Source organism: Urocampus carinirostris, chromosome 7, assembly GCF_059441175.1.
Source record: "Urocampus carinirostris isolate Australia breed hairy pipefish chromosome 7, RoL_Ucar_1.0, whole genome shotgun sequence".
Lineage (NCBI taxonomy): Eukaryota > Metazoa > Chordata > Actinopteri > Syngnathiformes > Syngnathidae > Urocampus > Urocampus carinirostris.
In genome coordinates, this window is record NC_142355.1 from 19,519,768 (window position 1) to 19,806,745 (window position 286,978).

Genomic DNA, 286,978 nt, shown 5'->3' on the forward strand with positions numbered 1-286,978 from the left:
CTGGCTGTAGGAAGTGCTGAGCATGATGGTGTCGTCAGCATACTCCAGGTCAGTCAGGTGGTAGTTGCCGAAAGACACTCCGGGGATGCGCTCACTAACCCTAAACATCAGATGGTCGATGATGCAATTAAAAAGGTCGGGAGCAGCCACGCAGCCTTGACGAACGCCGCTGGAGAAACCAGTCGGAATCAATGCCGTTGATACGGACACAGCTCTCTGCGTTGCTGTAGAGTAGCTTGAACAGGGCTATGATCTTGGGTGGTGCTCCGAGAGCTTGGAGGATGTTCCACAGTGAAGAGTGGCAGACGGTGTCAAAGGCGGCCTTCAGATCAATGAATCCGATATATAGATGGCGATCTTTACGGAATTCACGGGTCTTCTCTATCAGCAAACGGACGGCAGAGATGTGGTCCGTTGTGGAGCGGTTGGGCATAAAGCCAGCCTGCTGGGGACGGCGGCAGCTTCTGATTGCTGGAAGGGCACGGCTGAGCAAGATCCTGGTAAAGACCTTGCCCGGGATGGAGAGTAAGGTTATACCTCTGTGATTTCCACAGACAAGCCTGTCACCCTTGCATTTCCAGAAGGGCATGATGACTCCTCTGGTCCAGTCGGTGGGCAGCTGCTCCGATTCCCACACCTGGTTGAATAGGCAGGTTAGCCACTCCACCATGCCATCACCGCCGGCCTTGAGCATCTCGCCGGTAATGGCACAGATGCCGGGGGCTTTCTTTGTGTTCAGCTTCTTCAGAGCAGCTCTCACTTCCTCGGGTGTTACAGGGTCTGTGCAGCAGGCGTCGCTAGGAGGTGCTGTGTTTGCAGCCACTAGGAGGGTGGGATCAGCCGGGATGGTGCTGTGCTGCAAGAGGAGGCTAAAGTGCTCCTTCCAGCGCGCGAGACAGTTGGCTTACCTGATCTTAAACCAACATGCGGGCAAGGAACAACTCAAAAACCCCACCTAATATGTGGGTTCAAATCCAGCTACCGGACTTCCTGTGCAGAGTTTGTATGTTCTACCCGTGCTTGCGTGGGTTTCCTCCGGGCACTCCGGTTTCCTCCCACATTCCAAAGACATGCATTTCAGGTGGATTGGCCGGTCCAAACTGTCCCTAGGTGTGAATGAACGAGCGAGTTGTCTGTCCCTGTGTGCCCTTTGATTGGCTGGCAACCAGTTCGCGGTGTCCCCTGCCCACTGCCCAATGATTGCTGGGATGGGCTCCAGCACCCCCGCGACCCTACTGAGGATAAGCGGTGCAGCTAACGAGATGAGATGTACCAGTATATATATATATATATATATATATATATATATATATATATATATATATATATATATATATATATATATATATATATATATATATATATATATATATATATATATATATATATATATATCTCTCATCTCATCTCATCAGCCGTACCGCTTATCCTCATTAGGGTCGCGGGGGGCTGGAGCCCATCCCAGCCATCTCCGGGCAGTGGGCAGGGTACATATATATATATATATATATATATATATATATATATATATATATATATATATATATATATATATATATATATAGGTTGGGTTATAATACATCGCTTGATTGGGTTGCCGCCATGTTTGTCCGACATCCTGCCAACACGCTGTGCAATGTGGCACTGGCCCTTGCTCGCACCAGACAACACAGTCCCATATTTTGGTTAAATATTACACACTGGGGCTTTAATTGACCTCAAATCGTCCCTGGCATGAAATATGTGCATTCAGTTAAGTCAAGTCATGTTTATTTGTATAACCCTTAATCACAAAGAGTCTCAAAGGGCTGCGCAGACCACAGATTATTGAAAACTACAGACTATTATTACACCATCCCCTGATCTAAAACCTACATGAGGGCAAGGAAAAACTAAAAAATCTCAACATGAGGAAAATGAAGACTGCACATGGGGTAATCCCCCGTCTAGGATGACCAGGCTGCAATGGATGCTGCAATAACAAATAATACAGGAGAACGGTAATAGAAAATTAGCTGAAGAGTTGTGAGCCCCTGCGTCCATGCGTGCCTAATTAGAATAGAATAGAATAGAATAAAATAGAATAGAAAAGAATAGAAAACTGTATTTAACTAATGTACTGTGCCATTATTAAACCCACAAAAGGTACATAATATTCATATTTAGTTCTTTATTCTTAATATTGCACAATGGATCCATACACCCACCCACCGGCTAAAACAACAACCCCAGGGAAATTACCTTTCTATGCTAATATTCTCTTATTTATGTTATTATTTTTCTCATCTTTTTTAGATGTTTATCCTGAAGTGCCACGTTGAACTTTGCTGCAAACAATGTTCACTGTGTTGTAATCAATGACAATAAATACTATTGTATTGTATTGTATTCTATTATATATGGACATGGTTCCAACACCATAGGAATGGCAGAGTAATGTCACATGGCGTTTGAAGGGGTCCACGATTAGGTAGGCAAACGTCTGCCCCTCTTCCTTTTTCCCGCACAAGCAAGTTGCTCAATAAGATGAATTATGTCCAAAACTGCACATAAACGTTTCCCTTGTTGACATGTGTATTGAATCAATGACATAAATTAAAGATGTTTTAAACATGCAAAGAAAAATCAACCAAGCCAGAACTGAAAAGGAAAGATGTCTACAACAAATGTTTTGTTTTTGACCACCCATGCTGCTCACTGCTAAACATCCAAATAAAAGAAGGGCTGCCTTAGATAAGATGCTAATTAAAACATTCTTGGGGATCTGTTCATCCAAATAATGGCTCAACTTCTGAAACAAACACGCTTTCGCACGTCTACAATAAACGTACGACACTTTGCACGCTCACAACACGAGAGAACAAAATAATCTGCCGTCCAAAGACACACAGACATACAAAAATCTCCATTTGAGAGCAAAATATCATTAAACTGTGTGCCAAAATGCAGATACAACCTTGAAAGACCGCAATTACTAATTCTCCCCAGAAGAGGAGAGTGTTTGGCACAGTTTCGTATTGGAAAATACTGTATTTTGGTTTCCTTATTGTTCACTTTTGAGGTTAAGTGCATTTCAACGCTGAAGGATTTTATATATTTTTGACTATAAGGGATTTTTTACGATCAAATACAAATTACATGTAAATGCAAAAGATATTCACTGGCTGAGCTGTGGGGCAGGTCATTGCAACCTAGTGGAGGATGATGTTTACAGAAAACAGCAGGAACTGGGACGAAGCGCTGATAGGGCTAATATGAAAATCAGCGCTTCCCGACGCAAGAGGAGCCTCTGTGACGCAGGACGTCAGGCATTGTTTTGATAAGCGCTCTGCTGATATGAGTTTTTTAGACATTGCGACGCTCTTCGGCGAGGAGGTGGTGAAGCTGGCACCTGGCGCGCCCATGGGAGGAGTCAACACGCCCATGGGAGGAGCCGGCACGCAAGCTTGTGAAAAGACGTGGGAAGATCGGAAGAAGATCGATCGAGAGGGAGAACGAGAAAGGAGGCTGGACGAAGAGCGACACTAATTCAGCTCATTCGATGGAATTCACTTAGTTAAATACTTTAAGAAAATAAATCTGCCCCTGTGTGAAAATGTCGGCTATTCTTGTCCATCTTTTCCCAAAAAGAAACGAGCATGCATTATTAGGAGGTGCTTGGTTAATGGAGTCAGATAACTAATTCGAACAATTTGGTAAACGATACATTTTAATAGTTTAATTCCTAACAACGCGCGAGCATTACGTTAAAGGGACAGTGGGAAATATTTAATGCCTCCTAGTGGTACAAAATAAAACTTTGATTGTATGCTAAGCAAAATACATAAACTATCATACAAATGGTAATTTCTGTTAAAAATCGTAAGTCGAGAAATTTGTATTTATTTTATGTCGTGGAATCCAAACCTAGTAGTCGCCGCCATGTTTGTCTGGCATGTAGCTGCTATGCAGCAAGGAAAGTGGTGAGATACCCCACTCCATTTTTTAGCCAATTGAAGGCCACAAAGATCACCAAAATCCCCATCCATCCATCCATTATCTGCAACGCTTATCCTCAGTAGGGTCGTAGGGTGATGGAGTCCATCTCAGCTATCTTGGGGCAGTGGGCAGGGGACACCCCGATCTGGATGCCAGCCAGTTGCAGGGCAAGCAGGAACAGACAATTCGCTCGCACATTCACACCTAGGGACAATTTGAACCGGCCAATTAACCTAACATGCATGTTTTCGGAATGTGGGAGGAAACCAGAGTGCCCGGAGGAAACCCATGCAAGCATGGGGAGAACAAACTCCGCACAGGAAGGTTCGATCCAATGACCTCAGAACTGTGCTGCACACGCGGTAACCACTACGCTGCCGTTCTGCCCCTTATTTTGAGTATTTCATTGAATATTAATACCATCAATTTTTTTTTAATGTGTGTCATTTGAAAGCTTGGAGTGTTTAGAGTGTGAGAAACTCCATGCTGACTTGGTTTTGTGTTTTTATTGTAATGAAATAAGAGCATGTTTAAAGGCACTCCACAAGAATGGACAATAAGTGAACCAACTTATTTTCCCATGCAAAGTTGGAAAAATAACTGCTTTGTACAAGAAATAACACATACTGCAGCCTTTCAATGTGCTATACAAGAATTGATACATAAATGTATGACATCTTTATAATTATTATTGTTTTTTACTGTTCCCAATAATATGTATTTAATTTCAGAATCAATATTTGAAACACACTGGTATTTCATTCATCAGAAACATCACAGCACCTTCTTTCCCTCTACATAAAAAAAGTGAATAAAGTCAAGTCAAGTCATGTTTATTTGTATAGCCCTTTATCACAATGAGTCTCAAAGGGCTGCACAGACCACAGACTATTTCAAACTACAGAATATTATTACACCAGGCCATCCCAGCCATCTCCGGGCAGTGGGCAGGGGACACCCTGAACTGGTTGCCAGCCAATCACAGCTGCAAATCACATTAGTTCTCGCAGCTAGCTGCGTTCTTCATCGACGCACGAGCCGAGTGATCCACCGCTAAGAGTCGTACAGCTGGGCGATTTTACGTCCGCCCGGGACGATCGGAGACAAATTCACGACGGGGTTTTTACCGTGGGTGCCGTTTGGTCACTCCAGCGAGCGAGCCCCTAACCTGCAGCGCGGGTACTTTCGGGCGCGATACGCACAACACCGACACAGTTACAGGGGTCCCGTGCACGTCCGCCGCCTTTTCTCGCGTTGCGCCGTGTGACGCCGCGTCTGCCGAACTAGCTCTGTCGCGCTGCCCGGATTTTTTTTTTTTTTTTAAACCATTACAGACCGCGAAACTCTGAAGCCGCGAACGTCGAACCGCGAAGTAGCGAGGTCCCACTGTATAAATCAAGCCTAACTTTCCAAAGAACCTTCCTCGAAATATTTCTATTGGGGTATGTTCGATTTGGATAAAGTTTCAGTGCGCAATATGCTTTTGGCTATGTGCCGACTCACCCGCCCCTATCAAATTAGGTGTGTTTTTCAAAACGAGCGTATCTGAAAGGATATTACGTCAAAATATATCCTCCTTCCCATTGGTCGCTGCTGTTTGAAATTCAAACGTGATACTTTTGCCAGCGTGAGTGGAAGCGGACTTGGATGTCGACGATCTCTACTTTTTTACTTGGATTCGCGGCTTTTTAATGGATTTTACCCTGAAATAATTTTATTTATTTTTTTTCGGATCTCTAAGGAGCATTCGCTTGATTTTGGTGAAATTTGTTCGCCTTACAAAGGTAAAAAAGAGACATCGGTTGCGTATTTGATTTTGTTTCCGGGGAAAACCGTTGCCGCCAGCACACAAAAGGTTATGGACGAATATTATGTTTATTTTTAAGAATTGTGTTACGTGGCCAATGAAGTCGATTAAACAGATATAAAAACAATCCTAGACTAAATTCTTTTAAACTTGCTTTTGCAATCCCTGTTTGCATTATCAACAAAGAATGTAAAGTAAGCTTTTGTCACATAAACTGTATCATTTAGTTTTTTAATTATAATTTTAAACCCAACGTCTGTCTTTAATGTGCGATTGTTAGCTGAACATAACTGAAGACCTGTAAAAATGCATCCAAGAAAACGAACACAAAGTGGATCTAAAAAAGATCACAGGCCTTATTGTGTGCACAGGACCCTTTCACGTTTCAAACGGATAATTAATACATCGTATTTGAATTTATTTACCCTACAGGATTCAAAATCGCTGATCGGCCCAACAAGGCTTTTATTGATGCTTTTAGAAATCACTTGAGACGTTTGTGTATTCACTGACTGTTATGTGTGATCGTTCACTTTTTTTCTTGGACACTACTAAATCTTACATTTCAATTTTTTAAATCCTAATACCATTGTAATTGCCAACCTAATGTGTAAGACCTTCTCAGAAAATGCGATCAAGTTCCTTGTTTTCTGTAATGCAATTCAAAAGATAAAAAAGGCATTCAATTTTTTGATAGATAGATACTTTATTCATCCCCGAAGGGAAATTCACATTTACAGCAGCATCCCTTTGCTGAGAAAAATACAATAATAAAGCAAAAAGAATACAATATACAAATACCCAGTGTGACGTGCAAATGCCCACTGTAGCGTGTTATATAGAATAACTAAATATTGCTACACAGAATACATATTGCAATAAGATTCAGTAATATGCAATGTAGGTGGTGTGGTTTACTGTGGGCTTTTACTCTGCCGGGTAGAGTTAAAGAGCCTAATGGTGTGTCTTGTCCGTAGTACAAGACAGTGACAGCAGTCTGTCGCTGAAACTGCTCTTCTGTCTGGAGATAATGCTGTGTAGTGGATGCGATGGATTGTCCATGATTGACCGCAGCTTTTCCAGTGCTATTATTAGTAATTATTTTATTACAGGTATTTTTTTCCAATCTTCCTCATTTTGCAAACACTTAAATATATTAGCATATCATGTAAAAGTATACTAGTTTGCTATTCAACCAATAAGAAATACTAAAACAATAAAGGACTTGTCATTTTTCAGTTAATTTTATAATGATTCAAGAATGTATAACATCCATCCTTTATCTGCACCGCTTATCCTCAGTTGGGTCTTGGGGGTGCTGGGGCCTATCCCAGCCATCTTCGGGCAGTGGGCAGGGGACACCCTGAACTGGTTGCCAGTCAGTTGCAGGGCACACAGGAACAGACAATTCGCTCACTCATTCACACCTAGGGACAATTTGGACCAGGCAATTAACCTGACATGCATGTTTTTGGAAAGTGGGAGGAAACCGGAGTGCCTGGAGTAAACCCACGCAAGCACGGAGAGAACATGCAAACTCTACACAGGAGGTTCAATCTCATGACCTCAGAACTGTGCCGCACACGCGCTAACCACTGTGCCAGCGTGCTGCCCAGAATGTAGAACATTTTAATGTTAATTTGTGTTACAGAAATTGAGGACCATTATCATAATTTGGGAATTTTCTGAGACAGTCCTGTATAGTTTTGTAATATTGAAATGTGTCACTGCACACTGCATATAGTCACGGTTGTACAAGTTTTCAGCCATAGCCTTTTAATATTTTAACCATTTATATCTCCTTCTTTTTGCTGTTAATAATCCACCTGATGAATATTCATACAAATCGGGTGTTATATAATCACCAGACTCCTCCTTATATCCATTCAAGCAGTTATTCAGTCTCTACAGTCTTTCACATATTATTAGTTTAATTGGTACTAGCCAGACTCGGTTTGGACAAATGACTGCTGGTGTAAAGCTGGAATTTTGGCAATATTCCACTGACTTGTTTTTTTTTTTCCGTCATAGCCTCTTCTTTTCTGCCTCTTTAGTGTATTAAGTATTGTCAGACATTTTGAAGGGGTCCTGTACCCACAAACTTAGAATATTCTGTATTATTTGTTTTATTTTCTGTCCTACAATACCAAAGTAGTGCACTACAGAGCTTTTATCTGCGCTTTCGGTCCAAAAACAATGATTCATTGAAATTTTCCTCTCCAATTTGATCTGTTTCAGGGTGAGATCTCTCCAGCTGCCACCATGAGTTCTGTGAAATCAACGTTGCAGTCTCTCACTCAGCAGTTTGCGAACAGAGCACAAGAATTTTTAAATGTGATTGACAATGTCCACCTTGTTTGGCTTGAGGAGATAAAGCAAGAGGCCAACCTTATGTTCTCTAGGTGGGTGGAAAATAGTGGAGCTCCTTTCGCAAGTTTCCATTCAATCTCTGACTTTCTTAAGAAACGAAACCTGATGTTCTTTGATTATAACTCTAATTCATTTTTTAAGAACATGCACTTTTCAACTTTTGTTTGAAAACAGCTCTTTCAGTTGTTGTTTTGTTGGTGTATTTGAACCTAAACGAGAAGTGACAGAATTTATTGTTGGACATTCATGCTTTACTTACTTACAACTCAGGCCGGTCCACAAGAATATAGTACCTGTTTATCTTGGAGTACTATGTCTAATTTCTTTTGTAAACAATGACCACTTCGTTGTTATCAATGGTAATGTCAACATGGGTGAAGTTCTAAAATATATTTACTGATTCACCTGAACACATAATGGTATTGTTTCCAGTGTGTTCAGGTGCAGAATTAAGATCTATTTGATTGAGTTACTAATTAATAATGTGAGTTGACCTGTGCTCGAACGGATTTTTTTAATCAAATATTTGCCTTAGCATAAACATAGTTGGATGAGATCAGAATTTGGCTTTTTGGACAAATTTTAATTTTAAAGACTGGTAACTAAAGCACAGTATAACATGTAATGTAAATGTTTTCTTTACAACAAAACTTGGGTTCATTGCAGAACAAACAAAGGCGAAAAATACCTAACAAGAAATTAAGTGCATGTACGGTATCAGATAAACCATATGGGTTTACTTGAACCATAATTTCACAAGGAGTGATTCAACCATAATCATACTAAACGCAAACTGAATTGCATACCCGTCAACCTCAGCTGATTGTTCCCCTAATGATAGCAATTCCCCCTAAGTGATGATAAACCATACAAACACTATGTAGCACCTATTTTCCCAGAGTCACGCAGACTACGTTTGACAAAAATAAAGATAATTTGTGTAAACAAGTCTATTTTATTTGCCAAATAAATGCTTGATCGAGGATACCATTTACTAGCGACTAAGACAATCCCAAGTAGAGCCAAAATGGGCAAGACTAGATCAGTTTAACAAAAAACAACAGCTTTTTGATTTTGGTTAAAGATTGTTCCCGAACAAAGATTTAAATTGACGAGTATGAAAGAGTAACATATTCCGATTTTCGGTGCAATTATGTGGGTTAACAAAACCTGAACATCCGCAATAGTTTGATCATCTTAATCTGACTCCCTTGCATGTAAAATGTGGTTGGATCCCTTAACCGCTAGAATCCTTGGGGCATCATTTCCAGTGGTGTGTCTTGGGCGAGTAAAGCCTGGTTGCGCCCATCCCTCTTCAGGCCAACATATGTTCACAGCCGGTCTCGAACCCGGGACCTTTCGCTTGCTGGATATTAATTATTGTTGTGCTTCCTTGTAAATTGTAGGGATTTTAATTCTGAACCTGAGTTGATGCCCAAAACACCCTCGCAGAAGAAAAACAGCCGAAGGAAGCGTGTGTCGGTTGGCCGGCAGGAAGAAAGTCAAGTCAGGAGAAGGTTTGAACCTCTCTGCTTTCAACATTGATTAGTTTGGTGCAACGGGATTTATCATACAGGTTGTGATGCAGGTTCTCAAAAGGTCGGCGTAGTAATCTTCGCGGCACCTCTGCCAAGCAGTTGGACTTCATTACCGAAGAAGCGACCGCAAACACTTCCGCATCTGAAGGCGGCACCAGCACTCGGCCCAAACGCGCCACTCGCAAGACCAAACAAACCAAAGAGGCCACTGCAGAGGACGTGGACCAGCTTTCTTGTATAAGCACAGACAGCGCCGCAGAGACCAACATCAAGCCACAATTGGTTGAGGAAGAGAGCGTGGATAAAAATGACAAAGTTGACGAAATCCAGCGAGATGCGTCACCTGAAGTGTGTCATGCTCCAGCAAAGATGCCATCACCTGGCCTCGTTGTCAGCATCCCAGCATCGGAACGTTTGTCCGCTGAGCAAGCCAAGCAGCCCGAGCTGTCACCGGGACGCTCCGCTGCTAAAATCGCCATCGCCGGCAAGACCCGAAACTCGAGGCGAAGCTCTGCGGTCCATTCGCTGGCGCTGCGTCGTTCCCTGGCCGGTATGCGACATAGCATGAGGCACGAGTCTCTGCGCCGTACAATGCGGCAATCCATGCTCAAGAAAAAAGCGGCACGAAAGGCCAACTCGTCCAGGAGCAACAGCAGCATCGACGGTAAGAAAACATGGGTTCCATGAAAACCAAATCTTATTTGTTATTGTCTCATTGCCTTTTTTTGATTGCAGCCATCTCTTCCTGTGAGTCAGTTGAAGAGCCGGAAGAAGTGTGAGTACAGCAAAAAGCCTTCATTATAAGTTCAGCAACTGTTCCAACAGCAGAAAACAATTTTTTTAGGGCAATACGCATTATCTATACTAAAGTAAGATTTTAAAAAATGAAAAAAATTACATTTAAATAATGCCGCGTCCAAACAAAGGGACAGTGTATTATTTGGAGCCTCATGGCAAATATAAAACACCAAAAATTATATTGATTTAAACAAAAGGGAAAAAGACATACCATCAGATAATCATGATATACTTCTGGCGCACCGTAGTATAAGGCGCATAAATTTAAAAGTACAGTCCTGTTTCCATTAAAAACAAACCTCACAAAATTAAACTACATATTTCATAGAACATAAATATTAGGAAATGTGGTTTCACAACTAATGTTACCAAATGAACATTAATGACCGTTAAACCTTATATAAAAGCACTTAGTTGTAATTATGCTTTTCCAATTTTACTTACTAAATATCGACCGATATGGGTTTTTCAGGGCCGATACCTATTGTTAGTATAACGAAGTGGCCGATGACCGATATTTTGAGCTGGTATTTATTTTCTCCAAAAGCTTAAAAATTGGCGTTAAGAGTTTTATAATAATGCAAAAAGAAACAAATAATATTTTTTCATAAATTCAAATAATTAATGAGCTCTCAGAAAACTTTTACAGTAAATACATTTGAATTTCAACACAACAAACATGGCTACGGAAAACTAACAGTTCAGGAAATTAAATAAAGCTTGGCAGCAACTTGTATAAAGGTACATACAAACTTAAATAACTACCTGATTTTTTTCATGATGGATAAATAAAATAAATGTCAATACAGCCAACTTGACTTAAAATACCTTAAAACAAAAAGTGCATCCAACTTAATTGTGTGGCACTTCTGTTTTAGAGCCAGGCTGAAAAACTTTTGTTATGGTAAGAGCTAATCTCTTCCACTTTAGTGTGTTTTTTATGCTCTCCCTCAATCACAAACGCATACGCTTGATTGACGCACTAATGTTATGACAAGAGCTAATATATCATTCTCCGTCTGAACGTGTCTCTCTCTAAAATAAATTATCCTTTAATTACAAACACACTTTTCTATCATGTACACAGGCATGTAGCGGCGTACTCTTAAATATGGTTGTTGTGATTTTCTATTTTTGGTCTTCTTTTTTAACACACAATATTTTGCACTGTAATGCTATTAAGTTCAGTATTTTGTTTCTTCAAACATTTTTTTCTTAGGTGATTTTATGTTACTTTTTTCTGTTTTGACGTGTTTGTTGAAAGGTGTACCATAAAATGTACCCCAATCATGTTTTCGGCAACTATCACAAGCTCATTGTGGTCTTAGTCTGTCTTTTTTTACATTTCTGGTTGAGTGAGAAACAAATTTCTGTGGTCTTTTTTTTTGCCCTGCAAAAGACAAATTGTTGATTAGTGGTGAAGGTCGACGCCTTTTTAAGTAATTTTTTTTTTAGCCATCCTACCTAAGCAGCTTGTAGCCTTATTGCCCTCAGTTCATGAAAAGCTCTGAGGTGGTCTGCTTGGCCCGATTTATTGATTGTATTAAATGAATATTCTATTGTATTCACATGACTAATAACCTCTGCAGGGAATCAGAACCTGTGACCAAGGACCCAGAAGTTGCAGTCACAAATGATTTAGTAGCTTCTCAGGTAAATGTCAACGGTTGAGTCTGACAAGTATGACATCAATTCAAACCTTATCTTTAACTTGTTTGATGAAAATACTTTTTTGCAGGAAGAAATGCTCAAGCAACCATCCTTGGCACGCGTCACACGTTCTGTGGCGGCAAACTCGCCTAAACTGGCCCCACCGTCCCTGTTTACCCCTAATAAGAGCAATCTGCCAAACAAAAGTGTGTGATTATGCTTCACAATTTTCTTACTGCTGGACAGTCAATGTTATCAAATTGTTTTGCCTTTGTTTCAGGTGTTCCTGAAACCCAGCAGAGTCCACAGGCTAAAAGGTGAGTTTTTCGGTCCAAATGTTTTTGTTCTCGTGTCCTTGTGATTTGTTGTAGCTGGATGGCCAGTCACCAAATTAACTCTGATAATAGTGTTGTTTTAGAAAGACATCAATGATCTTTTTAACTTGAAAGGACTTGTTCAAAGTCAACTTTATTGTGAATTATGCAGCATAAACAGAGAATTACAATAACGCTACTCCAAAACCAACGTGTCTAGAAGATTTAAAGAAAAAACACTATGCTATGACACCTAAGACACACAAGTAGACAGTACGACACATAAATCATAAAGTACATATGGTACCTTTTGTAAACAAAGTTATGAGTTGTGCAAATGTACATTATTGTGCAATGATCAAGGTTGAACACAACCTGATTTTGCATAAATTATAAAAATGATGGACTAGTCATTTCTGGCTTATAATGCTAATAGTGATCATAAGCCCCCATTTTCTTGTTTGTAGGTTATCAAAGAGCATCAAGCGCAAAACTCCTTACACGACAGCAGAAAGCCCAATCAAAAGGTTCTCTCCTCCCAAGAAGACTCAGAGTGTAAGAGGCCAATGCATTTTATTTACTTTATAAAAATCTATAAGGTTTTTTTTGTTGTTTTTTTTAAACTGTTTACAAAACTCATTTTACAGGCTATGAGGCCAAACATGAGATCATTTCTTCACACTGTGCACAAGAATCAAATGCTAATGATGACCCCTAATTCCTACAACCGAACTAGTGGCATCAAGTCTTTCATCAAACACACCACGCCTCTGAGGATGGATCCTAAGGTCAGTGTTCAAAAATTCCACAATTCGGGTCCTCCTCCACTCTCACAGAAACATGCACACAAAAAGAAACACTTGATAAGCTTACACAGCCATGTACTTATTTATATGTTTGTTTATTTTTATGTCCCCTCCCAAGATGAACATGGGTTTAGTGGTAAGTGCACGATCAATGTGTGTTTGTGGTCATCTGGTGAAAGTGTACTCATTTCCACTGCTGTAAATTCCAGACTATAGAGCGCACCCGATAAGCAGCACCCTGTACATTTCTAAAGGAAACTGTTTCTGCTTACATAAACCCCACCTGGCTATAAGCCGAACGTGCCCACATTGAAACATGAAATATTTACAAAGAAAGACGGTACACAAAGTTTTAGTAATATACAGTACCTTAACCCCTTAACGTTTCGACGGCCTGCCGCGGGGCTCTGAGCTTTTGATAAGCAAAAGCGTGTTGGTACGACGTACCCAGTCATGAAATGCGTCATGCCACATATCATTGGAAAGCTTAAAATCTTGGGACTAAAGACAAAATATACTCATCAGAGAAACATACTTTTAGTCTGAAACAAGATGCCCGAAAACTACAAAGCTGGCGTAACTCACCACTTGGCCCCCTGGCCGTATTCAACTTCTTTTAATGTATGCGAAAATGGCACTGTTAAATCAAGAACAATACATAGAATCCAACCATGTAAAATATTTACTCCAAAAACACACGATAATGCCGACAGATAAATGGAGATCTACCTAAAACATTTTTACTTCGTCGGACGTTGCTTCTTGTGATCTGTTGGTTTTGCCACATTATTTAAATTTGAAATTAAAATGACTCATAAAGTTATTCCTAATATGGTAGTTGGCCCTCCCCTTTCGATTGCCACCTTTTCCATGATGACTGTCTGTTCATGCTAATGTTATTCATGCACAAAGGGTGAAGTTACATCAGACTTGCCTCTTCCTCGGCACAAATATTCCATGTGTCTCATTCTTACCTTTATTGCTCAGGCGCTCCTGGCGGCCTTTAGAAAAAAATCCATAAATAAGCCGCAAGGTTGAAAGCTTGTGACAAAAGTCGCGGCTTACAGTCTGGAATTTACGGTAAACTACGGTGCTTTTCCCACACCGGCTAACCTACTTACATCATTCTATTCCTTTTGAAGGGCCACATTTGGTCGTAAAATTGTATTGTTGCATCCATAGGTGTAGGGAATTTTCAGTTTCACTGCTGTACTGGTTTGTCATTGGTGGTCGTGAATGGTATTGCAAAAGTGTCAATTTGCACTTTTTATAACTATTGCAATCTTGCCACTCTTTAGAATTATTAGCAATTTGTATAAAACAAAGAATACATGTTTTGTTTAAGTAGCAATCAGACGGTTTTAAATTCCTGGACAAACCTTTTCTTAATACTTAATTGTAAACAGTCTTATAAGGACCTTTTACCTGCCTTCGACTAGGTTCACACTTCAGAACTTATTGGGGTTTTTAAGGGTTATTGTTCTATCTTCGTTATTTATTATCCATTATCCATTATCGGTCAGTTCATAATACGCTACAGAGCCTAGGAGCCGGGACACTTACTCTCAGCCAAAAGGCCAAGCTAAGGTCCTAGCCCTAAAGCCTTGCTGCGATCATTGCGAATGCACCGTTCCCGGAGGTACTGCAATACCGGGCCGATGCGTGGAGTGGACAGAGCAAGCTCTTATTCCATCTCCGGATTGCAAAAATCAAAGGTATCAGCGCTAACCTGATGCGTCCAACGGTGACCACCAGTAGTACAGCATATTGCTCAAATATGATTTTTGGGTAAAATCCGATGTTTTTGAGAGAATGTTTACAATTCCAAATAAATGCGACTTGGACGCTTGGTAAAGCCACGGTTGCCGCATGCGCAAAAGACGAAACATGACGTCACATGCAATGCGCTCGTTCTTTACGGAAGTACTCGTGGATTCTAACAGGGGAGCATATCTAGCTATTTCAATTGTGGTACCGTGGGCTGAATAGATTTGTTCCACGAATATTGTTTAAATCTCAAACCTGGCTTTCCCGCTATTGACCGCTTTTCGTGTTTTTATCTGCCATGGTTGTTGAGTTCTCGACTTTCTCTTGCCTCCCTCAACGCAGAATAGTGAGGTCTGTGGCCTATCAATTATGTGGAAGTCGCCCGATCACGCAGCAGATTTAGGACCACATGAAATTGGCCTGGATCTGTTGTGAAAAGATCTGATAAGTGCTGTTTGGACTTATACAGATTAGATAGAGGTTGCGTTTGTGCAAAAGAAGCGGACTTTCCTGCAGTGGGAACCTAGCTTAAGAAATTTGCTCGATGAGTCATCAATAACGGCCTGTGGTCTGCCCAAACAGAATGGTTAGGTTAAAGATTAAAAATTATCACTAGGAACAGCAACTCTGTCCAGGTTTATATGTTAAGTCCTATTTCATTTTTTTCCTATTTAAAAGAGTGTGAAAGTGCTTGATACTACAACATATTTCTAAAGTAAAAGCATCAAATAATTCTACTTTTGACGTAGTGGTAAAATAAGTTATTTTGGTTGTCTTATTCTCACCCAGAATTAAGATGCTCTGTTGACAAAAACTATAGTTCTCCCAAGCAAAGAACTTACTGGCATTCTGCGCTGGAACCTCAGTGTATTCAAAAGTCATAAGCGCAGTCAAAAATTTCAAACACCCAAATAAAGAGCTCTGGCCTCCAAATGTACCCCCCGAAAATACTAAATATTTCAGTTGCTTTTTACCTGCTAGTACAACCACTAATTCTATTATTTTGGGCTGTGGTATTCCCTAAATCAGAACGCCTGACTCTGAATTTGCAGACGCCTCAGCACAGTAACTCGTTACGTCGCAATATAATGTGCCAATTCAAAAATTTTGAAGTGAAATGACAAAGAACTTCACCCTGGTTTTATATATAATCTTTGTATATATTTTGATTTATATATTTACATGATGACTGTTCCCTGACTGCACATCACTTTGGTGAAGGGTTGCCACAGTCGAAGATACAAAATGAACCCAAGCTGTTTTTACAAGATGGGATTAAAAAAAACATTTTGACTGTGTTTTAGTGAGAAAACATTCCAGAACCTCCCAAGAATTCATTCAGTTCGACATATCACCTTTACCACTCGCTTGGCTTTTGTGGCCCGGCTAGCTTTGCTCGCTTGCTAGCTGGGGCCGTTAAGCCAGTTGAGTGCTACTGGAGGTGCTGTGGTCTTTGCAACAATATATGAACTGAATTTGGACTCTATATTCCCAACTGAACTTTGAAACCCTAATCATGATCACATGAACGGGCTTAATAATGTCATTTTGTCATATCACCCAGCCCTTAGTTAGTGCCATCTTCATTGGGGATTCTAACGCTCATCTAGTTTTTAATTGCCATTCTTGTGACACCGATTTACTTGCAATTTCACCTTCTTCAGAGTTTAAGATATCTTTTTTTACCCATGCCGTTCCTTTGACTATTTATTTCTTAATGACAAACTCCTCAGGCCAAAGAGCGCCAAAAACTGGAAGCACTTAAAAAGAAGCAGGTGCAGGAAGAGGAACGTATGAGAAAAATGGAGGAGGAGAAGAAAAAGAAGCAAGAGGAACTCAAAAGGTTCTGTGCCTTTATAAACATTGTATTTCTTCATTTTGTGTTGTCAAATTACATGTATTTTTGTTGTACAGGAAGAGGGATGAGAGGCTAAGAAAGGTGATTGAGGCCAAAGTCAAAGAAGAGCTGAGGGAAGAGGAAAAGAAAAAGAAGATTGAGCAAAAGATGGCCAACATCGACGAGAAAAACGACAAGGTGAGCCAATCCTTAGCGTGGATAGCTGATATTGGTTGTGAAATCTAAATGTCTCGTCCATGCACGCAGCGTCAGGCGGCAGAGCTGGCCAAAAAACGAACAGCCATTAAACGACAGGAAGAGCTGGAGCAGAAACGGAAGCTTGAAGAGGAAAATAAAAGGAAGAAGCTTCAGCAAGAGGTAAAGTTGTTTCCGAGTCACTGATAAGTTTCAAGTTTAATAGACACTAAAAATAAGGAGAGAAGACATTAATGGATTTTGGACAATGAAGCCCAAACCTGCGATAAGATTCCAACCTATTCTAAAGGCCACCCACTGAGCCCTGATTTTACTTTGTATTAAATCTCCTAGGTTACAAAAGCAGATCAGCCACTAAAGGGTGTGAGGATCAAACAACATTATTGGCTGACTGTGATAATGACGTAAACAGTTCATAAGAGTACAAACAACAAAGAAAAATGTTTAAAAATAGTCAACCTTGAACTGGCATCCAAGCCACCTCCTGTGCAGTTTGAAAAACAATTGATTGAAAGAATGAATGAAAACTTTATTCGAACATCAAAATAAAAACAGAACAAAAACAATAACTGAACAACAAAATAATGTTGCATAATATGTTCGAAAAAAGGGGTAGTAAGAAGCAAATGCTTAGATTCCCTACCTAATCTCATCTGTAACCAAGCATCAAACTTTTTTGGTTTGTCATTCTGAACAGTGGGTCTTTTTTTTAATTTTTTTTAATTTTTTTTTTTATTTTAGGAGGAAGAGAAGCACCACCAAGAGTTTGAGGCCAAGAAGGCCAAAGAGGAAGCATTAAAAATGAAGAAACTGGCCGAAGCTCGCAGAGCCTTGGAGCTGAAAAGGGAGCAGGAGCTGGAAAGAGAACGCCTTGCTGCTGCTGAGAGGTCATATATTCTGCAAACACACATTTTAAAGCACAAGAAGGCGCATTCACGACCGGCAAAGATGAAAACCTGTCTTATGGGAAACACTATTTTTTTAATTGATTTTAACACAGGGGTGTCAAACTCATTCTTGCTCAGGGGCCACATGAGAGAAAACACAGGGGACGGACAATTAAATTAATAGTATAATGTGTGTTTTAGCTGTAGGGCTGGGGATCTTTCAAGGGCTCACAAACTACGCTTATGATTTATTCTATTGACTTGTCTTCAATATTTGTTTCCTTCTCAAAGATTCAATTTCTTTTGTTTACAAATGTCAGGCATGAAAACCTAAATTAGGTGACCGATGTGAATTGTATATATCGGAGGAGAAAACGTTTTGCTTTGGGGGGGTGGTATTGTGAGATTTCCTAGGGTGAATCAGGCATTTGAGTTGAGGCGTTATACCCAAATAAATATGGTATTTCCTCCACACCCTTCTCAGTCTTTTTAAGCCCTGACTCAGTCTCATGCCTGAAATGTGCATTCGTAAACAAAAACAAAAAAAAGTAAAACATGAATTGAATTCGTTTCCACTACATGCAAACTAGGAAATGACAAATGGCACACAAACAAATTAACGTGCAAATGATTTAGGTCTTTTTTTTTTTTTTTTTTAAATGAAAATATTTACATAGGTTTGGAAAGTCTGCTGTTGAAACTCATGTGTGCTGGCCTGATTTGACACTCTGCATTTTAGCACATTATGTGCCATTGAGATTATATATATATATATATATATATATATATATATATATATATATATATATATATATATATATATATAAATTGGCAGTTTAAATCAATGATTTCATGTTGTTTCAACCAGGGAGCGAGTCGAAAAAGAAAAAGCTCTCGCTTTGGAGCGGGAGGTGAAGAGAGCAGCTCGGGAGAAAGAGCAAAAAGAACTGGAGGAGAAAAGAAAGCAGGTAATGATGCCTTACTTTATAATTTTTTTACCAACGTGAAAAAAATTGATCAAATACCTTACTAATTTAAATATTGCTTGCTCAACATGACAAAAATAAATGCCATTTAGGGTTCCATTGCTACCGAATATTACGAATCATAATTTAATGTGCCAGTTTGCAGCCAGTTAAGAGGTATTCATTTTCTATACCTAGGAAATTTTGTCTAGTAACCACTTTCGACTTGGTGCGCTTAAATGCTTCTATGAAAACAATTTGAAATCTGAATTTAAAAAAAGAAAAACTAATGTGATTGTGCGATTCATTCCACCAGGAGGAGCAGCAAAGGTTAGCTGCAGAGAATGCAAAAAAAGATGCTGCTAAACAAGTTTCCACTGCAAAGGTAAGCATAGACCAGTGCTTCTCAATTATTTGCCGTCACGCCTCCCCTCAGAAGAAGAAATCCTCTTGTGCCCCCTGGTAAACCCCTGCCCCCCTCTTACCAGGTAGAATTTGCCTGTAAAATTGTTTTAAATAACCCTCTGCACAACACTCTGTCCTTATTATCACATAAGAGAAAAAAAGGACAAATATGGACCAACTAAGAATAGCTTTATTAACTGTAACAGAAAAGATTTAATTAGAAAATAAAATAAAAATCGTCTAACTATAAACATTTTTAACTGACCATGTACTGAAAAATGAAATTACATAAAAATAATGCAAACTGATCACCAAAATGTACAAGTCAAAGTCTTGTGGCACACAGGTTGAAAAACACTGACTTAAACATAGTGTCTCAGTTTCTCAAGACAAATCACAGCACAGCTTGCGAATACCCGTGGCCAAACTCAACATGTGAGTCAGGATTGTCCATTACTTGAGCAGTTGTAATGTCATACGTGGGATTGGGGGGCAGGGTTTCGTAAGGGTGCTTGAAATCCTCGACAATGGTTGAATTTTAATGTTGTGTTTTTAAGATTTGAAAAATGCTTGAATTTGGGGTAAATGCTTGCAAATGCTTCAAATTGTTGCCATGTTTCCCGGCATTCTTACTCAATAGACCACGTATTAAGTGAAGAAATCTAAATCAAGTCTGATTTAAAAAGACGTTGACACGGCTGCTCCGGTGGCTTCACTTTGCCATTGCATTTCTTCTTCCCTCGTGACTAATGCCAGCTGGCTTTGAAAGTGCTTAAAACGTGCTTGAATTTGGTCATGAAAAAGATGTTAAAAAAAAAAAAATCTTGAAGGGGGGGTTGGGAGTAGCGTGGTTGGGGTTGCTGCAAACTTTATGTTCCTTAAATATTATAATGATTGGTGCCATTATAAGACCTAAAGTAATGGTATGCAAATTTGCAATCACTGTATTGTGATTAATATTCTTCCTTTCACTCACTAACATTTATTCTTGTTTTATAGGCTCCCGTTGCCCTCAATGTTACCATGGATATTGAGGTACGTTATTCCCTCAAGTGTATCGTGGTTTACTTGCCGGGGTTTCTTTACTTGGCGGACTTTTATCGTGCATTGTTTTCGGCATTCTGATTGGCTACACAGTCGCCCTACACCTTTCCTGCGTTTGAGTCTATAACGTTGCACTCAAAGTTGTACACATAAGGAAAACAGCTCGACAAACCTACATTACGTTCGCACAAATCGTTTTCAATTTCAAGTTTCTCTAAAAGCTGTCATGTCAACAAAAACGGGACCCAGAAAAGGTTGAAGATGCTTTCTGTAGCCAACAAAGTTGGACTAAAAGCAGTTTGTACACTACGTTTTTGCTTGTCACCTGAGGTAAAGTGACTAGTTTTGAAACCTTCAAATTTTGTCCTTAATATTTTTTTTAATACAGCCTGCTGAGCAAAAGTGCAGCGTTCATAGGGGTGCTTGAAATCCTGCTCTATTTAAATGTGTTTTCAAGGTTTGAAAAGTCCTTAACTTTTGGGTGAGGTGCTTGTAAATAATTCAATCTGTTGTTGGCAGTCTGACTCAATTGACCACCCATTAAATGGAGCAAAATAATGCAAGTATGCCCTTAGTGGTTGTTGTTGTCATTTATTTATTCTGAATATGCATCACAAGCAGTGCAAGGCTTCCTGATCGTTGTAAAAGGAATCGGGAAATGGGGAAAAAAGAGTAAGCTACATAAACCACAAAACTAAGTAACAGAAAACAAAAGATATATTCAGAAAAGAGTGAGGGAAAGCATAGCTTATTAGCTTTCAACCCTTTACAAAAACAAAAAGTCACACATAAGTCAAACTTCAGAAGAATTGTCTTTCCTCTCTACAGTTTGACGTCATCGAGTGCTGTCAATAAAAAAAAAGAACAAGAACATTTGATACAACATAGATCCAACAGAAACGGCAGCAAACTTGGGCACAGAAGCACCGTTTCATATTTAATGCCTTATTCAGTGAAAGCTAGTTTAATATTTGATTTAGGATTTATCATATTTTCACTAGGTGACCTAAAACAAACCATCTATGGATTCATTTACATTGCATTTCTTCCTGGTACTTGAGACATTGGAAAATTGTCTTTGAAAGTCCTTAAGTGTGTTAATTTGGCCAAAATATATGGTCACACAAAGTGCATAACTCACTTCTTTGGGCTGAATTGAGATTTTTGTCTAAATTAGGTTCTCATAGAAAACTGTACCCAATTCAGTCACCCAGTCATTTTTGAGACAACCAATCAATTGTGCAATATAGTCAAGTCAAGTCATTTTTATTTGTATAGCCCTAGATCACGAAGAGTCTCAAAGGGCTTCACAGATTATTACACTATATTACACAGACTATTTTTCAGCCAACGAGAAGAGTAGGTTATTCATATGCTATGGAGTAGAAGTGAGTTTTGAGATTAGATTTAAACATTTCCACTGAGGTTGCCGATCGGATCTCAGGGGGAAGAGCATTCCACAGCACCGGTGCTCGGATGGAGAACGCTCTCGAACCAGCAGAACACTTCTTTGCTCTTGGGATCACCAGAAGACCGGCACTCTCAGATCGTAGGCTTCGGACCGGGGCGTATTCTCAAAAACTGCTGTGAACATTGACAAATGTCACATCACACAGAGTGACTCAGTTAAAAATTTAGGTGTCATATTTGACCCTGATCTATCCTTTGAAATGCATGTAAAGAAAATTACTAGAACCGCTTTCTTCCATCTTCGTAACATTGCTAAAATCCGTTCAATACTGTCTCAGTCAGATGCGGAAATTATAAGTCATGCATTTGTTACCTCCCGTCTCGATTACTGTAATGCACTACTCTCTGGTCTCTAGAATCAAGTCACTTCAGCTGGTACAAAATGCTGCAGCGAGGCTTTTAACTAGGACAAAAAAGTACGATCACATAACACCGATTTTGGCTAACCTGCATTAGCTCCCAGTTAGCCATAGATGTGACTTCAAGGTTCTCTTAGTATTGTACAAAATCATACATGGACTTGCTCCCTCTTATCTTTCAGATCTGATTTGCCCCTACGTCCCGGTCCGAAGCCTACGATCTGAGAGGGGCCGGTCTTCTGGAAAGATTATTCTTAAAATTATAATTTGACAGTACAGAAAAAAAAAGTGTATGTAGTACGTTATTTTTATTTGTTAAAGGTTTTAGTATATTTGAGTATTTTATTAATTAATAAAGGTTTCGTTCTTTGCAAGTTTTAACCATTACAGCACCTATTGGGACTACAACACTCGTAAAAAGGGATTAAATCTGATTTTGACCAAGAGACATTTTAAAGTCCTCATCTGTTTTATATCTTTGCAGAACTCTTTGCTGAAAACACCAGCCGCAAAAAGCAATGGGCTCAACGTCACTATAGATGTCAGGGTAAATAGAAAGGCGATTCACCCGAGGCACACGTTGGGCTCAGGTTTCATGACCATATACATGAAGATATTTTTCTCCTTTGCAGAACTCACCACAGTCATACACAATCACTCCAAAGGGTGGTAACAAAACCGTCACCTTGGCACCAAATCCTGAAAACTATGGAATGGACCTGAACAGCGACGATTCTACAGATGAGGAGTCTGATCCGAGAAAGCCCATTCCATCTTGGGCAACAGGTATGTATACTTATCAATACGATAGAATTAATTGGATATGAAGACTTATGTTATATTGTTGTAACCCTCCTGTTGTGTTGGTGTCCATGGTGATCTATGACTTAAATCACCTGTAAAATATGCAATAAATAGATAGATACTTTATTTATCCCCGCAGGGAAATTCACAAAACAAATACAATTATAGAATAATTCTCTTTTTATCCTCATCCCTCAGTTTGTTAGGATTCCTTACACATGGTCTTCGTGCCTTTTCTCAGCCAGTATACCCCTCAATTTAAATATTGAAAAATGTTCAAATAAACTTCAAAAACATTATATAAATGAATAAAAGGTTCTTTGGTTACCAGCCTAGTTAATATTTTCGTAAATATTAACTATAAAAACATATATGTTCGGGTCGGTTTTGACTAATATACATATACTTCAATAACAAGGCTAATAATATTCAATAGAACTTTAAAACAAAGTTAAAAGCAGAATAAGTCAAAACACAAAATATAAATTTGCAAGGCCAAACAAACTCTGGGTTCGTACGGGTGCTTGAAATCCTTGCAAATTCTTGAATTTTAACGTTGTGTTTTCAAAGTTTTGAAAAGTGCCTAAATCTAGGGTGGAGTGCTTCTAAATGCTTGAAAAGTCTGACTCGATAGACCACGCATAATATAAAAAAAAAAAGCGGGCTTAAATATGACGCAGACCTGGCTCTCTTATGGCTTCGGTTTGCCATTGAAGCTGGCATTAGTTTGTATGTCGTTGTCATGTGACACTTCATTGCAACCTAGCGCCAACCCTTTGAAATAAGAGAGGCCAATTTTATAGTACGCTCTTATTTTTATTTTTTTTTGTTGCACAAAACAATCCGTTTCCAGGATATTATAAAAATTAAGGTGTGTTTTATTAAAAACTGAGGCAAAGTTTTACCTAAAGTAGACATTGTTCGGGGTTTTGCTTTTATTTCATTACATTGAGTTTTAGAAATATTATTTTCTTAGCAGCTGCCCATTTTGCCACAAGAGGCCGCCAACGATTAAAGTTTAGTTTGATCAGTCTCATAATCTAAAGGAAAAACTCACTGCATTAATTTAACTTGGATTTTTAGGTAACGGTTCATTCATTCCAATAAGATGTATTAACTTGAAAGAAATGTGAGGAAAATAGAATGCACACACTGGTTAATCTAACATTCACATACGATTTATTTCTACATGGAACCAAAATGAAACGTGGGGGAAAAGCATTGGAATCAGACAAATTCAGGAAGTTCTAAAGTTGACCAATATCATGCGTTAAAGAAAATAAAGTGGTAGTGTCAATGGAGGGAGTAAGCCAGTCAAAATTAGGGTCGCTCAAGTGAAGTTACAAAGAAATGGCATTAGATAGGCTACCATAGAAGCCAAAGAAAATGCCATTTTTGCATGTTTATTTATTTGAATAATAATTGCTATCTTTTTTTCTTTCAAGGTCACAATCTACAGCAAATTATTATGAAGCAGTACTTCAACCCTCCGGACTTCGACTCCTTTTTCGGGTTAATCGAGCCGCCCAAATTGGAGAACCTATTTAACAAGAATAAACCACGCTACTTCAAACGCACCAGCTCTGCTGTGTGGCACTCGCCCCCCAATGTCAACAAGCTCTGATGTAGTGAATCCATGCTGTACACATGTTCTTTTGTTATGTTTTACAATAAAATTATTGTCTGTTCATTTTTAATGTCTATATAGAAAGTTTAGATAATAAATGGTGACTATTGACTTGTTAGGGTTAGTGTATTATTTGACCACTAGAGGTCACTGTATTAGGTGGTACAACAAAACAAGTTCTAAAAAGCATAAGGGAGAATAACAAACTACGGAGACTCCGTGACCAAAACGCAGAACATTCACATTTACAGGATAAACTAACATAAATCCACTAAAAACCAATGTAAAAATGCTTATACTGTATTATTTAGTTTCACTTTTTTTTGAAGGGACGGTGTGTAATATTTGAGCACTAGATGGCGCTGTGTTGTGTAGTGCAACCATAAATGTGCTAAAAATTGCATGGAAGAAAACTACAGAAAATCAAATGTGACCAACCATAGCAGCAAGATGTCTGACAATGATGTCATCCTCTATAATCCTGCGCGGACTATTATGACACCATCCCCTGATCTAAAACCTACATAAGGGCAAGGAAAGACTCAAAAACTTTAACATAAGGAAAATGAAAAAAACTTGAAAAGATCGCACATGAGGTAATAACACACTTCTATAACATATGAATGACCTATATTTTATGTTGACAATAGCTGTGTATTATTTGTCATACACGCTGTTATAAGAAAATGCTTTAGTCATCTAGATAATTTTGCAATTTCCCATTAAGACCTTTTAGTTGAGCAGAAATATGAAAATCAAGTCAAAATATTTTACCATTTAAAAGTGACCATTTACGTAACTTCCAATAATGTATCTTCGACGTCAAATATATTAAACGTACCTCATACCTGTCAACCTCCAGGGCTCAATGCCCTTACAAACTCATATTTTCCCTTGCAAAATACTAAATCTTACACCATGTATTTTTTTTTCAAACGTGTTTATTTAGTTTAACATGTTATAGTGTATATGTGTTTTGTTATATATATTGTTAATTAACATTTTGTTGTGAGATACTGAGTTGCTCGACATAAATGAAGTTTATTATAAATAAAAGTTAAAAAATTAAGTAGCTTGGACGTTCATTGTAGAAGGAAAAAATACATGCAAATATAATTAAGTAGAATAATACATTTTCTTATTCAAATTTTTAATTCATTTTCTGGATTAAATTATTGTTGGTAATATACTGATTAAAGGGATAACCACAAACCTGTATTTTTCATTGTATCCTTTTATACTTCCTTTTTTTCTTAACTTCTTTATACAACATAATAATTCGTAATATAATGCATCAAAGCAAGTGAGCCGTTTGAGAGCCGGCTCTCTTTAATGAGTTGAGCCGAAAAAGCCGGTTTTCTAAAAAGAGACGGACTACCTTTCACTACACAACTCGAACTCGTTTGACTTGATTGATTTGCTGTTTCATGATAGTCGGTGTATACCGGATGCTACCCATAATTGACAAATTTGCGTTTTTCCGTACAGATTTTCTTGTGCGTCGTACACGTCTTAAAATGCATAATAAGCGTACTTAGTACGGCAAAAACGTACAGGTGGACAGGTATGGTACCTACTTGTGCTCTTAGTAACAAATCTGCAGGGTGGGTTCACTAGCCAGACTTATCCTACTATCACTTTTTGTATCATGTTTAGATTTGTGAAAATTTATTTCGATTTTTTTATTTCAAATGTGACATTTCATAGACAGAAATACAGTAGACCTACATGTAATTGCCGTCATATACTATATACATATTTATATTTTTTATTTTTTTAAACTCCACGAGTTTTCTGCGCGTCTTGTTTATACTAAAATCGTTTCAGTTTCCCCTTCTAAGTGACTTTATTTCGTCACGGCATCAACGAGCAGTTTCGTGTTGCGTCGCAGGAACTCCAGACTGCATTGGCTTTTCTACCGGAACACATTTGAACGAGGTATCGTGATTGCGTGGCTTATTTTCCTATGATGTCTTTGTATATGAGTGTAAATTAATGTATATATATATATATGTCCACCAACCTAGCACGCTATCGATAAAGTCAAATGTATTTCTGTGAGCTAAATCATAGTATATTTTAAAGGCGCTTTAAACTGGCGAATTGTAATACTGTACAGTACATAGAATTATTGAAGGTCATAGTGAATTTTTTGCTTATTATTCAAATCCAAATCCATATATATATATATATATATATATATATATATATATATATATAATATATATATATATATATATATACACATTTCGTTTTATGTTTTTTTAAATACAAGTCCTCCTTTGAATCTTGCCACTGACGTTAGGTCATGGGAGGCAGGTGAGTCTGTGCCTCCCTTGTCCGCATGGATAATATAACATTAAAATATTGGTAATTGGTTACATGTATTTATTGTTAAAGTTCTTCCTTGTATAACTTCACAATTTTTAAATTATCTTCAAAAACTTTCAGTTTATGAGATTATTATTAATGAATATTATTAATACTTTTAGTGTGTTACATAATACAGTGCTGAGCATCTGCGGGTGCAAAGCGAGACACGTAGTTGGCTTGCCTCATGGCAGAGGGCGAAAGTGAGGTCAAGTTATGATTTGGTGCACACCTCAGCCAAAACAATAGAATTAGTGGACTTATTTTCATCATCGATGATAACTAATCTATTGATGCTTTTATTAAAGCAGTAGCACAGAGACTTCATCTATAAGTTAAGGCAGTGATTTTCAACCACTGTGTTACGACACACTAGTGTGCCGTGAGAAATTATCCAATGTCACTTTTTAAAATTTTAAATTTTATAAAACATTTATGAAACATTTTCTGCAAATATTACGTCATTGTCAAGTGTCTGTGCTGTAAAAACGGGTTACTATATTATAAATTACCTTATTTTCCACACTATAGTGCGCACCGGGTTATAGGGCGCACCCCCAAAAATTAGTTTTTGGTCCTATATCTTCCATACATAAGGCGCACCGGATTATAAGGCGCTACAATGGGAACGATGGTCAAATAGTTCAGTCCAACTTATTACCCCTTAACATTCCCAAAGCTTGCAAAGAAGCAAATACGTGTCTCAGACTCATGCGGATGCGGTGTCCGTACGTTGTCACTCAAATGCATCGTTCCAAATATCATTCGGAAGGTTAAAATCTTGGGATTCAAGAAATGCCAACCATTCCTTAGTTTCTATTTTCTTTCTCGCTCGCAACTTTACTGTGCATATGGCAATAAACACTTGGAATTGAGTTTAATTTAAAAATAGATATCACAGAAACATCGACATCAGTCTGAAACAAGATACTGGGAAAATATATAGCCGGAGTAGCTCACCGAAGTCGTTGTGTTCAATAATAATGTGCAACCATGGTCCTCTTATATCCGTGAGTGTAGTAAATCCAGGAGAGTAAAATATTTACAAATACAGTACAGAACAGTAAAATACTGTTTTCTGTATGCCGTCAACCCAACATGCTATTCACATTCATCTTTTTCGGCCAATTGCAGGCTTTGTTTTGCCCCTTTAGCCTATGCAAGCCTGTAAATGATAAAAAGGATCCGCCCTCTTTACCTCCGAATAACTTTAGCCAATAGTGATCGATTCAACTGATGATTGACACATCTTTTTCGGCCAATTGCAGGCTTTGTCTTGCCCCTTTAGCCTATGCCAGCCTGTAAATGATAAAAAGGATCCGCCCCCTTTACCTCCGAATAACTTTAGCCAATAGTGATGGATTCAAATGATGATTGACACATTGGTTAGCCAATGAAACGCCGGTATATAAATCCCGGCATACACCGCGGACTACTTCGCGTTCGGGGGGAAATCTAGTCGGCGGCTGCTTTCATTAGTTGCAAGACTTTGCGACTTAATATTGATCCATATATAAGGCGCACTGCATTATAAGGTGCATGGTCAGCTTTTGAAAAAAATTAAGACTTTTAGGTGCGCCTTATAGTGCGGAAAATACGGTATATTGTAATTAAACATACTGTTTAGTGTCATTTTATGACATTTTTGGTTAGTGGTGTGCCGCAAAAATTTTCCAATGTATAAAACATGCCCTGGCTCAAAAAAGGTTGAAAAACACTGGGTTAAGGTAAAACAGTAAAATGTTTTTTTTTCTATGCTACAGTTGAACTATTCCCTTCCTGCTTTTCTAATCAAATAATTGTCACGAGACGTGGTGGCGTGGAAGAAGACCGGACCAGAACAGAGGCAGGGGGCATGAAGGGAGAACTCAAATGCGTTGACGATCCATAAGTTTTATTTTATAAAATAAAAGTCGCCCAATACTCCGGGGCAAAACAGAACAATACAGAGTTCCTCCGGCACGAACTCAACAGGACAAGGCATAACAGACTAAAACATGACAAGGCATAACAGACTAAAACAGGACAAGCATAACAGACCGGGATTGTGTATAAGAGTAATGAACCAGCACCCGCCAAACCCAAAATCCAGCCTTAAATAGCAGAACAGCAATCAGCTGATCTGCTTCAGCTTGAGTTCGGGGGCGTGGCATACTGGTCGTCATGGCGACCGTGACAATAATGAGTTGGATGTAGGTTCATTTATGTGTAAATCTGAATGTTCCTCACCAGACATGAACTCACCACACGTCACTGAATTTTACTGCTTGAAGGTTACAAATACTCCCTGCAATAAGTAAATTCCTGCAAGTTGGGGATTATTTTTCGATATTCATTTTTAAAATCTGCCCTGCGATTGGCTGGCAACCAGTCCAGGGTGTCCCCTGCCCACTGCCCGATGATTGCTGGGATGGGCTCCAGCATCCCCGCGACCCTACTGAGGATAAGCGGTGCAGCTGATGAGATGAGATGTGATTTTTAAAATCACGTTATTTAAGAATTATAGAACGAAACTTTTAATGTCATATTTCTCTCCATAACGCCTTTGAATTCAGAAGAATTCAGGAAACTGTCCTTTTTCCGTGAAATGCGTTTGCAAATCTTTTTTTTTTTCATTCAGATCGTGACATCTAAACCGGGTGACTCCAACGTGGGCACCTGGGTGCCCCCTGAGGACAGCGGAGGTGCCTGCAGAATTCTTTTGAGAATAGCACACCAATGCTGGGCCATTGTGATTTTCTAGTTAAATGTTTTTTCTTCCTACTTCTGGTAATTAACCTGGTAATAACATAGTAATAACATGATAAGTTATCATTCTAGAAATACATATCAAATTGGGTGCCCTTTGCGCTTATTAGTTACAAAAAACAGCTCTCGGTTTGAAAAAGGTTGGAAACCCCTCCTCTAAACAAATGTTTCACTTTTTAGATGATGCAAAATATAGAGCTACTAATGTACTCTACACTTTTGAAGCTTAAAACGTCCTAAACCGGTTTACAGATCTCACAAATGAAAAACAATCGTGCTTTAGTATTTCAGGTTCATTTGGAAATTTTATCAAAAATCCGATTTTATTTCTGCAAGCGGCGCATACAGTCAACTCTGTGAGCATGATAAGATTAGGAGTCACTCAATGACACAAGCAGGTGATGATGAAGTGGCGTTTTTCATCTGAAGGCGTCACTGTTGACATGGAGGGCACAATCCTTTTCTTCTGGACGTGTCTGTACTCAGCAGTTGGAGCGGAACCTGGAAAACTCATCTTTTTTCTGTATTGTCGTTCTTAAGAGAAGATGTCTTCCCAAATCCGGCAGAACTACCATCAGGACTGCGAGGCGGCCATTAATAGACAGATCAATCTTGAGCTGTACGCCTCTTATGTTTATCTCTCCATGGTAAGATAATACCTACTTAGTGTGACATGTTTTTTTCTTTATTGTAACGATTTTCTTGTATTTCCAGGAGTATTATTTTAATAGGGATGATAAAGCCCTCCCCCATTTTGCCAAGTTTTTTTGCGCCCAGTCCAAAGAGGAGCGTGAACATGCCGAGAAACTGATGGCTTTCCAGAATAAAAGGGGGGGCAAGATTTTTCTGCAGGATATTAAGGTATCCTTGTCATAATCGCCCCATTTCTTTTAGTTATTTGTATGCTCGAAGTCTAAGTGAATGCTTAAAGGGATGGTGTGAATTATTTAGCACCTTATAGTGGAAACATTTGTTGGCCTGGAGAAGGATGAGTGCTACCAAGCTGTACATGGCCAAGACACACCACAGGAAATGGTGTCCCTACGACCCGTGCGGTTAAGGGAAACATTAAAGAAAAAACATTTTGATATGAATATTAAGCAAAATACATCAATTATCTTAGAATCATGCTATTTCTAGGTTGAGAAATTTGCATTTGTTTGACATAACATGAGGCTCGCTTAGAGCTTGCTGCCACGGGTACCCCAGAAAACAAAAACCTGTTTATATTAATATTTTCCAGCTTTTTTTCTTCACTTTTCTTCTTTTTTCTCTTCTTCTTCTTCTTCGTTTTGCTTGTTTCATCATCTCTCTTAATTTTTTAAACCTTTTCTCATTTCTTCTATTTTTCTTCTTTTTCTTTTTCTTGTCCTTTTTCTTACTTTTTTTCCTTCTGGCTTTCTTCTTTTCTTATTCCTTTATTTTTCCTTTTTTATATTTGTCCTTTTCCATTTTATTTCCTTTTTCCCTGCCTTTTCCCTTTTTTTCTCTTGTTTTTATGTTTTTATTTCTTCCCTTTGTTCTTTTTTTATTTGTTTTTCTCTTTTTCGTTTTTCTATTTGGTTCTGTCTTTTCAGCTTTTGTTCTTTTCTCCTTCTTTGTTGTTTCTTTTTGCTGATTTTCCTCTTTTCTTCCTTCTTGCTTACAATTTTATTATTTTTCTTCTCATTTTTGTTCACAAAAGACAGAAAAAAATGAGAAGAAAAAAGATGCAGTTTGGTTATTTCGACTCTCTGTAGTTTGTAGTTTTGTTGGGCTTTGTTGCACTGGTTTCTTCAGTTGCACTATACAATACAACGACATCTTTGTGGTCAAATATTAAACAGCGCCTTTTTAAAGATCTCCATTCAAACAATAATTGCCACACTGATGTAAAGCATCCTTCTATCCTTCCCTGCCTACACTGTATTTGCTCTTGCCAAATCAATGTGAAATAAGATCCCAAATCAATCATATCTTTTTATACGTGCATGAAAGAAACCTGAGCGAGACGAATGGGGCAGCGGCCTGGAGGCTCTGGAGTGTGCTTTGCAGCTGGAGAAAAGTGTGAATCAATCCCTATTGGAACTCCAGGGAATGGCGACACAGCACAGCGACCCTCATGTACGTGTTTCACTTCTTATTTGAATCTAAGTGTTTGACGGTATCAGAGGTTGTAGTATACCATTTAAGGTAAAAGTTCTTCCTCTGGACTAAAATAAAAACAGCTGACTCTTGAGGTATTGAATACATACGTGTGTTTTTTTTTCAGTTGTGTGATTTCATTGAGACACACTATCTGGACGAGCAGGTCAAGTCCATCAAGCAGCTTGCTGATTGGATCTCCAACCTACGGCTCATGGGATCTCCCCAGAACGGAATGGCTGAGTACCTCTTTGATAAGCACACCATGGCCAAAGAGGCCATTTAGTTCTTCTTACCCGGAAAAGTGCAGTAGCCGAAAGCGTCTACTGTATCTTTGGCACTTTCAAATGTGTTTGATAGGGTTATACGATGTCAATGCTATTTCTAGACCAATATAAGTCCGGTTATATACTTTAAAACCAGGTATCAACACCTGTACGATACCTGGTTTCTTGACTCGCCCATTCCTACTTCCGTGACACAGATTAGCTCTCCCCTACATCCCCAGTTTTTTTTTACTGTTTCTATAATTTCTTGTTTATGTTAAAATGGGTCTGTCGTGAGTATATATACTTTGAAATTAAACCATGTAGCTATACGATATCGTACCTGGTATCAATACTCGCCCTGCAGGTTTTAGCGTGTTTTTCAAATGGGTGTAAAAATGTTATTATTTCTAAAACGAGAGACTCAGATACCATTCAAGGTCCAATAAAGAATACATCACGTCTCATTACAAGGAATTTTACTACATCTGTTTTTCAGACTGATACGGATGCTTAACTCTTGCATAGCCATTGAAATGGATACCATACATCAATATCACTAGTATTAAATAGAATCCTCCTCGGATAAAAGGGTTTATTGTTTTATACCAAATTCCAATAAATCCCAACAAAATGTTTTCCTTACAATTTTAGAAAAAATGAGAATATGATATTCCTCTTGAGTTTTCATTCCTAGTTCCTGATAAAACAACCAAAACTGGTATGTAATGTCACAATCACGGATATCTACCCTTCCCTGTGTATTGACTTTAAAATGTGCAGAGTTGTGCTAGTTAGGTTCTGAACAAAATAAATCCCCCCAAAATATTTAACTTACACATTTGGAAAACATGTGTGTGTGTGTGTACATGACTCAAGCATTAATTGGTTGAATATTTTAATGGCTAGATATATTAGGGGAAATCTACTTGATTTTCAAAACTGATTAATTTCTGTTGGTTGGATGCTGTCATTTATTGTTTTTTTCTTTTATATAAACTGGGGTAATAATATTTATGGTGTACCACTTTGAGCTGGCTAATCACATCACGACAGTAAGAATGTCTTATGTGTCTACATATTGTTTCCTTGATGACCAAAATAAAGCTCCCAAAAAATGTCACATTTAATGTTTTTATTGGGAAAAATGTCTCTTCTCAAAATCTCAAGGCCTGCAAGGTGTTAACGATCCACATTAAATCTGTGGGAGTTTTTTTTCCTTCCCTATATCACAAATCTTTTAAGGTGCTTTTCACCCCACAAGTAGGTTAATTGTTTTGTGAGCACGCACCCGGATGTGGAGATTACTTGTTATACTTGTTGTTTATAGGGCTGGAGGTGAGTTTAGCACTTAAAATAGATCTGTGTGTGGATTGGCATGTGTTATACACAACCGTTCAAAGGTTTGGGGTCGCTTAGAAATTGACTTTTTTTTTTGGTAAAAGTAGTGTTCTTTTGATAAAGAGAACATGAAACTAATCAGAAAAACACTCCATACATTGTTATCGTGGTAAATGACTATTTCAGCTGGAGGTGTCTTGTGTTTTAATGCAATATCTACAGAAGTGTATTGAGGCCCATTTCCAGCAACTAGCACCAAAGTGTATGCTTAATGTGTTAGAAGGCTAATTAGAAAGCCCTTGGGCACTTAAGATATCACAGCTGAAAACAGTTTAGCTGGTTAGAGAAGCTATGAAACTAACCTACAATCAAGCTTGTAAAGTATCTGAGCATCACGTTTTTGGGTGTGATTCAACTTTTAGAATGGCCAGAAAAGGAGAACTTTTGTGTGAAACTCGACATACAGTACATTCTAAAAAATAAAGGCAGAGAAATAGCGAAGCAACTGAAGATCTCCTACAACAGTGTGTACTACTCCTTTCAAAGAACAGTACAAGTTGGCTCTAACGAGAGTAAAAAAAAGTGGGAGGCACAACCAGGCAAAATGACAAGTACATTAGAGTCCCTAGTTTGACTCATCTTCAACTAGCAGCTGGGTTGAATAGTACCTGCAAAACACCAGTGTCAAAATTTAGAGTGAAGCGTCGACTCCGATAGGCTGGCCTTCAAGGCAGAGTGGCAAAGAATAGCCATATTTGATACCAGCCAACAAAAAGAAGAGATTAATATGGGTTAAGAACACACACATCGAACAACTCATTTGATAAAGCAAATTGTGATTATTTTTCATGGAAAACATAAATTTGTTGGGGTGACCCCAATCTTTTGAACGGTAGTGTACAAACTGCTATTTCTTTCTCAGTCCGGTTTCCTGCCAGCAGCTGCTTTGTGCCCGCTGCCATTGACGAGCACGCCCAGCATGTCGCCTTCAGCCAATGAGATTCCAGAATCGTTTGGGGAATCCTGCTGATTGGCCTCTAGCTGCGAGGGCGCGGGAGTGGTTAGGTTATTGAGCCCACCGTTGCTGTTTTTTGCGTTGGCTGCAAAGTTATTAAAGCTGCTGAGGAGACTTCCTGTTGTGCCGGCGCCGTTGCCGCCTGTCACGTTAATGCTGCCGGAGCTACTGTTAGGATTATTTGGATTTGCTTGACGGGAAGGAGGGGTGAAGGAGAATGCCCGTTCCCCCCCGCTACCCGTTGTCCGAGCGCTCGGGGGTCCCGCCTGGTTGTCGGCGGATGGTAGGGCGTCCAGGGTCAGGCAAGGAGGCGGGGGTCGGCGGGAAAGCAAGCCGTGCCCACGCCGGAGTTTGGATATGGGGCAAAGCTCAGGCGGGGGGTCTGGGAAGGAGAAAGTTGGGGCAACAGAGGCTTCACCTTCTTCGCTTAACCAGGGGAAAGCGGAAGATGGCGGTGGGGCATGATTGGGGGTGTCAGGGGGCAAAAGTTGTGAGCCGACAGTGGGTGCCAGGGAGCTGCAGCTCCGATCCCATTCGTTCTGGGGCCGCCGGGCGGGGCGAGGGCGTGCCAAGGCAGGGGGCACGCAATGGATAGGCGTCTGGGGGCAACTGTAAAATCCAGACGTGTCATACAAGGGTAGGCCGGGGAAGGCATAGTCCTGCCCTCGCTCTGCGTTCAAAACCTGGCGGGTTTGGTTGGTGACCGATGGAGCGTCTGGGTGGAGGTAAAGAGGGAAGCGGCTCAGGGGGGCTCCAGCTCGGCGGCGCAGTAGGGAGACCCGAGAAGAGCGAGGGAAGCTGGGCGACTGGACGCCGAGGAAGCGACCCAGACCTCCCAATAGCGGGGTGGAGTAGTTGGCTTCTTCGTTTTCTTTAATTTGTTCCAAGTTGGATTTGAATTCCATCTCCTCTTTTGGGACACTAGGATGTACAACAATGTCATCAAACAGATTGAGCTGAGTGTTAAACAACCTCCAAATCTTCTGCATTTTTCTCTACTTAAGAAAATCATTGAGTGAGGACCAGTGTTGGAACTAACACATTATGAATTATTGTAACACGTTTCTGGAGCGCATTCCTTTTCTCCTTAATATGTACCCTAACGTGATTAATAACATTTTGTAATTTTAATGTTGTAACTACATGATGTGTTACTACGTTATTGTGCTACTTTATAAATGCAGATCCGTAACCATATGATTCTCTGTAAATTCATACATCCGACAGCGCTTGTTTTCAGCCAGTCAAGTCACATTTTTTTAGAGCCCTCAATTACAAAATGTCTCCAAGGACTGCACAGGTTACAATTACACCATCCCCTGATCTTAAACCAATAAGCGGGCGAGGAAAAACTCAAAAACTTCAGCATGAGTAAAATAAAAACGCTTTGGAAGGGGCCTCACACAAGGAAATCCCCCTTCCCAGATGATCAGGGTGCAATAGATTTAGCATTGGGTAACAGTACACAAAACATAGTAAACATTAATAAAAAAAAAAACTTCGTTATTATGTCGAAATTTGTCCAAATAGAACGTGAGGCAGACGGAAACCCGTAGCTTGCGATTTAGGTCAGCCATCCTTGTATCACAAACAACGTGATCCACACGCTTATACAGTGTTCAACGTGCAGATGATTTATGGGAAGCGTAACAAAGTTATTTGTTCTACACTAAGTGTTTTATTTTCATTAAATTGAAGTTTACGCTGCTGTTGGGTCGGTTAGTTGTCATTGAAAGACTACGGTACCGTGTGCTTCTTAGCCATCGACATTGTATGTTGTGACGCCGGTCACTTCGTATTCAGAGATTGGCGTACGCAGTAGATCCCAGTATTTAATGTTTAGTGTGTATAAATAACGATTTTTAATTTATTTGAAATTAATGGATAACTTTATGTGGTTTGCAGTAATAACATGAATATCCACAATAACCAATGCAGTCTACATTTACTAGCATGAAGTTTGTAACTTACTGCGGCCGCTTTACTTGCACTTTCTTTGAGTATATCACTGCACCCTCATTAGCATATGGCAGAAACAAATACAAGCGAAGGTGGCGTTTCGTAATTAAAGTAAAAATAGTAAATTGTGGGATGAACAGGATATGCAATTCATGATCCAGTATATCAAGTTTATGAAACTCGTGATGTAATTTTCATATGCTCCTCTCCAAGAGATTCGAAACAAAAGGATATTATACGACTCGTTTCATTGATTCGATATACAGTAAATCTCATTGTATATCCTCTATATACCATTATGTCTCTGTATTTCTCGGTGTAGTTGGTACGGGGCTTCTGACTTCCTCATAGATGGCCAGCATTTTGCCACCACCCTTACAAATTACAACCGTCTTTGGACACCTTGATGCCATGAATGTAACTCTGTATATAATAATTGAGACCCTTTTCCACTGACTTTTGAAATCTGCATAATCCAGAAGAAATGATGCGGCTATGCTATCAAGAATATCAACTAAAGAGCCGCTCACTGTTGTTGTTTCAGCCGCCATATTTTCTCCACTTGTAATAAATGGATACCGAAACCATGGTGGGCGTGGCTTAGCTGTCGAATGTATGAATTGAGTACTCTTGTTTGTCTTACTTTATTGCATACTTCCCTCGATCTGGTTAGGGAAACCCCTTAAGGGTGTTTTTATTTACCTACAAAATACAACTGAATGTAGTTACTGTGATGGCGTCTCAAGCACAGAGTATGACGACACTGAATTTCTCCCAGGACTTTCAAAATCGGAGCTCGCTGGGTCTTTTTGGTTAACAGTTTGGGGCGTGGCTTCACTGAAATGCAAGACTCATTGGGTTCTTTGTTGAATTTTACACAGCTCCACTTGTCTAAAATTTGCATTTTATTTTATGTTGCTTTTGTGGACTATGAACTAAATTATTTAAGAACCAATTTCAGATCACTGCATACAAAAACTGAGATGGTCCCTGAGCAAGTATGATGTCATAATAAGCGGAGAGCAAGGGTCAAAATGCCCCAGGATGGAACAACACAGGGGGATTTGGTTGCTCAATTCATATTCCACTAACGTAAAGCTTATGAAAATAGCATATTCAGACTGGTCTGGTGTTCCTTCAAACATATTGTAAATCAATATATAAGTGACAATAGAACAAAGTTTAAACTTATAGGAACAGATAGGAGTTAACTTTCGTACCTGATATCCAAAGCCGAACCCATGAAAGACGGTTTGCAATGATCAGCGCTGGCAGTTGTGTACGGAGGTCGGGGCTCTGACTCATTCCAGTACATGTCCTTTTCAACCAAAGGGAGACTGTCGTACATCTCATCCACAGACAGCAAAGATACCTGAAACGTGATCATATGTGACTTTTTCTGACCGAAAAGATGTCATTTTCTCTCAAATCAATTCCCCAACGGTTTTCCAGCCAACCTGTAAATTACGATCGACGAGCCAGTTGGTCTCGAAATCATCGTCGTCTTCGCCGAATGGGTTGATGAGTTGCTCCGCTACCTGTAAGCAGAACAAAGTCAGCCACCGATTGGTCCTCAAAATGATTGAAGCGGGTCTGAGGCCTTCAGACCTTCAGCCAGCCCACGTAAAAGAAAAACTGCAGTAGCGTAAAGACGGGCAGGTAGAAGTCCAGGTCGTGACCGGGGTAGCCTTGAGCCGGGTCCAAGAACTGACGACCGACCAAGCAAGCCAAGAAGAAGCTGTAGACTGCCACTGTTGCCACCTAAGAACCAAATACGGATGTCAGTTGGATTCAGTTTTCGTCCAAAGCCTCATATTGTACAAAATATAAACAAAAAGTGAACCTGAGTGTATACTAAAGGCAAGCTGATCCAGTCATATCCGTACAATCTCATGCATTTTGTACGTAAACTGTTTAACTCCTACATAGAAAAAACAAGGTTGATGAATATTTTCTAAGATGTTGGTGCTCTCTGTCTGGACAGAAGCACATACAGTGAGAATAGCAGTCAGAGCCACATCGTTGTTGATGCGCCCATCGGTCCGAGCCCGTAAGGCCAGGCTGACGAACCACATGCAGGGAACCCAGAATTTGTTATGAGGCGAGGGTAAGTCCTCCAGATGCTTCAGTTCCTCGGATGTCATCAAACCTGATGGATGTGAAGACAAGATGTCAAGACACTATTATGTATTCTACTTATTGAAAAAAAAAAGATTTACATGAGCAATTTTCATATCATTTTCATTCCCAAAAAGCAGCTTAATACAGCTAACAATACACTTACTGTCAACCATAGTTTTTCTTCACAGAGGATAAAAAATGTCTACAAGTAGTACTTCTAGATACAGTATGGAGAGAAGGTGGTTTGTCCTGAGCTGTTTTGCAATTATAAGTATAAATACATTTACATAAACGTTACAAAAATATTATTTAAAGATTATTTTCTTTGTCTACTCTCTTAAAAACAGTTTTCTCACCAAATTGGGCCGTAAAAATATCCAATATGACAAATGGCAGAAAATATTGACAAATGTTAAGGATTATTTTTCCTTATTCGTGTCTCCCATTTGCACAGTTCAGAGGTGGGCACACTACAGCCCGTGGGCCACCTTCAGGCCATCAAGTTGAAATTTGCATTTGATTAATGGACAATTTATTATTCATGCAATTTTCAATTCTTGCCTCTAAAAGGCTTCTTCTCATGTAACATTACCTGAAAAGCACATTGTGTAATATTTGACCACTAGAGGTAGCTTTGTTGTAGCATGCAACTGAAAATGAATGCTACAAAGCACAAGTAAGAATACAATCTACCGAGACTCAAAGTGACCAATCGGCTGCATTTTTTTGCCCTGCCTGTCACAAGGTTTCCGTTTTTTTGGGTACCTGTAGCAGCAAGACGGTCAGCTTCTTCTAATGTTTGAAATTAATACAAACTCATTGACTTACAAGCATTACAAAAATACCAGCTGCGTGACCTTATAGTTAAGCACTTGCCCGAAGAATGGGAGGTCACAAGTTTGATCTTTGGCCAAGTTGTACATAAGACTTGCAACATTGCCTTCCTGCTTGGCGGTCGGCATTGGGGGTTGAAATTGGGGTTTTGGTTACTGCACGTCTATATGATTGTTCATGTATCCTTGCTTATTATTCAAATCTCGTTTGATGATGGTTTTTTACCTCTTCGAAAGGTAAGCTAAGCATCAGCACTGCTCACGGTACCAGGTTTCAGTACGCATAATCTCAGTACATTGCATCTTCAGATTTTGTAGTACGGGGGTGGCCAACACTGGAGGGCTGCATGTGCTGCATGTTTTGGGAGTTTTTCTAGTCCAATACAGATTATTCCAACCACTTAGATCTTTATCAAGCTACCACACAGCTTGCTAACAAGCTGAAAATTTGTATCACCTAAGTTGGAGAAGAGAAACCTCCAACACATGCAGGACATGCGGCTCTCAAGAACCGGGTCGGCCTCCGCTCTTGTAGTGTATAAGGACTTCTGAACCGCTTCGCATTTCCAGCATACCTGCCTGCACCAAGTGCTCCATTGTGGGAAACCTCTTGTAGACGGCGGTGCTGACGGATCGGTAGATGAGCACGCCTGAGAGGTTAGCATAGCGCATCAGAGTGCGCCGGGTCAACCTGGCGCCCTCGTCTGCGCCACGTACGTGACCTCCCACCAGCGAGGCAAGACGGTCGGGCCAGGGGACGTTCTCAAACTGACCCCACCAGCGGGATACCACCAAGGTCACATAGAAACCTGTAGGAATTGTGGAAGTTGATAAAAATGAGCTTGTTTAATTTAAGGTCAAGTTCAACAAAGCATACAATCACTTGTGGCAAATTATGACACTAAGGTTCAGAAATCTGGGCGGCACAGTGGCTGAGTGGTCCCTGGCACAGTTCTGAGGTCATGGGATCAAACCTTCCTGTGTGGAGTTTGCATGTTTCTCTCTGCTTTACTCCCACATTCCAAAAACATACATGTCAGGTTAATTGGCCAGTCCAAATTGTCCCTAGGTGTGAATGAGCAAATGAGTTGTCTGTCTCCTTGTGCCCTGCGCCTGGCTGGTAACCAGTTCAGGGTGTCACCTGCCTACTGCCAAAAGATGACTGTGATCGGCTCCAGCATCCCCGTGACACTACTGAGGATAAGTGGTGCAGATAATGGATAATAGATAGTTGAGAAATCTGGTGATGATCTGAAAGAAAGCAAAGCTAGCTTAAGAGGCTATTAGGAACTAGCTAAATCATCGAACATATATCTGAATCTGAATCTGAATCTGAACATCAGCAATTAGTGGTAGAAGCTAGCGATAGCCAAGCAAGCAGAGAGAGACAAACTGTGGCAGCTCAAGTTAGGTGACTGTATCAGCAAAATATTTAAGCATGATTATAAATTTATATTTAGCCATTATTACAACTTCTTAATCAGGTATGATTATAACTTTATTTAATACGGACACAATCCTCCAACTAATATGCGTTGTGTTTTATTGCCAAATATGGCCTTGAGTGTGATCATATCAAACTTGTTAGAACCGTTCTAAAGAAAGATATTTAAACAAAGACATATGGTGAATTTCCTCTCTTTGACTTATTTTATCTTCTTAAGTTTCAGTTCTTCGGATCGGAATCCTAGTGTAAAATTGATTATCAGCCATCTTAATCTTTTCACTTGTGAATTTCTACAGCCCTTGTTCTGCAGCTCATATGTGCCAAGAATATTCTGTCGTAAAAACTTGGACTGAACTGCTCATTTCTCTTGCTTTTATTTTGACCGACCTACCGTCTTACAACCCAGATATAAACGAACATGCGTATGAAGAAAGGAACTTTCTTCTTCAAGATTTAGCGACAGCAACTAGCTGGCCCTAGTTCAGGATAGAAAGATGTCATTAAACAACTGGGTTCTACACATTCTACCAATAGCAATATCGGCTAACAACACATAGTCCTGTCAGCCTTCAGGCAAAAAAAAATTGTGCTTACTTGATGACACTGTATCCAGTACTGGAGTTTCAAAAAAAAAAGGTTTATAAGTTTGTGACTAGATCAGTATACAGCTTCTAGTTTGAAAGCCTGCCTTCTCAGTGTGCGGAACCAACAAAACACACTGAGGAAAAAGCCATTCCCCAACGGTTACTATCCATCCATCCATTACCTGCACTGCTTATCCGCAGGGGATGCTGGAGCACATCGTTGCCATCTTGGAGCAGTGGGAATGGGACACACTGAACTGGTTGCCACACAATGACAGACGACTCACTCATTCACACCTGGGGACAATTTGGACCAGCCAATTAACCTGAAATGCATGTTTTTGGAATGTGGGAGACAACTGGAGTGCCTGGAGGAAACCTACGCAAGCACGGGGAGAACATGCAAACTCTGCACAGGAGGATTTGATCCCATGACCTCAGAACTGTGCAGCGGACGCACAAACTACTCATCCACCGTGCCTCCTTCAACAGTTACTAATTGGTGCTAAATAAAACACAATTTGAAAAAATTCAGTGAACTTACCCAGAACAAAAGATACAGGGATGAGTTCAGCATAGCGGTTACAGTACATAGATAACTTCTCAAACAGCCTCTTCTGCTCAACATTTAACACAAACCTAGCAAGAAAACAGAGACATATTATCCTAAGTACAATAAAAGTTGTATAATTATATGAGCAGGTTTCTTTAAGAGTTAGCTAGCAAAAGTTCAGAGTAGAAGCAAAGTCTTTTTTTGTATTGGATGCTGACACATTGTTAAAGTATTCTTTAAACAAGTGCCCAAACGTTTCATATAATTTTGAATAAAATAAGTATGATTTCAGTCATTCAATAAATATCCAAATGAATTATTCCAATGTGTAATTATACTAAAGTGGGTTTTGAGTGGCTCCAGGAACCATCATGTTTTTAAAAGAACGTTAAAGGTTTATATTGATACATCATATAGCTAATGTTTTTTTTTTTTTTTGGGAAAATCATTCACACGATACGTCTCTGCATGGTGTAAAATAATATTGATTTGGATATATTCAATACCGCTTTCAACTGATACCGGTAAAACTGACACATAATCCCCCACTCTTTCCTTAAAGAGAAACGATAAATAAATTGTATCTGGAATTTAAATTAATATAAAACAGCATCTAGAGGGCAGCCGATGGAGTCATCGGCCACTATCATGAGAATACCTTAAAATAATGCTGGTGTGTCACGGTTCCCATGGCACCCAATTGGCCCCACCCGGGTGGCACAAGCTGCGGCTCATTAACAGATTGGCTTTCCGTCTTTTTTTAACTCAGTGCGCTCTCTCTGACTCTGTCGGTCCGTCAACGAACTTCTGCCCAGCAATACGTGGGTTTCAACTCGGTCCCGTCGCTGTTGGTATTTCCTATACGGTATTGTTCCCGTTTATTTTGTCCTATTTAATAAAGGGGTTTCAGTTTAGTTTCCGTCTATTTTTGTCCTGTTTATCATTTTCTCCATCTTTCGTTCCCGACTAGTTTGTTCTGTTTATTTTCGATATCCTGATTCATTATCTATCCTGTCTGTCCCATCCTGTCTGGTATCGACCCCATCTGTCCGATATCAACTCGGGCAATTGGAATCTCTGGCTTCCTGTCTTTCCACGCCAGACCGCTGCCTGACGTCCATGACTCTTTAAAGATTATTTCCCGTAAAATAAAAGGCTTGTCTAAGAACATCACGCGTTTGGGTCTTTATCCTGTTCTGGTTCATGACATTGTGCCCTGGAATTGATACTCGTCCATGGTTATTGATTAATAAAAATAATAATGACTTCATTCAAAGCATATTTATGTATTTTTGTTGTATCAAACTTGTAATAATGAATAATTATTTTTATTGTAATCAAGGCTATTTATAGTTAGATTCTGGGTAAACAATAATTAATATTATTTTTAAAAGGCTTTTAGTTTTAAAATGTGCATTTTGAAAGTGCATTTAAAATCATCACACATTATTTGTCAAAGACTAGTGCAATAAAATATAAATCACATTTCCCTAACCTGGTAAATAATATTATTTTAGCTATTATCACAATTATTTGTAAAACTAATAATTATTTTGTTTTCAGCTGTATCAAAGAACGAGCTCCCTGTTAGAAAAAGGTTTTGATAAGCATGGAGACTTTAGTGCAGAGTGGTCCACCGTGGTGCCCACAAGCACTAAGACTCCGTGTGTAGCCTGCAGACTGGTTCTGAAAATATATAATAATAATAATAATTTCCTTTGTATTGTCATTCTTTGTAAGAACGAAATGTCGATACACCTGACCCGTTGTAGCGAGCCGATGCAGCCGCAGCCAACAGAGGGCGCCGCCATTTTACCAATGTTATAAGTCTTAGGTATGACTCGGCCGAGGCGCGAACCAGCGACCTCCCAGTCTCAAAACGGGCGCCCTACCATCTAGGCTATCATCGGTCATTGTGATTTTCTAGGACATTTGAATTCTAACTAGCATTATGTTTTGTAGTTTATTGAGCCTATTTTAACCTCTTAATAAATACAACCTGGTAATGACCTAATAATAGACCCTGGTGGCTAAGGGAATACTGAAACATGAACAACATCCTGTAATAATATGTTATTTAAAGGTGCTGTACGGATATTGGAAATTTTGTACTCGCTGACGCCATCTTCTGGCTGGTGTCATCATTGCAGCCCCAGTCATGATGCGTGTGCATTGTGCAAGTACGTGCTCTAATTCAGTGTTTTTCAACCCTTTAAGAACCAAGGTACACTTTTATTTATAAAAAAAAAAGTTCCGAGGCACACTGTCCGTCAAAAATTAAGTTATGTCAAATATTTCACTGTCTTTGATAAACAAATTAAGTTGTTAAATCTACGGTGCTACCTTATGAGCAGATAATTAGTATATAAAAAGTATATAAGATTCTACTGCCACCTACTGATATGGATGACTATTACAGTTCCTCGTCTGAAGGAAGCAAAATTACTGAATAATGGCCTGATTTTTTGGAAAGATAAAATTGGGCAAATTCCAGCGGCACACTAGACAAGGTCTCACGGCACACTAGTTGAAAAACACTGCTCTAATAGTTACTTATTTTTCAGGGTTCGGTTTGGCATTTAGACAGTACATGATATAGGCCTCTTCTTACTTTAACCATTTTCATGCTACACTAACAAAAAACTGTGGTGAAGAGCATAAAGTCACTTTGAAATACACCCACCTTCCTTCCATTCCGTGGCTGGAACAGATTTGCTAAAACTTTGATAAAAGCAAAAAGACGAGGTGGATATTTGTTTAAGTGCACTTTGAACTCAGGCAGGATTAACATGTACTCAAAAGAGAAATATTTGACTTTAAACGTTTTGGGTTTACATCAAAAGACGTACACTACCTTTAAGAAACGCTTATTAAACTGATAGCAATCAGTCACAAAAAGTGGCTCTTAGCTTTAATAAGGTTGAAGACCACTAATCTAGTGGGGCATCACATATTTTTTTCTGAATAGGATTCCGATTAACCAGAAATATTTTCAAACTTTGCTGTCCTAACAAGAAAGATTCCATTTTTTTTCCCCAATGGAACTCTGGGCTTTCTGTGACCCCTGCAATGATGCATACAAATCACAACTGCTACTATGAGAAGTAAAGAAACCTTTGCTACCGATAAACAATGCTGAAGAAGTAGTAGAGCAGGTTGAAGATGATAAACTCCCTGTAGAGGAGCTTGTAGATGCTTCCTTTCCAGCGCAGTAGCAGGTGAAAAAAAGTGCCGAGGCCTGCATTCGCCACCGTGCGAGAGTAGGTCACTGTCATGGCCGCTGATGCTTCTTCTCAAAAGCCGACTTGACTTCCTCCTCTGACGTTGGCCTGACATGAAGGACGCCTCTTCAGACCGCAGGATCAGCAACGGTTCAGCTGCATTCCCACAAGAACACGTTTCTCCACGGATGCAAAGGAGGCGTACGGTCGGCTCCGGCGGAGCGAGAATGTCGGGTAAAGCCAAGCTGGACCAGAAAAAGGAGAGCGTGGAGCTTCTACACCTCCGGTCACTTGATGTCTTAAGCTGTTTTGAGCAACAAAGCCGCATTGTGAGCCGCGGCAGGTTCCGTTAATCTCGACAAATCGGTTGCCTGGATACATATATCACTTTATGAAAGCTATTTGGAACACTCCGGCACATTCAAGAATGAAAAGCCGTCTTTTACGAGTTTTATTTCTGCAGAAACGAGCGTTGAAGTCTCGGACGGAAGAAGTGTACACAGCCGGTAGTTGTAAGTGATTATTAACCCTTGCCGTCAAACCTGCAGAGAAGCGAGGGCGAAGTGCAGACAGAGTTCAGTCGCCTGAACTCCTTGGAGACACCGACCTTTCTCATTTTCGATTTATTTAAAACACAGGACCCTTGTCGGTATTTACTTTGGTGAGTATTTCTTGATTGATATTGTCTAAACTTAATGTTAGTGACAAACGGGGATTACTGTTTCGTGTGCTGCTGTAAGGTGTGGTGGCTCCTTTTAAAGGTCACTTGTATATAGCCTGAGTATTATTATACCGAGCAACTCCCTTCTCTCTTTTCAGGTGCCACCCATAGGCTGTTTCCTTCAAGTTTGCATAACAACTCATCAAATTTCTTCTTTTGAGTGAAATGGAAGCTTTCGAGGGAATTCACAGCGTTCGGATTTGCCCCTCTCCGCCGCCCGCCACCTCTTCCAGTCGGGCGTACGAAGTTCTGAAGGCAGGCAGGTCAGGAATAGCTGTATATTCCTCTGCCGTGTTCTTTGGGACCCCATCTGAGGCTGAAGAGAAGGGTTGTGTGGTAGGAAGGTACGCAGTCATCAGGGAATTTATTTGTTTTCAGTTTTAGGTTTAATCATAGCAAATTTTATAGAAAGAGATTGCATTACCAGTGCAATAATATAATATATAGTTTTTTTTTTAAATTTTAAATCAGTCATACCTGATAACATTTAAAAGGACATCAGGTATTATTTAACATCTCCTAGTGGGAAAAAACAATGTATTTAAAAAAAAAAAACAACGACAATATGGATTTGAATAATAAGCAAACATACACGAACTATCACATAAATAAGCATTTGTTCAAATAACTGCACATCGGAAAATTTATATTTATTTTAAATAACATTAGGCTCACATAGAGGCAGATGGCATGATAGTCAGCAATCTTTCTCCTACAGGTATACCCAAAAAAACAAAACCCTTGTTAAAGCTTCAGGGGGAAAAAAGAGAAGAAAAATGATGCGTTTTGGTCCTTTTGAGTCTCCGTAGTTTTCATTCTTTCTTGCTCTTTGTAGCACTCATTTTCGGTTGCACTACACAGTACAGTACAGTTAAATCTATTGGTCAAATGTTGCACAGTGTCAGGGCACCCGTATGATGCGGCAGGGGTAAACCAGTGAAAGCTGTCGGGCCCTGCTGTTGAACAGAAGAGTATGTTGTGTCACCCAGACCCGAGTGACATGGCCGCTTTCTTGTGTCCCGTTTCATCTGGAGGGACGAAAGCATGACCAACTCGTGTGCCGAGGTGCCTAACTTGTTTGGGTGTTTGAGCATTTGGGTTGGCCATGGTCCGAAAATTGTTGTGTGTGTTTTTCTGCTCCTTTTTCTCTTTTTTATTTTCTTTGTTTTTGTATGTGTCTTGCTGTCGGTCACCCCTCTCAAGGGATATGACCAGGGTAGATAGACGTATAACGAGCAATAACATTTTGCATTCATAAACATAGAACATATCGGTAGGGGGTTGATCTGCTTTAAAAAATAATGACAAAATATATATATAAATATCGATTTAGAATTAGATTTGTCGTTATTGTCCTTGACTACTACATAGTTTACATCGGTAACTTATCTTCTGTGCCTTTTCGTCTTGTTAACCAGTTTTTGCTGGTTGGATATTTCCCATTCATATACATGTATGTTTTTGGGAATCAGAAATATAAGAAATATATTTGTTTTTGACATTAAATTAGTAGTGTCAAGCTGGTGTGTAGTAATTCAAGAGGTATGAGTCTGTTGAGTGTGGTGAGAAAGCTTTATGGCAGGATTTTGATTGGCAGAACAAGAATAAGACAGAAGGAGTACTTGGAGAGAAACAGTGGGTTTAGAAGATCAGATTTTTGCAGTGAGGAAGTTGTGTGAGAAGTTTATGGTGAAAGGAAGAGAAGTGCATTGAGCATTTATGTCTGGTTTTAAGTTTTTGGGTTCATATGTAGCAGCAGGTTGTGGTTTGGAGGAGGCTGTCAAGAAGAGAGTGGGTGAAAGGTGCAAGGCAATGGGTGTGCTGAACGGATTCCTCAAATATCTACTAATGGATGCAAAGTGAGTATCGTATGAAGGCGTTGTGGTACCAACAGTGATGTATGGCTCAGAGGCGTGGGGTTTGAGAGTAAATGAGCATAACAGGTTTAAAATAAGATGTTTGCGTAGTATGTGTGGAGTGACACGTCTGGATAGATTAAGGGATGCGGAAGTAAAGAGAAGAACTGGTGTGGTGAGAGAGCTTGCTGAGAGGGCTGAAGAAAACGTTCTAAGATGGTTTGGATATATATAAAAAATGGATAAAGGCTGTTGATGTAGGGAAATACAATGAGAGGAAGGCCTAAATATGGTCGGATGGATGGGGCAAAACGTGCTCTAGATGTGAGGTCCGTTAATTGAATGGACACAGGGGTGTGTGCTAGGGGTAGATATGAATGGCAAAGGATAGTCAAGAATGTCTGATATCGGAGCATATAATGCAGAAGGGGTAAACCAGTGTATGCTGTCGGCCTCTCTTCTGATGAAGTGTTGCATGGCACAGCAACTCACCCCTTGTTGTGCTGTGGGCTTAATGTTCGGTGTCAGGTTGGGAAGAGCAAAGGAGAAGTAATGTTTGGTGAATGTGTTCTTGACTCTAGCCACCTGCTATTAGAGGGATATGGATGGATGGATGGATGCATCGAGATATGCTTGAGAGCAAGCAAATTAAGAACAGCAAGGAATCCAACAAGGATCTGATTTTTTTATAGAGCTCCACATCAAGGTCGCAGGAGTCAAGTCAAGTCAAGTCAAGTCAAGTCATTTTTATTTGTATAGGAGGAATTGGATTATCCCTCTTGACTCTGGAGTACTAAACATTCAGCACATACCCATAGATTTGGGATATCCTAAATTGGAGAACGTCTAAGTTTTTATTTTTTGATGAACCTTCTTGTCATTCTTCTGAATTGTTTTGGTGTAACAATATTCTGTAATGTCTGTGCAGCCCTTTGAAACTTCTTGTGATTAAAGGCTATACAAATAAACATGACATGACGATAGATAGATAGATAGATAGATAGATAGATAGATAGATAGATAGATAGATAGATAGATAGATAGATAGATAGATAGATAGATAGATAGATAGATAGATAGATAGATAGATAGATAGATAGATAGATATTAAATTGTTGTCTAGGTCGATTCTCTTTAGTGTTTCAATTGTGACGTCACACGTTACGGTCACGTGGATGCATACCGGAGGCGTGTTCAGGAGAGTGAGCGATTGCTATCGCTAGCTATCGCTAGCTTCTGAACGGCCAATGATTATTGAGCGCTCGCGTGCCCGAGTAATCACGGGAGAAAGACCGCTTACTTTGATTTCCAACATGGCGTCGACAGTGCTGAACATGGAGGATCTCACCCTGACGAGTGCTGTTGGCGATGTAATATATCGTCTTACATTGCCTGGTAATGTTTGTGAACAATGCAAGACAGGTATGACCCTTCCACTGCGTTTAGGATAACCTTAACTGTGTCAATATGCGAACTGTCGCTCATATCAGCCAACTCGCTCAAAGCAAGCTGTAGAACGAAATCCATTGTACTGTCGTCGGCCATTTTGGATCAGTAAGGCAATCACAGTGAGCGATTACAAAACGTTCAGCAGTGCGCGGCAAGCGATTAACAAGCGACTACATGTCTGATTACTCTCCTGAACACGCCTCTGAACACGCCTCAGCTCTGGTGTCGAGAGGCAATACACAGTCGAGTCACGTGACAACCCCCCCCCCCCCTAACTCAACACATGTTTTTAGTAAAAACTTTATTCCTCGTTCCACATTTCAAATATCAATCAAGAGAATAAAAAATGAATGTTAGCGGTGATAATAGTGAAAGATAAACATCCCACACACACCCCTACCCCGATTGTGGGCGTTTTTTGTTTTTGCTGTCTGCGGCTCTTCATGCTTGATGACGTCAGCGTCCGCATTCCTTGGCGTTCGATGTGCGGCACTGATTTCAATTTCAAACTCTCTACTCGTCTCATTTTTACTATTTAACGCAAGCGGGAACGAACTCAAGAGACTATCGGGTTGTAACTCTCCTGGAGGCTGACAAGGTAAAAGTGTCACTTTTTATTGAGGGGAATAATATCAACTAAGTCACTTGGAAGTCGCCCGGCTAGCTTCACGTTTGACTGGTTGTTGGCGTTATCAATTGTTGTCCAAAAATAGGTTTCGAACGTTATCATTCATTTAAAGTTAACTAGTTAGAAGTTAACGGCATGAAACCTTGTTTCTTGTTTTCTCGTTTCATTATTATCGTTCGAGTAAACGTGACGTCGGTTCTTCTGTTTATGACCACCAGATGTTGGAAGTCACGTGAGTAAACTTATTTTTTTCGATTGCATGAGCGAACGTAACATGGTCGTGTTCATGTATTCTTTGAAGACATCATCAAATAATAATAAAACCAGCAGTATTAGTTGTTTTTGTTTTGAGATATTATGCTGATTTATTAAAATGATTGGAAATTTGCTGATTTAAAGGAACAGTGTGTAATATTTAGGACCTTCTGGAGGTGAATAAACAATGTTCAAAAATACATGAACTCTCATATAAACATGCATTAAAACAATGCATTTATTTTAGGTTCACCCAGAGGGACCTGACATAATACGGCCATTGTGCTGCTACTGGTACCTGAAAATTAAAAACCATCTGAAAAGCTGGGTTTAAAAATTAGAAAGAAAAACAGTGCGGTTTTGGCCACTTTCTGTCTCCATAGTTATTATTTTACCAATGCATTTTAGCACTCGTTTTCAGTTGGGGAACACATTACAGCGGCATCTAGAGGTGAAATAATACAAACTTCTTCCTTCTTTTAAGACTGATCTTTACTTTTTTATTCATGAATATGAAAACATTCCAAACTTGAACTAATGTGAATGTTAAATATTTCAAGCAAGGTTTTTTTTTTCTCTATTTTGCTATTTTGTAATAAAAATATTATTATTATTACTAACATTTTGTTCCAACAGAAGAGGATCGGTTTTGCATTGTTTTTATTTTACGAAACTTTATAATTTCTTTTTGCAATATTTAACAAAATTACAAATATTTTCTCTTGTAAAATAGGATAAAAACTTAAAATGTGCAAAGCCATCTGATATAGAAATATATTTAGCTTACAGAATTGTTGTTATCTAATTGAAAGGTATTTAAAAATAAAATAAAACATATATCAAACAAATGAGAGAAATTATCTGGCCAAAAAGTAACTCATATTTGTTTCTTGTCATTTTTTTAATCATATATTCCTTACTTAAAAAAAAGAAAATGGTTAAGCACAATACAGAAAAAAGCTACTGTTAAGTCCGATCAATCTTGATAAAGCATTGCTATTAATTTTATATTCCCAACTAAATAAAGCTGTGGTGGTTTGGGCCACCTGGCTGTAAATATATTTTTCAATGGAAATGTCATGGAAATTGGATTGACTGGTATAAACTTAAAAGATAAGCATAATTTGCAATTTTCATGATTTATTAAGTAAGTGTATATCGTGACAAGTCAGAAAAATATCAAATATAGAGTCATCAGTACATGACCTCCAAAGTATCTTGACCAATTTCTTTTGCAGAATCATAGAAAAGTGTGTGAATGATATAGTTTAAAGAGTTTTGGGTACAGCTACGTTGTTAAAAAAAGATTTAACAGTTAAAGTTTTATTTGAAATTAAACCTCAAGTAATTTAAAGATACATGCAGGGACAACAGGTGTACCTACTGCAGGTTGGAAAACTATTTTGGCCACACCTGTAAAGTTAATGAATCCCGGATTTCAGACAAGTTGTTGGATAACAACTAGACAGTGAGACGAATGGCTCCAATTTTCTCTGAGACGTTCTGCTTAGACTCTCACAATGGGAAAAGGTCATCTGGTCTAATGAGTTTTGGGCGATGGAACCATTTGAGTAGGAGGCTGACGTAAATCAGTTGATATGTTTATGTTTTATGATACAAATGCATGGTCTCAAAGCTACATTGTTATCGAAAAATCAAAACCGGGGAAAGAAATGGACAACAAATCCGATGACATGGCGCAAGTGAAACGGTGATTCACTGCAAAAATGTGACTTTTTCCTCCTCTGCTTGACTTATTTACAAGATAAAGTATCGCTGAGACTCACAAAGAAAAGAAAAGAGGGTGGGAAAAACAGCTGCGCTCGTGGCATATTTCCAGACAAAGCAGACTGCTTACTATTGTGACATGTGGGTTATGCAATAAAATCTGAAACTTGTGGTTTGGAATAACCGTGTGGTTATGCCGTACAGGTTAGTGGATCTGGATCCTAATCCAGCACCAAGATTAGAGAGAAGAAACCAGGTTAGGCCCGCCATGGAAATCGAGCACACCGTCCACTCCCGCCTTCGGAGCTCCTCTTTGGAAATCCGGGAGAAAGAAATCCGGGAGAAGGGCTCGGAGATCCTCCACGAACAGTTAGATGCTGCAAAAAAGGTTCTGCCACACTTTCTGCCATAAGTGGAAATTAAAAAGTGGAAGTGCAACGAGTGAGCCCCATTCTTTTGATCCTTTTTCAGGAACTAAAACTAAAAGACAAGGAATGTGAGCGTCTGTCGCAAGTCAGAAATCAGCTGGAACAAGAACTGGAGGAGCTCACAGCGAGTCTATTTGAGGTCAGCTTCTCAAAGTGTAATAAAATTATGTAATGTGTGTGAAAGAAATCAATCGGATTTTTGTTTCTATATACCTTATAGGAAGCTCACAAGATGGTGAGGGAGGCGAATGTCAAACAAGCAGGAGCAGAGAAACAATTGAAGGAGGCACAGGGGAAGGTGTGTGATGCGCAATGTAATCTTTACCAAATAGTGATCATTTTTTCAAATCAACCTACAGTATCTGAGAAAAGTAGCCAATGTAAATGAAATGTGGACAAAGGTTTGAATTCAACAGCTGTATTTGCTTTAAAGAAATTGAAGGAGGCAATCATAGAAAAATTACGTAACTCAACTCATATGAATGTGGAGTATTTTTTCTGGTATACTGATGAATAGGAAACGGACAGAAATAGCATTGTATTCGTCTTTTTTCAAACAAGACTGTACGATTCTTTTAGTTTTTGATCAATTTTATACTGTAATTGCACACGACTCAATATTGTCTTTAAAGATAAGACAAATCACACACATGCGCCCTGCACGAGCATAAAATATTTGAAGACCGTGAATACTAGAAGATTTCCACTTTTAGAATAACTAGCAGTGAAAGAGTTGTCAAATCGCAATTTTCTAGCAAATAATCAATATATGCTTGTTTTACTTTATGAGGGCTGCACGTCAAGACAATACAGAATGTTTCGAATTTAGATCAATTTATTTAAATACAATTAAGACTTAATATTACATACAATTAAGGTAATACATATTTGATGAAAAAGGAATGGCTCAAAACAAGAAAAAAAAACTTTATTGAGTTTTTTCTTTTGAATGGAAATTGAATTAATCCCAAAAATGGTATTGACTTTGGCAATTTTAACTACAAAGTCCAATTCATCATCGAGTTGCTTCCCTCGTTGTGCTTTTTTGTTTTTATTTATATCTTTCAGGTTGACTTTGTTTTCTACATTCTCTAACATTAGTCTTTTGTATAGTAAATCTTGACTTATGTGAATTTCAGCATGCTCAGCAAATCTTAGCTTGAAAAGGGGTGTCAATGCAGAATGTTTCCTCTTTGTAGCACGAGTAGCCATCTTTATGGTACCAATATACAGTGGGGCAAATAAGTATTTAGTAAACCGCTAATTGTGCAAGTTATCCCACATGTAAATGTTAGAGAGGTTTTTAATCGTCAAAACCTCAACCATGAGAAAATCATGTTTTTTTTTAAATTTGTTAAATATGGTGGAAAATAGGTATTTGGTCAATAAATGGTAAATGGTCTGCATTTATATTGCGGTTTAAGTCAATAAGACCTCCCAAAGTGCTTTACAATGTACTCCACACTTACCCATTCACACTCACACACCAACAGGGAGCCAGCCATGCAAGGCGCCTACCTGCTTATTGGGGGCATTAGGGATTCAGTGTCTTGCCCAAGGACACTTCGACCTATAACGCGGATATCAAAAGTTAATCTAGTAAATCCCAATTGTTGGGAATAACGGAGGCCAAACATTATCTGTCACTCTTCTCACACTTTTGCTGATATTTGAGACCATTCCTATATGAAGTGATCTATTTGTGCCATCGTTGGACAACACGGTCCTTTAATGGCCTCCACAGATTTTCTTTCAGGTTGAGTTTTGGAGACTGGCTAGACCACTCCAGGACTTGGAAATCCATCTTACTTTGTGGTCATGCTGAAAGTCCCAGCCATGTTTCATTTTCAATGCCTCTTCTGATTGAAGGATATTTTCACTAAAATCCCTCAATACATGGCCATACTCCTTTTTTCCTCACTGATCAGTCGTCCTAGTCCCTTTGCAAAAAAACAGCCCTAAAGCATGATGTTTCCACCTCCATGCTTCAGAGCGGGTATGGTGTTCTTCAGATGCAATTTAGTATTCTTTCTCCTCCAAACACGACAACCTGTGTTTCTACAAAAAAAAGTTAGATTTCCATCTGACCATAACACAATTCTCCCAGTCCTCTTCTGGATAATCCAAATGCTCTCTAGCGATCCGCAGATGGACCTGGATGTGTACGGGCTTCGGAAGTGGGACACGTCTGCCAGTGCAGGATTTGAGTCCCTGGTGGCGCATTTCGTTATTGATGGTAGCCTTTGTTACTGTGATACCAGCTCTCTGTAAGTCATTCACTAGGCCCCCCCGTGTGGTTCTGGGATTTTTGCTCACCATTCTTGTTATCATTTTGACGCCACAGGTTGAGATCTTGCATGAAGCCCCAGATCGAGGGAGATTATCAGTGGGCTTGTGTAGCTTCCATTTTCTAATTGCTCACACCGTTGATTTTATTTATATCACATTCAGTCTTCTGCTTGGTGCAGGTCTACAACTTTGTCTCCGGTGTCCTTTGACAGCTCTTTGGTCTTGGCCATAGTGCAGTTCGACAGACTGAACTTGTAGACAGGTGTCTTTTATACTGATATTGAGTTGAAACAGTTGCCATTAATATAAGTAACGAGTGAAGCCTTGTTAGAAGAAGGTGGACCTCTTTGATAGCCAGAGAACTTGTTTTAGGTTACCAAATATTTATTTTCTACCCTAATTTGGAAATAAATTCTTTAAAAATTAAACGATGTGATTTGATTCCCCCCAACATTCTGTTCTCTCATGGAAGAGGTTTATCCAACAACTACAGACCTCTCTAATATTTTTTAAGTAGGAAAACTTGCACAATTTGTTGTTGACTCAATATTTGCCCTAATGAACCATTAAATATATGAAGAAATTTGAATTGAAACTTTAGACCTCTTGATATGCTCACCTTACATCTCAGTGTGGGTAAGGCGAGAATAGAAATTAGGCGGCACAAGCCATCAAGAATTACCATTTTTATTATAAAATGTCCACTCAAGTTATTTGGATATTGTTACTAAAAATGGACCGTGTCTTGTGGGTTGAGATATGTAGTTGCATTCATTGTTTTGTGATTGTGGTCAATATTTTTGACTGGTCAATCATTGCTCAAACACTGCAATTTACTACTGTAAGACCACGCGCATCCAAACTTAAGAGTTATTTTGAGATAAAAAGAAATAAAAATAATAATATGGTAATTGATTGTTACTGACATTCATAGATGTTAAAATTTAGTCCATTTTTACTGTGAGCTGGCTGTACATAAGTTAATAAAGTAAAATATTATTAATAATGACTAATCAGTAAGATGACATGACTCTTGATCATGTCTTAATCTTTAGTTGGCCACAATATGCATTGGTGAATGCTGGAAGGGGGCCTATGAGTCCTTTAATACGCAATGCCTCAGTAATACCTGAATATGCGATTCCTGCCTTTTGCTATCCCAATGCCAGATCGATGTCCTTCAAGCGGAAGTGACGGCGCTCAAGTCTCTAGTATTGACTTCTACACCTTCAGCTCCGAACCGCCAGCGGCATCCTCAGCTACAACTTCCGGTCAGCGGACACATTCGCAACAAGAGCGCAAGTGGCGTTTTCCCATCACCACCGGGGAATTCGGAACCTTCGTCGCTTCCGCCTATGGCTAGAGAAGACCGAGAGGTAAGATTGCTGTAAATTGTGTGATATTTTTCGTACGGTTCTCATCTTACTTGGAGTTTTATGCTTTCTTCTCCTGCTTGTTTTCTCTTCTTCTGGTAACTTTTCCTTTTTTCTCTCAGCCCACTGTTCCTGCTCTCTTCTAACTCTCCTTCTGCTTTTTGGCCAGGCTCAGGCCTGGCAGTGACCAGGTAATTGTCTGCCCTCTGTCGAACTCAGATGTTCAATTATGCTCACTTTCGGACTAGGGCTGCAACTAATGACTGTTTTAATAATTGTCTAGTCACAGACTTTTCAAACTATCTGTTGAATAATCAGATTAATTCATTTTCCCTCAAATTTCAAATGAAGTTGATTTAATTATGTGGCTATTTATTATAAACACAATATAAAAGAGACCTTGCTTTGCCCGTGGGTGATAATGATGTGTATTTTGTGGCAAACTGTCTTCTTATTTGCCGTATCCAGGATAAAATGCTCCAAAGCTTTACAAGTTTTGCTATGCATATTTGATGTTGACACCGTCATTCTGTATATTACCGCTTAAGACAGAGACACTATTGCGCATGAGCAACTCTCAGCAGAGATTATAATCATGTACAATAACTCACTGCCAGAGAAACGTGTCTGTCGACAATGGAATTCATTGGCGACTATTTCTGATTTTTAAGTCAAGTCAGGTTTATTTGTAAAGCTCTTTATCTCAAGGAGTCTTAAAGGGCTGCACAGACCACCGATTATTGTAAACTACTTACTATTACTACACCATCCCCTAATGTAAAACCTACATGAGGGCAAGGAAACACTCAAAAACCTCAGCATAAGGAAAATGAAGAAACCTTGAGAAAGGACCGCACATGAGGTAATCCCCCTTCCAGGATGACCAGGCTGCAACAGATGTTGCAATAACAAACAATACACAGATATTGTCAACATGAAATGTAGGTCAATCATTATTATAGAATATAAGTGTGTTTTAATCTTAGATTTAAACAGTTCTACTGAGGTTGCAGATCGAATCTCAGAGGGCAGAGCATTCCACAGCACCCAAATGGAGAACGCTCTCGAACCTGCGGATCTCTTCTTGGCTCTTGGGATCACTAATAGACCAGCATTTTCAGAGCAAAGGCTCCGTACCAAAACATAGGGGGAAATTAAATCTGAAAAGTATGAGGAGGAGCAAGACCATGCATGATTTTGTATACTGTACTACCAACAGAAGTTAGAAGCCTCGCTGCAGCATTTTGTATCAGTTGCAGGCTCTTGATTTTGGACTTCGGGAGACTGCAGAGTAGTACATTACAGTAATCAAGACGGGAGGTAACAAACGCATGAATTATATTCCCCGCATCAGACTGGGACGAATTTTACCAATGTTGCGAAGATGGAAAAAAAGGCTGTTTTAGGTATATTCTTAATGTGTGTTTGGAAGGACAGATTGGGGTCAAGTATGACACCTGAGTCATTCTGGATGATATTACATTTGTCAATATTTAGAGCAGTTTTTGAGAACAAGTACTGAACCCTGCGGAACACCACAGGTAACACTAAAGGGCTCAGATGTCATTTCATCGTATTAAACACAATGCATCCTATCTAAGAGGTAGGATCTGAACCATAAGAGGACTGTTCCTGAGAGAACAATCCATTTTCTTAGCCGGTCTGGTATGATATAATGTTCCACTGTGTCAAAGGCAGCATTAAGGTGCAGCAGCAGCAACAGTGATGAAGCGCCGGAGTCCATTGCCAGTATAAGATCATCGGTTACCTTAATCAAGGCTATCTCAGTCGAGTGATTAGCCCTGAATCTTGATTGCATAGATTATAAAAGATTATTCTCAGAATTGAAATTCCTTCAGCTGCTGTGCCACAACTTTTTCCGAGTACTTTAGAAAGAAACGGTAGGTTTGACACAGGTCTGTAATTACATAAGCTTTCTGGGTCAAAGTTGGGTCATTTAAGTGTAGGTTTAATAACAGCAGACTTAACACCCGCCGGAACAACACCTGAAGGGAGTGACATGTTTATAATATTTAGAACTGAAGGTCCAAGGACCCCAAAAAGACCTTTAATCAATAATTACCGACAACATCTACAAATTGTTGCAGCCCTATTAAGCTTACCTTCAGACTCACACTTATGTGCTTGGTTGTGGTTTTACTTACAAGATCAGTGATTGACTGTTGTCTCTACAGATGGACTCAGTTCTGTATGCAGAGTTCCTCATGTGGAAGGAGCATCCGAGTCTGGAACGCTCATCCGCCCTCATGAGTCGCATATACAGAGAAGACATCGGACCATGCCTCTCTTTTACACGATCTGAGGTAGAACTTTCCCGGCCCTCATCAGTCGGGAAAGATTTTTGTTGTTGTTCTGATCGGTGCAGCTGCTTGTGTCCACAGCTGTCCCAGCTGGTGCAAAGTGCGGTGGAAAGCAATTCCCTGACGATAGAGCCCGTGGCTTTGTCTGCATTGCCAATGGTTAAAGCCTCGGCCGTCGAGTGCGGTGGACCCAAGTGAGTCACTTTGTGTGTGGAACAAGAGCTGTACTGTTTTTGCCTTTTCCACTTTTTACTCAATTTGGGCAAGTCAATTTCCAAAGGTGGTATCCACGTCATTTTTGATTTGTCTATTATCAAAATAATGTATATCAACAGTAATTGTTACAATTAGAATTACAGGAGAAATATTTATTTTTCTAATTTAAAAATAATCAAACAGTGCTTCTTAATATTTTTCTGAGCCAAGGAACGTCTTTAAAGGGACATTGTATGCTCTTCCTTGTAGTAAAACAACCTTCGTTAAAAAAATAAACTATTGATTTGAATAATAAGCAAAAATACATAAATGATCATATAAATATGCAGTTTTGGAAATACCAGTAGTTTTTATTTTACGTACGTAGGATGAGGCTCACCTAGCGGGAGCTGACATGCTTGTCCGCCGTCTTGCTGCTACAGAAAACACCCAAAACCTTGTGCAAGGCTAGGCAAAAAAATTAGAAAAGAATTTGTGGGGTTTGGTGACTCTTTTGTAGTTTGTATTTTCCTTTGTGCTTTGTATCTCTTGTTTTCAGTTGCACTAGGCAATACAGTGACATCTGGTAGTCACATACTACACGCTGTCCCTTTGAGGATTGACTTGAAAATCATACAATATTAGGTTGTTCTTATTAGTGTGTCTTTCATAGTAATTAATATTTGTGGTAGTTGTGGCCCACGAGGGATAATACGTAACTAGTTTTAGTTAATTAATTTTGTTGAATAAGATTTTTTTAAGGGGGTTAAGTTTGGGTTAGGACTAATCATGTTCTTCTGCCAGATAATATTGCTCATTCAAAATGGTATTTGACTTACTTGTTTATATTTGTTAAATATGTTTTTTTGTAAATTTTCAACTGAATATATATTTCACTTTTTAAATATGAGTTTTTCCAAACTTGTAGTGAAAAGCTTGGACATCTGCTGCTACCTTCTCATAATATATTGCAGAGTTGTTGTTGCAACCACTACATTGCTGATCATTGGATTACTGCAGAGATCTGTGACAAGGATACGCTTGTTTCAAATAAATGTTATTTAATTGTAACCACTTAAACATGATTGAATAATTTCTTTTGGCAAAACAGGCGAGGTCTCACAAATGGCACACCGCAATATTTTTAACTGTATAATGTCATTGGTTCAATGGTAGTAAGAATTCTAATTCTGAAAAATCAAGGGAATTAAATCGATGGGTACTTTTCCAATCACTTTCTTCCTTCCAAATCTTGTGTTTGCAGTTGCTTTAGGGCAGCAGTGGAGACGTAAGTCCACTCAGAAAGCCTTTCACTCTTTCACTAATCTCCATTGACGCATGACATAACTCTTGTGCTGACGGCATGGAGGAGCAAGCTGATAGTGCTGTGAACAATGTCCATAAGTGCGCCATATGCATGCCACTCACCTCATTGTTTTATTCTAAACCTAACCGGCAATTTTGTACAAGTGGATGGATGCTACAGAGGACTACATAGCATGTGTCTATTATTGAAACTGCAGTTTGTTGAACAGTTCAATTTCCTGGCAGAAAATGTGCACTAAGCGGCGTGTCACGACTATGCAGACATCGCATTAAACTTGGTGACAAGGGAAAATATTACTACATCTCTCCCTCCAGCCGAGCACGGGTAAGCGTATTTTAGGCTTTGTCATCTTTTGTTCTTGTTTCAAAGATTCACATGTCCACGTTTTTTTGCCTTTCCAGATCACGGCAGTGTGTAACTTTTTTACGTATATTCGCTACATACAACAAGGCCTGGTCAGGCATGATGGTAAGGTAATTCACAATTGTATTGACTTGTTCGAAGCCACAACCTAAATGCCATCGTTCTCCTTTTGCACATGTCCAGCGGAGCAGATGTTTTGGGAGGTGACGCGTCTCAGAAGGGAAATGAATGTGGCGAAATTGGGTTTTTACTTTTCAGAGTAGAGTTAGAAGACATGATCAGCGCGGGTGGTGGCTCAGACCAGACTTCAAAAGTGGCAATTCAAAACAGGTCAACTCGGAACACATTTGTCGTGACACAAAATGACAATTAGAGGCAAATTAATATTTTTGTACGCTTATGCTGTTTACATGCATGATTTTTAATCTCCTGCTTTGCTCAGTACACACAAATTAACACAGATTCAACCTGAACGTATTGGTAAACATGCATCAGAATGTTACCATGACACCATTTATCCGAATCACTGGTACAACAGTATGATATTGCGATATACAGGTCAAAAGTCGGTACTTGTGATATTATATAGAAGTTAGCAATATGAAAATGTTTCAGAAAACTCGACCTATAAAGCGCAATATTGCACCTAAACATACAATCTTCATTGAAAGCATTTTACCTTACCTAGTCATTTGATTCAGTGAAGTATCATGGTCAATGTAATTCGTGATGCTATTTGTGTAAAGCAGGCAAAAAGTGATGTTTTTGGATGTGGATATGGCAAAATATTCTCTGATATAACAGTTTTTATGAGTGATAACCGCTCTCGTCCGTCGGATTAAAACAATGTTTTACCTATGAGAGGAAAAATTAAAGTAGGTGTTCTTTGGAATGTTCATTTTCCTGTGTGGGTAAATGTCTAGTACAGGGATCGGCAACCCAAAATGTTAAAAGGGGCATGACGGACTAAAAAAAATGACCAAGCCTTTTTCCAATCAACAGAGAGGGGATTCAGACATAAATTATTATTCAATTTTAAATATTTATTGCAAACAGTTTTACAGCATTTTAGATAAGTATAAAAATAATTGTGTTTGTCCTACAGAAAACGTAAAAATTCCCTGTATCATCTTTTTTCCATTTCCAAACATTTTTGAGAAAGAGCCGCATGCGGCTCTACAGCCACAGGTTGCGGACCCCTGGTATGGTGAATCCTCTTTAGTTTAAGTCAAGCTTTTCAATATCAAAAGTACATGTAACATTTACCTGAATGTACTTTCATGACCTTTAAAGACTGCTCTGATGGAATGCCTAAAATGAAGGCACACATTTTAAATCCAGAAAGTTTGGGGGAAAAACGTGTCATGTTCCCTTTTACCTTTAAATGGTGCTAGAATATGCCTTATTAAAATTAAACTGCACGAGTAAGCATTCTGAACAAGGATGCATAAATGGAAGGCTTTTAACATAGTAACACAGCTATGATGCTTCAGCGGTAATATCAAAATATCTTTCATTGTGTTCCTGGAGAGAACTGATTGTTGGTATTGAATGAGATGCATAACCCTGCACAGTTAATTATTGTTTTACTGTACCCAATGAGCCATTAATAACAATGCCCGTTATGTGTGTATCGGATGTATAAATCATGTATTATAGTCGTGTAGTATAGTCATTTTAAAAGTAAACTGTATTGAAGCTAACTATGAAGATCATTTTCGGTGCGATGATTGCAATAACCAGTTCTTGGCCTCCAAGGCTTAAATGTCTTCAGTGTTCTGATATTGTACATTAAAATTGTAGTCTGCCACACGTGTCCTATTTGCCATTTTTTTAAAACATGTTTCTTCATATAGAGTAAATTGTAGACTATTTTCAAGTTCACTAATAGTTTGGATTGCGGTCATCCGGTGGCCCGTTTTTAACTACATGTGGTACACACCCACAGTTGTTCAACAGGTTTGGGAGCAGGAATTCTACACAGGCATACTGAATAAATATAGCCAAGGCCCACTCAGAGGGGCTTTATAGAAAGCAAATCTTTCATTGGGAGCAGACATTCCTGCAGGCTTGAGGTTTCCGGCTTGAAATAACTCTTCTAAGCCTACTATTCTGCTTCCGTGACCTTGCAATACACTTTGCAGGAGACCTCAATAAATCATTTCATAATTGAGTGCAGTCTGAGTGTGTGGTGATGTCACGGCCCGAAAGACAACATCACTCATATTTGATTTTGCGGCTGTAGCAAAAAGCTTCAATCAGTTGCAAACATTTTGGAGGTAGTTGCAGCTCAACTTTGCCCTTGGCAACAACCAGCACGACATGAATCTCCTTTATTTGTCAAAAACCTGGAATAAAACACACATATATTACACATCGCAAAAAAATTGGGAAGAGCAAAAAGTATTACTTCGGTTGCATTTGTTTTTGTTGTGACCTGCCTCCGAGAACAACAACCGATGATCAGAATTCCGGCCACAACACAGAGCACGACGATGGCTGTCGTCACGACTGACACGGACTCTGACAAAAACTCTGGATTGGTGGACACAAAAAAAATATCGGTCTCCAAAAGGAGCAACTACAAATTGTTTCATAATGTTCAACCAATTAACCAACCTGAGCAAGAAAAGGAACCTGGCAGGTTGAGGCACTCCATGTTTTGAGGGCAAACAGGAATTGATTGTTCACATTCATTTGTGTCTAAAAAGAACCATGATTCACAGTGATTCAGATACGTGGAGATAATAAAACTTAATATTGGTATAGTTTTTTTAAGTACCCTGGCATCTTGGAGGTGGAGGTGTCCACTGCTGACTTTGCGGGTCACATCTGATAGAGGAAGAGCCTTCCAGCGAAAAACCAGATTGACACTCGAATGTAATGACTGAGTCACAGAGCAAGGAATAGCCAAACTTAATCCTGGGAATAGGACCGCAACTTGGATCTTGGGAAGAGGGGTTACAATTAGGATTGCTCTGATCTGCTATATACATTGGTCCAATATCAGCTAAAAACTGTATTGTATTTTGTCAGATTTCATTGATAACCACAGAAATTGGCATCCATGCACAAGCAAGCCCATTCCAGGTTCTGCTTCTGCTATTTTATCCAGCACCATCTGAATGCGGCACAAGGAGATGTAAACGACTGTCTAAATGAATGAGTGCTGAATGAGTACTCTAATTCCAGACGACCAGGAATAAAATCAACGTTGTAAACACTAACTTGAATCGGCTGAGCAGAACCTTGATCCAAACTCAAACTGTTGTGCCCAACTCGGATTAAAAGAAATACTTCTTAAAGATATATTATGTATAATTCTTGCTGATTACTGATCAGAAAATATCGCTATCAAACAATACTCTTTGCTGCAATATAATTATTGGATCAGAGTACTTTTACTTACCATGCACATGTGAGGACAATGTGGCTAATTTTGGCTTAATTGGTCTTCACCTGTGAGCGGTTCTTTCCAAGGGCTGAGGTCAAGGCTGGGGATGAGTGGACTGGAGCAGGACAGCATGGCGCCTGGGGTCTCAGTGCGTGAAAAAGGATCTTTTGGAACACGGGTGATGTGGCTGTTGTCGCAAATTATTCGGGAAAGAGAAACTCTGAGAAGCTGTGTCCTCTGATCGCTGGTAAACACTCCATCCTGCTCCCACCAAAACCTTCGGATTGGAGATTTTAAGTGTCAAACATTTTAAACAGACAATGAGAAGAATTGGTTTACCTGTCACCATCTCTTAGGGCTTTGAACTGTCTGGCCAGCAGACAAGACAACAATGGTCCCACTCTGCTACCAGGTAGAGCCGGTTCAGAGATGGCCCCTACCCAGACATCGATGTTGTGCGGTGTGCCATACAGTCTTTGGAATTTGCGAGCTAGTGCGTTATTTCCCAATACCTCCGCCAGCTCTGAGGTCGTGTTAGGAACAGAGAGACCGCAAAACTGTCGCCATGACGTGTACCCTAATTGAGAGATCAAATTAAGAGGGTTGTCTGAGGTCTTATGGATTGCTCAATACCAGTACCTGGCAAGCCATGGTCTCGCCCCCTCTGAAGGTTGAGTGCTCCAAGATCAAGAGGCATGCCGCCTTGGGCCTGGAAAAGACTCTCTGTAAGCTCCTCTACCATCATCTGATCAGGAGTCTGTAGCTTGGCGGGAGACATCATAAGGCCACGTAGCACGGGGTCTATACCACCTGATCGGGGACACAAATTAAATTAATAGCAATATAAGAGCACCAAAATAGGCAAGCCTCATCTTACCCTCCTGGACAACCCTCCACGAAGCGAACAGAGAATGATGCAGTGGGAGGGAGGGAAGCTGGGAGTTAGTGGTGTATCCTGGCCCAAGCCTAGTCACGACGGGTTGCACGGTGACGTGAGCGAAACGGAAAGCAGCCGTAGCAAAGACATTGGCAATGCTAGGATCCACGTCAGGGTTGTAACCTTTATAAGGAGGCATTTGCCTGGACATGGCCGCCTCTCCCAGGACTCGTGGTAGATAGTGCTCCCAAGTTAGGACCTGGAAATCAATGTCAGCCACTGGAGACAAGTGATGGGATTTTGCAATAGGTTAGGCCAGAACACAATTTCAAGGGGAGGAAGTGCAGTTTAGGCTCTGTAGGTTAGCGCACAGTACGGGATTTGGTCCCACCCTTATTTGTGGTAAACTGCAATGGAAAGCTAATCCATTCGCATTGTGTCAGGTTTTTCTTTTTTTTCCCCTACCTTTAAGCAATCCAAATTGGGCCACATTCGAAAGTTAATTGGTCACAGTATCAAGTACTGTCAAGCCCCCCTTTTTACCAATATGTATGACTACAGCCATGTCTGGAGGATTGTACCTGGTGGACTGCTCCTAAGATCTTTCGAGCCTCCTGGTATAGGGTGTCTGAACTCCAATGGGGGTTTAGTTCGTGTAACTTTTTGACCAGACGGTTGTGTTCTCGCAGGAAGACTGTGTGCAGAACCACCATTCCGAGATGTTCATTGGCTCTAGAATCACCTGTCAAAGAATCACTGGTCAGAGATAAATCTTTCCATCGCAGACTGGACTGAATTGAACTCACCCGCTTTGAAGCAGAAGGTGGTGTTGTATTGCGCCGTAGATCCTTCCGTTGGGCCGCAGGGGTCCCAGTGAGCCTGCGGCCGAGGTGAGAAGGGCAGATAAGCCAGTTTCCCGTCCGAGTGCTGCGAGTTGCAAGCCATAGAGCCAAGAGGTGAGAAGCGATCGCGGAGCTCCAGAGCCTGACTGTCGGAGCTGCCGTACACCATACTGGCGTCCACAAAGGACGTTATGGCGTTGAGTTGCTCGCGTTTAAAAAGGGGCCCAACTCCATCCACACAACCTGGAGCCGAGCGGAAGAAGGGCATGCAATTCTCGATACCATTCCGAGGATCAGAAGTAGGAATCTAAGGAGAAACAGTTTTGGAGTCAAAAATAAAACTGCCTTTAACAAGAAAGGGTTGAACCACCTCTATAGGAAAGCAGGGTGAATTTCGACTGCAGGTCCTAGTGCAGTCTTCACCGGTCCGGAACGCCACTGTGCTGAGGCTCTGGGGGGTATGCACCAGGTCATGGTCAATCCACTGGCCCCACTCAACCAGAAGGTGGGACATAGTAGAATCCAAAGAGATGTTGTCATTGTGAGTGAACAGAACCTCCCGAGACACCAGCCGGACCTGCGCAGACCACAGAGTGGGTGTTAAGAAAATTACCCCGCTGCCAACAGGACATAGGAGTGCAATCTAACAGGAGGCAGTGTGGAGGCCAAGTCTTACTGGAGGCAGGCTAAAGTTGTTGTAGGTGTGATTTAAATTCCAACCTCTAGGTGTCCCCCATGTGTCTTCATACTCTGAGGGTAGCCAGCGAGAATAGGGAATGTTTGCAGAACCCCATCTTGGATGTTGTCTGTACAGGAGAAACAGCATTCTCGAATTAAACATTATACTCCTTGAGCAGGTTTGTATTTTTTCACTCATGAAATAGTAGTCATTAGCTGCATTGACATCATTCTAAAATTAAGTACAGTACAGTGTAACCTCTGTTTTCGAACGCCTCTCAGTTCCAGGGTGTTCGACCCAAAATTTTGAGAAATTCTTGCTTCGCTGTTCGGTCAAAAAATCAATAGGGTGCGATGCTGAGCGGCGTACGGGTGTTTTAGCCCCTAATTATGCCTCCGAAGAAGGTCGGTGCATGCAGGACAGGTGAAAAAAAAAACAAGTTGTTGGTCCAACTATTGCCTTTAAGAAAGACATAATAGCTAAATATGAAAGAGGTGTACGAATTTCCGATCTTGCTAGTGAATACAGCATGGCTAAATCTACTATCAGTACGATAGTAAAGAATAAGGAGGCTGTGAAATCGAGTTATGCGGCTAAGGAAGTTAGCGCTATAAGCAAGCAACTGCCGCAAGTTTTGGAAGAGGTTGAAAAACTTTTGATGATTTTTCTCTCCTCACCGTAAGGTAAGAAATCCTATTCATAATCCTTTTTTTTTATTTTTACACGTTCATGTTAGCGTAATCTTTCGTACGGAAGATTACGCTAACGCGAACGTACGATTAGCCTGGGTTAGCTTCATGTTTACGTTCTTGCTCAATATTCAGGGTGTTGGAACGGATTAAAATGATTTAACATTACTTTTATTGGGAAAAACGATTTTCGGTGATCGACCAAATCGGTTTTCGAACAGGGTTCTGGAACGGATTATGGTCGAGAACCGAGGTTCCACTGTACTTGTAAAGCAATATAGATCCTAGTCAAACACAATGCAATGCAATTACAGTGCAGGATTATTGAGTGAAAGTTTTTTTGTAACACTGTGTGACACCAAATACTACCCTCTGTCCTTTTGAAAAGGTTGTGCAAAAAAGACCAATACAATATGAAAAGGAGAAAGTCTTTTTCCTTGTTTAATTGCTTGAAAACAGACAATATATTTGCATGCGCCCAATACTGTAATCTTTTGTTTGTTGAGGTTAATGGGGAACAGAGCCCCCCTGCAATACACGAACATCTGTGAATTAGTGACCCTCCCATTTTTAAAATGCTATCTGCCGGCTTCTGCTCACAGCGATAGTCGACCAGGGATAACGGATCCCCGGCACAACCGGGCGTTTAATTCTAGTCAAGCCAGAATAGCATGCCTCCCAAAAAAGGTGCCTTCTGCCAGTCCACACTGGCAGCAATACGGAATTTGGGTTCATGGATTAAAGTGCAGTGCATTTTATGCAAAACAGTAGATCAGAGTCTCCAGGTGATCTGATCTGCTGGTCCCGGCTCGCAGCAATATATAAACGGAGATAATAGATTGTGGCCACCTGAGTGCAATTCACTTTTTGGTAGACAGAACCGCAAAACGATCACCAAGGCCAACAAAAGTGTGCTCTGCTGGTCCCGCTCACAGCATTGTAGAGAAAACCGATTGCGGCTGCACGAGTGCAGTGATTTTTAGGCGGCAAAACAGTAACAGCAAAAAAAACAAACTGCCAGGCTCGACAAAAATGCGCAGTGCCAGCCCCCGCTCGCAGATCATTAATGCTGGATCTTGGATTATTTTTCGATTCGCAGAAGCCATGAAGTACAAAGCGCAAAGTAGCAAAAGATTACAGTAGTCTGACTGGGATCAGAAGCCGGATTTTTGGAGCAATCCGAAAGAATCATTTATATGACTGTATTCTTCTACAAACATCAATATTTTGAATAATCATCAACACAGCCCAGAGAATCGTTGGTTGTTCTCTACCCAGTCTAGAGGACATTGCCTGCTCTCGCTACCTCAGCATAGCAGAAAACATCATCAAGGACTTTTCTCACCCCGGCCACCACCTCTTTGACCTGCTGCCTTCCGGCAGACGCTACAGGTCACACAAAACAAAAACAAACAGACTCAGAGCCATGACCACCCTTAACACACACCGCACAAAAAACTGAAACTCTTGCAAACACTCTACCTCATACAGATGTAAAATTGTATTCATGCCTATGCTCACTTGGCACAGTAGCCTAGATGGTAGAGCGCCCGCTTTGAGACTGGGAGGTCGCTGGTTCGCGCCTCGGCCGAGTCATACCTAAGACTTATAACATTGGTAAAATGGCGGCGCCCTCTGTTGGCTGCGGCTGCATCGGCTCGCTACAACGGGTCAGGTGTATCGACATTTCGTTCTGTGTACATTGTTACAAAGAATGACAATACAAAGGAAATTATTATTATTATGTTGACTATTTTTGCATATTGCACTAATACGATCCCAAAACTGTATGTAACATCCTACATGTTCACATTTCTTGTGTAACTATTGTGTAAATTATAACCTTTATCTTCTTTGTTTTTTTTAATCCTCACTGTTAAATGTGAACCTGGAGTGCCACGTTCAATTTCGTTGTCACAATATGTTCGACCCATTTTGTAACATTGACAATAAAGGTATATTCTATTCTATTCTAATAACTAGCAAGAGGAGAGTCATGAAAACAAACGACCAAGAGCTGACCTGTTATTGCATTGAGCAGTAATGGATCTGTAACGTTCTGCCACACAACCGGTCGGGTACCTTTATATTGTATAAATTATAACCTTATCTTCTTTGTTCCTTTATCTTCTTTGTTTTCTTTTATCCTCACTGTTAAATGTGAAACTGGAGTGCCGCGTCCAATCTCATTGTCACAATATGTTCAATCCATTTTATAACAATGACAATAAAAGTCTATAATATTCTATTCTATTCTAATATTTAGCAAGAGGAGAGTCATGAAAACAGACGACCAAGAGCTGACCTGTTATTGCATTGAGCAGTAATGGATCTGTAACGTTCTGCCACACAACCGGTCGGGCAGTCCCTTGTGCTCAGTTGAGCCTGGCAGCCAGTGTTGTGCAGTAGATTTTTAACATCTGAGTCACTCAGCAAACCTTGTGAGGCAAACACAGTCTTGGAAGTCAAAGGGAATGTGCATTTCGGTCTATCTTAAGAGTATTTTTTTCCATACTTTCCCCGCTGGGCTGCTCTGTACCATGCGAGTAGGCTATATCCCGGATCAGTTCCAATGTGTTGTCCATCAGCTCAGCGGCTTGGATGTGAGTCCTGCTCGTGTTTTGGGTCTGCTTGAAGTGTGCCAGAAAGTCGGTCGCTTTTAGACCGTCTCCAGACAGGGACGCTTTCACCCTGAGAAGATACATTTATAAAACTTGTGGAAAAATGATTTGTTGCAAACGGGATGTTTCGGACCTATCTCTTGTATGAGCGTAAGCGCGGTCGGTCAGCTTGATAGCCCTGTGAAGAGCCTCTTCTACAAATGCGGAGCCCTCGTGAACTGTTAAGAGAAATCGATTTATGTCAGTTGTTTACGAGTTTGCATGTTCTCCCCGTGCTTGCGTGGGTTTCCTCCAGGCACTCCGGTTTCCTCCCACATTCCCAAAACATGCATGTCAGGTTAATTGGCCGGTCCAAATTGTCCCTAGTTGGGAATGAGGTGTCTGTCCTTGTGTGCCCTGCTAATGGCTGGCAACCAGTTCAGGGTGTCCCCTGCCCACTGCCTGAAGATAGCTGGGATGGGCTCCAGCACCCCCGCGACCCTACTGAGGATAAACGGGGCAGATAATGGATAGATGGATGTATTGTAGCTTGAAGCAGAAATCAACACAAAGAACTTTCTAACAATGAGACGTTGTGTAGCCCCCGAATAATCTAAGCCAGTTAACGACTAGATCAGGGGTGGAGAACACGTGGCTCTTGGCCAATAAGAATGCGGCTCTTTGCCTTATCATATATACCACAGATGTCAAACAGGCGCCCCGCGGGCCAGATCAGGCCTGCTAAGTGATTGAATCCGGCCTGCGAGACTGCACTCAGAGAAGCGCAAGAGAAAAATATTGAAATATGTCAACTTTATGTTGCCAAAGCCAGGTGCCCCTCACAAAGACACTGTACTTGTATCTCTCTCTCTCTCTCTCTCTCTCTCTCTCTCTCTCTCTCTCTCTCTCTCTCTCTCTCTCTCTCTCTCTCTCTCTCTCTCTCTCTCTCTCTCTCTCTCTCTCTCTCTCTCTCTCTCTCTCTCTCTCTCTCTCTCTCTCTCTCTGTGTCTCTAACTTCCTTTTTTCCTTTTCTCTCTTCTCCCTCCCTATTCATACCCTTCGTGCTTTCTTTTCTCTTTCCTCTCCTTTCTTTCTATTTCTCTTTGGAATCCTTTCTTCCTCTCCCTTTTTCCCCCTCTATCATGACTTTTTATCTCTTTTGTTTCTCACGCTCTCTCCCTCTCCTTTTTCTTTCTTTGTCCCGCCCTCTCTCCTTTTCCCTCCCTCTTCCTCTTATTTCTTTACTCTCTTTTTCTTTCTCTTTAATGTACTAGTCTGGCCCCCGACAGAATGATTGTTCTATTATGTGGCATTGACACCCCTGGTATATACTGTGGCCTTTTTTATGTTTTTTTTTGGGTGTGTATTGAGGGTGATTGAAATTTAACACAAGAACAATACTTGCTGTATTGTAAGGAGAGGAGTGTGTTATGGGAAATAATATGTTTTTAATTGTGTGTGTCTGTCTGTCATGGCAGGTCAGTGCGTGGTGTGGCTCTTTGACTCTCACAGTTAAAAATTTCGGCTCCCAGTGTCAAACTTGTTCGCCACCCCTGGACTAGATGAATTGATATGGAGGGCAGTTAGTAAAGACTGCCACTGGAGGGCGCGCTTTCACTGTCTATTGTTGTGATTTTCCTCTTGCAATTTCAACAGGTGAATTTATTTTATCTTCGTCAAGACCCCTTCATTTCGATTTCGTCTTTCCGTGGCGCCATTTTCACGCCAGTGTTTCTCTTGGTTTTACAAGGTGAGGACCTAAGTTGCTGTTGTCTGTGTGAGGTATTATTTCAACATGCTGTATTTGTGATTTATGTTATTAATTTATGCTGTTGAGTCATGATGACACGTTTTATTGTGTGAATTAATTTTAGAACGTTAGGTGTCATATTTTTGTTGACTTGTTACGAAGTAAAAGGCTGTACTTTTGTTTATCTTAGTTTTACAAGAACAAGGAATTAAAAGTGGACGTCTCAGCCGCATCTTCGACATCTGTGCTGGTTTCCTCCACACAAAATTAACGTCTAAAAACCCAACGCAGACGGCCAGTACAGCAAAAAGGGGTTAGTCAAGTCAAGTTGACTAGTGCCAACCACCGACTATTATGACACCATCCCCTCATCGAAAACCTACATGAGGGCAAATAATACACATATTATCAACATAAAATAAAAGTTATTAATATGGTATAGAATAGAAGTTTTTTTTTTAAGCTTAGATTTAAACATTTTCACCGAGGTTGCGAATCTCAGGGGAAGAGCATTCCACAGCACCAAAGCCCGAATGGAGAACGCTCTCAAACCTGCGGATCTCTTCTTGGCTCTTGGGATCACTAATAGACCACTAATAGGGTTACAGATACATCTGGTATATGACTACATTGAAATACTGTATATTAATAATTACAAGGTGTAGTGGTTATCACTAAATAAATAAAGGAGCTATAAATGACTGAAATAAGTCTTAAAATGGCCTCACGCAGAGATGAATACAGATGTTTCTTTCTTAAGTCTTTTTTGCCAAAAACGGATTACTTTGTTTCAACAATATAATATGAATTAAAAAATCTTTAAGGTTGACTTCTGCTTTAAAGACGCAAGTTGATAGATAAAGACTATACTATGCAAATAAGCAGTGTTGGGTAGGGTTACTTTAACTTGATTACTTTCAATTACTTTTGGATTACTCCAATACCAAATATGCTAATAAAAGACAAAATAAATTAAATATGAATAAAATTACTAAATTTTGTGCAGGCTTGGGGAGTCATGGAATACATGTAACGGCAAAAATGATGTTGGCAAGCTGTTTGGATTTATTTTCATTTTGTTTCTGTCGCATTTTATGTTAGTTTTGACGGAGATCAAAGCCAGGAGAGAAAGCTTACCACCTGTTGTGAGTCATCATTTTATTCATATTTAGTTTCTTTTGTTTTTATTATTTTCCCGGTACCTTGTTTTAGAACGATCTTGATGTTGCTGTGATGAGTTGAGTGAATTAAACTCAATTCCAAGTGTTTATTGTCATATGCACAGTAAAGTTGCGAGCGAAAAAGAAAATAGAAACTAAGGAATGGTTGGCATTTCTTGAATCCCAAGACTTTAACCTTCCGAATGATATTTGAAATGATGCATTTGAGTGACATCGTACGGACACCGCATCCGCATGTGTCTACGACACGTATTTGCTTCTTTGCAAGCTTTGGGAATGTTAAGGGGGTAATCAGTTTGACTGAATCATCTGACTGTTTGGTCGACGTTCCCATTGTAGCGCCTTATAATCCGGTGCGCCTTATGTATGGAAGATATAGGACCAAAAACTATTTTTTGGGGGTGCGCCCTATAGTGCGGAAAATACGGTAGGTCTTCTCCAATTCTACCAACATTCTCATCAACCTAAATTCAATGAACACGCAAAGGACAAGAGAGGGGACTAGTGTCCTTCAACAATAGTCAAAGCTCTTAGTACCAATCTCAAAATTGGCTGAGCATGCATGATTGAAACATTTTCACGAGATTTCTTTGACCTACCCGAGACGTTATCAAAAGGCACAGCCAGTCGTAAGAGGCACAAGAGCAGGAAAACGGTCACCTAAAAGGAAAAGAGCTTGAGACGGAGACACCGCGACAAATTTGAAGCAACTCACCCCATGTGAAGAATCCATCTTGATTTCTCGACTGTTGAAAACGTTCTGCTCGCATCTTCCTTGCTGCGGCCAACATTAGCAGGTCAAAAATTCATTTATAGACTCGTCAGGTATGCACAAAATCCCCTTTATCAGTCCTGCTGGTGACAGGGAGGCAACATCAAACATCACCTGTGCTGCCTCCACCTCTCAATCTGGTTTTAATTTCATTATTGATGAAAAGCTTTCTGTCATGTTGAAATTATTTCAAATAAGTCAAAGTTTGTCTTGGGAATGCTTCGCAGGAGTGGGAAAATGTTTTGATCAGATTTGAATTGGGGAAAGCAGACAGATGTGCGCTATACGCTAGTGTGTTTTAATGGGTTCTTAGCAGACTCACCGTGATAAATTGTCACGGTTGTCATGGCGCCCAATTGGCCTTGCCCGTGTGGCGCCAGCTGCGGCTCGTTGACAGATTGGCTTTCCGTCTATTTAAGCTCAGTGCTCTCACTCTTACTTTGTCAGTCCGTCAACGAACCTCTGCCCCGCAAGACGTGGGTTTTGACTCGGTCCCGTTTCCTGTTGATATTTCCTGTCAGGTATTGTTCCCGTTTATTTTGTCCCATTTAAAATCGGTTTCCAGTTTCGTTCCCGTCTAGTTTGTCCCGTTTAATTTCGATATCCTGTTTTGATATCAATCCTGTCCGTCCCGTTGTTTAATATTGGTTTCCAGTTTCGTTCCCGTCTACTTTTTCCTGTTTATTTTCAATATCCTGTTTTGATATCAATCCTGTCTGTCCCGTCCTGTAAAATATCTGCTCCGGCAATTGGTATCAATCTCGTCGGCGTCTGGCTTCCTGTCATTCTGCTGCCTAACGTGCATGACTCCTCATTTCCCGTAAAATAAAAGGCTTGTGTGAGAAACGTCACGCATTTGGGTCCTGATCCTGTTCCGGTTCTTGACATAAATTGGCAGCAATTTATTTAAATGGTTCATTTGCTAATCTACATAGTGGAACATACACGGGAGGTCGACATCAACATGACAAGATGTGCGTTTGCATTTCTCATCCTAAAATTGGACTGAATATTACCAAATACTTTCTTTTATGTACTTCATGTTCTTAAAACTTAGTGTTGTTGGGAACACTTCAAATTCAAATGCCTTCCTGGGAGTTCACAATTCACAATACCAGGGTAAACTTGCGCAACCTTGGTATTGTAAAGAATAATTCTATTGTTTACACAATCTCGACCACTTTGAATGTCAAATTCACGATTTGCAGACAGAATTATGCACCAAGGTAATTTATGATACCTGGGAGATTTTATGACGAAGGATTTTTGTGATTAACAAGATTACCTATTTAGATTTTTGGGTATTTAATGATTGCCATGATCCCCTATTATTTCTGCTTAATACTTTTTTGTGAAAAATAAATAAATACAAAAAACGGTGGATGGCTTGACCTGCTGTTAGCTTGCTAATACTATTTTTTGGTGGTGAGGTGTGCGTCAAATCAGAATCCTTGGTCTCACTAGCGCCCTCTTCCATGAGGCAAGAGAATTGAGAGCCTCACTGCAATTTTTAGACACTTAGCATAGTCTTACGTTACATAACTGTATCAATAGTATAATGTGAAAATTCAACTATCATAAATTGTGATTTAAAAAAAAGTAAAGTTAATTAGGGAACTTCAACACTGAATAAATATAAATGTTCAATACATTTCTAATTTTATATTTCCACGATGACAGGTGAGGCACCACCTCACCTGCCTTCCTTGACTGCACAGTTGTATCTCATACTCTATATCAAGGGTGTCAAAAAGGCAGCCCATGGGCCGGATCAGGCCCGCGAGACAACGCTGAGAGAAGCGCAAGAGAAAAACGAGTTGCAGGTTGAAATATGTCCCCTTGATGTTGCCAAAACCAGGTGCCTCTCACAAACCCTGTACTTGTATTTCTTTCTTTCTCACTCCCTCTCTTTTCTCTCACTCCGTATCTCACTCTCTTTCTCTTTTTGTCTCTGTGTGTCTTATTACCTTCTTTTGCCCTCCTTTTTTCCTTTTCTCTCTCTCCCTCTCTCATTTTTCCCTTCTCCCTTTCTTTGCTTCTCTTTTCTCTCCTCTCTTTCTATTTTTCTTTGGATTTTTCTCTTTCTTCCCCCTCTCTCCTTTTCTCTCTTTATCCCACCCTCTCTACTTTTCTCTTCCTCTCTTTCTCTTATTTATTCTTCTCTAATCTACTATTCCGGCCCCCAAGAGGATGTTTGTTCTACCGTGTGGCCCCTGAGATAAAATTATTTTAACACCCCTGCCGATATGATTGTAGGGGCACCAGTTCCTGTGGTGTGTCTTGTGCAAGTACAGCCTGGTAGCACCCATCTCTCTCCAGTTCAACTAATATACTTGTACAATTTCCTTTCATCTAAAAATTGAGTGATACTTACTTAAATCCCAACAAAATATTCTCTTTTGATATAATGTTGGACAATGAATGTATGAATATTGCATTTGTTTGTTGGGGGGCACGTGGACCTTATGCATTGGGAGGATTCAATGTATTACTATACATAAAATAATGAGTTGGCGGCTTCTGTCTACCAACTAACGCACATTATTCATAACTTGAAACATACAGGCTGTGCATTTTTCTGAACTGTGTGAAATGGAGGGGACTGGCCTGCAATCAGCATTAATCACAAAATAGGGGAGCAGATTGCTTATGACGGTTTTATCGATGATTTTGCATCAAGGAAAGCAAGAAAGATCAGGTTTTAGTTTGTTTTCTTTTCATTATACAACTACCGGTACATTTTCTTTTGTGTTATTGTGTGATTAGCTGTCTAATTCTATACCGGTTAATCGATCTAATTATTTTATATTATTTCTTTTCACAATTTTCAATAAGTATTTGCCATTTTTATGTAGCTAATGTATTCGTATTTATTATTTAAGCATTGATATGTATTTGCAAAAGAGAGGGATTGGATAGTTGGATTGTTAGTCTATATTGTTTTACTGTTGAATTTTGTTGCCAACAATATTTGAATGGTAGTTAGCTATTTCTACTTGACCAATTGTCTTAGGTATTGTTGAACCGTTTACTTTTGTTGTGTGACAACACTTGCAGTAGCATTCTGATATATATTTGCCATCTTTATGCATATGGTTAATGTATATTTGTGCAAATTGAAAAATATATCTAGTCTTTTAGTGTTAAATATGTATGTTGGCAATGTTTGGTGGTGAAGGGTGGCCGGGGCGCTTGGAGGTAGTCTCCCCCAGGGAGTAATTTTGGGTAGAACTGCCACTGATATCCGTGGTATAGATATCTAAAAACGTGCTGGTATCAACACGAATATCCAGACATGGAAATAATACTCACCCGTTGCTACAAATAACCACTTACAATTCAATGTCATTAGAATTAAGTAAAGAAAAAAATCCCTGTCCAAATTAATAGACGTAAGACCCTATTAACAGTTGGTTGTTTCTGTGCCAGGAACAAAAAAATGAGTTCTACAAAATTGAACGCATGAGTGATGCTGATAAGGTCAAAATGACTTATTCAAATGTGAATCCCCGTTTTGCTCCTTTGGAGATGCAGGTGTGTTATCACAATCCATGAATCAGAAGTCCATTTTCTTGTTACTTACTTGGCAACATTGATCCTTCAGCAGCTTTCAAACATCACATCTGAAAGGGACGGTGTGTACTATTTAACCTCTAGATGTCACTGTATGGTGTAGTGCAACTGAAAACTCAGAATTTGAAAAAGCACAAGGAAGAAAACCAACTACCTCGACTCAAAGTGACTCAAACACAGTTTTATAATTTGTATTGCCCAGCCTTTTTGAGGTTTTTGGGTACCCGCAGAAGCAAAATGGTCGACAATGAAGTCAACTCTCTTTAGGTGACACTATGTAAAATAAATGCTAATTTTCCGCCAAGCCGGCGTAAAGTATTCAACGTTTGGTCAGCATTCAGTTTCTCAATGTCAGAAAATGATCAAACAAAGGTAAGACATGTGCAGTGAATACTGTGTTTTAAGTCAATCACACAGATATGTTATCTGACTGATACAAGTGGAATGCGAGATTGGGGAGAGGAGGCATTAGCGCATCAAAGGTTGCCGGGACAACTCCACCACAGGGGGTCCGCCCCTCGCAGGAGACCGGAACTGAGAGCTGTTAAACTTCTCACCTCGCAAGGGCAGTCTGAATTTGGCCAGTAAGAGGTGAAAACATGGACCAAAACCCTAGTTGGTCCTGGCCAAGTTATTGAACTAGCACAACGGTAAAAACAATTCACTTAAAGTGTGTGTAGCCACCCTTCAGAAATAACTAAACAAGGTTTTTCATCCGTTTTCCTGACATAATGATCTAACAACGGATGGGGTGCTCCAAAAAGGCGAGAAGAGTTTTAAAAAGAATAAACTCGGCTCTTTGATTCAATTGGTCAATACATTTCTTGGTAGATTAATTTATTTACCACCCATATTTGCTACACTGGTCAAAAAATGTCTGTCATCATCATCAAGAGTTTTTTATAAAAAAATAAGCATATTAGAAAAAAGCAAAACAAAGACAAAATGGATAATTCATGTATTTTTTAAATTTATTTAAACAACACATGATTGGAACATCGTTAGTGACGTTTAATTAAGGTCTTCGGTTCATGCAAAAACAAACACTCGAAAATCAGTATTGCACCAGCAGTACATTCTCTCAAATAGTTCCGTGCAAAATACAAGCATTTTTTTGTTGCTTTTAGGGTGAGTACCTTTCAGTGGTAGTGAAATAAATAAATCTGGATCAGATTGAATCGTCGAGTCCAAGGGGTTCGGTCACGCGTGTTGTGACCACAGGAAGCGATCGCAGCGCTCCAGCATCGTCTGAATGGTCGCCCTGAAACGGTACATGAAAGATTTCCACATTTTAGCTGTTGTAACGTTGAAATAAGTCACTGCATATATAGTCACGATTTTATGGGTTTTCAGCTATAACCTTTTCATTGTTTCAGTCATTTGGTGGTGATCAGTGTCGGAAATACCGCCGTCACATATACAGGAGGGGTGTTTTTAGAAACAGGCGCCTCCAGAGAGAGGGACCGACTGGGTTCAGACAATTATTCCGACAGAGGTGAAGCTTGGGGCGGCCTCGCATCGGGAGTTTTCCCCTATTGAAATCTCAAAAAGTTTTTAAAATTTTAAAGTATCGAAGTGGGACAGTAACAGGGTCATCTGACTTTTGTTTCCACAGTTACAACGACCTCACTGTAACTGACGGTCAAAAGCAGTGCGTTACTTTCAGAGGTGGGTAGTAACGGAGGACACTTACTCCGTACCATTTACTTGAGTCAGTTTTGGTGAATTTTGTACTTCTAGGAGTATTTTTAAATACCAATACTTTTATTTTTACTTGAGTAAATTCATGAAGAAACATTTTTACTCTGTTACATTGGGAGTTCCTTAATGAATCGTTTCCACGTAAGCATGCGTCTGTCTGTCTCCGCTATGGCGCATTTATTTTGACCCAGAACTGCGCCAGCCCCTACCTTGTTTAACCAATCAAATGTAGCAGCCTTGTCTCGTGACCATATTCAATTTGAGCGGGGGAAATTTCGTTTAAGGGTGTAACAGATCAAAAATGCTGCTTAGCAATTACAACTATGAAAACCCAGAAGAGGAGGAGCACCCCTGGCCTCACATCAAAAGCAAGTTCCCCTTAAAAAGGGTACTAAACACCAGCTACAATATGCAATGTCTCCTTTGTTGGAGTTTATGGGCTAGCTTGCTGTTCTGCTTGCAGAGCCTGTTGAGATAAAAATGTGCTACATTTATTGATTTGATATATAATATTTTTATTTTATTGTTGATTAAAATAATCAACGTAAATTCAAGTGCTTTAATCTACTTTTAAAATTAAATGTTTTGTTTATTGGGTGGACTATGATAATTGTATGATCTGATTAGTTGTTTGAAGAAAAAAAACGAATACGACATTGCTAAAGTTACTTTGTACTTGAGTAATTTTTTCCACCAAGTATTTGGATGTCTACTTTTACTACTACTTGAGTAATATTATTCTGAAGTAACAGTACTTCTACTTGAGTACAATTTTTGGCTACTCTACCCACCTCAGGTTACTTTGAAGATATTGAAGAAACTACCAGGCGTAGGTTCGAAAATAGCACGCACACGTATGAGGACTGGCTACAAAATCAGCTTATCGTCTCATTTGGGGGAAACTAGTGTTGGATTCTTTCTCAGTGGTTCCTTCGTCTTTAAATACTAATTGTATTAAAACAGCTGCTCTCTGCTCACTGAGAGAAGTCGCGTCAGCTATCATAGACAGAAAGAGAGAGGGGATAGAGAGAGGGAGAGAAGTGAGGGAGTTAGAAAGGTATAGCGAGTATTGGATAGTTAGTTTATATTGTTTTACTGCTGAAATCTGTTGCTTTTTTTGGGCTGTTTAAGCCTGTTGCGTAAAATTCAATGTGTCTTGTAGAAAAACAAATGTCGGTTTCTTCCTCAAATGTACGCATGCAGCTTTTAATCAGGTGTGCTCTGTAGTACGGAAATTACGGTAGTAGTAAACGTCACTACAATCTATTCTCACTCACCGCTGCTTCATCTCGGCCATTTTGAGCAGCTCACACACGAGCTGCGAGTGAGGAGAGAGACTGAGGCGCACCCCGCACTCCTCCAGGACTGCCATGGCGCCATCGGGCCCCACCGTGCGGGCCAGTTGCAGGGTTAAGGCCTCGGGGCTGACCTTCCTGCTGCAGTCCGCTACGCCGTTGGGCAAGGAGTCTCCGTTGGCGTTTGACGCATGGCCGCTGTCCTCTGCGAGCTGGATCAGGAGCCGCCATTCCGCCAAGTCTTGAGGCGTCACCCCTGCAGGCCAAAATCAGGTTGTGAACAAACCCTGAAATGTGCACTTTTGAAGAGTGTCTGCACGCTTACAGCTTGAAAAGTCAATGAAGTAAGTTTGATAGAAATACACACTCAGCCTATTGTTCAGCTCAGGAGTGCTCGTCTTGGGACAGAGAGGTCGCAGGTTCGATTCCCGGCTCCTCAGAATTAAATGTCAAAATGTCCTTGGGCAAGACACCGAAGCCTTATGCCCCCTTGCATGGCAGCCTCTGGCTATCGGTGTGTGTGAATGGGTAAGTGTGAAGCACATTGTAAAGCGCTTTGGGGGATCTTTGGTGACTTGAAATATGCTACATAAATGCAGACCATTTACTCTACTTAAAATCCAAGATAATTCTTCCAAGATTATTTCTTAATGGGCAACGTTTTTCAATTTGTTTTTCGTATTTAGAACAAAACTGCTAGAAATTTGTTTGAAATAAGTACATTTTAGGTTACTTTCTACTTTCGTAAAAAATGGAACTCATTTAAAAAAATGAATTGCTGTGTAGCCAGGGTTGGGAGGGTTACTTTAAAAAAATGTAATCCAATTCAGCGACTAGTTACCTTTTGAAACATTCAATCGGTAACATATTCCAAATATTATTATTATTACAATAATATCATTTGGAAGTAATGTAACCGGATTTCTTTTGATTTTTGGGGGATTACACAATTACCAAATATGCTAATAAAAGACAAAATAGACAATGGACTTGACTTGATTGAAGTGGGTATGCCAAACCTCTTGAACATATTTAGATTTACTAGGCTAAGTAAAACATTCTCAATATATCAACACAGCGATCAAAGAGTGGATTTTGCACTCATTTTATCTTGACATTCTCTTATCTTATTTTTCTGTTTTAGGTCTTTACTACGTATTTATTTCATTCATCCTTGAGGGCCGTGTCAAATCTAAACGTCACTACATCGTTATCAATGAAAGTAAAGACAATTAGAGTTCTCTTTTAACTTTATAAAAAAAAAATAATCTAGGAAATTTAGTAAATATAAAATATGATAGATTATGTTCCCTTAATGAGAAGTACTGAGCTAGATGTCTAGAGTATTAGAGACGGCATCCATCTTTAAAAAAGGCACACACTTTATTTGTAAATTGAAGCAAAACTCCTTACTATAAACATGTGAGTGTGACATCATAAAATAGAATGAACATTTAAACTGACATGATTGTCATGTCAGGTGTCATCTGGTGCGAAAAACATGGCCACAGTATAACACAATCATGAAAATAGAGAGAAGACTTACAGCTGCTGAACCTTACAAGGTAAATTGGTTTTATATATTCATAGAAATTGATTTTTTCCATCAAAAAGACTTAAAAAAAAAAAAAAAAAATCTAAAACGTGTAAATTGGTTTAATTATCTGTCACATGCAGTATTAAGTTATTAGTATTATTATTAACAAGAAACTTTACTATTGTGGAGTTTGCTTTTTTACCTTGTTTTCTATTTATACAGAGTTGTCCTGTAAAATAATACAGACTCATCCATACTTGCGAACGAGATAAGTAAGTTGCTTCAGTGCTATTATTTTGTATGTTTAAAGCTTATACAAGTATGTTTAAGGCTTATATAAGTAACCTGTATTTGTTTGTACTTAAAAAAAAAAATGTACAAGAATATGCTCTATAAAGATAAAGTTACGTTTAACTTACTTTTGGAAGATGGGCTTCAAGAGGCCATCATCTGTGTTAAGAAAGTGGCTGAAAAAAAGCGATCCAACCATTTTCTCAACCGCATCAAGCTCTCTTATTTCACTTTTGTTTCAAAAGAAACGGCTCACCTCTTCCTTACACTTTACACCAACCATATTGAATGGATGCGCGAGATATTAAACAATAAAAACGTCAAAGTTCTTAGCGCTCTGGAGATATAGTATAGTATGTTTACTAAGAAGAGGAAGCCGGATTTCTTCGTCAGGGCTGATGCTGGGTGAGCTCTCACAGCGCCACATGGCGGTAGTGGTGAAAAGAAGCACTACAGTACTGTCCTGTACTCGGAAAAAGGTGCACAATACAAAATCTAACTTACAGCAAAGTCCGGATATTTTTCGACATCCTGACTTTTTTTTCCGTACCTACCGTTTTTTGGAAGTTGAATGGTTTTAAGTAGGGGAGCATTCGCATTTGCCTTCAATAATTATGACTAGATACTGAAAATCTAAAAATATTTGTTACAACTTTAAATTGTTTGTCTAGTCATGGCAAATGCAATCTAATACGACTGTGTGCATTCCACTTTTTAGATCAGAGGTCCGATTTCAGTTTTTGAGGACTAGAAGGAAAGGAGTAAACCGAAACCCACCGTCCGGTTCCTCGAGCAGGGTGACGTCATCCAACCGACAGACTGTCGCGAAAGCCTCGACACGCAGCTGCAGCTCGCAGCAAAGCTTAATATAACCTTTCCAGTACCTGATGAAACAGACCACTTGCGTCAATTGAAAACTTGTACAAAAATGAAAATACTACAGTAGACCCCCAGGTTACAACACGATGTTTTTACCCCACCATAAGACAGCAACAAGAACTTCTTTTGCATTCTAGAAAACCGAATAAATTTGAACTTGGCTGTGTTTGCGTGTGTGAGACTCTGCGAGGCAGATGCCTCATGGGTCTCTAAGACACCGTTATACTATTGGTCATTCTCATATAAAATGCTGGTCACAGTATCATGAAGAAGCCCATAACCTATTATCTGAGCTTTCTCCAACAATTACCATTCTTTAAGATCAGAAGCAAGAAGATAACAATGGAAAGAAAACTTGAGATAACAAAAGAAATAGGAAGAAAGCCCGTGCATTGTTACCCCCATTAAGGAATATGTCTCATAACCAGTCAACATTTGGGGAATTTGTAGAAATAATTAAAAATATATATTTTTGTATTTTAAGTGTTTCATAACTGTATTAAGTGTTTTGTACAGTACTAATCAGCATTGATACATTTTCATATCACCCACCTTCTCCTCTCCTCTGCATCTACCCACTAACTCCACTGTACCGGGTCAAGTCATGTCACAAAGAAATTAAATTTCAATTTTCATTAACATTTTAATGTCAATTAATCATACACTCGTATTTATATAAGTTGGACTTGAACGCTGTTGCCAACTTACCAATGTTACTAACATACTATTACTAATGTTTAATATGTATTCTTATAAAATGCAAACGTGTCACTGCATTTATAGTCATGGTTTTCAGCTATAATATTTTATTATTTTAATCATTTATATCTCCTTCACTTACTTAATAGTAATGAATGCACCTAATGATTATCCATATAATCAAATGTGATTACTTCACCACAATGTATTCATTTATTTAGTTGTTATACAGTCTCTACATTGTTCTAAATGGTCTTATTTACTGTTGGGTAAGGGGTCTCTATCACCTGCCATATGACAATTTCACCTACGATTTCTCACATCAGAACAGATTAATGTCGTATCCTGGGTGGTTTACTGTACGATGACGCACCCGTGACTGCGGCAAGTTTCTGCCATTTTCTGCTTGGATGAGATATCTGCCGGAAGTTGAATCAGCAAAGACAGGAAGCGCCCGTAACCCCAATGCAAACGGTGAGAATTACACCTGTAACAGATGTTTACATGTTGAAGGAAACATTTTTAAAAAATGAGTTTGTTCAAAGTAAAAAAGTTTGGCCTCAAATTCCCCTAAAATCTCAAATGACCTCGGCTGCCCCTCGGATGTCAGTGTATCACAGTGCTGAGGTGCATCGTGGGTAAGCGCCAGCTCAAGCCACTCTTGCCGCAGGGATTCCGGTTCTAGTAGAGACTGCAGGAAGGACAACCTAAAAAACAAAGCATGAAAATTGAACCACGTGTTGATTTATGGTTAGGGTAAGGGTTACCTTTGTTCCTCCGGCTGGGATACAACAAGGTTATCCAGGTAGATGAGGAAGTGTCTTTTGTCAGCCATCCGCATTACATCTGTGGGAGTGATGCTGGGATAGAACGCAGAAAAAGAGCAAACGGCCGCCTCGCCGTGCTGCTTGTACAACCTAGAAATTCAAAGTATTCTTTCACATGCTGGGCGTAACTTGCAAAAAATGACAATCAGGATGTTTATCTCCGAACCTGTGCAAGTGAGCGAGTAGAACAGGAGGACTCCACGGCTGCAGTTCTTGCAGGTAGCGAAGGGATCGCTGTAGATCTCCTTTACGAATGATTTCCACTATTTTACTGGACTGTGTCACTCCTAGAGTAGAAAATAACAAAATAATGAATATTTTATTAATTTTAAACATAGATATAAAAAATACTACTTCTACATAAACATTGCATGGTAAAGGTCTGACCATATTATTAAAGAGGGTGTTTCGAAAAAATTGATATCATTTGAGATGTAAATATCACAGAAAGTGCATGATTAAGGCAAATTAAATTTAAAGGCTTTAATCTTGAAGAACATATGATTTATTCTTTCAAATCTGAATGAGAAATTCAAAAGCATGTGGATTGCGTGAATGATTTTACAAATGTTGAAAATGCGGGCCGCCTGCCTAAAACACAGCATACGTCAATCGATAATCCAGCTCCTGTCAAATATGCCAAAGTCTATCTTTGGTAACAGTCTCCACTAGATTGTTTATTTTTCTTTTTGTATGCAATTTATCTGCACGTGAGTTAGTACAAGGAAATATATATATATATATATATAATTATGAATTAATATTCAAAGGATACCACATTTTTGGAACACCCTAGAGAAAAATAAATACGGTAGATAAAAGAGATAATAGAATTTGATTCAAAATGTAATGTTGCATATAGCAAGACTGTATTTGTTTACATGGGTGAGGCAATAGAAGATTTTCTGACCTAGCATAGCCTCGAGGACTGAACTGTGAACATCCGGCTGATCTTGGCTGCAGAGGAGACTCATGCGTTGAATGCGTTCCTGGTCCAGCAAGAAGAAATAGCGCCGCAAGAAGGTGATGCAGCTCAGCGCCAGAGCCTCCGGTTCCTTGCTGAAGCAGCTCAGCTCCGCGTAAAGTGTTGCCAACTGCTTGAGATTAGCCAGGAGGTCAGTGGGTAGCTCTACGGGAGACACCAATCGCAGGACTTCTTCAAGCTCCATCATTTCTTTCAAGGGCCGCTGACTGTTGCTCTCAGCTTCCGGTAGGATTTCTGTGCTCTCCAGTAGCGAGATTTCGGAAGGATCTTCTGTTGACTTCCGTGCGTGTTCGAGTTCATCAGTCTCTGAAGGGAGTCCGGCATTGGACTCGGGATCAGTTGGCCTGAGGACTTGCTCCAGCACTTTTAACCACTCTTGGAGGGTTTCGGCCAGGAAATCTGGATCAAGCAGAACAGTCGGATCCAAGATCTGGGAACTGGCATCAGAAAACAAATGTTATGTAGTGTAACAAAAAGAGGTAGTGCACTTTTGGATACATAAAGATGATGACCGTATTTTCTGGACTATATAGTGCAGCTAAAACCCCAAATTGTCCAGAAATTTGAAAGTGCACCTGATATATAATATAAAATGAAAAATATTTAAAATAAATGTAAAACACTTTAAAATAAGAAATCAGATACTGAAGAAGGAAGGACTTTTTGATTTTCCGCATATGTGTTTTATATCTATGTTGTGGGACTTTAAAAAAAAGCTGAGATGAGAAGTTTCTTCCAGGTTTTATTACAGAATATTCCAGGCACAAATGAGCTACTGGACAATGGTTGCAAGATTCACAAGTGTGCAATCACAATGGCTGATGATTAGTTTTATACAGTAAGAGCAGTCCCAAGGACCAAAAACTAAGAAGAACTAAGAAAGTGACATTTTCAACTTGAACAGCAAATTATATCGCAAGCCCAAGCCTCGTCTGTCCACAAAATATAACAGCAATACTGTTGTGAAATAACAAAAATAGTACTTAAATTATAGAAATTATATTCTATTTAAGACAGTATTTGTGAAGTTAGAATAATATACTTTATGTAATCCTAATTGATCCGTTGTGGAGGTAAGATCTTGGGCCCGGGCCCCAACCCAACCTGGGTTTGGGCTTAGCATGTCAATCATTAAGTCGGGCTTCTCGCTAGCTGTTTTTTTTTCCCTTCGTGAGGGATCTACACAGCATGCACTTACTTTTTTACTCGAGTAGTTATTTAGATAAAGAAAATGCTTACCAAACTATCAGTTTAACTCCAAATCACTAAATCCAAATACTTTTTTCTTGTCTGTGTTGGGCTAGAAGGCGCGCGGCTTCCTCCTTCCACCTCCCTCAGGTAATACGTCATTTCTGCTCCTTGCCAATAGCTTATAGGCTTTACAAATTTTCTTTCTGCTTTTTGGCCAAATCATTCATTATTTGCAGCTTTTAATCTGCAGAATACGATTATGTTTTCGGTGCCATTTTTGTTCCGTTTCACTTTTGTTCGCTGCACGTCGCCAAAAAGCCCACTTCGGCGCCAAACCGTTCACTTAGGGGCTGCACTTGCAGTGCACACTTGATCTGAGGGACTTGGCCCCAAGTAATCCCCAAGCTGCGTAGTTCATCCGAACGTAGTCTGACGCCGACGTACGCACGGCCGGAGTAGAGCTTTGCGATTATTTTGGCGGCATATTAGAGCTTTGGGTGTTTTCTGGCTCGTATATCAAATCAAGTTTGGGCTTGTATACCCACGACTCGGGTCGGGTCAAGCTGAATATTTTAGGCCCGATCTTACCTCTAGTCTGTTGCTATCCATTTTAAGGCGCCGCGTCAACGGACTGAGCCATCTTCTTGTTCAAGTATAAGTGGCGTCAAATTGGCCTTCGGCCCAGATTGCAAGCATTAAGGTGAACCTGTTTGTTCATACAGTTAATGCAAGGGCATTTGTAGGCACTTCTTTTCTTAATTGATCACCCAATATTGCTGGGGACAAAACAATGATTGCTCGATATTTGCGGGGACACTTCCTCTCCGTCCATGCAACAACTATGCTCTTGATTTAATGTCATTAAGCCACAAGGTGACAGTTTAATTAGGAGAAATGCATTTATTAATTTGATTAGTTCTTATTTCATGACCGTGATTTTGATTAAAAAACATCACTTAGACAAGAATAGACAGCAAAAGTCAAAGTAATTTGGGAGGACTGCATAGTGACCACATGAAAATAGACGATCTTAAAGGAACCTACAGTGATGTAAAAAAAGTAATTGCACCTTTCCTCATTTCTGTGTTTTTTTACATATTTACCACTAACAAATATTTCAGATCATCAAACCAATTTTAGTATCAAAGGGAAAATACAAGGAAACATAAAATGCACATTGATTCCAAGAGGCCCCCCCAAAAAAAGCCCTGTAAGTACCTTTGTGAAAAATAAATTGCCCCCTGAACCCAATAGCGAGTTGGGCCTCTGTGAGCAGCAATAGCAAATGTCAAACGTTTACGATAATTGGTAATGAGCCTTTTACAATGCGGTGCAGTGTAGTTTGACCCACTATTCTTTGCTAAATTGCTTAAAATCTGCCATATTGGAGGGTATTCTAGTATGGACGGCCAGTTTAAAGTCACACCACACTATATTAACTGGATTTAAATCTAGTTAGACTGGATGACTCCAGAACCTTCGTTTTGTTATTCAAGAACCATTCACAGGTGGACAGCTGGTGTGTCTTAGATTGTTGGCCTGATGATGAGAACTGATGGCCGGACGTCCTCCTTCAGGATGTTCTGGTAAACACCAGAAACTCAAATTGGATTCAATTTGGACTTTTGACTAGGCCACTTCACCTTTTTTTTTTTAAAAATCCTAAAATTCCCAAGTGAAAACCACTCCTGTCACTAAAGACACAAAGAGCATCTCAAATTTGCCAAAAAGCATCTTGATTATCCTCAAGACTTTTAAAGAAACATTCTGTGGACTGATGAGTCATAAATTGAACTTTTTGGAGGTGTGCAGCCTGTTATATCTAGCGTAAAAATGGCACAGCATTTAACAGAAAGGACATAATGCCAACAGTAAAGCATGATGGTAGCAGTGTTATGGTCTGGGGCGGCTTTGCTGCCTCAGGACCAGGACAACTTGCTGTGGTTGATATAATAGATTCTCGTGTATACTAAACATCTTGAAGGCGGACGTCTGGCCATCAGTTCTCATTATCAGGATAACGATACGAAACACACCAGCAGTCCACCTGTGAATGCTTCTAAAATAACAAAATGATGGTTCTGGAGTGGCCAAGTCAAAGTCTTGATTTAAATCAAATTGAAATAGTGTGATGTGACCTTAAACGGGCAGTTTAAGGTAGAAAAGCCTCCAATATGGCAGATTTGAAACAATTTTGAAAAAAAAAAAGAAAAAAAAGTTTGGCCTAAAATTCCCCTACTGCATTGAAAAAGACTCTTTACCGATTATCCTTAATGTTTGATCTCTATTATAAAAGTTCAAGGTGGTCCAAATTCGCCATTAGGTCCAGGAGGCATTTACTTTTTTTTACATGAGAACATAAAGGTTTTGTGCCTTAATAAATTGAATCAACATTGTAAAAAAGCATTTTGTATTTCCTTGAGTTGTCTCTGTGTGATAATGAAATTGGTTTGATGATATAAAACCTTTGAGAATAATTAAGATGCAAGAAAACACTGAAATCAGGAAAGTCGCAAATACTTTTCCACAGCACTGTATATCAGGAATTAAATTTGTACTTACATGGCTCGCTCAGTGGCCGCCTGAAGCTCATTCAGTTCAGACTCGGTATTGGGCATGTCAGCGTAAACCCTGTGATGACAACTTCGCAGTCAGTGATCTAATCACATCGGCGAAATCCACTCAATCTCAAAGGCGCACTCACTCAATGTCCGCTTCCTCGGAAAACGGCACAGGATTGGCTGACGAGTCGGCATGAGCGCTCTCTCTCGAGTCGGGTCGCTGCCATAGCTCAGAGTTCATCTGGAGCGTATTGATCTTCTCCGTCGTCTTCTTGACAAAACTTGAAACGCTGACAATGATAAGGGGGAGTTGCTCAAATAGAATAAAGGGCAGCTAACACGGATGATGTGAAAACCCAAGAAAATAAATGACGTTGTTTAGTTTTACTGGAAACGGGAAGCTCAAAGAAGATGTTAATAATAATAATAATGTTACACCTTAGTTTCAGTTTATTATTTGCATTGCAAGAATAAGTTCTCAAAAACAAAGTAAATAAAACCAAAACATTTCTGAGGGTTTTTAGAGCACAAAATTAGCCAAAATATTTTTGGGGGTCCAACCAACATTTTTTGATTTTAAAGAGTACGTATTTCAATTGGGTTTTGCGAAAGTAGCCTGAACTGTGTTATACAGAGAAGTCTTTTTCGAAATTGGTGCGATAACGAACCTAACTGCGATTACTTGTAAACGTTCGTCCAGGACTTAAGGAAACTCCAGTGACCTGACAATGACTCTTATAATATGTAAACTGTAAAGTTTTTGAAAGAGAAGTTCAAGTAATGTTCAAATTGGGTGTACAAATTGATGTCTTGGTTAATGGGTGAAAAATTTGAAATATTGTGAGTACCGGTAAATTGTAAGTATTGAATAAAGTACCGTCAAACCTCCAGTTTTGCTATTGTTATGTATTACCGTATATGAATAATGTTGGCAAAAACAGACTAATTCCTCCTCTAGAAAAGTGTTTTTCAACCTTTTGAGCCAGGGTATGTTGATTGTATTGGAAAAATTTTGCGGCACACCACGAACTAAAAATGTTATAAAATGACAATGAACAGTATGTTTAATTACAATTTAATTTATAATACCCCCAGTTTTTACAGACACTTGAAATTGACATAATATTTGAAGAAAATTATTCATAAATGTTTTATAAAATTTTAAAAAGTGACATTGGATAATTTCTCACGGCACACCTGAAGACCTCTCACGGTACACTAGTGTGTCGTGGCACAGAGGTTGAAAATCACTGCTCTAGAAGGGTATCATAAATGTTTCAGACAGCATTGCGATGTTTTGTATTTAGATCCTATGCATTGTGGAAAAGGGAAGATTAACGGTTCGCTTTGCCCCACGCACACTTGGGTAATTTAGCAACCAAGAAACAGTAATATCAAATATGTTTGATACTCGATGCCCTTGGCAGTACGCAGTTTTCATCCCAAAAATTGCACACGCACACTTGACACCCAAGACAAAATGCCAATCGCCTGTGGCATCGCACAGTTGGGCCAGCTGTGCCCTGGTCCTCAGACACATCTGCTCTACAAACTAATCAAAACTAACAGAATCAGAAAAACAACAACAACTTAAACATAATCAACAGTTGTAGTCCAAAATTGACAAAGTCCCCGCCCCCACACCGCGTCTGCTGCGACGCTTGGTTCACCTGTCTTTGACGGCCTGCAGTGCGATGCGAGGGGGTTTGGTGCGGAACGAGAGAGGCAAGTGTAACTGCAGGCCCTGCTCCGGTCGCTCGATGTCTACCGATTCACCACCCTGTGGACCTGAATGGGGATCGGGACGGAGGAAAAAACACAAAAATGGATGGAGCGCTGGTGGCGGACGATGAGAGGGGGACGGCAACGTGCCATTCAAATAAAACTGAACACAGGAAGTGATGCATGTGTAGGATATGATAAACACAGAGGAGGGTAGCATTAGTATTAAACCTGAGGAAAAAAAAATGATCTGCAGTGTGTGTATACAGACGCTCCTCTACTTATGAACATTCGAGTTACGAGAAACGGTAGATACGAAAAATTTTTGCGGGATATCGAAAAATATTCGGACATTGCTGTAAGTTAGATTTTGTATTGTGTGCACCTTTTTCCAAGTACAGGACATTACTCTAGTGCTCCTTTCCGCCGCTACAGGCGTGTGGTAGCGCTGTGAGAGGTCACCCAGCATCCACTCCGAAGAAGAAATCCGGCTTCTTCTTCCTTGTTCGTGTGTAAACATTCTATACTGCATCTCGAGCACACTAGGAACTTTGACATTTTTATTGTTTAATATCTCGTGCATCCATTCAATATGGTTGGTGTAAAGTGTAAGGAAGAGGCGAGCCGTTTCACTTGAGATGAAAGTGGAATAACAAAGCCTGATGCGGTTGATAAAATGGTTGGATTGCTTTTTTTCGGGCACTTTCTACCACGGAGGAGGAAGGCGCCCAACTCTTGAAGCTCATCTCCTAAAAGTAAGTTAAACTTTATATGGCATAATCTCATCTCATTTCATTAGCTGCACCACTTATCCTCAGTATTTTAATAAATGTTTATTTTTTTAGTACAAAACAATACAGGTTACTTATACAAGCCTTAAACATACTTATATAAACTTTAAACATACAAAATGTTTCACTAAAGCAACTTACAAATCCAACTTACGAACGATCGTCTGGAACCTAACTCATTCGTAAGTAGGGCAGCGTCTGTATACATGTGCACTATTTAATTACCAAATAAGTGGTAGCGTTAAAGATATAACTATGCCCTAAATCGTATTCTACAACAAACAAAAATATTGGCCGACTTTTTGTCACAGTCCCTAAAGTAAGTTTTTATTAATTGTAGAGCTTCTTCATATGTGGTATATTGTTTCATGAAATATCTCATCGGTACGGCACTAGGATTGGATTTTCTATGCAGAAGATCAAGCATATATGAAAAACGATTTTATTGTGAGTTCCACAAAAGGCGTGGATACCAATTGCAAAAATATCATTTTACAATGTTATTGGGTCTCTTAAATTGTGTTCACATTTCTCTTTCATGGTAAACATAAGCCGAAACGCTTCACAAAATGGACACCAGCCCATAAAAATGAGACGAGATTACAGAGATGAACGGGAGAATAACTATTTGTTCCACTTGCATCTTTTCATTGCTGCCACGAACCATCCCATTGGAGCCTAAAACATATTTTACTTTATAATCATTGATAGTGAACTGAGATTCATTTTCAGATTATCGCAATTTTTACATTAAAAAAACCATCATAGACAACTGTTACTGAGTCAATATTATAAGATTTAACTCATTAAGGTTTCTTTCCTCTATTTTTTCATTTTATATTCTCACCTTGATTTATTATTTGTGAAGGGATCGCCAAACCTTATTATTAGAAGCTGTGTTTATGTGTGGGTCCCATTTCCTGTGGTGTATTTTGGGCAAGTACAGCCTGATGGCACCCATCCCTCTCCAGGCCGACAAATGTTTCAACCCGGTCTCGAACCGGGGACCTTTCGCGTTAGGCGAATGTGCTAACCACTGAACTATGGAAACCAACACTGTTAATATGTTTGGGCATCAGAACATGAATGACAGCCATCTGAAAAGACCAAGCTAAAATGTCATGTATTGTATATTCCAAATGACATTTTCTTTCTGTTATGTTCATTTCAAAGGTTTATGGGAAGAATTATTTTTTTTACAAGTGTTTTTAACAAATTGTGTCCCCCAAACTACTTCTTGAGAAGTGGGTTGAGTCATTCCAAGCATAGAGTCTTGGTGTCTCTTTCCAACAAAGATTTTGTACGCAGGGTTTCTACAGCTTGGCGCAAATCTAATTCAAGACTTTTTAAGACCTTTTAATGCCTTGTGAAATTAAATTTAAGACCAAGTTGAAAAAAAACAAACAAAACAAGAAAACACAATTATTTCTTGCACACATTACATCGTGCCTGGTACCTGTACCTGACACAGCTTTCAGCCATGGCTAAAGACGTTCGCCAGACTGGCACTTCTCATTAAATTCACGCTTTTCCATGCTCTGTAGTTGCTATGCGTATCGAAGGTATACCTAGAGTGGTAGACCTAAGACATGAGTCTGCTCTAAAAAGCCTGACTGAAACCACATCACCGTTTTGATATTTACGTTATTGTGGTCATGCGATGTTTCCACAAGAGGTAAATCGCTGAATGATTAAAAAAAAGAAATTTTTAAGACTTTAGATAATTGGATTTAAGACATTTTTATGCTAATTGAGGCCTTATTTTTAGAATCGTGAATTCAATGTCTCTTAAGACTTTTCAAGGATCTGCGGGAACCCTGGTACAGTAAATTGATTTCCTAAGAAAATAATTAAAAAGAAATGTAATTATTTAATGAAAGTGTCTCCCTACCCTGATCCACTTGCTCTTCATCCTGTGCAAAACTGAACTCTTTGAGGCGCTCCTCCTCCGACGTGGACGGATTGAGGAGGGAGCTCGTCTCGTCGTCTGACTGGCTGCCTCGTCGACTGATTACCCGGTAGATCCCGCAGTCCAGGACGTTGAAGCTTTCCTGAGGTTTTGAAAGAAGCGGCCCAAATGATAAAAGATCATGTGAGGGCTGGGATGTGAACTTGCAGGCAAAATATAATTCATGCGTTTGTTACTTCTCGTCTCGTTTACAGTGATGTATTATTATCGGGTCTCCCACTGTCTGGCATCTTAAGTTTGCAGCTGGTATATAATGTGACTGCAAGACTTTTCATATTACCCCAATTTAGCTGACTTGCACTGGCTCCCATTCCATTTAAAATGCAACTTTAAGGTTATGTGAAAAACTACAAAAGTTTGCCCAATATTTTTGATTTAGTCATGCCCTTGGAAAATATTGGTCTATTTGTAATTCCAAGAGCCAAGAAAAAATCCACAGGCTTGAGAGGATCTTCATTGCTGCTTCTGTTAAGCGGAATGCTCTGCCATCAGGAAAAAGATGTGCAACCTAGGTCACACATACATGTTCTATAGCTTATGATTGACACGATTGTTTACTTGCCTATTCTTGTTACCTGGTCGGTGAATCAGTGAACGAGGACCTGATGGATGCCATAATTGGGAGCCTACTGTGTGGGAAGCTTTGTCGTTGCAGTCTTGGACTTCTTGCACAATTTTAGTTCTTACTTGTGTTTATTGTTGATGATGATGACTGCGTTTTGTCTATTGGTACTCATGCAACATCCACTGCAGTCTAGACATCCTGGAAAGGGTATTACCTCATGTGTGACCACTTCTTGAGGTTTCATTAATTATTTTAGTGGCCCATATACCAGGAGAGGTTATAACAGTGGCCTATGCAGCCTTTTGAGACTTTGTGATTAAGGGCTGTACAAATATATGTACTTGACTTCACTTAATGAGAATTTTTTAACTAAATTGTGAATGCTTTGGAAGCATCACCAAGTGTACGGGAGCGTGCTTTTCACATACGTGGGAGGAGATGCTGCTCCGGCGGCTGCTGCAGGCGGAATCAAGCGGCTCCAGCTTGGCGATAACTTCATCCAATTGGCCAATCAAATCGGGGTGAGAAGTGAAACTGAGCTGGGAGCGGAGGTGTTCCAGGCGCTCGACGGGTATTGATTTTCTGGCCTGAATTCAAAGGAAACAAGATTTAAGTTTAGAAATGCCGATAGATCACATACATTTAGCAAGACGGAATAGCTGCACTGCTTGGCACTACCAAATTTTGATTGCATTAACATGAAATTCATATTTAGTTTGTTTTGTCTTTAAAACAAGATCATTATTTTTTTCTAAATTTTAGAATTTTTTTTCTACATTTTTAAAAACGTTATTAGAGCGTTATCCAGCCAATCAAAAAAATTGGAGAGGCAGAAACTCGTGAAGAAGTCAGGTTAGTTTTTGTATAACTTATTTCATCAGTTATGAAAATTTCAAGAAAGTATTTTTAACATCATAAACTGAATATTAGTAAAGTTTCATCAAGCGGAGGAGGCACATTGAATAACCACCAGCACGATAATTGTAAAATATATGTTTAAACTTTGTACTGTTTAAAATGGTTAAAAATATGCTTAAAAACAAAAGGTCAATAGAATTACTGAACAAAAATGCATACAATTTTTAACTTTTTAACAAGCTATTCACCTTAAGTTAAGTTTCAGTTTGCTATTGTGTGTTTACAACGACTTTATATTAAATATCATTGATATTAGCCCCCAATTTAGTTTCTTACTTCATTTAACTACTGTACTGTACTTTAATCCAGCCAATATGATGGTGTTTTGCACAGCGCCTACCTGCTTATTGGGGGCATTAGGGATTCAGTGTCTTGCCCAAGGACACTTCGACAAATAACACGGAGGAGCCAGGAATCGAACCTGCAACCACTTGATCCCAAGAAGAGCGCTCTAACTCCTGAGCTAATGCCACCCTAGGGGTATTTCTTTCAAAGATGATACTTTTTTAATGATAGACACTCATAAGCTCTGAGTTTTGATCAGATGTTCATATCAAGAAAAAGAGGTCACGTTTTGTGCCCCCTAAACAGGGGACTCCATTGAAAGACGAGCCCAAAACAGTCTTTGAATAAAATCAGCCGTACTCGACTGATGCAGATGGCGTGCGGGAACATGCAGCAGACAAACGTTGCCAGAGTCCAGGACTCCCGTCGAAGGAGCCGTTCCACGCAGCGTTCTGCGGACAACAGTGAAAGATGCGAGAGACGGCCGCCGGCGTGCAGACAGAAGAGCTCGTTGCGGTACACGGCGATCTCCGCAACGTCTGCAACACACAAAAGAGGCTGGATCGTCTCATTTTCTGTAATTATTCTCATCAATACGAGTCACCTTTGAGCTCCGTCCAGAGAAGAACTTGGCCATTGTGAGGTGTGAAAATATAAATGGCGGAATCAGTCCAGGTAAGCAAGTTTTGGTCTCTATTCAACAAAAACATAATGGATGATTCAGTCAAAACTGTAAATAAAATACTGCACATTCTGGAGTACAGTGCACACCTGATTAAATGCCACATGCTCAAATTTAAGAACTCAATTTTGTCTCTTTACAAGCCGCACTGGATTTTAAGTCACAGGGTTAAACAGCCATAAAAAAATAACTTAATTACATCCATTTCTCACACTTTAAACCAGCAGCGCACCTTGCACCAATAGCGTGGGGATGCCCTTTTCGGCTGCATCATTTTATGTTCTGCTCCAAGTTTTTTACGTCACGTGTTTTCGGATCATGTAACCATTCAAAATGGCGATCACAAATATTTATTACTCTGCTAATGAGAGCTGCGTCGGGTAAAATAAGAGCCCCGTATTTTTAAGACGATGACATCAAGGAAAGCAGTCATACTGTGGAGAATAGTGCCAGATTGCAACACAAATTTGTCTTTCTGGTGGTAGCCATGGTAATGGACCAAATAGCCTTCCCTTGTTTTTGTTTCTCAAGGACTAAAGGAAACATCAGTGACCTGACATTGATGCAGAGGATACAGAAATAGAAGTTTAGCGTTTTGGATTTATAACTTCTATTGCTATTCAAAATTGAGGACCTGATTTGTGGGCAAAAAAGATGAAATATCTTGAGTATGTTGTAAAGATTGAACAAAGTACTGTCAAATCTCCCATTTTGCTCTTGTTATGCATTATATGAAAAATGTCAGCAAAACAGGGATTAAATGAACTCGAAAGCAATCATAAATGTTTCCAGACGTCACTGTAGTGTTTTGTATTTAGAGCACATGCGTTGTGGAAAAGAGCAACTTTCTGTTTCCACGATGCCACCACAAAAATAATAATAATAATAATAATATACATCGTATTAAACCCGCAGGGTTTCAAACGTAGCAAAATTGTAGCAGCTTGTAGTCCGGAATTTACGGTACAATTAAATAAAATAAACATTACTCTTACCCGAAAAACTGCAGTTTTGGGAATGCAATTGACTGGGGGCTCTTCTGGCCCGGATTGTATTGTGGCTCATTTCTGTAGGCATCAAAACATTTTTTTAAGGCTTGTATTTTTTCCAAGCAATTAACTTCCCCTGAATTCGAAGTGGATTACCTGAATGTGATAAGAGGTAGGGGAGGGCAGTTGAGCACCTGCTTAAACTGTTGCGTGCTTAAAACCTCGCCATTAAAGCTGGCTTCCCATATCCGAGAGCCCGGTCGTGCGCAGTAGAGCAGTGGGGGCTGGCCCACCAACATTCCTTTGTTTTGAGGGAAAAAACAAGCTCCGTACTCCCCGTCACGCTCCTTGTTCCCCACGCGCCAAAACTTCTCCCTGGCCACATCACACAGAAAGCATTAAAATTGATTTTTTTTTAAGAGGTAATCAATCACAAACTCGCCTCTCTGTATCACAGAGGTAACATCGGCTCAGTGAAGACACAAGCAGCCGACCCTCCTGGTAGCCGAGCTGAACCACTTTGGAGTCGACAGTGGTGACAGTCTGAACAGGAAACATAACGAATCCTGAACCCTGGACAAAAAAAAAAACACCACACAAATATTTTATTCATTAAATATTCAGCTCGATTGTTTCACTAAATAGTAAAAAGATCTTCATATATATTTTTACACGTTAGAAAATAATTTGTAGTTCATTCAGTAAGTCTTATTTTAAAAATCAAACGCTTCTACCTGCAAGCCAGCAAAAAAAAATTGAACTTCTCGACCTGCTAAACATGCTCTGGAGCCAAAAGCAGGTCTTTGGTGCTCCTTTACAGTTTTTCATAAATATTTGATATTGGAAAAATAAATGGTCACTATAAGACAGAACCGGACGGGTCTTTGCCGCTCCCTTTTGGCTACGAGGCACTTTTTCAAAAATATTTGACCAAAATAGTTTTATAGGACAGAATCGGAAGGCAAATGCAGTTTTTCCAAACCAGCTGAGAGCTATCTAAATTCAAGACATTGAAGAATTTTTAAATGCCTTTAGGAATAAATTTAAAGTCGAGAAAAAAAAACACAGAATAGAAATTATACAAAAAAAAATATTTCTTGCACACAGTACATCATTCCTCGCAACATTGCCTGGCACAACTTTTAGCCATGTCGAAAAATGCTTAATCGGACAGCCACCTCCACTTAAATTGAAGCGCTCCCATGGTCAAGGAAACCTTTCTATGTGTATTTTGTGTAGACCTAAGACATGAGTCTGCTCTGAAAGGCTCGACTGAAACCTCATCACCGTTTTGATAATTCCGTTATGGTGTTCACGCGATGTTGCCACGAAAGTAAATCGCGAATAATTAAATACAAACAATTGATAAATGTTACTTACTTTTTTCAGTTAAAATAAAAATTTTATTAATGTGTTCACATTTTAAGACATTTTATGCCAATCAAGGCCTTATTTATAGAATAATGAATTCAATGCCTATTAAGATTTTTCTAGGCTCCACGGAAACTCAGAAAACGTTCACATAATGGTGTCAAAGTATCATGTAAAGTTGATCGTGTCCTTAATCCGCAAAATTATTTTAAAAATTAGAATTTGACAGTAAAGATGTTATTTGGGGGAAAAAAACATGTTCATAGAGTACAGTATTTTTATTTGCGAAACAAATATTTTAGCCTGGAAATTGTTTGTTTTTTTTCTTGAGTAATAATGAAAAAGGAATATATAAATAAATAAAGGTTTTCTACATCAAGAGTTTTGACTTTTGGCCGTTTCTGGAATTGAAACCTCGCAAAAAAACGAGGGATTGACTGTATTCTGAACAGATTAACATTAAATCATGGAATGCAGATACTATACCTTTCCCATCTTGGACGATCCCGCCCGTAGAAATGACACTTTGCCTGCCGAATCGCCGACAAAAACCTTGAGCGTGTTTGTGTCCCAACAAAGCGCAGTGATGTCCTGGCCTCGGTGCTCCCAGGAAACGCTCACTCTCTCCGGACGTCCACGCCGCTCCAGCTGCAGCTCCCACACCACCACCAGACCCTGACTGGAATGCACATTTTACGTCAGAAAGGGGAAACTGCACCTCATGATTTGCGATTTTACCTCGTCGCAGCAGCAATGAAGTCTTCATCGTGGGGACAGCAGGACACTTGAGTGATAGAACCTTCCTGAAAAGCAGGTTGTGTCAATGATCCAGGAATGACTTTCATCAATTAGGACAGTAGTTCTTAACCTTTTTCGTATCATACACTTGGTGAAATATTTTGTTCAGCCAGTTATCTCCTAAACCAGGAGTGGACGAACTTATACATACTGATGTCAGTAAATAGGTGTCACGTTATGTAAGGTTTATTATCGCTTAATAAGAGGAATGGCGAACATTATTAAGGGCTGAGATTGGCAGGTATGTAACTGATATTTTAAAGTGAATAGAATAGAATAGAATATAATATACCTTTATTGTCATTGTTACAACATGGGATATATTGTGACAACGAAATTGGACGTGGCACTCCAGTTCCACATTTTACATTGAGGATAAGGAAAACAAAGAGATAAAGGAACAAAGAAGATGTTTGTACTGTCCTTGTTGTATAGGCTTTGTTTTCCTCCGGAGGGGGGGTGTATGAGGGGGTGAGGGACAGACTGAGATGGGCGTATCCAACTAGATGTTTGATCTTACTGTCCACACGGTCCAGTGTTTTTTTCCCTAATTGCTCAGTCCACGTATTGAATGAATTTGGGAAGTACAGTCCTTAAACATGCCCGATTAAAGTCGCCGGCGACGATAAAAGCTCCGTCGGGGTGTGCAAGCTGCTGTTTATTGATATCAGCGGGCAGGAGATTTAGCGCTATGCTAACATTAGCATCCGGTGGAACGTAAACAGCAAGCACAATGACCACAGTTAGCTCTCTCGGTAGATAGAAGGGTCTACACGATACTGCTAGAAACTCTATATCGAGTGAGCAGTGTGTGTCAATGATTCGGCTGTTATTGTAGCGCATAGTCCCCCACCCCTGTTTTTACCGGAATAGACGTCTAATTCAACATTTATTTTATGAACAATTCTTGTTTTTACAGGCCTAAAATAATGACATCCTTTAATAATTAATTCTAATGAATATAATATAAAGCCTACCCCTGGACTAGCCTCAAGTACCCTTAGTTTGAGAAGAACTGAATATCGTTTAAAGTATTGTCAAAAATGAGTCCCATTTTACCTTATGGGTAAGAATAAGCCTTTGTTTCCAGCCTTCCCTCTGAATGAGGTGCAGTCCTCCAGCCGAAGTTCCCAACGCCAGCCATTTCCTCGACACAGCCAAACATGTGCACTGAAAAACAACACGTAGGAAAGCACTGCTCACCCTATGTCTAATTCTTGTAGAGATTAAGAATAATGGGTGGATATCTGACAGTCAGTACGTGGAAATGTCCTAATGACCAAAACTAGTTTTTTGAATAGTCACATTTTTAGATAGTCTTAGCTGGATTGCTCACATTGCATGTACCTTGAGCCTTCCGGAATCCAAGCGCAGTGTGGAGAGGAGAGGGTCGAGGCAGTCGAACTCGGCCAGTACATGACTGTGGACGTCTGGCACGGCAGAAATTCTCGGCATCTTCCCTCACGGTCTTTTGCAATTGCGAGACATCCACACAGTCAGCCTGTTGCAATCACGTTTGTGCTTGGTCACGGAAACTGTGGCATCATATGACTCTCAGCAGGCATCTTAAGTCTTTCAAATTGGACAGACATGACTTTAGTTATACAAGTTTAAACCGATGAAGACAGAGAGAAAAATGTTGATTTGAAAAAGGAATTTACAAAAAAAAAAACATTTATAAAACATAAACAATAACAATTAAATCATGCCCTTAATTTTAAACCGGAATTATTATATCTATTTGAATAATAGTGCAGCTTAAGTGTGTGAATATCTTATCGCGCCATTATTTCTGATGCCAAAACAACAAACTTGTCATCAGGAATTATAATGCGAAAGCCTAAATTTGTTTTGGAACAAATGAATGTGATCATGCATTCCCTAAGGCTGCTTAAAGAACCTGATTTCAAAATGATACGGATTGCTTGATTTTAGAGGAAAAGCCAGAAGTATTTGCCAAACTCACAGTCTGTGATTTTGGTGTTTAGATATCAACTTGTGCCTTAAACATACACTAGGGGGAAATCATCAAGGACTAAAAAAAAGTTTGTTTCTGAAGTAAATTGGCTGGCACCATGCTACGTACTTCAAGAGTTTGAGTGTCGTTTTGAGAATTCAATCAAATTTAAATTGGCATATAGTAATATGCCTGTCATCATTTATTATTTTATATCATACCTTTAGAGTAAGTGTAAGAGAAATTATGGTCTAAATGTGCCTTTATACTCTTATACCCAACATATACTTTTATACTCTTATATCTTTATACGTTTATATTTCTATAGTGCTCAATAATGTGAGGTTTTCCGATTTTGCAAACCCTTCAAGGTCAAGAGAATACTTTCTCTCGCACCAAGTGATGTGCCTCTGACTAAAAAGCTACAACTTGAAGGCCACTATGAGGCCTGCTAGCTGGTTAATCAAGATGAGTTTGCCTCCTGCATTCCAAGCCACTCGAAAGCTTGTTTTTCTTCTCAGAGGGACGCATTGTTTCATTATCCCTATTGCTCATTCATTATACTCCCATGTATTCTAGCGACCAACATTATAAACTGCATTGTGATTCCTGTGTAAAACAATCAGATCAATTACCTGTGTTCGTATAAATCAATCAGATGTGTAGTTTCCTTTTTGTGTTTCCCAATAGATGAGCCTCCTCAAAAACCTAAATCTCCGACTCACAGCGTGTTCTTTTCTTCATTTTACTGCAATCTCAAGTTTTAACCTTGACAGTAAGTTAGCGCAAAATAGGTATTTTATTCATATCGTTATTTCATGTTTAATTTTCAGCTACGAATTTCACATTTTCCGTTTTGACCGTAAAATTTCATTACATATTTCATGTTTGGGCTTTTTATTTGGGCAAAGCAGAAACACAACATTAACGAATAATTATGGGAAGGAAATTTAATACATACTGATGTGCCGAAGGGAGTAAGATGGAGCAGAAGCTTTTAAGTGTCTATCCTATTCCATTTTTTCCCTGCAGTAAAGCCATACTCAAAATCAAAACAAGAATACCCTGCCCTACAAAAAAAAAACAAAAAAACACTTCTGGCAGTATCACTAGCGAATCATAGAACACCTTATACCTAAAGAAACTCCTGCTATATTAAATGTCTTTAGCATATTTTATAAAAATAAGAGTATTATTTTTTAATTGATTTCATAATATGATGAAAATAATCTAGTACAGTGAAATAAAAAGCTATAGTCCTACCCGCCAACTCTATTCCCTGTCTTTATACGTTGTTTTGATCTTGTCAAATTGTGTACGCCGTGTTACGATTACTGTATGGGATTTTTTTTAAATATACTGCTACGTACGGTATAATAAGCAACACGAAATTTACTGCAAGTGGGGAAAGAAATAAGAAAGATGCTGAAATAATTGATTATGTTATTTAGTTGACAAATACAATAAACTTGCTTTGCATTATGTTGGTTTGGATTGGTTGGATCCCTTAACCACTGGGGTTGTAAGGGCACCATTGCTTGTGGTGTGTCTTGGGCAAGTACAGCCTTGTGGCGACCGTCCCTCTCCAGGCCAACATATGTGCCGTATTTTCCGCACTATAAGGCGCACCTAAAAGCCTTTATTTTTTTCTAAAGTGACCATGCGCCTTATAATACAGTGCGCCTTAAATATGGATCAATATTAAGTTGCAAAGTTTTGCAACTAAGGCAAGCAGCCGCCGACTAGATTTTCCCCCGAAGGCGAAGTAGTCCGAGGTGTATGCTGGGATTTATATACACCGGTGTTTTATTTCCTAACCAATGTGTCAATCATCATTTGAATCAGTCACTATTGGCTAAAGTTATTCGAAGGTAAAGGGGGCGGATCCTTTTTACCATTTACAGGCTCGCATAGGCTAAAGGGGCGAAACAAAGCCTGCAATTGGCCGGAAAAGATGAATGTGAATCACAGGTTGGGTTGCACTACGGCATAGAGAAAACATTTTTTTAACTATTCTGTATTTGTAAATATTTTGCTCTCCTGGATTTACTACACTCACGGTTGTAAGAAGACCATGGTTACGTATTATTATTGAACGTGATGTCTGCAAGAGAACTTAGGTGAGCTATGCGGCTTTATATTTCCCCGGTATCTTGTTTTAGAACGATCTTGATGTTTCTGTGATGAGTCTATTTTTAAACTAAATTAAATTCAAAGTATTTGTCATATGCACAGTAAGGAAACCCGTTTCAGTGCACAATAAAATTCTTACTTTGCTGTCCACACAGTTGCCAGCAAAAAATAAAATGGAAACTAAGAAATGTTTGGCATTTCTTGAATTCCAAGACTTTAACCTTCCGAATGATATTTGGAACGATGCATTTGAGTGATTGGTGACATCGTACAGAGACTGTTTCCGTACATGTCTGAGAAAATGTATTTAATTCTTTGCAAGCTTTCGGAATGTTAAGGGGGTAATAAGTTTCACTGAACTAGCTGACTGTTTTGTCGACGTTCCCATTGTAGCGCCTTATAATCCGGTGTGCCTTATGTATGGAAAATATAGGACCAAAAACTATTTTTTGGGGGTGCGCCCTATAACCCGGTGCGCCTTATAGTGCGGAAAATACGGTACCTTTGTTTGAATTCTACATGGTCTGTCTGGCTGTGAGTAAATAGGTGCTATGTTGTTTTTGTAAATGTAAATGGAATGCATTTATATAGCGCTTTTCAAGTCCCTAAATATTTCCTAAAGCGCTTTACGATACTTTACACTTTACCCACACACTCACACACCGGGTAGGGAGTCAGCCATGCAAGGTTCCTACTTGCTTATCAGTGCAGTAAGGATTCAGTGTCTTGCCCAAGGGCACTTTGACAGGTTTGCTTAATAAGGGGAATTGCAATCATGAACAGCGCTGACAAAAAGTTGAGGTTGACAGGTATGCTTATTTATCATTTGGTAGCCTACTTTTTTGGCAAGTCAGTTCAAAATTAGTATTTCGTTTTTATTATTATTTTTTCCAGTGCCTCAATTTATTTTCAAAATAATATTCAGCTTAAGAGTCACATAGGACATGCCATATTATGATGAAAAATGAGTGCGGTGAAATGAGAAGCTAAATCACCTTTTCAAATTTGATTTATTTGAGGGGACTTTCCGTTTTCTGGCAAGCAATGAATCAAAAATATAAATACAGTTTTCGTGCTTTATTATCCAAAATAAACGTTTCTTACCTCGCTACGGGAGAAATAACAGTAAACCGAGCATCTCCTTTCGTCACGTGACTGCACCAGGAAGTATTGTACAAAACTGCAGTAAACTTGCAGAAAGTGACATCAAATCATTCAACTTTAGTCACTTTGATTAAATAACCGTTATCAAAAGCCATCACAGTGATTATTATGTTAAACAGATAACGCCTTTGGCTAACTTTCGTCGATTAGCGGCACTCTCGCTAGCAAACACCCAAAGGGGCGAGTCGGTCACGAGACCACGCACGTATGTTGACCCTGAAAATAAACGTTTAAATCTTAACCAAACAAAAGATTAACGGAAGTTCACCTCGCCCTTTATCGAAAGAATCTTAATTGTTCGACATTTTATCACGAACCTAATGTTTATAAACGATAGCAACACGCTAGTTGTTTTCGCTCTGGTGGTCGCTCATTTAAGAAAAATACTGAATTGCAGAGCGTATAAAGGACTAACACGCATTTTGCAGCTACTTTTATACCTCGTGTTTTTATTTAGAACTTTTGTTGATTTAGAAAGTCTCTTTACCGTGGGAGCTGCAACCGTGTGGACAACCGGCGAAGTGTCGACTGCCTGAACGCGTGCAAACCGCTGAGTGTTTTAATTTGAATGGATGCAAAACGTGCCTTGTTATTTGCGACAATTATTAAAGCAGGAAAATAAATCCATCAATTACATACCCGTAAACCTGACCCAATTGCTCCCCTTAATAATAATAGCAGTCCCCCTATTAGCCAATTATAAACATTACACACACAACGCGGGACCTATTTACTCGCAGCAAGACAGACTGTAGAATAAAAACAAATGTACTTTGTGTTGAGACGTTTTTCCAAATAACAAAAAAACAATTCTCTCAGGATCCATTATTCGGCGTTGCCTATTATTCGCAGCAGGTTGCTTAAAGGGACAATGTGATATTTGACCACTAGATGTCGCTGCATTGTGTAGTGTAACAGAAAAAAACGAGTGCTAAAGTAGTGCAAGGACGAATACAAACTTCAGAGATTCAGAGTGAACATAATTCTCTCACTTTTGCTCAAACTTTTGCAAACAAGAGACAACAGAAAAAAAAGAAATCAAAAGAAAATCAAACTGGTAAAATAAGGTGAAAAAAGAAGAGAAAGGAAATATAAGGAAACAATAGAAAAACATAGAATAGAAATAGAAGAAAAAAATAAACAAAGAAAGTTGGAAAAAGGAAAGCCAAAAATTAAAAAATGAAAAAAAAAAAGATGAGAAACAGAAAAAAAAGTAAAAATATAGAAAATAAAGAGAAAAAGTACAAAAAACAAAGTTTGTTGAAGGTACCCGAAGCAGAAAGATTACCACTAATCATGTCAGCTTCATCTTGTCAAAGAAATGCCAATTTCTCAACCTACAACTATTAAAAATGCATGTTTATATAGTAGCTAATATATTTTTGTTTGAATCAAAATTGTGTTTCTATGCCTTTTTTACCACTAGGAAGCACTAAATACACACTGTCCCTTTAAAAAAAATAACAGAAAAACCATCATACGGCGTACACAATTTGAAATGAGACCAAAAAATACCCCAACATAAAATACAGAGAAAATGTATAATTTGACAGATATGCAGTCATTAAATTGTGTTTATTTCGCTCCCTAAAACAAAGGTATGAAATGTGCTTGTATGCAGTCACCAGGATGCACTACCAACAAAAAGCACTCAAGCTCTTTAATTCAAGAGTCACGTTTTGTATATACAGTACAGTGCAGACAGAATCGGACAGTTTGAACGGTGTCTCACCCACCAACACTCTCCAGTGCGAGGCCTCATTTGAATATTGCTAAATCTGGAACACGTTTCCATTCTGTCCTATTTTCCAAAGGAGCGATTAAAAACGCCAACAGTCCCCTGCTCGTCATCCTGAGACACCCCACATGATTTCCAGGCAGTATTGAACCTTTATAAAAGTCCCGCAACCGATTTCTCATCCGTAAAAAGAACACAAAGGTTAAGAAACAAATTCTGTGCTCCTTCCGTAAACATGAAGAGACGCGGCAACGGCAGCATCCGTCGATGTCTGCATCTCGGGCCGTGCGGGAAGCCGCCTGGCCGCGATCGGTCTTCTCAGTGGGCGTCGAAGGATCCTCGAGACGTTCCTTGTCCGTTTTGTATTCATTGTCCTCCGCCGATGAAGTGACCGGCGTCAAGGTTTCCGCATCATGCGTCGGGTTTGCCAGACGTGGAACTTGCTGTATGCCGTCTGCAGCATCTGCTCTAAGTGTGCTGTTAGCTGGTGTCAATAAAACGTCAGCGAACCATGAATAACACAAATCTAAACACACCAACCAGTCTTGTTTAAAACGTTACTTACGTTTTTATTCAAGTACTGACGTTGAATCTTCTCTTGAAAAGGACAGAGTTTGGATGTCTGAAATCTTTCCAGGGTGGACTTCATTTTAACCAACTGCATACAAAAGAAAACATTTGATTAATATAGGCTCGTTCTAAGAAGATATCTCAAGCCATTAATTGGACACGCTTCCAAAAACAGTAGTATATATGAAATATGTGCATTATTTTATCACTTATTTATTATCACTCGAGGGCCACGTCCATTTTCGTTGTCACATTATGTTCAACCCATTTTGTAACAATGATAATAAAAGTATATTCTATTCTATTTTAATAAAAGCCATGCATACTTGTGTTCATTTCATAAAATGTAATATTTAAAAAGTACATTGAATGTTCTTGTATAAAACTGTGCATAAAATGTATTTCTTATAACCTAAAAAATAACTCTTTGTTTATACATGTGTGTTATACATGAGTTTATGGTGAGATCCAATCTGAAACCTCAGTGGAACTGTTTAAATTTAGGCATAAAACATACTTCTATTTTATAGCTTATGAATAACCTACATTTTATTGTTATTGAAACATCTGGTGCAGCCTGGTCATCTTGGAAGGGGTATTACTTCATGTGCTGTCCCTTCTCAAGGTTTTTTCATTTTCCTCATGTTGAGTTTTTTTTTGAGTTTTTCCTTGCCCTCATGTAGGTTTTAGATCAGGGGATGATGTAATAATAGTCTGTAGTTTGCAATAACCTGTGGTCTGTTCAGGCGTTTGAAACTCTTGTAAATTAAGGGCGTCATTGATAAACATGACTTGACTAGTTGAGCAACGCTAAAACCTAACCACGAAGACCACCAGTGGTACAGATGACATTCAAAAAGGCGTTCAATTTTATCTCATCATCACACCATTTTTTACTCAGGCTGCCATAAATGAATGTTAAAAGAATGGAGACAACACAAGGTCGCCCTGAAAGATATAAATAAAAGCAAAGTCTGATTCATCATCAGGTACCACAGAAAATTTTCCCTCAGTGTCCTTCTCTGCGTTGTTTTATGGATTTATGTATCTACTGACCAAACACTGCCTTATTGGCTTTACATAGGGCATTTTTATTTAAAGTTTGTACGAATACGCAGTACATTCAATAACTTTCATTGTACCCATTGTTCTTGTGTTTATTAACAATTATATCTACTTAATGCTACATTTAAGATAATACATTAATATTTATACGATAACTTGACTATTCGTTTCAATAGTAGTTAAGTACATTTCTAAAATAATCTTTAGTTTCAGCCTTATTTGATATTGCCAGCTTGCGATACTGTAGCAGAGGCATCAACAATATAAGACACCTCCTTCTTGTGGGCCCTACAGATCGCTTAATATGTGGCCCCCCGGTAATGTTGACCACAGTATAAAACAAATTCCCCATTTTACCAGATGATGACAGTAGCCCTTTAGCCACTTTGCTCTTGGCTTTTTGTGAGAATTTTAGCCCACCCCATTTCCAACATTGCTACTGTAGATTAAAAAAAAAAAGGAAAGTGAGGGCCGCTGCTTTTAGGACAAGTGGAAGTTGGAGTATTTTTTTCACTCAAATTTAAAACTACTGCGTATGCCTAATTTACCAAGAGACTGTAGCTGTTTTCAAAGAATATCATATCAAGAGGCACTGCTAGACAAAACATGATGACTACAAAAAGCTAACTGGAAATGATCGCTGTGAAAAGGTGAAGCATCTGAAAACGGTTTTAACGGCACAGCAGTGCTTTTTCACGCGACCATGCGAGTCATATGAAAATGCTACAAAGGCGAGGTTCGAGGTGGTGGCGCTGATCGCCAAGCACTGCAAACATTGTGGGTCAATTTATTAAAGAGAGTCATAAAAATGGTCGAGAAAATTTGTCTTGGAAGGAAGCAGGAGTTTGACAATATTTGCCTGGCTCGTAACTGTAGGGGAAATTATAGTTTGATTATAGTTTGAATGTGCCTTTGTATGATGTTATCCTCAAAAGTGGCTTAACAAAGCAAAAAAATTATCCAGGTGCTGTTTGTGTTCTTGCAACAATTGTATCCTCTTAGGGCCCGCTAACTTTTAACAAGATGGCCTTTGCATTTGGAGCCGGGAAGCCCGTTTGAGAGCTTGCCTCCCCACATTCCAAGCCCGCACGAGAGCTTGCCTCCCTACAATTACAGAGACGCATTGTGTTACAAAGTTTCACTATCCTTATTGCTCATTTATTATCTAGCGACTAACATTATACATTGCATTTAAACATGTCAGTCCTGTCTAAGCCAATCAGAATTGTTTCCTGTGCTCATATAATCTCTTCGTCAGATGTGTTGTTTCATTCTTACATTTTTCCAATAAATGAGCCTCTAGCCATGGGCGGGGCATGCTTTTCCTTCCTGATCTGATCCTGGAAGCACACGCCTCCGATGGAAAGGGTATCAAAAACTGAAATCTCTGACTCAGAGTGTGTTTTTCTTCATCTTAATACAATCTCGAGTTTTAACCTTGACAGTAATACTGTGATAAGGAGAATTGAAGACGTCTCATTAGATATTAGGAGACAATTACAAGCAAAAGGAACACAGTGTGACTATTTCTTTTGCCTGCGATGAAAGCACGGATGCACCAGACACAGCCCTGTTACTAACGTTTTAAGAGTGGACAGCGGCACGAACGTGTGGTTTAAACAATGCCAGGCTGAAAAGTCGGCCCTCACACATTTTCAGCTCACCAAATATGGCCGGTTTTTAAAAAAAGTTTAGGCACCCCTGCTTTTAAGTCTTTATTCCATGTCTACCATAGAGTGCCATATAAAGTCAAGTTTATATGTACAGCCCTTAATCACAAAAAATGTCCAATCTCATTACATACTATGTTTCACAATCTTAATATCAAAGACAATACAATTCAATTCTGGTCCTCATTAACTATAATAAACGAGGCATTCTAGTATATAAAAGCAACTGATGTAGAAACATGTTGAAGCGCTTTGTGATTTACAATAGGTAATGGTACTAAAAAATGAGTCACCTTGTCCTCCAAAAACGGCGTGTTGACGGGAAAACAGGACCAAAAATGTCTCAACAACTCCCCGACAGCGGTGTAAAGCTGTTTCAGTTCCCCTTGAATGTCCGATGGCACCATCTCTGCCAGTATCAACATCAAAACAAGGAAAATAAACTCATATTATATCCTAAACCGCGGGAGAAAACCCCCCCAAAAAATGAGGTTAAATATTTTTGTCAGCGATTGTTCGATTGACATACGATTTATGGCTTGCTGCGAACAGGTCTGCATGAGGAGGCCGCCGGGAGAAAGCGCCGCGATAGCCGAAGTTGCTGCCGTGCTGCTCGTAACCTGCACGGAAGATTTTGAACTGAGACACTTGCGCATTTTAGTTTGCCACCAAGAAAGGTTTGCATCAAACTAAAGAAAAATCTTACATTGCTTTTGTTGCAGTATCCAAAAACCACTGTTCAGTTTACCATCCTCTGAATATGTGAATGTAGACTATTTTGTTTTTTTTAAAAACAGCACTATATTATAAAAAAGAAGTGTGTATATTGGGGTTGTAAAGTCAAATGGACAGAGGGCCGAAACAACAAGCTGAGGCCCGACTGATAAAATGTTGAAAATGAGAGTAGCTGCTAAAGCTAGTTGTAGAGTTGTGCTAGTTGTAACTTGCAACCTCTAAAGCAATGTTAGATAATACTGAAGCCAACAGCTAGTCGTTAAACTAAATGTGCTCAGGGAAGGTTGAAGCCAGCCAAAAATTAAAAATATATATACTTAAAAAAGGCTTTTTTTGCAATTAATTCAAATGTTCAACACTTTATTGAATAACAATAGATGCTAATGTTAGTTTTTAATGCTTGGTGCTAATACAGCTGGTGAAAGCATCTGCAATGTCAACTGCTTAAGCAAAACTAGTTTCTAATGTTGAGCTAGTTGCAGCTAGCACCACTTAAACCAGGGGTCGGGAACCTATGGCTCGCGAGCCATATATGGCTCTTTCTATGAATATCAATGGCTCAGAGACAAATTTGATTGCATGCAAAATTTCTCCATCTTGTTCGAAACTTGAGTTGTTCATCCTATTCAGGTACACGCAAATCCAACCCAAAGCTAAGTGTCCAACGTTACTTCGCAGTATATATAGGGCACGTTTTTCACTACAATTTACAGTCAAGGTGTCACACAAAAAAGGGGGGAAAAACTCGTTTTGGCTGTACAACGCTAAAGAATCCTTTATATAAAAGTTCACTATATAATCTGTGTTCAGTGTTCAGATACCTTATGATGAATCCACAGAACACACTGTAAATACGCCAAAACACAGGAAGAGAACTTAGTCTTTTGATTGGGTGAGTGGGAGGGATGGGTGGAGCCATGCAAAAAGGGCAAGCACTCCCTCCCATCTCTCGCCCTACGCCATCTGCGCCAAAAGTGAGCTCATCAGGCTCCCTATTTGCAGAATGTTGTGACGTTTTTACACAATAACTGCTTGCATCTGGTTTTGAAACCAATATGTATGAAAAAAAAGGGTCAAAAGGAGTTTAACCGATCTTGAGTAATTGCAAGAAAGAGACAAGTTTAAAGTGGTATGTTTGTTGATTTTGGGACAGGGGCTCTGGCATTATTCTCTTTTCATATTTTTTATCAAATCATCAAAAATAAATGTGCTGAAGACTAAGCTTTTGTCTGGGGTGCGGGTTTAGCAATTTTGTAAATTTGTCTCATAATATATGGTGTGGCTCTTTCCCAAAATAAAATTAATATTTTTTGCTTTTATGGCTCTTTGAGTCAAAAAGGTTCCCGACCCCTGACTTAAACCATTGACAATAAAGATACATAAGTTAACAACTAGATGCTAAAGCTAAATATTGCCCCACCTCTTACATTGTATTTTAGGTATACTCTGTGCATATATTATCAATTTTCTTAATTGAAACGATTGATGCTAGAAGCTGCCCTTACTGCCTGCCACCAGAAGTCTATAGTTTGTATACATCTATATACCGCAGCCATATCCCTCTGATGGGGGGTGGCTAAAGTCCAGAATATACTCAAATTCACCAACCATTCATTCCCCTTCGCCCTTCCCAACCTGACACCGAATACTTAGCTCTCAGCACAAGAAGGGCAGCGTTTCTTTGCCATGCAACCCTTCATCAGCAAAGAGTCCCGACAGGATTCACTGGTTTACCCCCTCCACATCATATACGCCAGTATCAGTCTTTCTTACCTATCTTTTTCCCAATTACATCTATCCCTAGCACAAATGAAATAATTTTAAAATGACAATTGCATTAAAATATAATCAAATGGAGTGCAAAAATCTATTGACCAAAACAACACTTTAGGGGGGAATCATGCACTGTAAAAAAAATACACAATGATGTATTATACAATAATGTCTCAAGATAATCTCAGGGGCCATTGAAAACCTCCTCGTAGGCCACATTTGGCCCTTGACTTTGACATACGTGCAATAAAGTGTAATGAAACCTGAGTTAGGTTGGGTTTGTAATTGGCCATCTCGTCCCGGACTTGGTTGACAGCGTTGATAATTTCTTGGCTTGAAGTATACTTTAAGGACTGTAGAGGTACAGGACCATGAGCATACCTTTAAAAAAATAAGAACTACATTGAAAACACAGGAAAGAAAATAAATTAAAACACTGACTGATGACAGGGAAATTATGCTAACCTGTCGGACTTTTTAAGGTTTAATGCAACCACTTTGGGTCCGTTTTCCCTTTGCAAATCCTCATACTCAATAGCTTCTTGCAATTTCACCTAGGAAAGATGAAAAAAAAATTACAAATTAGTCTGAAAGCATCATTTGATAGTAAAAAAAAAATACCTTCTTGATGGGAGGCTGAAAGACATCAGAATCCCGGGAGTTTCCATCGGTGCTGCTCGTCTCACTACCTTGGTCGTTTTCTCTAGAATGCATTGAAAGTGAAGTTTTGAATAAGCAGATTATATGGAAATCGTAATTCTTAATATCTCTATCCATATTTGTACCCCTTGCGTGAGCCTGCTGCCAGCACCATGGCGCTGTGATGGTTGAAGCGCTTTATAATGGCGGAGTTGCTGCTCTCCTTCACAGATCTGTTTGAATTTGAGGTAGAGGGCAGTGGTGTGCAGACACCATAGCCCTATAACAAATACAGGCAAGGGATTGAAACGTTTTTTATTTGAAAATATTATTATGTAATCATTTACAATCAGAAAAACGATATTATTTATAAGAATGGGAATATTAAACATGTTTTACTTCATGATTTGATACTTAAAATTCCTTGTTCTGCCCCTTTAAGTGTGCACGTTTTCACCACATTGGGGTACTTTAAAGCCATCGCCAGTACAACAGTAAAAGTGACTTTGAGCATTTGTTATCAGCAATCTAGCAGTGTTATTCTTAAAGGGTGTTGCTTTCCAGACTGAACAATACCACTGGGAAAAAAATCAAAAGAACCACCAAAGACCTTTAACGTAATATTTTGCAGTGGCTACATTAAGAAAACACTCCCTTTCATGGAACAACAAGGATTAACAGATTAAGTTTTGATTATTTCACATAGAGGAAACATCTGCACAAATCAGAAATCAGCTTTGGTCCAGAAAGACTCTTACCTCATCCAAGGATTTGTCTTCTAATGACTGCAAGTCAACGAGAGGGTTCTTAACTCCTTGCACCACCATTGATTTCAACCCTTCATTCAAAAAACATTTATAAAAATGTAGGTGGATACAATTTCAAATAATGATAAAATAATTCTGAGTACCATGAATTGGTACAACAAGGAAATACATGTACCTTTTTCATCCAGTTTGGCGCATTCTGTGAAGATGTCCTGCGTGCTAGTGTTAATGCGATCTCGGTGAAAATACTGCGACTGGAAGAAGCGTGTCCAGAACTCCTTCTCGGTCAGTTCATGAGGAACACTTTCACAATACTTATGTTTCACTGCAACACCGAGTAGACATGATGTAGATAACAGTTGCATATTTAGAAAAACATTTTCAGGTTAATTTACCTGCAGGATAGGTTCTGAAGATAGATTCAATGATATCAGCAGTCAGATTATATCTCAGGCCGTTGCAACCATCTGTTTGAGGCCGTATGTCTGCCTGTAAAGTCAATTCTTGTTTAATTGTAACGCCCTGTATATTCTATTCTATTCTATTCTATTAAACACAAGGAGTCTCAAAGGGCTGCACAGACCAGACGATTGCAAACTACTGATTATTATTACACATTCCCTAGTATTTTATTAAATCCTGGGGTGCCATGTCTACAAAAGTACTATAAGGAAAATAATCAAGAAACGATCAAAATTGAATTATGTTAGAAAAATTGAAAGGTTGCCGAGTATGTGCATCAAAAACGTTTATGCAAGATGGAGCATTTATGCCTTCACTTAATGATGGTTGGTTTAATAAACATGATAATCACAGACTACTCGGGCCACGTATACCACAGAATAAACCGCTTAGAATACAGCTGACATTCTAGATAAACCGTACTCAGATATTTAAGAGGTTACCATACTCACCAAAAATGCACCAGATATACCAACTTCCTGTTTATTGTTGCATACTGCAGGATCTGTGCCATTTACGTTCCCTAATCGGTTAGCCCAGAATTCTTCAGCACTGATCACTTGGCTGACCACTAAATCTTTATATAACTGAAAAAGAACCGGGTCCTCTTGCAGCATCCTACAGGTGAAATTAATACATTTAGAATGTTACTACAAGACTTGTTTTTGAAAAAGGTCATCAAGTTGTCTGCTGTTAAATCTTGGATTTAAAAACTTTGCAAGAGGAGCAATCATTATTGACATTATTTCTTGTTTAAATTCGAAGTTCACCTGTTTTTCTCCTCCAGTTCCTTGTTAGCTTTCTTCTTAAACTTGGGCAGGAGCTGCTGCAGCAGCTCTTTAGCAGCTTCCCGTTCTTTGAGTGCAGTGCTCTCATTTGCAAAATGGAATGTGGTACTCTCACCAGAGTGAAGGACTAGCTGCAGCTGAACTTTTGCTTTGCCGTCAGGGCTGATTTTCTGACCTGTAATACAAGAAATAACACTCCATCACACGTTGCCTTGGGGTTATTCTAATGTTTACATGAGCAGAACTCTCACAGCGAATATCCGCATAGAGGTGGCTGACTGTAAAGCGGTCCTTTCCCTCTGGACTCCAAGCTATGCGTTCAGCCATCAAATAAAGAGTGCCATCCTGTTTCTTCTGGCGAACCTTTTTCACCACCAGGAGCACCTCTTCTGACAGTGATGCCATGGTTCGATCGTGTAAACTGAGAGGGTGGGGGAAATAGGAACAATATTCATCGTTATGCAAAGGTCAAAAATTAGGAATCAACTTAGACACATGCATGTTCGCGAAGAAACAAAAATCCTCGATTGCAAAAAACAATTGTGATCCATACAAGATGGTTAATGGTGCAACAAAAGACTCTTCCATTTCAGAATTTGTGGAATGATTATTATCTGCTGCTTAGGGTGCAAACGGCACAGTCAGTATACTACTTGGTCATGTAATTAAAACGAATAGCATCAACTCAGCTCGTCACTATTATGTTAGCTAGCTCGAACTGCTTAAGAGCAAAAGTCGGCAGGAAAAAAACTTACTTTACCTTAGGACTGATGGGCACTGATTTCACCCGTTATTCACTGCATTATCTAAAAATTGGTATCTGTAAAACCCCGAATCTAAATAAACGCGCCATGGATCCCCCAAAACGTAGACTACTCTATGAGAGAACAGACATACTTTAGCGGCGACATAACTGGCTGATACGGTGTAACATTCAAAATGTCCGACTATGAAGTCAAGCGAAAACTGGTTCCGACTAGAAAACAGTACGTGGTAAGAGACAAAAAGAAAAACAATCAAATAAAAATAAAATGTGTATTGCAAATAAACACAATAGAATATTTGATAACACCAAAACGTTACTATCGTTTATGCATTGTTTTTATTTTTGTCAAGGCTGTCAGTACATATTTGTGTGAGCATCGATTCTAACATTAGATGCACGAATCGCTTCCGACTGATAATGCGAACTTCCTGTTACCGTCATAAAGAATTAGGATCCCTTAAATGTTTTCGTACTGGCTTAAAAACACACACAAAAACGTCTCATTAAATTGACTTCGTTGTTTCATTAATTTCTTTGTATGGGGAAGATATTTGTATGGAACATTTTATTTTGATTTTAAAATTTAGAGTGATTATATTTTTTTTAAATAATTGGATACCCTAATAAATGTGAATAATTTACTTCTTAAAAGAGAAGGAGATAAAATGTTGCTAGTGTGGGTCACTTTAAGTCTCTATAGGGTGACATTATTCTTTCTTGTGCTTTTTAGCACTCTCTTTTTGTTGAGCTTACAAAATACAGTGACACACTGTCCCTTTCAAAGAGAAAAAGGTCAACTCAAGATGCACTGTAGCATTAGTCTCAATAAGGCCATTCGTGCAGAATTCTACCGGAAAAATGACATTCGATTTTGTGCAGACTTTGTATGGTTGAATTCATTTAAATGTTCTCAACCATTATTAGTTTTAATGTCAAAACCTTACACATATGTTTTGCACTTTTATAGAGACTGTGTGTATTAATTAGCGCCTCCTAGTGGTTAAAAATGTTTTAAATTACATAATAGGCAAAAATACGTTAACTATCATATAAATAGGCATATTGTTGAAAAACTCGTCTCATCTTATCTCATCTCATCAGCTACACCGCTTATCCTCAGTAGGGTCGCGGGGGTGCTGGAGCCCATCCCAGCAATCATCGGGCAGTGGGCAGGGGACACCCTGAATTGGTTGCCAGCCAATCGCAGGGCACACAGGGACAGACAACTCACTCGCTCATTCACACCTAGGGACAATTTGGACCGGCCAATTCACCTGAAATGCATGTTTTTGGAATGTGGGAGGAAACCGGAGTGCCCGGAGGAAACCCACGCAAGCACGGGGAGAACATACAAACTCCGCACAGGAAGTCCGGAGCTGGATTTGAACCCACGCAGGAGGTTCCCAAGACATGAACTGTGCCGCACATGCGCTAACCACTGCGCCGCCATGCTGCCCTGAAAAACTCGTAAGTTGAGAAATTAGTATTCAGTTTACATAACATGGAGATCACCTAGAAGGTGATTGTCCTCCATCTAGCTGCTATGGGTACCTCACAAAACCCCCCAAAATATTTTCTCCTTTTTCCTTGTTTATTTTGTTTTATTTTTTCTTCCTATAGTGTTCGTTTTTACTTTTTTATCTCTCTTTTTTGTTTTCTTCTTGTTTTTCAACCCCATTTCTCTCTCTCTGTTTTTTCTTCAAAAATGATTTTCAAAGAAAAAAAAGGTCACTCTGAGCATCTGTAGTTTGTGTTTTTCCTCATGCTTTTTAGCACTTGTTTTTCAGTTGCACTATAATATACTATACAATACAGCGACATCCAGTGGTCAAATATTGCACACTGTTCCTTCAATTTGCACTAAATTCATATTAATGTGTTCCTTCAGGTTATCTGTGCCACTAAAAACCCAACAAGTATTTTAATTAGAGAAGTATACATGATTTTTAATATGTCAAAGTTGCTTATTTTTTAATTGCTCAAATCAGCTGTAATGACTTTATAGATTTTTCTTGAAATCACTGCTGAGTTTTTTAATGAAATATATGGATTATATTTCATGTTTGTCAAAATGAAAGTAAACTGTTAATTGTATTGCAATAGTGCACTCACCAAATAATTGTCACACATATCTAGTGTTGGGACTAATGTGTTACAAAGGAAAATGTCCCTGGAGGCTGGAACACAATTAGTTTTTTTGGTAACAAGTACCGTAACACGCTATTAATAACATTTTGTAACCCTAACTGTCATCACAAAATGATGCGTTCCTCTTCAACTTATTAAAAGCAGTTAATGATTTAACAAGTCATTTGATCGCTAAATGTTTCTTTTCCGCTCACGATGTAAGATAAAACGATCAATTTGCCAGCAGCAATGAGGAAGGTTGGGTGTGTTAATATTTACCTACGGAGTAAAACTGAATACAGTTATAGGGGCGCAGTTTAAAGCACAGAGTACAGGGAAGTTCATCCTTGTGGAGATATTCTCCCTACTGTAAATAGTCACGCCTAAGCTATATTTACAACTATTTAATAAAATACTGAAATCAGAAGGTCTCCTAATGTGCACATATTTGGTTGTGTGTCACCAGCAGCGAATGGTAGGCAGCACGTGGGAAAGGGGCATGGCTTATACATGAACAACAAAATTAATGAGGCAAATGGGAGCACAGAATTTATGGTAAAAGTGTGCTGAATTTTGGCCCTTTTAACCTGCAAAATTACTTGTGCAATACACCATATCTGGATTTAAAAAAGAAAAAGTTTTAGAGAGTCATCAGAAACCGAGAATATTCGAGTGGTTTGAAGCCCAGAGACAAAATGGATATGGAGTGACTCGGCTAAGGGTTCGTATGCAAGCTCTTAACATTGCACAATTCAAGAATCGTGAAAGGTTCACCGCTTCCACAGGTTGGTGTAAACCTTTTTTGATTTTCTTTCTTTGTGTGTCTACTTAAAATGAGTTTTAGGGAGTGGGCTTCAATCCCAGTATATACGGTAGTTTGTAAAGTAATAGTTGCCTTGAGAGTAATAGGCTACTTTTAGATGCCAGCTTTCTAGCGGGTCATGGAATAAATTTTCTAATGCAGTAACTAGGCGTCACCAGGCTGTACTTGCCCAAGACACATTATAGGAAGTGGTGTCCCTACAACCCTAGGTGTTAAGGGATATAACCAACCAACCAACCAACCGATCGACCAACCAGTCAGAACCAGAACAGGAGGACCCAGATGCGTAACGTTTTCACACAAGCTTTATTTTACGGGAATGGGGCAGTCATGTGTGTGAACACAAACGCCAGTTATTCGGCGATCGCTGGGCGGAAGGAGTCAGACAGAAGTCTGGCGTGGAAAAACAGGAAGCCAGAGGCCGATGAGATCGATACCAAATACCCGAGCAGAGACTGAACAGACAGGGTAGATACCGGACAGGACGGGACAGCCAAGAGCAATACCAGATCCACGAGCAGATACTGGACAGACAAAATTGATACCGGACAGGACGGGGACAGACAGGATCGATACCAGATACTGGAGACTGGAGTCAGATATCCGACAGGACGAGACAGATTGGATCAATACCGGATACTGGAGTCAGATATCAGACAGGACGAGACAGACGGGATTAATACCGGACACTGGAGACTGGCGCAGAATATCGGACAGGATGAGACAGGCGGAATCGATACCGGACACTGTAGCAAGATATTTTAGACAGGATGAGACAGAAGGGATCGATACTAGACACTGGAGACTGGAGTCAGATATCAAACAGGACGAGATAGATGGGCTCGACACCCGATACTGGAGTTAGATATCAGACAGGACGAGACAGACGGGAATGATACCAGACACTGGGGACTGGAGTCAGACATCACACAGGACGAGATAGACGGGATCGATACCGTACAGGATTCACAAGCAGGATACCGGACAGAGTCAAAACACACATCTTGCGGGTACAGAGATTCGTTGACGGACTGACAAGGGGTGAGTGAGAGCACTGAGCTTAAATAGGAGGGAAGTCAATCAGGCAACGAGCCGCAGCTGGCCCCAAACAGGCGGGGCCAAGTGAGGGCAATGGGCAACCGTGACACAACCAACCAACGGACCAACCGACCCATAATTACAATTTAATGTTTTTCAACAACACACCCGACAGCAAGTAACATTCCACAGTAGAAATGAGACAAAACACTGCAATAGGAAAATGTTTATTGGAAGTAGACTTTATACAAAAGTCAAGGAAGAAAAGTGGGCATGTGCCATAAACCCACATTTAGAAGAGAACCACACAGCAGGGGCAAAAGTGCTAATGCTCTATGTTTTTTGTTTCCTTCGAAAGATCCGTCATCACTCAGGAAAATACATTTCACAATGCAAAGTATCTGAGTGCAGAAAACTAAGCTACCCTAAAAAAGTGGAATAAAGAGTAATGTGCAACTAAATCAAATATTTTACTCTCGTCAAACAAAAGAGACAATAAGGGGCCACATTTAATTCGCTTACATTAAAAAACGCCATTCTGATATTGCCTCAAAGGGAGAACGAAAGATGTTTTTTTAATGCCCGAATTGAGGAGTTCTGTTCTGCGTACAATGAGTGGGTTGACAGCCACACTCTTCGATGGAGATGTAGGAATGTTTGATGTGGTTGCCGTCGGCGCAAATCATCTCCACTTCCTTCTTGCTGGTGGCCGTTTCTTGACAGCATGAGCAAGAGTGCGTCAGACTGTTGCTTTCCGCAGAGTACCTAAGCAAAGGGATAATGGATTTCAGTTGAGAAAAAGTACTGCAGCTTGGCTGTTTTTGAGGAATCTCACATGGATGTAGACGCTCCGCAAGATCCCTCGCAGGTTGTCATTTCCACTGGCACGGCCGACTTGCAGTTGTTTACGTGCAAGTAAGTTGTGTTTGTGTTCAGTTTGCATTTGGAAGGGAGAGTAACTGGGAAAGACAACACATTGCACATTAGTCGTTACAATTTGAGAAAAAAACTATAAGGATGACCTAAAAATACCAAATTGGCCAGAAATTTGAAAGTGCGCCTTATAATCCAGTGCGCCTTATAGAACAAAAAAAAACGGTGGATCAACTTGAAAATGTGTACTGTAGTTACAATTAAATGATACTTTTTTCGGTAACTGTTCAGCATTTTAGAAACATATAGAGTGTTCTTTGCGTGCCGTTTTGTGGTTAACATGTTAATCGTTTATTGCTAACATGAAACAAGAGAGGAGTGCAGGACTTGGACAGTAGCTCAGACGCCAACTTTAGAACACTCATTGCAAATCCTATTTTGTCGTTGCTTCGGACGATAATTGTCCAAAAGTATGAAACATGTAGTGATTACTTGAATGAAGTTTTTGTTTATGGTAACGTTTTGTACAAAATTACCTACTCTTGTTTGAATCGTTGTTAATTGATACCATATACGGTTATTGTTCTGCCTTTGAGAAACAAATAGAGTTGTCGTAGAAGGCTCTCTTGTGGCAGATGTCATAATTTTAATTAATGCTCTGTGAAATAAATCATTTTAATTCAAATGTATTTATTTTTTATACAACCTGCCTCATACTCTAGTTTTAATTCCATGCGCCTAATAGTCCAGTGCGCCTTATATATGAAAAATATATCACAAAAGTCTATTTTTGGGTGGCGCACCTTATTAAAAAGTAGAAAGCATTTTCCTCTGCCTTTTAGGGCTTTTGTGGGTCCAGAGAATTTTGTTGACACGATAGCTTTTGGAGAAATTTGACATTGAAAAAGATTTGCCTGTATGTAACTTATGTTGGTCAAGCTGTTTGACGACATATACAACTTAGACTGCAAAATTATTGAAGAACAGGCAGACGCAGGCAGAAAAGGGGCGGTGCGGATCGTTAGCCAATGAGAATATAGAACACCGTGAAAAATAAACCACAATAGAGCTAGAGATTATTGTAAATGAAATGAAACTAGGGATACACCTGCCTCCTTATTTTAATGACGAAATCTGTCATGTCCAGCATGGTCGCCGTGGCGACCGTCTGGCCCCGCCCCCTTGGCACCGGCTGTAGCAGATTTCCTAATTTGCGTGTGTGCTTCTTAAGGGCGGGTTTTGGGGATTGCCGGTGGCGGGTTCATTGCATTACTTTGCATTATTCTGTTCTGTTTGACTTGAGGAAACCTGTACTTGCCCGTTCTGAGTAAAATCCTGTTTTGTGAGTATTCCTAGTCTGAGTTCCTCTTTGCCTGTAAGCCTGTTTATGTTTTTGTCCCTGAGTGTTGGACAACTTTTATTTCCTTAATAAAAGTAACTGATCGTTAGTTAACGCGAATGAGTTCACCCCTCCTGCCTCCGATCTGGTCTGATCCCGTGACAAAATCTATTTTAACAGTCAGTTTATGAGTTTCTCCTTTCCCAACTCACCACATGTGAGGGTCTGGCAGCAGTCCACTGTTTGGTTGACCAAAACCTCGCCTTCCTTGCAGGTTATTGGCAGTTGAGTGGGACAAACTCGAGGTTCGCAACGCACACTGAGCGTATCCGCATCGCACACACATTGTTGGCAGCCACTCAGCCACGTGTCACCAATCTTTAGAAGGTAAAACATTTGTTAAACATCACCGATATTACATTACAATAAAAGAATAACCCTGATAGGGTTAAGAGTGGTTGGCCGATCCAAAAGCTTAGAAATTCTATCAAGGTTTAATTTCAAATTTGTCATTTTGTCAAAATGTAGTCTTCTTGTGGTGTGGGTAGGTTGGTCGATTCTTTCCCTTAAACTCTATGGTTGTAGGGCCACCATTTCCTGTGGGGTGTCTCGGGCAAGGACAGCCTGGTGGCGCCCATCACTCTCCAGGCCAATATATGTTCCCACCCAGTCTTGAAACGGAAACCAAAAATATACCTACAACTGAGCCATTTGGTTTAAAATGATAACAAGAATGGTACACCACCTATTAGGTCATTCTACCCACGTTTAACGCACCCAAAAAATTAGATAGTTTTGTTTAATATTAATCCGAAAATGTAGTCCATTGTACAAACCAAACAAAAAATGGTGTTGTTTTTATTAAAAACAAAAACAAAATGAGCTGTTTTGTTTAGACAAACAAAATATGGTAGACTAGTTTACTAAATGGGTTATTATACCCAGAATTATTTTGACCCAAAAAATGGATTGTATTGTCGAACATTAATCCCAAAATGTTGCCCTTTTGAAGTAACCAAACTAAAAACACAACAAAAAATGAACTATTTTGTTTAAAATTATACAACTCCACTAATTTGATATTTATACCTAAATTTAATTCTAACCACAAAATTGGATCATTTTGTGGAAAATTAATCTCAAAGTGTAGTAGCCTTATACAAAGCTAATGAAACACTGTGGTTTTATTTATTTATTTATTTTCAAGAGCCATTTTGTTTAAAATTATGTCAAAAAAGATGGACCAATCCCCAAATTAGGTAATTCTACGCAGATTAATTTGGACCAATGTGATTGTTTTGTAAAAAATGAATCCCAAAATGTAGCCCTCTTGCAGGAAAAAAAGGAAAAAAATATTGTTAAAAAATACTGGAAAAATAATTACTACGAATTGTGGTATTTTAATTTACACAAAAAGATTTTTAAAAAATTCAATAAAAAAAAGCAGAGCGAAAATGCACCCTTTATAGAACTGTATCGTTTGTTAAATACAAACCCTCGAAATTGTTATCGTATTATTAAAAAAGTGAGTCTTCTTTAACCTTACAGTGTTTTTTTAAGCAACTAAATTATGTTGTTTTGTTGTTTGCTTGTAACAACAACAAATTAACATAACACCTAAAACATTTCTGGGTCATTTTGTTTTGAAAGAAAAAGCACTTTTGTTCAACATTTTAAGTATCACACCATTTTGTGTGTTATACAGGGTTTGTATTCAAGCACTTTTCCCGAAATGTCAGGGTCATTTTTCCAGTACCTTTTAAGGAAGAAATCCAGTGCCGATCAAAAGGACGTTTTTTTGTTGTTGTGACATAAAGTCGCTATGTTGCTGCAAGCACATACTTTGTGCTGTTTTGAGCTATTCCTATTGATGATCCACATTTTTTTTGTGTCAAGGGCTGCTATAAACTAACATGAATTCTGCCATTCTGCTTCAACATTGCTTACACAGCTTGGGTACATTACACTTGTTTACAAACACTGAAAGGGCTTTATAAGTGTTGGGTAATAATTGAGTTCAATACTTCAATACAGAAGATAAAAAGAAAGAAAGCACTGTATGTTTAAAAAGCAGGAAAAATGAGCCAAATTTGGACTCATTTCAATTATATTGGTTGTTCTGAAGCAGAGTGCATTCAATCTTTCAATCTTAGAGCCCGCTTATCTTTTGCTTTAGTTTTATTTTTTTAGTTGATCTTTTTTGAGTGTTTTGAAGAGGATCTGTGTCTGAATTGGTTAAAATAAATTGTAAATAGTTATTTTTGGGGGCATTTAATCATTTATTCATAGCCCTAAAAAGTTATTATTTGTAATTTTTATATCGTTGTTTTACATTTTCAGGGATTTTGTGTTGTTGAAAGACTTTAAATCTGTTTAGTGTGTAGAAACCTAAAACTGTTCTGTATTTTACCATTTTTTTGGGTAGATCTGTGAATATTTTAATTCATATTTCAAGTGTTTTTTCAGGCATCCCTTGCAAAAATATACTAAATTATTAATGACTAGATAATTGGGTGCATAAAGTTTTATTAGTATTAAGAATATATCATTAAAAACACAAAAATCTGAGGAGCTGTTTGGGAGCCTAAAGAGCCTGCTTGCTCTTCCCAGTGAGTCGAGCCAAAAGAGCTGGTTTTCTAAATATAGCTGTCCTGTTATGTGAGACCAGTATGGGGTGATGACACCTCACATGACAACACCATGATGACAAGCCACCGGAGCAGACGTGTCAACGTCATTTTCACGCTTGTTTTTTTTTTTTTTTTACATTTTTCTTGATTTATTTGCTTGGTTTATCGAGTCAGACTTCCCAAAAAACATGGAAATGGCAACAATTTCAAGCACTTTCCTGACTTCGAAAGCACAACATTAACATTTAAAGATTTTAATGATTTTAAGCATCCGTCCAAACCCTGGTTATAACTCCAAATATTGGGGTTTTTGGTACAAAAAACACCCCAAGAAATATTAAATGAATTCAAGTAATGGATCGATTAGTTTGTGACCCTATCTGCATTGGTTTTGGAAGAACCAGGAAAACAACACTGAAAGTACCTCCTTCGGTTCGCCATCAGGTCCGGTGCAACCTTCGATAGAGAAACATTTATTAGGGCTTTAAATGAGTTTAGTCAAATAAATATTTCACCAATCGCTGATTGTCAGTGATTCTTACAGGCAACAACGCAGATGTCGGAGGTTGAACTGAACAAGATTGTACCCGGCGGACAGAAGCATCCCTCCACAAAAGTATTACACTCCGAATTCTGGTAAGTGTTTACTCCCTGGCACTGCTGTGTGTACTTGTTGTTGTATCTACAAGCACAACATGAAAACAAATGTTGAATTCTGTGAAGTGTGCACATTATTGAAGAGACACTGGGTAATAGTTGACCATTAGAGGTCGTTGTATTGCCTAGTGCAACCGAAGACGAGTGCTACATAGCAAAAGGAAGAATACTCATTTTAAGTATGGTTTGCTTTTAATATGTTTTGATAAAATAAGAAAATAATTACCGGTATATAAGCAAAATTATTTGCCAACTGCTGTATCAGATAGCTTTGCTCATTTTAGGTTGTATCCGATTTTACCAGAAAATAATATATAATATAGTTAAACATAGTCATATAAGAAAAATATTTATTTGACTTAAAAAATATGTTCAAAACATTGCAAAATTAAAAAGAAAACCCGCAAAACTAATTCGTTTGTGTATAATTCTTATTTTAATAAAAAATCTATACATATACACTACCATTTTAAAGTTTGGGGTCACCCAGACAATTTTGTGTTTTCCATGAAAAGTCACACATTATTTTAAAATATAATCAAACGAATTGCAAAATGAATAGAAGGTATTGACGAGACATTGAGAAGGTTTGTGATTCTGATTCCTGTTCAAATGATTTTTCATCCTTTAAACTTGTCAAAGAATGGAATTTTTCAAGTGATCTCAAATTTTTGAACGGTAGTGTATATAGATAGCAAAATGAAAAACCTTGCTTGAGATGTGCAAAGATTTCTGCTGAAATGACATTCATTTTGGTTCAGGTTGGAATGTTATGAATTCAGACATGAAAAAATAACAGTTGGTTTTATATGGACAGTGTGTAATATCTAGTGCCTCCTAGTGATAAAATAAACAACCTTCATTGAGTAAAAACAAAAAGTTGATTTGATTAATGGGCAAAAAATACATGGACTGTCATATCAATGTTAACTCTTATGAATATTCATTGGTCAAAAAATATTTATGATATTTATTTTACGTAGCAGTATCTATTCCAAGTAGTCACCGCCATCTTTTTCTGGAATCTAGCTTCTATGCTGTGCACATTTGGCACTGGTTTTCGTTTGCATTAGACAATACAGTGCCATGTAGTGGTCAAATATTACACAGTGTACTTTTAAAAGAATGTGTAATATTTAGGTTCTACGCTATTTTACTAGAAAATAATATATAAAATAGTAAAATGTGGTAGAATTTTCAAATCCAACAATCAAATATTACATGATGTACCTTCAAAAGAAGAGTGTGTAATATTTGACCTCAAGATGTTGCTGTATTGTGTAAGTGCAGCCGAAAACGAGTGTTACAAATAACCAAGAAGAATACAAACTAAGGAGACTCAAAGTGACCAATCTACACTTTTGTTTCTTCTTATTAATCATTAAAATTTACTTGCCCAGCCTTCAGCAACTTCTCCAGCACACAAGCATAACGTTTGGGGTCTTATGGTAGCCGGGGAACCAAGATGGCTGACAATCATATTAGTTTAACACCCCTGCTTTAGATGTTATGTCACGATATAGTTTTTTTGGGCCCTTTATACAGTGTATTTTGTCTTTATGCTGAAACTTTTGGTAATTATCCCCAAAAAATGGAGGGATTACCTTGCATTGCAAGTTGGTTCCACAGTTGGCCCACAGGGTTTGTAGATTTTATGTTCAGGACAGTTATATTCTATACAATGACAAAAATTGCTTAAGCATCAAGGAATCCCAGGTTTATAGACCACACACAAAATGATGTTTTGTTTACCACACTGGCCCAACGTCGCGTTTCTCCAGTCTACACAAATGGACGCCGCTGTACACATCATGGCGTACGCCTCCAAACTGGAGCAGCCCACTTTGGAGTTTGGCATGTGGCAAACATCAAACTTACAGGCCTCGAAGAAGTCCTCTGGTGCCACGAGTTTGTGGCATTCCTCAAAAACACTGCGCAGAACCAATGGCACAGAGGTCATCAATCAAAATAATCATGTTTATTCAATGGGCGACAAAAATATATTTCCTCCGCAGTCTAGTCAAAGACATTTTCTACTACTCTTTGATATGCTGAATCAGAATATGGCAACACATCTTTGATCAGAGCAATCTATACCCCGCTGGTACCAATCCTAAGAAACAACCATTTTTGTAAAAATCACAAGCTCGCTGTGCGACCTTTAATACTTTCAAGTCATTATGGTTTTAATTTCCAGAAAAAAGAACAGAGAACGATGTTCTCTCATTATGGATTTGTTTAAATGCCAGGGCTTTACAAATGCTACGCTTTTAAGTTTAAATTTTAGTAGACACTCGAAATAAGAAGAGAAGACATTAATGGATTGTGAACTTGCAAGAAGGACAGGGGAAGGAGATTCCAACCTGTTGTAAGATCCTTCTTTTTTGTTAAATCTACAAGGTCATAAAAGCAGATCAGCCCTACAGGGTGGGGAAATCAAAGAACACAACATGATTGGACAATAGTGAAAATGAGGTAAATAGAGAATAATAATCAAAACATTGAACCAACGCGTGAAGTAATAGTCAAAACAACCAAATGGTGAACCAAACTAACAAACAACTGTGTGTGATAATAACAGACCAAATAAAAAACAGCCCTAGCATCCTCTGCAAACTTTGCATGTGTCCAGTAGTAAAAACAGAATAAATGATTTACTTATCATTCCCCACTTTTCTTATATGTAGGATAAGAAAAGCCATTTAAAATCAAGTTGGGCTGGACCCAACAAAAATACTTGCTAAAATTCTATTTTTTCCTCAGATTTTTGATTACTGTAGTAACGTCTGTTTAGATATGCAGACTTCATTTGATAATTGTTTTCTATGATGATGGTAAATAATCAATTAACAAATAAAGAATGTAGTCCTGTTTATAATATTGGACACCTGTGAAGGAGATTGCTTAGGATAAGAGAACTACGGTATTCTTTATTTTGACTATTTTTGCGCACTCCATCCATCCATCCATTATCTGTACCGCTTATCCTCAGTAGGGTCGCGGGGGTGCTGGAGCCCAGCCCAGCCGTCTTCGGGCAGTGGGCAGGGTACACCCTGAACTGGTTGCCAGCCAGTCGCAGGGCACACAGAGACAGACAACTCACTCGTTCATTAACACCCAGGGACAATTTGGACCGGCCAATTAACCTAACATGCATGTTTTTGGAATGTGGGAGGAAAACGGAGTGCACTGTTTACATCATTGTCACTATTGGCCAAAAATCTGGCTGTTCTTTGATCGTTCTTTTTGGCTGATCAGCTTTTTGTAGCTAAAGAAAGGGCTCACAGGAGGACCTTTAGAACAGCTTTGAATTTTTTACAACTCGAGGGTTTTTGTACAGTCCTCTCCTGTTCGCCTTGCAAGCTCAAAATGTAATGATTTTTTCCGCCCCTTGTTTTGAGTGACTACGATACTATAAATTCATCAGATGATATGTATAGAGGCAAAATACCTAGGAAATCGTTGTGTTTTTCTTTTTACAACTGGCTCTAGACACAAAAATATCGCTTTGATCTAAAAATGGTTGCCAGTCTATGAAACAGTGCATCAGAAAGTACTAGAAAACGTGTTCAAAACATAAACTGCAGATTATGTGTTTACTGGTGTTATATTCTGCGTCCTGACCTGCTCATTATGATGTCACAAATTTCCGGTTTACAAGTCGGTTGGGTCGGTGTAGGATTGGGCGTCGGTGGAGTGGGCGGCTTCTCGCAATAGGGTTTGTTTTTATCTGGCACGTGCCACTCGTGGGCCATTTCGGCACAAGAAGCGTGAATTTGCCCGCTGGGCAATCTGCAGTCGTTCTTTCTGTTATTGTCACATGTACCTGGCAAAATAAGATAAAAATCGTTGTTATTATGATACACAGGTTTGGGAGGGAGTAACTTTCAAGATGAAATCCTATACAGCAGGGGTCGGGAACCTTTTTGACCCAAAGAGCCATAAAAGCAAAAATGTTTTAAAAAGAAATTGAAAGAGCCACTTCATATATTTTCAGACAAAATTGAAAAAACTGCCAAACAGGCTCTCTAGACAAAAGGTAATTCTTCAGCACATTTTATTTCACTGTGTGTCATTCGATGATTTAATCAAATCTATGAAATGATAATAATGCCAAATCCTGTGTCCCAAATCAATGTAAATATGCCATTTACAATTTGTCTTCCACCCTAAGTTAAGAGTTTTGAGGCAATTTTTTTCCATGAAATTTGTCCTTACTAACGGTTTCAAAACAATGTGCATGCAAAGTTCTAAAAATGTCACAAATTACTGCAAACGATAAGCATATCGTCATATTCACTTTCGGTGTAGACTGCACTGCGCGAGAGAGAAGGAAGTGCCTTGCGCTGTGTGCAGGGATCTGCCCACATGTACTGCTCACCCAATCAAATTTGTTTGCCAGCGTTTTTATTTATCTGTTTAAATGGTTTCTGATCGAACTTCTGCATTAAATTGCTTCGGCTTTATATGGACCAAAATCGGGATGATATCACTTGACTTTGGAACGCCACAGAGAGATTTGCAATAGTTACATTTTATTTCGAAGCCATATGTACTCATGAAAGAGCCATATATGGCTCCCGAGCCATAGGTTCCCTACCCCTGCTATACGGTTACTAGTTACCTGTTGAAAAATCAATCAATAATAAGTAGAGGAAAATGCAGTAAAATAAGAAAAATAATGATCTGTCATTGTTAGCTTAATAGACTATTTTTTTCGTTTCCAATATCCTCATTATTCAATTAATTTTAACAATTTCCTTTTTTTTTGTTGAATGAGAAAAATATTGGTTGAAAAAAACCACCCATTTGGAATATTAGATAATTTTGCTGCTTTTAAGTATTAACTTTGTATTTTACAGCCCTCAAAATAAAATAAAAAATAAAAATAGCACTTGAAATTAGCACAGTTATTAATATTTTAGTAAAAGTTTTTAATAATAAAATACCTACTTTATTATATTTTATGAAAGATCAAAAGTACTTTAAAAGAGAAAAATTATCTGCTGAGAGAACACTAATATTTTTTGCAGTGTATGCAAGAAATGTATATTCTTCAGGCATCATAATAAATATCTGTTTGAAAAAATAATAAGTACTTTATGAATATGAATATGCTATTGTAGTTAGTTAGGATGTTTTAACTGTAAATGTATTTAATGTACTTTTCATATTTATTGATTAAATTATTATTATTTATTCAATAATTACACAAATTGATAATAACTTTTTAATGTTAAAATAAATTGATTTTTATAAAAAGAAAAATCTTACGCTCCCCAACCAACAGTCATTGAATACGAAGATCTTTGATATTGTTGTTAATATGAAAATAAATTATCGATTTGCTCACCGCATTGGCCTTCTGTGTTATTGTGAAAAAGTGAAAAGGGCAAATCGACGCTAAATACAAGTCCCTTGAACGTCACAGTAGCTTGAATCTCCGGGATCCTCAAGAGCAGCTCGATCGCAGTGCTCGTGATGATGAAATCCTCGTTGGAGTACGTCGGAATTACTTTCTTGCCGTTGACGTACACCTGAACACATCACTTGCTCAATATCTGAAATTTAAACTTTAAAGGTGCATCAAGGGGGTTGTCAGGTTTTTCTGTCTACTCATGACTGCCACCGTTGGCCTAAAATGTAACTGTGGTTTCAATGTCAACTTCCACCTCAAAAAAATAAGAACCGTTCACCTGAAATACTGCAGGCAAGATATAAGCTGAATTAGGGCTTGAACAATTGATTATTATGATATTTGAATTGCCCACAATATAAACTAACATTATCCAATCCCATTTTTTTTTTAAATTAGCATAGCACAATGACTTAAATGGATGGCTATATATTTCAGAGATCAATTTTTGGCAAACTGCTCAGGTGGCTATTCACATCAAAGATCCATTTTAGCAGGACCGCTATAAACGGCTATGGATGTCAAACCTTTATTCTAGCTGGGCAGACATTGGTGGTTATGCATTTTAAGGATACATTTTTAGCTTCACAGCTACAAACGTATAGTGAAATCAAGAACTGCTATATAGGTTATGGCTATAAACATCAAAGATCCATTCCAACTAGGCAACCATTCAGAGTCATAGATTTCAGAGCTCATATTTAGCCTGACTGCCTAAGATGGCCATTGACATTAAAATCCATTTTAGCAGGACTGCTAAAGACAGCTGGAGACGGGTATGAATTTTAAAGCTGCATTTTGTCTTGACTGCCATGGTTGGTTATTGACATCAAAGATCCATTTAGCATGGCTGTTGGAAATGTCTTTAGATGAAAAAGATCCATTCTGCCTAGGCTGCAATTGACAGCGACACATTTCAAAGCTCAATTTGGCTTGATTGCTATAGTTGGTTCTTGGCATCATAGATCCATTTCTGCTCAAAAGGCTATAGACATCAAATATCCATTCTGGCTAGGCTGCCACTGTTGGCTATAGACTGCAAGGCTCCTTTTTTGATACACTGCCATAGATGGCTAGTGACAAAAAAATCAATTTTAGAAGGTCAGCTATGGACTGCTATAGTGGTCAAAGATCCATTCGAGCAAGGTTGCCATAGACGGCTATACATTTCAAAGCTCAGCTTTAGCTAAACGTAGATGATGACATAAACGACGATAGATGTCAAAGATCCATATTAAGAGGATGTCGGTTAATGTAAAATGTAGTCAACAATGACTTTCAAACAAGATATTACTTAAAGATAAATAAGACATGTTGAAATGATCCAACATACCGTGTTGATAGTACTTGTGCCCCTCTCCTGTGTGAGAATGACTTCATAGTTTTTGTAATACACAATCAAGCTGTTGGCACAGGTCACTTCACCAGTAGCGTCGCAGTTTTCATTGTCAATAAGGACGGTGAAATTGTGCCGGGAAACAATCTCTTTGACCAGGACATATGTGCAGTTTTTCTGAAAGCTGTAGTATTGACCATCGAATGTGACATAATGTGGATCTCCCCAGCCACTGCAAATACCTGCAAAACAATAAAAATTGATTTGAGATCTTACAATCTCTTTGGCAATCAGGTATTTCTTGAAATGCTTTCAACGTAACTCACATGTGCATTCGTAATGGAAACAACAACCGTCGTCATCATAAACTCTGACTGGGGGTTGGCCATTTTCACACACAGGAACGGTTATCGGGTCGCACGGCAAATGTTCCGTCAGGACTATCCCGTCTTTGCAAATTGAGACAGTACAGTTGTCGGAGCTCCAAGTCTCACCATGCTGAAAAGGGAAAAATTACAGTTTAGTACCCAAAGCTTTTTAAACAATGGCCATCCAAACATTGTTTTCTTCATTTTTTTCTTTTCATAGAAGTTTACAATTTTTAGAACTGAATTCAATGTTTGATTTTCTGTGTCAACAGCCCATTGTACTTGACCCCAGGGTCTGGTAAAGAGCACATCAACCTCTTACACTTAAACTCACACCATGTCTAAGTGTGACCGAACAAAGAATCCAGTCTAACTTTCCATGACAGTCTGGAGACAGACCTCAAAGTGGTTCCTCTAGGAGACACTATAGAATACACACTGGGGCTTTAACTTCAAACAAGTACTGTATTTTGCTTGTGTTTTTAAATGTTTTTATCAGCAACACTACAAGATTGGCTTAATATTTTTTGTATTCCGATTTGATCGATACTGACATGGTTCTTCTGCTGTATTTATAGGACAAAGGTTATTTAAATCAACAATGACAGCAGAAGTCAAGTACCTTTCTTGGTGGGATGAGAAAATCACAATCTTTTGGGGGGGCTTCAGTAGTCACATTTACGGTACTGGCGGTTGTGGTGACAACTTTTGTTGTTGCTGCAATTGTTGTTAGGGAAGTTGTAGGACTTGGCGGAGCGGTCGGCTGACAAGGTCCTGAAAACTTCTCAACATTGCAAGTCTTATTGCAATATGCAATGAAACACCATCCTGCTCCATCAGTCTTATTGTAGATGGTAGTACCTAAAAATAATAAATCAATAATCAAGTCTGTTCAAGAAAATCATTTTCAGAACTTATTATGATGAAATAACTGGTTATTTGGATGAATCCCTCAAAAAAACAATAAGTAAAAAAAAAAATCATCAAAACTTACCAGGAGCGAACGTTTGATCAAGGTATATGCAGAAGCATTCAGTGGTTCTGCCCGCTGTTGTCTGAGTTGTTGACAAAGTCGTTGAAGGTTTTTCTGTCGGCACTGTGGTAGACTTTATGGGGTTGGTGGTCTCATTGGAGGTAACCAGTGGTGCTGTTGATGGAACAATTGGAACAGTTGTTTTAGTGACAACTCCAGCGGTTGTCGTGGTAATCGGTATTCCAGTTGTTACTGCAGTCGTAGCGGGATGTTCTGTTGTTGTTCTTGGTGGTTTTGTTGTGGATGCCTTTTCAGTTGTGATAGTCGTAGGCTTTTCAGTAGCTTCGGTGGTTGTTTTTTCTGTAGTCTTGGCTGTTGAGCTAGGTGGTTGTGTTGTGGTCATGGTTACTTTTTCTGTAACTTTAGATGTAGTAATTTCAGCAGTCTTCGAAACTGTGGTTGTGGTCTTTTGTACAGTGCTGGTTACTGTAGTTGGTTTTTCTGAAACTGTTGTAGGGTTCTTCTCGGTTGTTGTGGGTTTTTCAGTTGTTGGCGCAGGAGTACTTATTTTTTCTGTTGATACTGTGCTAGGTTTCTCGGTAACTAAAATTGTTGTGGTTTGTATTTCTGTTGCTGTGCTTAAAGATTCTGTAACAGTTGTTTGTATTTCAGTTATTGTGCTGGGCTCTTCTGTGGCTTTGGGTGTCGTAATAGCATGAGTGGTGGGCTTTTCTGGAGTTATGGCAACTGTTGTACTGGCCTTTTGTGTAACCATGGTGGTGGGTTTTTTTGTGGTTATGATAGTTGTGGGTTTGGCTATAATTGTTGTAGGTTGAAGAGTTACGGTAACTGTGGTGGGCTTTTCTGTGGTCTTGGTGGTTTGCATCTGTTCAGTACTAAATGTAGTTGACTCTGATGGAGTAGTTGTGGGTATGGCTGGTTTATGTGTGGTTCTTGTCATTGTAGTCGGTTCGATTGTTATTGTTGTGGGTTGTTCTGTAGGCGGAATGGTTGCTTTTACTGTCGTAATTGGCTTTTCTGTGGTGGTGACTGCATTAGTGGTGGATTTTTCAGTTTCAGAAGTGGTGGTTTTTTGTGTAACTCTCGTGGTGAGCTTTTCTGTAGCTGTGGCAGTTGGTTTTTCTGTGGTCTTAGTGGTTTTAGTCATAGTGGTTGGTTCAATTGTAATTGTTGCGGGTTGTTCTGTCGATGAAATGGTTGGTTTGACCGTTGTTGTTGGCCTTTCTGTCACAATAGTAGTGGGCTTCTGCGTTACAGCAGAGGTTGGTTTTTCTGTAAATGTAGTTGTTATTGGTACTTCTGTGACTGTGGTGGGCTTTTCTGTTTCTGCAGTGGTGGCTTTTTGTGTAACTCCGGTAGTGAACTTTTCTGTAGCAGTGGTTTTTGGTATTTCTGTAACTGTAGTTGTTTTTTCTGTGACCTTGGTGGTTTTAGTCTGTTCTGTTGTATATGTAGTTGGCTCTGTTGGAGTTGTTGTTGGCAGAGATGGTTTTTGAGTGGTTCTTGTCATAGTGGTTGGTTCACTTGTAACTGTTGTGGGTTGTTCTGTAGATGAAATGGTTGGTTTGACAGTAGTTGTTGACCTTTGTGTTGCAAGAGTAGTGGGTTTCTGTGTTACAGCAGAGGTGGGTTTTTCTGTAAATATGGTTGTTATTGGTACTTCTGTGACAGTGGTGGGGTTTTCTGTTGTTGTGGTGGATTGAGACTGTTCAGTTATAAATGAAGTTGTCTTAATTGGGGTGGATGTTGGTATAGAAGGCTTCTGTGTTGTTGTTGTCACGGTGGTAGGTTTTAATGTAATTGTGGTTGGTTTTTCTGTGGGTGGATTGGTTGTTTTGGCCTTAGTTGTTGGATTTTCCGTGGTTGTGAATGGAGTAGTTGAGGGCTTTTCTGTTGTAGCTTTAGTGGGAGTAACACAATGGTTGATGCAACATTTGACTCTTATCTCATAGTCATAACAAATTGGGGGGGTTTGTTCATTGTTATGGCAGATCAGTCCGTCTGTTGGGTTACATGTTACTTTTTGACCAAGCCCATTCAAAGGTACATCTGGAAAGGCTTTTGCCCTGCATTCAATTTCGAGTGCCTGGTTGCAATTACTCAGATTTGGGTCCGTTATGTTTGATACAGATTCATAATCACCACCAGTGGGAGACGGGTCTGGATAATGATTGTTGATCCATTGTGACCAGTGACATATAAGACAGTCAGGCAGTGTTGTTGTCATCGTTTTTTGTGTGGTTCTTGTCATTGTTGTTGGTTCTAATGTAATTGTTGTGGGTTGTTCTGTAGGCAAAATGGTTGCTTGGACTGTTGTTGGCTTTTTTGTCGTTGTGACTGCATTAGTGGTGGATTTTTCTGTTTCAGAAGTGGTGGCTTTTTGTGTAACTCTCGTAGTGAGCTTTTCTGTAGCTGTGGCAGTTGGTTTTTCTGTGGTCTTAGTGGTTTTAGTCATAGTGGTTGGTTCAATTGTAATTGTTGCGGGTTGTTCTGTCGATGACATGATTGGTTTGACCGTTGTTGTTGGTCTTTCTGTCACAATAGTAGTGGGCTTTTGTGTTACAGCAGAGGTTGGTTTTTCTGTAAATGTAGTTGTTATTGGTACTTCTGTGACTGTTGTGGGCTTTTCTGTTTCGGCAGTGGTGGCCTTTTGTGTAACTCCAGTAGTGAACTTTTCTGTAGCAGTGGTTTTTGGTATTTCTGTAACTGTAGTTGTTTTTTCTGTGGCCTTGGTGGTTTTAGTCTGTTCTGTTGTAAAGGTAGTTGACTCTGTTGGAGTTGTTGTTGGCGGAGATGGTTTTTGAGTGGTTCTTGTCATAGTCGTTGGTTCACTTGTAATTGTTGCGGGTTGTTCTGTAGAGAAAATGGTTGGCTTGACCGTAGTTGTTGGCCTCTCTGTCGCAATAGTAGTGGGTTTTTGTGTTACAGCAGAGGTGGGTTTTTCTGTAAATGTAGTTGTTATTGGTACTTCTGTGACTGTTGTGGGCTTTTCTGTTTCGGCAGTGGTGGCCTTTTGTGTAACTCCGGTAGTGAACTTTTCTGTAGCAGTGGTTTTTGGTATTTCTGTAACTGTAGTTGTTTTTTCTGTGGCCTTGGTGGTTTTAGTCTGTTCTGTTGTAAAGGTAGTTGACTCTGTTGGAGTTGTTGTTGGCTGAGATGGTTTTTGAGTGGTTCTTGTCAAAGTCGTTGGTTCACTTGTAATTGTTGCGGGTTGTTCTGTAGAGAAAATGGTTGGCTTGACCGTAGTTGTTGGCCTTTCTGTCGCAATAGTAGTGGGTTTTTGTGTTACAGCAGAGGTGGGTTTTTCTGTAAATGTGGTTGTTATTGGTACTTCTGTGACTGTTGTGGGGTTTTCTGTTGTGGTGGATTGAGACTGTTCAGTTGTAAATGAAGTTGTCTTAATTGGGGTGGATGTTGGTAGAGAAGGCTTCTGTGTTGTTGTTGTCACGGTGGTAGGTTTTAATGTAATTGTGGTAGGTTTTTCTGTGGGTGGATTGGTTGTTTTGGCCTTAGTTGTTGGATTTTCCGTGGTTGTGAATGGAGTAGTTGTGGGCTTTTCTGTTGTAGCTTTAGTGGGAGTAACACAATGGTTGATGCAACATTTGACTCTTATCTCATAGTCATAACAAATTGGGGGGGTTTGTTCATTGTTATGGCAGATCAGTCCGTCTGTTGGGTTACATGTTACTTTTTGACCAAGCCCATTCAAAGGTACATCTGGAAAGGCTTTTGCCCTGCATTCGATTTCGAGTGGCTGTTTGCAATTACTCAGATTTGGGTCCGTTATGTTTGATACAGGTTCATAATCACCACCAGTGGGAGACGGGTCCGGATAATGATTGTTGATCCATTGTGACCAGTGACATATAAGACAGTCGGGCGGTGTTGTTGTCATCGTTTTTTGTGTGGTTCTTGTCATTGTGGTTGGTTGTATTGTAATTGTTGTGGGTTGTTCTGAAGGCAAACTGGTTGCTTGTACTGTTATTGTTGGCTTTACTGTCGTTGTGAATGCATTCGTGGTGGTTTTTACTGTTTCAGCAGTGGTAGCTTTTTGTGTAACTGCTGTAGTGGGGTTTTCAGTAGCTTTAGTGGTTGGTACTTCTGTAACTGTGGTGGGATTTGTGGTTTTACTCTGTTCAGTAGTAAATGTGGTTAATTCTGTTGGAATGGTTGTTGGCATGGTTGGTTCTTGTGTGGTTCTTGTTATGGTGGTTGGTTCATTTGTAAAGGTTGTGGGTTGTGCTGTAGACAAAATGGTTGGTTTGACCGTGGTTGTTGGCTTTTCTGTGGTTGTCACTGCAATCGTGTTGGGCTTTTGCGTTACAGTAGTGCTGGCATTTTGTGTAACTGTGGTTGTTATTGGCAATTCTGTGATTGTGGTAGGGTGATCTGTAGTTGTGGTGGTTTGAGACTGTTCAGTTGTAAATTTAGTTGTCTTTGTTGAGATGGATGTTGATAAAGATGGGTTTTGTGTGGTTGTTGTCATGGTGGTAGGTTCTAATGTATATGTGGTTGGTTTTTCTGTAGGTGGAATGGTTGTTTTGGCTTCAGTTGTTGACTTTTCGGTGGTTATGGCTGAAGTAGTTAAAGCCTTTTCTGTTGTAAGTGCATTTGTTGTGGCTCTGTTAGTCGTAGCTTTGGTAGGAGTGATGCAAATGTTGGTGCAACATTTGAATCTAATCTCATAGTCATAACAAATTGGAGGTTTTTGTTCATTGTTATGACAGATGAGTCCATCTGTTGGGTTGCATGTGACTTTTTGACCAAGCTCTTCCAAAGGTACATCAGGAAAGGCTTTTGCTCTGCATTCTATTTCAAGTGGCTGTTTGCAATTATTAAGATTTGCATCTGTTATGTTTTTTACAGGTTCATAATCTCCACCAGTGGGAGACGGGTCTGGATAATGATTGTTGATCCATTGTGACCACTGACAAACAAAACAGTCAGATTGTGTAGGTGGTGTTTGTTCGGTTGTTGTGGTCATTTGGATTTTTTCAGTTGTAATTGTTGTTAGAGAAGTTGTTGATATGTTAGGTTTTATTGTAGTTGTTGTGACGGTAGTGGGTTCTTCTGTAAATGTTGTGGGTTGTAAGGTTCCTGTGGTGGGATTACCTGTTGTTGTAGTTTGGGTTTCTGCAGTAATTGTGACCAAATGTGCAGTTGATTGTGTAGTTGGGAGAGTTGAATGTGTAATAATTTCAGGGGTTGTTGTAGTAATTGGTTTTACAGTTAAAGTGACTACAGTTGTGCTGGCTTTTTCTGTGGTTGTTCTTTGTGCATGAGTATTGACTACATTTTCTGTTGTTAGGGTGGTAGTAGTGAAACTTTCTGTTGGCATTGTGGGCTTTTGTGTTGTAGTGTGTTTTTCTGTTGTTGGAAGAACGGAGGTTATCTTTTCCGTTGACGCAGTGCTAGGTTTTTCAGTAACCGTAATTGTTGTTGTCTGAAACTCTGTGGTGGTGCTTGGAAATTCTGTAATAGTTGTTGGTGTGTCTGTAGCTGGAGCAGGTGTCTCAGTTGTTATGATAGTTGTAGGTTGCACGCTTGTGAGCTTTTCTGTTGTAACAGCAACAGTAGTGCTGGCCTGTTCAGTAATTGTGGTGGGGTTCTCTGTAACTGTGGTGGGGTTTTCTGTAAGCTTAGTGGTTTTGCTTGGTTCTGTGGTAAACATGGTAGGCTTTTCTGGCATTGTTGTTGGAATGGTTGGTGTGGTTTTTGTCACAGTGTTTGGTTTGATTGTTATTGTGGTGGATTGTTCTGTGGGTACAATGGTTGTCCTAGACAGAGTTGTGGATTTTTCTGTAATTGTGGTAGAGGGCTTTTCTGTAATCGTTGATGGAATTTCAGTTGTTTTGGTGGTTGTGGTCTGTTCACCAGTAAATGCTGTTGTCTTTTTAAGAGTAGGTGTTGGTGTGGGAGGTGTCGGTGTTGTTGTTGTCATGGTGGTGGGTTCTTCAGTGGGTGGAATGGTTGTTTTAGCCTCAGTTGTTTGCTTTTCTGAAGTTACGGCTAAAGTAGTAGTGGCTTTTTCTGTCGTAACTGCATTTGTTGTTGCCCTTGAAGTCGTAGAGTTGTTTGGAGTAATACAATTGTTGATGCAACATTTGACTCTAATCTCATAGTCGTAACAAATTGGGGGGATGCCTTGTTCGTTGTTATGACAGATCAATCCATCTTTTGGGTTGCATGTTACTTTTTGCCCAAGCTCTTTCAAAGACAAATCAGGGAATGCTTTTGCTCTGCATTCTATTTCAAGTGGTTGTTTGCAGTCATTCAGAATTTGATCATCTACCTCTGCAATGGATTCATGTTCTCCTCCACTGGGGAAAACATCGGGGTAATGATTGTTGATCCAAGATGACCAATGGCAAACAAAACACTCTGATGTTGTAACAGTTGCTGGATTCCTAGTTGTTATGGGAGGCTTTTGTGTTGTGGATGTAACTGTTGTGGGTTCATTCGTAAATGTTATGGGATGTGGGATTGTTGTGGTTGGTTTTTCAGGGGTCGTCTGGGCCTTTGTAGAGCTTGGTTTTTCTGTCATAGCAAAAACACAGTATAACCGAAAACAATCAGTGTGTGTTTCCACAGGACCAAATAATGTAATTCAGATTTCAGCATTACCTGTTGTCTCAAACACAAATTCTGTTGTTGTGGGCTTCTTTGTGGTGGAGAAACTACAGGCCTCTACTTCTCTTGTTATATTTCCATCTTCTCCACAAATAGCAGTAATACAGGTTCCATCTCCATCATGAGTGTCATAGACTATATCTCCATAGTTGTATGTTTCTCCGTTAAATGAGCAAGTGCAATCTGCAAAGTAATATCAAACATTATGATGATTTATTTCTGGAAAAAAAAAAGAGTTAAACAATTGAACTCATCCACTGTCATGTACGTTTACCTTCTACACTGTGAATGCACTTTCTCTCAGATGAAGAGCAGTGGCTGTGGACAAAATTAGACCATCAACGTTTTTGAAAAAACTTTTTTTTTTGGTTTAGATAAAAATAATATTCTACCATTTATGACAGTTTTCCATCTGGGGCATAATTTCTCCTTCTGCATAATGTTTCCCTTCATCATCATAGCATCCACATTGCTCTAGTGAGACACACTTCATTGTTACCTCTTCCAAATAGGGTTGATCAGGAGGACACCTTGGATAGCACCCTTCGGGACAATAATGTAATTTTTAGAGGTAAAACCACATTCAGCAATAGGCTAAACCTGGAAGTCAGCTGCATCTGTTTTATTGACTGAGACGAATGATGTCAATCGTACCTTCTAAAGCCGGGATGTGTGTGTAGCACTTTCCAGAGGGATTCTTGCAGGTCTTCATGCAAGGTTTTCCACAAGGTTCGTAATGCCATTCACACTCACCGTCAGGGTTGTAATAATCACAGAATAGAGCTGGGTAAGGACAAACATTGTATTGTAAGATTTAGACTATAGAAAAGTGTATTACTCTAATCCCTCGCTACTTTGTGCTTCGTACTTTGCGGCATCAGTGCATCTTTAGTTAAAAAAATGTCCGTGATCCATTATCCCTGATTGCATATTACTGCAAGCAAGTGCCGGCAGAGCGCATTTTTGTCGGAAATGGTAATTTTTGTTTTCCTTTGAGCACCAAAAAGTGAACTGAACTCATGCGGCCATGATCCATTATCCTCACATATTGCTGTGCGTGGAAACAAGCAGAGCGCACTTTTTTTTAGTACTAGCGATTCTTTTTTGCCGTGACTGTATTTCTTCCAGAAACAAACTGCACTTGTGCAACCGCGATTCATTATTCCTAATTTCATATTGCCGAGGACTGGGACTAGTAATCGGTTTAAATTGAAAAGCACGGTTGTGGCCGCGATCCATTATCCCCGGTTGACTAACAGTGAGGGCAAGGGCTGGCAGATGACATTTTTTTCGATCTGGGCCACTCAAACCTGCTGTTGTAGCCATCCTAAAATGAACTGCATTGTTTTGGTGTTGATCAATGCGACAATCCATCGCATCCGCTTCACAGCATTATCTCCGGACAGAAGAGCAGTTTCAGTGACAGACTGCTGTCACTGTCTTGTACTACGGACAGACTGAAGAGATCTTTTCTTCCTCATGCCATGAGGCTCTTTAACTCCACCCGGCAGAGTAAAGGCCCACATTAAACCACACCACCTACATTGGATATTACTGAATCTTACTGCATTATGTGTTCTGTGTAGCACTATTTGGTTACTCTATATAACATGCTAAAGTGGGCATTTGCACGTCACACTGGGTATTTGTATATTGTATTCTTTTGGCTTTATTATTGCACTGTTCTCAGCTCAGGGATGCTGCTGGAAATGTGAATTTCCCTTAGGGGATGAATAAAGTATCTATCTATCTATCTATCTATCTATCATTTATTCCCAGTGCGGCTATTGGTGAGTTTGGAGCAAATTTATGTCATGCGTGGCGGCTTTTTTCCTATTCTTTACGCTTATAATGAACAGCACCAGTGTGGCTGTGATCGATTATCCCTGGTCAACTATTGTTGCGATCTAAAAATTGAGGAAGAGGTTACTTGCAGCCTTTTGCAAATCTAATGGGGGTTTTGGTCCCCAATAAACATAATAAAGTATAGCATCATTCAATCAGAAAACTGTGAGAACTATGCAGGGTTAGACTTAGCTTTATTCTGTGGAAAAACTTAAATAAATACTTACGACAGACAGTGGGAGTTCTCCATTTTATACACGCTCCAGCTTTGTTACAGGCCTCCGCATAGGCTGCAACAGCCGAGCAGAAGCACTCACAGTCGCCTCCAGTATTACAGGCACATGTGTCTTTTACACAAGCATTATAGTAGTGTTGAGGATCCACCTTTGATTTTGAATAAATGTAAAATTAATAGTTTGGTTTACAAATTTCTAATGAGTTTTTTTAAATGTGTATTGGATTACCTTTGAATGGCAGGTGCTAAAAACGGCACTGTTGATAATGCTGCAGCGTTTAAGCGCCCATGCCTGCCTGTGTGAGTACAGCGTGCAAGGACTTTTAATCCCATTCGTGTTTGCACAAGTTTGTGACACTTTCCAGCTGTTGCCGAATTCAAAGGCGTCCACCACCACCTCTTTGTTTCGAGTGGTAAAGTCGTTCTTTACGTTGCCATCGTAATTCCCGCACATACCGCAAACTTTTCCCTGTCAAGAAACAATTCTGGGTTCAAGCAACGGTACTAAACATCGTTGTGGGTTCCCTTACCTTAAATGTGGAGCTCAGTTTGATCATCAGTGTTGTCTTCTTATTCCAGATGAGAACGAGACCGTTCTTTGCCTCAATAACGAGATATAAGCCGATGGTATGGATTTTGAAAGGAATTTCTAACCCAGCTGTGGTCTTCTTTATTACAGTTCCCTCTTTCAAGATGATTTCACTGTTCTGAAAGAGAAAAACGACATTTAAATCAACATCGCAATGTAGTATACAGTGAATCAGTAGCATTTGAGTTGCATCATAATCAGTTGTAGGCTTTGTTTTCTATATATTTACATTTGATTTATAAGGTGTCGAGATCAAAGTAATTGATTCCCTTTTGTATTTGTACCATTTGGTTGTTTCATGAAACAGAGTAGAGGTAAAAAAAGCCACAAATTTATTTTAGTCAATTGCTTGTGTTTTATGAGTTACAGATTTATAATTTTCATTTCAATAGTTTTGTGAAATAGCGATTGTAAACAAATATCTAAGAGACTACAAGTATCTCGCATGTGAAGAATTAAAATTCAATTAAACAAACGTTTTCTTTGGTTCATGTGCCTTTATTTTAGAACGATATGGCATAGGATTGAAATAGTATAGCTCTAGCATAGACATTTTAGCATAAGCCTATCCAAAAACCTAAAGATAATCAAAATTATATTATTTCATGTATTTGTTGAAAAAAATACAATTGAAATAGTCGTTTGATCTTGAATCTAAACACACAGAGCCCCCTCTTCATACGAGATTAATTCGTTCCTGGATCAAGCTTACATCTTTCCCATTAGGAATAACTGAAAACTGATTAATCCGTTCCCGGCCTTCCGAAATCATCCAACCCTAAATAGCTATAAAACACATCTTCCTTATCACTAAAAATAAATTCAAATAGTAATTAAACCCAAAAATACAGTTCTAAGATATATAAGATGATACGAACAAATTAGAATGCGAGTTTTTTATGTGATCTCACCACGGAGGAAGTCAGCGGTTGCTAATGGAGGTGTATGCTTAGTGGTGAAGAAGTGAGGGAGCGCGATTAAAAAAATACAACAAAATAGGGTGGGATGGGGTTTGAATGGCCGAAAACGCAATTGCTAATTGGGACGAGCTGAGGCTGTCGGTGAGCGGTCTTGAGCACTTGGCCTTCTAATACTTGCATAAGTAAAACCTCGAAATTTGGATTTTTTTTCTTGTATGTCTGGCAAGGTTTTTGCTCAAAAGACATGTCCTATCTCGGATTTCTTATAAATTATCTCGTATGTGGAGAGGCCACTGTATTTGATATTTTACATGCAATATGGTGTGTCACAATACCCCTAAGTAGAGTTTAATTGCAGTAGAGCAGATGCTTTCACTTGGCCCACAAGGAATTTTCTCAGTCAGAACCCTAAAGCTGCCTTCCTTGTTATCCTTGCAGTAATCCTGGAAGACAACCAGGTAAGAAAAATCCAAACATGTTCACGCAAAAGTCTGAAAAGCTAATCGCACTTATAGCATACCTGAGTAAAGACGTAGCCGCATTCTCCATTAAAGGAATACTTCTTGTCATCAAAGGTGATATAATGGCCTTCTCCGTATATTGTACAAGTTCCATCACAATGCCGATTGGTGCATTCCCATGCGCGGCTCTTACAAGTGCTTTTATGACGTAATAGATTTTGCGTAAGCCAAGAAGGATGCTATACTGAGGCAGGAGGAAATGGGAACGAGGACTCACCAAGTGTTGCAGTCCACTTCAACCGTCTCTCCAGGCTTGTAGGATTCCCCGTTATAGCTGCAAGGACAACTTGTCTCCTCAATGCAACCTCCTTTACCATCGGACACCAGACCAGCAGGACAAACGCAGCCCGAGACGCAATGTGAGCTAACCTGTCAAGCAGAATTTTAATGTTAAAGTATGCATGCAAGATAAGTTTAAGGATACAAATTACTGTATTTTCCAGACTATAAGGCACACATATAGTGTGCGCCTTATGATCCAGTGTGCCTTACAGACAAGGAAAATAAAATAGAAAATCGATAGTTATAATTAAATGACACTGCATACAGTGACTGTTCTGCCTATGAGAAACATATAGAGTGGCCTTCGAGTGCCCTCTTGTGGTTAACATGATATTTGTTTGTAGCCAAAAGGAAACAAAAGAGAAGCACAAAACTTGGCTGGCAGCTCAGATGTCAACTTTCGAACGCTTAATGCAAATCTTCTTTTTTTTTTTTTTTTTTTTTGCTTTGGATGACAATTGTCCGTAAGTATGAAACGTAGTGCGATTACTTGGATGAAGATTTTTGTTTATGGTAGGATTTAGAACGTACTCTTGTTTGAATTGTTGTTAATATGTCTTAGCTTTGAATGTGTCTGTATAGCTAGCAAGCTCACAAGACATTATCGTGCTTTTTCTAGTTTTACAGCAAACTTATAAGTGTGATGGTAAAGTCCAGGGGTGTCAAAACCTTTCACTAAATGGACCAGATTTGGTAAGCTAAAAATGTGTTAGGGAAGGCTATTCAGCCTGGGATTGTTTGAATAGTCTTTAATAAATTCACCCTCCACGAAAGGTTTGCAGTGCATGGTGATAAGCGCTGTGGCCTCGTAGCTCGCCTGTGTAGCATATATATTTGACTTACAGGGTCTTGTGAAAAAGTGTTGCTGTGCTGTTAAAACAACTTCATGTTGCTTCACCTTTTCAAAGCTTTAGTTTTCAGTTAGCTTTTTGTAATCAGCATGTTTCGTCTGGGAGTGACTGTGGATATTATATTCATCCACAAGTCAGCTACAAGTCTCTTGGCAAATTAGGCAGACGCATTTGTTTCGAATTTCGGTGAAAAAATACTTAAATTTCCACTTGTCCTGTAAGCGGCGGCCCGCACAGTCATCTTTCCTTTATTTTTCCGGACATTTGCCATGTCGGAAATGGGGTGGGCTAAAATTATCACAGAAAGCCGAGGGCCAAGTGGGTGAAATGGTGAATTTTATCTCAAAAATAAAAAAAAGTACAAAAGATTTGTATTTAAATTTTAATGTATGTATTTATTTGTCATGCTATACTAGCTCAGACTGTTGTTTTAATTCCATGTGCCTTTTATGTGAAAAAAATATCACAAAAGACTATTTTTTAGGGGGGTGCCTAATAAACTGGGGCACCTTATAGTGCAGAAAATACAGTGCTAGCTTTTAAAAGACAAAAATGTATGAATAAGTTCTCACGCATTCTGTGTCCAGAGTCTGACAAGTCTTCTGGCACTCTGACCCAATGTCGCCAGGCTTTGCGCTTGAGCAGTTGAAGAAAGTCATTGGAGCACTGCATGCTAATCACATTTGTTAGAAAAGACATTGCTGTGTTATTAATACATAATTTTCATAATTCTTTCCGAGAACGACTCATGACTATAAAAAGGATTGAAAATCCCATGATGAGAGTTCATGCAGTGTACGTACATTCAGTCAGATGGTTTCCTGTGCAGTTGAGTTTACCATCACGGCAGATGCTGTCATGTAAAGACACAATAAAAAAAGACTCACGTTTGTTTTCTAGTTTCCCTTTTTTGAGGTCAAGGTTTTGTTTTCTAGTTTTTGATTTTTAATATGTTGTTGTCATTTATTTTAAATATGCATTACAAGTAGTGCAATGGTTCCTGATTATTGTCAAACAAATTCTCAAAACAAAAAGATGTAAAAATAGAACAACAAATGAGGAAGCTGCATAAACCAGAAAGCAAAGGAAGAGAAAACAAAATACATATTCAGTAAAGAGTGAGCAAAAGCATAGCTTATTAGCTCTCACCCCTTTACAAAACAAAAACAAATATATATATGTATGTACACATACACATATACACAGACATATACATGTGCATATATATATATATATATGCTACGCTGAAGATCTTCTCATTTGCAGTATTTAGTAACATATTTTAAAAAATAATTTTGGTCGCACCATTATTTCGGACAAAAATGACAGTCAAAATGAGCCCCAAACCTTCCTAAGTAACTGTGAGAGGGAGACAAATTTAAATGGTATATTTATATCGATATGGGAGAGGTTCTGGCATTATAAATATTTCATACATTTTATCAAATCATCACACCGTAAAATAAAATGTGCTTAAGAATTAACTTTTGTCTGGAGAGTGGGATTGGTTTTTTTTTTGTTAAATTTTGTCTTAAAATATAAGGTGTGGCTCTCAAACAAAACAAAAAAAATGGCTCTTTAGGTAAAAAAGGTTCCCAACTATTGACATAATAGGTTCACTGTTAAAGTTCTAATAAAAGTTATGTGAAAATATGTAAGAAATTCTCACCAAGTTTGTCCATGGACCCTGACGACCTGCTTGGGCCGTAGTACCATGTCCCCCACGTGGCAAGAGCACTGGGAGGCCGGCACACATTCGCCTCTGTCATTAAGGTAAGCATCCTCAGCGCAACCGCAACCGTCCACGGGAGTCAAATCGGCATCACAATTAAAGTCGGGCTGAGCCAGAGAGAGGCAACTGCGCCCGCAGCTTGTCATGTGGTAGTCATACACTAAAGTGGAAGGGCAGGCCGATGTCCCTGTTGAAATAGAGTAGTTAGCCTCCACTTGAATTGATCAAATTACGTGTCGTTTGGCTAAAACTCACCACACACGACATCTCGCCATCCTGCCAGGGAGACGCCAGCAGCGGCGCAAGCATGGACGTAGGAGGACATGATGGCACATATAGAATCCAAACTGTTTTCGCCAGCACACGTGTCGTAGATACAAAACTGTAGAAAGAGAAGATGATTCAAAGAGATGCAGGACATGAGAAATACATTTTACATATCTATTTTTAGATCAGGAAGGGGCAAACCTTTCCGTCACAGGCCGCATTGGGTTGTAAACATTTGCATAGGGACCAGGCAGGAGAAAAAAAAGGATGGTTGATGTATTTATTTGTTTTCATATGCAAATATTCATCCAACCCTCCATTTTCCGCACCACTTATGCTCAGTAGGGTCCTTGCCACCTTCGGGAAGTGGGCAGGGGACACCCTGAACTGGTTGCCAGCCAGTCGCAGGGCATACAAAAACAGACACCTAACTCTCTCAGTCACACCTAGGGACAAGTTGGACCGGGCAATTAAGATGACACGCATGTTTATGGAATGCGGGTCTAATCCAGAGTGCCCGGAGGAAACACAGACAGACACGGGGAGAACATGCAAACTCTGCACGGGGAGGCTGCGGTAGCCGGAATCGAACCCTGGAAGCAAGTTGAATGTGCGGTCCATTCTCAAGGTTTCTTCATTTACCTCATGTTGAGGTTTTTGAGTTTTTCCTTGCCCTCATGTAGGTTTTAGTCTGTAGTTTGCATTAATCTGTGGTCCGGGCACCCCTCAAGACTCCTTGTGATTAGGGGCATAAAAATAGACTTGACTTAACTTGAATATCGAAAAATTAATTTCAAAATGCTGACTAAAAATATAGAAAAAAAACAAAAAATACCACCCGAGATGAGAAGATTTTCTGCCAAAAATATGCTATTTTTTGCATTGTGATAATTGATTTGTGTTGCTGCTATTAAAAGAAAAGGTATAATAAAGCAAAGCATCCTCTGCTAATACTGTCTTCTTCCTCCATCGCATCTTGAACTCTTCAGTAAGATTTGTAGAAGCCTGATGACAATTCTGAGGAACTTGCTTTGTTTTACTTGTTTTACATGTAGGATATCTTTCAAATGTTCCTATTCTTTTTTGTTGGAATAATTCAGGAAAAAATAAACACAAAGCACAGCAATTTTAAAGAAAATATAGCAATCCTTACATCTAGATAGTCCTCAGGATTAATCTCAGGATGGCACTTGGAAAACACTCCGGTTGGGTCCATGAGCATGGAGCACCAGTGGTGAGCGTATTTCTCTAAAAGGACAAACAAGCAGTGGAAGGGATAGTGGAAAAAATATTAAATCTCTCTTTAAAATACACTTGAATACAGTTAATGAAGATTCCAAGATGAATATAACATAAATTATTTACTGTTGCAATATCTTTAGCAGGGATGTTTAACACCGTTTTCTTTTCAGACTTACGCTGATACCAATACTCACCTCTTGCCAAGTCACGATATGGATATCAGATACTGACACCACTATTATTTAAAATCCAACCCTGTACCTCAATGAAGAGAAATACTTTGAAAGAAATACCTTTAAATCTGAAAGTATTTAGGAATATAAGGCGCACCGGACTATAAGGAGAATGATATCAAAACTACTATAATGGCTAAAAGTTGCATAAAATCTATCATAAAGCAATGGAAACTAGTTTTGTACAACATTAACCATCATTATGAAATCTTCCTTACTACTCAACTAAATCATTCATCCATCAAGTTTATCCTTCTTTTACAATTGGTCCCTTGCAAATGAGATTGCAGGATGCCAGTTGGTTATATCGACTATTATTCCTGACTTTTATTCAAAATTTTGACTATTATGCGCGGTGCTCAGGTGTTTTTATGTTAAATGTGGCTTGCACTTTGGAAATAACAAGACTTACCCTTGTCTACACTTAGCAGGCAGGGGTCACCAAGAGTATTGTTAACATCTGGACAGCCTCCTTTCGTCTTCCACGAGTTGGCAAATGCAGCAGCCGTCCCCTCAATCATGCCACTTCTAGTTTTGAAGTCATTGCATTCGACATCATTAAAATCTCCGCACAGACCTGCACACAGAGAAAAATAATTCCCGGGTAGTAGAGTCTCCCAGGTATGACAGGACTTTATGGAACATTCAACTACCATTGTTTAATTGGTCCCACTTCAGTCTCATAAACTCCATCCATCCATTATGTGCACCGCTTATCCTCAGTAGGGTCGCGAGGGTGCTGGAGCCCATCCCAGCCATCCTCGGGCAATGGGAAGAAGACACCCCGAACTGGTTGCCAGCCAGTTACAGGGCACACAGAGACAGACTTGCTTGCTCATTCACACCTAGGTACAATTTGGACCAGCCAATTAACTTGACATGCATGTTTTTGGAATGTGGGAGGAAACCGGAGTGCCTGGAGGAAACCCACACAAGACCATTTACATTTGAATGAGCAAGCTGTTGTCTGTCTCTGTGTTTTCTGTGACTGGCTGGAAACCAGTTCAGGGTGTCCCCTGCCCTCTGCCCAAGGGCAGCTGAGATGTGCTCCAGCACCCCCGCGAGGATAAGCGGGGCAGATAATGGATGGATGGATGGAAAATAATACCGTCCAACAACCAGGGTCTCACAGAAGTATATGGAAAACTCACCAAGGAGTTTGCCTTTATGGGGGATGCTAGCTTTGATGTAAACCTGCATGATTGGCGTCAGCTGAATCTCAAGATGAAGCCCATAGACCGTGTGGATTACAATGTAAAATGTGGACGGGCTGAAGATTGAAACGTCATCTGGAAAAAAAATCAAAACAAAAGTCATTCGAGTCAAGTCAATTTGTTTATTTTTGTGACGAAAAAGAGAAAGAAAGCGCTCACCTGTGAAAAATGGCAGATGCGAGGTGAGTTTGTTGACTAGAACTTGACCTCTCGAGTCGACGGCAATCATCTGGGTTCAGAAAAATAAATAGAACGTATTAAATGATGTATTCTATCGACTTCGAACAAAAAGTACCGCAAACTTACCAGGGATTTGGGTAGCATAAGCGTGACTGCAGTCAGGCAAGTGGATTGATCTGATTTTTCACATTTGACAAGGTCACCCAGGACAAAGAAAGTCCCATTAATCTCCTACAGAGAAAAACATGAATTATTGTCTTATCTCATATTTATGTATTGCATGATTTGTTTATGTGTACATTCATTTATATGAAATATATTTGCGGGTATTTATTCATTCATACATTTTCTTTCTTCATATGGCAAAATTGGTTCCCCATACATACAACATGATGTGTCAGTCATCAGAAAAATGCATTTACAATTAATCTAGTTTAAATGAATTAAATGTTAATATTAACGGGAGTTAGTGTGCCCAAAATGTGACTTTTTCATGCATGTAAAGTATGAATTTCTCACTGGTATGATAGTGAACAACTTAAAAATTTCAACTTGCTTACATATTTTGAAAATAGTGCTGGGGATGATAATAATGATGATAAAAAAGTGACTGTGCATCCACGGAAGAATACTGAATAGAGGGTGGGACATCTTTTTGTATACTGTAGAGCGGAATATAAAAGAAAAATAGATGCGGTTTATGACTTTTATTCATTATTATTTATCTAGTGTCTTGTAATATAAACCCATGTAAATATGTATATTTGTGAGGTGTTGTTTGTATGTAAATCCACAGAAGATCTAGCTGTGAGATACAATTATTAAGGCGGTCGAAGGGGTTAAGGTTAAATAAGCCAATGCTTTTTTTCTATTCCTTTTTAGACATGTTATGTTAACATTGTTTTTGTTTTTTGACGTGTTGTATTGTTTTTGTTATCTTCTAAATAAAGATTAATTCATTCAACTATATGTCATGATTGCTAATGTGAATCAGCTGTGCCCGCTCATTTGGCGCCAATCGCCGCGGATTCTCATTGGCTCCCAGTCACTATTTGAACCCTGTCCTGTCAATCCGGTGTTGTCGGTCCGTCTGCGAATCTCCGTGAATACGAGGCAAGCCTTTTTCGACCCTGACCCCGCCTGTCCCGTTTTTGCTCCCGTTTGTCTCTAGCTACAACCCGTTTTGTTCCCGATCACGTCTGCTCTCCCTCCCGGCTCACAACCCCTTCTGTTCCCGACTACGTGTGCTCTCCTGTTCTGGCTTACGATTCGTTTACGACCGCGACCACATCTTGCTCTCCCGGTCCCGGCTACCGACCAGTTTTCCGCCCCTGACACCGCCATTGCTCGCTACGGAAGATCCACTTCCGTGTTCGGATCACTATCCGAGTACGAGAGCAACTTGCCTCCCGCGCCCAGAGAACACCGGATCGTGGGCGCAGCCCTTCCTCCAATAAAACTTGTGGTAAACGTCACGCAAGTAGGTCCTGTTTCCGTTCTGGTCCTGACACTATATCGTTAAGCTAAGCATAATTTAATACTTTGTGTATAAGCTTCATAACAATTTATTTTATCTGCTTGTTCCTTACATTAACGCATAAAAACAAGAAGCCTGAATTCGGCACATTGTAGGGAAAAACTTTATGAAGAAGGGCTTTTTCTTCCGTACGTTCAATTTATGTCTGGGTTGTGAGAAAAATTAAAAAATATTCTGGGTATAAATGAGCTACAGCACGATGGCTGAAAATTATCAAGTGTGTAGCCAAAATGTCTGACAGTTACTTTTATACTGAGAGGGCAGTCTTAAAGTAAATATGAGACTATGAAAAAAATCGAAGAGGAAAATCCCCAAGGAAGAGTACTTTGTCAAAATTGGTTCTAACAGGAACTGATATAACAAGTCAATTTTCTGGCTACAAAATAAAACACAGTTCAGATGATAAAGAAGCTGAAGAATAACCGAATCGAGAGAAAGTCCAATAACAACGACGTAGGAAATAAATGAGTGAACTAATAGAGAGGTTAGAAATGAAGAAATCATACAATCATGACGAAATATGCAGTGACACATGTCAATAATAAAACACCTTTGTAAGAACATAAGAGCAGTCGCCATGAAAAGTGTACGTCTTATCGTCGTAGGTGGAGATGTGTGCGCCTCCCAGGATAGAGCACACACCAGGACAGTCAGTCTCCTGACAACTCCACTCTCCCTGAGCACACGTACTGCAGAAACAACGGCAAAGTCAGTAAATGGACTTCACTAAACAGAATGAAGAAGAGAGCATCGTCATCACCATTTCTGACATGCCCTGGAGTAGGATTCTCCAGGTTTGTAAGCCTTGCCGTTGTGCATACAGGAGCACTGGTCCACGGGCAAGCAGCCACTATCACCAATGTCGTCCAAGAGGGTCCCTTGGTGGAGAATGCGTAAGGAAATTAGTGGTTATCTGGCTTCTTGTTTGGGCATTGTGTTGTAGTGTGAAGCCCTTGCTACAAATACTTCACTTTTTTCACCAGCTATTTTCCCTTTTCACAATACACCCACCACTCCAGAAAATCCTTCAAATGTTTGATAATTGACGTTAGATTGAATAAATTCAGTTGTCTATGTGAATCAATGTGTGTACTTTTGTAAGTGTTGATAATTCATCGTTAAATCAATGAACTGGGAAATAATATATATGTGTCATGATTACCGATGTGAATCACCTGTGCCCGTTCCTTTGGCGCCAAATGCTTCGGACTCTGTATCTATTTAAACCCACTCCTATCTGTCCCCTCTTGTCAGTCCGTCTTTGAACCTCAGTTAACACTAGGCAAGCATTTTTCGACCCTGACTCCCACCTTTTTTTTGCTCCCGTCTGTCCCCTGGCTTCAACCCGTTTTAATTCTGACCACGTCTGCTCTCCCGTCCCGACTAACGATCAATTTTTGATCCCGACCACGTCTGCTCTTCCGTCCCGGCTTACAACCCGTTTCTGACCCCGACCACGTTTTTGCTCTCCTGTCCCGGTTATCGACCTGTTTTTTCCATCCTTGACACCGCCGTTGCTCGCTACGGAAGATCCACTTCCGTGTTCGGATCACAGCCTGAGTAGGAGAGCGACTTGGTTCCCGCGCCTAGCGAACGCCGGATTGTGGGCGCAGCCCTTCCTCTTTCCTTTAATAAAACTTGTGAGAAACGTAACGCAATTGGGTCTTGTTTCCGTTCTGGTCTTGACAATATGTAGCTCCTTCGAGATGATGAGATTGATCGTTATTTCATAGAGTGTACTTTTAGCGCCCTCTAATGGATAATCTGGGATAAAGACAATCAGAAATTCTAACAAATATTAAATTTGAAACATAGTATTACCGTTAATTCCGGACTATAAGCCGCTACTATTTTGCCCTAATTTTCAACCCTGCGGCTTATTCAGTGATGTGGCCAATTTATGTAATTTTTCTAACGGCCGCCAGCGGCGCTCGAGTGTTGCTACCATTAGCTGCCCTGTCACAGGCACGGTTTGGGATGAAAGCTATATTATTATTATTAAAGCTTTGAAAACTCTCTCGGTGTACCGTCTTTCTTTGTAAATATGTGTAACCCATGTATAATATGTATTTGCAACTGTATATTTTTGTAATGTATTTATTTGTATTTATCTTAGACACTTATTCTGATATGTTTTGCACGGGTGAACGAAAAATGAGGGGCGAAACAAATGCCGGGTGCCGAGTTTAAGTGGGGACCGCTAAAGGTGAGGGACAGATAAGGAAAGAAGAGGGGGTAAAAAGTTGGTTAAAGAAAAAGGAGTTGTGTGAGTAAATGTTTTCATCTGATATATTTTTCCCACCCTTACCTTTGGAAATATACACTTTTTTCCTTGGATTACTTTCAACGGGACCCAGACTCTGCAGGTCTGCATCAAACCTTAAGTACCGGTATAATTTTCCGTTCATTTTGCCGGCTTTCATTTTGGGCAGCACGGCGGCGCAGTGGTTAGCGCTTGTGCGGCACAGTTCATGTCATGGGAACCTGTCGTGGGTTCAAATCCAGCTCCAGACTTTCTGTGCGGAGTTTGTATGTTCTCCCCGTGCTTGCGTGGGTTTCCTCCGGGCACTCCGGTTTCCTCCCACATTCCAAAAACATGCATTTCAGGTGAATTGGCCGGTCCAAATTGTCCCTAGGTGTGAATGAGCGAATGAGTTGTCTGTCCCCGTGTGCCCTGCGATTGGCTGGCAACCAGTTCAGGGTGTCCCCTGCCCACTGCCCGAAGATGGCTGGGATGGGCTCCAGCCCCCCCCGCGACCCTAATGAGGATAAGCGGTACGGCTAATGAGATGAGATGAGATTTTGCCGGCTGTGATTTTTGGACTGTGGACTTTAATGAAGGACATTTAGTTTCAATCGTGGGACTTGAAGTCGGGTTTGGATCAATTTTGTGTTTGTGTTACAATTTTTTAATGTGGGCGCATGCGGCTTATATACAGGTGCGGCTTGTGTATGAACAAAATCGATTTTCCTCTTAAAATGTGGTGGGTGCGGCTTATAATCAGGTGCGCTCTATAGTCCGGAATTTACGGTAAATCGCTATGACACAGATCAAAATACATCATCTGCAAAACAGCTCAGCTTTTATCTTGAAACACATCAATTTAATGAGGCTTGTCTGTGAGCCTACCAGGTGGACAGAAGCATCCATCTACGCAATGTTCCTCACACACTTGGCTCCTCTGCGGGTCACTGCAGGTGTCCATGCAGGGGCTCCCACATGCTTTGTACTCCATGTTAAACGGGCATGTCTTTTGAGCTGGTAATCATAAGGAAAAATGGTCAACCCAAAATGATTCAGATCATCGAGCATCAGAGATAGTTTTCCTCACTGCACAAATGGACGTTCCATTCTCCAGGGGTCCCGCCTGCGTGAGCACATTGGCGTGAGTACTCGGCCACGGTCGGACACAGGCAGATGGTGGAGTTGCTTTCGCAGGAGCACAAGTCTTTCATGCAAGCATCCACAAAGAGGTCTGTATCGATCCGGTTGGTACAGCTGAGGGTTGAGGCTTCTGATATCAAATTCTCACAATCTGATCTCTACAGGGTGGGAAGAAAAGTGACATGTTCAAGCCAGTGAGTGCATTTAGTGTTGGGACTTGTGCGTTACAAAGGAATGTTATTACTTTTCTCAATATTGAGTATTGTAACTTGTTATTAATAACATTTTGTAATTTGACTGTCATAAAAACAAAAGTGAATTATGAATTACTACATCATTTGAGCTCTACTGTAACTGTTCCTCCATCACTAACTATGTGGCATACAACCATCAATCCACCAGCAACAGCTAAGAAGGGTGGGCGTGTCTGTAGTTACCTACAGTAAGAGAGCGCTGAAATTGTCCTCATGGAGATATTCTCCTTACTGTATATACTTGCATCTAAGCCTTATTTACAAATTATAAAATGAAATATTGAAATAATTGGGGCGGTTTATGTGCACATATTTGGTTGTGTGCTACCGGTAGCGAATGGTAGGCAGTGCATGGGGAGGGGGTGTGGTTTATACAGGGACAACAAAATCAATAAAGCAAACGTGATTACAGAATTTACAGAAAAAGTGTGATGAATTTCTGTCTTTTTATTTGTAAAATTGTTTTTGCAATACACCATACCTGGAGAAAGAAGAAAATGTTTTGGACAGTATTCAGTAATAGAGAAGGAAATATTTGAGTGCTATGAAGCCCACAGACCAAATGTATATGGAGTGTCTTGGCTAATTCTTCGTTCGCAAACTCTCAAGATTGCAAACGCCGAGACATACACGGGTTGGTGTACAAGTTTTCCTCCATTCATATATTTTCAGAGAAACGTGTGACTTTTAGGCATCAGTTATATGGGGGTAAGGGAATTACTTTTTATATGAAGTAACTAGATGGCACAACATTCATTTGGACAGGTAACTTAAAATTAGTTTTACCTGGTTATATCAGTATCAGAAATTATTTTCCCCCCATTTTATTATGAATATTTTGTTTGTTTGTTTGTTTGTACATGATTCAATTGTTTGTTTGTTTGTACATGATTCAAATTGAATCTTTTCTTCCGGCGCCGTCACGAATGGCAGCCACTCCAGCAGCTCCCGTGTTATTTTCGATTGTTCTCAGCTCAGGGATGCTGCTGGAAATGTGAATTTCCCTTCGGGGATGAACAAAGTATCTATCTATCTATCTATCTATCTATCTATCTATCTATCTATCTATTTATCTATCTATCTATCTATCTATCTATCTATCTATCTAACAACTGTAACTAATGATTTTTTTTCAGTAACGCGCCCAAAACTGGTGACAGGTGGAGGAAGTGAGGCTGTGTCTCATCCTGAAATTATTAAATTAAAAAAATATATCAAATTGTTAAACTTATTCAGTGTTTTTACTGTGAAGCAAACCTGGTTGAGAATACAGTATTAAGGGGCAACATTAACAGACATTCATTGTTGGATCGTTGAAATGTATCCCCTCCCCCCTCCTGTCAAAAGAGCCCTCTCAGCCTCGCCGCTATTTAGTAAGACTTTGTATTCATTACAGCCTTTCCTTTTTATAGACTGTGGTTTTGTTGCTAGTTTTTCCATTCCCCTCCTCAACGGAGCACCTTTTGTTATGTCCCTCATCCCCATTGAAGACTGTCAATCTGCAATGTGTGTCCGCATTTTGATCTTCTCCTCAAACACTTTCTCATTTAGCTTCCCAACTTTTGGTTTTTTACATTATATTAGCAAAAATGATTAATAAAACTAGAATGTAATATATAACAGATGAGCAACTACAGATGCTGAGTGAGCACTCTAAATGTATATACTTTCTTGTTCTGCAATCAAATGATGAATACGCTGTAGGTTCATTTATTTGTAAATATGACTGTGCCTCGCCAGTCACAAACTTCACCGCACATCATTGGGTTAAACTGGGTTTGGCCAAAAATGCTACTCTGGCATTCGCTACCTGATTCATTGAGCAGACGTCAGGAGAGAGGGCCAAGGTTTCAGCACAGTTGTCAGCTGGACCGTTGGTTTTCCAGGAATCGTGAAATTCCTCGGGGGCTCCTGAAAACGGGCATTCCGTACATTTAAATACTAAAATTCAGGCAAATCGGTAATGATCAGAGATCAAATTTAAATGGCTACATTAAAATTAGGTTTTTATATCCTGTTATATACTACATGCAGTTCATATAAAATTGTATTTATTAATTGATTTATTTTACTCAGGCTATATTTCAAGATGCCAGTCCAGTGAACAAAAACTGCGATGTTGAGTCTATGTCCTCCTTTCCTATAGACGGTACCGTGCAGTTTGACCAATTAAATGTGAACCTTGCTCATTATTATTATTTTCTTAAATAAAGAAAAATAGTCAATTAAACATTTATTAAAAATGTGGGTATGTTTTTAGAATAAAGTATTTTAATAGTACCTGTATTTTTTATATTTTAAATTTTATCAGAAAATAATTGCATTTTTTAATCCCAAAAAATATTAGGATAAATTTCAAAAATAAGAAAAACTATATGTATTCTAAAATACATAAAATTATTTTATTTTTACTTGATTAAAATAATTGTCAATATAAACTTTAAAACAATAGAGGTATTATTGATAATACACAAATTTACTCATTTAAAAAAGATAACCATCAACATAAATTGTAATAGGAAAAAAAAACACATTCATTTTATTAAATCCTCCAAAGTATTCGTTTTTTCGATCTTGTTAAAGTATTTCTCAACATAAACAGTAATGTAGGAAAATTACAATTAAAAAAATGAGATGTATCTACCGACCGAACAAGAACAGATACAATTGAAAAATGATTATTCTTTAATTTTACTAATTCTTTTTTTAATCTATTTTCACAGGTAACTAACTATCAGAAGAAAAGAAGGTTAAATGTTCATGTTTGTCCGTGTTCGTAAGATCCTATTTATTGCACCTGTGGTCTAAAAGAGAATTCACTCACCATCAGTGTGATCTCCATTGAAATCGCCACACAAACCACAAGTCTGGTTCTTGTACTTAGCATCCAATTCAACCTTCAAATTACAAATGAAAGGAAAAAAATGTAAGAAGAAATCCCATATATCACGTATTTAATATTAAAATTTGTTTTTTCTGAGGGTTCAATATGGTGATTAAAGGAACGAAGGCGATTCCAAATCACAACTATTTTCGTCTAGTAAAGCACATTGGGTAGGAACTGGCTCAAAGGACCAAATGATGGAGTTAATATTACTCCGAATCCTGGGTTAGACTTACCCAAAGCGAGTCGTCTTCATTCCACATGACAACCACGCCACTTGATGTTTGAAATTTAACATAGGAGAATGTTCTTAGGATGGTGAGGCCTGCCTGGCTGAAAGGCATCGTCACTCTAGAGGGCAGAAAAATGATTGCTGGTTAACCTCCGGTGTTAAGCCACTAAATTGGTATTGATGTTCTCACATCTCGTCGTTGACCACGATGGAAGAGTTGGACAGTTCCACGGCCGCCCCCTCTAGTCTCATAGTGACCCGCTTGATAGGAGCGCCCCAGCTGGTTTGTTGTCGCTGCAGCTGGATGTTGAAGTCCTCAAAGCTGCCCTTACAGTTGGACGCCAGCAGATAGTTGCAATCCGAGCGAAGCTGATAGAATACTCCATCGAAGGTCCGGAAATGATGGTTTCCCCAAGTGCTACAGAACTGCTGCTCGTCGTTGGACACACTCATTTCTGCAAATGAAGTTCATCATTTTATAACCATTTATCCTCACCATGGTGTCAAGGGGTTCCCAAGCAAGCTCTGGAGAAACATGCAAACTCCAAACAGGAGTTTGTGTGCTGCAATTGAACCCAGATAATTTCAACTGTGAGGCACCCAAGGTACAGTGGGTTGCGGAACTATTTGGCCCCCTTTAACTTTGTGAGCTTTTGCCACATTTCAGACTTCAAACGTAAAGATACAAAATTGTAATTTATTGTGAAGAATCAATAATACGTGGGACACAATCATGAAGTTGATCATGGACTGCATTTCTGATCAGCTCTTGTAAGTATAGGGGGACGGCCCGATCTTGGGAGATTTGCAGCAGTCTGATACTTCTTCCATTTCAATATTATTGCTTGCACGGTGCTCCTTGGGATGTTTAAAGCTTGGGAAATCTTTTGGTATCCAAATCCATCTTTAAACTTCTCCACAACAGTATCTCGGACCTGCCTGGTGTGTTCCTCTTTCTTCATGAAGCTCTATGTGCTTTAAACAGACCTCTGAGAATATCACGTCACAGGTGCATTTATACAGAGACTTGATTACACACAGGTGGATTCCATTTATCATCGTTAGTCATTTAGATCAACATTGAATAATTCAGAGATCCTCACTGAACTTCTGGACAGAGTTACAGTTTAATATCTCTATGTTTGAAGTTTGAAATGTGGCAAAAGGTCACAAAGTTCTAGGAGGACAAATAGTTTCGCAAGTCACTGTTATTGTAGGAAAAAAACATGAATTGTTTGGGCACATATTTAACTGAGGCCCAACCTATACGGAATTGAATGGAACGTGGAAAAATACCTTTCAATAGGGCGACTTAAAAATATATATATCGAGTTTTTCTGTGGTTTGGCAATGTCATGACACAAAAGATTTTTGGAGGAGTATTTTCGCATTTATTTCTTTTTTTCAATCATGTTGGAACAAACATCACGTCACAAAATGAACAAATCCTCTAAAAAGAAAAAAAGAGAAGACCAGTTGACACCAAAGGCTTATTAGAGACCTAATCCCCAGAATAACTTAAGAAAAGATCATAACTTACATTATTGTATCAATCAATTGTTAGTCCACTAAGAAATGCTCACATTGTTAGAATCATGATATACTTTACAGTTTCTGAGAGTTTTTTTCTTTTCCAATCCTTCTTCTTACAACGATATAACGTGTAAAACCTTAGGCGGATTTTCTCATCAAAATCTTGAAATGGGATTTGACGTGTACTAAGAGTAAGTTAGGAGGGCTTGACAAGACCACGAGAAAACCTGTGCCCAGTCATGAGTGAAAAAAACTTTTTTTTCATTTAGGATTATATATACAGTATATTTTTTTATAAATCAGCTATGTTCACTTTTTGAGGGATGATTTGGATCAGGGGTCTCAAGGTCAGTCAACTCAAGGCCGCCGGAACTCGGATCTGGTTAAAGTTGTGCCAAATCGGGTTTTTCAAAGCAAATCTCTGATAAAAACATAACTCATTTCTCAAATAAATCTTTTTCTACCTTAATTAAAAAAATAGAGTATGCAGTACAAAGAGTTGGAAAGAAAATAAACAAGTCAGTACTAAATAAGTGCAACAATAAATCACTCCAAAAAGTAATGAAGTCAATTTCTGACATAAATATATTTTGAAAATAAAACAAAGAAATAATAAGAACATCAATCATTGAGTAAAAACGGACCGCACTCATATTGAGGAGAGGCCTTCACTGTCATGATTTGCCAATTGCCCTGATCTGCGCTCAACCTTTCAGCAGCAGCTACCACTCGTTCCTTAATTAGTCCTCCTCCTATTTAAACACGTCCTTCTCGTTCACTCTTGGTCAGTCCGTGTGTGAACCTCAGCGCATGCATAGCAAGCACTTTGGACTCTGGCTCCCGTTTTGATACTGACCTAATTCCTGTATCGATCCCCGATCCAAGCTCCGTTCTCCTGTCCCTGATACCCATATCCTGATTCTGTTTCCTGTATCGATACCAGATCCAAGCTCCGTTCTCCTGTCCCGGCTGACCGACTTGTTCCGATCTTCGACCACGCTTCGTTTGCAAGGGCTTCCCGCTCCTCCTGCCCAGCGAGCACCAGATTGCTATCTTTCTCCTCTCGCCCTGACTTCCCCGATCCCTTAATAAAGAATTGTGTGAAACGTTACGCATTTGGATCCCCTGCTTGTACCGGTCATTACATTGACCCCTAAACGTTCTTGTAAAATTCCCCTAAAATCTCAATCCAAGACGGACCCAATGTAAATTGAATGCTGTTCGTACACCTTTTGGAGAATATGGACGGTTTTGTCTCTTTCAAAAGGTAACTATCTGAAGTTTTGTCCTGAGTAAAATAATCACTTCAAGTGTTACTAACATTGAGTAAGTTGGAACACACAGGAATAAAAGGTTTTTATTCTCGCCTGTTTTTTTTTTTTGCAATCACATTTCTATGGAAGAGTGTAGCATTGGCATCTTAGCTGGAAAATAGCCGGGGCAATAGCATGAAGCCTTACCAGGTCCCAGGTCAAATTTGATCACAATCTGAAAAACTAATTGTACTTCACACCTTTTTCTAAAGGTGTGTTACGGCGTTTCCAAAAGTGGCTATTTGGAGATGACCAGTTTACAGCTCTAAAACCTCTGCAAGCGTCTATTTTACTTTTGCCAATTTTTAGACATTGTGATTTTTTCAGAAGTTAATCACTGATAGTGTCCACTTGCTCGTGATAAGCACTCGTAAAAATGGATTCCCAGTTGTATTACGCACTTTTATTTTCGGCTAATATTTGAATACACATCCTAAATATAAATGTGTCAATCATCATTTGAATCTGTCACTCCTGTTTGAAGATTTTTGAATCCGAAGTATGTTATGTCCATTGTTTTCCCAAATGCAGGTCTTCAGAAGCTATCACAGGAAAAGGACTGTGAAAAAACTCTTTCAATTGGTCAAGAGTAGTGTTCATTGAAAAGTCAGAGGTAAAGAATTTCACAAGGCTTTTTTCTCTTAGAAGGGAATTATGGAGCGATCAATCAAGGGGTTGGTTCCAATACAAGATAGGATTCAGATGCTTGGAGTGTTCGGTAGTCAGGGGCTACAGTACCCAAATTGGTAGCCAATGGTTGTTAGAGACCCCACAAAAGCAGTCCCCACAAGGGAAGATATTTATCAATTTTTGGGGTGTGCCTTGACACAAAAACCCAGCTAAAGACATTCGCGAAGGCCTAAAGTACAACTGTATACATTTTCACAAAAATTGGGTGAGCTGTTTTGGAGCCTATAAATCACATACAAAAACATACAAATCTGGATTTATAAAGTACTGTAGTTTAGGAGATTGAATAAGATATCTTTTTCACATTTTTATCTTTGTTAATTTGTTTTACTTTGCACAGAAAGGAGAAACCCTTTAATCTTACTGTATAAAGACAAAAAAAATGATTGTTTTTTTTTTGATGGAACAGATACAACTCTTGCACCACAAGTCTACCTGCTCTGTGTGTATACATACCACTAGATGCAGCAGCAAGTCCGAAGCAGAGGCTTAGCCATGGTACCACCCGCCCGAGCGCCATCCTACGAGCTCCCATCGGTATCAACTGGGTGAACTGGTCCAGAAGGAGCGCTCCCACATAATATACTTCTTTGGCTGTTTGCAAATTAGGAGGGGTGACACTGTGGGTGTCACTGTCTCATCACACGCTTATGAAGCGCTCGCTTACAACAACACAACTTGGGCATCTCTTTGTGACGCACGTGGGTCTTCCTTGATATACTTCATCTTTCCACATCCCCGTACGCTCTCCTGCATGGAAACCAAACATGGTCAGTGTATGCTTTCCATATGATACTCTTTTGTTCATGTACTTTTGAGATTTTTCCAAAGAAAGACTTGAATAAACACTGTATGAGCTTCTCAATCAACTAGAACAATTTAAGCAGTGGGTTGTGGCTCTATCTACTGAGGTGTTCATGTCTTGATAAATAAAGTCTTTGTGGAGCACACGCCGACTAAATATTGACTTTATAATTATTCTCATCAAGCATGGAGATACTATTGGTCACTTTCAGTCAAGGTAAGATTGTTCCAGCACATACATTGGCCGTGTTGGACTTTTTGCAAAGATAGTTATAGTTTGCAAAAATAAACAAACAAAAAAACCTTTATCGTGCCCCAAACACCTCTAAGATACTAAAAGCTGACAAGTTTATCCTGGACCCTTGCAAAGGAGATTTCATAGGATGCCAGTTACTATTTTGACTATTACTACGCACTGTTGTTCGTTGTTTTGACTATTGCATCATTGTCACTATCAGCCAATCATGTTGCTGCCCTTTGATATCCACACCCTTTGAGGAAGATCAGCATTTTTAGCTTGGGATAAGTAAGAAAGAGAAAGGTCTCAGGAAGGGCCTTTAGAACGGGTGGAATTCCTTATCTGAAGGATTCTCTCCCTGTTCTCAGTGCAAGTTCAAAATCCATTGATGTCCCTCTTTATTTAAGTGTCTACTAAAGTTTAAACGTATCAAATACAAATATCGACACTATCGATACGGAGTGAGTAGTTGGATCAGATTGTCTTGTTGAAATTGTTATGCAGTATTTGTATTTTGTTGGATTGATACTTTTCGTCGGTTTGACTCTCTTGACTTTCAGGACAGCCAAAGTCGCTGTACATATAGTAACAACAACTAAGCTTGAATAAATCAGGAATAAAATAAGCAAGTAATAAATGGCAAAAAAAAAAATACAGCAGAGGTTAAAGGGGGTCGGATGTGAGGCTGATCATCAAGAAAAGGGAAGTCTGAAAAGGTGAGTTTTGATTCCACATTTGAAGGTGGACAGGGTCACAGAGTTGCAGAGCTCAGGTGGCAATGAGTTCTAGAGCTGGGGGTCAGAGCGGCTGAAAGCTCTGCTCCCCATGGAGCGGAGACGAGTCGAGGTGGATGAGAATGGACAGTAAACCAGAATCAGCGGCATCGAGGAGGTCGTTTGTGATCTTGATAAGTGCAGTTTCAGCGCTATATTTGTATTTTAATTGTATTGTTTTTTTGGGGTGGTTTAACTGTATTGACTTTTGTTTGAAAACTGTTGTTTTAATGGAAGCATTTCATTTTTTATACTGTTATTTGTTTTCTTTTAATTAAATAAATAAATAAAACATTTACATTGCCTATTATCTTTGGGCCGGGTTTATTAAAATTATACTGAACTAACTCAGTGGATGGCGGGGATAATGCATTTATTCGATTTTAATAACATTTCCAAGAAGACAGTATCGGAGGGTGCTAGCCTGTGTTAACTTGTTATACCGATACCAAAATTCGCTGTGTTGCTCACCCCTACGTAAACTTAGAAAAAAAATGTATTAAGTATCTTCAAAAATTAATCGCACATTTTAGAAACTCTTACATAAATGAAAAATCTTTGATATTAAAGGACAAATTCTTTTTATAGAACCTCAGACATTTTGACAGTTTTTACAGATTTCCACCTCCAAAAAAGCCTGTATGTGGTAAACAAAATCCGAGCCGTATTTCAATTATATTTTTTTCCCGAATTTGTATCCGCCGTTTTGCTAGGTCCTGCTTGATCTTACTCAAACGTATGTTTTTATAAACCCAATGAGTCAATGATATCTTTGTTTTGCGCAATAATAACACACGCTTAAGTTAAACATCATTAAGTCAATACACTTTCACAGCATTGGGCACGGTCCAACCTCTCATGAAAACCCTTCTGAATAGTTTAGCCAAGCAACTACCAATCTAAGACCAACTTTCCCATCTTTTTTATGTGGGTGTGGTCTACAAAATTGTGTGTTCTTGGAGGATCTGCTTATAATCAATGGTTTACTAGAATATGTCCAATACTATAAAACTTTTTTTTACATACAGTATTACCACTAGAGGTAGTTTCGGTTACATGCTACATCCGCTACAGGTTTATCCTGCTTGTTTCTGTTTCGTAATATTGGAAACCTGCAAAGGAGATTACATAGGATGCTAGTGTCATGACAACTGATTTGGATCACCCGGAGCCCGCTCGTTTGGCGCAAGCCGCTGCGGGGTACCTCATCGGTTCCCAGTCCTTTTTAAGCCCATTCCTTTCACTAGCCTGTTGTCAGTCCGTCAGCGAACCTGTTTCTACACTGCAAGCATTTTGACTCTGACTCCTGTCGGTCCTGATTTTTGAACCCATATTTTTACCCGTCCTTTCCTGATCTCCCCGTTCGTCTCCGGCTATGACCCGTTTTTGACCCCGAACACGTTTGCTCTCCCATCCCGGCTTACGACCCGTTTTTGATCCCGACCACGTTTTTGCTCTCCTTTCCCGGCGAGCACGGGATCGTGGTTGCTGCCCTTCCTCTTTCTATCAATAAACTTGTGGTCAACGCTACGCATTTGGGTCCTGATTCCGTTCTGGTCTTACCAGCTAGTTTGTTAGTTAGACTATCATTGCTCAATGCCGTTTGTTGTTTTGACTGTTAAGCACTGTTTAAATTATTGTCCCTGTTAATAATTTTGCTGTTCTTTGATTACCACACCCTTCAGGGTGGACCTGCTTTTTATAAGGTAGAAGATTTACTAAAAAGAAAGGGCTCCGGGGTGGGATTTTAGAACACATTTGGAATTTGCCATTGTGAGGGTTTTTTTTTTGCACAGTCCTCTCCTGTTCTTCTTGGAAGTTGAAAAATTCCAAAACAAAAGATGTAATTGAAAAGGTTGCTTTGTTTTAAGTGTGGGCGTACTAGACTCAACATCCATTTGAATGCAACTAAGGCAAGAAGACACCAAAATGAGAAATGAGATGCAGAACCTTTATTTGATTTTAAAGGTCAGAGACCATTCAAATGTTGTAATTTGACTTCTTAAGTGTCTCCATCTGGAAATTACAAAATGGTAAAACTTCTCCTCTTTCGGGCTGGACCCGCTGCAGTTGTGGAGCAGCCTCTGTGTTCGCATCTGCACTCGTCCACGTGGATGTACGTGTAGGGAATAGTGTCTCCATTCAGACACATTAAGTCGACGGTGCGATTGCTAGACCGTGCCCCTTTGCAAACGGAGCAGGTGGGCTGCAGGGTATACGGCTCCTCTGAGTATCTAATGGAGAGAAAAAAAAAGAAGGAAAATTAAATGTGCAAACATACTTTTGATTTACCATAAGTTCTAAACTACAGAGCACACCTAATTTCACATAAACATATCTGTTTTTGGGTGTTCTTTATCATAGGAGGTTTCTGCAGTGATTGACCGGATTGCATTTGCCTGTCATCGTTCTTCATGGATCAAATGAAATTCCATTGACGTGATATTTATGCCGATGATATGTAGACAAGAGTAGCATTTATGATAGATAACATCCATCCATCCATGCATTATCTGCACCGCTAATCCTCAGTAGGGTCGCGGGGGTGCTGGAGCCCATCCCAGCTATCTTCGGGGCAGTGGGCAGGGGACACCCTGAACTGGTTGCCAGCCAGTCGCAGGGCACACAGGGACAGACAATTCGCACGCTCATTCATGTTTGTGGAATGTGGGAGAAACCAGAGAGCCCGGAGAAAACCCACGCAAGCACGGGGAGAACATGCAAACTCCACACAGGAGATTCGATGTCATGACCTCAGAACTGTGCCGCACAAGCGCTAACCACTGCTCCACCGTGCTGCCCAGATAACTGCTGTTCAATTTGGATGTATAAATTAAGGACTTTTGGGTGCAAAAGTCAAAATATTGTGAGTAGTTATAAATATTAAAAAGTAGATTTGTGTCAAACCTCTCGTTTTGCACATGTTATGTATTATATGAAAAATGTTGGTAAAAACATTCTCTCTATGAAATTTTCCAGAAGTCACCTCATTGTTTTGTATGCGTATTTTTATGCTCGCTGTTTTATTAAGTATTGTTCAACTATTTAAACAGAAAGATATTAAGGTGAAGATTTAAAAATAAAACAAAATCATTGTATTTCAATATGAGTGTTTAAAATGTATGAAAAAAGAAGCGGCTCGTCGTCCGGAATTTACAGTATTCTATTCACAGATTGATTTGGAGCTTACTTTGAGTAAGTGTTGCAATATCCTTCACAAAACGGAATGTCCACCTCCTCCGATGATCGGCAGTTCTGGTGCATGATGACCACTTTATTTGAAACTGGCTTGCAAGCTTTTTCCTCCTCGATGCCTTTTTAAAACAAAAGCATATTCAACTTTAAGTTGCTGATTTGAAGCAAAAAAAAGAAAGGACGCGAAGAGTACTCACAGACTTGACAACAGCCGTTGGCTGCTGTTTGAATTGTGTCCTACAGGAAGAAATATTGGTTTATCATCGAACACAGATTTCATTGCCGGTTATCATTCCAACAGATTGATATAACTTACAGGTAGGCAGTTGCTTTGCTGGAACGGCGGACACACGATTCGTGTGCCGATAGCTGTAAAAGTCTCACCGCTCATCATGCATGTGTAATGCTCGCACGTATCGTCTGGTGGTGACCAAGTATCACCTTGCTGGAGACATGATCCCAACTGTTACGTCTTGCTTTGCATCATTACAATACAACGGAATTCTGACTTGAAATTGCACAGAATTTCAATATGACTGTTGTTGGGTAAAACTTGGCTAAAGTAGTTGCTGATACAGCTGCACACAATTTCCGGAACTGACCAAAACTGTATTTTTGTTTTTGCCCAAAAGGAAAAATAAAACTGAAAAAAGGCTTCCAAAAGTACAATATTGTCAAGATTTCACAACTAAGGTGAGGAAGCCATGCAAAACTGGTTTTCACTCTGAGGCAAGTTTGTGCCTGACTTAGCAGCCTTTGTTTTATTTTTTCCTAAAGTAAAGTAAAGTAAAGTAAAATTATGTTTTTAGTACTGTGAATGAGTCTAAAGATGGATAAACACGAGCTTTGCCCAGTTTTTACCAGACATGTTCTTAGAGGTATGTTTGTTCGTTTTGATCCAAGTTTTTAACTTTGTCTAATGTTTGCATTTTTACATTACACAGTAGAACTGCATTAATAGAAAACTAATCAATATTGCGAACCAATGTAGTGTGATTGTGTAATCACAAGACACTGCTTCTCCCCCCCAAGAACTTACAGTTACATGTTCGTGTGCCACATATCATTGGAAAGCTCAAACTCTTGGGATTCAAGATTCAGTGACAATTTATAAAAATATACTCATGCGAAAATCATCACTATCAGTCTAAAAACAAGATACCCCAAAATTATTCTGTCACATAGCCGTCTTCAACTTCTTCGAATGTCCGCGTAAATTGCTTTTGTTACATCAAGGACAATCCATAGAATCCAACCGTGTCAAAATATTTACTCAAAATCGCAGGATAATGCCGACGGATAAATAAAAATCCGCCTTATACTATTCTGCTTAATAGCACGTTGCTTCTTGTCATCGGTTCGTTTCACCTATTTCCGTTTAAAAATAAACAAACTCGTAAAATGATTTCCAATATGGTAGTTAGCCCTCCCCTTTCGATTGCCACCTTTTCCTCGATAAGGGTCTGTTCATGCTAATTTTATACATGCACAAAGCGCGACTTCACATTAAACTTGCATCTTCCACAACAGAAATATTCTACCTGTCTCACTCTCTCCTTCACTGCTTGCCTGCCCCAGCATAAAGTAGCCGCATCATTTCATAAGCCTCGAGGTTGAAAGCTTGGGAAAAATAATTGCGAGTTTACGGTACTTAAAAAAGGGGAATTCAAGATTGTGCAGTGTCGCAGCAACAAGCTATAACACGCCATGTTACTCAAAGAAAGAATAATTTGCCAGTTTTTTGGCATTTTAGATCTCTTAACAGTTCTACTACTCTAGTATCTCAGTTTTTCGGTTTTCAGCATGTTTTTGTGTTGTTTAAACTGAATTTTAAAAATAAAACACATACAATTAGCCTCTAGTAATGTGGCTGTCAGTTGTTTATCATGTTACAGATTACTTTTTTAGCAAGTCAGTGCAAAATGAGTATTTATTTATTTTTTATTTTTTTCCACAGTGTTTTATTTTTGGTTTTAGGCCAATCGATTCACGGTCAATAATACTTCTAGGACTAATTAATAATGAGATAATTTCCCAATAGATCAATTACATGTTGTTGCAACTTACCTGAGAATCACTAAGGTGTCTCTCTCGATAGCTCTCCTTAAAATACTACAAAATAAAACCCACATTTCAAGTTCTTGCACTCACCCTGAGCATGTGCTCGCTACCGCTAACGTTGAAGATGCAGTGTGTCTGTACACATCTTCCGCAGCATTCGTCGGTTTTGGGTTCTTGGTACCTATAACCCTGCAGAAAAGTGAGGTAACTTCAATCTAAAATCAAAACGTTTTTTGTCACACTACAATGGACAATGTGCTCCTGTTTTTACTAGACAGGGGGAGTCAGTGTTTCGTGATAGGGGATAGGAGTATGCGACCCACATATGTAACAGATGGGCCACTTCACAAAATACATTATTTTTGCACTGGCAGAATATTTGTCAAAAACAAGCAATATGATTTACTCATTTTGATTGTATAATATTGTTGTTACATTGAGAGATTATTTTGCTAATACGCCCCCCCAAAATCTGATTATATTACTAATTTTAGTGATATTTGTATTCTTTCACACCAAAAATCCTTGCCATAATTCATGAAAGTAAGATGAATAAAACTTACAAGGAGCAATATTATCAGCCAATTGCACAGGAAAACTGTACTTGAAAGTGTAATTATTGTATTTGGTTTATTACATTTTTTCCCTGTCACTGGTCTTCGGAGCATTGGAATGAGGCATTACTCTTTTACCAATTTATAGCTTCTGTTTAAATATCGACATTTTCCGATAATTGATTAATTTGTTGAAAGAAGTTGAAAGCTTTAGGTACTTGGGTTGTAATGTGGCTGAAGTTGGTGGAATGGAGTGTGAGGTATTGCACAGAGTGAATCAAGGAAACAAAGTTTTGGGTGCTCTGAGGAGAATGATGAGCAACAAGAGTATTAGTATGGATGTTAAAAGAGGACTATGTGAGAGTGTGATTGTGCCGACTGTGTTGTATGGTGCAGAGACTTGGAGCGCTTGGATGCAGATTTGGGAAGGAAATTAGCTGTTTTTGAGATGAAGTTTTTGAGGAGTATGTTAAGAGTGACAAGATAGATTAAGAAATGAAATTGTGAGAGACAGAACTGCAGTAGTAGTGGAACTGAGGAAGCGTGTGGATAAGAGCGTACTCGGTTGGTTTGGACACATGGAGAGGATGGATGAGGAGCGAATGTTGAAGAGGATTTACGGAGCAGAAGTAATTGGAAGGAGACCAAGAGGAAGGCCGCCGATTGACGTGGATGGATGGTGTTGTGAGTGCAGTGCAGGAAAGAGGTCTAAATATAGTGGTAGTTAGAGCTCTTGTTAGTGATGGGAATGAGTGGAGAGGTGTTGTGAAAGGATAGTTGGGATGTTTGGACGTTCTAAGGGATGGGCAAGGCACCCGTATGATGCGGCAGGGGTAAACCAGTGAAAGCTGTCGGGCCATCCTGTCGAACAGAAGAGTGTGTTGTGTCACCCTGACCCGAGTAACATGGCCGCTTTCTTGTATCCCGTTTCATCTTACTTACTTACTTACCTCCTAACGACACCTGCTTCATCTGGAGGGAGGAAAGACCAACTTGGGTGCCGAGGTGCTTAACTTGTTTGGGAGTTTGGGCATTTAGGTTGGTCATGTTCCAAAGATTTTTGTGTGTGTTTTTTTGCTACTTTTCCCTCTTTTTTTTTAGTTTTTGAATGTGTTTGTCTTGCTGTCGGCCACTCCTCTTGAGGGATATGACCAGGGTAGATAGTGTTTTATAGTTAGTTTGACACCATTCAATCGCACTGGTAACAGCATGAAGAACGTTTGAAAAACTGCCTTTTGTACAGGTTCTTCACTTTCAGATTGCAATAAAAAATACAGAAAAAGGAAATAGGCTAAAACCTCCAAAAACTCAAGGCACAACTGTACATAAAGGGACTCTGTGTGATTAACGCCTCCTAGTGGTAGAAAAAGTGTCATTTAATAGAAAAAACTACAGTATATTAAATTAAATAATGAGCAAAAATACATGATTTATCATATAAATGTCCATTTTGAAAAAATTCTCATGGGTCAAGAAATTTGCATATATTTTTACATAATATGAGCCTCACTTAATGGGAGATGACATAATTCTTGCTACAGGTACCTAAAACCTCAAAAAGGGTGGGCAACAAAATGAAAAAGTAAAATGGAGTGTTTCGCTCACTTTCCGTAGTTTACCTTGTGCTTTCTAGCACCTCACAATACAGCAACACCTTCTGGTCAAATAATGCACACTGTCCCTTTATATACAACGTTTCTATCGTAAAAACAGTAAGGCTAACATACCTGCTGACATAGTTGTTGACATTGCAGAAGCTCACATTTTATTTGTAATAAACCAGTTTTTGGGTCCACCTTATTGGTGCAGACACACTCCTGGCAGGGAGCTACAGGAACCGAATCACCGGGCTAAAAAAATAAAAAGTATGTGTATATCATTTTGTAAATGTAGCAGTAACTTTCATTGAAGGAACGGCTAAAACATCACCTTGAAAAAAATAGCGTACCTCATATTCAGCATTCTTGTGGACACAAACGTTTTTGGGTTCTAGAATGGAGTAAGACAAATTTCAATGTCAAACATTTGATAGGTTTGATAGGCATTAAAAAGGTTAGGCCTGTTACAGTACTAGTACCGTATTTTCTGTACTATGAAGCACAAACAAAAAGCCCAATTTGGCTAGAAATGTGAACTTATAATCTGGTGCGCCTTTTATGCAGACGAAACTGGAAATGTATAACCGTATTTGTGCAGTCATTGATCAGTCGATATTGCAGAGCACAATTGCAAAACAATAGTGCCAACTGGGATCGTACCAGATAGCAATGGTAGAACACCGAATTCTAATCAACACGCCGCTAGGGCAGTAGTTCTCAAATAGTGGGGAAGGCCCCCCTGTGGAGCACGGGACTCCATCAAGGGGATTTTTTTTTAATCTTTCTTAAGAATCAAGTGCATTTGCACCTCCAATACACTAAGGAGCAGTGGCGCTCCTATTGGCATTGTTTTGTTTACATTTAACCTCCACACTGTACCTATAGCACAGATTGCAAGCATTGACTATGAAGTGTATACCAATTGAAAAAATAATTAACCCGGATCAGGAGAGACTTCTTGGGGGGATACGAGGGGATTTATTCTTCCGAAGAAGCACGGAGTTCGGGAAATTGATGGTTGTTCATAGTTGCATAACACTATCATTATCAAACTATTTTTAGAGAAATTAGAAAACAGAAAGTGATTAAAATCAGTATAAAGTTTAATTTCACTTTATCTCAGCTCAAACTAAGCATTGTAGGTCACAATATTTTTGAATACGAACCAAGCGATTATATGTGTCAGGACGAACAAATTAATTCCTACAATGTTTTTTTTCCTTTATTTAGTTTAGAACAACCCAATTACTTCCCACAATGCCTTCCCTTCATTCAGTTCAGAATCTTGTGTGCTTTGTTAAGACTCCAAGCATAAGGCATTTAGCCGATAAAATACCTTATTTCACTGGTCCCCAACCTTTTCTGTACCACTGCTGAGGACAATTGAGGTGCCCGGGGACCTGTTCTGAAAATAGCTCACCGTTGCTGGGTCACTGGGATTTTTCTAGTAAAATTATGTTTTTAGTACTGTGAATGAGTCTATTTAAGGACAAGTTGTTATTTTAGAAATGCATTTCAAACTGGGTGCCCTTTGCATCAATTAGTAAAAAAAAAAAGGTAACTTTCAGCTTGAAAAAGGTTGGAGTCCCGTGATTCCACCGTGATTGGGTCGATTCCTGTTTCATCCAATATTATGCAATCGTAATCAGTGATATATTCTGTCAATGCACAATTATGGCACTTTTTTATTTTTTGTGCAACCCGAGCCAATACTTTAATTGCATGCGCCATATAGTCGTGGTGCACCTTATCTTTTAAAGAATATCACAGAAGATTAATTTTGGGGGTTGGACCATACAGTGCAAAAATTACATGAATACAATTTCAAAGATCAAGTAAGGAGCTCACCACAAGTGTGTACTGGACAACATTTCCCTTCTGGCACACTGACAACAACGGTAAATCCAATTGGACACTCCATGTCGACGTCTGGACACGTGTTGCTTTGACAACCTGATGAAACATAAATACCTGAGATCATCTGTTTTTTCCAGGTAGGGAAATAAAATCAACTGCAAATCTTACTGCAAGCTAGGACATAGCAGCACGGGTCTGCTGGGTTGCTCTGGTTGACGAGGACGAAACCTGGAGCGCTGCAGTTAACCATCGGCGATGGTGGACAGACCTTCGGTTGGCACGTTATGCTCTTGGTGCTCTCCTCGCAGATGCAGTTTTGGCAGTTGTATACGAACCTTTCGTTAAACTGACACAATACACCACAGAAAGGATTTTAAGAAAATTTCCAATAGAGCAGGTGGGCAAATTATTTACTTTGCAGGCATGAGGTTCTAGAATTTTGCAAAGGAGCTGGGCCAGGAAGTAAAAAAAAAACATTGATTAATTTGATTTCTAGTATCTGCTGATACAGTGTCTGGAACTAATACGTGCCATGAAATTGGTTTTGAAAGAGTAAGAATTAAAGCAATAAAATATAATGTTTCCTTTTCAAGCATTATATTTGATAAAACGTGTTGAAAACTCAAAAGGCAAAGGGGCAATAAAGTGGAAGTGATTTTCATTTGTTTTTTTTTTTGTTTCACATTGAATTTTTGTTTTGAAACACTTAGTGTGTTGTCGTTTTTCCTTAAAAAATAACTTTTATACAATTAAAATACATTTACAAAACACAGAGAAATGTAGCCATGCTGTTTACGTAATTTTACTGGTGGCCTTAAGCGCAGTACACTTTGATGTACAGCTCAGATGCTTCGTGAAGAACGTATTTTTTTATGAGGGGGGAGTTCACAAGGGGACCCCGGGGCCAAGAATGACACCAAGGTCGTTAAAAATGTGACACACTGATTTTTTTCTTGATAAGGTAAGCACAATTTATTTATAAGCTTTTCAGATTCCAACAATGAGGACGACATTTTTGTATCATCAAATAATTAGCACTTATTTAAAATGTATTTAAAGCTACCTTCTTAACATCTTGATCGTTGTGTTACCTCTCCACTCTTGTGAGTGCGCATTCCTTTTTTTTTTTTTTTTTAAATTTAAAATTAAGTTCTTGGATGTCAATTTGAAACAGATTGAAAATGGAGCTAAAAAGAAAGGCTTTGATTTTACTCTAGGTTCCATGCGCGGAAACATCACTGTAAGCATCTGGGAACTGATTAAGTACTTCAGTTTCAGTTTGAAAGGTACCACATTCTTACAATGTGATTCTCATGCCAACTGATGTGTTGGGAGTCATTAGGTGACCAAACCCCCCAATTCCAACCCCTAATACCGAGCACCAAGCAGGGAGGCAATGGGTATCAATGTTGTGAGTCTTAGGTATGACGGCTTGAACCAGCAACCTCCCAGTCTCGAGGCGGGCGCCCTTTCCGCAAGGCCACCGAGCTGGTATTGATACTTGCAACAACGTTCATTACGATTAAAGTGCACCACGTTTTGGGGAAATGTGGACAAATCAGCAAAGGGAATAAATTATTAAAAGTACTTTTTTAACATGATATTTTTAGTATTTCTATTCGGCGGGACGGATTGAAAAGCCTAGCCCATTACGCGTTGTAGCCCGCAGGCCATAGTTTGCACATACCTGTTTTACAGCCTTGATTACGCCCGACCCCCCAAAAAACATATTTTGACTCACCTCACGAGGAATACCATCAGGATCAATACACCCTGTTGTAAAAGTTAGAAAACTCATTACAGTTTATTATTTTCTAGTGATAGAGTTCAGTTATTCATTAGGGAGAAGATAAGCTCACCGCATTTTTCAACACATATATCAGACTCTTTGCTGAAGAGCTTCATTCCATCAGGGCAAAAGCAGCCTTCGGTTATGTAGTCCAGATTTTGGTCAGTGGGACTGTGAATCATCGACATACTTAACTCAAATTCGAAACAACACAAACTTAAATGCACACATATTGACATCTATGAAACAAATCCACAAAGAGTAAATTAAAATATATTCATTTTCAATTTTGAAGTCAATTTAATTCATCAATTTGCTTCAATTGTGTATCTAGAGTCAATATTTACACAAAACCAGGCCTTGTTTTATGGCCTAAAAATTACAAGACAGAATATTGGTATTAAATTCCATAGTTCTAAGGAAAAAACATGAGAGACGGGATAGGTATATTTATGTTTAAATTGTCTTTCAATGTGTTTGAAACATTTTAACCAACTAACTTTTTGCAGTGCATCCCACTTTAAGAAAGAAGATTAACACGATGTATTTAATTCCTTCCAAAACGACAATAAAGTTTCAAATGCAATATACCTGTCGTCGCAGGTTGGCTGCTGTGCTGGACCGCATGGTTTGTAGACTTTGTTAGGCGGACAATCACTTTCTGTACATGGAAAATAAATAATGGTCTTGTTGAATGCTTAATTAAAACAAGATGTAGTGTACACTAAAGAAAAGGATTATTACCACAGAGTGTTGTATGATTCCTCCAGTGCAAACAAACTCCAGCCTGAGCACAGGCGTCAGCATACATTTTCAAGCTTATACATTCAATGGCGGGATTGGAGACATGGCAGTTGTCAAAAGCACACCCTTGGTAGTATTTATCGGGATTGACAAACGGGTGGCACTCCTCGAAGACACTGCGGGTAAAAATTAGGATTTAGAACCCAATGGCAAAAAATGAAGCTGATACCTGACATTTCCCGAATTCACCTGCTCAAGAGAAGATCACATTCAGAGTCTGGCCTGCAGGGAGTTAACGTAGGTGGCGGTAGAGGTTCTCTGGTCGGGATTACAGACGGTATCTGACAGTTTGGTTGGTAAATGTCTTTAGCTGGCCAAAAGTCGGCCATCACACTGCAACTCTGCAAAATCTGGCCTCCGGGGAGCGTGCAGTCATCTGCCTGGTTGTTGTTGCATTTGCCTTGTCAAAACCGCAACACAAATGAAATGGACGGACCTAACTGTGATCATTTACTATTGAAGGAAATAGAAGGTCAGGGCTTACCACATTGGCCCTGTGTGTTGCTCTCAAAATATTCATAAGGCAGGTTGATGGTGAAGTGACTTAATCCAAATGTAATAATCACTTCTAAGGGGATAATCTCCACCACCAGGTCAATGCCAGAATTGACAATTTTAATTCCTTGTTGTGAATACGGAAGTCCCAGACGTTTTTCGTCTTTAAAGGCCTACAAGACGAAAACCATTATTCAATCAATTAAAATGTATTTGTATAGCACTTAGCAGGCTAAAAATTTCAACTCATCTGTATCAAAACATTCAATGAATATTAAGAAATTAAAATCAACCTTTTCCTCACCCAACCTGGAATGCCAAATACATAGAAACTTACAAAGGTTAAAATAAATTTAAAAAAAGAATTGAAATATATAAACGAATAAACAAACAAACAAATAAAACCATGGCACAGGGGGGAAAATTGTCTTATGGAATTTGGGGTCAGACCATTTTTTAACAAAAACACCATCATCATTTCTTAAAAATAATGTAGGACACTTTTTTGGATAGACAATTAAAACATACTCAAAATGTCAGAAGTGGAGCGATCCACTAGTTGAATTAATATTGATCAAATTGTCTAGGTTCCACTGTACAGATACGCCAAATTATTTGGTTGTTATACACAATTGATACAATCTTTGATGGTCTAAAACAAAACAATTCCCACTGTATTTTTGTCTAAACACAATGACAGTTATTTTGACAAGACTGAAACCATTTTTTTAGGTCTTAAGCTAAAAATACAAAGCTTAAGTATGTCACAGTCCTGCAGTAAGGTTGGATTTTCTCCCTCTCCCCCTCTCGCTTGGATTTTCTGGTCACTTCCTGGCTCTAATTTTCCCCCACCCCTAGTGTCACCCTCCCTGATTACTCTCTAATCACACCTCTAGTGCTTCCCTATTTAAAGACTCAGTTTTCTGGGCTCAGTGCCAGTTCCTTGCCTCTTTTGTCACAATCCAAGCCTTCTTGGCATAGCCTTGTCTGTTTATTTCCATTGTACCAAACCCCTTGCCTTCTTTCCTGACCTCAAGTACTGCCTGACAAACATTTGCTGAAGTGAGTTTACTGGATCTCCGACCCCTTGACTGTCCATTGGATTACGACCGCTGCCTCTGGTGATCAAGATACTGTTGCCGATACTGGATTCCTCATCATCTGAACCCTGCCTAAAATTAAAAACAACTGTACTAATCTGTGATTCTGTATTGTGCTTCTAAACTAAACTGACTGGCCCTGACAGTAGGGTGTATTACAAAACGGCCCATTTTTGTGTATGTTTCAAACAAAATTATAAATGTTATTGTTAAATAATTATTACAATTATTCCCATTCATGGGCAGGTACAGTCTACATCTTTGAATTAAAACCAACTAGGCACACAGCTACATCTATCTTTTAGCGGCTCATTACATTGAAAATGAATTTAGCAATTAAATCGGTTCAGAGGGTTCAAAAGAACACAACCAATTAAGTGGGGGTTGTTTCTGGATTGGTACATTTTTGACCCAAAAATGGGTTGTTTTTCTATTCGACTGTTTAAGACCCAAATCTATTTTTAAGGCAAACTGTTTTAAAAGTGTAAATATTCAGTCACTAGGAACAACTTGCTGTCGGTCACCCCTCTCAAGGCATATGACTAAGGTAGATAGATAGATAAATAGGAAAAACCACTAAAATGTCAACAATTGCCTTAATAAATGCTCTTGTCTTCATAACATGTGACAAATTACCACTTACCTCCAGTTCTGATGCTCCAACAAGGTTTTGGCTCTTGAGTACAAATACATCAGATTTGTACGATATAATCAATGACCGTGGACAGGTTACATGCCGAGTGAGGTCACAGTCGACGTTGTCGACGTAAATCTTTAAATTGTACGTTGGTTGAATCTCCTCCATTAGGACGTATGTACAATTACCTTGATAGGTGTAGTAGAGGCCATCAAATGTGATGTAATGGGGATCTCCCCAGCCTTTACATTCACCTAAAAAAATGAACAAAATGATTAAGAGTCTCAAGTTGATAAACACAATAAGTTAATCAAGGAATCAATATAAACAACAAAACAGCTTACAGTCACAAGCATAATGTTGGCAGCAGTAGTTCTCATCATAAACGAGAACAGGATCCTTTCCATTGGCACATGTTATGTTTTTCAATGGTGGGCATTCGAATGGAATGATTTCAATCACATTGTCCTCGATGCATCTGGCCATAGTGCAGTTGCACAACAAGAAGGTCTCATTTTGCTGAGAATAAATAAAACGTTTTTACGAATAGTCAGGTGAATGCAGCAGTTTTTTTAAAAATAACAATTTGTTTATTCAATGCATTAATTCAAACATACAGTATTCTGTAAATCCAGTGGTGCTCAGTTTTATATAATTGAAGACAGCACTTGCTAAAATGTTCTGCCCCAAAACATAAGGCATTATTCTATAAGAAAAAAACAGTGGTGTGCCGTTTCTAGGAAGTTAAATTTCCGATTTTATTTGTGAAGAAAAACCAGCTCAGGATCTGATTGAAGAAATCAATTTTTTTTCTCACTTGTTCGGTCTCATGAAAGCCTGCAGATCCTGTTCTGCAGACCTCAGGGTAGATTTCTGAGACTAGCAACAAGTAATGGCCTTAATGTGATTGGTTAAATGCTTGAATATGAAAGTAGACATCTGGGAGCAGCGTAACGAGGGGGAAAGCAATGAAAGGAAGATTGTCAGGCAAATTAGAATTAGTTAACGAATACTGATGGTCAAAATATAATTAACATCACAAGATTCAGATGTTTTAAACGCCAACTGGGAAGGCCTAGCAGGCCCTAACGGCCCACCACCGAGAACAACACTGAGTAAATGAGTAAAAACACGATGAAACTAAATAGTTTTTCAATATCCATCCCAACCTTTTGGCACTAAAAATGAATAGATGTTATCGCACACTCTATTTTTAGGTGCGCAAACACAGTCCGTCTCTGGAATGAAAAGAAAACAACACAACCTGCTTATTTGAAACCGAATGTGGCAAACTTTTACCAAAACAAAAAATTGTATGTGATCGATAGAGCGTCTTATTTCCACTCTGTCAGGAAACGGACCGGGAAGCAGGAAGTCGGAACTCATATGCGTAGACGATCTGTCACTTTAATTAGGAAATAAAAGTTGTCCAACACACAAACAGACCAAAGACAAAACAAAACAGGTTTAAAGGCAATCAAAATTACAAACTAGGTATAACTTAGATCAAACAGGCATGAACAGGTCTTCAACAAGGTAAAGCAATGGTCTTGCCCCAGATAGTCCCAAAAGGAGCATTTAAGTACTCCACAAGCAATCAGTTCAATGCGTCTCAGCCGGTGTCAAGGGGCGGGGCCAGCTGGGTGCCAGGACAACCGTGCAGGACATGACACACTCAAAGACTTAGGTTTGCTTCAGAATAAAGAAGGCATAAGAAATACTAGTCTTGAGTCAAGATTTTTTTCGTTGTTTGATTTTAAAAAAATAAAATAAATAAAATACCGGTAGATTAAAAAAAAAAAATAATAATAATAATAATCAGTCGACGTTTTTAAGGGGGAAAATCGGTAGTATACCGCATAAAATATTAGTGTTGGTGAGTAAAGTTTTTAATTATTTCACGCTTCAATTCAAACCATTGGGCTTCTCCAACGGTAAGTTTCAAAGAATGCATGAACAAAAATTGTTTATCAGGTCACTTGTATGTAAAGCATGACAGCATAATTGAGTAAAGACATAAAGTTCATAAAAAATAAAAAGTAATAAATGATCTATCCATGTATCCACTCACTAGGGTCAGAAGAGTGCCCATCGCAACTGACATCAGGCAGTGGGCAGGGGACACTTTTCACTTTTTTTGCCAGCCAATCACAGGGCACACATAGACATACAATTCACACATGCACCCATACATAGGGACATTTTAGAGCCATCAATGTTTTTGGAATGGGCGGGGAAACCAGAGTGTCGAGAGAAAATCCAGGCAGGCATGGGATAGCTGGAATTATACCTGGGACCTCTAAACAGTGAGAAGGATGTGCTAACGAGTAATCTGCTGTGCCGCACTTAAGGAATCAAAATAAATGAAAGTCCTTACCAAAACATCCCATTCAGGGCACCAAGGAACAGAGGGCGTGGGTGATGGCAAAGGTGTAGTCCAGCATGGTTCAGTTTTGTTTTGAATCTCACAAACTTGAGAACATATCATCGTGAGACAAATTCCTGATCCAATGTGTTCCATGTCTAAAATCGTTTCGCCTATAGGGAAAACAAAGAACATTGTTAAAAAACTACCAAAATGTTGCCGTGTATAGCATTTGCCAGGAGGAATGTATTTACCTGGGCTGTAATGCTTGTCATTTATTACACAAAAACACGGAGTCGTGTAGCCAGGAGTAGTATTAACGGTACTTGGTCCAATTGAGGTGGTTGTAGATTTGGTTGTGGTCGTTGGACTTTCAGTTGTGGTGGTGGTGGGTCCTACAGGTGTGGTTGTAGATGTTGTTGTTGTTATAGTTGGCCCTTCAGTTGTGGTGGTAGGTCCTGCAGGTGTGGTAGAAGATTTGGTGGTTGTAGTTGGACGTTCAGTTGTGGTGGTGGGCCAGGCAGACATGGTTGTAGATCTTGATGTCGTAGTTTGTCCTTCAGTTGTAGTGGTGGTGGGTCCTACAGGTGTGGTTGTAGTTGGACTTTCACTTGAGGTGGAAGTTCCTGCAGGTGTGGTTGTAGATTGGGTGGTTGTATTTGGGCCTTCAGTAGTGGTGGTGGGCCAAGCAGACATGGTTGTAGATTTTGATGCCGTAGTTTGTCCTTCAGTTGTGGTGGTGGTGGGTCCTACAGGTGTGGTTGTAGTTGGACCTTTACTTGAGGTGGTAGTTCCTGCAGGTGTGGTTGTAGATTGGGTGGTTGTATTTGGGCCTTCAGTAGTGGTGGTGGGCCAAGCAGACATGGTTGTAGATTTTGATGCCGTAGTTTGTCCTTCAGTTGTGGTGGTGGTGGGTCCTACGGGTGTGGTTGTAGATTTAATTGTTGTAGTTGGACCTTCAGTTGTAGTGGAAGTTCCTGCAGGTGTGGTTGTAGATTTTGTGGTTGTAGTTGGAAGTTCAGTTGTGGTGGTGGGCCAGGCAGACATGGTTGTAGATTTTGATGCTGTAGTTTGTCCTTCAGTTGTGGTGGTGGTGGGTTCTACAGGTGGGGTTGTAGATGGGCCTTCAGTTGTGGTGGTGGGCCATGCAGACATGGTTGTAGATTGTGTTGTCGTAGTTGGTCCTTCAGTTGTGGTGGTGGGTCCAATGGGTGTGGTTGTAGGCATAGTAGTAGTTTGTCCTTCAGTTGTGGTGGTAGTGGGTCCTACGGGTTTGGTTGTAGATTTTGTTGTTGTAGTTGGCCCTTCATTTGTGGTGGTGGGTCCTACAGGTGTAGTTGTAGATATTGTGGTTTTAGGTGGGCCTTCAGTTGAGAAGGTGGGCCAGGCAGACATGGTTGTAGATTTTGATGCCGTAGTTTGTCCTTCAGTTGTGGTGATGTTGGGTCCTACGGGTGTGGTTGTAGATTTTGTGGTTGTAGTTGGGCCAATGGGTTTGGTTGTAGATGTAGTCGTAGTTTGTCCTTCAGTTGTGGTGGTAGTGGGTCCTACGGGTTTGGTTGTAGATTTTGTTGTCGTAGTTTGTCCTTCAGTTATTGTGGTAGTGGGTCCTACGGGTGTGGTTGTAGATTTTGTGGTTGAAGTTGGACCTTTAGTTGTAGTGGTGGGCCATGCCGACATGGTTGTAGAAATTTTTGTGGTAGTTTGTCCTTCATTTGTTGTGGTAGTGGGTCCTACGGGTGTGGTTGTAGATTTTGTGGTTGTAGTTGGACCTTCAGTTGTGGTTGTCGGTTCTATGGATGTGGTTGTAGATTTTGTTGTTGTAGTGGGCCATGCAGACATGGTTGTAAATATGGTTGTCGTAGTTGGTCCTTCAGTTGTGGTGGTGGGCCATGCAGACATGGTTGTAGATTTTGTTGTTGTAGTTGGGCCTTCAGTTGTGGTGGTGGACCATGCAGACATGGTTGTAGATTTTGTTGTTTTAGTTGGTCCTTCAGTTGTGGTGGTGGGCCATGCAGACATGGTTGTAGATTGTGTTGTTGTAGTTGATCCTTCAGTTGTGGTGTTGGGTCTGATGGGTGTGGTTGTAGATACAGTAGTAGTTGGCCCTTCAGTTGTGGTGGTGGTGGCTCCTACGGGTGTAGTTGTAGATTTTGTTGTTGTAGTTGGACCTTTAGTTGTGGTGGTGGGCAAGGCCGACATGGTTGTAGAAATTTTTGTCGTAGTTTGTCCTTCAGTTGTTGTGGTAGCGGGTCCTACGGGTGTGGTTGTAGATTTTGTGGTTGTAGATGGACTTTCTGTTGTGGTAGTGGGCCATGCAGACATGGTTGTAGATATGGTTGTCGTAGTTGGTCCTTCAGTTGAGGTGGTGGGCCAGGCAGACATGGTTGTAGATTTTGTGGTTGTAGTTGGGCCTTTAGTTGTGGTGGTGGGCCATGCAGACATGGTTGTAGATTTTGCTGTTGTAGTTGGTCCTTCAGTTGTGGTGGTGGGCCCTGCAGACATGGTTGTAGATTTTGTTGTCGTAGTTGGCCCTTCAGTTGTGGTGGTGGTGGCTTCTACGGGTGTGGTTGTAGATTTTGTCATTGTAGTTGGACCTTTAGTTGTGGTGGTGGGCAATGCCGACATGGTTGTAGAAATTTCTGTCGTAGTTTGTCCTTCAGTTGTTGTTGTCGGTTCTATGGATGTGGTTGTAGATATTGTGGTTGTAGATGGACTTTCTGTTGTGGTAGTGGGCCATGCAGACATGGTTGTAGATATGGTTGTCGTAGTTGGTCCTTCAGTTGAGGTGGTAGGCCAGGCAGACATGGTTGTAGATTTTGTGGTTGTAGTTGGGCCTTCAGTTGTGGTGGTGGGCCATGCAGACATGGTTGTAGATTTTGCTGTTGTAGTTGGTCCTTCAGTTGTGGTGGTGGGCCCTGCAGACATGGTTGTAGATTTTGTTGTCGTAGTTGGCCCTTGAGTTGTGGTGGTGGTGGCTTCTACGGGTGTGGTTGTAGATTTTGTCATTGTAGTTGGACCTTTAGTTGTGGTGGTGGGCAATGCCGACATGGTTGTAGAAATTTCTGTCGTAGTTTGTCCTTCAGTTGTTGTGGTAGTGGGTCCTACGGGTGTGGTTGTAGATTTTGTGGTTGTAGTTGGACCTTCAGTTGTGGTGGTGGGCCATGCCGACATGGTTGTAGATTTTGTTGTTGTAGTTGGTCCTTCAGTTGTGGTTGTCGGTTCTATGGATGTGGTTGTAGATGGACTATCTGTTGTGGTACTGGGTCCTACGGGTGTGTTTGTAGATTTTGTGGTTGCTTCAATTGTGGTGGTGGGCCATGCAGACATGGTTGTAGATTTTGTTGTCGTAGTTGGACCTTCACTTGTGGTGGTGGGCCAAGCAGACATAGTTGAAGATTTTGTAGTCTTGGTTGGTCCTTCAGTAGTGATGGTGGTGGGTCCTACGGGTGTGGTTGTAGACTTTGTTGTCACAGTTGGCCCTTCAGTTGTGGTGGTGGGTCCTTGAGTCGTGGTGGTAGGTTTTGTGGTTGTAGTTGGAGCTTGAGTTGTGGTGGTGGGCCAGGTAGACATGGTTGTAGATTTTGTTGTCGTAGTTGGTCCTTCAGTTGTGGTTGTCTGTTCTATGGATGTGGTTGTAGATTTTGTGGTTGTAGATGGACTTTCTGCTGTGGTGGTGGGCCATGCAGACATGGTTGTTGTAGTTGGCCCCTTAGTTGTGGTGCTGGGTCCTACAGGTGTGGTTGTAGAGGGATTTTCTGTTGTGGTGGTGGGCCATGGAGACATAGTTGAAGATATTGTTGTCCATGTCGGTCCTTCAGTTGTAGTGGGGACTACTCCGGAGGATGTTGTTGATATTGTTGAAATGGTTGGTCTTCCAGTTGTGGTTGTCCCCAAAGACGTGGTTGTAGATGTTTTTGTTGTTGTTTGACCTTTAGTTGTTGGGGTGGGTCCTGCAGATGATGTAGATAGTAGTGTTGTCGTAGTTGGTCCTTCAGTTGTGGTGGTGGGCCCCGTTGGTAAGGTTGTAGATTTAATCGTCACCGTGGTCCCTTCAGTTGTAGTGGTATGGCTAATCGTAGTTGTAGACTTAGCTATTGTTGTAGTTCTTTCAGTTATAACAGGGGCAGTTTCTGGGCTTGTGTTCTCAGTGGTTCCAGTTACGGGTTCCTCAATTGTTGTGTGCCCTGTTGTAGATTTTGTGGTCGATGGCCTTTCAGTTGTAGTAAAAAGTTCTGTGGTTGATTTTGTGGTGGCTGTCGGTATTGTGTAGGTGGTGCTTGGGCTTTGGGTTACAGGAGTAGTCCTTGGAGGGGCAGTTGTTGTAGCACAGGTTTCATTTCCATATATTACTGTTCTATTAATACATATTGCATAGTAGCACATTCCGAGGTTGTCAGTAACATTGTAAATTATTTCATATTCTTCATATCTTGTTCCGTTGTAAAAACAACCTTCACATTCTTCAACACATATGTGTTGATCTTCATCAAATATTGGTTTATCTTCTGGACACAAAGGATAGCAACCTGAAAAATGTAGATTTTTTTTTTAATTGATGAAAGACAAGAATTATTCGCGCATCAACACTATTAAAGTAAAACACGTCAGGGGTTGAAATGAGATTTTAAAAAACAACATAAATATGTTCTATATTATTATATTATTGGTAATCTGATTTGTTGAAATACAGCTTTACAATGCACACAGGCATCTTCAATTTTGTTTTGACTTAACATGACAGTGTCATAAACATATGTAGCTAAAGTTTTTTTCTAAAAATTTGTTAAAAATGAATGAATATATAGCTGGACAAATAATCCTACCCTCCAGGTTAGGCAATGGGTTGCTACAAATTCCTTCGGGGTTCAAGCATGTCTTGTAGCAAGGTTGATGACATGGGTTGTAGTGCCACCGGCATTCATCGGGGTTGTTATAGTAATCACAGTAGACGGCTTGAAGAAAAAAGAAGGAGAAAAGCAATACATTTTATCAGACAATTCACATTTATTAGTAAAGGCCTTAATCACAAAAAGTCTTAAAGGATCTCTCAAATACAACTTTCCGTGATCTGAAACCTGAATGAGGGCAATTCGAATTTGAATAACCTCTGATCAATTGCATTTCAAATTAGCACTTGGAAACAATTTAGTTGCAAGTCAATCAAAAGGCGTAAATAGAGCTAATAATAAACACTTAGAGTTAGTCAGCTAGAGAAAGTGACCGCATACAAGAGATTACAGCCTTGGTGAGTGGATTTCCAATCAAATTTTAGAATAAATTAAACCGAAACGTAGTAACTACAAACAAACCAATACGCATTATTTGAATGCGTCCTTTGTTCTAAAATACACATAAATAGATCATATTTTACTCACGACAGATATCTGGTGTTCTCCATGCCACGCATACACCAGCCTCATTACAAGCTTGAGCGTAAGATGCGACTGCTGTGCAGAAACATTCACAGTCGCCTCCAGTGTCGCATGCACATGAGTCTTTCACACAGTTTTCATAAAATGGAAGTGGATCCACCTTTTTAGAAACAAATATGTGATAATCAGTGAAACAATTTATTTTTAATCCAAGGATTCCCAAGGCAAATTTGCTCTTACCGTATTGTGACATGCTTGGAATGTGTCTCCAGTGATAATGCTGCACATCATTTTGGACCAGTGGTGACGAGAGGGTGTTGCCGTACATGGGTCGACAATGGTTTCCACGTTTGGGCAATTGCTGCTGGTTTTCCAGCTGTTAGCAAATTCTAACATATTTGTCACCAGCAGCTGACCCTGAGTGGTGAAGTCATTTTGTTCGTTGCCATCAAAATCTCCACACAGCCCACATACTTCTCCCTGCACAGCCACATGAAATAGTAAATTAATTCCCCAAATCATTGTTCTGTTCTATGTTGAGAAGGAACATCCAGCAATAAATCAGAAATGCAGTTGACAGTCTGGATGCTAGATTAAGTTTCTGAATTATTTTGATCACATTATTCCATGATTAAAATATTGTCTAAACAAAACATGAACTTACGCTGTGCTGAGGTTCCAAGAGGATGCGCACTGTTGTTCTGCGATCCCACATCACAGCCATGCCAATGACTGATTCTACGACAAGATACATGCCAACTGTCCTTATTGTGTACTTAATTTGATTGCCTTGTTCCAGATCAATTTCTTCATACTTTCCTTTGGCCAATTTTATTTCCATTCTCTGCAATGTAAACAAAGTTCGGGTTGTTTGTTTTGCAATTTAACTATACGCTGAGCATTCCTATATTATACTGAAGATGTATTATTTCTTACCCCCAACTGGATTCGCACAGTTTTTGCGCATGTGGTGCCAGTAGAACCACACGGGACATTCTCTGTGATAACTCCGACCTGGTCATGTACTGTTTTATTGCCACATTTGTTCTTGAAAGGAAGATATGTAAATTCAGTTATTTTGTTATCCCTTGTTAATAAAGCATACATTTCTGTATTATTCCAACTGCAGTCATTTCAGAGGCCATACACATTCTACTAACCTTGACTGCAACATAGCTGCAGTGCCCTTGAAAGCCATATGTCCGCTGATCAAATGTACTATAATGGCCACTTCCATAAATAATGCAGGTTCCTGGACATTTTTTCTCCGTGCAGTCCCATTTTCCACTTCTGCAAGTACTAGTTACCACAAGTAAAAATAAATGCAGTTAATATGGTGAGTATGTAAAACAATTACGTTCATGCACTATTTACTGCACATTAAAAATAATATCATACCATGTGTTGCATTGATTTGGAACTACTGTTCCAGGAACATAAAATATTCCGTCATGTTTACATGGACATTGTGACTTCTCGACACAGTAACCTCGGCCATCATCAAAAAGTCCATCTGGGCACTGACAACCTGATTCACAATCGTTGGAGTCCTGCAAAAAAAGACCAACAAGCTACAAGAAAATATGCTGCAACATTTCCCACAGATGCGGAGAACTAGCATGAAAAGGAGCTTACGCAATCATCGCTGTCCAGATTTAAACATGTAGGTGCACACTGAACACCAAGTTGTCCTGACCCAGGATCGGAGCAGTTGATGTACACTTTGTACAAAGGACAAACTGGAAAATAGACACAATGTTTTCATTCTCCAAACCATTTGGTAAATGAAAGACATAAATAAAGGAGAGCCATCTTTAATTGGAAAAGGCTAACATTTTTCATTTGAAAACCTCTTGCGTCACTTAATTAGATGTAAGACAAACATGCAATCAAATATATGGACAAATGTTTGAAAATACATTTTTAATTTTTTATAATGCGTTATCAATGAATACAAGATCCACTTTCCAAGGAGTTTGAAGAAACCGTTGCCAATTTCCCGCATCACACAAAAATAAAAATTACCTGATGAGCGAGCTCTCCAAGAGTGGCAATGTAGTACACCATTACTGCAAACACTAAAGAAAGAAAGAAAGCATACAAGAGCAAAACTTTGCAAAAAAGTAGTAAAAAATGCACCTTCCAAACACACCAGCCATGAATTCAGGCACAATTTTACATGCAAATATCCTTCCACTATGCAGTATTAAAATGTTTCAACATTCCATCCCTCTAACAGAGCTACATAATATTCAACACTGTTTAATGTATGTTTACAAGTTGTTAAACCAACCAGTGCTCATCCTTGATGTTGATAGACTTCCCTGGAAGGATGATGGCCTCATTGTGATAACATGGACACTTTTCCTTGGGGATGCAAATGGCGTGTTCATCAAGGTATTGACCCTCGGGACAAGAGCAGCCATCCACAGGCAGGAAGTCAGAGGAGCAGGTCTGAAGTGTTGAACTCAAAGACCTGCAAGTCAGCTCGCAGCGTTGATGCTTGTATGAGAAAATTTGGGATTGTGAGCAGGTCTTTGCATATTTGTCTGTTTGGAGCAGAATATAGGAAAGTGTATAAGAGCTAGTAGTTTAACAGGGTGCAAAAATAGATAGATAAATAGATAGAAATAGAGAGATAGAGATAGAGAGATAGATAGATATATAGATACTTTATTCATCTCCATAGGGAAATTCACATTTCCATCAGTATCCTTGTGTTAAAAAGATAAAATAAGAGATATAGAATACAAAAATACCCAATATAACGTGTGGAATAAAGAGCATTTAAATAGTGTTCCGAAAAATAGACACTGTAATAAAAATAGGGTAATATGCAAATGTGGGGTTGGAGTTTAATGTGGGCTTTTACTCCCACGGGTGGAGTTAAAGAGCCAAGTTACCTAACGTCTTTTACGGTATTCCCTCACCATTTCTTGAGCAATTTGATCTGGGTGCAAGAACTGGCGATGTCATTACGCAAACATATGTTGTTTACCCATTTAATATTCAACATTAAATACAGGAAGATTTGATTCATGTCACACACCGAAATCAACAAAGTACCTTGCTTGTTTGCTCCAAAGGTTTGCACCATTTCTGCCTTTGGGGTTAGCCAGAAGCATGAAATGACACTATATATGGATGGGTAGGACTGTGGCAATCACTTTATTTGGATGGATTTTACGTTGGGTTGTTTTGGCCGTGGTGGCAGAAAATAAATTGGAAAGGTCCCAGAGAATTTGAACAATACACATGAGGCTTTTATTTTTGCGAGTAAGACCGAGCTTCAGTAAATAACTCCCTTACCACAAACGTGATCTCTCCAGTTAATCAAAAACACTCCCCTTGCTGCACAGGCTCGGGCATAAGAGGAGAAAACTGCGCAGAGGCACGCTTCACTCTTGTCACAGTTGCAGCTTGCGTAAGTGCACCGCTGGGGAATACAGCACACATTTTGAATTAAACATAGGATGAGATTGATTTAGTGTATTAAATGAAGTAAAAATTAAACCTTGTAGTAGGCTGCAGGATCCACAAGAGAATGGCACTGTCCAAAGGTGTTATTTTGATTTAAAAGCAAAGCGCACCAATGTTTTGCATACAAGTCTGGAAAATAAGGAAGATAACTCATTATTGTACAATTTTACAAACCTTAACACATATTGAAGAAGTGCGGACCCATACCATTTTCTACACTGAGAGAACAGGGGTCATCGAGTCTTTCCTTGGTATCTCTGCACATTAGGTTTGACTTCCAGGTGTTACTAAATGTGGTTGCTGTCCCTTCAACAATCCCCTGAGGCGTTTTAAAGTCATCAGACACCAACATGTTGTAGTACCCGCATAAACCTGATGAAATTAATACATTTAGTTTTTTGAAAGCATCCGGACATTCAATGAATTCTTTTTACTAGATATAATTCAATTAGAAGCAATTCATAAGTCAAAAAAATTAAGCTTACAACGCAAATTGTTAAGTATAATAATTGGTTTCCAACCCCAATTTTGTATTAATACATTATATTTTCAATTTTACAGAATCTAAAACTCACCACGTGTCTTTCCGATGTAACTCTCATCCAGCTGCACATACACTTGCATGAGGGGAACGTGCTGAATTTGAATTTGCAACCCAAAACTGGTATGTAGTATGATGTGGAAAGATGAAGCGTGGAATATGTTGATGTCCGCTGTGAATACATACAAACACAGCAATTCTCACTTTATGATTGAAGTACAGAAGGCAATGGTGAGATTGTACAATCCACCTGTATGGTACGGCAACGTGATGGTTTGCTGGTTCTGTTTCACTGTCCCATCAGAAATGAACATGATCACCTAAAAAAGATATACCTAATCACATAAATTGTCCACCTACGATCCATAACTCCCATAAAGTGTTTAAATATTCAACTCACATTGTTTCTGTCATTGTTGAGTAGAATTTTTAGTGCCTTAAGACAAGTGTCAAAACGTTGGTTAATGCAAGGCACTAACTGCACCTGGATGGTAAATTTTGGACTGGAGGCATCCTGGAACACACAGAAATTGATGATTGTAATTTTTTTTTGTTACTGGCAAAATCCTAGGAATCATTTTTGGGAAAAATGCACACAGTAATTCACCTTGCTTTCAACCTTGGCTAACGTGTAATAACAATCCCCGTGAAAAGTGTACGATTTTCCATCAAAGGTGGTTATGTGGGAACCTTCCTCCACTCCACATGTAGCCGGGCCCTGGAGATACTCACAAGACCATCTTCCCTGAAAGCAAGTACTGAAAGCGAAAACATGCCATTTAACACACCATCAAGGGGAATATTTGATACTTTGTAAGAAACACCTTTTACCATATCTCTTTGCCTTGCTGGTAGCCCTCGCTAGAGTTGTAGATTCTTCCGTGCTGGCATTGACATTCCGATTGATCGATGCATCCCCTCATGGAAATGTCATCAAACACAGTGCCTACAGAGATACAAAATGTGAATTTTAAAGGAATAAAACTGTAGTGCATACATGGATTTGTATGTAAAAAGAACAAACCAGGGGGACAGAAGCAGCCATCCATTTTGTGGTCCTCACATAATGAACTGGTGTCCAATTGTGTACATGTGTCCATACAAGGAGAACCACTCTCCTCGTACACCATGTTGAAAGGACATACCTTGGCTGAAAAGAGTGAAATGTCAATTGTCAATATTGCTGTAATTGAGAACATTTACGTTTTCAGAATGAGGATTAACTTTATTGTTATCGATAACAACATTGTTAGGCTGCAATAGATGTTGCTAAGGCATCAATAGACAATACAGAGACATCAACATGAAACAGAATGTCCGGTTGACAGCTTACTGTTCCAAAATCTAGACCGATGGAGCAGGTTTAAGATGATGGCGTACATCAGGTCCTATTGCCAGTAGGATGGCTCAAAATGCATGCACTGATCATAAACCAGGCTCATTTTTCTCCTTCTCAAGGAATTAACATTTTCCTCATGCTAAGGTTTTTGAGTTTTTCGTAGCTCTCATTTTTAGATCAGGGGTTGGTGTACTGTCTGCATTGCCCTTTGAGACTTCTTATGATCAATGACTATGTAAATTAACATGACTTGGCAATAAAATTAGGCGTGGCATTCCAGGATAAACAAGCATTAAAGACTTAAAAGACAAAATAAGATAAAAAAAAGAGTGTTAGGACGTATAAGCAAAAATATATACAAGATAGTGCTAGGAGGACAGGCTTCAGTTCAAAGAGCAATAGTGCAATAAAACGGAGGTTATTTTTTAGTGGATTGTAAAAGTTACACAAATAGTCATAAAAGGATCTACTTTTAATTTCTATAGTATTTATCTCTCTCTCTCCCTTTTTTTCACACACATTTTATTTGGAAAAGTTATTATTTTTCTTTTTTTCATTTTCTTTCTTTCATTTACTAAATTGATTTTTTTCTGTGGTAAAAGGCTTGTATCAGTTGCTACTAACAGAAACAGGAGTTAAAGACTGTAAGACAAAGGGATGTTATTATTTACCCATAATGAAACCTACTTTGAGTCATTTTAATACACTGCTAAAACATAGCAATAAAATATTGAAACTTAAATCGTACCACAGAACTGTGGTGTCCTCCAATCTGGGGGCACGCCGCCTGCATGGGAACACTGTCGAGAAAATTCGGCTAGTGTGCTGCAGATGCAAGTGTCGTTTGTACGGTTTGAGCATGCGCACATGTCTTGTGCGCAAGCTTGCACGTAGGGTGCGGGGTCAACAAGGTGGTTGCAAAGGCTCCAAGACTCTGAAAGCAGCATATTGTTGCAGACTGCAATCTAGGATAAAACCAATGTAGGAGATGCAGATTTACTTGTATGTTGCGTAGTATTGCATTGTTAACACAAGAGAGAGGCAACTCACAAACTCCTCGCATGAATTACTGGCTGGAACATATTCAAGCGATTCTCTAAACTCCTCGAAAGGGTCCTCACAATCGTCATTTGGGTTATGAACCCTCTGGTTATTGCCAAACTCAATGTGGCTGACTTTTTGATCTGCATTAGATTTCATACTCGGTCAGTGTTGCAAGAAAAATAGAAGAGATAAACAGATTTTGCCAAACCCACCGTCATAAATCAACTCGTTATAAACAGGAATACCATTATAATCGCCACAGAGCCCACAAGTGTGATTAGCGTAGTCACGATCAACTTCCACCTAGAATAAGAGAGATCATGGAAAGTATTATAAGAATAGAATTCGAAGAGATGGCTTTGACTCAGCACTGGTCTCAGTATTATTTGAAGAAGTTATGATTTGACTGACGATTATAACTTCATTCATTCACTTCTTTTTTTATTCATTCAATAATTTGTTATCAATACAATAATAATTTATTAGAACATCTTACTGACCTGCTTGTATTTTTAAATGGACAGTGTGTATTATTTGACTAGATGTCACTGTATTGTGTAGTGCAGGGGTGGCCAGCCCCGTCCTCAAGAGCCGCATGTCCCACATGGTTTTAAAGTTTCTTTGCTCAAATACAGGTTATTCCAATCACCTGGATCATTTTTTGAAGCTCTCACCCAGCTCACCTGAATTTGAGACGAGAAAATCTCCAAAACATGGAGAACATGGCTCTTAAAAGAGTAGCTAGTGGTAAAAACAATGTTTATAAATACAGTATAAAGTACTTTAGTTTTTTTCAATGATTGTTTGGGCCTGCGCCTGGGAGTTTGTTGTTTTGTTTCAATGTTGACATATTATTTAATTTTATAATCTTTATAAGAAAATAAAGGTTTCTACTTGACGGATTTTGCCTATAAGGGGTTGTTTTTGGAGCGTAACCCATGGAATAAATTAGGGTTCACTGTTAGTACATACATACTGTATAAAAAAATGTACACACACACACATATATATGTGTATATATATATATATATATATATATATATATATATATATATATATATATATCTTATTATTATTATTATTTTTAATCAGTTGTTTTTTAGTAAACATTTTAATGTGCAACAATATTTTTAAAAAGGCCCCAAAAACAATCCTTACCATTACAGCATCATCACCATTCCACATGACAACAAGGCCAACTTTAGACTCCAGTTTGATGTAGACCGCATTTTTTTCAACTTGAACTCCACCATTATAGTATGGCAACGTGACCCTGAAAAAAGACCCCTCATATAATTGTACATAAATAAAAAAGAGCAGCTTTGCTTGGTATTTGGACTTACGTTTGTCCATTAACAGTGACCTCTTCCTTGTTGAGGTGGAAGGCAAGGTCATTGATGGTGACAACCACGTAGGCGACGGTGGGATTCCCGTCATCCTTCTGCTCTCTCCTCAAGTGCACAGAAAACTCCTGCAAGGCCTCGTGACAGTCGGAAGCAAGGTTGTACTCGCACATGCCGGAAAACTGGTAAACGTCTCCATCAAACGTCTTGAAGTGTTGTCTGCCCCAGGTGCTGCAGATGCTGCTGACATGGTTGCTCACTGAAAAAGGCGGAAAATAGTCTGGTTCACGTTGTAAGCTTATAGTGATGAAAAGAGTTTGATCTTACCCATTCTGGCCTTGACTTCAATGACAACAGACAAAGTCATGAAACACAAAACCAAATGTTTCCAAGTCATAGCTGCCGCAGATCCCATCACTGAGGCAGGTAACATTGATTGAGTCTCCGCCAGCGCTCCTTATATTTAAGCTTCTCAATTTGATCACACCTTCAACCTTGGCAAAGTTTTATTGCCACCACATGGAAAACATGTTGAATGGACGTCTGACGCCAAAGTAATGGTACCTACATCCTTCTTGTGACGTCATTAAGCAAATTTGCTTGCAGATCAATTGGAAGAATTTCTCAAACAAGCTTTAGAAAACCTCATCTGCTAAAGTCACTTAAGCATCAATCACATATAAAGGCAAAATTTTGAGTTATTATTCTATTTTGTGCTGTCCATTAAGTTGATGGTCCTCTGAGAAAAAAAACTTTCTCTTACGTGCAGTCAGTTAGTATCAAAATTTAAAATGGAAATGGAAACAATATTTTAGAGGGAATTGTTCCCTTTTTTCATAGGGGATTTAAATCTTGTTAAAATAATAGAATACATTTTAAAACAATAAATTATTAACCTTTGTTAGTATTCCTTTAGGTATATAACATGTAAAAAACTTTTTAATTTAACCAACAAATGTGTTAACTGCATTAAAAATATTGTAGGTCTATTATTAGATTTTTTTTTAAAAGGATTTTAACTGTATTTGTTGTGAACTTTCTATTACCTTACTGAGTTCATGTTGAGTCCATCCAGAGAGAACACAACCTGTGTCAACAAATCTGCCATTCGTCTGATCTGACTGACAGTTACAGTAAGTTCAAGATATAGCAGAGGATCATGTCAGAAGGAACATAAAAGGTACAGTATGTATTGGGAGGCACAACATCACTAACCTCCCTTTTGCTGATTATATTGCCGTATTGGCAGGAGATGAACAGGAACTCAGAGATCTGGTCAATCGCCTGGACAAATAAGCAAGCCAGTATGGGATGGATATCAGCACAGAAAAAAGAAATAATGGCTTACAATCCCAAGATATCACAGCAAACATCACCATCAACCACAGAGAGCTAGAATCTGTCACCAAATTTAAATATCTTGGTGTTGTCATATCAGAAGAAGGGTCAGAACCAGAAATCATGGCCAGGATAGCTGAAATCACAGCTGCACTAGCCACACTTAAGGGACAAGAACACAGAAGTGAAATCAAAGATCAGACTTATGCAAGCGCTGGTTTCTTCCATCTTCCTCGACACTTGCGAGACAGGGACTCCCACGGCGAAACTGGAAAAGAAACTCCTGGCCATGGACATGTGATGCTACAGGAAACATCACCTACTTAGCCCATGTGACAAACTAAAGGATGTGCAAAACCATTAGAGGGCACATTGTACCCTAAAAAAGAACTGTTGTCAACTGTGTGCAGACGGAAACTTCAGTGCAATGGTCACGTCACAAGATCATTAGGACTGGCCAAGATCATTTTCCAGGGCACAGTCCAAGAGGGCAGGAGGAGAAGAATACAGAAAATGAACTGGGCCAACAACATTAAAGAAAACACTAATGCTAACTTTGCCACAAACCGTAGAAAAGGCAAGGGACCGTCAACAGTGGAGAAGGCTGTCCAGAGTTGCGTCCTCATTGGTGCCACAACCACCCTTGCGGTTGAAGGGTCCATGAACTGTGAATTGAAAAGACACACAATTTATTTTCTTTTTTCCGGATCTCAAAATTTGGCTGGTTTGGTTATCTCTATCTCGACCTCTAGCTTTCCCTTTTTCTTTTTTGGTCACCTCCTCCTTGGCGCTGATTTCCACTCACACCTGGTGTCACTTGCCATGCAACCTAATCACTTCTCCTTCTCACTAGTTAAGCACTCCTGTTTTAGGGCATGATTATTAGTTCATTGTCACTCTTGTGTCATTCTAGTGGTGCCTCAACCTTGTTTTGCTTGCAGTGTACCAAACCCTTGCCTCCTTTCCTGACCATGAATTCTGCCTGCCGAACATTTGTACTGTCGCTTTCTTCGACGTGAGTTTGTCAGATCACCGACTCCATGCCTGCCCCTGGACTTTGACATCTGCCTCTGGTGATCAAGATACTGTTGCCTTGATTTTTTTTTCTGTCTCTCTTGTGTACTGAATAAACGACCAATTCTTGCTTTCACCCTTGCTTATGTATTGTGCTTCTGCGCCACCCCGAGCGAGCTCTGACAGAATTAAACGTGCTCCATGGAAGCAGCACACTTAAAGGCCCCGGTCAAGAGATTGTAGAAGCAGGGAAATTCAATGGCTTCTCTGAACGACAATGTAATGAGGTAGATAGATAAATAGATAGATACTTTATTCATCCCCGAAGGGAAATTCACATTTCCAGCAGCATCCCTGAGCTGAGAACAGTACAATAATAAAGCCAAAAGAATACAATATACAAATACCCAGTGTGACGTGCAAATGCCCACTGTAGCGTGTTATATAGAGTAACTAAATAGTGCTACACAGAATACATATTGCAGTAAGATTCGGTAATATCCAATGTAGGTGGTGTGGTTTAATGTGGGCCTTTACTCTGCCGGGTGGAGTTAAAGAGCCTCATGGCATGAGGAAGAAAAGATCTCTTCAGTCTGTCCGTAGTACAAGACAGTGACAGCAGGTGGCTTGAGGGACCAACTCCAGGAAATCAAGGAGGAACTGGCGGAAATTTGGTTCCAGTAGAGCTTCCCCGCTGGACCGGAATCCCTACACCTCTGACCACGTCCTCCGGCAACACATCGTATCCAGCTTTCCCACCTCGAATAATTATCTGGAAACTCTGATAATGTACTGTTCATCCTGACCCAATGTGAGATTCATTTCAGGAGGATGGTGATAGCGTTTTCCTCTGAGCGGTCCAAGGTAGTCTTCATTGTGTCTCACCTCACGGGAAGAGCCGGGCTCTATACCCCTTACAGGGGGTTAATATTCACTATCCGTCTCTGAGCAAGGGGCTATGGATCAGAAGAGAGTAAATAAGTAATCACGAATGTGAAAAATACAAGTATGAAAAATAATATAAATCTATCAAAATATTTTACTGTTTAATCTGAGATTACCTCTTGAAACATAGGCTTTTTTTTTCTTTTCATCATCCCAAATAGTGATTTCGTGGAAGCTCCTCCAAATGCAAATATACTTTTGGACTACTCCCACTTTTGGACAGCTGTATGATGAAGACAGGACATGCAAAGTCATTCTTGACTGAGTTTTTATAATATTGACTGAAGGAGGACGTAAGATGCACCAAAATGACGGACGGCCACTGAGATAAGCATGCAAACAATTTTGGACTCTGCTTGTTGATTAAATTAGGACTGACTTTTAACACATCAACTAAAGATGTGGCCTGCATTTACTTCCTGTTTCTATATTCTGACTACATTTTTAAAGTATATTTTCAATTGTGCGATACCTATGGAGGAATTTTGTGTAGGCTCCTTATAACAATCATTTAAAAATACAATAACTAATGTATGAAGTAGGAAAGTTCTAATCAACATCCGGGGCGCGAGACTAGACAAGTAGGACAGGTGCTGTAGCGGAGCAGTTCCATTCAGGCTTTGATTTATAATAAAACAAAAAATATCATATTCTGGGCTTGTGATTACAGGCACAGCTGCTGCCTGTCCTGCACGAAAGCATTCAAGAAATGGCGGATAGTGTTTTTATAAAATGAAAATGGGCATGGATGAAGCCTCAGACGAGTGGAAAGTCTCCACAAACATATCTTAACCCTTTACAGGAACTTGAAGGTGGTAGACTCCAGCTAACCAGATCACTTGAAACAATATAACGACTGAATGAGACGTCAAGTGACCACACCTATGAGTAAATACTTGCCTCAAATACATGGATAATCAAAACATTCATTAATCACAACTGAATAAATGATATGATTAAAACAATTCAGTGTTGTGATTAAAATAATCACATTGTAAGTACTGAAAAAGCTAATACAATTATGACTATTTATATGCAATAAAATACAGTATTTCAATATTCCAACGCGTACTTGTAAGTTTACCTACATTTCATAGAGGATACAGTAAAACTATTATTTTTCTGAATGTGCTTACAGTTTTTACATTTAAACAGTACAATAGAAGGTGACATATATTGCTTGCACACCATTGTCAAGAGCTTTTTCATGTTTGCATTAAAAGTGTATAAAGGACACCTTAGTTGTTTCCTTTGACATGGATTAATTCCTTTGGCTATTTGAAGTCACAACCCAAATTCGGAACGTACAGCAAACAGTCGTGTATTTGGTTTGGTATGGCTATTTGGTTTAAGATTACTTTGACGTTGTCCAGGGTTTAGCATAATTTTAATGCCTTAGTTGTCATTCATCATTTTTTTGCGTTAACTCCAAATAACTGAATACGGATGCATTTTGATAGATACATTTGATTACCTATTGTCCTGATGAAAAAAATGTTTGTGTTAAAGAGAAAGTAAAACTGAGGAATTTTAAGATAATAATGTTTTAAGGACTAAAACTCCAGGAAAAACTGCATTTTGATTAATATTACTATTTATTTTCACTCGACAGCATTCTCAAAATGACTGTCCCCAAAGATGGATGAAAGTTAGACTATTAAATACAAAATACTATTTTTGAGAAATCATTAGGGTTGACTTGACTTCCACTTTAATTAGTTGAATGCCTCATATTGTCATAGTTGCCCATTGCCCTCAATTGTTTGGTGCCAGCTGAGTCTCGCTGCTGGATTGGCTTCCCTCCTATTTAAGCTCAGTGCTCTCACTCACCCTTTGTCAGTCCGTCAACGAACCTCTGCACCCACAAAACGTGTGTTTAGACTCTGTCCGGTATCCTGCTTGTGAATCCTGTCCGGTATCAATCCCGTCTATCTCGTCCTGTTTGATATCTGTATCCAATGTCAGGTATCGATCCCGTCTGTCTCGTCCTGTCTGATCTCTGCCTCCAGTCTCCAGTATCGATCCTGTCTGTCTCGTCCTGTCTGATATCTGACTCAAGTTTCCGGAATCTGATATCGATCCTGTCTGTCCCGTCCTGTCTGGTATCTGCTCGTGTATCTGGTACCGATCCTGGCTGTCCCATCCTGCCCTGTATCGACCCCATCTGTCCGTTATCTGCTCGTGTATCTGGTATCGATCCTGTCAGTCCCGTCATGTCCGGTATCGACCCCTTCTGTCCAGTACCTGCTCGTATATCTGTTATTGATCTCGTCGGCCTCTGGCTTCCTGTCTTTCCACGCCGGACTTCTGTCTTACTTCTTCAGGCCAGCGATCTGGAGCCCATCCCAGCCATCTCCGGGCAGTGGGCAGGGGACACCCTCAACTGGTTGCCAGCCAATGGCAGGGCACACAGGGACAGACAACTCATTTGCTCATTCATACCTAGGGACAATTTGAACCGGCCAATTCACCTGAAATGCATGTTTTTGGAACGTGGGAGGAAAGCGGAGTGCCCGGAGGAAACCCACGCAAGCACGGGGAGAACATACAAACTCCGCACAGGAAGTCTGGAGCTGGATTTGAACCCACGACAGGTTCCCATGACATGAACTGTGCCGCACAAGCGCTAACCACTGCGCCGCCGTGCTGCCATTGGGGAAATACATACTGAAGAAATATTGAAACAGTTATACGACTGCAGAAGAATGCTGTGGGAATTGTGCATTATGCTGGGTACAAATAACATACTAAAAACAGTTTTCGAAAATCAAACAAGTTAAAACTTGATATACAGTAGTCAACTTAACCATCAAGTTGTGTTAGGAATTGGCATTACTTACCGACGTTAGCAGGTCAATTTTGAACCGGGGTCTAACTCAGAACTGACCACCAAAAACGACAACACCCTAAAACACATTATATACATACATAACCAAAATTTCCCATTGTACTTTGATTGTATGGTCCCTGAGACGCATCAGTTATTACATTTTATAACCTTGATCGGGTCACATGAGACCGTAACACCACATAAGGGTTAAATCCCTGTTATTAGTGAAGGAAGTAGGCATTAATCCAAACAAATATTCAACAGCTTTCAGAGCAGACACTCATAATCCAAGGGGAATACATAATTCCAAAGTCTATTATGTATGCAAAACATTAAAAAGCCATTGTGCCACTTGAAGAGGTATTCATTTATGGTATGATTTAAATGATTACTCAAAATTGTCCTTAATTAATAATATATAAGTATTGTTAGATTATTAAAATAGGTCACTGAGTATGTTGTCACAATTGCATGTGTTTTCCATCTGTATTAGTTAGATTACTTAATCTTTACATTCTTACTTTGCTAATCACATTAATCTTTTAGCTGTTATAAATGCACATTATATTTATACTTGCTGAATGTATTCTTTCAAATCAGTGTACTTCCCCAGAAATGGTCTTATCATACAACCTTGAAGATTCAGCTGTGTGTTAATCTCTTATATAGGGACTTCTGTCATGATTACTGATGTGACTGAGCTGTGCCGCTCATTTGGCGCCAACCGCTGCGGGTTGTGATTGGCTCCCTGTCACTATTTGAATCCAGTCCTGCCTGTCCCCTGTTGTCAGTCTGTCTGTGAACCTCAGTCTATACTAGGCAAGGTCTTTTTCGACCCTGACCCCCACATGTCCCGTTTTTGCTCCCGTCTACGGCCTGTTTTGATCCTGACGTCTGCTCTCCCATCCCGGTTTCCGACCTCTTTTTGTCCCCGATACGTCTACTCTCCCATTCCGACGTCTACTCTCCCGTTCTGGCTTACAACTTGTTTCCGACCTCGACCACGCCTTGCTCTCCCAGTCCCGGCTACCGACCTGTTTTTCTGTCCCTGACAGCGCCATCGCTCGCTACGGAAGATCCACTTCTGTGTTCGGATCCTAATCAGAGTACGAGAGCGACTTGCTTCCCGTGCCCAGCGAACACCGGATCTTGGGCGCACAGCCCTTCCTCTTTCTTTTACTAAAACTTGTGAGAAACGTAACGCAATTGGGTCTTGTTTCCGTTCTGGTCCTGACAACTTCTTATTTTTGCCTTGTGTGAGTTCTAAGTATTGCTTGTGCCGCATTTACCATTTAATGCAAATATTCCTCACTATAAGAGAGGGCCAAAGACATTCTCTCTTGCCTTTAGGTGGGAGAACACGTCTCCATGAATTGGTCCGGAGTGCCCTCTGATTTGATCTTTTGTTTTGAAACTTTGTGATAAAGGTCCTCAACTGCATTGCTTCTCTCATGATCTATTTTTTTTAAAGTCCGAATACTTGGTCTGGTCCTGGAAAAGAACACGCGGCGAGACATGAGAATGTCTTTTGCCTTCATTATGTATTTTCAGTATTTTTGATAAAATTTATAAGAAAATAATATATTATAATATAGTAAGAGTGAAGAATGTAATGAGATATAAGTGGTGCTATTGCAGGCCTAAAATGTCATTTTTATGGTCAGGGTTTGTTCTTGTTTTGATGTTTTAAATGGTTTTGCCTGCAAGAAATATTGTAATCGGAGTGGGCACTTAAAAGCTTCAGCCTACCCCTTTTGGGCTCATGATTATGTCATATATTATTGTATTGCACAGTTAATTTGTGCACATATTTGTGTTTTATTTTTGTTCATTATTTGTTAATTTTGTGCTGTGCCCCTAAAAAACTCAGCAGTAGAGCTCCAAATATAACTTCTTCAGTTACTGCGCGCTTTTCAGAGCACAATAAAAAACTCCTCATCAAGCTTGCCAGGTTAAATTAGAATAGAATAGTATAGAATAGAAATTTGTATTTGTAATTGTAAATTTGCAGGCACAGAGCAAAATTGGACAGGATAATAAGTTACTACTTTGTTTTACCAAATATTAGCATCACGACATTAAGTTAGGGCAGCACGGCGGCGCAGTGGTTAGCGCGTGTGCGGCACAGTTCTAAGGTCTTGGGAACCTCCTGTGCGGGTTCAAATCCAGCTTTCGGACTTCCTGTGCGGAGTTTGTATGATCTCCCCGTGCTTGCGTGGGTTTCCTCCAGGCACTCCGGTTTCCTCCCACATTCCAAAGACATGCATTTCAGGTGGATTGGCCGGTCCAAATTGTCCCTAGGTGTGAATGAGCGAGCGAGTTGTCTGTCCCTGTGTGCCCTGCGATTGGCTGGCAACCAGTTCAGGGTGTCCCCTGCCCACTGCCCGATGATTGCTGGGATGGCTCCAGCACCCCTTCGACCCTACTGAGAATAAGCGATGTAGCTGATGAGATGAGATGAGACATTAAGTTAGCAAAATAGCTAATGTAACAAGCATGCTTCAATAATAAATCATTTTATAAAAATCGATATTCTAGAACAAAAAAGTAGATTTGGTAATCTTTTCAACAAATTAAATACAATTTGTAAAGGACAAAAACAGATTTGTGTGCCCAACTTCATGAACTGCCACCGACCTCGTCTACTTGTTCATGCCGATTTAATTCCCATTCAAATGTAAAGTGTTCCCTCAATTAACAGTAAGGGGCGCTAGAGAGCTCAATCTCTCCACACAAAGAAGACGGCAATGACGTTCTGATTTGGGACATGCGCGTGGGATTTAAAACACTCGGCGAAAACAATCTATATAGCAGGCAATTTTAGATTATTCTGATTCATGTGATCGCTACGGTTTGATTAATTATCTCTCTTAAATGAGATGCAATAATGGGTGAGTCTAAATTTCAATTTATTTTAGTCGTGCAGGGGAAAAAGGCTTGCCTTACTTGTTTTACTATTGGTTAGCTGCTAGCTCAATTTATAATGTATTATCTACATGATCAATTATATCTGGATGTTTTGCGTTTCTTCTCATTCGCCACCTTTATTAAAGTTGTATTTTTTTTTTTAGCTCAAACTTCGTTTTGAACGTACTTCTTGTTTTTTTCCATTTCAGTTTCATACCTGTCAACGTATACGTTTCCTGTATTTTATAGGTTTTTGATTGTTTTAAATTTTCTTCACCGTACAACATTTTTTTCTATTACGGGGACAAAATGAAAATAAAAACCCATTTTGTTAGACCTACTTTGCTCTCCCCATATCGGTTATAATGTGGATCGTCTCGGTCACTCGTAGCAGACGACAATGTCATCGTATATTGTCACGGTACGCTTGCAAAATTCCTTGATCAAGCATTCTTTCAGGTGAAGACTATAAAATCTTGCGCAGCTACAGTCAATTTAGTTTTGCTTGTTATACGTAAGTGGCGAGACAACTAAAAAAGATGCTGAAAGAATTGTTTGTGTTGTTTTATTTGTTACTAGAATAAATTTGTTTACATGAATTATCTTTGTTAATCTGCATAGTCTGTCTTGCTGTGAGTAAACAGGTTCTACGTTATGTTTGTAAGTTTTATTATTGCTTAATAAGGGGAATTGTAATCATTTGGGAGGAACTTGGCTGAGGTTGACAGGCATGTTATCTGTAACGTCAAATGTGATCATGTACTTAAAAACAGAACTTACCCTCTTCTTAATTTAGAAAATGAAATTTATTTTACAATTTCTCCGTAGTCTATTTTAAGCACAGGATCACACTAATACATACTATTTCTTACTAGTACACATTCCACGCCCTTTTTATTTCAGATTGCAATAGTCATGGTGCTGATGAGGTAACAAGTGAAAAATGTTCACCACAGAGAAGTGATCACTCTCCACAAATGGAACGTAACCCATCACCTCCTCCAGACACAACTGATGGAGATGAGGCTGAAAATACAGACGCAATTGGAGACACAGTATACAGCAAGCACTGGCTTTTCAGCACGCTGTCTCGCCTCATCCAGGTAACAAGAGAGAAAAAAAACCTACAGTTTTCTTTGGTACTTAAAAAACAATCCTTAGGATTTGTGATGTATCATTTTCTACCATTCTGGAACAATTAAGCTATTCTAGTGTTACACAGAGGTAATGGCACATGTATTTTTCAGATGGTCACAAATCATTCCGAGGAGTCAGATGGTCAGATGCAGCTCACTGATGATGAGGAAGAAGATCTATGTCGAGTTTGGGACATGGCAATGGATAAGGTAATTACATCTTTTTAAGTGTTTTTTGTTGTTCTTGATTGTTGTCTTGATTGGACAGTGGACAGTTGAATTACATGATTTCTTCACATCCCTTTTTTACATAGAACATCTGAGAGATATATTGTGAAACAAGCAGCAAACGTCTGCATCTTTTGGTCCCCTGACTTCATGAGTTACAAAATGTGTACATAGAATGAGAAAACTATGTGGAATGCACCGCTGCTTCAAAAACAATTTGGCAGGGCTTGCTAAGTTCATTTTTGTAAAATTAATGCTTTGTATTTCACTGTTTTTATTACTTTGCACAGAATGTGGCCGGTTTCCTGCAGGAATTCAAAGCTCCAGATATCCTTCTTGGAGTGATAGCCAAATCTGGTAATCCCCGTCTAACGGTGAGTGTCATATTTTAATTTTCAGCCTCGTCAAATGTATTTTACAGATCTTACAGAGTGCATTTGGCTTATTTGTTGTGCTTGCTTAGGAAATCTGTGTAGGGATACTTGGGAATATTGCCTGCTTTCCGGAGACTTGTTTGACTCTAAGCCAAAATGAAGATTTGGGGTAAACAACATCCCCTGAGTTCAAGATTGAAAAGTTGTCGTTGATCTCTTTTTGATGCAAAACCAAAATGGTCCACAGAGCTGTGCTGTTGCTTCTGTTCGGTGATTCTGATCCGCCAACACTTCTTGAGACGAGCAGGTGTCATGCGCATCTTCCAAGTGGAAGTCACATGAGAAAGCCTTCGGCAAGTCGATTCATTTTCTCATGTTATATTTGCAGGTTGATTCTGACCTGCATTTCTCAAAAAGATGTCACTTCACTTTGGCTTCAACGAATAAGACGGCAGCCCTCTTTGCGCGAACATCTCCTTTTCATCATGTCCAGTTCAACCAACAGTATTTACTTTTACTCATTTATCCATGATACTGTAGTGTTCTATTCACACATCAGCTCAATTTATTGTGGCTTGCATAAAGTGATGGAATTATACAATATTTTGTTTTAAACAACAACAATTTGTCCGCTTTGTAACATCGATCGCTACTGACGTTGGTGGTGTTTCTTTCGCAGCGGATCTGCTTGAGAAAGTGGGCGAGCTCACTGAAAAGCTGTTTGACCTTGATGAGGACCTGATGAAAAGTTGGATCACAGCTCGGCCTAATGAGGAGGGAGATGATGCTGACAGCTGTCTGGATCTAGCCCCATGTCTTATTGAAGCTGCCAGACAGCTTAGGTATAAGTCTCCCGCTGAAACTCTACCTATGGCTATCTCTTGCCTTTATTATATGTAACAGTCGCTGGACATATTGGATACATGTTTTTTTCTATGACATGGTGCTCTTCTATTACAGCTACAGTTCTTTAAATCATTTTCTAAAGAAGACTAGTTAATGCAGACCATTTGATACTGTTCCTGATTTGGGCTTACCATTCTTGTTTCTGTCTATCTATACCACGGTTCGGCCAGCAGTGGCACGCGAGGGGTTAACCAGTGGCATTCGAGCACATGGCAAAATAATGTTTTTTTTTTTTAACTGTGCATATTTAGATGAAATTTAGACGTTTTGTTATTTAGAGGCTTTACGGTAGCGCCCCTCCTCTGCTTCGTGTGTCTGTTCCGCGCCTCGCAAAAGGAGGAAAGATACGCGTTGAAACCCAGCCACAAACACCGGCGCGCGATAAATCAACAAATCATGACCGCTCCTCCAGCGAAAAAATCTTGTTCTTTTCAGCCAGCGTGGACAGACAAATGAGGCTTTGTGCAAAAAAAATGACCGTGCTGTTTTGTGCATTATGCCTCGAGAGTGTTTTACCTCGCACGTCAAGTGTTAAACGTCGTTACGAGACGAAACATGAACACCAATTCAAGGATGAGTCTGACAAGGCGGAGACATTAAAACGCGTTGTGTCCAGGTACGGCAAACAAACACAGACCCTGAAAACCTTGGTCACTGCTAAAAACGCCACCACTGAAGCAAGCTATCACATTGCTCACTGCATGCACGGAAAACCATTTACCGGTGGCGAATATATTAAAGTTGTGTGTGTGTTTTCAAGTTTTGATAGTTTCTGACATAAGATTGTATTGATGAATTGTATGGTAGCTGTACAAATCACTGTTTTAGATTGTAGTTCATTGTTGATGAAGAGTGGTTGAAGTCATGGATGTCTACAGGCCTTTCCACATGTTGATCACAATAATTTTTTAGTTTGTTGATGAACAAGAATAGTGGAAGATAAATTGGTCAGTTATACGATTTCTATGTAAATCTATGTTGTATATTTGGACTGGTGTAAAATGACAAGCTCTGTAGGATATAAAAAATTGTTGTGCGAGTCATTAATCTTGGTGTGGCACACTGATTAACAAGGACATTTGAAAGTGACACTCCACATCGAAAAGGTTGCTGACACCTGATCTATACAATGGTCTTACCACTAATTTTCTTTTTCTCAAGTAATAAAAGTATTCATTTTCACAGATCAGAGAGTCCAAATGGCCTAGAGGTTTACCTTCATGTCATGCAGCTGTTATCAACAGTAAATGAGGGCATTCAAATATTTGGTAAGAATAACAAACTTTGAAATTGTATTGAGTTAATTTACGGTGAACTGCTTAACACAAGTGCATTTCCCCCTTTTTTTTATAGCTTCCAGTGATGGACCAGGGAAAGCCATATGGAATTTTGTGTGTGAAGTTGTCTGTGATGATCTCTGCCCGTCAAATGACCTTGCAGTTGTTATGCAGGAACAGAAAGGTGCTTTGGTGCAGGCCTTTTCTGTTTTACATGCGCTGTATGGATTTCAGGATCAATGGAGATGCCAAGATGGCTCAAGTAAGTTTATTTAGCCATACATCAATTACTGAAGATCCTCAAAAGTATCTGTTTTTATTAAACTGATTTTGTATTTGCATCTACACAAATTAAATCCATATTCTATCAACATTTCCTTTTAGTTCTTAAAAATCAAACCTCAGATGCAAAGAGAGAGATGGGAGTGGGATGTTTGTTTTATTCTTAATATTATCATAATCGATATTATTGTAATTAAAATAACAGGGGCATCTATTATTACCATCAACTTGTCTTTTTACAAAATGCAGTTAAAATATAAAGTGGTTGCACATGAATTCAATGTCATTAAACTTGGCTCATTAACTAATGTATTATTGTTTCTTTTCTTCCTCTAAGGTTTGTCTCTTCTAGGAACCATTTTACGAGTGATACAGTACTTGAGTGAAGACGAGTCTCACGGCAAGGAAGTCGCACAAGATGAGCAGCTGCTGACTTTATCAGAAATCACGAATGAATTTCTGTCAGACATATGTTGTCAGATTTCCAAAGTAATGTTCTGATGTTGACAGTTGTTCACTTGCCAGGAATTTTGACTCGCTAATAAAGACTGTTGTTTTGATTTTTGCAGGACACGGTGGAATCTTTGGTAAAGAGTGGTTACTTGACAGAAAAAAATTCAACAGCCGTTTTGGGAAGTTTGCTTCCCAACTATCAGACATCAGTAAGTGGATTGAAACACCCAAAAGACCTGTAAAGACTTTGCCAACTTAATTACTGGTAAAGTCTCATGTTATAGCATAACTTTCAATAGCATAATAGAAATGAAGAAGAATTACTGTAAATATTTGTGTATACCATGCATTTGTTTTTTTACATTTTATGGTAGTATATTACTGTATTATGAGAGGAATGAGTAGAGAGGTGTTGTAAAAGGATAGTGGGATGTTTAGACGCGTTCTAAGGGATGGGCAGGGCACCTGTATGATGCGGCAGGGGTAAACCAGTAAAAGCTGTCTGGCCCTGCTGTTGAACAGAAGAGTGTGTTTTGTCACCTTGACCCGAGTGACATGGCCGCTTTCTTGTGTCCCGTTTCATCTGGGGGGGACGGAAGCATGACCAACTTGGGTGCCGAGGTGCTTAACTTGTTTGGGCATTTGGGTTGGCCATGGTCCAAAAAGTTTTGTGTGTGTTTTCTGCTACTTTTTCCCTTTTTTTCATTGTCTTTGGTTTTGTATGTGTTTGTCTTGCTGTCGGTCACCCCTCTCGAGGGATAGGACCAGGGTAGGTAGATAGATATTACTGTATTCGCGCAATGATTGATCAGTTGAAAATATCGTTGACCACAATCGCAAAACATTGAAAGCAACCACATCCCTCAACTCGCAAAGCGCCTCGGTTATATTTTTTAGTAAAAATATCCAAATCACTTGCATGGACGTTTCATAATACAGTAATTCTCAATGGCACAGGTGCCTCTGCATTTTTCCCCCTGCCACATCCACAATGAAACGTGAGTTAAGCATTGTTGTTTTGCGAAATTACAAATATCGAGTTGTAAAGTCTCAATTCAGTCTTCATATTTGTAATCATACATTGGTACCTGTTAGATGGCAACTCGGCATATGTTCTGCATTTCACCCCTTTTTCAAGCTAAAATTTTCCTATCCTGCTTAGATTCACCGATGTCGAGCAGCCCGTCGAAAAACTCGCAGTACCAGAGAGAAATGTTAGGCAGCCAAGAAAACAGAAAATCGAAAGATATAAAGAAAGAAATATACAAATAAAACTAAAAAAAAAAATCATGATGGAAACAACTCTTTAATGTATCTGATGAAGAATCAGACTTTGAAAGACATGAAATAAATATTAAATTTTGTTTTGGTGTTGTGTCCAAAACTTACTTTGTCAATAAATGATTTATATCATTGCTGCACGTAATTAACATTCGTCACTTTTAATGCTTAGTTTGAGCTGAGAAAAAGTGAAACAAATTTTATACCAATATTTTCTTCTAAATGTTCATTTTTCAGGTTTGCCTGAAAATGTCATGAAGACTTCTAAGTTTTTTGTCCTCTTGATTGAGTTGTATGTCGGTTTGTTATGGGCTTTTGTGTCAGATGACAATGCAATAAGCAAGCAGCTGATGTGGAAAATGACTGAAACCTTTTTTCCCTCCTCTGCTTCATGTCCTTTGTCTAATAGTTTCAGCACCTGTTGCTCATGTTGTCTCAAACGCATCCTGAGTTGGCTGACAAGGTGAGAAAACAATTTCCCATGTGATAGCCGCCGCAGGTCAATATTCAGCCCATGCTTGGACGGTTCGAGAAGCCTCTCTTCCCTCCGGACCGGCCCTCGTCTCTATATTTGACTTTCTGCTGGAGAGCTCCACTCATTCATCCGTGACAGTCTTTCATTGTCAACAGACTAAATATATATTTTTGTTTTTCCCTACACTTTTTACTGTTTGGTAAAGAATATTACAATTATTTTCATCATTAAAAAAAAATCTTTTTTATGTTGTATCAAATTGTCACTGTGTTGAATCACATGAAATGAAATCAGTAAAATGTTTATACAGTAGTTGGTTTAAGATCAGGTAATTGTGTCATTGTAATCCTGTGCAGTCCTTTGAGACATTTTTGTGATTAAGGGCTATAGAAATAAATTTGACTTGACTACAGCTTTTAGAGAAGGCATGTCAAACGTATGGCCTGCGGGGCAGACCAAGCCCGTTGGATGACTTAACCCAGCCCGCCATACATTTCTGAGTACGTCGAACTGAAGAAGTGTATCCCTTGGTTATTTTTATCATTAGTTAGGATTTTTAAAATTAATGCTCACCAAATGCTTCCTCTGACCATTAGAGGGCAGTAAAATATATGCTGTTTTAGTAGGCCCAGCCTAGTTTAATCAGTTTAATCATATTGCCCGTGCAACCAGCACGACAAGGCAAAAATATTTTTTTTTCATAGCTTCCACTTGAGTTTGTATAGGGATCTGAGTTGGTTTGGGTGTAAAACAGATTTCACTAATTGATTTATTTTAACAGTTAACACATTCAATGCCAAACAGTCAAGTCATGTTTATTTGTATAGCCCATCTGTGGTCTGCACAGACCACAGATTATTGCAAGCTACAGACTATTATGAAGCCACCACGTGATCTAAAACCAACATGAAGGCAAGGGAAAACTCAAAAACCTCAGCATCAGGAAAATGAAACCTTGAGAAGGGACCGCACATGAGGAAAATCATAATTTTCCTCATTATGAGTAAATGCATGAAGCTTAGAAAAGATCCCTTGTCATCCATGATTATAACATGTAAAGTAGGCATAACACTGAAAAACTACGGTAAGAATAACAATTTACTGATCCAGCACGCCTGAGACCAGAAAGTGTGGATCCAGACCCAAGCAGAACTTGATAAGTATGACATTACAAAACATAATCACTACTACTAGTTTAGGAAACGTTCACTATCATAATGTTTTCCCACTACTTGGATTTTTGTACAAAGCTGTCTGAGGGGTGCAATTATTTGGACACAATTGTCCATATCATGCCATATCTGTGACAATCATTTTAAGTCTTTTGTTTAACTAAATAAATTAAGTCATAAGGAGGGAGTTTATTCTACACTTGATGATCTCAGGTCAAAAGTGTATGGATACTATTGAAGCCCAATACCACTTTTTTTAAGAGTACATTAACCCCATTATTACTGTTAGGGTATACTGATAGAGTGAAGTAGAAACCATTATTTTTTACATTTATTATTTAAAATCAACAATTGAATACGCTATTGTAGGTAGCAAGGCGAATGGGTGATTAGCGCGCATACCTACGGTGCGGAGGTCCAGGGTTCAATTCCAGTTACCGTGGTCTCCCAGTGTGGAGTTTGTATGTTCTCCCCATGCCTCTGTGGGTTTCCACCTTCCAAAGACATGCATGTCGGGTTAATTGACGGTCCAAATTGTCCCTAAGTGTGAATGAGTTTGTGAATAGTTGTATGTCTCTGTGTGCCCTGCTACTGGCTGGCAACCAGTTCAGGGTGTCCTCTGCTCACTGTCAGAAGGGAGCGGGATGGGCTCCGGCACCCCCACAACCTTAGTGAGGATTAGCGGTGCAGAAAATGGATTGATAGATACTCTATATACACCAAATAACAAGTAATCTCACAGGCATTTGTTTAACAAAAGCACTGTGTTAATTTATTTTACAAAAAACTACTGTCAAGTGATAAAAACGGGGGAGACCGTTTAGCCAATCAGAATGCAGAACACAATGTTTGATGCAAATCTCTTAGGTAGTGAAACCATGAAAAGTAAACCGCTTTAGAGCGAGGGATTACTGTGCACTAAGAAATTCCCGATCCCTTGGAATTTTAATTTTCCCATTCTATTTATTTTTTTATTACTAGCTATACTAATAACCTTTTTTCTATAAAAACTATTAGAAGAATATATTTTTTGAGTATTTAAATTATCACAATTCTGCGTTATCTGCTATAATTGTCCCCTTTTTTTAATTTATCAAAAGCATAGTATAACAATACTTCTAATGACCTGAGGTATCTACCAATGGGGCAAGATTTTTTTATTTTTTAAAACTGTAATAAACCTGTACGATAGCATATAATTAAAACTCATTCAAGCTTGAGGGATACATAGTAGAAAAAACATACTCACGGAGGCCAATAAATTAATGGCATAAACAGTGTACCATAGCTGGAGGGCTGGTGTCTTTTAGGGAGGTTACAGTTTTATTATGATTCAGTGATGTAAGATTTGATAATAAAACGATTATTGTTTTTTTTTAACCCCTGAATATTTTCCCTTATTTAAGATTTAATCTCTTGTAGAGTTTGAAAAATGGAAAAACAACAGTTGGAAGTGATTGCATTTTGCATTAGCAAGTCATTTTTCCCTTGTGCTTCTCTCAGCATCCTCTCACAGGCCTCATAGAATGTGGCGGGCCATTTGTTTGACACAAGACCAACTACGGACACTCAGTGTGACCAAACTGCACTATTTTTTTCTACTTTTATTTGCCTAGCCTTTCACAAGGTTTTGGGTATTGTGGAGTAACTGTAGCAGCAAGATGACAGACAATCATGTCACTTCCCTCTTGGTGAGCCTCATGTTATGTAAAACAAATACAATTTTCCCAACCTTAGGAGTATTTAAAAAAATAAAAGGGTGTTTATGCGATCGTGTATTTTTGCATTTTGTTCAAATCAATATTGTTTTTTTAACAAATAAGGGTTTTTTTGCCACAAGCAGGTGCCAAATAATACACAATTTCCCTTTGAAATTTCAATAAATTAATGGTAACCATCCAACCAGTTGAGGGGGTCCACTGCCCAAAGATGTCTGGGATGGGCTCCAGCACCCCATTGTGAGCATAAGCGGCGCAGAAAATTGATGGATGGATGAATGGAAAGGCAATTGTCTATTTTTCTCATTATTAATTCCCAACACTAAAATTGTCAACACTTTGAAATATAGGGACACATGAAGAAACTACACCATAAAGCCTTCTTGAACCACATTCTTTTATTCCATCATGCATGAGATGAACCTCACTGAACTGGTATTGAGTCATCTCCAAGCGTATGAGTAACGGTGCTAATGCTGATGGCAACAACAAGTGTTTACCTGAGGGTGACAGTCACTCAGTGAGGACAATAACAATAGATGAAAGGCTCCAGCTCGCCAACAATGAGCTCATTTGCTTCCCAAATGCGCCATTTTGTCCACTCGTGACGAAGAACAGGGCTGCCTACGTATGACCAGCCTGTTTAGGAGGGCTCTGTGAATATAGCAGCTTTTTAATTAAAGCTTGGATTGATATGTAGAACACGCTTTCTAATGGTAATTTGGAGACGGAGACACAGATCACCTCACGAAACAAAAAACCCTGTCTTTAAAACACGATTTCTGTCCAGGCAGTACCTGAGCTATGCTGGTCACCAGTGTTAGGAGTAATGTGATACAAGGGAACAGGTTTCTGGAACACAATTTGTTTTTCTCTGTGACAAGTACTGTAACGCGTAATGGATCAAATTCTGTAACTAAACAGTTGCCATAACATGGTGCCTTCCTCATTAGTTCTAATTTTGGCAACAAGGCAACGCTTAGGAGGGTGGGCATGTTTATATCAACCTACAAAATATAACTGAATACAATTACGGCAGAGCCGTCTCGAACAGAGTACGAGGCCACAGAATTTCTCCCTACTTATATTCTGATATTCTTCCTACCTTATATAGTCTCATCCAAGCAGTATTTACAACTTTAAAATATTGAAATCAGGAGTTCAGTTTATATGCACATACAGTATCTAATTTTTTTTAACACACGGGAATGAGGGCGTGGCTTGTACAGGAACAACAAAACTAATGGTGAAACAGTGAGAATTTACTGTAAGAGTGCAGAATTTTGGTATTTTGTTTTGTAAAATTACTTTTGCAATATACTATGCCAAGAGAAAAAAAGAAAATGTCTCCGACATTACCTAGAAATGGAGAAGGAAATCTTCTAGTGGTTTTACAATAGACAACATTCAACACAATTACAGCAAAACAACACTCCGGTTTAAGGTGTTGGATGAGAAATATTAAGTTTGGTTTATATTTGTTTCCTGTTTTGTTTTTATTTCAGTTTAATGACTGGTCATCTACTCTATTTCCATTTGATATTTTTGTTTTTAGTAGCAAAATTGACTTTTATGCGCACTGATAGGAATTTAGAATCAACCTAAATCTGTTCTTGTGTCAGCACTTAAAGTCACACAATAATAAACTTCAAATTTCAATAAGAATTTAAAAGAATGACAAGAAGTTTAATCAAATAAGCAAATAAAAAAAAACATAATGTAAATGTTCTCCTTCTCAGGGAATCCCAAATCCATGGGTATATGCTTTAGGCATATGCTGGTTCTCAAAGTCCAGCAATCCACAGTCAAGACCGAAGGAATTATTCAATTCCTATCGTGACTTGGATGTTGAGCTTTATAAGGAATGAGATCCCTGTTAGATTCGTAGTCTGGGTAGCTCACCACTCGGATGACCGATATTTCAAATTGTTCAAGGAATAGAGGAAACCCTGGCCCAAACTCTTCAAATTAGGGTTTTTCATCCATTGCGAATCACACCGTCACCAGGTGGAGTCAAATGGAAGGTTTTGTTTGAAAAGGCGAGATTTGGTCTTCCAAGGGGGAGCACGGCTGCGCAGTGGTTAGCGCGTGTGCGGCACAGTTCTGAGGTCATGAGATTGAACCTTCCTGTGTGGAGTTTTCATGTTCTCCCGGTGCTTGCGTGGATTTCCTCCGGGCACTCCGGTTTCCTCCCACATTCCAAAAACATGCATGTCAGGTTAATTGGCCGATCCAAATTGTCCCTAGGTGTGAATGAGCAAGCGAGTTGTCTGTCTCTGTGTGCCCTGCGACTGGCTGGCAACCAGTTCAGGGTGTCCCCTGCCCGAAGACGGCTGGGATGGGCTCCAGCACCCCCGTGACCCTACTGAGGATAAGCGGTGCAGAAAATGGATGAATGGTTTTCCAAGCAATGATTGCTATTGATTTCTACAGATAATCGCAGGTCCTGTCTGTCTACACTGGCTGTCAGCAATAAGGCGAGCTAATGGCACTCACTAAAATGTCTATGATGTCTTTTTTCCCTGTTTTCTTTTTTACAAAACCTTATCAAAACAGAAAACAAGTGGTTGTTCGCTAATTAAAATATTTTTTTTCATTCGATAACTTTGTCATATGACCACATTTTCACTACAATGTGTTTCCTATCAAATTTTTATAATTTATTTACATGTCAAATTGTCCTTTTGTTTATTTCTAACTCGCTTTTTAAACAGTTGTAACACAGGTCTTCAAAGGTATTCTCGAACATATTTTTTGTTTGTTTTACTGTTCCTCCCCACACTTATACAAATATATTATAAAATATTCCATATGGTGAGGGACTCGAGAAATTTAGTTTCTAAGTTGACCCATCTTGCCTGTTTCCTGGAGAGCTGTGATGTCACTGAATGAACACAATGTTTAAAAAAAAAAAGGCGAATCCCATTAACACTGCATGTGAGGGTACCTCCGAAACAGACAGCGATTGTAGTGAACAGCGATTGCATACCACTAGCGATTAGTGTTGAGGCTGCCAAAGGCTTTCCTGTTTTGTTTGCTCCTGGTTTGCGCTCGTTGTGTTGTTTGGCCATCAAGTCTAACGTTGACACAGGTTTTACCGTGTACCTTGATTATCTTTTTCCTTGCAGGCTCCGTGTTTATCACTGTGGCTGTTGCAGCTTTTCGTTGTTTGTTTGCTTGCCTTGTGTTTCTCCGCCGACGCTCCAGTCACCTTTAATTGGTCAGTCCTGGTTAGCTCCCTGGTGGCGGCTCTCAGTGTTTTTTTTGCCAGTTGTTGTACCATTTCTTCATCCACCAGCGACGCAACACTAAGGGAATTATCCTCAAAAACTAACAAACCTTCCCTGAAACACTCCTTGACTAATTAATACGTAAAACAATATGGCAACTGGTTGGCTCGGATGCTGGTGTACCCCCCATGACGTCACAGCCCAGGATGACAAAAACAAGACTGGCTGTCTTCAAAATTCAGTTGACGAAAAAAAAAATATTTGGAATATAGCGATGTAATATACATAGATTTTCTGCCTAAACAATGTACTATTGCCTCACATTTTGCATGTTTAAGAATTTGGGAATACCTTCAAAATCCAATGTATGTGCAAGCAGTACCTGAGCTATGCCTGCACGTGCATCGCTGACCAGGGCCTCAGTCACGTCCTCTTTGTGTAGCAGACGCACAGAATGATTCAGATAAAAAGACGCGTGGCCTTTAAAGACGGCCGGAAAGCCCGTGACTTACACTCTAGCGGGTGCTCGGTCCTCGAGCAGCCCCTTTAGGCGGGTCACGTCAAGCCGATGAGGGTAAAACGCAGATGCTCGCCAATGACCTGCCAGTCTTGATCGGCGGCCTGCCAGTCTTAGACGCTGCCTGATATGATCCCTAGCACGCTTGCAACGTCAAGGTGCCAATCTGCGAGAAACTCTCCGTCTGACGCTGATTTCTAATGTCAGTCATCGCCCACGCTGTTCTTAGCGAAAACTTGACCTTTGAATGAAATGTGTTCTATTCTCAGCTATTCTTTGTTTGGATGTTTACACGTCAATGTAAAGGACACATTTACGTATGTACATGATGTTCACAAAGTTCTATATTAAGGATCTGTGGTTCATGGCCTTAACTCATCTTCATGTATCCAACTCCGACTTTTTTTACCTGTAAATACATAAATTCACCTACTGCTCATATGATAAAATTGAAAGCAGATATATATTTATTTTTCTTCATGATGCTTTTAAAAATCATTATGAATTTGGTATAGTGTAATCAGTAAAAATGATCATCATCAGGTGGCAAGCTCTATGGTTTAGGGTCAAGGTTCAATTCCAGCTACCGGCCTCCCTGTGCAGAGTTTGCATGTTCTCCAAGTGTCTGCGTATGTTCCTTCCGGGCATCCTGGTTTCCTCCCACATTCTAAAAACATGCATGCCAGGTTGATGGGTCCAAATGTGTCCCTACCTAGTGAAATGTTTGTTACTGTGTGCCCTGTGAATGACTGGCAACCAGTTGTGGCCCACTGCCCAAAGATGGCTACGATATGCTCCAGCACTTCCGCGACCCGAGTGAGGATAAGTGATGCAGAAGATGGATGGGTGGATGAATAATCTTTTCAGATAAAAAGTTAGCTATTTCACTGTATACTTTCCACAATACCTGCAGCTCTACTCTGGACAATTTCTGGTTAAAGAGACACTGTGTGATATTTGAGACTCAAAGTGACTAAACCATACAATGTTTTTCTCTTTCTTTTAGCCCAGCCTTTTGAAACGTTCTTGGTTTCAATAATATAAAATATTGGTATTTTACTAATCCACCTTTCGAACTATCAGTTAAAGTTTCTTGTTTCAACAACAGATTATGTGTTCCCTTAAATATTACTTTTCTTATGAAATGAAATGATCTGCATTTTTATAGCACTTTTCAAGTCAATGAAGACTTCCCTAAGCGCTTTACAATGTGCCACCATTGTGTTACCCATTCACACACACTCACACAACAATAGCGGCCGTGCAGCCATGCAAGGCGCCAACCTGCTTATTGGGGATACAGTGTCTTGCCCAGGGACACCTAATACACATATAACACGGAGGAGCCGGGATTCGAACCTGCGATCTCTTGATCCCCAGACGAGCGCTCTACCTCCTGAGCTGATGCCGCCCTTATGTTCTCAGTCGTTTAATGGATTTACTTATTTTCATACATATGAAAAATAACCATTACCTTAGTTTATTTGATCCAGATAACTTGCTGTCATGATTACTGATGCCAACAGCCTCGGGACCTGATTGGCTGTTGGACTCTTTTAAAACTCTGTCTTCCGAAAATAACCCGTCAGACCGTCTGCAAACCTATGCTCTCAGCTAGGCAAGCTTTTGAACTCTCCGACATTATCTTGCCCGGTTTTCCTGCCTGATACCTGTTGCCAACCTCTTTTCTGGACCCGTTTCTGTTTTACTCTCACGTCCTGGCCATCGAGCTGTTTTCTCGCTGTCAACGACTACCCTCGCTCGACACGGAAGTGGCACTTCTGCGTTCCTGCCATTTGCTACCCGTGAGCGACGATCATCGGATTGTGGATGCAAACACGGCTCTCTTTCTTAATAAAAACTGAGTAAAACGAACGCTATTGGGTCCTGTCCCCGTTCCTGGCTTGTGACACTTGCTCCTTCTATGCTGTGGTTGGTTATTCATAACAAGAAAACATAACTGCTAGAACAGGCAATTTTGCTTTTTTCTATTATATTTTTATCTCTTTTATATTAAAATGAGAAAATTTACATGCACTGCTTTGCTGTTGTAGTCAATTTTGAAATGGTCTTTTCTTTTAAATATACATTTAAAATTAAGTAAAATAAGAAAAGCAAAGAAAATTGTTATTTTATTTTCAAAATCAAAAGTATTCTTATACACTTAACTGGCATTGTTTTGGAGGTCATTGAAATTCTATGTCGTACAGCACTTCTTGGTATCAGTGTCGAAGCCGATCATTGTTTTGTATTAGGCCAGTTAAAAAAAATTGTAGATAATTCTTAGACTTTGTGCCAGTTGTTAAGGTGGCTAAAATGTAATTTTGTGATTATATCCCAACTCAACTCTAAAACATTTCTGCATAATGCTAAGAGTTACAAATTAACGCAAGATAACGTTTGTAGTTCAATAAAGTTTGTAGTTTAGAAGACACTCAAAATAAGGAGAGAAAACATCAATAATATTGAACTTGAAAGGAGAGCAGAGGACTGCTCAAATACCCTCAAATGCAAGATTACAACTTGTTCTAAAGGTCCTCCCCCAAGCCCTTTATTATAATAATCTTATAGGTTGCAAAAAGCAGATCAGCCCTTAAAAGGTTACAAAATCAAAAATCAGCAAAACGATTGGTCAATAGAGAACATGACGTCAACAATGCAAAATAGTCGGAATATCGAACAACCCTGGCAATCCTTTGCCATCTCCTTTGCGGGTGTCCAATATTAAAAACAGAACTACATTTTTAACTGTAAGCAAGCAAATCCACTTACCAATAACGAACCAAGCTGTCGTCACAATCTAATGACAGGTAAGCAAACATGTTGCTACATGATGAAGAACACGTCCGCAGTGTCGTGTCCTTTGAATCCAAGTCCCGGCCTATTCAAAAGCACCTGGTCAAGGCAATATTGTAATGAAGCCTAATGCTTTTAGACATAATCAAAGCTCCGTTCTGCTTGTCTACTGCCTTCACTGGCTTTCTGTCTCATGTCATTCTCTTGACATAAAAAGATGAGTGACATGAGTCTGAAAAATGCTAAGTCCCTTTCAAATATAAACCACTTGTTATGTTCATGTTTTTCCTGGGTGAATCTCGATAAACAAGGTCCAAATAAGTTGTACACTATTCTAAAATCTTTCTTTAATAGATATCATTTGGTAAATTACGGATTTTTTTTAATGATGTGTTGAATTTACTTGATTTTTTCCTTTTCCCCTTTCTTCTTGTGTTTTTAGCTCTTATTTATTTATTTCCCCCCCCAAAAAAATAAAAACAAGGAGGGGGGGCAAATGTGGAAAAATTGATTTAAAATTATTTTGTAAAGTGCCAGCACACAATAAAATAATCTGGATCCAATGAGTTATTTTAAGTACTTTAAAAATAATGTATTATTTATTGAGAATTTTTTTAATAATGAACATTTTCATTAATTATAATTAATCAATTAAAATAATTAAAATTATCTACCTAAAAATCGGATATTCTCTGAGTAATTTTATCTTGTGCAGCCATTAAACTAAATGCAGATTGGTAAATTCATCATCCTTGTTTTTTATTGCAACTACTTGTTCTCCCTTCTGAAGTAACTAGGAAAGAAGTGGCTAAAACTATCAATGTTAGAAAAAAATTGTTTACATTTTAAAGACACAAATATTTTCTACACTTTCAAGAGTCAATTATTTTTTACAGTTCTTAAGGTTAAACTTTAGTAGACACTCAAAATAGGGCGAGAAGACATCAATGGATTTTGAACTTGCAAAGGGGGCCAGGAGAAACGCTCCCACATAAGAAAATTCCATCCCTTCTTACAGCCCTCCTCTTAGCGCCCTCTTTTTATGAAATCTTCAAGGTTACAATAAACGGATCAGCCCCTAAGGGATGTGGATATCAAAGAACAGCTGGTAGCGACAATGACGCAATAGTTAAAACAAAGAACAACAGTGAGTCCAAATGAGGAACTAACATCCCAGGAAATCTCCTTTCCTTTCATCTAATAGTAACAAACATAAATGTAAATGTTCTGCATTTATATAGCGCTTTTCAAGTCAATGAAGACCTCCCAAAGAGCTTTACAATGTGCTTCACACTTTCCATTTTTTACACACACTAACTAACAGCAGTGTCAGCCATGCAAGGCAAATACCTGATCATCGGGGGCATTAGGGATTCAGTGTCTTGCCCAAGGACACTTTGACATATAACACGGAGGAGCCGGGAATCCAACCTGCGACCTCTTGATCCCAAGACAAGCGCTTTACCTCCTGAGCTTATCAACACTGGAAAGCTATTTTACGCTTAAAGTTGTTTCCGTTAAGTCTGGAATAAGTATATCTGAGAGAGACAGTGTAAAACCTATAAGAACACTGTTTTTTCCCTTTTACTAGGTCTATTGTTGGAAGAACACCATAGGAGTTAAAACACTTTGACAATACATATTTAACTCTGTTTACTTTACTGTGCAGCCTGCACAGTACACCTGCATGTAGCTTAGCAACTGTAATTTCATATAAATGGAATTTGTGTTGTTGTAGGATAAAACTGCCAATGCACACACAAGGATATTACTTAAACTGTACCGTACTGTACCGAGTTTTCTTACTGATTTATTAGCATGCCAGGCTTCTTTTTCTTTTCTTGTTTTGTCTAATAAATATAGAATAAGTGTAACCCTGATGATTCAATAACCCTTATTGGATCATCAGGCTGATCAATTTTGGTGGAAACCCTGACTGTGTGCATGCTTTACAGTAATAAAGCGCTCTTGTCCATTTTTTTGGTAGCAACACAAGATAACTACTGGCAGGAAAAACAATTATCATTGATGTAACATAACCTGAGTATTCTTTTTGAGTTTGTAAAAATGCTATTATTACTTGTGTTTTCAACCTAAAACTATGATTTTTCCATTCTGTCAATACCATGCTTGTATTTTTTCCACTGTGAATTTGCAGCTCGGCCTTGTGCCCGTGTACATTAAGCTTGTCACCAAGTAGCATATGTTGCTGTTTGCTAGAGAATGAAAGACGTGTCGCCAATCAAAGAGACGTGAGGAAGTGCACGTAAGCAGACCAGACCATTCACTATACCCTTTAGTTGGTTATTCAAACAACTGCCAGGATGATGTGGAAAGAGCGGAATTCTATTCATGTTGGGGACCTTGAGTTCCGTGGAAATTCAAATAGCATGCTTTCCTTTATAATATTACGTTGTTGTACGTCCCAAGACATGTTTTGGTTTCTGCTCCTCCTATTAAAAGTGATTATTTTACAACCTTAGATTTTATTCCTATTTAATCTGATAGTAACAATTTAAATGTAGATGTATTCACCAATAGTCACTGGCTATAATATTCAATGAGCCGACAGTACAAAAGATTTTAAACATTTACGTTCTTAATTTGAATGCATTTCAATTTCTATAGAAGTAGTAGCACAACTTGGTTATGTCTCCTCTGTACCTTCTTGTCATGTCCGTGAGGCATCAGAGTTAAACTGTATTCGTGAGGTTTTTTTTAAAGAATAAAGTGATCCCTGAATTTTTTTTTCAAATACATATAGATTTTGAATATACATACAAAGGGGCGGCACGGCGGGTGAGTGATTAGCGCGTCCGAGGCACAGTTCATGGGATCAAATCCAGCTACCAGCCTTCCTTTGCGGAGTTTGCATGTTCTCCCCGTGCTTGCGTGGGTTTCTTCCGGGCACTCCGGTTTCCTCCAGCATTCCAAAAACATGCATGTCAGGTTAATTGGCCAGTCAGTATTGTCCCTAGTTGTGAATGAGGTGTCTGTCCTTGTGTGCCCTAATGGCTGGCAACCAGTTCAGGGTGTACCCTGCCCACTGCCTGAAGATAGCTGGGATGGGGTGCAGCACCCCTTCGACCCTGCTGAGGATAAGTGGTGCAGATAATGGATGGATGGATAGATACAATGATATACAAAATGCAAAGTCCTTTACAGGACAAAGAACCTGAAATATGTCACAAAAGCAAAGGACGTAACATCATTGCCTCAACGCTTGTTTTTCAACAAAATTATGAAAGCCACAAGTAGTGCAATGCGTATTTTACAGTGTGATAGTCATTCGATTGGTTATATTTTGGAACGAAATAGTTTTTTTTCCCCCAGGATCAGTATTGTCACATGCCGCTGCCCATTAATGCTGAGGTCCAGCTCATCTTTGAAGATCGAGATGACGCTTTACACTGAAAAACAACAGTGACCTGATAATGAAAGTGCTCTATCTGAGTCAAATCACGAGCTTCTCATGTTACTGGTATTTATGAAAACCAGTACTTTCTGTTTCATATGAGCGAGCAAACACCTACCCAAAAAAATGGCCTGGAGAGGGATGGACACTGCCAGGCTGTACTTGCCCTTGGCACAGACTAGGAAGTGGTGCCTTTTAACCTTAGCAGGGATCCGTGAACAGTGATGTCAACAGAGCCACTTTTAATAGATATCAAAAGTATGCATTTGATTGCTATTGCTTTACATACTGTTATTTTACACAGGGCTTATTTTATGATTGCAAATTATTAGCTTATTATTAGCAAGAATCTTGAAATGGAAAATCTCAATTTTTGTGATGTAATATAATTTCTACCATAAAATAGGCCAATGTAATGCGGCCAAAATGACAGATGGCAAGATTTTGTGTCATTCACTTTCAAATGCTAATGGACTCTATTGACATGATAATATATGTCTATCTACCTATCTATCCTGGTCATATCCCTCAAGATGGGTGACCGACAGCAAGACAAACACATACAATAACAAAGAGAATAAAAGGGGGAAAAAAATAGCAAAAAACACACACAAAAATATTTGGACCCCAAACAAGTTAGGCACCTGGGCACCTAAGTTGGTCATGCTTTCGTCCCTCCAGATGAAATGGGACACCAGAAAGCGGCCAGGTCACTTGGGTCAGGGTGACACAACACACTCTTTTGTTGAACAAAAGAAATAATATATGTAATATATAATATATTTATTAGAATGAATGAATGAATAAAAACTTTATTTCGAAAATTAGAAAATAAAAACAGGACAAAAACAATGACTCAACAACAAAAATAATGTTAACATAACATGTTCGAAAAGGGTTAGTGAGAAGCAGACGCTTAGTTTCCCTACCCCTTCATCTTCCTTATTAGTTAAATTTTACAGATGGCTCCTCTTTTGTGTCCAAAATTAACAAGATCTCACAGATATACAAATTACATAGGTCAGATATCAATAATTATTATTATAACAATAGTCACATATGTTATATAATAATCCTCGTAGTACCCATCTGTTAACGTTATAATGCTCCTAGTCACTAAATATCATTGTGACACTAATGATAATAACAGCAATAGAAATAATAAAAGTTATAATATAATAATAGTAAAAATAACATCAAGGTTAACTATAGTTGTAAACCATCCATTTGCTATGCAACATTCCCAATCTCTAGTATCACTCATACCCCATTTTCTTCATCTCTGTATTCTGCCAGTTAGGTTTTCTTTTGTATTTAAATTTGAACACATGAATATTTGGACGTTGTTTGATCTCGTCTTGTAAATTGTTCCAAAGTTTGACTCCACACACAGACACACACATACTTTTCCTGGTGGTTCTCACCATTGGGATTTTGAATTTACTACAGACCCTTAAGTTATAACTTCCCTCTTTCCGAGTGAATAATTTTTGCATATTTTCTGGCACTATGTTTTTGTTGACCTTAAATAGCAGTTGTGAAGTGAAATACTGTACTAAATCATCCATTAGCATATTATTAAGGAGACATTTTATATTCTTTAGCGCAAGAATCTGCAAGGTTGCGCCCGTGGGAACCATGTAGCACTTTAACAACACCTGAGTAGGCATTAGGGGTTCAGTGTCTTGCCCAAGGACACTTTGCGCTTACCCCTGAGGAGCCGGGAATTAAACCTGTGACCTCTCAAACCCAAGACGAGCCAGATACCTCCTGAGCTACTGCTGCCCCACAAAATCTCTCCAGCGGGTTCTGGGTTGTCCCTGGGGCCTCCTGCCGGTGGGACTTCCACTGGAAACAAATCTGACTTAATGTCGGCAATGCGGACCAAAGTCTGGCACCAGTCATACATGGACCGCCAAGCTCAAATAAGACTGCCCGATACCCCATACTCCCTAAGCACCCCACACAGAGCTACTAAAGGAACACGGTTAAATGCCTTCTCCAAGTCCACAAAACACATGTAGACAAGATAGGCAAACTCCCATACACCCTCAATGACTCTCCAGAGTGGGTCGAGCTGGTTCACTGTTTCACGGGCCAGACAAAAACCACACTGCTTCTCCTGAATCCGAGATTCGACTTCTTGGCAGACCTTCCACTCCAGTACCCCCGAATATACCTTACCAGGGAGGCTGACAAAGTGTGATTCCCTTGTAATTGGAACACATTCTTTTTGAAAGGGGGACCACCACCCCAGTATTCCAGTCCAGAGGTACTCTCTCCAATGTCCACGGGATGGTGCAGAAGCGTGTCAACCATGACACGCCATCAACATCCAGAGCCTTAATGAACTCTGGACGGATCTCATGCAACCTTGGGGCCTAGCCACTGAGGAGCTAGTTAACAACCTCAGTGCCTTCAACGGCGGATATATGAGAGGCCACCTTCAGTGTCCACAGGCTCTGCTTCTGTGTTGGTGGAATTGAGGAGGTCTCTGAAGTATTCTGCCCAGTGCTTAACAATGTCTAGGGTTGAGGTTAGCAGCGCCCCATCTTCACTATACAAAGTATTGATGACACACTGCTTTCTCCCCCTAAGAAGCTGGATGGTAGATCAGAATTTCTTTGAAGCCGCTTGGATGTTGCCTTCCATGGGTTTGCCAAACTTCTCCCCTGCCTGAGATTTTGCCTCTGCGACTGCCGAAGACGCATTCTGCTTGGCCAGCCGATACCTGGCAGCTGCTTCCAGAATCCCAAAGGGGAGGAGGGCCCGATAAGACTCCTTCTTCAGCCTGTTAGCATCCCTTACCGCCAGTGACCACCGACAGGTCTGAGGGTCGCCGCGACGGTTGGCAACGCCTAGCTTGCGGCCAAAGCTCTGGTCAGCTACCTCGACAATGGAGTAAAGCAACATGGTCCACTCAAACCCAATGTCCCCCGCCACCCTCGGGACGTGGGTAAAGTTCTGCCGGATGTGGGAATTGAAACTCTTTCTGACAGGAGATTCTGCTAGAAGTTCTCAACAGACCCACATAACACGATTGGGTCTGTCGATTAATTGAATTGACTTTATTGTCATTGATATCCACATTGTGAAACATTGTATCAAACAAGATTAGGCGAGTAAACATCTAATAAAGATTTCAAAGAGAGAGAAAAAAAAAAGACAGTCAAGGAGTCTCAAAGAGCTGCACAGACCACAGCCTATTAGTACTCCATCCCTTGACCTAAAACCTACACGAGGGCAAGGAAAAACTCAAAAAGTTCAGCATCAGGAAAACGAAGAAACCTTGAGAAGGGACCGCACATGAGGTAATCCCCCTTCTAGGATGACCAGGCTGCCATGGATGTTGCATTGACAAACAATAAAATTAAAAATTAAACTTACCGTAATTAAAGTATAAGGCAGAAAACAACATTTACAACGGAGTGCTTAGAGACTGGCCTAAGTTGGAATAATTGTGCAATATTCGTGAATGAGAATAGTTGCATCGTAAGTGCAATAACATCTAGCAGCAACATTTTATTTTGTAAATCAAAAGGAATATATTTTTACAGTTTTTTGCAATAGTATATATTTTCAGTTTCAATTAGTGGCAGCAAAAAAGGAAAAAAAAACAAAAGTCCCAAGATATGTTTTCACAGTTTGGAGCCCTCATTTAGGATGGTGATGGCCGTGGGGAAGAGGCTGAATTGATGTATCATAATGCACTCCAATGTGCAGTCGCATATAGTGAGATTTGAATTTGTAATGAATGTGTCGGGCAGCGCCTTGAGTAAGATTAGCCATCCAAATCTCCTGTAGCTTGACGCTCAGACGCCGACTAAATCCCCCCCTGATTAAAGCTAACAGAACTGGGACAGACTCACGCTCAGACAAGTTGTGACACAATATCTTGGAGGAGAAAGTCAGTCTAACTTTTCCGTTAAATGGAATCTAGAAAAAAAAATTAGGGTTACTGTGATCCTGTGATTGATGATTGTATCAATAAGTGGTTGGTGGGCCATAAACAGTATGTGTGAATAAATGGACTTAATAAGGCAAGTGAAAAAAATCAAGAATCGTTTGCTATTGTCTAACAGTCTTCTGAGGGAGATTATGTATTATTTGACCATTAGATGTCACTGTTTAGTGTTGTGCAACCAAAAACAGGTGCTAAAAAGCACAAGGAAGAATACAAACTATGGAGATTCGGTGACCAAACCAAACTAAAGCGCTTTGGGAAGTCTTGACTTGAAAAGCGCTATATAAATGCAGATCATTTCATTTCATTTTACTTCTCATATTTTTGCGAGGTTTTTGGTTTTCTGGTACCCGTAGCAGCAAGATGGCCAACAATGATGCCAGCTTCAGAGCAACAATGATGCCAGCTTCCGAGTTGAGGCTCATGTTGTGTAAAATAAATGCACATTTCTTAAAAAATGCAGGTTTATATGATTGTTCATGTATTTTTGCTTGTTACTTTAATCAATATTGTTTTAAACATGTCTTAATGTCAAAGATGACAATTTAAATTGTATTTATTGTTTTAGTTATACTGATCCTGTGCAGTCAACAAAAAATGTTTTTTTTTAAGTAATGAGTTTTTCCTTGCCTCCATGTAGTTGTGTAATAACAGTCTGTAGTCTGTAATAGTATGTGGTCTGCGCAGCCCTTTGAGACTCCTTGTGATAAAGGGCTATACAAATAAACATGACTTGACTTGACTTGTTTTATTTAATGATTGCAGTTCATCTCGCCACTAGGAAGCACTAGATAATACCCTTTAATGAAAGAAAATGTTAAAATGGTGCTTTGCTATGTGTTTTAAGGACTGACCAAGAGATATTCTACATATAAATTAGGAATGGGTGGGGTGATCCGAATATCGACGTTATTGATACTAAGCAAGTACTTGGATCAGATCTTATATCAGATCTTATTGTTCTGGGAATAATACATTACCCCCTTACCAATTTCCTCAAAGCACCGCTTATATATGCAGATTGCCCAATCCTTCTCTCTCTCATCCAGCACCTTCGGCAACTCTCTAAGTTTAGGCCTGGGTGTGTGACCGACAGGAACAGATTTAGCAATCCTCCCTACCTTGTCTGCAGTTGCACCCTACCTGCTAGAGAGTTCCCACCCCTGCAAACAGCTAGGAATGACAGAGGCAAACGCGAAGCTACAGAAAAAGACAATACCATGTGCAAATTTGTGCGGTAAAGTTGTCCCCCACTGTGGCAACAGAAGTAATTTACATATACACATAAAAACTCACCCTGCAGAGAGCAACAATTTGAAACCAAAAATATAAACATGTTACTATTCCCGGAGAAAACCTGTAATTCTGTTGTCACTATGGCAACAGAACTAATGAGAGACAATTGATACTTTTTTTGCATTATTGACTTTTTAAAATACTGTGCAATGGAAATTATTTTAGTTTTCTAGTTTACATTGATACTTAGTATTTGTTTTTTCATGACATTCATGCTTTTTTGCTTTGAGTGTCTTGGCTTTTTTTCTGAAACAGTAGAAATATTTATATTTATATTCTTATATTATTAAAGTTTCCAAAGTCGTTATTTAATAACAAAAAACATTTTAGGACCTAAAATCTTTGTGCTATGTTCATCGTAATTGTAAACTCGAGAGGGGAACGGTCAATTATTCAAAGATCGTGACATTACCAAGCAAAGGTATCCGTATTAGATCAATATTGATCAATACTACAATGTATTTATTTGGATCGATACCAGATTTTCCAGTATGGCCCAAAAACATACATCTTAGGTGTAAATGTTGACCCAGATTTGTTAGAAATGTTTTCTCTAACCCCCAGAGTAAAACGCTCAAATTTGTTAGCCCACATATTAACAACAAGCGCTGATCTGGATTCAGCTTCTGACAGGAGGAAGTGGGCCTGGCCGCTCCCTCGATTGTGTAAACCACCAGCAGCCTGTCACGGGTGACACAAGCCAGGACCACCTGAGATGGTAGGCATGTGCTTCAGCCACATGTACCGCCACGCATCTCAAGAACAGCCCACCCCGATCGTCATCTCTCCTTCTTGTCTTGCACTCGCTTTAATTGGACTTTTCCATTGATTGTTGTGATCTGGTTTAAACGCTGACTTACAGTATTGGTGTCATGTGCAGCCAGACTCGGAGCTGCTTACAGTGCATTGTGGTGGATTTTAAAAGGGGGTGGGGGACAATTTGGGATCACTGCCCAATGAAGGCAGGTGGTCCTCAATTTAATCCTCTTAAACCTTGATCTCCTATTAGGCTAAACAACAGGAACAAAATGCAAAACAATTGGATTTTTTAAAGCATTAATATCAAAACTTGTTTGACATGAACTTGGTTTTCTTGATAAAATTCAAATAATGAGCATGATAAATAAGTTGTCAAACATAAACAAGCACGCAAAACTGTGAAAAAATATTTACCTACTTATTATGGGAAATTTTGTTGCTGCTAAATGTTATTGCACTACTTTTCATTGCACTATTGTTAAGATGCACTATTTTAATTGCACTATAGCATGGTTACAAAGAATGACAATAAAAGTAAATTCTTCTTCTTCTATTATTATAGCTTAGGCCAGTCTACAAGAACTACGTTGAAAACATTTTTACCTATTTATCCTGACATTCTTTTATCTTATGTTGGTAGTATACAAAATCATGCATTGACTTGCTCCCTCATATCTTTCAGATATAATCTCCCCCTATGTTTTGGTCCGGAGCCTTCGCTCTGAAAATGCTGGTCTACTAGTGATCCAAGGAGCCAAGAAGAGATCCGCAGGTTCGAGAGTGTTCTCCATTTGGGCCCCGGTGCTGTAGATTGCTCTTCCCCCTGAGATTCAATCTGCAACCTCAGTGGAAATGTTTGAATCTAAGCATAAAACACACTTCTACTCTATCGCATATATATAACCTATATTTTATGTTGACAATATCTGTGTATTATTTGCCCTCATGTAGGTTTTAGATCAGGGGATGGGCTCATAATAGTCTGTAGTTTGCAATAGTCTTTGATCTGTGCAGCCCTTTGAGAGTTTTTGTGATTAAGGCCTATACAAATAAACATGACTTGACTTGACGTGATGGAAGGTGGTGTCTGTAATTTCAAAATATTGTACTTGCTAAAGCCATCTTCTGGCTTGAATCGTCATCGCAGCCTATGTCAAGCTCCTTTTGATGAAACCCTGGCTCTTACTGAAGTTTTAGTTTCTTCCATCCACCCATTTTCTGCGCCGCTTATCCTCAGTAGGGTCGCGGCGGTGCTGGAGCTCATCCCAACCAGCTTTCGGGTAGTGGGCATAGGACACCCTGAACTGGTTGCCAGCCAGTCACAGGGCACAGACAATCATTCTCACCGTCATTCGGGACCGACGTGCATGTTTTTTGAATGTGGGAAGAAACTTAAGTGCCCGGAAGAAACGCACGCAAGCATGGGGAGAACATGCAAACTCCACACGGGGAGGCTGCAGTAGCTGAAATTGAACCCTGGACCCCCGCACCATGGGGTTGCGCTAATCACGCATCCGCCATGCTGCCAGTTTTAGTTTCCGGTTTTAGTGCCTTATAATCAGCACTTTATAGTCTGGAAACTATAGTACATTAAACTTTCCTGATAAAGGGACAGTGCGCATTGTTTAGCGCCTCCTGGAGAATATAATTTTTTTCTTTCTTAAAAACAACATTGATTTAAATAATACATAAAAAATGTATGAATATCATACAAATGTGCATTTTTAAAATACTTGCAGGTAGACAAATTTGCAAATGTGCTTTAATTTAGTTTATTTAAAAAAATACAATTCTATTTTTGGATTCATATTAAAAATGTTTTTTGTAAAATAAAAAAATGATATAATAAAGGAATAAAATACTGCCTTAAATTTGTGTAATTATCCTTAAAGGGACATGTTGTATTTTTAAGCACTTTCTCGTGGTAAAATTATTTCATTTAAAAAAATAACAAGATTTTTTTCAATGATAAGCAAAAACACATAATCCGTCATCTAAAAGAAAATTTTGAAAATTCTCTTAGACCACATGCTTGCCTGACCCACCCAGCCCCCACCCCAAATTCTCTTGGGCTTCATTTTTACACTGCACTCCCTCCGCCCCAAATAACACCCATAGTTTGAAAATTTTGCTTCTTTTTTTAAAAGACATGAGCCACACCTAGAGTGAGCTGGACACTTTCGTCCACCATCATCCTGCTATGGGTACCTGAAAAAAAAAACTTGCTAAAACGCTTGGCTAAAAATGAGAAGAAAAATAATGTGTTTAGGAACTTTAAGTCTTCATACTTTATGTATTTTTTATGACTAATTTTTGAGTGCATGACACAATACAGGGAGATTCATTGGTGAAACAATACGCAGTGTCCGTTTAAGACATCCCATGGGCTGCAATCACCCCATGGGCCGGGTGTTTTAAACCACTGTTTTATAGCTTTCAAAAAAAGGATGCCTTTTTTCCCACTCCTATTACGTGAATGCTGCTGCTCTTTTCTCATTTGCTGCTGTCACTGAGATTATTGCCCTCCTAAAACCCCTCCTCGTCACTCCTCCGCGGTTAAATAGCAAAGCGTGCTGCCTGTCCGGGTTACGCATGCTACTTTACATAGAAAGGGATACACAGATAATCCACCTGCAACAACCCAATATTTTAAAAAGAGCTGGAAAAAAAGCCAATCTGCATTTTGAAATGTACTCCAACAGGATCGATGGACCTCGAAGAGGGAGATCTTTTGACTCCATGAATAATATCTATGAAGAAAAGCTATTCAACAATGAGGTATGATGTCAGCTTTTAATTCTTATGATCAAATGGTAGAGATACTTTGTCACATGGAGTATGAGTTCAACAAGTCGTAGGTCCAATTGGTTTTCCCTATTAATGATGCTTCTATTTTAACAGGCCTTTTAACATATTTTGTATGGACGAAGGGTACTTTTTCTGGACAAAATTGTGTTTGCCATGAAGAAACTAAAATGGTGAAATATAATCCTCTAAGCCCCGAACCATCTTATTACCAGCAGATTATTACCAGAAAATTGAAAGGCACGTGCTCCCTTGTTAAGATTTGAGCCTGCCAGGGGTTAATAATAAGCTTCCCCTTACTCTAAAAGCCATCACTGGAAGGCGATTTGAGGAAACGGACACAACCCCATTTAAAACGAGACGCAGAGTTGATCCCAGCCAGCCTGCTCCTGTGATGTTTTCGGGGGCTGTGCAGACAAGGATCCACCCAAACATACTCACCCGGGTGGTTAGGGCTACGCTTGAAAGGCAAAATATGGTAGGCAAGAGCAAAATTTTCTGTAGTTTTTTTGAGAAAAAGAAATATTTATACATGCTGTTTAGTTAGTACAAGTTTTTAAATGTCATTCAGTCTTTTTGAAAGTATACTTGAGCGGGATTATGGTGAATGTTTCCATGAGTGCGTCAACCTGAAGGTACTGTCCGAGGTTCTGAAACAGGATTCTCGTGACGTTAATCTCTCTATGCGTGCATACTGATCATGTATCTGGTTGAATCAAGGACATATATACCATGAGTCAATACCATACCAATAATAATGTCTCGTGCTAATGCGCATCAGATAGTTCTTGATTTTCGGATAGCTTGGTGATTTTAAGTTACACACTGGTATTATGACCTGTCTATAGGCTAAGGCTTACTTCTGAATTGAATTTATTAGTGTCAATGACAACGTAGTGAAACATTGTATGACACAAAATTAGACATGGCACTCCAAGGCAAAAAAATAAATACATAAATAAATAACCAATATTCAATATTTTTCTGTTAGCAATTATTTTTGTTCATTTTTTCTTATTTATCAATTTATTTTCAGAATTAATTTTTGTAAACCCCCATAAATAAAAAGACAAATATTAATGTACATGCAACTAACCATATCAAAAAATTGTGCTTGTTTAAGTATTATCTTTTATATTTTACCCCCTCAATAGAGATAAATAGATAGATAGATAGATAGATAGATAGATAGATAGATAGATAGATAGATAGATAGATAGATAGATAGATAGATAGATAGATAGATAGATAGATAGATAGATAGATAGATAGATAGATAGATAGATAGATAGATAGATAGATAGATAGATAGATAGATAGATAGATAGATAGACAGACAGATAGACAGACAGACAGATAGATAAACAGACAGATAGATAGACCAAGAGAAAGAGAGAGAGAGAGAGAGAGAGAGAGAGAGAGAGAGAGAGAAAGAGAGAGAGAGACAGAGAGAGAGAGAGGTGGATAGCAAGGAAAATAAGAAATAGTTGTATTTAACAAATGTATATTATAGTATGATTGTTTTGACTGTTGAATGATAATTTTGCTAATTTTACGTGTTTTGCTTATTTTACTATATTTTAACCTGTTTCTTGGGAAAATAAGAAAATCAGTTCTAATGAGAAAAATTATATTAATATTGTTTTGACTTTTGCGGATATGTTTGTCCACTTTAATTATTGTTTTTTACGGTATTTGAACTTTATTAGTGAAAACAAAAACAAGCGTTTTTTTTTAAGATTTAGTAAAAATAAAAAATACTGGTCAGACATATATATTTGCTTTGTTTGAGAGAGTAGTCAACGAATTAATTCAAGTTTATTTTAATACATAAATTGTCAAATGAATAAACATTCCCAATTACAATTGTGCACATTAATAAAGATATGCAGTCATGAAAGCATAACTTAATTGCGCTGATGAAATGGTAAGTCAAAAAGTTATCCTGACCAAAACTAGTGGTCTACTGGCCAAATTTGTTCATTATAAGTATAATTTTTGTATATACTTTATTTTAAGTTGTTTTTTTACAATGAAAAAGAAGAAGGAATGAAATACTGTACTTAAAAAAATATTTCATTAGTTTTTATTGTCACAAACATTTTTAATTAGTTTCTAAGAAAAATAAAAAATGCATTAAAATAAATCATAAAAAAACACAGTAAGTTCTCTCAATTTATATTTTACTTCTCTCATTTGACTAAAAATAGTTATTAAAGCAAATCAAATCCAAAAATTCTGCCAGACAGATGTAATTATTTGGATATTTTTAATGTTTTTCTGTCTGGACTTTTTGCAGCCGAGTAATTTATATTTGTCTCAAACTGGATATATTTCATGATACTTAGGTATAACTAGACATTCTCACTCTTTCCAGATCAACAAAGCAAACTTCACAAAAATTGAAGAAAACAGTGAGAAAAATGCACCAGAGAAAGGCAGAGCCACAATTATTTTTTCCCTCAAGAATGAAGTGGGAGGACTCGTAAAGGCACTTAAACTCTTTCAAGTATGTCCAATTTCCTACCATCATATACAGTACATTCATTCAATTATTTACTGGTGTTCGGAATTCATCCAAATGTTTTTATTTCACACTATATTTGAATCATCATTGTTCATTTTGTTCCATTGTAGGAAACTCATGTCAATCTGGTGCACATAGAGTCCAGAAAATCGAAAAGACGCAGCTCTGAGTTTGAGATCTTTGTCGACTGCGACAGCAACCACGAGCAACTCAATGCAATCATTCAGCTTCTGCGGAAGCACGTGAGCATGGTGGACTTGGAGCTCCCAGATAATTCCTGTCTACCGGAAGAAGGTATAGATATTCAAGCTTGGATTTTAGTGCCCTGCAAAATGGGAATTGTCAGTCATATTTTCTCATTTGTCTCTCCAGATATGCATGAAGTACCATGGTTCCCGAAGAAAATATCGGATTTGGACAAGTGTGCCAATCGTGTTCTGATGTATGGTTCCGCTTTAGATGCTGACCATCCGGTATGTTAGACTAAGTCTATTTAGTTCATGGGTGTTAAAGTCAAACTGATGCAAGGGCCAAATAAAAAATTAAGCTACAATCCAAGGGCAGGACAGATAAAATGTTGACAATTTATAAAAAGACGCATAAATTCTGGTGAACCTAATTAAACCTACTGAAAAGCTCCATAACTTCAAGGTCTAATATTCTCATACATTGAAAAGCCATTGTGCCACCCAAAAAGGTATTCATTTCTGGAATTGTTTAGATGATGACCCCAAAAATGTCAATAATTTATGTTGATTCAAAAAAGGATACACCATACGTATTTTAGATAAATAGGCTAAAGATGATTAATATATCAAGAGTGTATTTGGGTACTTCATGTTATAGAGGTCACTAGTGGTACAATTGTATGTTTGAAATGTACTTTCTCTGTTTTTCAATTTCCCTTTTGGGGAGTACGGTTCTGTTTTCTGTTTGGATTTTAAATGTGTTTTCCCTGTGAGGAAAAATGGAAAAGGAGTAAGCAGTTACAAGTTTTAGCTTCAGCTTACTCCCTTTGGGTACAAGGTAATATATTATATTTATTTACCGGTATGCCAAAGACACACCACAACAAGTGGTGCCCCCACAACCCTAGCGGTTGAGGGATCCGTGAACATGAAATGTGATTGTACAAAAAGTTTTGTGCAAATATTTTCTGCTTTCCTTTTGCTGATTAATGGGTGATGTTTTTGTGGTGTACCTAAATAAAAAGCTAAGAACAAAACAAACAACATCTAACAAATATATGCCAATATGATTAGATAAATAAAGGAATAGTTTCTTATATATCTGTCAGTAATCGTTGATCTTCAACAGGCACACAAGACAAATTTCCTTGAAAAATTTACATGAACATTAAATAAAACAAGCCGGGCACCAGCAGTAGCATATGTTTTATATTTTCGCAAACGTGGGCTAAAACACTTAAAAGAAAATATTAATAGCAATTTTCTATCAATCAATAAACTGCAATAAACTGCAAGGGGAACAAACGTGCAGTGAAAACAAATCCACAACGATGTGTGGTGTATGATTCAATAATGAATCAAGATAATCTTCGGGGCCGGAGAAAACCTTCTCGGATGTGGCCTGCGAGCCTTGACTTTTAAATTGTTTTTAGTTTAGGGGTGGACAACATTTTGAGTCGAAGGCCGCATTCGGTTAAAAAAAACTTAGTTGATAGGTCAGGACAGGAGGAAACACATGATTTATTGCTTGTATTTATTTTGTATTTGCCGATACAGAGTCTCAAATCCGATACCTTTAGCAATACATGGAAAAATGAACGTAAACTGGGGATAAGAAGGGCACCAAAATGACACAAAAAGTCTTTAGTAGTACTTAATTTACAATGGTATGTTGGTTGGTTGTTTGTTTGGTTGTTTGGATCCCTTAACCCGCTAGGAATGCTCTTCCCCCTGAGATCCGATCTGCAACCTCAGTGGAAATGTTTAAATCTAAGCTTAAAACTCACTTCTACTCTATAGCATACGAATAACCTAAACTTCTTATATGTAATAACTTGTGAAGCCCTTTGAGACTATTTGTGATTAAGGGCTATACAAATAAAAATGACTTGACTTGACTTGACTAGGTTCGTAGGGGCCCAATTTCCTATCTTTTGTCTTGGGCAAGTACAGCCTGGTGGCGCCCATCCCTCTCCAGGCCAATATGACATCCCATAAAATTCTCACTATTTACATTTGGTGGGCCATATCAAAAAGCATGAAGGGCCCACAAACCATAGTTTGCCCACCTCTTTTTTGGATACGCCGCCTGTTTGACCTTCCTCATGGTTCTGAATTTTTGTATTTTTTTCCATTAGGGTTTTAAGGATAATGTATACCGCAGAAGAAGAAAGTATTTTGCAGATCTTGCCATGGCCTACAAACAGTAAGCTTTTGTTTGTTAAGGCTCTTGAAGGAATTCGGTGAATTTTGTTTTGTAGTAACAAACGGGGGATTTTTCTGTTTGCTGCAGCGGCGAGTCGATTCCTCGCATCGAATTCACAGAGGAGGAAGTGAAGACTTGGGGTGTTGTTTACAGAGAGCTCAACAAGCTGTACCCTAGCCACGCTTGTAGGGAATACTTGAAAAACTTGCCACTTCTGTCCAAATACTGCGAGTGTCGGGAAGATAACATCCCACAACTGGAAGATGTCTCCCGCTTTCTCAAGGGTGAGTTTTATTTCACCCTTTACGTATGCTAGTGGCGGGATGAGATATTCACACTTAGGCCTTCAGTACGGCTACGTCTGAATCAGTCAATAACTATATTTGGGCTATAAACCATTTACAGCAGCAACTTCTGCAAAGCATATAAAATCATCAATAATAATAAGCCTTGAAAAATTGCAAAATTATTTCGTAATATTGTCACATTTTAGCCACCCGAAAACATTTTATATTTTTTCTTTAAATATTCGTTGTGATACTTACGTTACCGCCCCCTAGCCAATCACAGTTTGTGAAACAGTTGACGTTTCCCATGACCAGCTAAAAGCCACGGGTTTCGCCAACTCAAATCTGATTGGCCAAACTAACAGCTTTATGGACAGCTATTTTATGCATCAGGGCCTGCAGAACTGATTCTGAAGGCCTCCGGGTAGATTTCTGAACCTGGCTAAAAGTAATGCTTTGGTTGATTGTTTAAATAGTGTATGATAACACAACTGGAAATACCACAACCAGGGGAAAACATGAAAGGAAGCTCGAAAGACAAATTTCAATTATTTAATAAATACTCAAGGACAGAATCTAACTAACCTCACATGATTCACATATTTTTTAAGGCCAGCAGATGACCCACCACTAACCTATGCTATCGAGTTGATTCCATGCCAATAAAAATATTTTTGTTTTCCAGAACGCACAGGGTTTACCATCAGGCCTGTGGCTGGTTACTTGTCACCTCGTGACTTCCTAGCCGGTTTGGCCTTCCGTGTTTTTCACTGCACCCAGTATGTGCGGCACAGCTCTGACCCATTGTACACCCCTGAGCCGTGAGTATTACCCTGCACGCAAACGCGAAGAAAGAAAGGAGGCATTCATTAAAAGTTGGTCATTTGTCAGGGACACGTGTCACGAGCTGCTGGGTCATGTCCCCCTACTGGCAGAGCCAAGTTTTGCGCAATTTTCCCAGGAGATCGGCCTGGCTTCGTTGGGAGCCTCGGACGACTCTATTCAGAAACTGGCCACAGTAAGTAAAACCCAAAATGAATCAATTCTTTTATATTTCATTTCATTACAATTCATTGTATTCTTTTTTTCAGTGTTATTTTTTTACAGTGGAGTTTGGCCTATGCAAACAGGAAGGACAGCTAAGAGCATACGGAGCTGGACTACTATCATCTATCAGTGAGCTAAAGGTTATTTGACACAACATTAAATAAATAACAACAATTATAATAAATCTTATTAAATTGCCTGATTATTTTTCTTCATTTCAATTTTCATTTGTTCTAGTTAAATTATGTCTATCTTTGTCTAGAAATAAATGAAATTAAACCTAGACCATCTTTTTCTTTGGGAGGGTTCTGTTTATGGTTGTACTCTAACAATTGCTAATAATAATAATCTTGCTCGTTTTAAGTATTTTTTTCTACTTATACAATACAAGTATTTAACAAGGTAAAAAAAATACTACTTGAAATAATAAAAATTATATCCCGAAATATTCAAAATTTCACTTGGCAGATGATTATTTCAATTATTACTAGACTTTTTGTCTTTAATAAATTCTTGTCTACAACCCCCAGATTCAATCGCTGTTAAACTGTATCCTTCTGTTTTTCAGCATGCACTCTCTGGTAAATCTAAGATTATGCCATTCGACCCCAAAGTAACATGCAACCAAGAATGCATCATTACGACCTTTCAGGATGTTTACTTTGTGTCGGACAGTTTTGAGGAGGCCAAAGTCAAGATGAGGTAGATATAATCAACCTGCAATTCCTTCAGATGATGACAATACACGATTCAAGTCATTTGATGTGATTTCTTTTAGGGAGTTTGCCAAGACTATCAAACGTCCCTTCACTGTACGATACAATCCTTACACTCAGAGTGTGGATGTGCTTAAAGACACTCCAAGCATCAACAGTGTTGTGGAGGAACTCCGACACGAGTTGGACATTGTGGGCGATGCCCTGAATCGCCTCAACAAGCAGCTCGGAGTCTGAAATTGCAAATATTCGGTTGATGTGCTGTTTTTGTTTCACCCCAAGCATTGCTTTAGACATACTACCTATGTACCCCTCTTGTTCATTACAATGAATGTGCACTAACTTTGGCTGTAAAAAAAAAAAAACATCAGTGAGTTACAAAAAACCCCAAAGAAAACTCTTTTCATTCTCAAGGCTTCTTCTATATGGGCCCTGGAACGTTTGTGTGGTTTTGTACTTTAAAAATCCATAGGATTTGAGTCACCATCTTGTCCAACCTTGTGTTGTACATTAGATGATGTTTTGATTGTTATTTTTAATTGTCCAATTATTCTTCCACACACCACTCAGTGATAATATTAAATGTACATTTGTATTACCATTTTGTATGCATTATATTACTTATGTCGAGAGAAATGATACGGCAAGTATTTTGGTGGTTTAGGCTTACAAATATAGTTCATGCACCCTTTCCAGTCATATATCTATATTCCAAAAAGTGCATGTAATCCCCTGCTGCTACTGAAATAAAAACCTTTTTTACAAATCAATATATATATAAGCATTATAAACAGTGTATGAATTAAGGATGCAAATATTAAACATATATTTTTGTCTCAAGCATGTTTATGACTTATTTGGCCTCATGGGTCCAAACTGAAACATTTGTACTGTTATATGTGTATGCATGTAGTCATTTGCTGGATTTAATTAAAATATTGTTTCAATCACTATTTGGAATTTTCATTTCAATGTTGTCAGATAAAGAAAGTAACAAATGTACGTACCACCGCTTGAAAACACAGCGAATTTAGCATACGGTGTTTACGACAGTGTCGTAAATATTGCTGATTCCAACGCAACCATTTACGGTCCATGGCAACTATACCACGGCAGGAGTTTTGTTTACTCGCATGGGTAAGTTTGTAAGCGAATTTAACACATGAAGTGAATTGCTTTTTTAATACATTTTCGAATAATTTCGTCCGATCTGATACCATAAATGACACTCTTTTCACTGTTATTTTAAAGTTCGCTTAAAAAGTGTCTTTAACGCCACACAACTTGCCCGAATCTGCTTGACTGTGAAGACTAAATATACTAAATATGTTTACTAGGGGGCCAACAGTTACGGGCAGCATGGGCAGGGACATGAGGAAGACCAGGCAGTTCCTCGGATCTCGAGCAGGGTTGCTCTGCATGGAAGAACCGTCCAGTCTATCTGCGGTGGTGGGGGGCACTCCGTGGTTGTCACTGGTACGTGCAGAAACCATCCATCCATTATCTGCACCGCTTATACTCAGTATTGTCGCGGGGGTGCTGGAGCCTATCTCAGCTACATTTGGTCAGTAGCCAAGGGACACCCTTAACTGGTTGCCAGCCAGTCTCAGGGCACACCAAGACAGACATCTCACTCGCTCATTCACACCTAGGGAAAATTTGGACCGGTGTTATGCCGAGAACTGCATCCCTGCCGAGATTTGCATCCCCTAGCTACCATCACCACTTTTACCTCGTTTTATCTCACTTTTATATCACTTTTCGGGAATGTGATGGCGAACATATAACCAAAATCACTCCGTCTTGCATTTGTTGGGAATGTAATAAAACTTAAACCATTCCTTCTTTGTATTTGTTGTGAATGTAATCGAACGGTAATGCACACCGTATATAAATCACTTTTGAGCAGTTAACATGTTTATTTTGCCTTTTTCTACTCAAATCGCTCGTATTGAAACTGTGAACTGCTTATTTCAGCATAATAAGCTTTATGGTAGAGCATAACAGTTCTCAAAAGTGATTTATATACGGTGTGCATTGCCGTTCGATTACATTCACAACAAATACAAAGACAGAATGGTTTAAGTTGTATTAAATTCCCAACAAATGCAAGACGAAGTGGTTTTGGTTATATGTTCGCCATTACATTCCCGAAAGGTGATATAAAAGTGAGATAAAACGAGGTAAAAGTGCTTATAGTAGCTAGGGGATGCAAATTTCGGCAGGGATGCATTTCTCTGCATAACACCGGCCAATTAACCCGACTTTCATGTTTTTTGAATGTGGGAGGAAACCGGAATGCCCGTAGACACGGGGAGAACATGTAAACTCCACACGGTTAGGCTGAGGTAGCTGGACTCCCTGAACCTCTGCACCGCGGGACTGAGCGCTAACCACCCATCTGCCGTGCCGCCCTCAAATAAAGTATGTTAAATTGAATTTGCATACTTTTCAAAATATGATCGTACTGACATATTTAGGAAAAAATATGATACAATCATATAGAATGACTGGAATGATACTGCTGCAACATTAACATTTCTGGAGGTTGGCAACGCCTGTAAAACGGATATACGGTGCGTATCAAAAACTAAGCGTAACCAGAGTTACACTATTGTGCTTTTGTACAGACGATGGAGAGGCGTTTGTGTGTGGGCAAAATCACAGAGGCCAGCTTGGACTTGGCCACACTGCCAGCTGCTCCACGCTTCAGCGCTTCCCAAGCCTGAATCAGAGGGTCAAAAATGTTACTTGCGGTTGGGATTTTACTCTTCTTCTGACTGGTAAGAGAGGGCGGCAGTTTTCAATTTTACACAATGCTTTCCTTTTTACACATTTTCTTTTACATAGCTAAGTCGAAATATTGCGTACACTTAAACATCAAGAAAAAGAGACACATATACATTTACAAAACAAGAGTTCTTACTCATGTTCAGGTCAGTTATGAAAACAAATTTAAATAGTTCAATTTTTCCATGTTTCCGCAGCACATAGTGAACCTGCTAAATCGATTTGAGCGTTCCTGTTTTGAGTTCAGTCCTAAACATGGAATCCTTACCATTGTTACTAAACTATTCATATTTTTTCACACAGATCGTGGTAACCTGTTTGCATGTGGCTCCAATGTTTTTGGACAGCTGGGTATCGGTCAACTGACTTCACACTCTACAAATCTGGTGCTCATTGAGGTGAGCCAAAATCGATAAAGCGACTGAACTTTTTAATTGTAATTAAAAAAGAAAATTGGTCAGTTGTGGTTCATGGCATAGTAACTGCCATGCTATTGTTATATTTCTTGTCTTTTCCTTTTCTTTAGAGTCTGAAGGAGTGTGTAGTGAATGTAACAGCTGGCCTCCGGCACGCCCTGGCAATCACAGGTATACACAAGAAATGCATCACCATCTACCATCAGGAATGAATCTTGCCTAATATCCTCCTCTGTGCTACAAGACTCTGGATGTGTCTACCAATGGGGGACAGGGCTTCACACCCTTGCCAAGAGAGCACTCTGTCCATACCCTGTTCCATCACATTTCAGCACCAAGGTTCCTTCCCTTGTACCAGGTAAGAAAATAAAACGACATCCTATATACAAACAAAATGTTTTTTTTTGTGACATTATTTTATTTGGGGGGCAATTGCAGGTCTTGAGCAGGAAATCCCTTGTATAGTCTCTGCAGGCTCAGCACATTGTGTTTGCCTTACAGGTATGCTGCACTACCCAAGTATTCAAATAGTTAATAAAATGGAAGACAGAAAGACAACTGTAGTATTAGGATATAGGATACCCAGCTTGTGAGATTTATTTCTAAGTTTGTTGTTTTTTTTATGTTCTGTAAAATCAAATTATTTATGTTAATGATAAAATGTACAATTACTGTCTCAGAAAACTACAATATTGTGATAGTTGTTTTTTTCTGTAATGTAAATAAAAAACAAACATGTCATACATTCTGATTCATTTCAAGTGTTTACACTTTTTAATGTTCTTGTAATACCGGTACTTTGATATATTTGAGTGAATGCCATAATCAGCAATATTAAAAAATAAGACTTTTAATATTCAGTTAATGGATAATGAATCCAGAACGTGTCATTTTTTAAATTTTAATTATTTAGTCCTAATGAGTCGTTCATATGCTTATGATTACTGAATTCCCTCTGCTAAATGAAGACTAACGTTCCCCCCTATTGTTACTTTCAGAAAATGGTGATTTGTTTCTGTGGGGAAGTAACAAGCACAGCCAGCTGACCGGCACCGAGTCCTTTTTGTCCACTCCCGTTCCACTGAAGCGCTCCCTGCTGAAAGGAGAAAAAGTTGTTAAAGTATGGAGTGGTTGGACTCACGTTATTGCTCAAACAGGTGCAGTGCAATAAAAGCCCCAAAAAAATGTTCCCAAGCCTGACATTTACTGTAATTGAACAGCATCATATGTTGCAGAAACCGGACGAGTGTACACTTGGGGCAGAGGGAATTATGGGCAACTCGGCCGACCTCTGGCTAATGGCCCAAATCTTGAGCACTCCTCGGCACACAGTGGCAAGCCCAATCTCCTGCCTGCTGAGGTTAATGCCCTCTCTGGCGCAACACAGGTATTACTTATACAGTCGTAAAATAAAACGATGACAATGAACTTGATGTTTGGATTTCATTGATTTGCCGTTTTTATATTTGCTTTGGTATCGGGTCCATGTTGTTTCTCAGCTGTTTTAAGTTATTTCAATTTATTAACGTCAGGCAAGTGTTTTGTAGGTTTATTTAGTACTTGCCTTGCCCAGAGGGGGGAGGCAAACACCCACAAATGGAAGACAAGAAACTAATGGGACGTATGGAACGTGTCTCATTCACCAAGTGATGAAGTGATACTTTAAGAAAACATGTGCAATAAAAAGCGCACACATTCTGTCATTATTGCCTGAGGGAGGAAACCATTAATATCTTGCACAGTCAGACCTTTCTTCTCCGATATGTGCCATTGGACAGGACCATGGCTGTTAACCTGAATTCCAAGTGGTTGCTGTATGACTGAAGAGGGGTGCTAATAAAGCAGATGTCAAGGTTGACCAAGGGTGAACGCAGCATCGTTCTTGTTCCGCGTACGGGGATCGTCAATAAAGCAGCAGCGGAGTGTGTCATTGTGCCGTCACCTTACGTGCGTTAAGCTAAAGGTGAAGATGGATTTGCTGAGTGGGCAATGAATCTTCCTGCCCTCTGGGGCTCTGTGTGACGTATGAACACACCCACAGAGTCAATGTTTAGTTAGCTGTCACATTTTTGTTTTTTATGAGAATAGCAAATATTAGCCTGCTTAGCTGTAGGGAATGCCTGCCGTTCATAAATGCTGGAGTTGAAACAGATTGCAAGTAGACAAAGACCTATTAGTGAATATGTTGATTGCTGATGAAGAAAGCTAAAGCCATGCATAGTAGCACATAAAAACCTCAGGGCCTCTACTTAAGAAGAGATTTATATGGTACACTTTCTGGTAGGTGTCAATTCCAATTTCTGCTATTGTTCTCAACGATGGAAAGACAGTGGAAGGAAACGTCAGAGCAGACGCTTGTCCATAGCATAAAGGTCAAAGGGAACACAAAATGATTTTCCTTTTATTAGACTGACACTTTTTTTCCTGTTCTTCAAAAATATAATGTCACCGTTATATTGCTTTTGTTTTTCATTTGATGAAATCTGAAACCATTTCTATACTGTAAAACTTACTGCTATCTTTGTTTGCTGTGTGGTTGCTAAGCAGTCTTCGGCAATGACGTCCTTTGGCAAAGTTCAGTGTCAGCCTCTAGCATGCATTGTAACGTCTTTCTTTCCTCCTTGCAGATTGCATGTGGCTCTGAACACAACCTTGCCATTGTAGGTGAGTACAGTCCTTAAGAGTACATTAATGTGAAGATAAAGATGGTATAAGAATATTGAGATCCAGGGAAATATTCTCACGCAACCACAATGAGAGTAAATGATGATTAAATAATAATTAAATTATAATTTGTGTCCAAAACAAAATGAATAAGTGTCTTTGATATACTATTGATTTTACTATGGATTTGTATAATAATTTCGGGGCTACACACCATTGTGATAGATTTGTCCATCCATTGTCCCTCGAAGATTTCTGAGGCCATTTCATTGTTCCGTGGCCTTTTCCAGTAGGAAGTAATTAGAGACCGCTTGGATTGGGATCACTGTCAAATGCAATTATGCGAGTAGGTCTGTAAACGAGCTGAATTAGTCACACACACACGGATTTTCAATCGACTTTTTCCTGTCAGCGGATTCAGTGAGTGTTGTGACTCTAACACACAAGAGGAGATTACGAGTTTCTGAGCGGGATTCTTACAAAACTTGTGCTTCATCATCAATATTAAAGCAATTTTGGTTTTGTTCCTTTCCTGCATTACAGCCGACTGTCTCGCATGATGATAGCTTTTAAGTCAAATATTTTTCCACATTAAATTTTGAAGACTGACCCAGTTGTTACATCAGAGTGAATATAAATACACGTGAAGAGGATGAAACATGAGCGGAACGTCCTTCAAAGAACAAGTTGGTATTTAAAAATCTATTTTATATTATCCTGCAACATCACCATCAACATCTGCAAAGCTCTAGAGCAGACATGGGCCTCTGTTGGTGCACATTTGAGATTTTAAATGGGCCAGATTACTGATGAATGATCCACCATGTAAAGTAGTTATATTTAATGATAATGATTTCTTTTGTCATTTCTTTTACTTTTAAAATATTTTTTTTAAAACTACTTGTCAAACAAAAGTGAAACAAAATACATTTAAACACTGAAATCGGTCAATGTTGGCCTTATGTAGCCTGCAACTATCCTTCACACATTTCTACCTTAGAGTATAAAAAGCTGAACGGGGAACGTGAGTGCTCAAGTCAACCTCCAAAAACTTCTTTTCTCCGTCGCTGCTCATTTGTACCATCCGTCTTGAGCGTGGCGGCGGCAGTAGAAATGAAAAAGCAAAACAGGATTGAAAGTCGAGACCTGAGTGCTGCTATTTCTGGTGCTCAAGTAGGTCAGCCGGAAAGTAACCAAGAGCACTGCGTGTTGCTTAGGTTATCTGTTGCTGTCTTTTTCTCTTCACGTTAACACCTGAGGAAAAGCTCCTCGGTGATGAGGTGGTCCAAAGTGGGAGAGGCCCCAGAGATGCTTTTTATACAGAGAAAATCTTCTTTTTCTTTAAGAGCATAGAAGCTCAAATTGTATAAGAAGTCATTTCAAAGTGCAGGAGTACTAATCAAATGACATCCAAATGGTCAAACAGTAAGTCATCAACAGGATGTGTTGTAAAGAAAATTGCTTTTTGTTTGTGCGTCTTGATTTCAATCCTTTTTGGCAGTGCAGAAAGTGCAGCACTTTGTTGCCATGGAAACACTGTTATGCGGTATGCTCCTGACAGTGAGCGCATGAATAAAGCAAGGCGCCAAAAAAAAAGCTCCCTCGCCATCGAGTATAATTCACCTAGAGATTAACACTTTTACTGAATCAAAGTTAGGTTTCTGAGGAAATGCACTTTTTGAAAGGCAGTGGCGCTTGTTTTTCTGTAGCCCTCACTGGCAGGGTGTCACACCGACATAAGCTTCCTGGCATGACATCTCTGTTTGCTCGCTGGCAAACGCATATGTTTTGCAACGCACATCCAAATTTCTTACACCGAGCGGACGTACAGATGGACAAAAGTCATAAAGATGCACGGCAAACAGATTGGGAGAGCTCGAGGATGTGTTACCCTTGAGAAGGCAAGCTCACTTCTGTTGCCATGGTAATGGAGCCTATTAGGTAACGGTGTTGCCATGGCACGTGTCTCCCCGGAGATGAAGCCTTGACCACACCTACCAACAAACCGTCCAGCTGTGATGAGCATGGAGGCTTTTTTACCCGTTGACTGGGTCTCAGCATGCGTGCGTGCTTGTTTTCTGATTTCCTTTTTTTTTTTGCCTTTTCCCCCGCCCAAGGCTGCTAATATTAGCTCTGGCGTTGCTACACTGACCCTACTGATCCCTGTCCTTCTCAGGGGAGCGTCTCCTTTCCTGGGGCTGGAACGAGCACGGGATGTGCGGCGACGGTTCGCTGGTCGACGTCTTGGAGCCGAAACCCATCCCCGGCCTCAGACCTCTCGTCATTGGTTGCGGGGCAGGACACTCTATGGCGGAGTGCACCATGAACACGCCAAACATGAGTGACAAACTCCCACAATCTCATCTTAATTCTCATGGTGGAATTTTATGAATGAACGCTCGCTCGACTGAATTGGAGAGTTACGCAGCAATTTTTACCAGGCCATCTTATCATAAAATACAGAGGCACGTGTGGACTGGAGTTATGTCTCAAAGGTCACCGCCTCTCGACTCAGTCCATCAATGTGATGGCTATTTTTTAGGGCCATATCGTTAGGTGACACAGCCATTACTACACCCAGGCCAGGTTGGGGCTCCCGAATGAAGGAATGCCTTGATAAGGCTTCGTCTTTCCTATTTGAGCACTTTTACTTCCATGATCTTAAGGCAACGGTGAGAAAACTTTTTGAGTCGCAAGCCGCATTGATTTGAAAAAAAATTGCATAGAAGTCGGGCAGGAGAAAAAAATGGCTAGATAGATGTACTTAATTTTTTTGCGTAAATGCCGATAGTCTTATATCTGATACCTTGGCAATAGATGAGGAAAAGATTTGACATAAGCTTAACCATTTTTTTCTTGTTAGCATTTACCTGCACAAGTAATGTTTCATTACCTATTTGTTTATAAAGGGGCCATTTATTCCAAACTGTTTTGAAACACTCAAATTCTACAAATAAATATATTTATGTACAAATAAAATACTTGATTAAAAGTAATAATTAAGTAATATCTCCATTTGAAAGTTGGCCATTAGTGCAATGAAAAATTTTAATTATTATTATTATTATTTTTAATGAAAAGTTTTACCTGAATTTGGGAACTTCGTCTTTAGATTACATATCTCTAATAGAAAAGACTTTACTGTTCTTTAAACTTCTGTCTAGGCACCCAGATGCTATTTTTTATTGTGTCTTTCTTAATTCAGGTGCGTGCAATCCTTTTGCCTTAAACAGCGCATCCGCGACTTAAATTTTGAGTCAAATAACACTGAGATGATTTATTTCTTCAAATGTTGTCTGGTTGATAAATTGTAGTCAGCAAATATAGCTATTGAAGTGGCAAGTTAACCTTGGCGACATCCAGTGGGTATTTAAAACAGCAGGTCTTTAATGTGAGGCGGCTCATTTTACGCTTGTACTTCTCTCAGCATTGTCTTGCAGGCCAGATTAAATCCGGTGGCAAACCCAATCTGGCCCGCGTGTCATAGTTTGCCCACCCCTGCGTAAAGCATTTAGAGGCACTCAAACTCCCACGTTTGCACTTTTTTTACAAACATTTCTTTTCGTCTCACGCTTTTCCTTTAGCGTGTACTTTTTGGATACTGTCACATCAAGAACTGTTTTACTTAATCCCACTTCGGAAGTTTGCATCCTGCATGTGAACCACCTTGCATATTCATAAGCTATGCAGACCTCTGCAGTGCAGTACCAGGTGACTACATGCAGGTCAAGCGCAATGGGCCCAAGGGTTATGTTGCATAATTTGTTTAAAAATGTATTACTCTTTTTGCTAGGATATATAATGCTAAGACGTAATAGGGACAACAAGCTTAAGATTTTTTAAGAATAAAGAGTACACCCTAAAAAGCTCTTGTTTGTTATTTATGTTTAAATTTTATTTATTGTACAAGGTCTGATAGGGATTGTTCAGAAAAGACACCAAAAACCCTGAACCAACAAACCAAAGCTATCACTGAACACCCGACTAAGTTAACTATCCACAAAATACACGGTGTTCAAAACACACGCACACACACTCACGCACCCCTTCCGTCTCATTGTCACACATTCATTGCCTTGCATGTTTTATGGACCCTTTAATGGGGGTTCTTCTTTTTAATCGTAACGTTGCTAATGTCTTATATTTGTCAGAAAGTGACTAGCAGGCGGTTCCCTGTGGGTGGTTGGCAGTGTCATGACTGTCATTTATTTTAAGTCGTCGGCCACTTTCATGTTGTCTTATTACTAACAATGAAAGTTGCGCTGCAGATAGGGTTATTGTTATGGTGATTGGTTTCTGACCATACTAATCCCCACTGAGGACCTGCGTATATATTAAGTCCAGACTCTCATAAAAAACGTTACACTTTAAAAAAAAATCGGGAAAGATTTAGCTATTCAAAAAAGCTATAAAGTGTTGATTACATGAGAACAATAACCCAGTTCAGTCAGCATCTCCATTTTTGGGTTGTCCAACAGACTTGTATCCTGATTAGGTTAAGATGACGGCAAAAATAACACAATGTTAATAAGAGGTTGTACACGTATTCTTATGTTGATAGGGCAGGACTTCTATTTGCAAATGGATAGTTTCAATGCAGTTTTTCCCCATAGGTGACAAAATTGTTTCACCGTCAACAAATTTCATTTCTAGCTTATTTATTGCCATCTTAATAACAAACGGATGTCTATAGCTGTAAATGGCAGTGATTAAATGCCTACTGTAAGTATGTAAGTTGGTGAATGGCATGTTACAAACTAGTTTATAACATGAGAATAGAGAGTTTTTCATTAGCATTTAAAGATTAAATAGTGTCGGCAAAGTAATTTTTCTCCAATCAAAACACTTCCTTAAAAATGTTCTTTTAGAGGAGGTGTTCTATATGACATACCAATCTTGTCTATTGATTGCTGTTCACTAATTAACAAGAAATGACCAGATACCTATTTTGAATGTATGAAAGAGGCACTTGTCCAGAACACTATTTTTGGCTTCTAAATCTATAAATAATTAGAAGTTGGGTTACTATGCCAGTTCTAATTGATTGTCAGTTGTGAAGACGTCCTTCACTTTTTTATCGTGTCAGGTTAAATCCATTCCATTGAGTAGACTAACCCAATAAGCAATATTTTCTTGTATGAGTTTCTTGACAGCACATTTGAGCATTTAATTCTTTGAAAATACATGATATAGACGAAGTTCAAGTATGACATTTTTGTGGATGCTTGCTCACAAACTCATCAAAAGTATTTTTAAAGTCGGAACGGTGCAAAAAAGTGCATAAGTCTAAAAGAGGTGGAGGATGAGTGTGCAAAGTGAATTGGACGTGACAGGGGAAGGCGATTTCAAATCAGAGCAGCTATTTTTGTCGCTGGAACACAGAAACCACATAAATATTTGGATGAACATTGGTTACACACAACTTCAGCGCACACGCACGCACACAGAGAAAAAAAAGCATATTTACAGCACTGGCACACACGGAAAATAGGCACAGAAATTACAACACAGATACCAGTCACAGATACTTATAGCTACATAAGGCTTGACAACAAAATGTCCTCAGTGCTACATCTATGCTGAGTTTGTGATGTTCAGGTTGTCACTTTCACACCCATTTTAAAGTACTAAGTAATACACACAACAATGCTACTGCACTATCAGGTGGGTGATGGGCCGTTATGGGTCATACACATAGTGGTCGGTACACCATGGTTCATAACACAAACTGACTCGGTTGGTTGTCTGCTCCGCTGCGGTCTCTGGGTCTCTATAAAAAAACAATAATGAAAATAAATTATTACACCAAGTATGGGTTATGTTGGCGTTGATGGTGATGGCTGATAACCTCTGAGGCGCAGGGAGAGGTGAAATGATACTCGGAGGGTAAAGAAAGAGTGTTCCGTTAGTCGCTCATGGTAAAGAGATCTTTACCATGTGTATTTTCCCCATGCGTAGCCAAGGCATCAGACAAAAAGACGGATTGTCTGCTTCCGGATTCAGTCGGTTAATCATGCCCGATCATGCGGCCCCCGTTGCAGGTTGAGGTACTCTTGTCAGTCATTGTCATGCGGTTATGATGTCATGCTCTCACCGTCCGTCATCATGTTTTGTTTTGCCCTTTTATTAACAAACAAAATTTTTAAAAAAAGGAAAGATGTGTATGCATGTGCTGTTGAAGAAAAATGGAGTCTAATCGCTCATTGAGTACAAAATTTATTTCATGCAAGGACTTATCTTTACATATTTTTAAATACTTTTCTTTTGCATAAATGGAAAATACATGCATTTACCTTTCCCCAAAAAGACCCACATTCCATAGTGTTTTGTATATTTTCCCATCTGTATCTCTTCTCAAAAAAATTCTACACATTTTTTTTCCAATACATAAATTCAATTAATCACCACAAAAAACATGTCTTGAAATGAAAGACTGTGCTCATTCAGAATGAATGTACTCACACACTTAAATATTCTATAAATTTGTCAACATTTGATTGGTGAACATAAAATATATTAAAGTGCCTTGAAGGGATTGTGTATAGTTATCGATATATTATTTTAATATTAAATACACCACTTTCCTGTTTGCATTTAATTTATATACCATTTTGTTTTAGAGTGGCATGAATATAATGTGCTTCATTATGCAAGTAGAATTTTTGCTTAAAAATAAGGAAAAACCTGGACTCCTTGTGATGTAATCAGTTCGTTGTATAAGGAAATCATAAGCAGCTATCGTTTGTTTTCATGCTACAACAATTTGTGTCCAAAAAAAGTTGTACTTTGCTTCACTCAAAGGCACCATCTTTTATGTTCCTTTCCGTATTTCTGCATCGTTACCATTTAGTATTTGCAATAGAGAATATTTGTTTTTCAAAAAAGCTCCTATTGTTGGACATATTTGTTTAAAAAAAAGGCTTACGCCAGCTTTAAAGTTGGCTCCGTACCAAATACTTCAAGAGAAATGATATCAGTTGTCAAACGGATACAGGAAAATATCTGATATGCTGGGGAAAGGCATAGAATGGCAGCTACATAAAAATCTTGCTATGACCGAGTCTTTTGTAAAGCTGTCTCAGAAATGCATAAGAATGGCAAAGCTTTTTTGATGCTTTTGAAAGACAATGTTTTCTCTGACAGTTACTGCAATACAGTTAGCTTCTCGTAAAAACAATTTTCATGCAGTTCATGCAAAGGACCAAACCATTTTTTTTTTATAGTTCTCTTGCCATTAATCATCACTAGTATCCGTGGGAATTGCCATCATCTCCATAGTGCATTGGACAGCATCTTTTTTTTTTCTTCTTCTTTTTTTTTCCTGAATGTGAGCATTCCGATAACATTGGCTGGTTTCATAAATGTATCGTCTCCTCTTTGTACCATACAAAGCGCGTAGGAGGAGTTTCCTTAACATCTGGCATATGTCTAAAAAGCAGTGTGACGTTAATGTCCAGCATACTGTTACAAGCTTATTTCACAGAATCGTCAAAAGCAAATGAAAATAAAAAATAAAATAAAAAGTTGTTGGCTGAAACGAATGTGAGATCAAAACCAACAGAGCAACAGGCAATGAAGTCAACATTGGAAAAGAAATGCGGTTAGCATGTAGAACAGAACTTTGTCGGCAACCGGTGCGGCGTCTTGCCAATGGAACTTCTAGTCTAGATAATGATGACACCCCCAAGGAGAACCCTTGGGAAGCTGGAGTTGGAACAGTTGTGATACAGTTCTCCAGGAAAAGGAAAATCAAAATGAAAAGCCAAGAAGGAAGTGTTTAAAAGAAAAAAAGGGAGGGGGGGTGTTTGACAGAAAACAATACGAGAAGTGTGGAGTGGCCTTCCGATGGCATTGTATCTGCTACTCAACCATGCTACATAATGGATGGGATGGGGGAATGTGAGTGCTGCATTAGACAGGGTGGGCTGCAGGGCAGGGCGGACACTGAGGACAATCCAGAGGCATCCCCGCTCATGCCAGACATGCTGTTAAGGCTCCAAGGCTTTTCATAACCTTCAGTTGAGAAACAGAGAACGTTCTGAGTACACCGAAGCACGGGATCCACGACAAGTGTTGATTTTGTTTTTTTAATCGAAATGATCATTAAGCTCCTCGTTGGTAATACTACACCTGTTGCTTTCTTGCTTTTGTCTCCAAAGAGAAGTCAACACACACTTGAGACAGATCAGATTTCTCCATGCATTGAGTGCATCCGGAGTACAAGGGCATGCACCGGGTGGTACTGGAATGGATTGGAGGGGGAACACTGTAAATTGTAGGCACCTCAGGTCGGGAATGTTCAGCTGTTTTGACACACAGGCTTGACTGTGGACTTTAAAATCAAAACTCTGGTATAAAGGTATTCCCAAATCTTTTAACATGCAAAATGTGATCACATGGTACACGGGTTTTGCATAAAATCGATATACTTTTCATCTGTATATTCAGATCATTTTCTGAGATCATGCATTTTTAAGACATCTTGTCTTTGTTGTTCTGAGCTGTGACATCATCGTTTGAACATCAGCACTCTAGCAAGCCAGTCACCATATCGTTTTATGTGTTGATTTTGAGAAGAGGTCAAAAATGTTTTTAGTAAAGTTTTGTTTGCTTTTTTGGAGAATGCCAAGGCATTGTGTCGCAGGTGGATGCAATAACGGTACAACAAAGGGCGAAGATCCAAGAAGGGCCTCACTGGCAAAAAACACACGGAAGTTAACATGGATTGATCAACCAAAATCGGTCCGCAGCCTCAACGGAAAAAGGCGAAGCTGGCCGACCAAAAAACACGCAGTGAGCAGCCAGGCAAACCAACAACAAAAAGCGACAACGGCTACGGTGATAAACAAATGAAGGAACAGGGCAAAACCTGCGCTAATGCAATTCTAGCCAATCAAAAAACACACGTTGAGCAGCCAGGCTAACTGTGAACCAACAACAAAAAGCGGCAACATATACAGTGAAAACGGGAAGCCGGCTGGGATAAAAACCAAGGGACACAGTGAAATCTGTGTTAATGCCAGGCTAGACGGTCAAACAACACACGGTGGGAAACCAACGAGTGTCAACCGGGAGCAAACAAAACAGAAAAGCATTCCACAGCAGCGAAGCTAACAGTGAGCTAGCTGGGCAAATTTATACCGACCGTGACACAGGCGGCAAAAAACTCAAACGAAAAGCCACATTTGCTAAACCTCCAGGAAGAAATGAGCTGTATGCCATCACTGTTCAATACGTTTGCTGTATGTTTTGGAGCTGACCTCACATGTTGTGTTAAAGGGATTTGTTATTTTGAAAGTGTTGTGTTCCTTCAATGACATCACAGCTCTAAATGAGGGAATCCAGACAGGTCAACTTTTTGACTAAATTTCTTGAGTTCCTCGGTGGAAATTTTTTTGTAACATATTTGCATAATTTTCAGGAGGCACACGACACATTCAGTCCGTGGTTGAAAGAAAAATGTCTGTTTGGGAATACCTTTAATTTAAAACTTGGGCTTTGCCTCTTAAAATAATAATGATCCAATTGTGTTGTGCTCCTTCACCATTCTGATAGCACCCATCAGCAAGACACTTCATGCACCATTATGGCCAAGAGCAATGTATTCAAAGTCTGAATCCAACATGGTATTTATCACTAAACACATACATGGTACACACATAGAACATCTAATGTATATATATATATATATTTAAGCTTGTAAGACAGCACATTCTAGATCATAGAAATCTTCAAAATATTTTTTCTTTTAGGTAAATATATAGGGGTATTACATTATGCATGTTATAAAAAATATATTATGTAGATGTAGACAACTATTATTGACATTTTGTGGCGATTGTGCTTGGCCTTAACTTGGAATATGTACAATTCCCGAGGGAGTAATTGAAAGAAGGTGTCTCGTAAAGAGGTTTGCAGTTGTGCGAGTGTGTTTTTTTTTTTTTTCCTCTGAGAGCGTGTTCCTGTGAGTAAGAAAACACTCTGCGAAGAAGGGGATGTATGAGGGGGCTTGTCCTGTCTAGGGGCCTGTCAGTATCTTACGGGGGCTTGTGATTGGCTGTTACTGTACGTACCCCTCCTTACTCTGCCCCCCGTGTGTTTGGGCCGCTCGGCAGTGGTGACCAGGAAGCAGGGCCGCTCTCTTTCGCTGGGACTGAAGATTTCCTCGGGAGATATTGCCTGGTCGATGTGAGGGCAATCTTCGTTGGCCAGAGCAGCGTTGGCAGCCTCGCCGTTCAGTTTGGAATCTTCACAGACAACGATAAACAAAAGAGCACATGGAGGGAGGGACAAATCTAGTGATCTTCTGCACAATGTTTAATGTTTAAGTTCTCATTCATGTCGTTCCAAAATAGAGACTTTATGCAATGTGTAGCTGCTTGTTGTACATCTTTCCTTTCTTAGGTACATGTGCACATCTGTGTTGTTGCGAGGGCTTCAATAATTAGTCGATAATAGGAATAGTCTATGAATCCCATTGTCGACTATTGTCGCCAGACACGTGAAGCATTTCTACATAAATGTAACCTCTGCTGAGAGTGGCTTATGCATAATAATGTCACTGCCTCGAGCTGTAACATACAGAAACAACATCAAGTACGCATACCAAAACATCTAAAGTTCGGGAGCATTTTATCCTGGATACAGCACATAAAAAGAGTACTTGCAAAGTTTGCAGAGCAAACTCTATGTATCATGGCATTGACACGCGAACATTTATAGGGAAAGCACATTGGATAGTTTAACAAAACGGATTCTGACTTGTCTCTGTAAGATTCAAGCCAATACGGTTTTGATGACATGCATTGTACTATTTATACGCGTATATCTTGCTATAAGACTGTGCGTGAAAATTTTGCCCAGACTGCATGCAGTCCAAAGATTCATCATGGACCCCTTAAAAATGGTTTGAAACTTTTGAGAAAACACATAACAATTTTGTTGTTAGGTTGTCCATCTTGTGTGTTGCGTTTCCTATGTGGAGCTGATTGGATAAACTGCTGTTTAGAATGTTTCATGACATCCACATTATTTTCTTGGAATTTAAAGGAGATGGTGTCCTGTGCGCCTAGTAATAAAAAAATAATCTTGGTTTAAAGATAACCAAAAATATATGACCCATCAAAAAACGCACATTTTGCATTTTTTTAAATACTCATAGGTCGATAAATTTGCATTTATTTGACATAAGCATCACTTATAGGGAGCAGACGTCATTGTCTATCTTACTGCTACAGGTATCCAAGAATACCAAAAACCTTGATAATGCTTGGCAAAAAAGTGAGACGAAGGGTGGTGTGTTTTGGTCGCTTTGAGTTTCGGTAGTTCAGATTCTTTCTTGTGTGTTTTAGCACTCATTTTAGGTTGCACGACACAATGCAGCAACATCTAGTGGTCAAATAATACACACTGTCCCTTTAAAAACGATTGGAATAACACAGACATGTTGCTTTTTGCTTGGAGACAAAATAAATCGATATTTGAAATCAAAATTATTAATGATTGGCAGTACTTAAAATTTCTCTCCATTCAGGGCTTAAAAAATGATACATTTTATTGATCGTGTGCTGGGAAAGTCTGCTATTTAATCTCATGCCTGACTCATCATCTGAATGAAGTGTGGAATGAGAGAAACAGCTGAACGTGTTTGTTTTTTTCCCTAGCCAACAAACTGTTGATGAGTCAACAAGGCGGTGGAATGTTTGTGTTATTTACAAAGAGCTTTATCCTACCTTGAAACTTTATCTCAAAAACCTCGTCGTGGGGCACAGGACTGTGATGTTGGGAGCTGATGCTTGATTTACAGAAATTTGGAGAACCTGGTTGGGGTGCCCGTGGAATATGCCGATTCTTTTTCTTTGGTAGTTTCTGTTTCGCCATGGCCAGAGAGTAATACATTCCAAAGTTGTTGACAATCACAGGAACAGGCATGGCGATGGTCAGCACACCCGCAAGGGCACACAAGGCCCCCACTAGCATACCAGAAGTTGTCTGAGGGTACATGTCGCCATAGCCCAAGGTCGTCATAGTCACCACGGCCCACCAGAATCCGATCGGGATGTTCTTGAAATGCGTGTGCTCGCTAGCTCGAGGGTCGTTGGGGTTGGCGCCGATCCGTTCAGCGTAGTAGATCATGGTGGCAAAGATGAGGACACCCAGGGCCAGGAATATGATCAGCAGGAGGAACTCGTTGGTGCTGGCCCTCAATGTGTGGCCCAGTACCCTCAGCCCCACAAAGTGGCGCGTGAGCTTGAAAATACGCAAAATCCGCACAAATCGGACCACTCGCAGGAAACCCAGCACATCTTTAGCTGCCTTGGATGAAAGCCCGCTGAGACCCACCTCCAGGTAAAAGGGCAGGATCGCCACAAAATCGATAATGTTCAGGGCGTTCCGGATAAAGTCGAATTTGTTGGGACAGAAAGTTATTCTCATAAGGAACTCAAAGGTGAACCACACCACGCAAACACCTTCGATATAGGTAAGATAAGCCGCCGTCTCGGGTTCCTGGTAGAAGTGCTCCACCGTGATGTTGTCCACCACTTCTACTTCGGTGCGATTGATGATGGGGTTGAAGGCCTCGTGGGTCTCCAGACAGAAGGTGGTGATGGAAACCAGGATGAAGAACAGCGAGGCCAGAGCCACCCACTGGGGAGAAATCGGAGAGTGAGGAGAAGGCAGGGCGAAGGAGTACAATGAGGGACCACAGTAACTCAACACACGATGTAATCAACTCCACATTTCCATTCTTAGCTGGGCAATTTAATCCAAGACATCAGCATCCGCTTCAGCGGCGACAGTGATGGTTACGCGCTGATTCTCAAACGCCATTAAACGGGAACAATCAATGCGAGCTCTACACTCACTCGCCCCTCTTTCCTCCGCTCCATTTCAAGGTCATAGCATTTTGAAGCGTGCGCTCCATCCCAAATATTCTAAAGGGCTTTTATCAGCCTACGACATATTTACGAATATGTTTAAAATGAGGGCTCTTTAGATTCAGCTGTGTCTTTAACAGCAGGTATTTTCCAACTCAAGGTCACACTGATTAGATCAACAATTCTCAAATGGCAGAGGGGGCATTAAGTCACTTAAGGGGGTGAATTAAAAAATATATTCTGTATATATATATATATATATATATATATATATATATATATATATATATATATATATATGTGTGTGTGTAGGTATAAAATCGGTCAGGGGAGGAAGTGCCTTAATGGAAAATATAGAATTACAAATATATGAAATAGTAATATTTATACAGTGTTAAAGTTCTTGTTTAATTTTGGGGGATTTTTCTTTTACAAAATTGCTGATTTTTTTCATTTTACTATCAATATTATCACTACAATTAGTATGTAACGTATATTACTATTCTGAGCGTCTAAAGATGCGCTGTGAGGCACGCAAGGCTCTTGTCTTATGTCAGGGGGCGACAGTGAGTCCAAAGATACCGATATACAACACACCTCTGGCCCAAACAATAAAACTAGTGATAGTAAGTCAAGCCATCCAATAACTTTTTTCTCATTGCATGTTTTTTTTTTCATTACGGCGGATTACCTATCTCAAAATAAATTGATTTGATAAGTCAGAAAAGCCACCCTATCAGCTGACAATGACCATAAAACCCGATTCAAAGTAATTGAAAAATTATTTCAGTAATACAGAAAAATGTATATGGAAAAATAAACGTGCCCAGTTGCAGACAAGGGTTGTCTTGGACGCCAGATTTCAATAAATAATCACAACTCATGTTCAATGTTCCCTCTAAGCTGCGTGTGTGCGCAATTGCGCACTACCCAGAGCTTTTGCGTGCTCAAGAAAATCTAGCCTGCTCACAGAAATGAGGGCTCGAAATTGTTAATTAAAAAAGCGAATTAAGTCAAAGTTACAGTGCATCAAGGTAAAAATACACGGGTTCCCCTGACGCTATGTTCTAAATGCGGTATTTTGAAGTCAATGTCGAAGTAGAACGAAGTTGAGTAAAGTCAGTAGAGTTTTTTGAGAACCGGCTTCTTCGGCTCGGCTCACTAAAAAGAACCGGCTCTTTCGGGTCCCAAACGGCTCTTCAGGCTGTTTTTGCTTCTTTAATCCCCTACACGACCAAATGTTATGTAAAATTGTGCACAAAAAGACTTAAAGGAGGGGGGATAGAACAAAAAAGAAAAAAATACCAAAATGAAAAAGTAGTAAAAAAAATTAAACAAAAGTAGAGAAAAAGAGAAAAAAAGAGCAGGAAAAATTCTGAAAAAAAGCCAGAAGAAAAGAAAGAAGCAAATAAAGGGAAAAAATGTAATAGAGAACAAAAAAGCAAAAAAAAAAAAAATTTTTTTTTAATGAGGAAAAAAAACAGGGAAAAAGGTTGTGTTGCATTCAAATAATTTCCAATTATATCAAGATAATCTTGTTGCCAACATTGTACTTCCACTAAAAAATATAATTAAATACAGTTCTGTATCGTGCAACCGACTAAATAAGCCCCTAAAAATGTTAGTATTATGCGACAAAAGATACCAGGAATAAAATAAATGGAAATCTTGTGAAAGAAGAATTGACGTTTGTAGGCCCTGCAACTTATGCAATCGTACAATAGTCAATTCTTTCAAAAGTGAAAAATAATTTTGCGTTGGCGGAAACTCAGCAAAATGTAACTTGATGTCAAGTTTTGGACATGTTTGATAATGGATTAGTTGCCACACTTGGGGTTGCTGTTGCACACTGTTGTTTCAAGCGTTGCCCACCGACTTTGTGTGAACGCTCAGACCCGTGGAAAATAAGAGGGAACATTGCTCATGTTTGAGCTTGTTAAATTTCCCCATTGTTGGACCTTGCACGTCATCAAATAATAACTATTCGTGTAAGACTTACTTTAAGTCGCATTTCTTGCAGTTGCTAATTACCATCATGATCGTTCTCTCACCTTTCCAATCTTATCAGGGCACTGACCAATTTTCATTCAATTTTTTCCGCTCGTTTTTAATGCAGTGCTTAAATTGAAACAAAGTGAAAAATAGAGTAAAATAAAGCTTTGCTGGTAAATCTCCATTCAAGCAACACGATTCGGTCTCAGCATGTGCGAAACCTTCACTGTAGTTCCGCATGTGACACCATTCGTGCTGCTGGTAAAGAATTGTTTACTTCCAACGGTCTCCAATGTGGTCTAAGTGCACCATCTATTGGGGAAAGGCAAACATTAGAGCAAAAGTCTGATTATTAGTAATACTGTTTTACATTGGATTTTTAATATTTTAGTTCAAATGGTTGGATGAAGAAGCCTAATGGGCTACGTGTGGCCCGTGGGCTGCAGTTTGCCCACGCTTGGACTAGATAATCAGGCAGTGAAAGTTGTGGTGAGCTGAGGTTCATTAGGAGAAGGTCTTCTTTTACGATGGACCGACATCCTCCCTGATTACCTTTCACCAACGATCGCATTTCATCACATTTCCCCTCTGATATTTCTGATTCCTACGACACAACTAGGCGTAACTGATACAGTAGCCATCTCCTGAGTATTGATGGCTTCCCTGTCCTTGCGCTCTCCTCTGATTATACAGTGTTTGTTACCGCGCCTGAGAGTTAGGGAGGGGAAACAGCTGGAAGCTTGCCAGATGCGGATCGGTCGATGAGAGATCACTTATCACTCTATAAAATCACCAAAATTTGTATCAGTTTGGATTAAGCAGGGAAAGTGTGCTCTGGAGTTAATGCCTCTGTTAAAAGGCTGGGCGGAGTAATGAACAAGGGAGGGACATTGGAACCGGGCATGTCTGGGCTGGAGAAAATTATATATTCTGCCGAATAAAGAGGAAAAAAAACACCATCAGTTTCGGGAGTGTCCATTCATGCAGGATGAGATGGAAAACAGGCCCTCGTTACAGGTAGTCATCCGAGGCAATTGTTTGGATTGCGCCGAGGAAATTGTTTGCTCATTAATGTCTGCTTCCTGTACCACGTAAAGGTTATCTTTGACATGCCTCCAGCTCAACGACTTGTGTTCCTTCCCATTGCAGTATACTCAGCAGCACTTTTTACAGTCAAAAATCTCAAACGTGAACACAGAAATGTAGCACGATAAGTTTGGTGCTGCATTACGCCTCTGCAAGCTTCGTGCACATACGTAAACCCCCGCAGTCACGCACTCCAAAATAAAAGTTGAGCTCTGCGGTATCAAACACCACAAGCACACTCCAGGCATGCTCCAAATTTTCTATTTTGCACCTAAAAAGAATGAAAAAAACCAGAGGCAATTATCTAACAAAACAATTCCAGTGTTTCCCATTGAATTTTGTGAGACAGTCTTGGTAAGATCTGGGGTTGTGCAAATGCTATTTTAAGGTATCATATCGGCGACTAAACAAACCAGATCACTGATATGAATTTTAAATTTCATGTGATTCAATACTCATATCTGTCATGATTACTCATTGCACTCACCTGTACCTGCCCATTTGGCGCCAGCTGCTGCTGGTTACCTGATTGGTTCCCCGTCCTAATCAAGCTCAGTTCTTTCACTCACCTGTTGTCAGTCCGTCAGCGAACCTCTCTTTTCACAAGGCAAGCATTTTTTACTCTGACTACCGTCGGTCCCGTTTTGTCACCCATTTTGCACTCGTACATTCCTGATTTCCCCGTTTGTCTCCTGCTATGACCCGTTTTTTGACCCCGACCACGTTTTGATCTCCCGTCCCTCCTAACGACCTTTTTTTCCGTCTAACTACGCTACGATCTCCCGCTTCGGAGGATCCACTTCCGCATTCGGAAGACGTTCCGAGACTGTGAGCGGCTTGCTTCCCACGTCCAGCGATCACCTTTCCTCTATATTTCAATAAACTTGTGTGTAACGTTACGCATCTGGGTACTATTCTGATCATGACAATGTCAGTTATTTAGTAAATGACTGTATTAAATATCAGTTCCGCTGCTTTAGTGATTGCTGCTTTGACAGGATGCCAGTTCCTCTTTAATGGTTTACAGGAGGTTATTTCATACTTGTCAACCTCAGCCAATTTCTCCCCTTATTATTGATTGCAATTCCCTTATTAAGTGATTACAAACACTTGTTTATTCACATCAAGACAGACTATGTAGAACATAAAAACGAGTTATTTGTTTTTTTTTCTACGTACAAAAATTGTTGTACGGCGTACACAATTTGAGACGATGAAAAAAAAACAGACAAATATGGGGAAAATGTATAAGTTGACAGGTTTGTTATTGTAAAGCTCAACATATTATTAATGGGAAACCCGGTTCATTTTAGAGAACTGTCTCAGCTCCCAAACTGCTCTTCAGATTTTTTTGTTGCTTTAACCAATATATTACCAATAATAATATAACATTATGCGTGGAATTAATGAATAAACACACTACAAAACAAAAAAAGAAATTAGACATATTTACTCTGCTATTAAAAACTTTAAAATAAAACATATTGCAACCAGTTATGATTCAACTTCCAACCGATGTTGACTGAAACGACACAGAACCTCTGAACATGCAAAAATAAAAATTAAAATGGGTAGAACACTATCATTAGTCTCAGCGCAATATTGTCATTTAGGAACACAACGTGCTAAGCTTTGAGGGACTGGTTCAGATTTTTCTGTCAGTGATGGACAATGCACAATGTTTTGGAGCCATTAAGATAATCAAAATGAGTCCAAATAAGAATGACTTTCCTACTTTTACAATTTTTTTAAAGTTTCCTTTTTGTCCTTTGTATTGCAATTACTCTTTGATGTCAACAAAATTTTCACACGCTCCGTATTATTCAAAAATCTGTTTTCAGGAAGGGATACAAAGACATCCAAACCACACAGTATGAATCTCACAATATAATGTAGTGATATTTAAAACAAAAATAAATGTGTATTTGATCAAAATGGCATATATGTGCATACAATATTATAAAACGTTCTTATTGAAATAAATAAGTAAAATTAAATAATCATAATATTGTGTGTTTGTACATGGTAGCTGGTGAAAAGTAAATCTAGGTGGCCCAAAAAATGCCTGTATAAAACGCCACAAGAAGGTTACGGCACACAATTAAAAAATGACCTGGCCTTTTTAAAAAAATATTTGGATTTTAATTTAATGACACCATGACAAGGATACTTGAGTCAGTTTTGATATTGTAATAATACTCTGATACATTAAGCTAGACAGAAGGGCGCACAGTTGCACCGGGTAATGGCTCTCTCAGGCTAGTTTATTCTAATTTCTGGATTCTAATTGTTACGTTTGTAAAGTATAAAATTCACGGGGAACTGACATTTCCTTATCAAACAATATTTTGGGGTGAATTTACTGTACCGTATTTTGTTCCTTTTAAAAAGTGGCACATACAGGCTTTATTACTTGCAAACATTGAGTTACTAACTGTGTGCTTGTTTTGATGCATTGAATAATGTCGCTGTGCACTATACCTACTCCGCAATGAATTGTGCACGGAATAACATCGTCCAATAAAATGCTGAGGTTAAACTACAACATAAAAAAAATAAATTGGAAACCAAACTCCTCCAAATTGCTTCATGCAATCCTTAATACATAATTGGATCATACATAGATAATCTGCGAATCAATTTATGACATTGATGGATGGATTTCCTTTAACCTAGGACCTACTTCTTTGTTACTGATTAGACCGTAGGGGAACCAGCTTGAAATGCTTTCCCGAAATAACTGTCATCATGTTGTTACTATGTCGTTACTATGTTATTATTATGTAATTACTAGGTTGTGATTACAAGGAAAGGGGCTAAAATAGGCTTTGAATTTGATTTTTATTATGACTGATTTCAGTGACACACGGTAAGGTTCGTGACTGGTGAGGCACAGTCAGATCTACAAATATTTGAAGCTACACCTTATTCTTTATTTGATTGGCAGAGCAAAAAAGCAATGTATACATTATTTTATTGTCTTGCCTGAACTGAGAAATTAGATCTATCTGCTGCTTCTTTTAAATAAAAGCATTGATAGATGGGTAACCCTTTATTAGAATTGGTATTATATTTTTTTAAACTCCATTCAACAAGAATAAATTACTGGATTGCTTGACTTGCTGTTAGCTCCAAAACTATGACTGATTCTGTTTAAAGCTGTGGTGTGTGCAAAATACCCTCAAATTAGGCTATTTTGAATTTTGCCTATCCTGCTCATTTTATTATTGTTAAATAGATTTTTTTTTTTTTATTAGAAATTAGCACAATTGATGCCATGTAAATTTTAAAACTTCAAGGACTTCTTTTTTTGGGACTTTTTTCATTCTTATTATTTTGAACTGGCTAATTACTTTTCTAGGATTTACTTGAATTGCTTGCTTGATCAATTAACTGATCGTCATTTTTTTTTTTTCGTCTTTTCGTCCAGACAAAAGGTTACAGTGAATACCAAATCAACAACTTTATGAAGCAATTGAGGAAAGACAGAAAGAAACACTAATTTGATTAATAATATTCATAACATAATGTGAAAAAAACTCCCAAAATCCCAAAATGATGAAGTTAAACGAGGAAAAACCTTAATACTGTCAGGCCCAGAACAGAAACAGGACCCAATCGCGCAACATTTCTGGGGAGAGGAAGGGCAAAGTCCGCGTTCCAGTGCTCGCTAGACCCGGGTAGCATGTTGCTCTCGAAATCGGATTGTGATCCGAATACGGAAGTGGATCTTCCGTAGCGGCCAATGGTGGTGTCAGGGACGAAAAAACGGGTCAATAGCCGGTACAGGAGAGCAAAAACGTGGTCAGGATCGGAAATGAGTCGTAAGCCAGGACGGGAGAGTTGACATAGTCGGGATCAAAAATGGGTCGTAAGCCGGGATGGGAGAGCAGACGTGGTCGGGATCAAAACAGGTTGTAGCCGGAGACAAACGGTAGCAAAAAATGGGACAGGTGGAAGTCAGGGTCTGACAACAGGGGATTTACAGGACTGAGTTTGATTAGGGACAGGGGGCCAATCAGAGCGGGCGCAGGTGATTCCAATGGGTAATCATGACAAATACTGAATAAGTATAGACATTTCATATTTTTTTAATTTATTTTAGGTTTCCATGATGCCCTGTGAGGCACATTCTCACCTGTCTCCCCTGATTGCACGTAACTGTATGATTTCTAAATTTGAATTGCTTCCCTCTTCCTTTCACGAATCATTTTATTTCCCGACCAAATTTTAGGTTGTTTCTGCTCAGCCATCAATTGTATCACGAAGCCTCTTTGCTGTGTTGGCCAGCGATTTGTTCAGGCCTGCGACCAATTGCACCATTCATTTCATCACTTCACCGCCCCCGTGCATGATGCCTCTTGGGGACAACGTGGTTATTATGAGGGAGGGTGCCAGGAGAACACCGCCACCCGCTTATTGGTTAACTCTCAGGATTGTCAGCAGCCCCTGATGTGCTGTGACAAGGCTTTTCCTCCGATGTTTCCACTGTGAATAGAGTCTGTAATTAAGTCTTGGGCTCAGTTCTAATTAATTTTCTTGCCCGTCTTAGCCGAGGCTTGTTCAACCTTTCTCCGGCTTATTTTAAACAGAAACGACTTGCCGCGGTTGGTATCTCTGCTGCAGGAGGTTTCAAGGTGACGTTGGAAAGATGATCGCCGTACGGTTTGGAATTGTCGGGTTTTGTGACGGTTTTGCTTCCTGTCAGAGGATGCAAGGTTCTGTCTGATTTTGAGATGTTCCAAAGTATTACAACTTAATTCCATACTGGCACTTTAAATCCTGCACTGACTTGTATTTTGCTGGAGTTTTAATATACAGACACTGCCCTACTTACGAAGGAGGTTCCAGACGATCGTTCGTAAGTTGAGTTTGTTGCTTCAGTGCTATATTTTGTATGTTTAAGGTTTATATAAGTATGTTTAAGGCTTGTAAAAGTAACATGTATTGTATTGTACTAAAAAATAAACATTTAAAAAATAATATGCTCTATAAAGATAAAGGTTGTGAAAGGTTATGGCTATAAAAATGAAATTATGTGGTTTGGTCACTTTGAGTCTCCGTAGTTTGTATTGTTTGTGTTTACAGGTACAGGACACAATAGAATCAAACACACTGACCCTTTAAGTAGAAGCACATCACTGGCAAAAACTTTTATTTCTAATGAAACACCCAAAAATGGTAAATAAATTTAATATTTGGTTGATAAACTAAAAATATATTTCAATCAGTGTGATATTTAACAGAACTTCGGCTCAAAACTTGAAATTAACATTGTGGAAAACAAATTGATGATAATTTAGAATAGAATAGCATATGCCTTTATTGTCATTGTTACAACATGGGATATGCTGTGACAACGAAATTGGACGACTCCAGGTCCACATTTACAGTGAGGATAAGGAAACAAATATTTGTTATACTACTAGATTAAAGTAGTATAAAAACATAGGCTAAAATGCTGGTTCCCTCAAGTAAAAGCAAATCACTATTGAAAAATAATTAGTTTTAATTGGACCTCAAAACAATTTCTTCATTTTTTTCTAAATTGTGGCCTCTGAAGTTAGGTTCCACTATCCAAACATTTAAGTATTTATTTAATATTCAACCCACAGATTCAGGGTGGACGGAATAATCCAAATATCGATATTATCGATTCTGAGCGGGTGCTTGTATCAGATCTGTCTACCATCATCTTGCGATTGATACTGTCTACCAATTTTAACTGCGATATTTTTAAGTGGATCATAATATTATACATACATTATAACCTTCAAATTCAATCCATTTGTGGTCATACCTTATTTGCGCTCCTGGCTTTGTTTTCACAATGTTGTGCAATAAACAGTAACATATTTTCTGTGCTATAAGGCGCACCTCATTAGAAGAGGCACCTTCAAAATATTTTCATGTATAAGGGCGCCACAAGACGGTACTTGCCCAAGACACACCACAGGTAATTGTGCCCCTACGACCCATGTGGTTAAGGGATCCAACCACCACCACACGGCACATTGAAATATAGTGCACATGAAATTAAAACAGATTAAAAAAACATAAATATAGGGTAATGTTTTGTATCATAATGAAAATGAAAGGATTCATTTATAAGTGGTTAACCTATGTAGAAGCATTTTATATTCTCTATGTAAGAGTGAATAGGAGCAGATATGGTGGACTCCTGCTCAATAGGGGGGGCAGTTAATCAGTCCGCTGCAGTTGCTAACGCAGCATGCAACACAGCAGGCTTCAGAAGAGGACACTTGTCAAAAAAAGCATGTGGAGATGTAGAGTAATTGTCACATTTATAGGCTTGGATGGAAAAATGCCCAAAAGCAAGGACCAAAATTGTCACCTCCTACAGCAATCCGATTTGATATGGAGGCTTGCCATTGAAATGATGCTGCCTGGTGCAAAATAGACACTTCCCTAATGTGCTGTTGACCCATTTAGCTCTTTTACCCAGGAAACCTTAGACCCCAGAAATATAATTCCTAATTCTGGCTGTATTGGGAGGCTCTTAATAGTCCTCGATGATGATTTTCTTTTTATTACATACAAAGTGGTGCTCTAATTAAAAATGTGGATAGTTATTAAATTAAATATCCTTAAGGGCAGGTGAATATTTTGAAAGCAAACTTGGACTTAATGATGGCTAATTGCTAAAGTAAGTATCTTTTTTTATGAAATGACCAATGACATGTAGGCAGGGAGGCTCTGCCTTACCTGTTAATATTAAATATATAATTAGAAATATCATCTCATTAGCCGTACCGCTTATCCTCATTAGGGTCGCGGAGGGGCTGGAGCCCATCCCAGCCATCTTCGGGCAGTGGGCAGGGGACACCCTGAACTGGTTGCCAGCCAATCGCAGGGCACACAGGGACAGACAACTCATCCGCTCATTCACACCTAGGGACAATTTGGACCGGCCAATTCACCTGAAATGCATGTTTTTGGAATGTGGGAGGAAACCGGAGTGCCCGGAGGAAACCCACGCAAGCACCGGGAGAACATACAAACTCCGCACAGAAAGTCTGGAGCTGGATTTGAACCCACGACAGGTTCCCATGACATGAACTGTGCCGCACAAGCGCTAACCACTGCGCCGCCGTGCTGCCCATTAGAAATATATTAAATAGTTATTTTTCATGAAGAGTTCAAATTCTTTCTCATTTTGACTTCACAATTTTGAGATTTTCTTATTCAAAATCATTGATTTTTTACATCATGGTTTTTATTAATAGTTTATACAGTATGTTAAGTATGACTTTGTAAAACAGATGCAGAGTGAGGCACACAATTATCTTGCCTCATGGCAGAGGGTGATAGAGAAGCTAAGGATTCTGATGTTGCGCACACCTTAGCCGCTAACAATAGATTAAGTGGTAATATTAGCAAGCTTACAGCAAGTCAAACCATCAAGGATTTGTTTTCTTGTTTCATAGACTTTTTTTCATAATTGAGGATCACTTATCTATTTTTTCTTCTATTGAAATATATGCAGAAAACAGACTTCGTTTATAAGTTAAGGTATGACAATAAAACATGTTTTTCTATGCTACAGTGAATTGCTTTCAATCAAATGATGAATGAGATGTGGGTTCATTTGTTTTAAAATCAGACTGTGCCTCACCAGGCAGAAACCTCACTGCACGTCACAGAAAATGACAATATTGTCGTTTGTGATATTTTGAACTGAAATAATGGTATAAAGTTGTGTAGAGTAGATCTCAGTTATTTGTTGAATTCCCGTTGCTGAGTTTGCTGTTTTTGATAGACTGAGTAATCACTAACAAAATTTCCCTCTTATCTGCCATTTATAGATATAGACATCAAAATGTTTTATAAGTGGGTCCGCAGGTAATAATGTTAAATCCCATTATTCACTCTTTCCTTCTACTTCGCTAATTATCTAGCAAAGTGCTTTCACGAGGAAGAGAAGAATTTCCCATTCCTCCACAAAGTTTAGGGGGAGGTGGAAGAGCAAATCTCCATTTTACAAAGTTAGGTGACGGGAAGCAAAACCCTAGTTTCTCCCTAGTCACGTCCCCTAGGCATTAAAGACCAGATGGAAGCAAGCGTATAAAAGAAGTGGAAGACGGAGGTGAAAGATAAACGAGATTAAGTGTGTAGATATTCTCCTCATATTGCTAAACCACCCTGTGACTGACACTTTGCCCCCCCACACACACACATATTGCCTTAAATTTTCCCCACAAGACAACTCCTTTGTCTCCTATTAGTTGATTGAATTACAGGAGCAGACTGATAATTTTTCCCATTATGATAAACAGTGTTGTCCTCTCATGTCATGAAAGGCAATGTAGATGATTGCTGATCATAAAATGTTTTGTTTGAGAAATTTACTGAAAGGCGGGCTTAGCAAATAGCTAACCATTGCCAAACAATTTGTACGTTTTCGTTGTTTTTCTAACCAAATCAAAGTTCTACCAAGAAGGCCTGCAAAGACAGGGGGAGATGGGCATGGTCTGCCGCCCCCACCCCCCTTCTCCACCCACTTGTGTGGGTTCCAGTCACGCTATAAACAGTGGATGCACCTATCACTTTCTTTTTTGTTTTTCCCGCGGCACTCTTTCCTGACGGACAAGACGTCTGAGCATGGGCTCAACTGTGCGCCCCCGGGGAGAGATCGTTAGATCACCCCGGGGTCCCCAAATGCTTCCGTGACAAGATGAGACTCACAAGGCTAGCTTCATTCATCTATTTAACTTGGGCACAAGACAGACAAATTGTTGGCTGGTTTGGGGTAGCTGTGAAGCTTAGCACCTAGTGGTTAGGAATATTTCTCAAATAAGGCACAACAATCCAGAATATTGTGTTTCTCTTTCACTTGTGTTTAGAAATGCAAATTTCTTTTGTCAACGAAGTTGTTTTTTTAATTACTATGTTTGATCCAATTTTCCTTGTCATGTAGATAACGTAGTTGTTAAAAGCAAACACATGCATTATTTATTGGTGTGTCTCTTCTATTTTCTTTCTGGACTGATCAATCATTATACATATCAATGAACTGAAAAATCAACAATTAAAAGCTAAAATTAAAGGGTCGCGGAGGGGCTGGAGCCCATCCCAGCCCCATTAAAATGTGTATAGAGTATTGCTTTCTTCATGTTGAATGCTAGAGACAATATGAGGCTATGTTGAATTAATTCGGGTGGGAAACCGTTAGCACTACCCTCTGGCTGCATCGGTAACCACTGAATTAGATTCTGAATAATACATGTCATTTAAAGCAATTTTCTCTACAAGTGGGTAGGGAAAATAGGAAATAATGGGATTGGTTTGAAATGTAGGGATTATTTAATTGAATTTAGGACTCAAGACACTTGCTTTGGACTTCACATTGGAAGATAATCTGTTGGATGAAGTATTTTTTGTCAACTACTGCACTAAGCATTTTAGTGATTACAGACGCTCCCCTACTTACGAACATTTGAGTCACGATAAACATTTTTTTCGGGACGTCGAAAAATATCCGGACATTGATGTGAGTTAGATTTTGTATTGTGCACCATTTTCCGGGTACAGGACAATACTGTAGTGCCTCTTTTCGCCGCTACTGGCGTGTGGTGCTGTGAGAGTTCACCCAGCATCCACCCCGAAGAAGTTCGTGTGTAAACATTCTATACTGTATCTCCAGCGCGCTAAGAACTTTGACATTTTTATCGTTTAATATCTCGTGCATCCATTCAATATGATTGGTGTAAGGTGTGAAGAATAGGCGAGCTGTTTCATTTGAAATGATGCAATAAGAAAGCTTGATGTGGTTGAGAAAATGGTTGGATCGCTTTTTTTCGGCCACTTTTTACATGAAGGAGGACCTCTTGAAGCTCATCTTCCAAATGTAAGTTAAACTTAACTTTATTTATCTTAATAGAGCATTTTATTTCATGGAATGTTTATTTTTTGTACAAAACAATACAGTTTACTTATACAAGCCTTAAAGATACTTATATAAACCTTAAACATACAAAATATCGCAGTGAAGCAACTTACAAACAAATTCAACTTACGATCGTCCGAAACGTATCTCGTTTGTAAGTAGGGCAGCATCTGTACACAGATACATATCTCGAAAATTTGCATGAATTAAGTTTACAAATAAAGCGTTATGTTAGAATACTTACTCCTAGCAACAGTAATTGTGCTGCTTGTGTTCCCAAATTTAAAGTTGAATGTGCGGCTAAATTGAAATAGTGAAGGGGAGAAAAACATTTTAAAGTTTCGCCCACAAAATGAACACTCCGTGAAGAGTCTAGTTCACTTAAATTGAATATAAATCTCACAGAAAGTCATAAACTGCAAGAGGTGGATAAACAGGTATACTCTCTACCATTAAATTGAAGATTATTAATAACTCTCGCTCATGTAAATGGATAAATATATTCAAAAATATTTTCTCTAGATAAGGTTTTACAGATTATATTCCATGACCCTTATCTGTCATGGAATATTGGAATTGCCTTCATATTAAACGCACACATCCTTCACATTATCCGATCAGATCCAGACCCGAGAGCCTTCATGCCCTTGCTCGTCAGTCCAAAAAGCATCGGGGAACTGCCTAGCAACAAGTGTTCCATTTGAATATTTGTATCTGCATGGCTGCATGTATGTGCTTGAAATTTTACGTTGCAGGTATGGAATATTAGAATGCATCTCCAATGATGTAAGTGGTTTCCATAATAAAGTAAGGTAACATTTGAATACGATATACGAGAGTGTCCTTATGCGTTGGTAGATTATTTTCAAGGTCATCGAGAAGTGATGGTTTGCGAACGAAATAGCTCTTTGAAGTGAACGATGAAATACTCTGTCTCTCTTTCTCTCTCACTCCCCCCCTTTTTCCTCTCTTTTTTCATTGTCTCTCCCTCTTTCTCTCTCTGCCTTTTTCTTCCCGCTCTTTTTTTCAATCTCTTTCTTTCTCTCTCTCTCTCTCTTTCTCCCTCTGTAAATTGAACTTCCTTGGTAAATTTGAACTTCTTTTGTCAACACATTACACCGAGGCTGCAAAGAAAATTTCATTGGTATTATTTGTAAACGACAAGAAAGACAATCCTAAAACTCTTGAATCTCTTTTTTCATTTTTTTTTCTCTATCTTTCTCTCTATCTCTTTTCCTCCCTCTTTCTCTCTTGAAGGCGATCGTGGCTGGTCAGTATGAATGCCGTCATCTGCATAGTACAAAAAAATGTAAAAGTTTAAATTAGGTAAAAGCTCACTGTATATTGAAACAATAAATGCTATTATAGCACATTCGAAAATCAATTACTTTGTTGTTTATTATTATTGGAAATACAAGCAGAATTGCCCGTGGAATTGAAGATTGGATTCGGCTGCTTGGAGTGGTCATTGGTTAGGAGCTGCAGTACCCAATTTGATTGCCGGGGGGCATTAAAAACCCCACAGAAGCAGATATTTAGCGAATGTTTTGTATTTATTTGGGGTGCCTTGACATGAAACCTTGTTCGAGACACTTGAGGCAGCCTATACAACTGTCTAAACTTTCACGACATAGTTTGGATAGATTGGATTTAGACGGATGCATTTAGATGTCATTAAAAAACAAAGAAATCTGAAGAGTCGGTTCTCTAAAAGGGCTGGGATTCCCATCACTATCATCGAGCCCAGGTTGATGGATAAATCGGCCCCTGAAAAATATATCACTAATAAAAAACAAACATGCACGCAGCTCACCCTTGCATATTTGGAGGAGTAAGGGTCTTCAAAGAGAGCCCAAACACGCTTCTGCCAGCGGCTCCACAAAGTGCCGCTGCGGGCGTCCGGAGAATCCCCGTGCGCTAACCTTCGCGTCATTTCATCCACATCGTCCTCCCCGTGTTCCTGTTCGGGCTCGGCATCGTCGTTTCCCAGATCCAGAAGCCCCCCGCCCCCGAAACTATCGAGGGCCTCCTCCGCCTCCCGGTGCTGCCGATAAGTCATCCAGCAGCAGGGCTCCACGTCCGTCTCATCGATGCCCCAAAACGCCAACTCCTCCTCGTACAGCGGCCCGCACACATCAGCCGGGCAGTGCAGCTTACCTGTCCGGTAATAGTTGAGGATGTGCGCGAAGACGCCAGGGTGGCGATCGAAAAAGAACTCCTCGATCTTGGCGTCATAGTCAAAGTGATTGGGGGCGTCGGGCTCGGCCAGCCACGACAAGCGAGTCCCGGGTAGGGTTCGAAGTGTGCTGCGGTACGTTTGGTGCCGGATCCCTCCCACGTTGATCACGACGCGATCCCTGTCGTCGCTCAGGCCCATCGCGCCCTTTAAACATTGCTCGGCGAACTTCTCCTCGTCATGGCGGCAAAGGTGAGAGCGACGCGCCGAGACACCTGTCGTCCCCCCTCCACCCCTCCTCTTCCGCCGGGAAACAAAAGCGAATCGTCCCCGGATGGATGGATGGATGGACGCGCGTCGGTCTCCAATCAAAATCGGACAAGAGGCTTCACATCGTCGCCTAAATCCAGCGAGAAGGGGCAGAAAGGAGCCCGTGCGTTGAGAACTCGTACACGGTTCTTGCTTATCTGGTCCTCCTGGTGTCCGCTTCCCTCCTCCGGGCCAGGCGCGCCTCCTTTAAGCTCTTTGTCTCGGCGCCGCCGACACGTCTCCCTCTCTCTTCCTCTGCTCTGCCGTCGCTGCGAAGAGGAGACAGGAATACAGCCAGCAGCTCACATCCAAGATCGAGGAAATGGAAAAAGGAAAAGAAATGGGACTGGATCAAAACATGCCCGTTGATTCCATGCACGGTGATACACGCCAAATGCGCTCTCTATAGTTAGAGTCCCCAATTTCCTCACGTTGTCACTCAAGAACTGTGAGGGACGTGCAGAATGCACGCACCGCCCCTCACCAAAAATACATTCTTTTAATTTATGTGAACATCTTTTTCATTGTTTGTATTGTCATTATTGGTGTCTGAATGATATTTAGTGATTACTAACATCATAAAGTTAACAGATGAGTAAAGCTAAATTGTTCTGGTATTGTTATGATTGTTATTATGATGATGATGATGATTATAACATTTATGTAACTATCAACTTGTCATGTTGATTTGTATAGCCCTTAATCACAAGGAGACTCAAAGGGCCGCACAGACTATTATTACACCATCCCCTGATCTAAAACCGACATGAGGGAAAGGAAAAACTCAAAAACCTCAACATGAGGAAAATGAAGAAACCTTGAGAAGGGACAGCACATGAGGTAATCCCCCTTCTAGGATGACCAGGCTGCAATGGATGTCGCATTAACAAACGATAAAAATAAAATATAGAATAATTAAATTATATCATAAAATAAAAAATAGAGAATAAAATGGAAAGGATGACCAGGTTGCAATGGATGTAGCATTAACAAACAACACACAGACAACATGAAATATCAGTCATTTATAAGCTATAGAATATAAGTGTGTTTTAAGCTTAGATTTAAACAGTTCCACTGTGGTTGCAGATCAAATCTCAGAGGGCAGAGCATTCCACAGCACCCGAATGGAGAACGCTCTCGAACCTGCGGATCTCTTCTTGGCTCTTGGGATCACGAGTAGACCAGCATTTTCAGAGCGAAGGCTCCGGACCGGAACATGGGGGGAAATTAAATCTGAAAGATATGAGGGAGCAAGTCCATGCATGATTTTGTAGACTACCAACAGAACCTTAAAATAACAAGGGAGCCAATGCAGGTTAGCTAAAATCAGGGTAACGTGATCAAACTTGCTTGTCCTTTTTTGTACCAGTTGCAGGTTTTTGATTTTTTGGACTTACTAATATATTATGAAACAAATATTATTTTCATTATTGGTAGTATTATTGGTATCCAAATAATGTGAGCATAAGCCTTACACTTTCAATAGATGGGTCAAGCTAATAATTAAGCTTAGTATTATTGCAAAGACTATCATGACTATTATGTTTATGGTTGTTGTTTTTATTATTTTTATAAACTATATGTCTATTCTTATTGCTATTGTTGAACATTGCTATCATATGACGGTCACCATCATATTATGAAACCTTTCAGTTAACAGCCAGACAAGCTGACCGATTGCGCCAGAGGGATTTGTTACAAAAAACGATGAGGTAAAAAAATATGCTGGTGAGGATGTTGGAAAACAAACAAAAAACTAAATAAATGGGGATACAATCAAAAAGATATACAGCTTAAAAAGAGCACAAAACAGACATATCTGCACATCTCATAGTTAGGACAGACAAGTGGGAGCTTGATGCTGGAGGCATCTGGCTCAAGCTCCTGTACCTTGTCTTTTTAATGCGCGGATCAGTACACTCAAGAATGGGTGGTCCTGCTGCTTAGAGGCAGATCCCCTAAGGTAGCAAGTCCAAAGATACTTGTATGACTGGCAACACATACCACAAATCTTCACCAAAGAGAACTATTTTTACCATAATAGATACTCTAATTATATAATATGCTGAAAATATATTGACAGCAGTGATGACGGTAAAAAAAAATGATGGAAGTAGTGATGTTGATGATGATTTTAATAAGCAGACCAATGTAAATATGTATATTCATAGGTTCTTTTTTTATTTACATGGAAATACACAGGGGTTCTAGATGTGGGATGCAATTATTAAGGAAGTCTGGAGGTAGGATTCAATGAGCATATCCGTCTTCCTACTCCCTTTAGAACATGCACGTTATCATTGTTTGTGTTTTTTTCCGATTTGTTTGTTAGTTTTTGCTTTTGTTATGTTCGATGTAAAAGATTCATTCATTCATTCATTCATTCATTCATTCATTTAACAGGCAGCTATGCACATTGTTCAAAGACACAAAATAAATACTTCATTTTTAAAAAACTAAATGAAAGATGATTTTTAACTTGTGAGGACATTTTCCTCACTATCTGTATTGTTACATGCTACATCCCGTCAATGCTTCTGTCCACCCCATTTTTTAAGAGCAGGATGACGCTTTACACCCGAAAAACCCCAACAGCAAGCTAATGATGAAGGTGCTACATCTGAGTCAGAGCAGGAGGATTCTCCTGCTACTGGTATCCATGGAAACCAGTTTGATCTCTTTTATGAAGGGGAGCAAACCTCTACCCAAATAACTGGTTTAGAGAAGCATGGGCACCACCAAGCTGTATTCACCCAAGACACACCACAGAATGTGGCGCCTCTACGACCTGAGCAGCTAAGGGATCAGTGAACCGTGAAAATAATATCTGCGTGTTTGGACATTAATACTTAAAAAAAAAAAATCAACAAGTAAATTTAAAGATGGTGTGCGTTGTTTGAGGTTTCCTTAAAAAGGTTAAAGTTACGTATTTTCTCTATGAAGTAGTTTATTTTCCACTGCACTTACTGTAGTTTATTTTATCTTACTTTTAGCAGGGGTGTTCGTGGCGGAACACACTATGTTCAAGGAATGTAGGGGTAAGGGGGATGCTGGGTATTGACATCATGCTTGTCCCTGTTTTTTTTTAAATTTGTCAGAGTAGCACGAAAATGGTGAAAGTAAGAAAAGGCCCGCTTCTAGTAGAGTCGAAACACCAACCCAAAACCTCAAAAAGATTAAAAAAAAGAACAGTTTATTAGAGCGTGTCTACGAAATGTACGTACTAGGAATGTGCGTCATGAATAGACAGATTGAGGCTGCAATGATGACACAAGCCAGGACATGGGGGCAGAGAGTAACAAAGTTACAAATTCCGTCAATTTACTTTAACCATCCTATGTGTTTCAAGCTTTACAAATATATCCTACTTAAAGAGGGACAAAAAGCTAAAATTTTTATGTGGAGTGTTGCGGCTGGTTATTTTTTTAAGGGACAGTGTGTATTATATGACCACTAGATGTCACTGTAATTTGCCAAGCAACCAAAAACAAGTGCTACGAAGTGCAAGGAAGAAAAAAAACTACGGAGACTCAAAGTGATCAAATCCCACTTTTTTTCTTATTATTTTGCCTAGCCTTTCACAAGATTTTTGGTCTTTGGGGGTACCCATAGCAGGGAGTTTGTGGACAATCATGTCAGCTCCTTCTAGGTAAGGCTCATGTCATGTTAAATACATTCAAATTTATCGACCTAGAGGTATTTTTAATGTGACGGTTTATGTATTTTTGCATGTTATTTAGATCAATATCATTTTTTAATGAATACATTTTTAACACGAGGAGGCGCTAAACAATATAAACTACATAGGTGCGTGCGTTTACATGTGCTGTGACTAAAAACACTTTTTGGGAGGATTTCCAACAAATGAAACGTGCCCATCAGTTCTAAGGTCTTGGGGACCTCCTGTGTGGGTTCAAATCCAGCTACCGGACTTCCTGTGCAGAGTTTGTATGGTCTCCCCGTGCTTGCGTGGGTTTCCTCCAGGCACTCCGGTTTCCTCCCACATTTCAAAGACATGCATTTCAGGTGGATTGACCGGTCCAAATTGTCCCTAGGTTTGAATGAGCGAGCGAGTTGTCTGTCCCTGTGTGCCCTGCGATTGGCTGGCAACCAGTTCAGGGTGTCCCCTGCCCACTGCCCGATAATTGCTGGGATGGGCTCCAGCACACCCGCGACCCTACTGAGGATAAGCGGTGCAGCTAATTAGATGAGATGAGATGAGTGAAACGTGCCCGTGCAGATTTGCTCCAAACAAAAGGAGGTGTGTATACAATCCACCAGCAGAGGGAGTAAGTGCTCATTGCAAAGAGGAGAGGTCACAGCCTGCCTGTTATTGTATTTGCTGATCTCAGAAGTACAAACCTCCTTCTTTCCTAATAGATGCATACTCCCTCTGGACACCTCATTATGAACTTCTGCATAATTTTACGATTGTTGTAATTCTGCCTGTGTTGATTTAATAAAGGAGTATAGTAGTTAGTGTGTCCGCCTTACAGTTTTGGGATGGAAATTTGAAATCTGAGTGCGTGGGCTTCATCAAAGACATGCTAAGTTGTATTGTAAAGGCATGGGGAGGCTGTGCCTCACCTGTAATCATCAGGTATTGAATTTAAATTACTGTATGTTAAATGGTTATATTTATTCAGTGTTAAATTTCTTTCTTAGTTAATGCCACAATTATTTGTTTTTTCATTTTTCAAACAGCTGAATTTTCTCATTATGTTATCCATCCATCAATTATCTGCACCGCTTATTCTGAGTAGGGCCTGCGGGGGTGCTGGAGCCCATTCCAGCTATCTTTGGGCCGTGAGCAGGGGACACCCTCCACTGGTTGCCAGCCAATGCGGGAGGAAACCAGAATACCTGGAAGAAACCCACGCAGGCACGGGAAGAACATGCAAACCCCGCACTGAAAGGCTGGTAGCTGGATTTGAACCCATGACTTCAGAACTGTGCCGCGGACCATCCAGGTACCGTGCTGCCCCAATTGGTCTGCATTTTTCTATAGCGCTTTTCAAGTCAATGAAGACCTCCCAAAGCGCTTTACAATGTGCTTCACACTTACACATTCACACTCACACTCACACACCAATAGGGAGTCAGCCATGCAAGGCACCTACCTGCTTAATGGGGGCATTAGGGATTCAGTGTCTTGCCCAAGGACACTTCGACACATAACACGGAGGATCCGGGAAACGAACCTGCAACCTCTTGATATTATAAATAGTATTATTACAAACTTGCATTTAAATGTGCCTCTATTATATTATAAATATTATTAATACAATTACTATGTCACGTATTACTGTGTTGAGCATTAGCAGGTGCAAAGTGAGGCAGGGGAATCCCCTGCCTCATGGCAAAGGGCGATAATGAGACCAAGGATTCTGATATAGCGCACATTTCAGCCCAAAACAATGGAATTAGTGATGGTATTAGCAAGCTAACAGCAGATCAAGCAGTCCAGTATTTTTTTCTCATCGCATGGAATATTTTTCATCATGGAGGATTACCTATCCATTGATGCTTTTATTCAAAATGAGCAGAATTGAAGGCACGTGTGTGAAAATCATTTTAGCTCAGTGGCCACATGGTAAAAAAAAATCTAACTGGAGCCGGACTAGAATATGAATGGCATAAAAAGTGCGCCTAAGTTAGAGGGCTGGGGGTCTTTTCAGAGGCTCACGATTCAATTAGGATTCAAGGGATGTGACATTTGATTACAGAACGATTTTTGAGGGTTTTTTTCCACAATTGTTTTCCTTCACTTAGATTGAATCTCTTGTGGTGTTTATCAACTGTCCATAAAAAAACAAAACAATAAATGAATTCTGTTCCACTACTGTACATTTCTGGGAAACTCATACAGACTGGAAATGGCATCCAACACTATTTTAATTGATTCATTTAACAATTTTAAAGTCTTTCTGTTTTTTACCTGCAAATGGGATCTTCGGTGTAAGATTTCATATTATTACTATAGAATTGAGCTGAAGCGTCTTTAAACATTTACACAGACACCTAGGTACTATTTATTTTAAAATGTTGTAATTTTTGTACTGCCCTAAACAGCCCTTCCGTTACTTTCATTCTAAATCAACAAGTGGGTTTCCTTAATGTTCTCTGGTTGATTAGTGGTAGTCAGCTAATACAACTACAGTGGGTGATTTGTGGGTGGCGCCTGGCTTTTGTCACGACCAGAACGGAATCAGGACCCAGATGTGTAACGTAACCACAAGATTATTGAGGTAAAGAGGAAGGGCAGCGCCCACGATCCGGTGCTTGCTGGATGCGGGAAGCAAGCCGCTCACAGAATCGGAACGTGTTCAAAATGCAGAATTGGATCTTCCGGAGCGGGAGATAATGGTGTCGAGGACAGAAAAAACAGGTCGATAGCCGGGATGGGAGAGCAAAACGTGGTCGGGGTCAAAAACAGGTCGTAGCCAGAAACAAACGGGGGAAATCAAGAACGGACGGGTGGAAAAGGGGTGCAAAAAGCGGGACCGACGGGAGTCAGACTCAAAGTGCTTACCCTGTAGAAACAGAGGTTCACTGACGGACTGACAACAGGTGAATGAAAGGACTGAGCTTAAATAGGACGGGGAACCAATCAGGAAGCCTGCAGCGGCTTGCGCCAAACGAGCGGGCTAAGATGAAGTTAATTAGTCATTATGACAGCTTTGGTGCCATCCAGCGAAGATATTTAAGTTCTTAAGGCATTGGTTGACACAATTCAGCTAATTTTTCTCTTGCGCTTCTTTCAACATCGTCCTGTGAGCCCATGAGTTTGACTCATGAGTGTCAGATGCAGAGTGAGGCACACAATTCTCTTGCCTCACGGCTGAGGGCGATAGTGAAACCAAAGATTCTGATTCGGCGCACACAGCAGCCCCGAACAATATAATTAGTGATAGTATTAGCAAGCTAACAGCGAGTGTAAATGACTTATTTGCTTGATAACCATATATAAAATGTCTACACAGCCTATTCTAAATGATTTAAAAAACAATTTCAAATGAAATAATGAAAAATAAAAAGGTTTAATATAAACAATCTTCTTTATTCAGCCCATCTTTACTAAGACCACAGTTGTAGATGAGGAAACGCTGCCATTATCATGACTCATCGTATTACTGCTTTTCCTTCGGGTGGTGAGCTTACCCTGTGCTGGCTCATTTGGAATCACGGCCGTAACGTTCAACCTCGGATCATAGTATGTTCCAATCTGTGTTGGAGGAACCACTGTTTGAAAAATTCTAGCCATCATTTTTAAAGTACATGATTCAGATTGAATCGTTTCTTGTACATGATTCAATTGTTTGTTTGTTTGTACATGATTCAAATTGAATCGTTTCTCCGGCGCCGTCACGAATGGCAGCCACTCCAGCAGCTCCCGTGTTATTTTCGATTGTTCTCAGTTATTTTCGATTGTTCTCAGCTTAGGGATGCTGCTGGAAAAGTGAATTTCCCTTCGGGGATGAATAAAGTATCTATCTATCTATCTATCTATCTATCTATCTAAAAGGGTATGTCTAAAGCACAGGTGTAGAACAGGCGACCCGCGGGCCACATCAGGCCCGCTAAGGGATTGAATCCGGCTCTCGAGACAACGCTCAGAGAAGCGCAAGAGAAAAACGAGCTGCAGGTTGAAATAAGTCAACTTGATGTCGCCAAAGCCAGGTGCCTCGAACAAAGAACCTGTACTTGTATTTATTTCTCTCTCTCTCTCTCTTTCTCTCTTTCTTTCTTTTCCACCCCTTTTCTACCACTCTGTCTCTGTCTCTTTCACTCTCTGTGTCTCTCTTTTTCTCTTCCTTTGTTGCTCTTTGTCTCTTTCTCTCTCTGTGTCTTTTAACCTCTTTTGCTCTACCTTCCTTTTTTCCTTTTCTCTTTTCTCTTTCTCTCTTCATACCCTTTGCGCTTTCTTTTCTTTTTTCTTTCCTTCCGTCTTTCTATTTCTCTTTGGATTTCCTTCTTCGTCTCCCTTTCTTTTCCCCCTCTCTCACGACTTTTTATCATTTGTTTCTCACGCTCTCTCCCTCTCTCTCTTTTTCTTTCTTTGTCCCACCCTCTCTCCTTTTCCCTCCCTCTTTCTTTCTTTGTCCCACCCTCTCTCCTTTTCCCTCCCTCTTTCTCTTATTTCTTTATCTCTCTTTTTCTTTCTCTTTAATCTACTATCGTGTGGCCCCTGAGTTAAAATGAGGTTGACACCTCTGGTCTAGAGCAAATAGGGCACCACACCAGGAATATACTATGCAGAGGTTAAAGCATTTGTGTTTACAGCATCAAGCCCAAGGGGCGTGTTTTTCGAAAACTTTGGATAAGTTAAAGGGAAGTCAGAAAAGTTTAAGTTTAGGTTTCTTCCTGCCAGACAGGAAACAATACCCGGAAAATCCTATTTCACTGTTTCTTTTTTGACAGTTGTGTTAACTAGGTTTTCGGGTCATGGTAATGGCGAATGAGATTGTGTATGTTGTTGTTATATTTTTGTTGTTGTTTATTTGTGTTTTTTTCTCTTTTTTTGTAATTTCTTCTAGGTTTATAGAACTTTGTTTCTGAATAACTAAATTTCTCAGAATCATTTTTTGCAGTTGAATATTATTTGTCCTTTTTTAACCATTTCAACTTTTTTTTCTCCAAGTAAAACAAATACAAATAATATTTCTAAAAGTGAGGAGAAATAATTTGATTTGTACTATGATTTTTCTTTTAAATAATAACATAAGACAAATACAGTATGTCATAAAAGTGAGTACGTCCCTCATATTTGTGCAAAGATTGTCTTATAATGTTTAATAGAACATCACTAAAGAAACATCGTTTTGACACAATGAAAAGAGGTCTGTAACAAAGGCCAGGGCTTACTGGAAAGATATCCTCTGCTCTGATGAGACAAAGATGTATTTATTTGGCTGAGATGGTGTGAAGCACGTGTGGCGGCAACCAGGTGAGGAGTACAAACATGTCTGTGTCATACCTATAGTCAAGCATGGTATTGGGAATGTCATGGTTTGGGGCTGCTTGAGTGCAACTGGAGTTGGGAGTTTATTTAGGGAGAAACAAACTCAAGTTTGCACTGTGGAAATTCTGGAGCAGAGAATGGTCCCTTCCCTCCTGAAACTGGGTCGCAGGCCAATGTTCCAGCCTGACATTGAGCCCAAATACACTTCTAAGATGACCATGGCTTTTCTAAAGGCGTTAAAGGTAAAGGGGATGGAATGGCGTAGCATGTCTCCTGATCTAAATCCAATAGAACATCTTTGGGGCATCCTCAAGCGGAAGGTAGAGAAGCAGATCTTAAATATCCCCAAGCTCAGTCATCTTGTCATAGAGGAGTGGAAGAGCATTCCAGTGGCAATTTGTGAGGCTGTGGTTATATCCATGGCCAGGAAGATTAAAGTAGTTCTGCAAAATCATGGTGGCCACAAAATATTGAACTTCAGGAACTTTTACTTAAGGGTCTACTCACTTTTGGTACCAAGGGTTAAGCTCCTAATGGCTATATTTTGAGTTTTTTTTAGGGGAAAAATAAATTTACACTGTTATATAAGCTTTGCACAGACTACCTTTCTTTGTGTCGAAGAGATGTTTCTTCAGCGTTGTTCAATTAAACATAATATTGAAATCTCTGCAGAAATGTGAGGTGTGTACTCACTTTGGTGACATACTGTAATACTTAAAATAAGCCAAATTGTTTCATGTGGCATGCCCTGCGACTGTCTGGCAACCAGTTCAGGGTGTCCCCTGCCCACTGCCCGAAGATAGCTGGGATGGGTTCCAGCACCCCCGCGACCCATGATGAGGATAAGCGGTGCAGATAATGGATGGATGGATGGATTTCATGTGGCAAATGGAGGAAAATCTTTCTCATTTGAAATTATTGTTTTGTGTGTTTTACCTCTATTAATCAAAAAAAGTAAATACTAATGATAAGCAAAATTATCACCAATTTTTACAAATTTCTTTAAGAATTGTGTTTCAGTAAAATTAAGAAAAATATATAAGAAAAAATATTCAAGCTGGCAAACAGCAGATTATTTTACCCATTTAAATGTTATTATCTAATTTATTCAAAATACTGCTTGGGATGATTTTCAAAATCAAGAAAAACAATATATTTACTCAAAACAACAAAATTATGACTAAATGTGCCAGTTTATTTTCAGGATTAATTGTATTTAAAATCCGCACAATTATCTGGCCATTTCATAGTATACTGCAGAAAATGAATTGTTATCTCATTGAGTGAATGTGTTGCCCATTTTAAGTACAACTGTCACGACCAGAACGGAATCAGGACCCAAATGCATAGCGTTAACCACAAGTTTATTGGTAGAAACAGGAAGGGAAGCGTCACGATCTGTGCTCGCTGGTTGCGGCAAGACAGCCACTCACGCAATCGGATCGTGATCGGAATACGGAAGCCGGGACAGAAGGCGGGACAGAAGCCGGGACAGAAGAGCAACATCGTGGTCGGGATCAAAAACAGGTCGTAAGCCAGGACGGGAGAGCAAACGTGGTCGGGATCAAAAACAGGTCGGATCCGGAGACAAAAGGGGAGATCAGGAACAGATGGGTGGAAAAACGGGTTCAAAATGGGACAGGCAGGAGTCAGGGTCAAAATGCTTGCCTTGTAACAACAGAGGTTCGCTGACGGACTGACAACAGGCGAGTGAAATGACTGGGCTTAAAAAGGACAAAGAACCAATCAGGTAGCCTGCAGCGGCTGGCGCCAAATGAGCGGGCACAGGTGATCCAAATCAGTCATCATGACAACAACTTTTGTTGTTTCTTCTTGGTTTCATGAATCATATAAGAAAATAAGAAGATGAACGATCATTTTGCCAATTTTTTGTTAATTTCAGAAAACATTAGCAAAACAACACAAAATATTAGCAAAATAACACCTGCTGGAAAAAATGTTGCATGGCATTTTCCTTTTTCACTTAAAAAAAACATCAAATGTCTTAAATTAGAAAAATCATACTTCGAATGGAGACATATTTTGTCGAAGGGGTATAAATGTTAACGTTCGGCATATTGAATGCTTTATTTTTAGCGCCCAAGTCAAACTTCTTTATTTTCTTTGCAAAGCATGCAGAGACAAAAGAGGGCACCCCATACAAGCGGGGGCCATGTTTCCCCCTTAAAGTCTTTCCCCTCCCGGTGGGCAGTTCCGTGTCTCCGTTTTCACTCTTGGTTATAAAGGAGGAGTTTGCAACATTCGGGCTCTTTATACCTCAACTGGTGGAGAGCCTGCGTGATTCCGGATCTTTGCCTGGACTCAGAAGAACCCCAAAAACCCAAAGCTGGCATCATGGCGGTGACGGGATGCACGCAATGCATTAAATATATGTTATTTTTCTTTAATTTCATTTTCTGGGTAAGTTTTTCAGATTTTTAACCTTTAGAGTTTCCTATGATGTCTGGCAGAGTTGTATGACATGTGAGGGCATCCTTTCAGTTTATGGATTAGATGCAGTGCCTTTACCGCTCTTATTTACTAAGCGGGTGAAGGCCACGCATCAGGAGAGCATCAAGTAGAGGAGGCAAAGTGCAGGAAATGTCGTTCTAACCCAAGAGTTATTTTCTGCGTGGTCAAGCGGCGGTGTGAGGTGCCTGAGGAGGAAAGAGAGGGGAGGATTTCCCACTGGGTGGGCTTCCATCTAAACATTTACTCCTTTTTCTGCATCACACTTTAACTATGTGAACCTGTTGATTGTTTATTCTGAAAGATAAACGCGCAAAAGAAGGTTATGGGTTGCTTCCAACTCAGAAAACATTCAGAAATGTTTTATCCCTACCTAGCAAACACTCGACCCTCATGAATTTCGACTCACTTTTTGGTCGCCGCTTATCTTTTTTTAGATGAACAGCATATCCTGGACACACCACACAAGAGCGTTTCCTCTGCCCGGCCTGCTTGTCATTGTGAAAAACGGCCATTTTTCATCGTCCAGTATTCGGCTTCCTGTCTCTTCGGAGAACAATGCAAACGCTGAATGTGTGAACGGCTTTGCATAAACAAGGGAATTGCTACAAATGTGTTCAATGTTGCCCTGGTGTGATCACAGCTTGTATGACCAGTACATCATTCCTTCAATGTAGTGTTAAAGACTCAAAGATTGGGTTTTTTTGTGAGGCCATGACCAGAAGGTCACCACAGTGTCAGGATGTCCTCTCATCACTTTCCTCAAAGGCCAGTGGACAGTTAACACCCCCCCTTGTAGATCAATTCCAAACCACCTTCTTGAGCTTAACTACCATGTTATAACCTTCATTCATTTTTGCTTGCTTCCACCAGAAGACTGAGAATAGTTATGACATAATAATGACTGCTCTTCTTTTTCTGCAGCTGGCTGGAGGAGTAATTTTAGGAGTGGCCCTGTGGCTCCGTCACGACAGCCAAACAAGCAACCTCCTCATTCTGCAGTTTGAAGGGCAGCAGGCACCAGGCACCTTCTATATCAGTGAGTCCAGTTATTAGGATATAACAAATAAAGTATATAAGAGATGCTATTTGTTATCAATCAGCAAAAAAATTATCAACATGTAATGGTATATTTCAGTATATTTTCGTTCTAAATTAAAGGAGAAGTCAACCCCAAAATTATATAATATAATAATTTGTTTTATGCATCTCCACAAGCCTAAACACAATATTTTGAATAATATTGATTGTGTTGGAGTTGAATAAAGCAGCCATACATATTTTTGAACATCAGCCAAAACACTGTTGTTAATATACACAAACTATTAGAGGGTTTTTAATAACAATAACGAAACAATACATTGATTATTGACAAATTTAGAAAACTATTATTCTTTAGGAACTATTCAATAAAGGGACAAGTTAGATAACAAACAAACATAAACAAATTTCAGAGATTAGTTTTTTTCTTACCCATTTAAATGTTGATAAATATTTCGCCCCAAAAAATACGCAGAGAGGAGATATGGAGAAAAGGGAACGCGCTTTATGCATTCGGGACACGTTCAAAGTTACAAACGTTCAACATTGGCTTTTATAGTGTTCTTAAATAAAGTTAAGATATCTCGTGAAGGTCGTCCGCCCCAACTTCCTCAGCATATCAGCCTGTGACCTCTTGCAACGTCATCCCATGACCTTCACCAGATGCCTACATACTTATCATTAGTTATCATCCACATTCCACAACAGCATCCAAGTCAAGTCATGATTATTTGTACAGCCCTTAATCATAAGAAGTCTCAAACAGCTGTATAGACTAAAAACTATTATTTCACCATCCCCTGATCTAAAACCTACATAAAAGCAAGGAAAAACTCAAAACCCCACAAGAGGATACAATACTTCTATACGCTAGTTCAATTCAATTGTTGATTATTAGAATTTGAAAAAACATTATTTTGTGTTGCGTACTAAGTTACGCTACATCGCTCTGAAAATATTAGTTTTTGTCCAAGGTGAAATCAAGCCTCATCTTTTTCTTCATCAACATTTTGTAATAGGCAGAAAACTAGCATCTAGTTTAGATTGCAGCTAGGATCATCTTTATCGATGCTAAAAATGAGCGTTGTCTCCTTCTACACTGAAAATGTATGTCGTTGTTTTCTGTGCTAAAAGGTAGCATAATCTATAATAACTTAACCATATCTTTGCGTAAGATGGAAAAAACGTTTCTATCTGTACTAAAGCGATGTTTTCACCAATGTAATTATGCATTTTTTTGGCTTAATGGAAAATTATTTGTAAGGCACATTTCGTGAATAAAAAATGCAACTCACAGTGCGTCATAAAAGCATTAATCTTCATACAAACATTAACCAGTATTTTTATTGGTTTTATAACACAAATTATAAACAAGATGTGTTACAACATGTCATTTATACAAGGAGAAAGGAAACATAAAAACAAAAATCCGAACATGAACCCAAAAACCTTTTGTGTGTGTTTTTTGCTACCTTTTCCCTTTTTTATTTTCTTTGTTTTTGTATGTTTTTGTCTTGCTGTTGGTCACCCCTCTCAAGGGATATGGCCAGGGTAGATAGATGGATAGATACCCTCAAAATAAGGTGAGAAGACATCAATTCATTCTTAAATTGCAAAGAGAACAGAAGAGGACGGTACAAACAACAATAAAAATGCACAAATTCCAATCTGTTCTAAAGGTCCTCTAAACCGCTTTCTTTTGATCAAATATCCTAGGTTACAAAAAGCAGATCTTCCCCAAAGGGTGTCAAAATCAAAGAATTGACCAATCATGTAAACAGTGCATGATAATCAAAATAACGTACAACCTTGGCCCCCAATGCAATCTCCTTGTGCATGTCCAATAGTAAAAAAATAACTAAATTATTTATGGAAATCGTGCAGAATCTTATCAGAAGGCTATTAAAAAGTTATTCACCAAAGAATGACGTTCTGTTATTTTATCAATACAAGATTTACTTTCTGAAAAAAAATGATTTCCCCAATCACTTCATTATTCCGGGCAGCACGGCGGCGCAGTGGTTAGCGCTTGTGCGGCACAGTTCATGTCATGGGAACCTGTTGTGGGTTCAAATCCAGCTCCAGACTCCCTGTGCGGAGTTTGTATGTTCTCCCCGTGCTTGCGTGGGTTTCCTCCGGGCACTCCGGTTTCCTCCCACGTTCCAAAAACATGCATTTCAGGTGAATTGGCCGGTCCAAATTGTCCATAGGTGTGAATGAGCGAATGAGTTGTCTGTCCCTGTGTGATGGCTGGGATGGGCTCCAGCGCCCCCGCGACCCTGATGAGGATAAGCGGTACGGCTGATGAGATGAGATGACTTCATTATTCCCTGTCTATTTTTTGTAATTTTTTGACATTTCATCAACATGCCGAAAATCCAAATTTACTTTTGCGATTGTTGAAATAGATGAGGGTTCTCTTAGCGAGTACTATTCAAGTGAATAAAAGCTAATGTTTGATCCTGGATGTGAATGTGTATGAATGAAGTGATCGTTGAGTAGAAGTCCATCTCCAAAGTGAAGCTTCAATATTTAATGGAAGGAAAGGAAACATTCGCTGGAAGAGAATGTTAAATGGAGTCTTGGCTCAAATCCTTAATAAATCGCTCTGTGAATGATTTTTTTAAATACGTTTGTCTCTTGTAGTTACGTACTCATGACTTATCTGATCTTTAGTTAAAAAAAAGGTGGATTACATACCTGTCAACCTCAAGCATTTGCTTATTAATGATTCCAAATCCCATAATTATGTTAAAATGAACCTTACTAGCACATCGGAGCACCTATTTACTCACAGTATGTCAGAATACAACACAATAGTTGAGATCTATGGCGATGTTATTATCAGTGACCAAGACGATCCTGATAAGAGCCAAAGGTCAATTTAGCATTGAGGGTCGGCAACCAGTTGCCCGGAGACACATGCGCTCCTTTTGTTGTTCCCGAGTGGCTCCCTGGCGCTTTTTCAAAAATGTTTAGATATGGAAAATGATATGAATTCTGAACAAGGATAAATATGACACGGACATTCTTAGTTTTCCAATGAATATAGATATATACAGAATAAATAGACAGTATGTGTTGCTTTTCCTTATGAGGCATATATACATTTTTTTGCGGCTCCATACATCCATTATCAGTCAGTAGGGTTGCGGGGGTGCTGGAGCCCATCCCAATTATCTTTAAGCAGTTGGCAGAGGACACCCTCAACTGGTTGAGGACAGACAATTCACTCGTTCATTCACACCTAGGGACAATTTGGGCCGCTTAACCTGACATGCATGTTTTTGGATTGTGGGAGGAAACCGGAGTGCCCGGATGTAAGCCAGGCAACCACGGGGAGAACATGCAAACCCTGCACAGGAAGGCTGGTCGCTGGATTTGAACCCATGAGCTCAGAACTGTGCGCACTAAACACTCAGCTGTGTGCCACCCTGGCTTCATACCTATGTTTTGGTTTTTTGGTCCAATATGGCTCAACGTTTTGGGTTGAGTTTTTTGTTAAATGTTTTTTTCCAGTAACAAAATTGTTATACAGCATACACAATGTGAAATGATCAAAAAGCAAATAAAATAAGGTGGGAATATATATAAGTTGACAGGCATGGGATTCAATTTCAGTTGTGGGTACAGATCCAACCTTGAATTGACTTGGTCATCTTGGAAGGGGATCACCATTTGTGAAGCCCCTTCTAAAGGTTTCTTATTTTCCTCATGCTGAGGTTTGAGTTTTTCCTTGCCCGCATGTTGGTTTAAGATCAGGGGATGGTGTGACCTCTGCAGTCTTTTAAGACATCTTGCGATTAAGGGCTATACAAATAATTCGATTTGACTTCT

The 286,978-nt window shown here is 39.3% G+C and overlaps 15 protein-coding genes, 1 long non-coding RNA gene and 2 pseudogenes across 27 annotated transcripts in view; 8 read left to right on the forward strand and 10 right to left on the reverse strand.

The window, feature by feature from the left end:
- Positions 1-4,889: 4,889 nt before the first annotated feature.
- LOC148362570 (5.8S ribosomal RNA) lies at positions 4,890-5,040 on the reverse strand (annotated as a pseudogene).
- A 554-nt stretch (positions 5,041-5,594) lies between these two features.
- On the forward strand, positions 5,595-24,753 carry incenp (inner centromere protein). Of its 3 annotated transcripts, none has more exons than XM_088340023.1 (21): positions 5,595-5,833; positions 8,024-8,187; positions 9,562-9,672; positions 9,744-10,357; positions 10,429-10,468; positions 12,081-12,144; positions 12,230-12,347; positions 12,422-12,458; positions 12,923-13,010; positions 13,103-13,243; positions 13,380-13,397; positions 16,762-16,871; positions 16,943-17,063; positions 17,133-17,243; positions 17,823-17,968; positions 18,837-18,936; positions 19,250-19,318; positions 20,338-20,373; positions 22,696-22,758; positions 22,844-22,997; positions 24,461-24,753. In XM_088340023.1, exons 2-21 carry the CDS (start codon positions 8,048-8,050, stop codon positions 24,637-24,639), a joined length of 2,460 nt encoding a protein of 819 aa, XP_088196149.1. In that variant the 5' UTR covers positions 5,595-5,833; positions 8,024-8,047; the 3' UTR covers positions 24,640-24,753. The 3 variants fall into 3 exon arrangements, with proteins under 3 accessions (XP_088196149.1, XP_088196147.1, XP_088196148.1); XM_088340021.1 differs by having other exon boundaries at positions 5,614-5,762; XM_088340022.1 differs by lacking the exon at positions 13,380-13,397 and having other exon boundaries at positions 5,614-5,762.
- Positions 14,886-14,975, reverse strand: LOC148362572 (U2 spliceosomal RNA; annotated as a pseudogene).
- Positions 24,754-26,492: 1,739 nt separating the features above from the next.
- fth1b (ferritin, heavy polypeptide 1b) lies at positions 26,493-33,273 on the forward strand. Of its 2 annotated transcripts, none has more exons than XM_088340026.1 (5): positions 26,493-26,580; positions 30,301-30,407; positions 30,475-30,621; positions 31,738-31,863; positions 32,012-33,273. In XM_088340026.1, the coding sequence occupies exons 2-5, from the start codon at positions 30,306-30,308 to the stop codon at positions 32,168-32,170; spliced, it is 534 nt and encodes a 177-aa protein (XP_088196152.1). In that variant the 5' UTR covers positions 26,493-26,580; positions 30,301-30,305; the 3' UTR covers positions 32,171-33,273. The 2 variants fall into 2 exon arrangements, with proteins under 2 accessions (XP_088196152.1, XP_088196153.1); XM_088340027.1 differs by having other exon boundaries at positions 26,521-26,580; positions 30,306-30,407.
- best1 (bestrophin 1) lies at positions 33,271-45,490 on the reverse strand. The gene is made up of 9 exons (XM_088340025.1): positions 45,127-45,490; positions 41,995-42,089; positions 39,995-40,228; positions 38,460-38,614; positions 38,309-38,386; positions 38,074-38,226; positions 37,923-38,003; positions 37,686-37,837; positions 33,271-35,427 (listed from the first exon to the last, which is right to left on the reverse strand). The coding sequence occupies exons 1-9, from the start codon at positions 45,276-45,278 to the stop codon at positions 34,410-34,412; spliced, it is 2,118 nt and encodes a 705-aa protein (XP_088196151.1). The 5' UTR covers positions 45,279-45,490; the 3' UTR covers positions 33,271-34,409.
- A 605-nt stretch (positions 45,491-46,095) lies between these two features.
- Positions 46,096-61,967, forward strand: rab3il1 (RAB3A interacting protein (rabin3)-like 1). 3 transcript variants are annotated; one of them, XM_088340029.1, is made up of 11 exons: positions 46,096-46,289; positions 52,066-52,249; positions 52,333-52,428; positions 52,510-52,587; positions 55,748-55,954; positions 58,147-58,275; positions 58,354-58,466; positions 59,732-59,755; positions 60,019-60,118; positions 60,196-60,262; positions 60,341-61,967. In XM_088340029.1, exons 1-11 carry the CDS (start codon positions 46,111-46,113, stop codon positions 60,418-60,420), a joined length of 1,257 nt encoding a protein of 418 aa, XP_088196155.1. In that variant the 5' UTR covers positions 46,096-46,110; the 3' UTR covers positions 60,421-61,967. The 3 variants fall into 3 exon arrangements, with proteins under 3 accessions (XP_088196155.1, XP_088196156.1, XP_088196157.1); XM_088340031.1 differs by lacking the exon at positions 46,096-46,289 and adding an exon at positions 49,696-49,848; XM_088340030.1 differs by lacking the exon at positions 59,732-59,755.
- A 523-nt stretch (positions 61,968-62,490) lies between these two features.
- On the reverse strand, positions 62,491-69,931 carry epx (eosinophil peroxidase). Its single transcript, XM_088340426.1, is given in 15 exon segments — positions 62,491-62,505; positions 62,568-62,692; positions 62,777-62,860; positions 62,940-63,104; positions 63,617-63,828; positions 63,891-64,128; positions 64,191-64,361; positions 64,429-64,687; positions 65,010-65,170; positions 65,235-65,577; positions 65,641-65,847; positions 65,947-66,076; positions 68,944-69,076; positions 69,154-69,477; positions 69,823-69,931. Coding segments are annotated over 15 exon segments (2,676 nt in total).
- Positions 69,932-70,880: 949 nt separating this feature from the next.
- LOC148362577 (uncharacterized) lies at positions 70,881-79,782 on the forward strand. The gene is made up of 4 exons (XR_015850876.1): positions 70,881-70,988; positions 71,179-71,301; positions 78,130-78,182; positions 79,522-79,782. It is a non-coding gene; the product is annotated as an uncharacterized LOC148362577 (long non-coding RNA).
- Positions 77,465-104,472, reverse strand: hps5 (HPS5 biogenesis of lysosomal organelles complex 2 subunit 2). Of its 4 annotated transcripts, none has more exons than XM_088340033.1 (23): positions 104,312-104,472; positions 99,918-100,142; positions 99,630-99,740; positions 98,511-98,575; positions 98,259-98,451; positions 96,844-96,974; positions 96,558-96,776; positions 96,408-96,479; positions 95,335-95,423; positions 95,091-95,269; positions 93,956-94,114; positions 92,885-93,044; positions 90,151-90,268; positions 88,624-88,770; positions 88,482-88,550; positions 84,654-85,165; positions 83,910-84,030; positions 83,684-83,833; positions 83,504-83,623; positions 83,290-83,403; positions 82,116-82,222; positions 79,493-79,766; positions 77,465-77,775 (listed from the first exon to the last, which is right to left on the reverse strand). In XM_088340033.1, the coding sequence occupies exons 2-23, from the start codon at positions 100,023-100,025 to the stop codon at positions 77,715-77,717; spliced, it is 3,279 nt and encodes a 1,092-aa protein (XP_088196159.1). In that variant the 5' UTR covers positions 100,026-100,142; positions 104,312-104,472; the 3' UTR covers positions 77,465-77,714. The 4 variants fall into 4 exon arrangements, with proteins under 4 accessions (XP_088196159.1, XP_088196162.1, XP_088196160.1 ...); XM_088340036.1 differs by having other exon boundaries at positions 99,918-100,071; positions 104,312-104,460; XM_088340034.1 differs by having other exon boundaries at positions 99,918-100,135; positions 104,312-104,460.
- Positions 104,473-105,380: 908 nt separating this feature from the next.
- On the reverse strand, positions 105,381-115,189 carry gtf2h1 (general transcription factor IIH, polypeptide 1). The gene is made up of 15 exons (XM_088340037.1): positions 114,792-115,189; positions 114,283-114,452; positions 114,014-114,206; positions 113,696-113,861; positions 113,177-113,270; positions 112,957-113,106; positions 112,773-112,852; positions 112,161-112,294; positions 111,997-112,078; positions 111,841-111,929; positions 111,639-111,756; positions 109,397-109,487; positions 109,161-109,276; positions 106,128-106,220; positions 105,381-106,046 (listed from the first exon to the last, which is right to left on the reverse strand). The coding sequence occupies exons 2-15, from the start codon at positions 114,434-114,436 to the stop codon at positions 105,960-105,962; spliced, it is 1,647 nt and encodes a 548-aa protein (XP_088196163.1). The 5' UTR covers positions 114,437-114,452; positions 114,792-115,189; the 3' UTR covers positions 105,381-105,959.
- Positions 115,190-119,016: 3,827 nt separating this feature from the next.
- LOC148362580 (uncharacterized) lies at positions 119,017-157,884 on the reverse strand. The gene is made up of 40 exons (XM_088340428.1): positions 157,622-157,884; positions 157,436-157,550; positions 157,140-157,212; positions 156,126-156,226; positions 154,009-154,219; positions 153,807-153,935; positions 151,437-151,554; positions 151,227-151,365; positions 149,266-149,370; positions 149,119-149,188; positions 148,897-149,034; positions 148,158-148,322; positions 147,424-147,518; positions 146,250-146,385; positions 145,941-146,187; positions 145,075-145,124; positions 144,844-144,944; positions 143,356-143,507; positions 143,138-143,276; positions 142,953-143,060; positions 141,639-141,815; positions 141,338-141,577; positions 141,101-141,257; positions 139,683-139,811; positions 139,421-139,571; positions 139,303-139,346; positions 139,023-139,211; positions 132,399-136,394; positions 132,027-132,265; positions 131,363-131,534; positions 131,034-131,278; positions 129,638-129,821; positions 127,909-128,110; positions 126,037-126,215; positions 125,889-125,958; positions 124,170-124,309; positions 124,052-124,083; positions 121,210-121,375; positions 119,621-119,744; positions 119,017-119,550 (listed from the first exon to the last, which is right to left on the reverse strand). Exons 1-40 carry the CDS (start codon positions 157,882-157,884, stop codon positions 119,361-119,363), a joined length of 9,681 nt encoding a protein of 3,226 aa, XP_088196554.1. The 3' UTR covers positions 119,017-119,360.
- A 6,921-nt stretch (positions 157,885-164,805) lies between these two features.
- LOC148362581 (intestinal mucin-like protein) lies at positions 164,806-166,204 on the reverse strand. Its single transcript, XM_088340038.1, has 3 exons — positions 166,175-166,204; positions 165,973-166,096; positions 164,806-165,016 (listed from the first exon to the last, which is right to left on the reverse strand). The coding sequence occupies exons 2-3, from the start codon at positions 166,044-166,046 to the stop codon at positions 164,806-164,808; spliced, it is 285 nt and encodes a 94-aa protein (XP_088196164.1). The 5' UTR covers positions 166,047-166,096; positions 166,175-166,204.
- Positions 166,205-166,266: 62 nt separating this feature from the next.
- LOC148362582 (mucin-5B-like) lies at positions 166,267-192,756 on the reverse strand. The gene is made up of 44 exons (XM_088340430.1): positions 192,687-192,756; positions 192,360-192,618; positions 192,175-192,289; positions 191,229-191,319; positions 191,023-191,156; positions 190,721-190,937; positions 189,658-189,783; positions 189,465-189,579; positions 189,241-189,391; positions 189,034-189,147; positions 188,884-188,953; positions 188,668-188,805; positions 188,300-188,464; positions 188,127-188,221; positions 187,922-188,048; positions 186,906-187,161; positions 186,638-186,690; positions 186,248-186,351; positions 186,011-186,162; positions 185,773-185,911; positions 185,549-185,659; positions 185,277-185,456; positions 184,853-185,092; positions 184,616-184,772; positions 184,064-184,192; positions 183,544-183,766; positions 182,770-182,886; positions 182,381-182,463; positions 179,492-181,771; positions 179,250-179,410; positions 177,217-177,391; positions 176,879-177,126; positions 175,125-175,308; positions 174,830-175,040; positions 174,581-174,756; positions 174,428-174,497; positions 173,907-174,007; positions 173,789-173,820; positions 172,216-172,393; positions 172,039-172,143; positions 170,541-170,581; positions 170,320-170,442; positions 168,129-168,227; positions 166,267-166,422 (listed from the first exon to the last, which is right to left on the reverse strand). Exons 1-44 carry the CDS (start codon positions 192,754-192,756, stop codon positions 166,267-166,269), a joined length of 8,271 nt encoding a protein of 2,756 aa, XP_088196556.1.
- An 8,448-nt stretch (positions 192,757-201,204) lies between these two features.
- Positions 201,205-208,117, forward strand: saal1 (serum amyloid A-like 1). 2 transcript variants are annotated; one of them, XM_088339295.1, is made up of 13 exons: positions 201,205-201,377; positions 202,297-202,496; positions 202,641-202,739; positions 203,048-203,131; positions 203,221-203,300; positions 203,379-203,438; positions 203,520-203,635; positions 203,811-203,973; positions 205,223-205,305; positions 205,391-205,576; positions 205,934-206,085; positions 206,166-206,258; positions 207,740-208,117. In XM_088339295.1, exons 1-13 carry the CDS (start codon positions 201,374-201,376, stop codon positions 207,815-207,817), a joined length of 1,398 nt encoding a protein of 465 aa, XP_088195421.1. In that variant the 5' UTR covers positions 201,205-201,373; the 3' UTR covers positions 207,818-208,117. The 2 variants fall into 2 exon arrangements, with proteins under 2 accessions (XP_088195421.1, XP_088195422.1); XM_088339296.1 differs by having other exon boundaries at positions 202,350-202,496.
- A 21,123-nt stretch (positions 208,118-229,240) lies between these two features.
- On the forward strand, positions 229,241-237,401 carry tph1a (tryptophan hydroxylase 1 (tryptophan 5-monooxygenase) a). Of its 2 annotated transcripts, XM_088340041.1 has the most exons (11): positions 229,241-229,450; positions 231,855-231,986; positions 232,115-232,298; positions 232,377-232,477; positions 234,331-234,398; positions 234,486-234,682; positions 235,371-235,506; positions 235,577-235,703; positions 235,777-235,872; positions 236,301-236,434; positions 236,511-237,401. In XM_088340041.1, the coding sequence occupies exons 1-11, from the start codon at positions 229,265-229,267 to the stop codon at positions 236,683-236,685; spliced, it is 1,536 nt and encodes a 511-aa protein (XP_088196167.1). In that variant the 5' UTR covers positions 229,241-229,264; the 3' UTR covers positions 236,686-237,401. The 2 variants fall into 2 exon arrangements, with proteins under 2 accessions (XP_088196167.1, XP_088196166.1); XM_088340040.1 differs by having other exon boundaries at positions 232,115-232,477.
- Positions 237,402-237,520: 119 nt separating this feature from the next.
- On the forward strand, positions 237,521-246,184 carry sergef (secretion regulating guanine nucleotide exchange factor). Its single transcript, XM_088340044.1, has 11 exons — positions 237,521-237,585; positions 237,786-237,924; positions 239,079-239,231; positions 239,542-239,636; positions 239,765-239,825; positions 239,899-240,012; positions 240,093-240,155; positions 240,653-240,811; positions 240,890-241,041; positions 242,282-242,318; positions 244,495-246,184. Exons 1-11 carry the CDS (start codon positions 237,544-237,546, stop codon positions 244,707-244,709), a joined length of 1,230 nt encoding a protein of 409 aa, XP_088196170.1. The 5' UTR covers positions 237,521-237,543; the 3' UTR covers positions 244,710-246,184.
- A 775-nt stretch (positions 246,185-246,959) lies between these two features.
- On the reverse strand, positions 246,960-271,109 carry kcnc1b (potassium voltage-gated channel, Shaw-related subfamily, member 1b). Of its 2 annotated transcripts, none has more exons than XM_088340043.1 (4): positions 269,995-271,109; positions 254,051-254,966; positions 252,392-252,565; positions 246,960-248,088 (listed from the first exon to the last, which is right to left on the reverse strand). In XM_088340043.1, exons 1-4 carry the CDS (start codon positions 270,556-270,558, stop codon positions 247,979-247,981), a joined length of 1,764 nt encoding a protein of 587 aa, XP_088196169.1. In that variant the 5' UTR covers positions 270,559-271,109; the 3' UTR covers positions 246,960-247,978. The 2 variants fall into 2 exon arrangements, with proteins under 2 accessions (XP_088196169.1, XP_088196168.1); XM_088340042.1 differs by lacking the exon at positions 246,960-248,088 and adding an exon at positions 248,517-250,331.
- A 10,780-nt stretch (positions 271,110-281,889) lies between these two features.
- LOC148362587 (CD81 antigen-like) overlaps positions 281,890-286,978 on the forward strand; it is an 18,720-nt gene continuing 13,631 nt past the window's right edge. The window contains exons 1-2 of the mRNA XM_088339298.1: positions 281,890-282,052; positions 283,025-283,139. Coding sequence (XP_088195424.1) covers positions 281,987-282,052; positions 283,025-283,139 — 181 coding nt within the window. The 5' untranslated portion in view covers positions 281,890-281,986. The remainder of the gene's footprint in view (positions 282,053-283,024; positions 283,140-286,978) is intronic.

Coding starts and splice junctions, on each gene's coding strand:
- incenp (XM_088340023.1), top strand. CDS start 8,048: ATGAGTTCTGTGAAATCAACGTTGCAGTCTCTCACTCAGCAGTTTGCG. Junction 16,872..16,942: donor AAGCAAGAGGAACTCAAAAG/GTTCTGTGCCTT, acceptor TTTGTTGTACAG/GAAGAGGGATGAGAGGCTAA. Junction 17,969..18,836: donor CGCCTTGCTGCTGCTGAGAG/GTCATATATTCT, acceptor TGTTTCAACCAG/GGAGCGAGTCGAAAAAGAAA.
- fth1b (XM_088340026.1), top strand. CDS start 30,306: ATGTCTTCCCAAATCCGGCAGAACTACCATCAGGACTGCGAGGCGGCC. Junction 30,408..30,474: donor CTTATGTTTATCTCTCCATG/GTAAGATAATAC, acceptor TTGTATTTCCAG/GAGTATTATTTTAATAGGGA. Junction 31,864..32,011: donor CACAGCACAGCGACCCTCAT/GTACGTGTTTCA, acceptor TTTTTTTTTCAG/TTGTGTGATTTCATTGAGAC.
- best1 (XM_088340025.1), bottom strand. CDS start 45,278: ATGACAGTGACCTACTCTCGCACGGTGGCGAATGCAGGCCTCGGCACT. Junction 40,229..41,994: donor CCCTGTATCTTTTGTTCTGG/GTAAGTTCACTG, acceptor CAATTCCTACAG/GTTTCTATGTGACCTTGGTG. Junction 38,615..39,994: donor GGAGCACTTGGTGCAGGCAG/GTATGCTGGAAA, acceptor CACATCCATCAG/GTTTGATGACATCCGAGGAA.
- rab3il1 (XM_088340029.1), top strand. CDS start 46,111: ATGGAAGCTTTCGAGGGAATTCACAGCGTTCGGATTTGCCCCTCTCCG. Junction 46,290..52,065: donor AAGGGTTGTGTGGTAGGAAG/GTACGCAGTCAT, acceptor TATGCCGTACAG/GTTAGTGGATCTGGATCCTA. Junction 58,276..58,353: donor TCTCTTTTACACGATCTGAG/GTAGAACTTTCC, acceptor TTGTGTCCACAG/CTGTCCCAGCTGGTGCAAAG.
- hps5 (XM_088340033.1), bottom strand. CDS start 100,025: ATGCCGAGAATTTCTGCCGTGCCAGACGTCCACAGTCATGTACTGGCC. Junction 83,834..83,909: donor CTACTCGCTCACTTGCACAG/GTTCGGAGATAA, acceptor TTGAATTTCTAG/GTTGTACAAGCAGCACGGCG. Junction 77,776..79,492: donor ATGGCCGAGATGAAGCAGCG/GTGAGTGAGAAT, acceptor GTACCGTTTCAG/GGCGACCATTCAGACGATGC.
- gtf2h1 (XM_088340037.1), bottom strand. CDS start 114,436: ATGGCATCACTGTCAGAAGAGGTGCTCCTGGTGGTGAAAAAGGTTCGC. Junction 112,079..112,160: donor GCAGCAGGCTCACGCAAGGG/GTACAAATATGG, acceptor AATGCATTCTAG/AGAAAACGACCAAGGTAGTG. Junction 111,930..111,996: donor TTCAGCCTCCCATCAAGAAG/GTATTTTTTTTT, acceptor CATCTTTCCTAG/GTGAAATTGCAAGAAGCTAT.
- LOC148362580 (XM_088340428.1), bottom strand. CDS start 157,884: ATGAGTGTGTCCAACGACGAGCAGCAGTTCTGTAGCACTTGGGGAAAC. Junction 149,035..149,118: donor GCATCTGCCATTTTTCACAG/GTGAGCGCTTTC, acceptor TTTTTTTTCCAG/ATGACGTTTCAATCTTCAGC. Junction 132,266..132,398: donor TGATCAAACGTTCGCTCCTG/GTAAGTTTTGAT, acceptor TATTATTTTTAG/GTACTACCATCTACAATAAG.
- LOC148362581 (XM_088340038.1), bottom strand. CDS start 166,046: ATGCACCAGAACTGCCGATCATCGGAGGAGGTGGACATTCCGTTTTGT. Junction 165,017..165,972: donor TATTGCAACACTTACTCAAA/GTAAGCTCCAAA, acceptor TCTCTCCATTAG/ATACTCAGAGGAGCCGTATA.
- LOC148362582 (XM_088340430.1), bottom strand. CDS start 192,756: ATGACTTGGAAACATTTGGTTTTGTGTTTCATGACTTTGTCTGTTGTC. Junction 189,784..190,720: donor GAGGACACCACAGTTCTGTG/GTACGATTTAAG, acceptor CACTCTTTTCAG/CCAAGGTATGTCCTTTCAAC. Junction 174,498..174,580: donor GAATCATACAACACTCTGTG/GTAATAATCCTT, acceptor TTCCATGTACAG/AAAGTGATTGTCCGCCTAAC.
- saal1 (XM_088339295.1), top strand. Junction 202,740..203,047: donor GGGACATGGCAATGGATAAG/GTAATTACATCT, acceptor TACTTTGCACAG/AATGTGGCCGGTTTCCTGCA. Junction 203,132..203,220: donor CTGGTAATCCCCGTCTAACG/GTGAGTGTCATA, acceptor GTGCTTGCTTAG/GAAATCTGTGTAGGGATACT.
- tph1a (XM_088340040.1), top strand. CDS start 229,265: ATGCTACTTTACATAGAAAGGGATACACAGATAATCCACCTGCAACAA. Junction 234,399..234,485: donor CTTGCCATGGCCTACAAACA/GTAAGCTTTTGT, acceptor TGTTTGCTGCAG/CGGCGAGTCGATTCCTCGCA. Junction 236,435..236,510: donor GAGGCCAAAGTCAAGATGAG/GTAGATATAATC, acceptor GATTTCTTTTAG/GGAGTTTGCCAAGACTATCA.
- sergef (XM_088340044.1), top strand. CDS start 237,544: ATGGCAACTATACCACGGCAGGAGTTTTGTTTACTCGCATGG. Junction 239,826..239,898: donor GCACGCCCTGGCAATCACAG/GTATACACAAGA, acceptor CTGTGCTACAAG/ACTCTGGATGTGTCTACCAA. Junction 240,156..240,652: donor ACATTGTGTTTGCCTTACAG/GTATGCTGCACT, acceptor TGTTACTTTCAG/AAAATGGTGATTTGTTTCTG.
- kcnc1b (XM_088340042.1), bottom strand. CDS start 270,558: ATGGGCCTGAGCGACGACAGGGATCGCGTCGTGATCAACGTGGGAGGG. Junction 252,566..254,050: donor TTTTGAGATAAAGTTTCAAG/GTAGGATAAAGC, acceptor TTGTCTGTGAAG/ATTCCAAACTGAACGGCGAG. Junction 250,332..252,391: donor GGGGGGCAGAGTAAGGAGGG/GTACGTACAGTA, acceptor TCTCAACTGAAG/GTTATGAAAAGCCTTGGAGC.